The 215,785-nt window shown below is 45.0% G+C and overlaps 2 protein-coding genes across 2 annotated transcripts; one reads left to right on the top strand and one right to left on the bottom strand.

Annotated features, from left to right (window-relative positions):
• Positions 1–1,393: 1,393 nt before the first annotated feature.
• Positions 1,394–136,483, bottom strand: Nsf (N-ethylmaleimide sensitive factor, vesicle fusing ATPase). The gene is made up of 21 exons (XM_075990470.1): positions 136,417–136,483; positions 117,626–117,711; positions 115,537–115,636; positions 112,219–112,258; positions 99,301–99,467; positions 95,200–95,307; positions 94,336–94,411; positions 91,713–91,868; positions 60,297–60,496; positions 52,868–53,033; positions 51,962–52,036; positions 51,363–51,550; positions 41,939–42,034; positions 39,865–40,021; positions 37,923–38,056; positions 27,595–27,661; positions 25,972–26,051; positions 7,552–7,686; positions 6,318–6,431; positions 3,319–3,374; positions 1,394–2,895 (listed from the first exon to the last, which is right to left on the bottom strand). The coding sequence occupies exons 1-21, from the start codon at positions 136,426–136,428 to the stop codon at positions 2,874–2,876; spliced, it is 2,235 nt and encodes a 744-aa protein (XP_075846585.1). The 5' UTR covers positions 136,429–136,483; the 3' UTR covers positions 1,394–2,873.
• A 13,123-nt stretch (positions 136,484–149,606) lies between these two features.
• Positions 149,607–167,026, top strand: LOC142859904 (ADP-ribosylation factor 2). The gene is made up of 5 exons (XM_075990469.1): positions 149,607–149,695; positions 151,977–152,143; positions 156,201–156,311; positions 163,350–163,474; positions 165,256–167,026. Exons 2-5 carry the CDS (start codon positions 151,996–151,998, stop codon positions 165,415–165,417), a joined length of 546 nt encoding a protein of 181 aa, XP_075846584.1. The 5' UTR covers positions 149,607–149,695; positions 151,977–151,995; the 3' UTR covers positions 165,418–167,026.
• The last annotated feature ends 48,759 nt before the right edge of the window (positions 167,027–215,785 follow it).

Here is a 215,785-nt window from a genome sequence, read left to right as displayed (position 1 = left end):
AAACATTTAGTAAATAATCTCTTTGGATGACTTAGTGAAAGACTGCGTAGGAGAGGTTCATCAGAGTGGCCATGCTCTGGAGGTAAGGAGGGAGCTAGCCTCTTCTCTGCACAGCCTTCATTTTTGGGGCTTACTTGTGCAAAGGACCAGGGCTGCGGCATCTGATGTCTGAGAAATGCAGAAAGTATGACGGATACCAAAGTGAACCATGAAGTGCAGGCACCCCCAGTTCGCACTGTGTGCATTGGAGTGCAGGAGCCCCCAGTTCGTACTGTGTGCATTAGAGTGCAGAAGCCCCCAGTTCACACTGTGCGCGTTGGAATGCAGAAGCCCCCAGTTCGCACTGTGCGCGTTGGAGTGCAGGAGCCCCCGGTTCACACTGTGTGCATTGGAGTGCAGAAGCCCCCAGTTGGCACTGTGCGCGTTGGAGTGCAGAAGCCTCCAGTTCACACTGTGTGCGTTGGAGTGCAGAAGCCTCCAGTTCACACTGTGCGCATTGGAGTGCAGGAGCCTCCAGTTCACACTGTGCGCGTTGGAGTGCAGGAGCCTCCAGTTCACACTGTGCGCGTTGGAGTGCAGGAGCCTCCAGTTCACACTGTGCGCGTTGGAGTGCAGGAGCCTCCGGTTTAGAAGCAGCTTCCCTTCAGTTTCTGACTGAGTTCCTAGCTTCAGAAGCTCAGATTTTTAAGGTAAAAATAACTATCATACACAAGTATGAAGATTCTTGCATATTAGCATATACTAAGGAGCTTTTTCTTTTTAATGTTTTCTATTTTTAAATTTTTTATTTATTTTTTATTTTTACTTATTTTTTTGAGACAGAGTCTCTTTACAGCAGTGGTTTTCAACCTACCTAAAGCTGTGACCCTTTAATTTAGTTCATGTTGTGGTGACCCCAACTGTAAAATTACTTTTGTTGCTACTCCATCACTGTAATTTTGCTACTGTTGTGAATGATAAGTTTCTGTGTTTTCCGAAAGTCTAGGTGACCCCTGTGAAAGGGTTGTGTGACCCCAAAGAGGTCAAAACCCACAAGTTGAGAACCACTGCTTTACAGATCCCAGACTGTCCTCAAACTCACAGAGATCTGCCTGCCTCTGCCTCCCAAGTGCTGGGATTAAGGGCATGTGCCATCAGCCTGGCCTAAAACTTATTTTATGTGATTTGCTTGCATATATATGTGTACCAAATATGTGGGTTATAGACAGTTGTGAGCTGCCATGTAGATTCTGGGGATCAACCCGGGTGTTCTTAACTGCTGAGCCATCTCTCTAGTCCCTGTAATACTTACCTATCTCCTGCGCTAGTTGTGCCAAAACAAGGAGGGGCTTCTCATCACACAGTCCTTCCAGTGACTGCTGCTGCTTGGCAGAAAATACTGGTCTACACGACATTTCCAGTATATTTACTCTTTATTGCATTCCCTCGATTTGCATTACACAATATAGTATTTATCTTTTTTCAATATAATTTTGGACAAAAACACAAGACATTAACTTCATTGAACAAGAAACATAAGTTAATCCATACACGGCTTTGTTGATAGGAGAAAGTCAGGACCACAGACAACAGGGACCATGGTGATGGACAGAGACCACAGTACTGGCCACGGGCATCACAGTTTCACAGTTCACTCTTCTAAAGCCACAAAATAAGCCAGGGATGAAAACCCAAAACGAAGTACACAGACAGCAAGATTAGGAGATGATCTGCCTTCTACCGTGGGGACAGTGTCAGAGACACACCCAGGTGCCCCTGTGGCATCAAGCCCCCTGACTGGCTTCTGATCACTGTCTTTGTGTTTTAAGCAGCAGCAGCAGTGGGGAGAGGGGCATGCTCCCTAAGACTCATCACCATGAATGACGACCTAATTAAATTTCTTCTAACCCACTGATTAGACAAATCTCCCTCCAAAGGGCTGGGTGAGTTCCTCCTGTTTCGGAAGAACGGAATGCACTGGAATGGATATTCAAGGACTGAGGGAGAGGACGAGGAGGTGGCTGGCTTTGCTGGATAATAGTGTCTTAGTTATGTGCTTTAGACATTACAGATCGCTTGAGATACAGGGAGAGGAAACTGTAAGCCATTCGGCTGAGGAAAAGGAAGAGTATGGCCCTAATAAGCCTCTGACGTCATCCCAAGGAGCTGACCCACTTAGAGTTGGACACTAATTGGAGCTGAGAGGCTTGTAGATTATTTTAATATTTTTTTCTGTTTAGGGATGTACAGCTTTCCATCTGTATCTTTCATAAGGGTTTAACAGCATCTACCGAGTGGTAATGATTAGCATATCTCTTACCACAGAACAAATTAATTACACTCAGGGCATATCACAGCCACGGCAGGAATGATAGGACTTCCGATTAGGGAAGCTCTCCTGATTGCGACTTAGAAATAGAACAGCATCTTAGGTATTCAAAGCCTGCTTCTTCAGGCACAGATAACAACATTCTGTGGAAGAACCTTTTAACCAGACACACAGCCGTTAGCAAGGAGGAACACCAAGTGAGCCTCTTGGAACGTCTACCTTTGCGCTTGGTCACGTGGAGAAGCCTACCTGCTGGTAGGCCAAGTGTTTTCTGGGGGTGGGCGTGGCGGGAGCAGTGTGCACAGCTGCAGCATGCCTCCCACGTAGGCAGGGATCATCTTAGCTAGCATGGGAGGGCAAGCGGAGTAGCCTAAAGAAGTTCACACCTTCCAGGAAACACGAGGATCTCAGGAGCACGAGGGAGGTGGCCGCACTAATCATGCAGAACGAGCGCTGAGGGTAGCGAGCGGTTTACTCCGTCCGCTGTCGTGAGTATGCTGAGTGACGATCCAGGCCATCTTCACCTTGGTCACTTCCCTTGGTCACTGCTGTAAACAGTCCGTTTTCAATCAAAGTCCAGGGGGCTACTGCAAAAGAAATCCCAAAGCAGACACAAAACCATGAGCTCCGCAAAAACACATTCACCAAAAAGTCACTAAGAGCTCTGGGCCTTTTCTCCATTTCCCATGCATTTGCTACTTGATGGGCACTTCTGAAAGACAATGGCCACAGCTCCATGCATTTTAGAAGCGGTTCCAATAATATGTCCCATCAAGTTTCCCCTGTGCTTTGGGAAGCAGGACAAGGAGAGCAGACCGACAGAACAGCCCATTTCCTTGCTTGGTCCTTCAGACCTACAACACAGGGAGACCTGATACACGGAAAGAAGGTTATGTAGGAAAGAAACCGTCAGACTTGTGCATGGTGCTGCATTGCTGTTCCGGGGAAGCCCTGGGACCTTGCAGACTGGAGACCTGCAGTGGGTGCTCCCGAGGATGGCATGTACTTACGTGCCTTCTTCTCTCAAGAGGGCCAAGAATTTCCTCACGCGGTACTCAGGATCCATCTAAATCATCAGAAGAAATAGAGAGGACATGTCGGTGGTGCTTTTCACTCACACACACACACACACACACACACACACACACACACACACACACACACACAAAAACAAAAACACACACACACCAGGGCCAGGTTTGACCGCACACTTCCAGGGGCATTCAGAAAGGTGTCACCTGCCTCCTGGCCAATGTATTGAAGCATAATAGAGCAGATTATGTCATTTAGAAGCCAGTGGGACTTCCCAATATGGAAAAGCCACTGGTCCTTCAAGGGCACCTCAACCAAGTGCTCCCTTGGCTATACTAGTGTGAGGAGGAGAAACACACCAGGAAGGCATCACCACAGACCAGCCGATGGGCTCTGGGGGGAGGGGGTCGTCCAGACATGCCTGGAGGCATTCCGGTGCTGACTCATGGGGGGAGTTCAAATGACATCTATTTCATACATCTTACTGAAGGAAGAAGACAGAACTTGAAGAAACCTAATTGAGGTTGATTGAGGGACCAAAATACAGTTCTGACTTCCACATACTCAGTGACCTGGCTTTTCCAGCGGCAGTGCTCCTTTGGGATTGGTGGAGATGCTGCCCACACCCAAGGGAGCAGAAAGTGCTGTTGGGCTCTTGGGACCCCTGGTCTCTGGCTGCCAGAGAGTCACAAACCCAAGCCAAGATGGTGGGCTCTGAGACAGGAGCTCTCGTAGCTGTCACTTTGTCTCCAGTTTACTCCACTGTGGCAAAGTGTGTGGTATTCTTCCTGGCCTGATGGTGGAGACTAGACCGGAGGTGATCTGGAAGACTATCATTACAAACATCTCTAATTCCCTAGAATGAACTTTTCATGTGAGAAACACCTCACCTTTAAAGCATGTACGCAGAAGTCCGTTCCCAAGAGGAACTCCCCGCCCTCCGAGAGCAGCTAGCAAACGCTCCGCTCCCTCTGCTCCGCTGTGCGCAGCTGCGGGCAGCTGTGCAATCAAATTCCCCTCCAATCACTTTATAAAAAAGATTTTCCTCTGTCCCCAGCAAAACAGTGAACAGAAGTTTCAAATGTATCAAAGTTAAGGGGTCAGACTACAAAGAACTAGGAAAAAGTGCGACCGTATAACAAAAGAACCATTTTTCTTCTTGGGGACTAGAATTACACATGAATCAATTGTCAAAGTTCTTTCTAAAAAATGGAACTGGCTGGAGCTCGCTGCAGTCAGTACATGCAGGTCTTCGCCCATTAACTATATTTAATATGTGTGAGGAACGACTTACTGACTTGCCTGTAGCTATGGAATTAAAAGCCAAGAGAAAGGGAGGAAAAAAGTAATCTAGATAAATGACTTTATTCCCTCAGGTGACATCCAGTCAGAGCAGATCCTCAACACCGAGCAAGTTTTAACAAAATCGGTACGGCGAGCAGCGTGAACACGACTTCCACTCTGTTCAACTACTCGTCTCTCCACCCCAGCTCGGCTCCCGAGGCAGATCTAAAGAGAAGTCACTCAGCTGCACGGAATCCATTTGACGTGAAGGGGTTCAAACTCCAGGCCTATGAAGTGTCAGTCGCTGGCGATTAGGCCGAACACCCCACTCTCACTTTCCCCCTCCCCACACAAGAGGTATTAAGATGATCACTGAGCTGCGGGCATCAAAGGGAGAGGAGGAAGGCGGGGTGGGGAGAAAAACTCACATGGTTTCTTCTATGCAATTATTTTAAAAGATTGTACTGAAACTGAGAAAAGAAGGGTAGAGCTGACTTTCTGACAGATTTATCTTCTCAGGGACAGAGCCAGTACACCTGTATGTACGCCTTTACCAGGAATAAGCCCGAGCACAGCGCTCAGTCTACGGCTCTAATTTACTGCTCAATAATGGAAAATACATAAATCGACTTAAAAACAGTTGCTGGAAGCTGGGGAAACTTTTGGTTTCTGAAAACCACAAAAAATTTAATTTTAAGTTAAGTTTATCAGAGAGAATGAAAACGATTCTCTCCGTAGTTTATATTCATTGGTCCAAGAGCTTCCTTCGGCTGTAAACGTGAAGCGAGAAATCCCACTGCTGACGCCGGCAAGGGCAGGACTGCCCTGCAACGCATGTGCTGAGAATAACTCCAGTCTCCAAACTCGAGTCTGGGGATGGCTCACTCATTCATTCATCCACTCATTTGTTCGAGGGAGATTTCCTGAGTACTCTGGTACGTGCTGAGCTGGCCTTGGGGCCGTGCACAGTGGGCGGCAGCCCAGGTGTGTGCACACACAGACCTTCTTAGTCTGCACACATGTATGATGCACACGTGTGTGCACGTGAAGAGGCATATGGAAGCGAGGAGTTCCAGAAGGGAGGGAACTGCAGTAGATACAAGGAAGTACCCATGTGGTCTCCGCTGCCTATGAGGATGTGTGGTCTATGGGAGTCGGGATGTTTTAACCCTCCAGCGGTCTGCACAGAACTGCTAGGAAGCTGGGCAGTGGTGGCGCACACCTTTAATCCCAGTGCTAGGGAGGCAGAGGCAGGCGGATCTCTGAATTTGAGGCCAGCCCCACCTACATAGAGAGCTCCAGGACATCCAGGGCTACACAGAGAAAGCCTGCCTCAAAAACCAACAAAAAGCAAAGAAAAAAATTTCTAGGAGAGGGCAGGGGACATGCACAGAGGCCATGTCTAATCTGCACAAGTCCCTGTGTCCTTACACATCTCTTGGGTCTGTGCAGTCACTACTGACCCTGACGTAGAGGACTATAGTAGAGAGTGTGTGACCGGGACTAACTCGCTGACAACCTGTGCACATGGCTCTTTGAAGTCCTTTCTGACTGTCAGGCCTAATAACTCTACATTAAAATTAAAAGTCACACTACGCTCTTCTCATCTCTTTCTGAGGATGGCACAAGTGTCCCTGAGCCTTTGGTGTGCCACCTCCACTCTTGAAATTCCACAGAGAAGAAATCAGCTTACCTGCAGGGACATCTCAATCAACATGAGTAACTTCTTGATTCCTATCCAGACCTTCTTCCCTTTGACTTGCTGAGCAATCGTGGTGCGTTCCTTATCTTTGAAGTTGCCCAAAAGCTACAAAAGCAATAAACAATAATGAAGCCCTGTCTACAGCACACACCCCAACATTCGCCCTTACATGAGCAGTGGGAGGAGCTAGCTGACCAGGATGAACTGACCCTTCTAGCCACATGTGACCACCCAAGGGCAAGGTCTTATTCGGTAGCCCAGACTCTCCTCAAACTCACGGTTAATTCTCCTGCCTTAGCCTCCCTGATGCTAAGATTACCTTGTCTGAAAGAGACATATCTTATGCTGTGTTTCTAGAGACCTTTAGTAAACTTAGAGACATATTTTCTGGGGGAAAACAACTCCAGTCTATGATTACTCATCCCAGCTACAAAAGGCTGCTCAAACAGGTGATCAAGAAATACTTCTGCTGGCTTCTGCTCTGTGGGGAACACACGGCCACTCCCAATAGTCTGTGGGAGCACACGGCCTCTCTCAATGCTCTGTGGGAGCACACGGCCTCTCTTAGGTGCTCTGTGGGAGCACACGGCCTCTCTTAAGTGGTGGGACCTTTAAGAAGTCTCCTTGACTCTCCCACACCAAACAACTTAACATCATATTTTCCAACAGATCTCATCTAGTCATGTGTACACTAATATTCAGTTTTTAAATTAAACGCTTCAACAATTAAGGAAACATTTTCACGTTATAAAGTTGTGAAGTTTGAGTAGCTTCTTTTTGTAGTTTCAAAGGCTTTAATCATTGTTCTGGTTTTTTAAATGCAACGAAATGTGCTGCCAGCTGCTGTGAAGAAACAGTAATGACCCCACATCACACCCATTCATGCCCCTGTTGTGAGATCCAGAAGGACCAGATGCTGGGAAGAGAGTGACAGATCCCCCACACTGCACCCATCCACGCCCCTGTTGTGAGATCCAGAAGGACCAGATGCTGGGAAGAGAGTGACTGACCCCTGCAGTCTGTGTGCTGCCCACACCCAGGAATGAGAAGTTTATCCACTCTCCTTTGTGTCCTCTTCTTCTAGCTTCTGAAAAGCAGTGAAGGGGCCAACATTCTAGCTTGATGTTCCACTAAATGCTGGTTGCTGTGGCTGAGAACCCTTCTGCATTATCTCAGGCCTCAACTCCTTTCTGATAAACAGTTTCTAACAGTGACTCATCTTTACCTCCAAAGCTTCCAGCAGCTGCTCTCCCGTGGCAATGTTGGGCACGTGGATGGTGGTGCTGAAGGCATGAAGCATCTCCATTTCCTGAAGGACATCTTTGCGGCTGGTGGTCCCGATGATGAGAAGCTTGCGGCCCTGGTTACCGAGAGAAAGATGTGTTACTGTGCAGATAAAAAGGCCAGTGAGAAGACTGGAGGAAGCTTGAATGAAATGAGCAGGATCCACTTATTTGTGCATATAAACGAGTAGGCAAAACCCACAAACCCCCAGAATTTTCCGAATAAAACAAAACAAGGCATAGATGCCACAACTCAGAAGCAGCAACAATGAAGTGGGCCCTTCCCACTGATGCCAGCAGAGGGGACCAGTAAACCGGGGAACACCAAACCAAAGCCAGAGACACTGAGTGTATGCTACAGTCTCATCCTCAAGGCATCATGGTGTGGGCGTGATGGGAAGTAGTGTCATATAGGGTCTCACTATGTAGCTGTGGCTGGCCTGGAACTCAATATGTGGACTAGCTGGCCCCAACTCAGAGATCTGCCGGTCTCTGCCAGCTTGGTCTACATGGTAAGTTCCAGGCTTGCCAGGGCTGCATAGTGAGATCTTGTCTCCAAAATAAAACAATCCCCTATGCACCCCCAAACCTCTAAAACCTTCAACGTGGGCTTTGCACACATTATACCACTAATTGTCGACAGCTTTTGTCCACTCTGTGCCAAGAATAACAATGCCCCACCATGAAGTCCCATAAGAAACAAACTGGAAGGCAGGCTGTGGCTCACTGGTAGAGTACTTGCCTACATGCACAGAGACTATGTTCAAGTTCTAGAATATATGTGTGCACACATAAACACACCACACACACACATACACGCATGCATGCACTCAGAAACCCTCATGACATAATTAGTTCCTTGGTTTAATATATGACTGAGCAAAGATTCCATGGTAGAAATTTATTTGTGATGTATACAGATTAAAGGCAAATCATTATTACTGGTCAATAAATTAACTAGAAAAAAAAACATATCAACCAAAAAAAAAATCAAATGCTTATCAACAGACATTTGCCAAGTTCCTGAGTGACTGTGGAATGACCTTGCATAGAGAGGTAGAAAGATAAAAACAACAGGAAAGCCCACAGACTGTGCCACATGGAAAAGAGGCACATTCTACACCCAGAGGGAACCTGGCAGAAGAGGCTGGGCTCTCTGTGGGGAGGAGTCTGCAGGCCAAGTCTTAAGCAATGGGTGAGCTGATTCAGAGGATGAGCAGGAAAGACATGAAGTCAGAGGGAGCAGAGGTCCAACAGCAAACATATAACAAAAGCTGGGTGCTGAGGTAATCACACTCATGAACACAGTTATATGCTTCTACTATAACAAAAAAGGCTTCTATACTAAAAAAAAAATACTTTTAACAATAAATTCTAATGCTAACTTTGGAACACATTCCCCAAAGCTAACAGATACAAAAGGTGAAACAATCTCATTCAGTCTCATTAGAATGGATACTGTTTTTAGGGTTTGGTTATGTGCCCAAGCTGGCCCTCTACTCTTGAGCTTGGTGATGCTCCTGTCCTGGCCATAACTAAGGAATATCAGCTGTTTTCCGCACCTTAGGTGCCTAGCACCCTCTGCCCAGCTCCCTCATTGCTCTCCTTTCATAGACAGAAACACTGGGCTCTTTCAAGAGCGGCTCTGTAGATGCTTCTGGCTCACTATAGAAAGCTGGACTTCCCAACCACCACTATCTTCCTCGAGGAACTTTTCCTACAGCCACTCAGATGTCTTCACGGTGTTGAAAGATTGGGAAGTGTGGGGTAACTTATAATGGAGACGCTAATTTATGTTTTGCCTGTCTTCTTGTTTAACAAGACTGCAAACACTGTGGAGAGGTCATGACCCAGGCAAGCTCAGGCCTTGACTTGTAAAGCATCATCTTTAAGAAAACACTGAAAAACATTACCAAATAATTAAATTGTGCTGGATCGTTTTGTGTATTAATTAGTGGTAATGTTCATCTGGAAGTGTTCTCATGGAGAAATAGCTGCAGACGGACTAATGCAAGGAACCACACCGGGTCTCCATTGAAGGACAAGAGCCGCCAGCAGCATGCCATGGGAGTGTGGCTTTAGAAGAGGCGGGATCGATCCAAAGAGGAAATCTATCTTGCTAATGTGTGGTTACGGGTTGAAAGACCACAGTGCCCAAACACGTCCCATGGAAGGAGGAAACAAAGCAGTAGTAACCTATTTGGGGGGCAGGGAGTCGCTCCCAGCATCCTCTCCTGAGATTTGCTGGTCCTGAGGCTACACAGAAAAGGCGCAAATAAAATGACGATCTGCCAATCGGATTAGGATGGACATTGTTCCAAGGTTAAATAAGTATCAGTTAACCAAGTCTTAGCACTATAAGAAGCAACTCAGGTGAAAACATTACCATGAAAAAGGCAGGGCTCAGTCAGGTGTTGATCCTTCAAAAATCCACTTCTTTACAGGACGAAGAATGAGCCAAGAGCCAAGCAACATCTAAGCCTTTTGCCACACAAAGGGCTAACCAGATAATCCACAGCCTTTCAGAGGTCTGCCATTGATTGGCCCCAATCAACTGATTTGTAACAAAAGTTCATGTGGAATAAAGCTTTTTTTTTCTTTTCCTAAATAAAAAAATGCCACCAATATAATAACTGCAGTGAAATGGAAGGGCTGGCTCCAACCCAGCAACAAAAGTGAAGTCAGTTATGCGGGAATGAGAGGCTGCTCTTGCCATTCACCGCGGCAAATGTAACACCCTCGGTAAGAAGAATTAATCCGGAACAATCGGAAACCCTGGGATGGATTAAGAAGTGAGTTTAAAAGCGAGGTTCAGATCTGCCATGTGGGATGGGCCTTCACCTCTATTTTCTAATGATTACAATCTGATGTTTTTGTAAAAAGAGTGAAAAAAAAGTCAGAACATTAGGAATTTGTAAACCCAGTAAGAAAAAGATGAAATTAACATTCACTAATTGGAACATTAGCAAGAATTTCTTCATTTTAGGTAGGCGAATGAGGAAATTTAGTTTGCATCTTCAAAGTGATTGCAGTTTAGCTGGCCAGCACACAGCGGCCACTACCAAGTCACGGACCAGAAAACAGAACATGGCGATGGCTGTGGAGACTTGGAGAAGCGTGGAGCGTCTCAGAGTGGGGCAACCTGGAGTAGCAGCACAGAGTGGGCACGGACAAGGCCCCCGAGGGAGCAGGATAGATCTCAAATGCTACTAAACCCTCTGTGGGTACTGGGAGGCCCTGAGCCACAGCACCAAGTCTCTTTGGAGAGATGTGGGCAGCCAATGAAAGGAAGACTTGGAATGCTAAAGAAAGGAAGGAGATAGAGTTAACATAAAAAGCATCAGGAGAAACCAAAGAAGGGTCCTAAGGAGAAAGGACTGGTGGAGAGAAAGGATCCTGGCACATGCCTGCAGGATGCTCTCCTCTCGGGACAAAGCAGCCACATGGGTACCATGTCAGTTCTGAGTAAATCTCCCCCAAAGGGTCCTGCACCCTTTAGTCCATAGCCTACACATATTGGGGTGCTTTTGATGCCAGCCTGGGGGTAAGGAGGAAAGCAATGGAATTCTTCTGAAGGCTGGGCAGCATGTACAGTAAAAAGGGGACAAGCACCATCATTTGCAGCTGTGTGACAGATGTGGGGTAGATGATCTCAGCACCAGATTCCTCCACCACAAAAATGGCATATTCCTGGGAAGGGCATATACAGCTGTGTCATTTGCTACCGAGACCTTAGGAACAGTTGTGCCTGACCCCATTCATTGCTCCCTCATTGCAGTGATTAGACATCTGACCACTTTCATCTCTCCTGCCCAGTCTCTGAAGCACTGGGCCCAGCTGCCTGGCATATGCACGGGCACCCACAGTCTCTTTCCCAAGACACTTCCTTTCCCCGTCAGCATGGCTTTCCCTGTGCCAAGGGTTTGCTCGAACGCCAGCTTTTCCACAGCTTTCTCAAGCCCCACCCACCGTGCGTCCTCTCCTTTGCTCCGTTCTGCTCTGTTGGCGCACGATCAAATCACCGTTTATACACTATCCACTTGATTTCATGCCCTGTATTTGCTTATTCTTGTATGTCTCAGAGTCTTTTGTAGGAAAGGCTACCCAGGGACGACAGCACAGGGCCTTGTGCAGCAGGCAGCTAATAAACACGTGTTGAACGAAAGGATGACGATCCAGTTCAGCTTTCAAGGGTAGTAGATCTCTCTTCTCCCCTAGAAAAATGTGCGTCACACCAATGTTTATCAGGAAGCCTTCATTTCAGAGTGTCAGCGGCCCTGAGTACTAAGTGTTGAATGCTATGACTACCACATTTAGTGAAAATACTCTAGCGTAGGTGGTGCGTGGGCTTTGTTTACAATTTAAGTCATTGCCCAAGGCTGTCACAACTTTCTATTTAGCCGACCAATCCCTTAGCTACTGACTGCCTACTATTGACTTCTCTAGAAAAGGAAAAGAGATTTATGGGAGGCTAGGAATCCAAGTTAGTGAGATAAGGAGTATTATTGCCTCCTTCAACTCTTGGTTTGCCGTAACCCAGTGAAAACCAGCCAGCAACAGGGTCCAGTGTGGCTCAGTGACTCACAGCTTGCTCACAAGAGGAAAACCCTGGCTTTAAGGCCCAGTACTGTAAACAAACAAACAAATACAACAAGAGTCCGGCAGCCGCAGTGATGGCCTCTTGAGCCTTTCCATGCCTAGCCTGCATTTTGGATCATGGCTCAGATGTCTGGCGCTACAATGGCTCCTTCTCCTTCTCTTTACACTTTTCCTCCTTCAGTTAAATGCTGAAGTTGAATACCAAAGGAAGGATGTTCCAAATAAATCATGCTGTAACTAGGCAGACAACTACACTTAAATTCTCCATTAGACTTTACCCTGGAGCGAATTCTTTGCTTAGCCCTTTGTAGCCAACCTGGTGCTGTAAGCAGAGCAGAGGACAAGGAAGGCACTCACGGCTGATGGGGTAGAAACTGGAGCCTGGACTCCAGATGATTTGAAATGGGCAGAAGCAGACAACTTTGTGATATTAAAGAATCTGTCAACCAATTCATAAGAAAGACCCCAGGACGCTCGGAGCAGCATCTAAGGAGGTTCCCTTCTCCCTGTCCTCTTATTCTCTTCTTCATTGGGTAGCTGAGGAACCTGGGGGTAGGTGACACACCTGGACTTAGCTCCACAAAGGGGATGAATCTGGAGTTTGTGCCCACTGACTCCATTTCCGGGGCTCACCGTTGGATGCTTATTTGTTTTGTGACATTGGGAATTGAACCCGGGGCCTCAGACAAAGCAGCCAGGAGTGTGAAATCCTATCTATCTATCTATCTATCTATCTATCTATCTATCTATTGTTTTCTGTTGTCTTGTTTTGTTTTTTGAGATAGGGTTTCTCTGTGTAGTGCCGGAACTTGTTTTGTAGACCAGGCTGGCCTTAAACTCAAGCTCCTCCAGCCTCTGCCTCCCCAGCGTTGTGATTAACAGCGTGTGCACCACCACACCTGGCTCCCTGCGTAATTTTAAATCCGTGTCTACAATAGCTGTCCTACTAATTACAAGTTTGGGATAGACATCTGCTAGAAATGACCTCTGAACTCTTAGGAGAAAAGGTTAAATAACTTAAGAAAATAAAGTTGTACTGACCATGCCACACCATTCTTAATGCCAAAGGAATGGCTTGTGTAGACTTCTTCCCCAGGCTGTCTAGCTGGTCCAGCCCCTGATGCACCTAGCTCAGTTTTCAGCTTGATATTTGTAAATTAACCCCTGTTCTGAAGGCATCACTGTTCTAACTTTATTTCCACCTCTGTGGTTTCACCCCAGGGAACCTCTCTTTTTGCACAATCTGTTAGGAGTTTTGTGCCATTGTGTGTCTGTATCATGTTCGTATTTCAGAACCTCCCTTCCCCCACACCCTGTCCTCATTTACCATAGACCATGATCCAGTGTGTCCAGTAATTGCATCTCACCTCTGAAGAGGCAACTTGCTAAACAATTTCAATTAACCAGAACACAGATAAGAACTAAGAAAGAAGCAAAATTCTCCAATGTCTAGGACTGAACACAACCTTACAACCTGCCCACTAGGACAGTGTCCCAGGCCCCTAAGACTTTGAGTGGCCCATGAAAAATTTTAATTTCTTTTACAGGCAAGTGGTGGACTCTCAGGTTGAAGAGGTTTTTTAACATTATGGTAACACACAGCAATAATAAAAAAATAAGCTCTAAATATTTGTCCATGGACAAAGCTTCCCCATCCCCTGTCACTGTGTTCTTGTTCTGCTAACACCACAGCCTGTGACTCTTACTTTAACACACTCCTGAGCCCTGGTGCCTGCTCTGCCAACACCACAGCCTGTGATTCTAACTGTAAGACACTCCTGAGCCCTGGTGCATGCTCTGCTAAGACCACAGCCTGTGATTCTAACTGTAAGACACTCCTGAGCCCTGGTGCATGCTCTGCTAAGACCACAGCCTGTGACTCTAACTGTAAGACACTCCTGAGCCCTGGTGGCTGCTCTGCTAACACCACAGCCTGTGATTCTAACTGTAAGACACTCCTGAGCCCTGGTGGCTGCTCTGCTAACACCACAGCCTGTGATTCTAACTGTAAGACACCCCTGAGCCCTGGTGCCTGCTCTGCTAAGACCACAGCCTGTGATTCTAACTGTAAGACACCCCTGAGCCCTGGTGCCTGCTCTGCTAACACCACAGCCTGTGATTCTAACTGTAAGACACTCCTGAGCCCTGGTGCATGCTCTGCTAACACCACAGCCTGTGATTCTAACTGTAAGACACTCCTGAGCCCTGGTGCCTGCTCTGCCAACACCACAGCCTGTGATTCTAACTGTAAGACACTCCTGAGCCCTGGTGCCTGCTCTGCTAAGACCACAGCCTGTGATTCTAACTGTAAGACACTCCTGAGCCCTGGTGCATGCTCTGCTAACACCATAGCCTGTGATTCTAACTGTAAGACACTCCTGAGCCCTGGTGCCTGCTCTGCTAACACCACAGCCTGTGATTCTAACTGTAAGACACTCCTGAGCCCTGGTGCATGCTCTGCTAACACCACAGCCTGTGACTCTAACTATAAGACACCCCTGAGCCCTGGTGCCTGCTCTGCTAACACCACAGCCTGTGACTCTAACTGTAAGACACTCCTGAGCCCTGGTGGCTGCTCTGCCAACACCACAGCCTGTGATTCTAACTGTAAGACACTCCTGAGCCCTGGTGCCTGCTCTGCTAAGACCACAGCCTGTGATTCTAACTGTAAGACACTCCTGAGCCCCGGTGCATGCTCTGCTTAGACCACAGCCTGTGATTCTAACTGTAAGACACTCCTGAGCCCTGGTGCCTGCTCTGCTAACACCACAGCCTGTGATTCTAACTGTAAGACACTCCTGAGCCCTGGTGCATGCTCTGCTAACACCACAGCCTGTGATTCTAACTGTAAGACACTCCTGAGCCCTGGTGCCTGCTCTGCCAACACCACAGCCTGTGATTCTAACTGTAAGACACTCCTGAGCCCTGGTGCCTGCTCTGCTAAGACCACAGCCTGTGATTCTAACTGTAAGACACTCCTGAGCCCTGGTGCATGCTCTGCTAACACCATAGCCTGTGATTCTAACTGTAAGACACTCCTGAGCCCTGGTGCCTGCTCTGCTAACACCACAGCCTGTGATTCTAACTGTAAGACACTCCTGAGCCCTGGTGCATGCTCTGCTAACACCACAGCCTGTGACTCTAACTATAAGACACCCCTGAGCCCTGGTGCCTGCTCTGCTAACACCACAGCCTGTGACTCTAACTGTAAGACACTCCTGAGCCCTGGTGGCTGCTCTGCCAACACCACAGCCTGTGATTCTAACTGTAAGACACTCCTGAGCCCTGGTGCCTGCTCTGCTAAGACCACAGCCTGTGATTCTAACTGTAAGACACTCCTGAGCCCCGGTGCATGCTCTGCTTAGACCACAGCCTGTGATTCTAACTGTAAGACACTCCTGAGCCCTGGTGGCTGCTCTGCTAAGACCACAGCCTGTGATTCTAACTGTAAGACACTCCTGAGCCCTGGTGGCTGCTCTGCTTAATTCTTCCAGACAGAAGCACCAAAACCAGCGAGGGCTCTTCAGAGACGAGCAGATGACCTCACTCCCTGGAGTCCTGCAAGTAACAGCTGTCAGCAACGTCACCAAGGAACTAGGGGGCACAAAACCTTTAACACACAGGGCAAGTGGGTTTCTCTACACAGTCTGCATATGCCAATATGCTTTGCTGAGCACACCGACACATGGATGGTGACCATTCTTATTCATTAGCACAGTATTTAGCATATTTTGTGATTCTCTCTCTCTCTCTCTTTCTCTCTCTCTCTCTCTCTCCCTCTCTCTCTCTCTCTCTCTCTCTCTATATATATATATATATATATATATATATATATATATATATATATATGGCAAAATTTTTCAAGCCTGAACATATACCATTTCATAAATAAGAATACACTTTGGGGGCTGGAGAGATGATGGCTCAGTGGTCAGAAGCACTGGCTGGTCTTATAGAGGACCAGGTTCAATTACCAGCACTCACAGCTATCTGTAACTCCAGTTCCAGGGGATCCAATGCCCTCTTCTAGACTCTGAGGAAACCAGTCACACATGCGATGTAGAAACACATGAAGACAAAACACCCAATGATTCCATCAAAAATGAAGCCCCTGCTTTCTTATGAATTCCTGTTCTTGCCCCCAGTGAAACCTAAGATGGTTTACTTACCCCAAACTTATCTTCAAATTTCCGAGGACTTTGTATGAAAGTGTACTCTACCCTGCTTATTTGGGTACAGGCATATCCTTGTCACTGGTGGGTATCATAGGGACACCAGCTTGTGCATGAACCGGAAAAAATGGCAACAGGGACAACAGCAACAAACTCCTGAGAGTGAGGACTGGAAATAGCCAGGGGGTCTGTGCAAACCCGGCCACACTTGCCACTGCTGTCCACTCTAGTACCTTCCTCATACGTGGGGTTGCCATAGAGACCCTAGAATAAGAACACATGTCCCGCCGGGCGATGGTGGCGCACGCCTTTAATCCCAGCACTCGGGAGGCAGAGGTAGGCGGATCTCGGTGAGTTCGAGACCAGCCTGGTCTACAGAGCTAGTTCCAGGACAGGCTCCAAAGCCACAGAGAAACCCTGTCTCAAAAAACCAAAAAAAAAAAAACCAAAAAAAAAAAAAAAAAAAAGAACACATGTCCCATGTATGGGATACAGGGACACTGAAAACTCATTTGATGTCTTTTTGCTGTTGTCATTTTGTTTTTTCGAAACAGGGTTTCTCTGTGTAGCCCTGGCTGTCCTGGAACTCGCTCTGTAGACCAGGCTGGCCTCAAACTCAGAGATCCGCCTGCCTCTGCCTCCTGAGCGCTGGGATTAAAGGTGTGCCACCACCACCCAGCTGGCAGTAAGCATTTTCAACCTCAGATGTCTAAAGCCATGTTACAGATTGGAAAAACAAACCCTTCCATCAGCTGAACCATAACAGCTGCCATTTATCTTAGTCACCTTTAGCTACATGGGTGTTCAACCATTATCCATTCAGACGGGAAGCACAGCACTGAGCAGAGCTAGGGATTGTGAGGACCAAAGGGCCCTCTCACTACCACAGAGTACCTTACAGACAGTATGGCATTCATCTTATAAGAAAAAGCAAGGTTAGAAACGCACATCACACATACTCCAACAAGGCGGCCTCCTCTGTTTGAGGATGAGGATGCTGCTGTTTGAGGCCATGGTGAGCTACATGAGACCCTATCTCAACAAAGCAAACAAAACAATTTTTTCCTGCTAGGCTAAAAATGAAAATAACTATATATAAACTTACAATTCTTTTCTTATTATCGAAGTAATATAGGTTTACAACAAAAATTTTATAAAATATAAGCAACAGCAAAGCAGAAAAAAATCAGCTACAATGTTCCCGTCTAGATAGAGCAGCCAGACTTAAGATGGAAACAGTAGAACTTCTGTTACCATAGGACACTACTTTTTTGTGTTTTACAGAGAACACCATCTTTCAGAATAATGTTTTATATGAGAATTTAGAGGATGCTGAGCCCAGTTTTAATTGTAAGAGCACTGGAATGTAGACAGAAAGTTTGGAGGCCTGTTGAGGAAAAGGCAGTTACAACAGTTTGGGAACTATCTACTCCACCCCTTGTGATTTTTCTGAGACAGGTCATGCTATGTACATAGGCCAGGCTGTTCTTAAACTTGCAGACTCCTGCTTCCACCACCCAAGAGTGTGCCACAGTGTGTGGGTTACAGACAAACTGACTTAAAGTCATCAAGTTCCAGTACTACTTCTTTTCCAGTAAACACCAGGACTCCTGATAGATTGTCCGAGCCCTTTCATAAGATTGGCTTTTACCCAAAGTCTGTTAAGCACAGACTGCATGGCTGAAAGTCCCAGGGATGCTCAGAGATTGGGGTCCTGAATTTAGGCACAGGAGCATATGAGGGAAGATGAGCTGCCATTCAGTTGTACCAGGAGCTGGGAAGAACACGGGCCACAGTCTCCAGGGGCTTCAGGGAAAGGCAACGGGTGGGTTGGCACAAGTGCACCCAGCATCAGGTCTTCAGGGAGCTCGGTGGCTGGGAGTTCCTCTCTCACTTCTATACCCTGCCTTATTGAGCTCTGAAATTCTTGCCTTTATTTCATTCTTTTATAATAATAATAATCTCTAATACCCACATAAATGCATTTGCCTTAGGACTTAACCTGCAAATCTCACTGAGCAGAGGTGAAATGCCCATTTCCCTCCCAAGTATTGCACAGGAGGGGACGGGGCGGAACTCTGGGCATCCCTCTGCACAGCAGGCCCATTCCTCAGCTGTCTGCCTCACAGCTGAAAAGGTCCCAGGGATGCCTCATGGCATGTTTTTGCTTTAACACCTTATGTGGTTACAGTTCATACTACAGCCCCGCCCAGGGTTTCTCTGTGTAGCCCTGGATGTCCTGGAACTTGCTCTGTAGACCAGGCTGGCTTCGAACTCGGAGAGTCACCTGCCTCGGCCTCCTGAGTGCTGGGATTAAAGGTGTGTGCCACATCTATAAAGACCTTCACTATATGATATCTTAGTTGACCTTCTTCAACTGGATAGGAAAAGAAGAATTCTTTTCACTTTTATAAATAAAGAAATACACACAGAAACTAAGATCCCAGTCTAAGGCAATAGTGCCAGAAGGTAACTGAACCAAGACTTGAACTCAGGATTTATAACCTAAGTCCAAAGCAAAGAGTGCATTCTGCAGAGATGGGACCCCTAGGAGGTGAATGGCACCATCACCTCCAGAACTGGTGTCATAGTCGGGTAACTGACCGAGGATACAAGAGATCAAGGCCAAGTTCTAGCTGTGAGGTAAAATTCTCATTAACATGTCTCTGCTGATTATTTAGATATTCTGTGCTACTGGAAAATGGAGTATACACCACACACACGTGCAAGTGAACACACACTCACATGCGCACGCACATACCCCAGAACTCATTTAGGTAATAATGCCTACTGTAGATGTATTCTTCCAAAACCAGTTTAAAATATTCAAACCCTTTGAGATATCTGCTGATTTTACTCAGATATTTGTAACAATGTTTTATAGAAAGGTTCATCAAATGTCTTTTACTATTTTTTGATTCATTTGAAACAATTCTACACTTACATATTTTATTCAATTTACATGTAACTTTCCAAGAAAGCCTATTCTAAGAAAAGTGCATATAAAATAGTCTTAGAAAGCATAGTAGCTATATAATATCCTTGACTTACTAAATGGAAAAATTAGGCCAATCATTATTTTTTAAATTAGTAATAGTAAATAAAAAGAAGCCCACTGCAGAAGTCACCCTGCCAAGTGGTTACAATGCATCTGGCAGAATGACTGTAGCCCTCCCTGCTGAAGCGGTTACACGTCATTGAGTCATGCTTCAGTCAAGATGACGGCACCCCTGTAGAAGTGGTTACACGTCTCACTGAGTCACACTGCCGTCATTAGCCAGAGTTAATTCTAAACAGATAGATGGAGAGATTCTCATGCTTAGGCCTGTAGGCCTTGCAGTCTTCCATTATCTGTTATTCACTAAAGCCACCCAGTGCCTGAGGAGGTGCCCAATATTACCAAGACCTTCCTGATAACGCAGCTACTCTGAGACTGTGCGGAAATGTCCGATAAGAATTACATAAAAACAGTGCTGTCTATAGACACATGCCGTTAAAACAAAACCCATGGAAAACACAGACCTATCCAGAGATCTATAGTTTCTCTTTTTCTTTTTTAAAGAATATTTTATTGAATATTCTCTCAAAGAATAGTAACTAGATTACTGCCTGCCTAGCTATAGCTTTTTATTGGTCCAGTTATGTCCCCAAATACCTTCCCTCACAAATCTTTTTTGAGACAGAAACTCATATAGCCCAGGCTGGCCTTACCAGTCTAGCTGAGGATGACCTTGAACTTCTGATCCTCTTGCTTCTACTTCCTAAAGGCTAGGATTATATGTGTGAGCCCCACCACACCTGTCTGTCTGTCTGCCTGCCTGTCTGTCTGTCTCTCTCTGAGACAGGGTCTCACAATGTAGCCCAGGCTGGCCTTGAACTCAGTCCACTTGCTCCTGCTCCCTGAGAGTCAGGATTACAAGCATGCCCAGCACATCCAGTTTCCTTTCCTCTAAAGAACAAAACCCATTCCTAGGCACTAGAGCAGTCGAATCTTGCAGTCAACTTCAGTTTAAGCTCTTAACTAGCAGGTCTGAGCTTTCCTGCAGTAATATCGCTAGGAATATTTGGAGATAGTCTTTTCAAAGTTTATAGTTCCAAAGAGCAAACTACTGCTACGGCACAAACAAGTTACATGTGAAGAAACATGTTGATTCCCACCAGCCGAGGAGAAGGCCAAGAGTACCTGTGTCACGGGTCCCTGACCTTACTCACATATGTGACCAGGTACCATTTCTGTATGCCATGATAAAAGGTTGGGAGGCACTGAGTAGGGGGATTGGTTTTTCACTGACTGCAAGGCTATTCTATTCTATTCTATTCTATTCTATTCTATTCTATTCTATTCTATTCTATTCTATTCTATTCTATCCTATCCTATCCTATCCCATTCCATTCTAGTGGGGCTTCCAGTGTGATCCCAAACAATGTTAGGAACACCCAGAATTAAGAAGCCAGTTAATGGCTTGAACACCCCTAGACTTGTTGAGGAAACGGGGAAATTGTGCCGTTTTACGGCCTGAAGAGCCTCTTTTTAGGCACTTGTCTTCCAAATGATAAAGCTATTGTTTTAAGCATGACATTAGAGACCCCAGAGGAAACATTAAAGCCACTGGTGTCGCTGGTACAGGCGGTTCACCTGTCCTTCCCGCTTTATTGGGGCTCTTCCATGACATGGAGACCTCGGCTTTCATCCTCCAGATTTGGAAAAGCACCCCTGCCCCCCGCCACAACTTCCATAAATCTGCAAGCCTTGAAAAGAGTCCCAGTGCTATGGAGTAAAAGCGCCGGCATTAGGATCTCACTGCAAGGAGGGGTGTCTTCAAGCCTCTCACTGCTAAGCCGGACATTTCCTAACACTGGACAAATTGTACGTCCAGCTCAGGGAGGGTGAACTGCAGTGGTCTTTCACCCTCCGAGCCAATTGTTAGCTTTTCACAGGAATCAGCGGGGAAGCACATGTGAAGCCCCTGTGTGCCGGTGAGCGCCCCCATGCCTTGTGTGACTCTGCATGTAGATGAAGCAGGCTGGGAGCTTTCTGAGCTGTGGCGGCGGAGTTCTCAGAGAGGCCTTTTCTCCGGCTCGGCTCCCTGCTGGGACAGCCCTTTTCAGTCTTTCTATCCCCCCTCGATCTCTTCTCCCGCAGAACACAGGGAAACTTGATTGAAATAAAGACCTAGGGAACATGTTTTATTTTCTCCTGTTCAATCCATTTTAGAAAAGCTTTTAATTGGTTTTAAAAAGATGCTAAACAAAATGTGATGATGTTTCTCAGTCTTCATGAGCTACCGATACCACTTTTTATACTTTCAAAGGGCTAATAAATCAATCATGAAAGTAACTCTCCAGATAAATTTAAAGCAAATCCACTGAATACCAGGTTCATTAAAAATCTATGCATTTGCTTAGAAAAATTTAAAATTCAAAGAAAATTATCCTAGTAACTGAAATCTGCCTTGAATTTTTAGCCCTACACCGAAAACCCAAGAACAAGGCGATCACAAAGGAAAAAAAAAGGAGGGCTTGAGACCCAGTTTTAATAAGCCAATTTACAAGAGGGGAGGGTGGGGGAAGGGAAGTGGAAAGGGAGTCTCTGGAAACACAACAACACCGGCCCGGAGGGATTCTGCCATTGGAGCATGTGCACACACGCACACACAATATTTCTGCGAGAAAGCTGGCCTTACAACACATGCCAACTGAAGGCTCCTGTGCCGGGGAGACTGCTGTCCTGCAGGACGCGCAGGGCTTTCTAAAGAAAGACGCCCAACAGCTTTTGTTTTCTCGCCAGAAGGAACAGTTCTCTGTGACCCATACTCTCTACCTGACTCGGTGCCTCTGGCTTTAATATTAAATAGAAAAATCCATGCAGCAATGGTTTGTTCAAGCAGACGCTCTCACTAGAGAGTCACCAACATTCTCCACCTGCACCAGCTAATCATTCTCGTTTTCCTGACACAATGCACAATACAATTACGAGGTGAAGGGGTGTAGCCAGGGCATATTTTTATTCTGTTTAACTTCTGCCAACTAGAAATATTTCCAATACTAATTTCTTCTGCCACAAATTCACTTACACAGTAGGTCACCTGACAGACGGGGTCAGAGTCACCAAGTTCTGACTAATGACAGGCCAGTGTTCCCTTAAAAGAGAATCCCTGCCATTCCCTGTAACTAAGGTAACCAGGTTTCTTACTTCTTACATACATCTTCACTTCTTAGAGAAATTCATTCCAGAGCCCTTTTAATGATCCAATTGCTGGGTGTAAGACTGCTCCCAAGCTGGGATTTCTCCACGTACCCTGGTGACTCGCCCTTTACTTTTAACCTTCTATATACTTCTCCTTTCATCATTTACATGGCTTGAGAAACTGCGTTTTAAAAATGTGACACTTTTATTGAGATATAATTTGCAAAGCACACAGTCCATTAGTTTAAAGTGTGTAGCTCAACAGTTTTCAGTCCGTTCACAGATATGGGCAGCTCTCACCACGCTTGATCTCAGAATATTTTCATCTTTCCAAAAAGAAATCCCATACTCATTAGCTGTTACCTGCCTCTTATTCTCACAATCCAGCCCTCCCTGACCTGGCAACCGCTGAAAATGGACCTTCTGTCTCTACAGAACTGCCAATTGTAGACCCTTCAGAGAAATGGACTCCCAGTGAGGCTGGAGAGGTGGCTCAGTTTAAAGGACTGCTGTCCTTGCTGAGGACCTGGGTTCGAGTCTCAGCACCCACATGATGGCTCACAACCATCTGTAACTCCAGTTCCCGGATATCTGATGCCCTCTTCTGGTCTCTGAGGGCACTAGTCACATATAGAGTGCACAGATATACATGTAGCCAAAACACTCAGACCATATAAAATAAAATGGATAGATCTAAAGATTAAAAAAAGATGGAATCATAGTATATGGTCTTTTGTGATTGTCTTTTCCCTCTTGGCACATTTTCAAGGTCCGTTTATGTTGAAGCATGTTCTGAGTGCATTTGCATTGCTGAATAAGATTCCACTTCATGGCTGTACTATATTTTATTCCACTTAGATTCACATTGTTTTCCTTTTGGTTTCTATAAATAACCCTGCTATGAACATTGGTGAACAAGCTTTGGAGCAAGCGTGCGTTTTTCCTTGCTGTGGGTGGAGTCTAGAAGGTCAGGCACCTCCTGACCTCAGCTGAGCCTTTAGAGGCACTGCTGCTAAGCTTTCCCAAAGACAACACGATTTTAACATTTCTATTAACAGTTTATATTTATTATCAGTTTATATGGCTTCCAATTTTTCTAACTCTTCACCAACACTTATTTCTATCCAACTTTTGGATCATAGACACCTATAATTCAAAATATAAAGTACTTCACTACGTTGGTCTTGATTTACAGTCCCTGATGAACAAGAAAATGAATGCTCTACTCAGTATTAACTGGTCACTTGAATTTCACATAAAAAACTTAAAAACAATTAGTGTGTGTGTGTGTGTGTGTGTGTGTGTGTGTGTGTGTGTGTGTGTATGTATGTATGATGGGGGAGAGCATGTGCCATGGTACAGATGGGAGGTCAGAGGACACCTTTGTGGAGTCAGTTTTCTCCTTTTACCTTTTCATGGGTTTGGGGAATTGAACTCAGGCTTGCATGGCAAGCGCCTCTATCTGCTGAGCCCTTTTGCTGGCCCCTGAACCTTTAAAATGTTTTTACACTACACATATCTTGTTTTTACCTAAGACCATCAGCATGAGAAGATGCACACAGTGATAAATATGTATTCAATGTGTTTGCAGGATAAACCATGGGGGATGTGTGTGGGCATGTGTGCTGGGAGACTTAGAAGCATAAGAAACTTTTCCTTCCCTTAAGAGTCTTAAAATTATTTTAAGAAATAGAACCAGTTATTATTTAGTCTCTAATCAAAATGTAGCACAATGTCGTGGGAGTAAATGTGCTTTTGAGGAAGCCTAAAATCCCAGGCTCAATCCTTGGAACCCACATGAAGGTGAATGGAGAGACCCGGCCCCTCAAGGCTGTCCTTTGACCTGCACAGGGCCTATGGCATGGAACCCCAATTATAAATACAATGAAAAGATACTTTAAAACATGTCATTTGTTAGTATTTTCTATGTATATCTATTTTGGATACAAAGAGCTTTCAGGGGGGAAATGCACCTTTATTTAGACTCATGTGGAGAGCACATGACCAGGTAAAGGGGAAATTTGAAAATAATATTGGAAAGCTATTCATTCTTCTCCTAAGTGAACTTTTGCATAAATTCTTTTCAAACAAAAAGCTGCATATTATAATATATTTAAATGCCTGAAAAAATCTCCCATTCTAAAAATTTTAAATATGCTAGCTTCATAAAAATAAATTTGTATGAGTATGTAGAAATAGTTTATTTTGTTTTAGACACATTTATTTACTTAATTTAAAAACAGAAGGAATCAAGAGAAGCCAAAAATATACTCACTTCTCTTAATATCAGCCTTAACATAGGAAAGACTTCATAGTATGAGACAGGAGACTGACTCAAATCCAGGAATTTGAGGGAGTCTAGGCAGCACAGTGAGAACCCCATTTCAAAATCAAAGCAAAAACTATTGATAGTGGTAGGGAACCTGCCTAACATACATGAAGCCCTAGGTTTGACCTGGCACAGGAAAAAGAAAATCCTTGCATGTTGCATCTATTGCAAAATTTCAAGGATGTTATGCATCTTTCGTGATTTCATAAAATGTTTAGGAAACACTAAAAACCGAGAAAATCAAGATCAGCCTGTATGTGTGAAATATGCAGGTGTAGTTTAACTCTTAGGTTACATATTAGAGCGGCAAACTAAGTTTATCGTCTCTTTCTCCTCGTAGCTCATGAGACTCTCATACATGAAAGCTCACCCTCTTGTGTCTCCCTTTGATTGGCATTTCTTCAATGTTCTACCACACAGACTCACCCTGAGAATGCCTTGTGACACAGCCAAGCTTACCCTGGGACCCCCGACATAAGGAGTGCATTTAACCAGTGCTCACAGGATGCTTCTGCATTTGTTAAGGGTTCAAAGTCAATGACTCCAGCAGCAATATCCGTGAAGATGCGACCAAGCAAATGGTGATCCCAGCTCTGCTCCTTAAGAGCAGCGCGGGGTACATGAGAAACCTCTTCACGTCATCTTACCAGCCGAAACCTCAATAGCAAACCTGCCGGCTTAGTGAACTCGTGTGTAACTCTCAAACACAAATCCTCAGGAAAACCGTGAAATGTTAAATGAAACAGATGGGAACACGTATTTAATTCCTTCTATATTTGTATCATAATCTCCCTCTGATGGTGATGGGGTTAAGGATGTGGAATATGCTGGGGAATTCAAAAAACAAGATCTAATCCTAACTGCAACTGCAGATCTTGGTGTTTGCAGAAAAGGAAAAGGAAAAAAAATCTGTTAGGAAAACAATTTACCTTTAGATAGAAGGCTAGATCAGATGCCTTCTGGAACCCTTCAACAACAGAATTTTATGTATGTGATAACCTGCATATTCGAATGTGCCACTGTATAAACTTCACGGGAGAGTCTGTAAGAATGTTCCTTATTATTACTGATTTACCTGAGGAGGCGCTTTCTTCAGTAACACAAGAAGAGCCTGCAACACCAGGTTGGAGAACCGGGGGCCAATGGGGACGTAATCTAAAAGAGAAACACGGCTGTGGCTCAGGATTGAGATCTTGGGGCACATGTACAAACTCGCAGATCTGTCTGCATCGAGACCAAACATCAGCTGTGGTAAGAGGCAGGCAGCTATGCCATGAACACCCTTAATAATCAACATTCTTCAAACAGCACATAAGAACTTATCTGCACATTTTTAAAAAGCTTCTAAATATCCTTTGATTCACATAAACATATTTCCTGGTCTTCAGGGACTATTTTTTTCCCAAAGGAGAGAGTATCCAGGCGTATTTACCAACACTTCTAAGAAACGACTGGAAACCATCACAGTAGCTTACACGTATCACACTGACGACAAAGTCTGACAGAAACAATAGGTACAACAGGCCGGGACGTGGCTCAGCGGTACAGAGCCAGGAACAGAAAAGGGCGAAACAAAAACAACACAGAAAGAAATGGTAGCATAACTGCAGGGATGGAGAAACATCCAGACTGGCCTTCAGAAAATGCAGAGCAGGTGATTAGGGAACTTTCTATCTGGGGAACTTCAGCACGAATGTCACGTCCCCAGCTTCCTCTGCGTGCGACTCTAGTCCTGTGCTTGAAGCCCTGCAGACTTCGTCCTGTGCAACCCAGTGTTCTCTGAACACCCAGGATAGAGGCATCCCCTAGTTTATCCTACTTTTTATCATACAGGTTAGGTGGTATTGTTTTCCTCTGAGATCCCTCTAGAGCAGTAGCAATTCTAGTACAGCAGTAGTAGAACAAAAGTAACTATTTATACATGTGGAAATATACTCAGAGGGCGCACATTCCTCCACAGTGTGTTGCTGTGACCACACGCCTTCAGTGTGTTCAGATAAAGGGGTTTGCACAGAGCTGTGAACATGGCTGAAAGTCCTTAAGGAAATAATGCTGGGGGCTCTCCCCAGGGATCATTAGGCCACCAAATGTTTGTCCTGTTCTGATCTACTGTTATAATGACACACACCAGACTGACTCAATTTCCAACGAATGAAATGTAAAACTGACAAAACTTGGCTGACATTTACCAGGTGACTTCTGAGTTGAGTGCAAGGATCATTGCATCCACCACACTTCAACCTAAGAGGTGTTTGGTCCTTTGTAAAATTACTGTAGAGAACCTTTCATTTCCAGAATTGCAACATTTTTTAAACTTTATTTTTATTATTTTATGTGCATTGGTGTTTTGCCTGCATGTCTGTTTGAGGGTACCCCTAGAACTGGAGTTAGAGACAGTTGTGAGCGGTCAGGTGGGTGCTCTTCCTCTGGAAGAGCAGTCAGTGCTCTTAACCACTAAGCCATCTCTCCAGCCCCCCAGAATCCCCACATTTACTGCCCTACATTGCTCATTTACTGTAGAAAATGAGGCCTCTCATCATGACTACTGATTTCACATGAGAGACACTACGATAGCCCCTGGAGAACAAGGTATTCCTATAGTCTCATCGTCTACAAGTTCCCACGCAAATACTCTTCTCCTATAATTTTAAGATTTCAGTTCATGTGTCAGAGCATTACAGCCAAAGTTACAACTCACCAAGCAGTCTTTCAATGTCATCCACGACCACACAACTGAGCTGAGATTTGTATGCATCATCAAAGATCTGGAAGAAAGAAAACCATCTATGACATCATTGTCCTCCACAATAAGGAGATTAGACTTGGTTCATATTTTTTTTCATTTTTTGACACAGGGTCTTATTATCTGCATGAGGCTGACCTTGAACTCAGAGATTCACCTGCCTCTGCCTCCTGAATGCTGGGATTAAAAATGTGCGCGATGACGATGCCCAGGTAAACTTGATTGATTCTTGAACAACACCTCAACAAAGCAGTGTAACACTAATTGCCTATACTACAATGCACTGATAGAGTACATGACCTCAGAACGTAAAGAGTACTTGTGGGGAAACGGAAAGCAGTTAAACAACTGGATCAGAACAACACAGTCAGATGGCGGTCAAACACAGTCAGTAAATTAAAGTGAGCTGGCATGTCCTGTTTCTAATCAGACAGAAGAATCTGTTGATGTATAAGTTGAAGGTCAGTGCCCATGGCCTCTTGTGAATGATGACAGGTCTCTTCTAGACACTGTAAATGGTGCTCAGTGCCACCCACCAGGGTCACAAATACAAAGTAATCTCTGTGTCCAGCCTAATCTCTCTGGTTGATGCACAACCTTGGTGAACCACAGTGGCAAAAACTGCCCAGCCCCACCACATAATGCTTTAGCTAGAACAATATTACCTGGTTGGTATCCTTAAGCCATAGAAGTTTTAGAATTAAGTATAGAAATAAAGTAATAAATTTAATAATAGTAACATGTTTTCATACTAAAATAACCTGCACAGCCAGGCGGTGGTGGCGCACGCCTTTAATCCCAGCACTCGGGAGGCAGAGGCAGGCGGATCTCTGTGAGTTCGAGACCAGCCTGGTCTACAGAGCTAGTTCCAGGACAGGCTCCAAAGCCACAGGAAAACCCTGTCTCGAAAAACCAAAAAAAAAAAAAAAAAAAAAAAATAACCTGCACATAGATAGATGGTCCTTAATAGTTAAGAAAGGCTACCATGGAATTTCCACAGTCACCATCTTAACTCAGTTCCTTGTGACCTCTTCCGTGGTATGAACACAAACATAGTTTTCATCTCCATATATTCAGTCAGATCAGCCCCTCTAGTAGAGATTCGTTCTTTTGGTCCATGCCCTTTACCCTCTGTCATTCTTGGGTCGCTGTTTCCTTCCAGATGGAAACAATTCTGTAGGGAAAACTCTTAAGAAAGAAAGTGACAACTCAATCTGCCTCAGAAAGTCCCTGAAGCTCGCCAGATTTGCTAGGACCCTCCTTCTCCAAACTGTGCAAACAGAGAGTGGGCTGTGGGTCACTCTCAGGCAAGCCAAGCTGCAACGAGGGCTCTCAGAGAAGCCGAGCCTCCGGGAAACAAAGACCAGCCCATCCACCTGGAAGAGGTCCAACCTAACTGGACTACCTGGAAGGGGTACTCTCCAACCTGTAGAGTTGGGGGTGCTCCAGGCTACTGCAGAACTGAAGGTATCCCAAGTCACATAGGAATGTAGGGGACAAGGATCAAGGATGGTTTCCCAAATTAAAAAAAAAAAGACATTGAAGCCAAAATCTAAATAAGGAGGAGCGCACACGAGTACACTGCATGTCAGGGTCAGAGAGAAGACATTTGGGGAGGCTGTGCAATCAGCTGGAGTTTAGCTGATAAAAGAAAGATGTGCGGACATCAATGTGGGCAGAGAGGTGGGGAAGGGGGAAAGCAGAAGAGGAGCTGACAAAAAAACTGGACACACAACACCCATAACAAAACCAAACAAGGGGGACTGGAGAGATGGCTCAGTGGTTAAGAGCACTGACTGTTCTTCCAGAGGACCAGGGTTCAATTCCCAGCACCCACATGGCAGCTCACAGCTGTCTGTAGCTCCAGTTCCAGGGGACCTAACACCCTCATACAGACATACACGCAGGCAAAACATCAATGCACATAAAATAAAAATAAATTATTTAAAAAAAAACAAAAACAAACAAAATAAAAAAATCCAGGGTCTCACTATGTAGCCTGGCTGTCCTGGAACTCACTCTGTAGACCAGGCTGGATTTGAACTCAAGAGATCCACCTGCATCTGCCTCCCAAGTGCTGGGATTATAGACGTGCGCTGCCATCACCCAGCCTGACCGAGAAGATCCCAAAATATTCAGTAAACTAAAAATTTATTGTAAAGGCATTTCTTTGAAAGAGCCACTCTAGAGTTTTAAACGATGAACTGAGATGTCCGTTCTACATTTTAGAACCATTTTCCAGGCTGCTGTACAGAAAAGCAAGAAGAGAGTTAGAGTCTGAGACGGTGGAGCGTCAGGAGAGAAGTGGTGGCTGGAAGTCGATGCATGGAGAAGTGAGTAGATTCTGCAGCCGTCGGGGGCGGAGAGGAACAACCTAGGGAAGAGTGAGGGTGGCGATGAGGGAGGAGCAGGAGGCAAAGCATCAGTTTGGGAATGGATGTTGAACACATCTGGACAGGAAGGAGAGGACTACTCAGCAAGCCCGCCCCACCCTAGCTCAAAAAGAGGGAAAGGAGATGGGACAAAGAGCTGCTCAGTTTCCTGATGGCTACTTTCTGCTTTGAGTGAGAGAGTTCAAGACCATGGGAAGGCCTGAGAGCAGTGGTTCTTTCCTGTTTCTGAAGTTTGCACTGGCATTAAAACCACTGTCATACTGTGTAAACATAGGGAATCAGTAAAAATAATGCTTTGCAGAACACCTTTCGGAGCTCCACTCAAGGTTTCGGGGCAGGGATATCATCTGCCTCTCAAGCTAGGAAGTCATAGGTTAGAGTGACAGAAGCCTGGGGCATCCGGGCCTGGCCGGCTATTTTAAGTCCATGCCCCCTGAATCGGGTTTTCTCCTTTTTCGGTGCAATGTGTAAATTACATCTCAAACTTTTAGTAGCAAATGCGGGACATATTTGAGCGTGTGATGGTGCCCACCTGCAATTCTAACACCTGGGAGGTGGAGGCAGCAAGCTCAGATCTGGGCCAGTCTCAGCTGCAGAAGAAAGTCTGAGGCTAGCTGTGGTTACACGGGGCCCTCTAAAAAAAGAGAAAGAAATGTATGTATGTATGTATGTGTATGTATATGTATGTATGTATGTATGTATGTATGTATGTATACAGATTGTTTTGTGTCATGTAGTGGAAACAACTAAGGAACTTCACAGTTCATTACACAGGCTACCTGGAATTTTAGAAGAAAAATACCAATGGTATTCATTTAATATAAAGTGTTTTGTACTTTTATTTTAAAAGACAAACAGCTCTCAGTGTGGTCAATGCTACAGAGAGAGGAGTGCTCACAGTCAGCCCTGCAAACAATGTTCTCACCATGACAAGGCCACGCCAAGACCGGTTGACTTGACTAGCCAACCCAGACTCCTCTGCTCTGATTTGAATGTGCAAACACACCCCTTTCACTCCCTACACACACAGGCTTCTCTTTATCTGGTCACTTGTCTAACATGAGGTCTTCCCTCTTCCCCTGGATCTCTGACTTATGTGTAGTCTTCTCAGAAACTGCTTCCTGGCCCGGGCCCCAGCACAGTGCTCACTAAGACAAGACTCAACCTTGACGGGCAAACACAGGAGATTAGCTGCCAGCCTAAATCTAATGAGATATTTACATACTGAGCTGGAAAGTTCTACCATAATTTTATGTAAATCAATTCATAAGGAGGTGAGATATTGGAAGAAAAGATACAGGAAAAAAAACAACAAGATCATGCAAACTGCCCCAGTTAGAATGCCGTCACAGCATGCCATCAGTAGCAGCACGCAGCAGGTGCATGGTGCCTGCTCTAGATCAAATATGTCACAACCCTGCAGCAGCCAGGTGGGCTGAAGCTACAGCGAGGAGCCGCACCTCACAGACTCCAAAAAGATTAATCTAAGGGATGTGTGATCATTCTCGAGTCATCAAGGAGTATCCCGTAGTGCAGGAGAACAGTCAGCAACTATGTAGAGAGATAATTAGATAGATAGACAGACAGACAGACAGGCAGACAGATGGGGGCCAAGTGAATCAGGCAGGAAGCCTGAAGAAGACCTGGAGGGAGGGAAAAGGAAGGACTGAAGAGGAGTGGAAGGAAGAACCCTCTCGGTTTGTGTGGAAATGGTGAGATTTGCCCTGAAGGATGGAGATAATCTCTAGGAAACAGATTCCCAGAGTCTGCTCCCAGCTGTGGACACCGAGGAGCCCGGCGCTGAACCACCTCCCTTCCTTGTAAAGGCAGAGAGTCCACAGACCTAAGGGTCAGAAGAGACAACCGGGGCTCCTCTCAGCACACTGTGTAAGCACTCAGGAGCAAGGACGGGGGCAGGCTGGGGAGGGGGCAGGGCATTGCAAGTGTTGAAGGCACAGAGCTCACTCAGCCTTGGACTCTTCAGACCAGCTAGAGCCACCTGTGAGGAGGGGCGGGGCAGCAGCTGCTTCTCTGGTCTGACATGAACGCTCCAGGGAGGACGCCAGCGTTATTAGCTCCATGTTAATCCCAGCCTTTCAGAGTCACAAGCCACAGCAAAGAGTGCTCTAAGGAGCTCTAGCCTTCACTTTCTCTAACCTCTTGAGTGCTCTTAAGGAAGTGAGGCTAAGCTCTCTCTTTTGGAGCCTGGGAGGGTTCACTCCAATTCTGGAGAAGCTGGTATGAAGTAGCTCAACCTAGTTAGCAGAAATCCAGTGACAGGAGGAATCCCGTGGCTTGAAAATCCCTGATGCAGTAAATCTGTCAGCAATTAGTGGAAAACATATGCTAATCATAGTTGGTAGCATATAAAAACGTAAATGAGCAAATTTAAACTGCCACTATCAGTAATAATCTCTGGCCTCTAAAAATAATTTGGGAGCAGACCAAGCAAACAGGCTGTGCAGGAAGTGGACCTCAAGTTCTGGCAAAGCACTAAAGCTTCTTGGATTGACCTTAAAATCCCTCATTTGTTTCCCCTGCTTTTCAAGAAAAAGTCTTACAGTTTTTTACTATGATGATCCACAGAGAGGGTGTGCTTCACTGTCTAAAAGCCACGTGGTCTCGGCTCTGCTCCTCCTTTACAGGCGCGGCAAAAGACGGTGTGTTCACCCAAAAGGGATGTCCACCAGGGCTGGGGCACCCACACCGCTCAACTCCTGCACACTCAAACTTCACTGAATCGGCTCCATGATATATTAGGATGTCAACCCAAAACATCCAAATTCTGTTGCTTAGTAACTGCTGTCAGAAGATCCAGTTTCCAGCTTTGCTTTGTACTGACTAAAGCCTGAAAGGAGGAGGATTAGGCACCATGACTGTCTGTGCAGACTGCAGTTTGCAGAGGGCTCACAGTAGGATATTCACAGAAGATTATTTTGAAAAGCTAGTGGGAAGGAAGATTTCTTCCGCTAATTTCCAAACCTTTGAAAATAAGAATAATCATGCTATTAATAGAAGTTCTATAAATTGCCAATGTTTTTTTTATTAAATTTTGTTTAACAATTTTAGTAATATCTGGCTTGTCTGTTTTGTCTCCGTACTAAGTGCGTACTCAGAAGCACCATGATTAGGTAATTAATTGAAATCAAATTCTATTGCTCTGTCCCCGTCATTTAAATGTCATTAACAGCCAGCAAAATACATTTTTACAGTACAGATGCAAAAATGGGGAAAAGAATTAAAATTTTAGAACAAAATAAAGTTTGGGAAGCAAACATAAAATAGGGGAAAGGAGAAATATCTGCCAATATCTCAAATATCTGAATGAGCATACTGCACCCCCTCCCCACCCAGAAGGAGAGGACAGTGCTTCAGAAAGACCTTGACAGTGTGGGGTTTAACCACGCAGAAAGGATTAGTGAAGAAAGAAACAGAAGTAAAAGATAAATTTTAAATGAATTGAGAACAAACTATTTTCATGTATTCTTGCACCATTATTTTTGGGGAAAAAGCAATAGTGTAATTATGGCCGTCTTTCTTTATATAAACTACCTGCCTCTGGTCCAAGAAATAAAATGATAACAAAAATGTTGAAAGAACTAATTTAGACCATTCCTACTTAACAAAATTAACACACTGTGTTATCTCCGCGCCTATACACTATTATAATTACAGGACATTTGAACACACACACAGAAGGAGCGCCAGGCCTTGCATATATGCTAAACAGGTACTCTACCAGAGCCATTAAAATGTAGCTAAAGAAAGAACTAGACGCCTATCATTTCACTTAAATTAAAAACCTAGCTAATTGGAAAAGAAAAATTTAATAACATTAAACTAGGGCAAAAATCCAAAGAAACTTATTCTTTTCATATTTTATTCAAGTATAAATTAGCACAACTTTCTGGAGGAATGGGCCATGTAAAACCAGTATTATCTTTATATAAAAGGTTTGATAGCAATACATGTAAAAATCTTCACAAATACTAAGATTTTTTTCTTTTGCTATGACAATATGTCTCCTAGAAATGCAAGAAACCAAACCCATCAAGTCTCACCAACATGGATGCCTAAACATGACCTGACCAAGGGGGACACCAACAGATATATATGCTAACAACATGGAAGGAGGAAAGCTCACAGGGACTCCAGGCACTAAGGAGTGCTGAGATTAATAGTCTTCCCTGGGAAGCACACCAACTGGTTACCCAGTAACAAATGGTCAGCCCTGAACACATACAGACAAGTAATATTACATGAACTGAGCAAGTTGTATTTATATATTTAGGAATATGTATGTATACACACATGTGTAACAACAATTACAGAAAAAGAAGCCATGAATTTGAGAATGGGCAAGGGGGTGCCTGGGAGAGGTTGGAGGGAGGAAAGAGAAGGAGAAAATTGTGTAATTTTATTATATTCTGAAAAAACAAAACTTTATGTTAAAAATATCAATGAATATTAGCAGTCCAAATCCTGAAGATTCATCCTAAAGTAATAAGCAGAAACCTGTACAATAATAAGTAAAAGTGACCACCATACTTACTAGGTACATATTCTGTGCGAGGAATAGCATGTTACTCTACATGATTCACTATCTCATTTAATTCTCATGCTGCCTCTAGGTGGCAATCCTACTGCCTCAGCCTACTGAGTGCTGGGACTGAGGTATGTGCTAGCATGCTCCAAAGAAGCATCACCTTCATACATGAAAAGACAAAGGCTGAAAGGCTTTTAGAGAAAATAATTTACTAAAGGTGACACAGACCTTAGTAAGTGTGGCAGAGATGGGATTCAAATTCAGGTGTATTTGAATCAAAACCCAAGTATTTAGTCACATGATGTTAATCAACCTAAGGAAAAATCTAACAAAAATGTGGGGCAATGATTCCTCTAGCTTGATAATTCTATAGAATAATATATACACATATATACATGCGTATATATGTATGTGTGTGTGTGTATGTATGTATACACACACACACAGAGTTTTGTTTTGTTTTAAGACAAGGTTTCTCTATGTCCCGGCAGTCCTGGAACTTGCTCTATAGACAAGACTGGCCTAGAGTCACAGAGATCCATCAACCTCTGCCTCCCGGGTGCTGGGATTAAAGGCGTGGGTACCACCACTCAGGTAGAATATTATTTCTAACCGTGAAAAAAAAAACAACTTGAAAACAACCCAAACAAAAACTATTTAAAAATATTTTTATTCCTTTTAAATTCTGTGTATGTGCCTGGGTACGTGAGTGCAGGTGCCTGTAGTGGCCAGAAGTATCCGGTCCCCTTAAAACTAAGGCCAGGGTTACAGTGGTTGTGAGCCGCCCGATGTGGGTGCTGGGAACTGAACTCAGGTCCTTTGCAGTAGGCTGTCTTCACTTCCCAGAGGGAACTGTGTAAATGGGTACTAATCAGTTAATAATACTCAGATTAGCTGCAATTATGCTTCATTTATTTATGATTTCCTTTTTTTTTTGAGACAAAGTCTCATTCTATAGATCAGGCTGGCCCCCAATTCACAGAGATTTACCTGCCTCTGCCTCCTAAGTGTTGGGATTGAAGGTGTGCGTCACAACAATATCTTGAGTTTCAAGTGGTACGCCCGATATGCTCTTCAGTACATTGTAACTGCACACACAGGTGCACACAAACATGTGTATGTATGTGCACAGCATTCTTAACAGAAAACTAAAGGATAAGTTCAAATACAGATTATTTTACTTTTTTAAAAAAATCTTTTTTCGAGACAGGATTTCTCTGTGTAACAGATCTGGCTTTCCCGGAACTTGCTTTGCAGACCAGGCTGGCCTCAAATTCACAAAGATTTGCCTGCTTCTGCCTCCCAAGTATTGGGATTAAAGGTATATTTTACTTTTTTAATCTGTTATTTTTGTACTTTCTATTTATTTATTTTAAGAAACTATTTTTTCTCATTTTACACATCAATCCCAGTTCCCACTCCCTTTCCTCCTCCCACTCCCTCCACCTCCCCTCCCCATTATTTTTGTTACTAAGAAAAGCTATATGGAGAGAGGATACTTAAAAGGAAAGAAATGCTTTTTTCAGAATAAAACAGTACAAATTATCTGTGGTCTGAAAAGAATGTTAAAAGACCCCATTCCCATCCTTGCACTGAAATTGTGTGTGGGGGCGGGGGGGGGAAGGACTGAAGAATGACGTGTTTACACTTCATCTTCAGAATCAACCTGGGAGACCTGGAGTACGGAAACCGGTTTGAGGCCTCAGGCATTAGTCAGGCAACAAGAAGAAAAGTGCTGGCAAAGTCTCACAATATTCCTGGCATGTTTCTAGGACACCTATGCTCCATTATTTTCCCTGTTATGAAGTTTTGTTACAGAAAATAATATTTCCCCCCTCCAAGGAAAACAAAAAGTCTAATGTAGATTTATTTATTATTCTGTCGATGCAGTTTTTTTGTTTTGTTTTTGTAATTTGAAGAGCACGTGGATGATCCAGACACGGAATCATGAATCAGAACGATCTTGAAGAAGCTCATACAGGCTCTTTAGCTTTATATTCCTTAGCTTTCTGCTCATCTAAAACTCTACCTTGAAAGGCTTCAGCAATTTAAAGATTAAATCATAAGTTATTAAGTCATTAATTTAACCATTTAAGCCTCTAAAATCGGCACATAGTACCTTCCCCCCCTCAAGTCAATTTGCAAGAGATTAAAATAATAAAAATGATACTATCTCACACTCACAAGGTAGCTTTGATCTGCAGAAGCCTGAAGTACTTTTAAACTTTATAGAACAACAAGGGCCATCCACCCACATCTTGGGCAGCAGCTGGAAAGCAAGGGAGTCAGCTGCCATCTGCACAGGCTACTGATTTTGAACAAGCACAGAAGTGGTTTAAGGCAATGCAGATACAACCAGTTTTACCCTGGGCGCCAAGTTCAGTGACTACACATTCCAAGGGTCACTTCAAGTCTCAACACAAGTAGCTTAAGGGTCACCTTTAGAGGGAAAACACTAGCTTGGGGGGCAGTCTGGAGAAAGAGTTCAAGTGTAAACACTTGGCCTCCATGTGCTCATCCAAACAAAACAGAACAACCAAAAGTATGCAAAATTTTTAGAGTATCAACATCAACACAGGCTACCAAGTGAAAAGAGACAAGATTTTTCTGTATAGCCCTGGCAGTCCTGGAACTCACTCTGTAGACCACGCTGGCCTCGAACTCACAGTGATCCACCTGCCTCTGCCTCCAAGTGCTGGGGTTAAAGGTGCGCACCACCACCGCAGCTGCCATTCCAGAGGTCTTACACAGTTCTTGCCTGGATGCAGGTGAGCTAGACCAGATGATCCTAATTCTACCGTGTCTCTCTAAGTCCACTAACGGCTCAGAGTGCAGATTCAGAAAGTGGCTTGGAGAAGGGTGAGAAGGGATTCTGCTGAGAAGCGTGGTCTTCTTTCCCATGTCATACACAACTGTCCTATGCAGGGCTTCTTGGGAAAAACTTCGACAGGCATTTTAATCTCTGTTCTTTTCAAAACTACGGTCAACTCTCAACAGTTTGGCTTTGTATGCTGATAAAGAACTAAAACAACAAAACATAAAAGAATTTATTCCTCTCTGCCCGACCATCTGAAATGATTTTTCTTTATCGAATTTAGATAGACAAGAGGTGAAAATTAATGTTGATATGTACTAAGACAGTAAAATCTGGAAGGCTAAAAGGCACGATAAAGTTTTAGGATCTGAGCAGTCACCGTCTCTCAAGTTCTGCTGACAGGCCTGTTTGAGGTCAGAGCTGCTTCAGCTTTGTACCCATGTGTGTATAAGTACATGTATGTATGTGTGCACATATGCACACACTCACCTGAGACTAGAAATTAAAACGAAAATCAAAATCTTGATACCTTCTTCATGGCCTGACACTTGGCAGTCTCAGAAAAGCCAATCATCTTATCCGGGGAGCAGATCTTGATGAAGGGGAAGTTGGATTCCTCTGCAATCTTTGCAGCTAGGGCAGTCTTCCCGCTGTGAGGAGGGCCTGCATAAAGAGACAGGTGGGGGAAAAAAGCCAACCTAAGCACAGGGCATCAAACAAGTTGAAACTTTTATCCACAGGCTCTGAGGTCTCAACTAGTTGCTCATTAACATTTCCTGACAGTTTCACAGCAGACATGTTTCCTTTTATTTATTAGCAACTACACTTAATGAACTGATTAGCATTTCTCCAAAGTATGGTGAAACGCATGCCTTCCCGCTTCCTCACAGTCCCTTAATCTTCCAACCTTCTGACTAAGCAAGAACACAAGGATTTTGCTTCTGAAAAGAAGAAAATGTATCCAGATGCATATCAGGACGTGACTTATTAGTTGTATCAAATCTTTTTTTCTCTTGGAAACAAGAATGTAGTTTTCTTGGGAGGTGACACAGGAGCAGGGGAACACTGCTTTATTAGATGGCTAGAAGGCTGAACTCATTCATGCTCACAGAGGCAACCAAACCCACAAAGTCACCTACACTTAGACCCCCTGCCCACACACCGGAAGACAAGTCCCTCCTTCTGTCATAGCCAATCAATCCTTCCTTGCCATCCTCTCTGGAATGGGACATTAGTGACAGCCCCTCGCTCTCCTGCCACATTTCCAATGGCATTTAAATATGATTTTGCAGATCTGAAAACGCAATAAATAAACCCAAACCCTCTTTCCAGACTTCATACTCAACATTACCCCTTCATTCATCTTTAAAGGGGAACTTCCCTACGATCTCCCTGCCTGCTTGACCTTTTGTCTTGCTCCCACCCTACCCCAGCTGTAAGGCCTCCACCCACATTGGTCAGAGTCCGACCAAGGTCACTGAACTCCACACAGGTATGTTTCTGGCCTGTTAGGAGCATTCAATACAACGCCTCTGTCCTGAAATGCCTTTTTTTGGCTTCCTGACAGCACGCCCTCTCCCTTCCTCCTCCTCTCCATTATTCTTGCCTAGCCTCCCTTGTCATTTTTTCCTGCTCTATTTAGTCCTGAACAGTTAACAAGTCTCAGATAAAAGTTCCAGGCCCTGTCTGCATCTCATGCTCACCCTTTCTTTAAAGGACTGTCTCCACTCCTGTGACTACAGGGGCAGATCCTGAGCTAGGACGGCCACACTGCACCCGTGAGCTCAGACCTGTACGTCAAATGAGCTAGTCAACACTGCCAATCACATTATCCTACAGGAATCTGGACTCTGGCTGCTCAAAAGCGAGTTAGCGATCTTTCTTCCTAAAACCTGTCTCTCTGCTCGGCAGGCTGGGGGGCATGTTGGACACTTTGCTCATACTTATTTATCTTTTTATTTTTATGTTATTTTATTTTTTGGTTTTTCAAGACAGAGTTTCTCTGTGTAGCACTGGCTGTCCTGGAACTCACTCTGTAGACCGGACTGGCTTCGAACTCACAGAGATCCGCCTGCCTCTGCCTCCTGAGTGTTGGGATTAAAGGTGTGTACCACCACTGCCCTGCAGGATTTCTTTACAAGTCTTTTCTATGACAAGACTGGTGCTCGTCTGTATTTGTATCCACATCACAAGTTCCTCCACTGAGCTACACAGTATCAATCTATTAAGTACTACAGAAATACACCCCTGGAAGAAAACTAGATGCTGTCATTTGTCGGTGACATTCTTCTCCCCTATTTCAATCTGTCCCAATATTGGCACATAGGCTGGGATAGATTTTGCTAATCATGAACAAAGTTTAGAACTGAAATCTATTTACCTTTCCGAAAACTACCAAATAGCTTTTGAAAACAAATGCTGTCTTTTCTGTATTTTTTTAAACTTTAAGGCCGTCACACCATTCCTCTTACCTTCCAGAAGGACGCTGACCAGCGGTGTACGGTCACTGTTTTTAGTTTGCTGGACCAGCAGTTCTCCATCATCCAGGACACGGGTCACAGGGTCACCCCACTTGATGATTCCATTCATAATGTAACTTGCATAATCCTCTTGGTTTGTGCCAAATGCCTATTGAGTCAAGAGCAGTTTAAAGCATTTTAGTCACTGGTATTGAAACCAAACTATCTGATCTTTCTGTCTCTGTAACTGTGCTGTTTGGGTCACACAACCCATTCCTTGCCATGTCCTCTTGAAAGACATTTTGGATTAAATGATTTCTGACGAAGAAACAAAAAGCTATCTCATCCCCCAAGGTATTGGATAAAAACTGGTAGTAAAATCAGGTCTAAGCCCATGGAGACTTTGGAGAAGAACCAAGCTGAGGGCTGAGATTGAGCACAATGGCAGGAGTTCAGGGAGCCCATGCAAATCCCTCTGCACTGTGGAGGCAGAGGCAGGCGGATCTCTGAGTTCGAGGCCAACCTGGTCTACAAGAGTGAGTTCCAGGACAGCCAGGGCTACAAAGAGAAACTCTGGCTTGAAAGGCCAAAAATAAAATTAAATTAAAAATCAGAAAGATTAGTACAGTTCTGTATACCCGAGATTCATTTAAGAATGACGAGAAAAAGCTCCAAATAATATACATGTATGAAGAGATGACGATGTAACCCATCATGTTCTTTTTTTAAATGATTTATTTATTTATTCATTTATTTATTATGTATACAGTGTTCTGCCTGGATGTATGCCTGCAGGCCAGAAGAGGGCATCAGATCTCATTATAGATGCTTGTGAGCCACCATGTGTGCTGGGAATTGAACTCAGGATCTCTGGGAAAGCAGGCAGAGATCTCCCCTGAGCCATCTCTCCAGCCCAACCCATTATTTTCTATGACAAAGAAAAAAATTTGCCAGAAAAAAAATAAAGAAAAAATTGGTGGTGGGGAGCACCTTTAATCCCAGCCCTCAGGAGGCAGAGGCAGGCGGATCTCTGAGTTCGAGGCCAGCCTAGTCTACAAAGTGAGTTCCAGGACAGCCAGGGCTATACAGTGAAACTCTTCTTGAAAAAACAAAAATTTCAAAGGGACAAAAACCTAGCTACACAATACTTGTGTATACACACACACACACACACACACACACACACACACACAATGCCCTAGGCTTTTCAGCAGTTTTTATTGGGTTCTAGACAATGGTGACTCAAATGTTAGTGGCTGGTTATTTTCTAGAATAATAAGTTAAACGTAACAATACATTTTCCAGTTCTAATCATGACTGATTTCAGTGCATTTTAAGACAATCTAGCATTTGTCCCCAAAGGTATCTAGGATGGTTAAGAATCTTAGAAACTACAGCAACCAGGGGGGGTGTTGAGCACAAATTGGGATTTTCTGGAGACGTGGGGAGGCGGGGAGTGAGAAAGGGCAAGATATGAGTGTGCATTTTCTCTTCTTTTCTTTGTCAAATTTCATTTTATTATTTATTCATGTGTAAGTGCGCATGTGTCTGTGTGTACACATGTGTGAGCGTGTGTGCGAATGCCATGTGTATGCAGTGCCCCTGGAGCCAGAGAGGGCATCGGATCCCCTGGCCCTGGATTACAGTTGTGAGCTGCCTGACAGGCGCTGGGAACTGACTTGGGTTCCCTGTAAGAGCAGCACACACTTCACTGTCGAGCCATCGTCTCGATTCCCGAGGGTTTGTTCTCAATGTCATGGGAGCTGACATGGAAAGGAAGGACTGAAATTAAGTTGCTGTAGCTTGAGGTTATGTAAAAACCTGAAAGACTACTAAGTTCTATGAAGAACCAAGAAATAGAAAATCTCAAAGCTGAATGGGCGGCCTTGTAAGACAGTAAGATCTCTTACAGAAAGGACTGGTCGAAGGCCGAGCCATCAGTATTCCACTGGGGACTATGGTAAGATCTCTCAGGGTGTAAAGAAAGCCATGGGGACCAACAGGTCCTGAAGCACAAGGCAGAAGGGCACTTTCCCTCTTCCAGAGTAGCAGTCATCACGCTACATGCACACTCATGCACACTCACCGGTTTGATGTCATTCTCCAAAGAAGCCAGGAAGTCTCCTCTTGTCACCTGCAGACTCTCTGCTTTCTCCATGTCTACTTCCACTTTAGTACTGGCCTGAGAAGAAATAAAACAAAAGAATTTAGAAAACTTAGCAGTATCCCCAGCCTAAGAACAGAAGAGTTAAAAGAATATTGTCACATATTAAATTCTCAAATATCTGCAAATCATATATGCTAAAGGGGTAGAGAGCTAGAATAAATACAGCTCCTAAAACCCGGTAACAAAAACTAGGTACCTGAACAGACATTTCCTCTAAGGAAGGAGACAAGGCATCTGACCGTGGACAAACGTCAGCCGTCCTCTAGAGCCTTCCTAGATGTTGTGAATGCCCAGGAGGAGCACATGAAAAGATGGCCGGCACCGCTCATTCTTAAAGAACTACACAAAGTGAAGTGTGGTGCATGCCAGCAGTCAGGAGGCTAAGGCAAGAAGGTGGCAAGTTCAAGGCCGGTGTGGGATACATACCAGTACCCTGTTTTCAAACCCCCACATAACAAAAACACAATGAAATTTCACCTTATGAAAAGGCAGCTATGACTACAAAAACCCCAACCAAACAAAACAAGTCAGAAAATAAATGATGGCAAGGGTTTGGAGAAACTAGAGCCCTTGGGTGTTGATAGGAATGTAAAACACAAAAGCTCCTCACATAAATAAAACCAGGACTGAGGCAGAGGCAGGTGGATCTCTGTTGAGTTCAAGGCCAGTCTGTTCTACAGAGCTAGTTCCAGCACAGCCAGGGCTACACAGAGAAACCCTGTCTCAGGTGAAAAAAAGAAAGAAAACTGAGACTGCCTCATGATCCAACCACATCTTCTTTGATGTATTCCCGGAGAGCAGAAACTGGGTCTTTGGCATTTTACAGCCATGTTCACAAGAGCATGGAGCGGGGCAGTGGAGATAAGGAAACAGCCCAGATGTTCACCAACACATGTACAGACAAGCAGACATGGTAAGGACACCCAGTGGAGTACGATTCAGCCTTAGAAGGAAGGAAATGAGCACCACACAACTCAAATGACCTTGAAGACACTGTGCAATGGAGACAACCCAGCCACAAACAGACAAACACTGTGTCATTCCACTTGAATTACATAGTTAGAGTACCCAAGGTCCTACAGAAAGTGGAACCGTGGTTACCCTGTGTTGGGAGATGAGAATAGAGAGTTACTTTTTAAAAAATAGATACAAAGCTTCAGACTTACAAGATGAAAAGAGTTCTGAATATAGGTGGTAGTGATGGCTGTACATTATGAATGTATTTAATATCACTAAAATGTGCGATTAAACAGCTAAGGTTACATCTATTTTAACACAAGAAAATACTGAGGGACAATGATGCCCAGCCTTGGCTGCACATCAGGATGCCCCTGAGAGTCTTTGCAGACATGCAAATGCCAGCAGTCCCACCCTGTAGGACATTGAACAGTTCAGCGGAAGGCCCAGGCGTCTCTAGTTTTAGAAGGTTTTAGTGGCATTTCAATTGTATTTTAATAAAGCCTGCCTGAAGATCTGAGAGTAAGACAGTCCTACTGGTCAGCCTCACAGACCAGGTTATGGTAACACACATCTTTAATCCCAGTAACCACAATGACACACACTTTTAATCCCGGCAGCCACACTAGTTGCCATAGAAATCAGGTGGTGCATGTCTTTAATCCCAGTCCTAGAGAGAAATATAAGATAGGGGAGACAGCTCTCAGACACAGTCTCATTCTGAGATTCTAGGAGGCAGCATCACCATTTCAGACTGAGGTCAAAGTAAGAGCCAGTGGCTAGCTGTTTTGCTTTTCAGATCTTCAGATTGAACCCCAACTTCTCTTCCTTAATTTTTATTAATCGTGCTTCAGAAGGTACCACAGATGACTGGTCCGAGCTGACTTTAAGAACCATGAGTTACCAGGAGACTGATTTGTACTGAAGAACCTACGTGCCAGCCCCAAGTACTCTGCTCCCTGCACCTGGAGCTGACACTGGCACATCTGGAGACGCATCAAGGTCTCTCTCAGCACTCGGAGCTGCCTGGACCTGATGAGTGATTAAGATAGCAGCACATTTTTCTAATGTGACTGGGCGCACTCCCAATAGCACAAAGCAAGAGAATTTCATTTTTAAATCAATATCATGGCTTTTTTAAAATGGCATCTTAAAAAAAAACAGTGACTAGAAAAGAAAACTATGTTAGGCACCTATCAGCCTCCCATCGATATTATAAAATGAGTCATGTTCCTTTAGGAACAGAATCATTCTCTCTCTCTCTTTCTCTCTCTCTGTCTCTCTGTCTCTCTGTCTCTGTCTCTGTCTCTGTCTCTGTCTCTCTCTCTCTCTCTCTCTCTCTCTCTCACACACACACACACACACACACACACTAGACATTTTAAAAGAAAAACTCAGCCTTGAGGGATAAAAAGAATTATGTTAGGAAACTGGATCAAGAAGGCAAACAGAACACATGTATTTATTTCCTTTTCTGCTCCAAATCCCAACAAGTGACAGTCGCAAGAAAGATGAAAATGCAAGAAAAATCTGCCACTCACCTACACAGTCTCAGAAGCAGAGGATGGACACACTAGAAGGGGAGGGGAAATTTCCCACAGCTGGAGAAAGGTGTGTCTTTGCAGTTCAATGAGTGCTGATCGGGATCAATAGAAAGAGATCCAGCCTGTCTAGACACAGGGCAAACCCACTGAACATCAAAGAAGACCAAGTCCCAGAGCCTTTCTGAGAAACAAAAACAAGCCTGCAACCTGGAATAGAACCGATGTGGTGGTTCTCGCTGGCAATAGCAGGAGACAATGAAACCAGTATCCACAAACACAACTAGATGGACCTTCTAGAAACGCTCTCTTACTGGATAGGGAGACAGACGGACACTGTTCCGACAGCATTCTGAAACAGTCACAGCCAGAAAGAATTTAATGTTAAATAGATTACTACCTCATTCACTCATATGTATCGAATCCCCAATAAACTAAAACTAAAGCATGAAATCAAATGTGCATGTGCTCTGGCCCTGTGGTTTGTGCAGGCTAGCCTCAGACTCCTGGACCTGAGTGGACTTCCTGTTACCATTTTCCACGGGAGTTCACTTCCATGCCCAGCCTAGCCATCTTTTATGTGGTAGTGTTCTAGACTACTATACATCAGTCCAAAATAATGTAGGGACATCAGAAGTACTGACATGCACTGTTTTCCAAACACTGGAAAATGAAAAATAACACTCTCAGTACAGTTATACGTATGCCCTCTATATAGTAAGTGTGTCTATGAATGTGAATGTGGATACAATTATACGTATGCCCTCTATATAGTAAGTGTGTCTATGAATGTGAATGTGGATACAATTATACGTATGCCCTCTATATAGTAAGTGTGTCTATGAATGTGAATGTGGAGACAGTGTACAGCAAAGGTGGATCCCGAACGCTGGCTAGCTCCAGAGAGCAGAAGGGAACGGAGGGCTGTTGGAGCTTTCGGTTTGGAATGCTGAAATCCTAAACAAGACAAGGGCCCTGGAGGAAGGGCATGTGTAGGAGGAAGAATTCCCACCACCAAGCGAGAAGCTGGAGGGCGGGCTTGCTTTTCTAACGTTAAGGCCCCTTGGATGATATCTCAGTTTTCCCTAAAGGCAGTACCTACAGGGACCTAGCAACTAAAGAGACTGAGGCAGGAGGCTCTGGAGTTTGAGGCCAGCCTGATCTACTGAGACATTGCCTAAAAATACAAACACAAGTGGTTCCCAGAGGCCTTGGGTGTGAGGGGATGGAGAAGGTGGTTCTCAGGGATAGCATACTAGTGCTTATTTCAAAACTGCTGGTACAGAGATTCTGAATGGTCCCCAAACCAAGAAGTGCATGAGTATGCCAGCGACCCCAACCCTCTCATTGTACACTGCATACATGTACCAAAATTAGCCTATAAACATGATTTTGTTATATGTCACATATATAATTTAAGCCAGACATTGTAGTTTATATGTGCAGTGCCAGCACTCGGGAGGCTGGGGCAGGAGGAGAGAGCTCTAGGTTGGGTCGGCCTGGACTACACAGTGAAGACAGATAGGATGGGACACTGTGTCAACGACAACAGATCATAAGTGAATTAAAATGGCAAGGAGTAAGGGGAGGAGATAAAATTGTCTTTAGGCACTGCAGGAATTTTTAAAGTTATCTAACTGTAAATAATATTCTAGTGCCAACTTATTTCTGCTTGTTCATTAAAATAAGCGCAGTGTTTCCTAGCTAATGCCTACTATTTTATCAATATCAACACAACTTTATTCCTAAAACTCTACGATTCTAAACTTCTACTCATTCAAAAAACCCTTTTTCCCCTTCTGGTTGCATTAATAAGCTATGTTCTGCATTTTATTCGTGTCGGCTAATCAATACAGAAGCAGTAACACCTTCCAGCTTAGACACAAACTCATAAGCTCGTATTTCAACACCAGCAAATATCAAGTGGTCACCCTTACGCTTCGTAACCTTCTAAACCTGACCTTTCCAGGCTCTTATCGTTCCTCCGAAATTAAGGGAAGAATGGCTTTAGTCAGCCAAAGGTTTACGGAAAGAACACCGAAGCTCACAAGCGCAGCCCGGGGAGTTGCTCCAGCTGGACCTCGCCTATCAGTCCTTTCAGCAGATCCGACAAGAAATCCGGGTTAGGAGTCTTCTCCAGCTGAAGCAGAAACCCCTCTCAACAGCCAGATGTCATGTGAGGGTGAGCTGAGCAAGAACACGCATTCAAGTACAATGACACAAACACAGGCAGTTCAGCACGTCCTGCTTGTTTCAGGGAACCTAAAACTACTGCCCACCGGGAAGGTTTGTCTTGTCGGCCACGCTCAATCTTTGCTTTGGCCCAAATGTTTTGAAAAGGACGTAGAAATAAAATTTGATTTTTGTGCCCTGAAGACTTGAATATCATAATAAACTACTGAATGCTATAGGTGTTTTAAAATTCTAAACAACTTTTAAATTTCATTTCTTAAATTTATTATTAGTGAGCCAGTGGTGTGGTGGCTCACACCTTTAATTCCAGCACTTCAAAGGCAGAAGCTGGTGGATCTCTGGGTTTGAAGCCAACATGGTCTTCAGAGTGAGTTCTACAACATCCAGGGCTATACAGAGAAGCCCTGTCTTTAATGAGAAAAAAGTGTACACACACACACACACACACACAATTAGTGTGTGTGTGTATAAGGTGTGTATGTGTGGGTGGGGCACACATGACACTATGTGCTTGTGGAGGTCAGAGGACAACTTAAAGGAATTACTTCTCTCCTTCTACCAGGTAGATTCTGGGGTTAGAACTCAGGTTGTCAGGCTTGGCAGCAAGCACCTTCACCAACTCAGTCACCTCACTGGCCCCTTAATTTACACTGTTTATATCAAGGAAGAAGAATGAAAACAAAACAGAATCATCATAGCTGGATGGATCTATATTATCCAGGCCCAATACTATATCCTCATACTGTCTAAACCTTTGGGAAAATGGGCTAAAGAGTTCCTGCTGCTGTGTAGGGAAATTATGAATATGGACAGAGTTTGGTTAAGAATACATATATTGGGCTGGCATGATAACCCAGCCAGTGAAGGTGTCTGATGTGCAGGCCTGAGGACCTTAACACTCTCTGGACCCACACCACACACAAAGCTGCAAGAGAGAAACAATTTCTGCAAGGCTGTCCATGACCTCCACACAAGTGCCTGGGTATGTGCGCATCCCACACCTCTCCTCTTCTTCTTCTTCTTCTTCTTTTTGTTGTTCTCTCATAAACAGAAATAATAAATGACTTTTAAAAAGGATACATATGTAGGTTTACTTCCTTACAAAACATACATGGATGTGAGAAGACTCAGCAAGTAAAAGGTACTCACTGCCCAACCTCCTACCACACACACAAATAGATACATTTGATAAAAAGTTTAAAAACTACACGTACTATGTGCTCAGTGTTTAAGGGAACTGTGGGACTTCCAAGATGAATAAGATGTAGACTTAAAGGTTAGAATACCGACAAGGAACCTTTTTCTGTAAAATCCTTTACAGTTCACATAGAATTTGACTGCAAAATTAAGTTCTGCCATGATAGCATAAATATAGCCACAAATAAACGAAGTTAATGGACATAACTGTATTTTTGAAGTTTTATTCAGAAGAACTAGTGGTTGGCTGGGACTGGTCAAGTGTGGTCTAGCACCAATGACAGGATGCCCGTAAAGAGTGACAGCATTTAACCTATCCTGCTATTTGTGTCCCTGTGCCTCAGGAAACGTCCCCTTTACACACATCCTTCTGGAAAGTTCCTCCAGGAAGGCTTTTCTCATCCCGTGAGTTGATCACATCAGAAGCCTCATCATTTCCTTTACCATGCATTATTCTTGCATTTTCTTTCTTTTGTTTGTTTGTTTTTGAGACAGGGTTTCTCTGTATAGCCTTGGCTGTCCTGTGATGTAGAATTTCTCTTTGTATGCTGTGAATTTTTTTTGTTACCATTGGTTAATAAATAAAGCTTCTTTGGCCAACAGCAAGGTAGAATAGAGAAAGGAGGGAATTCCTTATGGAGTTCGCAAACCATTTGGACAAGAAACTGCTCCTGCCGGGACTGCTCAAAGTTATGCTGTATGAACTAGACATGCAAGACCCACAGAGAAACGACTGCTAAACTTGCCTAAAGGTGAGACTGTCCTTCAAGGTTCCTGCTTCATAAGAGTCTGCCAGACATTCTGCAGGACACAGAAGAAAGTAACTGACAAACTGACAATACAGGCAGACCTGTCTTTGAAATTTCCTGCTTCATGGAAAAGTCTGCTGAATACTATGGGCCTGTAGGCTAAAGATGGATGTCCCAATGTTAAAGAAGAACTTTGGGTGACTATCCACTCAGCAAGATGTCTCTATTAATTCTAGAGTTTTGGAAGTTACTTACAATGCATTTCCTGCTTACTTAGGTAATATTATATCCTTCTGAAGTCTTTAATGGAGTTAAAGAAAGATAGCTATAATCATAAAACTTTAGGCTCACAAAGAGAATAGATGATAGAGTATTTTCCTTAATTTGCCAAATGTGAATGGACTAAATATTGTAACTATAATTCTTGTTTGATAACTGTTTTGTTGTATGTGATAGCTGTTTTGTTGTATGTAATCTTGCTAATTTAAAGTTAAGACCATTCTTTTTAATAGACAGAAAAGGAGAGGTGATGTGGGATTCCCCTTTATAGGCTGTGAATGTGTTCTGTTACCATTGGTTAATGAATAAAGCTGCTTTGGCTTACAGCAGGGCAGAATAGAGTAAAGCGGGAATTCCAAGCAGAGAGAGGAGGAAAGAAAGTAGAGTCACAGAGACGCCATGTAACTGCTGAAGGAGACAGATGCACCTTACGGTAAGCCCTGTGGTGATATATAGATTAATAGAAATGGGTTAATTCAAGATGTAAGAGTTAGCTAGAAATATGCATGAGCTAACTGACCAAGCAGTGTTTTAATTAATACAGTTTATGTGTGACTATTTTGGGTCTGGGAGGCCGAGAAACAAACGAGCAATCTCTGCCTATAGTCCTGGAACTTGCTCTGTTGATCAGGTTGGCCTTGAACTCACGGAGATCCTCCTGCCTCTGCTTCCCAAAAGCTGAGATTAAAGGTGTGTGCCACTATTGCCTGGCATATTTTCTATTCTTGTATATGATGTATGTTGATCAATAGTAGGACAATTAAATTCTTTGCAGTTCAAAGTTTTAACTCCTCGTACAGCATATGGCATACAGCTGGTACTAAATAAACCTTTTCTTTTGAGGGGGGTGTTAAAACAGAATCTTGCTATGTAATCCTGGCTGGCTTGGTATGTGGTCTGTACTTCAAGCAGGCCTTAAACTTAAGCAAATCTTTTGCTTTAGCCTCCAACTACAAGGCTAAAAGCTCATAACCACCAAGTACAGAAAGTAATAAACCTATTTTTATTTACATTTTAAAATATTAGTGTGTATGTATGTATGTGGGGGGGTGACAATCCATGTGATCTTTGTGGACTTGGTTCTCTTCTGCCTTTACATGGGTCTGGTGATCAATTCAAGTCATAAGGCTTGCATGCTTCATGCCTTTCTCTCTGAGACCCACACCTGCCTGATAAACTATCTGGAGTCAAAGTCAGCTGGAGGAATCACACATGATATGTGACTACTTCAGGAAGGAAGACAGTACAGCACTCTTGGAAGGGAAAATCAGAAAAGGTTTAAGTGCTGGGCAGTGGTGGTGCTCGCCTTTAATCCCAGCACTCGGGAGGCAGAGGCAGGTGGATCGGTGGATCACTCTGAGTTCAAGGCCAGCCTAGTCTACAGAGCTAGTTCCAGGACAGCTAGGGCCGTTACACAGAGGTGACTCTGCAATCTTAACCTGGGGAGCTGGATAAAAAGAAACAGGAGCAGAAGGGAAAGTGGTTGGAGAATCTTTTCTCTTGAGAGCAGAGAAAACACCCAGGTGGTATTCCTACAGGCGAATCAGAAGGTTAGGAGAAAGGCACGAGACAGAAGACTGGGAGCTACGGAGTAACTGCAGCATGAGAAAGACCCAAGCGCACTTACCTATCAAACCTTACCTAGCAAAATAACAGGACCCTGATACGTATTTTTACCACAGTATCTATGATGTGCCTGTACTAGGCCAAGCATAGCGGAAGTTGCCTGTAATCCCAGCTACACAGGAATCTGAAGCGGGAGCATCACAAGCTCAAAGCTTGCCTCTGGTATGTAGCAAGCTCAAGGCCTGCCTGGGCAAATTAACAAGACCATAATAAAAAGGGCTGCAGCTGAGCGGTAGAGCGCTTGCAAAACATGCATTAAGGCCCCAAGTTCAACCCTTAGCAGCACACACACACATCAGGAACTCACACATTCTACTAGTCCGTTTTTCTGACTCTGAGCCCCTCGAGGGAAAAGTTCAAGATTCACATCTTGGGTATCCAGCTCAAAACTTGAAAAATAGCAATTATTCAGTGTTCATTGCATGAGACAGCTCCTGGATGCAGAAGACTCAGCTTCTTTAACATATTTTAACTTAAGAGTGGACAAAGGTTCAAAATAACAACCTTCGGGATCTTCTGTCTGTCATTCGGTAGCAACTAAATAAACTGGTGGTCACCACTGGGCAGGCTGCCATTTGTCCTCCAGTGGACAACTAACCCTTGCTCCACCTTTCTTGACCCAAAAAGTGGGCATTACTCTTCTTGGCCTACGTGGTAAAGAGAGAAAGAATGGTGGGCACTCGTAGACCATAGGCCCCGCCCACTCACTGAGTTTCCTGACCTTGGCCTGTGTGGCAGAGAGAGAAAGAATGGTGGCAGGCATTCAGACCATAGGCTTCACCGCTCACTCAGTTTCCTGACCTTTATGTGTCTGTTCATGGCTGTGGACTGCGCTGCTCGCACCAGGCCTTCCAGCTCGGCACCACTGAAATTCTTCGTCTCCACGGCCAGTTCCTTGATGTCCACGTCCGCAGACAGCAGCTGGTGCCCTCTCATCCTGGCTGTGTGGATGTGAAGGATCTGCAGTCGGCCCTTCTCATCTGGCAAGCCTGAGGAAACAAAAGCAGACACTTTCCTGGTCTTCGGGTTCATCAGAAGATATGGCTGCAATCCTAATGCTTTTCTCCTGGGTAATCTGACAGTGAGCATTATTAATATGCTGTTGCTCTCATTAATGAACTCTGAAACCACAGGTGCATGCTACACACCCCCTCCCACACACCACACACCATCCATATGCACACACATCACACACACATACACACATGCATACATAACACACTCTCACACACACACCACACATATACACATACCACACACACATACACGCATGTACACACACTACACAAAAACACATGCACACACACCACATGCAAGCACACACACATACATGTACACACACATACATGTACACACACATACACACGCATGCATCCACACCAGTGATCTATGTTACTTACCTATCTCCATTTTAACTTCCAGTCTTCCAGGTCGAAGGAGAGCCTCATCTATCAAATCTGGTCTATTGGTCATTCCTGAATGTGGATATTAAGAACAGTGAGTAATTAATCATAATTAATGTAAAATAAAATGTACTTAAGTATAGGTAAAAATAGTCACTTCCCAGCTGGACAGTGGTGGTGCACACCTTTAATCCCAGTACTCAGGGGGCGGAGGCAGGCGGATCTATGAGTTTGAGGCCAGCCTGGTCTACAGTCAGTTCTGGGACAGCCAGGGCTACACAGGGAAACTCTGTCTCGAACACCCCCCGAAAAGTAACTCCCCTAAGAACATTTTTTTTAAATATTTATTTATTTATTATGTATACAATATTCTGTCTGTGTATATGCCTGCAGACCAGAAGAGGCCACCAGACCCCATTACAGATGGTTGTGAGCCACCATGTGGTTGCTGGGAATTGAACTCAGGACCTTTGGAAGAGCAGGCAATGCTCTTAACCTCTGAGCCATCTCTCCAGCCCCCCCTAAGAACATTTTCTAAAAGTCAAACACAAACCAAATAACACGAAACCAAAAACATTTATTTTTTTATCTAGTAGGAAATACGCAAGACTTTGTAATGAAATGTGCATTTAAAAAGAGAAGTCTTTTATAAGATTCAGCGAGAGCAAGTTAAGTGGCTAAAAGGAGAGAGGGTTACGGCCTCTCCAGCTCGCAGGTCTCCCCTCCTATAAGCGGTGGTTTCAATGTCCGTAAAGCAGTAATGTTTTCCCTCCTAAAAAGCATCTTAAGCGGCAGCTCCGAATGTACAACAGTTCAAGCTCTCTAGGAGAGCAGTGCAGCCCCAAGTCCAGCTGGGCGAGCCAGAAGGTAATGTGCAGGTGTCGTCCTTTACTCCAGACATACCAATGACGAGGATGTTGTTCAGCTGCTCAACGCCATCAATCTTGGACAGCAGCTGGTTGACCACAGTGTCATGAACGCCTGTGCTACCAGCCATGCTCCCTCTCTGCTTGCAGATGGCATCGATTTCGTCAAAGATGATGATGTGCAAGCCACTGTTAGCACCAAGCTATGAAGGAAGGATGTTATATTAAAGGTCACAATCTAATGCATTATTAAACAAACTAATCAAGAAACACAAACCAAAGCACTCTACAGGTTGATTTTTCTGCATTTTGGCTAATAAATATAGATGAGTATAAATTAAATCATGGTTGTTGCCCCCTCAAAGGTGTTGGAATTGCAAAACAGCTAATAATTCATTAGCTTAAATTAACATGGGCTTTCTAGAATTTATACTTAGTAATTAAGCCTCCTGTGAGAGACCAGAGAGAACATGCTAGAAAACATCTTGCTACTTTAACTGACATATTGTAACTGCACGGTTATTATGGGGTGTGATGACATTTCAATGTGGCGTACAATGTGTAACGATCGGGTCAAGATAACTGACATAGCCACCAGTCGAAACATGCAACGCTTCTTCATTTGGGAGGCAATCAAAACCCTCTCTACTATTTTGAAAGATAGAATTAATTGACATCAATCATGATTCTTTTACTTTCTATGTTTAACACTAAAAGAAAAACCAAGAATAACAAAACAGAAGAGAATGGACATAATCTAAACGTGAAAATATATATAAATAATATAAATTAAGTGATAAGCATGGTGAACCAAAGGATTAGATATGGTTAGAATTTATTAATTTCTGATTAAATAAAATACAGCCCCTGTTTTGGGGCAGGAGATGTGTGTTTTGTTTGAGAGAGGTCTCTCTATGAATCGCTGGCTAGCCTGGAGCATTGATTCACCCGCCTTTGCCTCTGTACATCTGGCCTGTAAAAATTTAGTCTTTCAAGAGGCTTAAGGGGCCACTGAAATGGCTCAGCAGGTAAAGGCTGACCCAAATCCAATCCCTGGGACCCTCACAGTCTAAGAACTGATTCCCACGAGTTTTTCTGCACTTTCACACACATGCCATGGTACATACATATCCATATTTATATACATACTTATACACACAAACATATATACATACACACATGTACACACACACACACACACACACACACACACACACACACTTTTAAAAGAGAGGTTTAGAGGTGAGTGATGGCTCAAGCCCAAGTGCCCAATTAGAGCCTGAAACCTCTATGACGGAATGCTGGCTCCCAAATGGAAGACCCTTCCTCTCATATACATGCACACAAACACACACAAAATAATTATAATAAATTAAATTAAGAGATGCATGTTTACCTTAGAAAATGTGTTACCTTAGCAAAAGTTGTAAAACAATTAAAGATAAAGTTAAAAACTACTCTTATCACCTAAAGATAAATGCTATTAATGTTGTAACAGATTTCTATTTTTTTTTTTTAGACTTACAGTTATTTATGGTTTGGTGTGTGTGTGTGTGTGTGTGTATGCTTTTTCTCTTGACATTTTTGCCTTAGTTTTTGTTGTTGTTAGTTTATTTTGACTTGTTTTTGTATTGTTTTTGTTTTGAGAGAGAGAAAGAACTTGAAGTTGGGTGGGTAGGATCTGGGTGGAGTTGGGGGAGGGCAAAGAATGTGATCAAAATATTTTTCTCCCCTAGTTTCAGTGTTTTATTCTTAGAGTAAGACGAGGGCATGATAAATAAATAATATCCAGACATAGATGCATGTATGCATTCACTTCCTTGTGCCTAAAAACTGATTAACATAATTATTACTGATTAGAAATAGATTTATTGTGATAATTACTCATTTTAAATTGAAAATGAAAATTTTACATTGGTTTCAGCTTTATGAATGCCAGCCACATCTCTTACATTATTTTATCATAAGGAAGAAACTGAAGAAAATGCTTTTATAGAGTTTATAGTACACACATACACACACACACACACAGAGCATGGGGTCCATTTTGTATTGATAATTCTCTGGAGCAGGCCTGCCCTGGAGTGTGCTGATGCACCCAGTGGCGCTCCGTTGGAGAACTGATTTGCTCTTTCCCAGCAGGCACCAACTGCGAAGACCTTTTTAGCTTGGTGAACTTGAGCAGGTCCATGCATGCGGTCATGGTCTGTCATGTGTGCATCAGCCCTAGTATGCCTGGAAGATGGCTCCCGTGGAGTCACCCACCACCTCTGGCTCCTACAATCTTTCTGCACCTCTTCCCTATTGACCCTTGACCCTGGAGGAGAGAGATTTGATAGGCATTCCATTTAGGGCCGAGTACACCAAAATCTCTCATTCTAATTGCAAATTACACAATTAGAAAAAATCTGGGGAAAAAATAGGAAAACATGAAGAGATCATAAGCACCACAGTCAACTAGCCAAAACGTAATACTCTCAGTTGGCTTGCTTTTACAGAACTACATTGTGATTAGTAGTAGCTCTCTAAAATTTCATCATGACTGGTTTCGTAGTTCAACCACCACACTCTACATTAATTCCTTTCTGTTAGATATTTAATTATTTCTAATTATATATGTTGCTGCAATTAACATTTTCATACATAAATTCTTGACAAAATACATAATTACTTCCTATATTCAACTGTTAGGTTAAAAGGTATACTGACTATTTTAAAGACCTTAAAATAGAGTGTCAAATTCTTTTCTAAAATAATTTGTGCTGCTGTTTTGTGGTTCTGGGGATAAATTTAGGGTTACATCCTCAGGCTCCTCCCCTCCTCCTTAAATCAGTTTAGCATTCCACAATGCAGGACTGCCTATTTCGGTATGTTCTCACAAGTAAGAAATACCAAAAACATTAAAAACTAATTACCAACATGACAAATCAGTAGTAGCATCTTTTTCTGTGTGTTTGATTGGTTTCGATGGGACTAGAAACTGACTTTTCTGCTTCTAAGTCACATATTTCTAATTACTGAAGATGCTGGCAAATTTTAAAAATATTTTTGAGCTAGAAAGATGGCTCAGCAGTTAAAGGCTAGGCTCACAACCAAAAATAGAAATTATATATATTTTTACCACTGCTAATTTTCTATTATTTGGTTTGTCTTTTATTCCTGATTTGTAAAAATGATTTTTAATTAAGTCTATTAACATATTTTATAAATATTTTATTTCACTTTGCCCTCTGTTGTCATAATGTTATTCACAGCATACTTTTTGCTAAGTAGAAGGTGAGTGTCCTCGTTATTTTTAGTATCTAAACAATGTCTTAGTTAGGTTCTTATTACTGTGAGAAGACACCATGACTACAGGCAAATTCTTATTAAAACAACAACAACATTTAATTGGGTGGTTTGCTTACAGTTTCAGAGTTTCAGTCCATTATCATGGTGGCAGGGAGCATGGTGGCATGCAGGCAGATGTGGTGCTGGAGGAATAGCTGAGAGTCCTGCATCTTGCAGGCAACAGGAAATCGACTGATACACTGGGCAGTATCCTGAGCATAGGAAACCTCAAAGCCCGCCTCCACAGTGACACACCTCCAACAAGACCACACTTACTCCAACAAAGCCACACCTCCTGATAGTGCCACTCACTATGAGATTATGGGAGCCAAATACATTCAAACTACCACAAACAGTCAATATCAGTTTTTATTTTTATTGTTTTCTCTTACTTTTAAAAAATTCATCCCATTACATAAACTGATGGTAACCTACATTTTCTTCTCTTTAAATTTTTACAATACATAGTAATTTTTGTCTAATGGGGTTTCTGTATGGTGTGTGTAAGTGTGCGCGCGTGTGTGTATACGTATGTGTATGCTATTGCAGAGGACTTAGGTTTGATTCTTAGTACACATGTGGCATCTCACAAACAACTGTTAACTCCAGTTCTATGGGATCCAGTGCCTTGTTCCGGTTCTGAGAGCACCAGACATATATGGTACACACACATACAGGTACAGACTTACAAATATACATCAAATAAAATAAATAAATCTTTTTAAAAACAATTTTGAGCCATGCTTACTTCTAAACAAACATTAGAATCATCCCAATGGAAGGGAAAACCTCCAGCAATTATAACCAAAAAGCAAAAGGCAAAATGAAATGAAGAACGGGGCTGGGGAGATGACTCGGTGGGCAGAGTGCTCACTGCACAAGAACGAGGACCTCAGTTCAGACCCCAGCCCCTGTGTAGAAGCTGGCCAGTGATGTGCATCTGAAACCCCAGACAAGATGGGCAGACAGGAAGACCCTGGGGCCTGTCAGCCAGCTAGCCTAGCCAAGGCAGCTGCAGGCTCAGTGAAGACACTGTTTTAGAAATTAGCCAGGTATGGTGGTGGTGGCGCATGCCTTTAATCCCTGCACTCAGGAGACAGAGGCAGGCGGATCTCTGTGAGTTTGAGGTCAGCCTGGTCTACAGAGTGAGTTCCAGGACAGCTAGGGCTACACAGAGAAACCCTGTCTCAGAAGCCAAAACTAAAACCAAAATTATTCTCCTTCCACAAACATTTTTAAAACTAAATTAAGCTTAAAACATTTCATTCCTCAGTTCGTATATACTGAATAGATGTCTAGACAAATGATACTTTGCTTCTTAAAAAAAAAATGCCAAAAACTTGACATTGTTCCACCCACAGAAAAACTGGATCTTCCAGCTTGGCTTTGCCAGAGCACACTTCTTCACAGAAGTGTAATTAACTCAGTGCAAAACCAGGACACGGTTGTTTGTGACTGAAAAACTGTAGGACTTTACATTTTTAAAAGACCTTCATAGCCTGGATAGGAATGGGAGACAGAGGCTGGTGAATCTCTAAGTTTGAGGCCAGCCTGGTCTACATGGTGAGTTCCAGGCCAGCCAGGACTACACAGTGAGACCCTGTCTGAAATATAAAAGGATATTTATGTTCAGGGTTGTCTGCCTAATGTCAAGGAACAGAAAGGAGTTACACTGTCTGCATGTCCAGGTCTACATGCCCTGAGCTGTGTGGCATCACAACTTCTGTCACCGTCTAACCCTGATGTCGCCTAGTCAAGAAGGATGCTGAAGACTACAAGATGCTGTCTGACAAACCAATCACAGGGGCAATCTGTCCTAAACACAAGTCAGTACAATCCTGACCTTTCCAGTGCCTTACTAACCCTGTGACCTACCACCCGTTCCCCTCCCCCACCTAGTCAGTTCAATAGCATCAAGTTTTACAGAGTATTAGTTTAAGGCAAGCTCTTATTATAGTAAGTTAGGACTCAGGTTCACAGATCCACATAGCTGAATCTTCAATTAACAGTGTACCAAGGGACTGAACTTTCCATAATGCAGCCCTCTCCAACTTATTGGCTTCTGACTCTACTTTTACCAGTTGCCCATAGAAACAGGGCCAGTGCTATTGAGCCCGTGGCAACAGACTTCTAAAGTGGCTGTTCTAAATTTATCGAGTTGACCTATATGGAAGTGCTCATCTCTGTCAGCCTGGACTGTCCAGAGTCACAGAGGGGAGGCGTTTGCAGCAGACATTTCCCTTCCATGGGGTCATTAGCTGGGTATACCAGAAGAGGCTGGGTGTGATCAGTATGTACTAGAAATTCTTGGCCAGCGCAGCTTTATCATTAGCAGTGCCATATTTAAGCTGTGCGTTTAAAAACAGTATCCAAGGCATCTATGTCGCTACATGGAAACTCACAGGAGATTTTATGAGCTGCTCCTCTAGACGTCATCTCAACTCGTCTCTGTTTAGTGTATAACTATCAGGGCCCATTTGGCTCAGTTTTACCTTTTCAGGTATTTTTTTTAGCAGTCGACACTAACTGTTTATAGGGATGGCTACCTCATGCTTTTTTTTTCTAAATTTCCAAAGAACAAACAAACAAACAACAAACATGTATTCTTAAAAATATATTAAACTTCACTTTATCTTTCAGTAACCACAAAAGTCCACTGGACCTTTTCTTAACTCTAAGATGCACTGTTGACTTCACCAGCTGAGATGACAGCATGAGCAATCATTCTCCCTGAGTTCACGAAGATTCTAACGAACAAGGCAAGAGTTCCACTGACATCGTAACCCCGTGGTTGGCCACACACAGCAAAGAAAACTCAACAGAGAGTGAACATCCTGGCCTCCTCAAAACAGGAAGCACAACATCATCCATGTGCTAAAGTGAACAAGAGACTCGTTCATTTATTTTTGCAGTATGACTGAAGCTAGGCCTTACACAAGTGCTCCGCCACTGAATATACCCCCAGCTCAGTAACTCCTATTAAAATAAAATAAAATATTTTTCTCTCAGGCTCTTAAAATGTCATTCAGTGGCTTCTAGGTCCATTGTTTCTATTTAGATTGTCCGCTCACATTGAGAGGACAATCTGCTTTTCTGGGCCTACCAATTCAAAGTTACTTTTATCCAGAAACACACCCAGCATGTACAACCAAACCTCTGGGCAACTTGTGATGCAGCCAAAGCAACATATCAAACAACTGTCACAGTTACGAAGCTCAGGTCTGGTTTTTAAATAACTTTTTTTCCTAAGGCCCAAAGGCAGCTTTTGAGGTTTTTTTTTTTAAATATTTATTTATTTATTATGTATACAACATTCCTTCCATGCCTGCCTGCATGCCAGAAGAGGGCACCAGATCTCATTATAGATGGTTGTGAGCCACCATGTGGTTGCTGGGAATTGAACTCAGGACCTTTGGAAGAGCAGGCAATTCTCTTAACCTCTGAGCCATCTCTCCAGCCCCCGAACTTTTGAGTTTTTAAATTTGAGTCAATTTCAATGCAGCCCTTTGGCTCTGAAAGCCCTCCGCATGCTCCCATGTCATTACAGGTGGGAAGAGCTGGAGATGCCACAATCTGACAGGTGCTGCCCCACAGCTGAGCTGACTCAGTGTGACGGAGGGATTTACTTCGTGTGGGACTTTACACACGGAGAAACCCTAAAGTCTATTCACGGACTTAACTTTCCTCCTTTCCCAAAAGACAAAGGAGCTCAAGTGTGTGGAAGCGGCATGGTCCAAAAGCGTCACTTGAAAATATATCTGTTTCTAAACACGGGAGTAACGGCATTTCTCGTCACGTCAGCCCCACATAACCTCGAAGCCAGTGGTGCTCAACCACAAAATTACTTTTGTTGCTTCATCATAACTGTAATTTTGTTACAGCTGTGAACTGTAATATAAATATCCGATATGCCAGGTATCTGATATGTGACCCCTGTGAAAAGGTCATTTGGCCCCCAAAGGGGTCGCAACCCACAGGCTGAGAACCACTGCTCTAGGGCAATGCTGTATGGAACTATTGGTACCAACTAAAATTTTCCTGCAAATTGTTTCAAAATACAGATGGCAGGTCTCTGGGTGTCACTTGTCATGTAAGTCATACTAAGTGTCTAGTATGTTAGTCTTATGCTCACATACCCTCCTTTGCTCCTCTTCAGCGTCAGCAAAAAGTTTACGAATATTGGCCTCCGATTCTCCCACGTATTTGTTAAGGATTTCTGGCCCATTGACCACCTTGGGTTCTCTCGCATTCAGCATCTTGCCAATCTGTCGAGCCAAGAGAGTCTTACCGCAACCAGGGGGTCCGTACAGCAGGATGCCTTTGACGTGTTTACAACCTAGACAGGAAAAAGAGACAGACTTAGCCAGCTCGCTGAAATCAAGGACGACTAACGGAGGGTCTGCCTTCTCCACGCACACGCACCTGCACCTCAGGACGAGACGCCCATGTTACTTCTGTACATTAACAGCCGCATGCTGAGGACAGACATGAGTAATCGGTCAAGCCTCTTATATTTTCTTTGAACAGAAAACCCAAAAAGCAGCCCTAACCGCTGCAAGATTTGAAGGAAGAAGGGAAGCTGCCAGTTACTGATTTTTGGAAAACTCTTTAACTTCACTTAGAATGAACACTTTTACTCTGGAACTGTCTCTTTGACTTACTATCTAACTAGGAATTATTGCTTTTTCATTATCCTTTGTGAGCCGGAGGCAAGTCTGCCTTGCAGAAGTTCTAATGGAAAACATATCTATCACAAAACAGTGGCTATGGGAACTACGTCCTCATCACAAGATAATGGGTCGACCAGCCAGAACAAACTTGGAGAAGCAAGAGTGTTGGCGGGTCGGATGGGCAGAGTCCTGAGGTCTAGATGGATGGCACCATAAAGTGACTAAGGGCTAGACGGCTTCATCGAACAAATGGCCAGTAACAAATGTAGACAACTTTTTAGGGACACCCAGATAAAAATGAAGCTTCAAAAACAGTATTCGATTACTTGTCACTAATAAGCCAAACTCGCAAGACTGATGATCTAGACTCCTAAGTCTCTCTGGCTGATTCTCAGGGCTGTCTGCTCAGTTTCTTAAGGTGAAGATGACCTGCGATTCTCTTCACTCTCCTAGGAACACCAAACTTCACCGTGTCACTGTTCTGGTCCATGGTTTCTAATGAACAGTTTTTCTTTCTGCTACACTGAAATACACTCAGTGAGGTAATACATGATTGGACTTCAGTGCTGTTCTCATAACTACAGGTGAAAACACAGGTGTGTTCCTGTGAAAACGGCTTATCCTTTTCTGAAACGAGAGCCTTCAAAATTCTATCCTTCAGGGGAAATGTACAATGGTACCTACCATTGACAGGAAGTAAAATAAATCACATGATACAACTAACCACTAGAAGTTTTAGGCTCTGAGGAGGGATAGCTTTGGGGTTGACAGTGACATCCATATGTAACATCTTCATAAAGACACCATTAAAGATTCTCGAAAACCATGAAATTGTTACTCATGGTTAAGCTCGCAGGCAGCAAGGGAACTTACCAGAGATTCATGAAGGCTTAGTGCTACAACCTTTCTCATCAGAGTAAAGCTCCACCCCAAGAACCACGGCAGCAAAATGTCTTTGTCCTCTGGCCCAGCCCTCAAGCAAGAGGTTCATACTGCATTACGGGGTAAACCTGGCTCTTCTCCTAGAAGCTGGCGCCACCAATTACAGCCCACATTCAAGCCTCAAGGACAACTAGGCTTTGGAAAGTGACTCCTGATCGTCCTGTTTAAGCCAACTGAACATCTGACTGTCACGTGCACAGACCGTAGGCAGGTGGCTGAAGTGAAAGAAGCCCAGCAAGGGCTCAGTGGTTAAGAACACTTGCTGCTCCTCCAGAGGATCTGGGTTCAGTTCCCTGTGCCCTCAGAGCAGCACACAACCGTCTGTAACTCCAGCTCCAGGGGACTATGCCATCTTCAGGCATGCACATGGTGCCTCCTACATACATGCAGGCAAAACCCTCACACACATACACATAAAAACAGACAAACATGAAGAGGATGAAGACCAAAGTTTGCTGAGGGCCTACAGAGACCTACAGAGTGCAGGCCTATTCTTATCTCATCTTGACTTTCTCCAAGTTGGTCAACCTCCTCTTGAGGAGACCCCTTCCAGAACAGGCCACGCTTTCTGGGAAAGGCTCTCCGTGGCTTCTTACGCTGTCCCCAACCTGTGAGCCCTGAGTACAATATGGCCACAGAGCACAGCAAGAGCAAATTAGAGCACCGTGCTGACTGATGCAGCCCCTCCCCCTCGCTATCGAATTTCAGCGCGGCTTGCGCGGCTTCCTCACACCACTCACCATCCTTTACTTGTCTCTTATCTCTCTCCTAATTCTCCTTATGAATTATTGAAATATTCAGTTCTTCTCGAGAGCTACCCCACGCCACTAATTCTCAGAGATGACCTAGATTCCCACTTTGCTTATTTAAAAAAAGAGATTATCAATCGCGACCCCCCTTCAGCTCTCTGCTTTGCCTGCAGACCCGGGCCAGCAGATATGGCCATTCTTAACCTCAACTGTGGCTCTCAAAGGGTCTTCCTTTCTCTTCTCTGAGGTCAAATTATAGTCATTTGTTTATATACCTTCTCTCATGTTGTTTAAGGGAAAATACTGTTATATTGATCTTGAATCACAACTGACCCAGCAAAATGCATCGCCTGTAGCACACACTCAAAAAGGGGCCAAATAAGTAAATTCTTGATTCCTTTTCTTAGACATTCAAAGAGTCTGAGGGAGAAAAGTACCATTTTAAATTATTTGAAACCCTTAATTTATGGATCTCACTATTGAACTAATTTAAATCTGTAAAAGTAAAATGAATGAATGAATGAATGAAAGAAAGAATAAATAAATGAAACACCTATTTGAGATGACCAACAAACTGTACATAAATACTAGAATTGAAACTTCGCAATTCCGTTTTGTATTTGGAAAATGCTTAGTTTAGTGTGGTTTGAACTAAACTAACTTGGATCTTATAAATAGTTCGCAAAATACTGCCGTGAAAGCCAAGAGGAGAGGCTGAAACGCACGCCTATGGAGCGCATTCTATGCTATCTTTGACAACAGTCAGCGCGACGTCAACAGTGCATCTTAGCGGCTTCAGGCAGTGCCAGTCCCAGGATCCTTTCTAGCATATCAAAGAAATACACACTGACAAGAAGATTTTCAAAATCCAGCTCCACAAAGGAATCGGTTATTTGAATAAGCAGTGGAAATGAGGCCTTGTTATTACTATTATTAAAGTCTGTCCTGACTTATTAAACAAGCACTGGTCTCTAATTCCCAGTGAGTCATACAAACTGATTCCATACAACAAAAGTCTATTAAGCTCCTGGTGAGAGGCACCGAGGGAAGTGTGAGGGATAGAGACATGCAAAAAGCAGTCCCTACCTGCATGGAATTCCTGGCTTAATAGGAAAGCCCACAGCCAATAAACCATAATGTATCAGTGAAATATATGAACTAACTATGTTTGGCATCTACCCAAGAAAGACTGATTCCACCCAAGTGATAGGAGAAAATTAGGACTGGACACAGGGACAAAGGGTTACTGAACCTGGCCTGGAAGGATGAGCAGGGGTCGTGTTTGGGTGTGGACAGAAAATGATAAAGAGACTAAAGGGAGCCACAGGCACAGAGGTGTGGATATAGATGCCAGCAGTAATCTGCTATGGTCAGAGCCTTGGAGGTGCCTGGAGACTGCCAGGCTCTGAGGCCGACCTCCACACCATGCCAATGAGTTAAATTTTATGTATTTATTTATTTGGGGAGGGCACAAGCATGCCATGGTTGGAATATGGAGACCAAAGGAATACTAGAGGGAGTTGATTCTTTCCTCTTATCGTGTGGATCTGGAGATTGAACTCAAGTTACTGTGCTTGACAGCAATCACCCTTAGCCACTGAGCCTTCTTGCCAACTCAATCCATGAGTTTTGAATTTGCAGAGGATGGAAGAGTTGCTGAAGGCTAACTCAGCCTTTCTCTGCAGAGACCGAGTCACTAATTGGCTGATTTTTGCTAGCTGAACTGTCATATCACTCCAAGGTCTCTGGGACTGGGGACCCGAAGGCCTCAAGAGGAAGCCCACTCCACTGCTGATGCCCAGCTTTCTCCTGAGCTTTTCCTGGCTCTAATTTTGGAGGCCCTCAGATCCCAGGCTGTTGCCACTTTTTACCCCTACTTAATGTTGTATAGGTCCCTCATGATCAGTACCCTGGACCAGTAAATTAAATATAAAAGGTAAGAAATAGAAGGAAAAATCTGGTGGAAATGAAATATTCTCTCATTCGTTCTCATTCCATTCCTCTCCCACCCACTGTGTGTGTGTGTGTGTGTGTGTGTGTGTGTGTGTGTGTGTGTGTGTATTGCTCTTGTTTCTTTCTTTAGGACAGGTTCTCCTACAGCTCAAGGGGGGCTTGAACTCCCAATCGTCTTGCCCAGATCTCCCATGTCGGAGAATCACAGGCATACAACTTCATGTCAGCCTATTCCTCTTTTCTTTCCCATGAACAGTCTAATGGATCCCCTAGGAAAATGCTCGCATACATCTCCACACAACTGAGGCGATTCCTAAACTCTCTAAGGTCAGCCATGGAGACTAAATGAAAGGCTCTGAGGAACACGGCTCATTTAAAGCATTTGCCTAGCATGTGCAAAAATCTGGATTTGACCTGTGGCATTAGAAACACAAACAAAAGCAAGGTGGCGGTGGTGCACACCTTTCATCTCAGCACTTGAGAGGCAGAGGCAGACAGAGCTCTGTGAGTTCCAGGCCAGCCTGGTCTATACAGAAGTCTGTCTTGAAAAATAAACAAACAAACAAAAACAAAAAAGAAAAAGTAAAAAAAAAAAAGACAGGAAGGAAGGAAGGAAGGAAGGAAGGAAGGAAGGAAGGAAGGACAAACAATATAGAGGCGTCAACAAGATGGCTCAGAGGGTAAAGGCACTTGCTGCCAAGCCTGATGACATAAATTCAAGCCCCAGAACCCACACAATGGAAGGAGAGAACCAACTCCAGAAAGTTGTCCTCAGATTTCCACATGTGTGCTTTGCCATGACACATGCATACCCCACATCCATGCCACATAATATATGAGGAAGGAGGGAGGGAGGGAGGGAGGGAGGGAGGAAGGAAGGAAGGAAGGAAGGAAGGAAGGAAGGAAGGAAGGAAGGGGAAAGTAAAGTAAAGAAAACCCTCTGAGCATGCTACTGAACAATCTGGATAAGGAGTGGAAAGGAAGGATAGGGGTTGGTGAGATGGTTCCGTGGGTAAAGGCACCTGCAACCAAGCCTCGAGGCATGATTTCTGAGTTCAATTTCTAGGACCCACATGGTGGAAGAAAAGAACTATATTCCACAAGTTGTCCTCTGACTTGAGAGTTGTGACACAAGTACACACACACACACACACACACACACACACTCAGGAAGCTCATGCTGACCTGGGCCACAGTCCTCTATCAGGGCCAGAACACTTGGGGTCAAAGCACCTTCCTTTTCTAAGCAGTTTAGGCAAGCACCAAGTTCACTTTCAAGAACTCTGTCAACACAGAGATAGGATTGAGGGAGACAACAACTTATCAGGAAGGCTCTCCTTTCAAGAGCAGTCAAGGAATTGGAAAGAGGAAGGAAGCCGAGGCCATGACTCCTGGAGTCTGCTAACTGCAGGAATCAGGAGTGTGCCAAGCCATCAGAGCTAAGGGTTCTGGGCAACATAGAAAGGTTTTGGGGAAAGCAAAACAAAGGAAACTGGAAGAAGTGGGGATGAGAGAAAGGAGCCTGAGCAGATGGAAAGCCTTACAGAAGCGGGCCCAGCATGAGATTCGGGTCACGGAGGACTAGCCTCTATGCCGTACATAACTGCTTAGGCAACTTAAAAAGAGTGTCAGGCAAGGTGTCGATTCTTGGTTCCATAAATACAAACTTCACCTAAGCTGACATAAGAATCTCAGGCTTTTTGTTCTAGCCACCCCTCTTTTCCTGACATGATCCAAGTACCACAGATTGGCAACATGGGGTAAATAACAGCACTGCGTTCACTTTAAGTCAAGATATTTTATACTCGGTTCTGTTGGCTAACTCTCCAGTCAAAGGTGAGAGACAAGCCAGGCTTAGTGACATACTCTCTTAGTCTCCAGCACTCTAGAAGCAGGGGCAAATGAAGGATCTCTATGAGTTCGAGGCCATCCTGGTCTACATAGTGTGTTCCAGGACAGCCAGGGCTATATGGAGAGGCCCTGTCTCAAAATAACAGGAAAAAAAAATTTAAGATAAACTCTTGTGCTTAGTTTCAACATTTTTTTTAATCTCCATCAAGTTTGAGGTTTTGGCCGTTGTCTCCAAGTCATTTCCACAGTTTCTCTTATTCTCTAACTGATAGAAGAGCTTATGTTTATAACATTATTTACATTTATCTGACATGTGTCTAATTTCCGTGGTGAAGAGCAATCCAGAGCCTGCACTCTACCGCTCAGCTACCCCTCTAGGCTCGGATTCTAGCTGACTATAGGAGTAAATAAAGCACGGATGTCAGTTCTGTCACTTAGCAGATGACACATACCACAGCAGACGGGGAAATTCTCTCCTGGGAGCTTCTGCGTTTTCCATGAAATAAAAATTCTAAGGATTCTAGGTTACCCATGAAGATAGAAGGTGGGAGGAAGGTAGAAAAGACCCCGTCATTTCAGCGAATAGGATAGTAAGTTGTCTGGGTGAGACACAGGAAAGAAACACTCAGGGACCACTTGAAATGTGGATCTTTAAGATTGGACACTAACTGAGGCTCCAGTGGAATCTAATTTACCGGTGTTGGGCTGGTGTGTGTGCGCGTGCATGCGTGTGTGCGTGCATGAGTGTATACTAGAAGTAAGGGGGAGAAAACAAAATTAAAAAGGAAGATGGCAGGAAGTTCGAATCTGAAGTCGTTACTGGTGATGCAGTCTTTGGTATAATCAAAGTGAGTGAGACGGAGCAAGAGCAAAGGTTAATGGACAAAGCAATATAACAGGGATGGTAAAGTTGTCAATACAGATGACTCAAACACACAGTGAGACTACACTTAGGAACGAGTGATACAGACAGCTTTGCCAGGCTCCCCTGCTTGCTCAGCTCTAGGATGGCTACCTTCATGCTCACTTTGTTATCTGAACACCAGTGACAACCGTCCTGACTTTCACTGATTCAACATGTACTAGCAATTACAAAGACACAAATAACACAATATACCAAGCAGAGTGTCTTAGGTTTCTATTGCTGAAAAGACACCGTGACCATAGCAACTCTTTTTTGTTATTGTTTTGTTTACTTGTTTTTACAGGACAGGGTTTCTCTTGTGTAGCACTAGCTGTTCTGGAACTCGCTCTGTAGACCAGGCTGGCCTCAAACTCACAGAGATCCGCCTGTCTCTGTGTCCCCAGTGCTGGGATTAAAGGCGTGTGCCATCACTGCCTGGCTGTTTCCCTTTTTTGTTTGTTCATGGTAACTCTTACAAAGGAAAATGTTTCATTGGAACTGGCTTACAGTTCAGAGGTTTAGTACATTATTATCATGGTGGGAAGCATGCAGACAGACATGGTGCTGGAGAAGGAGCCTAGAGTTCTACATCTGGATCCATAGGCAGCAGGAAGAGATTCTGGACCTACCTTGAGCATTTGAAACTTCAAAGCCCATACCCAGTGACATACTTCCTCCAACAAAGCCACACCTCCCAATATGCCACTCCTTGTGGGCCTTTGGGGCCATTTTCATTCAAACCACCACACAACAAATGATCATAGGCTGCATTAAAATGGTTTAGGTGATGAGACACTGGGAGATTGTCTAGGAGGAAGATGGCTGGAAACTGATTGGCAGCTCAGTCAAGATCCTTTAAAATAAAGCATTTCCAGACATTTCCTACAATCTGAAGCACAAAGCTACATCTTAAGTATGCTTCTCAGTAGAAATCTGTCAAGAAGACTGAGGGTATGATTTGTGTTAAGGTGCAAGAAAGGATGAAGGTTGTTTGGACTAACTAGGAAACATATCAAGTGGAGATGAACATTAAAAATTACTATGCGTTGAGTTTTCTAACCAGTTCTAGTTTGGATTTCCCAAATTAGAAAACGAAGCCAAATATGCTTTAAAACAGGTAAGGACCAGTTGTGGTGGTGCATACTTGTCATCTCAGTGCTCAGAAGGTGGAGGCAGAAGGATGGAGAGTTCCGGAGCAGGTTGCTGAGATGGCTCAGGGAATGAAGATGCTTGCCAGCAAGCTGACGACTTGAGCAGGACCCCTGGAAACCACACGGTAGAGGGAGAGAACCAACTCTTTTGAAAGTTGTTCTGACCTACACATGTGAACTATGGTATGTGCACATGCATGCACACATCCACACACACAATAAATAAATATAATAACTATTTTAAAAAACACACCAACAAAATGACTCCCCATAAACAAGAAAAGCAACCCTTCCAAACTGGAGAGAAATGTTGTAGTTACGTTGATTAGGGTTTTTTGTTTTTCACTTTGTTAGATGAAGATCTTTTCTTTAAAAAAAAAAAAATAAGATGTATGCCTTTAATCCCAGGACTCAGGAAGCAGAGGAGGTGGATCTTTATGATTTCAAGACTAGCTTGATCTATAACATGAGTCCTAGGACAGCCGAGATGACACAGTGAGACATTGCCTCAAAAACAAGCAAGCAAACAAATAAGAGACATGACCATTGTTTCGTATAAGAAAACATATTTGGGCCGGGCGGTGGTGGCGCACGCCTTTAATCCCAACACTTGGGAGGCAGAGGCAGGCGGATCTCTGTGAGTTCGAGACCAGCCTGGTCTACAAGAGCTAGATCCAGGACAGGCTCCAAAACCACAGAGAAACCCTGTCTCGAAAAACCAAAAAAAAAAAAAAAAAGAAAACATATTTGGTATCAAAAGGAATGACAGAAGTAATCTCAGAATAAAGGCAGTCTTTTGTGTTAAACTCAGTTCTAGAAAAGGGAGAAATTATGTAATTATAATATAATCTCAAAAGTAAAAGAAAAAAGGGGGGGGAAGAGGATCTGTAACTGAGAAAGACACCTAATGCCTCCACACACATTTGGACATGTGCGCCACATAAACAGACACACACAAATGCACACACATACAGTAGAGACACTGGAATCTGCTGTCTAGATTAAATAAGTACCTGAAAGTCACTGCGATAATCAAGCCTAACACATGGAAAGCAACTGCTGATACATAGTGACATGTCTAGATATTTGCTGCTAAATAATATTAGCTCATTTTTAATCATCTGGCTATGGATGAAAAATGAAATAGAACCAGACCTTCAACTGCTACTTAAGAATTAGATCACAAGCTGGAAAGATGGCTCCGAGGTTATGAATATCAGCTGTTCTTCCAGAGGTCCTGAGTTCAATTCCCAGCAACCACATGGTGACTCACAACCATCTGTAATGAGATCTGGTGGCCTCCTCTAGTGTGCTGACAGGAGCAGAGAAAAATGCATAGCTCAATAAAATCAACAAAAATTTTTTTTAAAAAACATGCAGACAGAACACTGTATACATAATAAATAAATTAAAAAAGAATTAGATCACATTAGTTGCAACCACATCTTGCACCTTAAAACTTTCCCTAGCACAACTACTGTCATGGAGTGCTGAGAGTTATAGTGTTTGTTGCATTGATGAAACTCAAGCTCCCAATGAACATGGCAGACATACACTACACCATAACATTTCTACAAAGATGTTCCTAGCAGTTCAGTGAAGTCAGGATTTCCCACAGTGTTAGTTGTTCTTCTAGCTGGACTATCGGAATCAATTCCCTTGCTTCTCTGGACCTCAAGCAGGCCCAGCCCACCAATTTCTCAAATTCCTAAGCTCACATAGCATCAGCATGTAGCCCCTCCATAAAGGCCACGCCGCTGCGATGATCAGTTCCACTGGTGTATAGCCCTCTAGCTTTTCTCCCAGTATCTTCGATAGGCTTTTTTCCAAAGTTCTCTTCATCTCCCCAACTGAAACCCCTCTTACAGTCTTTACCAGTATTAGAAAGGTAATGTTAGCTTTTAAAGGGCTAGTCTTTGCTCTGCATGAGCTCACCTGACAGGACCTGATTCCACTGGGAACCACATGAACCATTTCTCAGTGTTTGCCCAAAAGTGTATCATTGCAGTCTAGCACAGTGCATCTTTCCCATTAGAGTGAGGGAAACCAGTAACACATTGTTTTCCCCCCTAAATACTAGTCTCTTAGCTAAGTCAACAACAGACAAAATCAGGGTGCACACTTAGACCCAGATGTTAGCATGCCTGTAAAAATTCTGAGGGAGCAAACTTCAAGAGATGCTAAGGTGCACATAACAGACAGCATGAAAGGATTTCTGGCCTAAAAGTCTACACAGAACAGGGCTTCACCACAATGACAGGCATTTCTAGTCCCACTGATGAAGATAATGCACAAAAATATTTATAGGACACCTAATAAGTTCATTATCATTTCCTAAAATAGCATAATAAAAAGGACATAGCCTTAGTTCTGTAACTCAAGGAAAAACAGTAGGGTTTGCTGTTTATAATCTTCAAAAATACGTCCAAAATGAGACCTGTCAATGTGAGTTAAAGAACCATTTTTTCCAAGATGTCACCAGGGGCCAACTGCATCGAGGAAAAACTGTCAGAAAAATCACAGGTATTTAAAGGGGGAAACTCACTGTCAGGATGTCAATAAATTAGAAATGATCTCTATCAAATTAGCACTGGGGTAGGACTGCCTAATTCATTTCAGGGGTGGGGGCAGGATATGAATGATTAGTGATATTTAGAGGGGAATCCCAAGTGGCTTCCAGCTCAAACACAGACAACGGCGCTTGCCAAGGAGGAGTCTGTCGAGACCGGTGCAAGTCAGGGCATCGTCACAAGTCTCGCAAGCTTCTCTAAGCAGGTGTGCAAACCAGGTCTGAATGTTTAACACTAAAAAGTGCACAGACTTGTACACAGTACAGTGCCAGCTATTATTAATATTTGATCTCTCTCTGTTTTTATAATTTAAGCTTCTGTGTCTTTAAAAAGTATGGATTGGAACTAACAAATACAGTTCTGTTTGACTTCCTCTTTCCAGAGTACAGGGTGATTATGTTAATAGAAGGTTTACTTATTTATATTATTTATTTATTTAGATACAGGATCTATCTATGTAGACCTGGAAATCATTATGTAGACCATGCTGGCCTGGAACTCAGAGATCCACCTGTCTCTGTGTCCCAAGTGTTGGGAGTAAAGGCATGCGTCACCACGACCCACCAAGATTAACTTTTATGTGTGTTGTTATGCACACATGAGTGCAGGACTGGGGAGTGAGAAGGGGACATTAGCTCCTGGAAGCTGGAGTTACAGGCCACTGTGCGCTGCAGAACAAGTGCTGGAAACCACACTCGGGTACATGCTCTAAACACTGACCATCTTTCCGGTGCCAGCTTTTGTTTTTCTAGCCGCGCAGGAAGGACTCGGAGCACGACTTTCGTCAACTTCGGTTTCTAAGAGTGCTGATCAGCACGGAAGGTAGGCCACCCTCTGCACCCCTTCATCTGTGGACTCTCCAAATCCTTCAGGAGACATTTAAGACCAAGACCACTCAAGCACCGACCCCATTCTCTCCACAGCAGTTGTCTAGGAGGGTGTGCTGCTGCAAGCGTGCACTGAGCTCTCCTATGAGCAGATGAGAAAGACCCATGCATGCCCTGGGCACCAAGCAGCTGTGCTAGCTGTCTACCATCTGACTGGTCCATATCCAAATTAGTCAACTGAAATTCAGTATAGATCTTCTCATCAGATAGCCTAGAATGAGAGATGGGATGTGGAGCAACCCTTCCCAACTAATCTTTGCTGACACCCCCACCCTCTACACTCCCTCCTAGGGTGTTGCCTGGTATTTCACGAATTCTTGATGACAAAGATCATGCTCTTCTGCAGCAGGTCCTGCCTTGCTGCCACCTGGCACTGGATGCTTTCGGGTTTCAGCAGTCTGTAGTTGGCCCTTCTCTTTCCTCCATTCCTCGGCCTTCGCACTCTTGCTGTTCTGCAGGACATCCGCTCCAGCCAAAACACACCGTCTGCTCGAGCAGACAACTCACGGCTTCTTTTCCTTCCCCTGGAACCTCTAACTCATTCTCAGAAATCAGAAATCACAGCCTTAAGTCAGACATGTGTTACATGTCTGTAACCCCAGCACTCAGGAGACTAAAGATTGTTATGATTTTTAAGGCTAACCTGGGCTAAACAAGTAAGTTTAAGTCCAGCCTGGGCTACCAAAGAAATCACTTCTTAATTCACACTATGTGACTTTGGTCACATCTTTGGACTCTGTTATTCAATGCTTACTATAGCAATTGTCAAAACTTAATGTGTACCATGGTCCCGCAGTGTTTATTGAAATGCATATTTCTAGGCATCACTCTAAGAAATGGAAATTCATGGAGTCTGAAGGGGACCTGAGGTAGGTGAACACACAACATGTGCCCCTACACGTCTCTAAAAGCAAGCCAAGGACATGCCAAATGTCGTTACAACTGATAATGTACTCAGCTGCCTGAGCATCCTGGAGCTTTTACTTCACTCCGCGTGTATGTTCTTGGCCCCCACTGAATCACAATCTGATAAGAATACATTCCTTATCCTTTGACAACTGTAGCTGCAGAAGACAGCAAGTCCAGAGAGGTGAAATCGTCAGGAGCAGACAGAAGTCTCCTCTGCACTGTGCTGCTGCGGGAGCGATAAGGATTTGTGAGAGATGACTCGTGGTTTAACTCATTGGTAAATTCAATGGGAGCGAAGACAAGATGAGGATGTCTGAAATGCAAATACAGTTCCAGCCTGCACTGAAGGACTGATGTCTCTACCAGAGGGCAGGGTCTGGTCTAAGGGATCCATACTCACAGTACTTCACTGTAACTATAAACAGACATTGAAGTTCAGAGGAGGGGATAGGATGGTAGAGGGCGAAAACAGGCCTCCAACAGAAGATTGTAGGAACCAACCTGACTGGAAAAGGCGCCTTGGAGAAGCCACGGGTCTGAGGAGAGCTGAGGCTGGCACAATTGCTTTCTTTACTGACTTGAAGAACTTTCATAAGGAAGAAGTAGGCTTGTTCTCCTTCTGTGTGCTGGTCACAGAGACACCTTACTTAACTGGTACAATGTGGAGAACACACAGAGCTGATGGTCTCTGGTGGGGCCAGCTGGTCCTGCAGGGATCTGAAGAAAGTACTCCAGGACGGTGTCTCAGTTCCTTAGGACCAAACACCTGACACAAGCAACCAATGGAGGAAGAGCTGTCTGGGCTCACGGTGGATGTCTGGATCAGTTACTCTCTGCCTTGTTTTTTGATTGTTTGTTTTGCTTTGCTTTTTGGTTTTGGAAGACAGGGTTTATCTGTGTAACAGCCCTAGCTGTCTTGGAACTAGCTCTGTAGACCAGGCTGGGCTCGAACTCACAGAGACCCACATGCTTCTGCCTCCTGAGTGCTGGGATTAAAGGCGTGTGCCACCACCGCTTGACCATCTAATTTCTTTTTTTAAAGATTTATTTATGAGTGTTGTCTACATGTGTGTATGTGCACCACTTGTGTGCCTGGTGCCTGAAGAGGCCAGAAGAGGGTGTCAGACTCCCCTGGAGCTGGAGTTACAGATGGTTGTAAACTACCATATTGGTGCTAGGAACTGAAGCCAGGTATTCTGCAGGACCAGTAAGCTGTATAATCACTGGGCCATCACCCCTCTAGCTCACTACCTTATTTTTGAGACACGGTCTCTTGATGAACCTGGAACTCACTGATTCCATGGTTATACTGACTGGATGGTATGCCCCAGGGATCTGCTTGTCTCTGCCCCCTAACCCAGCATGGAGTTACAGAGGCCAAACTAGCTTTTGCACAAGTGCTGGGGATCTGAACTGAAGTTCTCGTGCTTGTATGGCCAACACTTGCCCAACTAAACCATCTCCCTGGCCCCCACTTTAAGCATTTTCTAAGTCAGTTCAAATGGAACTGTTAGGTTTTTTGCATACTGTTTGGTCACTGGGTGGTACAGGAGGTGGAGAGAATGGAAAAGGAAAGGTTCCATGTGCTTTTCATTAGATAAATTCAGACTATCAGTGAGGGCACTAAGTGGTGGTGTCTCAGTAAAGCACAAACAGGTCCTCAACGCTGGGACATGGTAGTAGCATGATTGGCTCACGGCTGTCCTTTTGTTAAGTTAAGAAGGCTTATCTCTGGTAGTGACCATTACTAAGCTACCCCAGTTCTGCACTTTCACACTGAGTAGAAGGAGAAGGGAGAGGGAAGGCAGGGAAACTCTTTGCTAGAGTCTTCACACCTACGGACACTTTCAAGTAATAACCTACTTCTATAGACATAATTTGTTTTGGTAACGTGCCTGTGTTTATCAGTCTTTATTTCACAACCCCAAGCTTTAAGGTGTTTACAGATAATAATGTGTGATAAAAGTGGAACTAGTGAATTAAACAATTAGCAAATCTTTTTGTGAAAATTAAGAGAAAAGAAACATCCGGGATGTGGCACCTGCTAAACTACCTCTGAGCAGTGTTATCAATGCTCACCAGGTTGTTAGAAAGTAGAGATGCATTCATATCTACACTGTGATTAGAACCACTGACACATGGTGCCCTTCTGTTGGCTTAGAATAGGAATACAATATTAAACAACTAAATGAAAACACTGCTTATGAAAATATTATGACATAAAATATTATGCAAATCTGATACCTAAGCGTCTAAAAAATTTCTACTCCAATGCCCTGCACCTTGTTTTAAGTTAGGCATTACATGAACAGAGTATGTAGCTCCTGATCTGCCAGTGTGTATCTCCAGAGGCCTAATGGTATTTTGATTTTAAGATTTTTGTTTTGGGGGGGGGCTGGAGAGATGGCTCAGAGGTTAAGAGCATTGCCTGCTCTTCCAAAGGTCCTGAGTTCAATTCCCAGCAACCACATGGTGGCTCACAACCATCTATAATGGGGTCTGGTGCCCTCTGCTGGCCTGCAGGCATACACACAGACAGAATATTGTATACATAATAAATAAATAAATATTAAAAAAAAGATTTTTGTTTTGTTTTCATAAAAGGTAATTAAATATACCTTCAATTTCATTGGTATTATATGCTTGGTTATAAAAATGCTCAAGGCTTTAGGACTTGTATATTGGTAAATATTTATGATAAATGGAAAATGAGATACATATTACATGAGCTCAGTCATGTAAAAATGTAGTATATTGTGATATATATACAAATATATATAAATAAAAGGGATATCAAAATTGCTAGTAGTTATGCAGCTTTCTAGTGCTTTGCTTCTTATGATTTTTCAGTATTCTATGAACATACTGACCCTCAAAGTTGAAAAATACAAACATTATTTTTAAATAAGTAAATAAATAGTAAATGTATATAGGATCCAAGAAGCTAGAGATTAAAATTACTACAAAACAGGAAGGACTATGTGAAATGTTTTAATATAGTCTTCCTTTATTTTACTTAAAAAGATAATTGATATGGAGACACATCAAAGTTGTACCTGTTAAGGGATTCTGTGTAGTGTTTGGAGTGTGTATCTGTTGTGTAGTGTTTGAATCAGGCTGAACCACCAGTGTGTGTTCTCATGCAGTCACAGAGTTCCAGACAGAGCCCTGCTCCTCCACTCTGTAGGAAAGAGCATGGAGCCTAAATGATTTCCTCATGGAGATGTCTAGGAAGAGGCAGATTTGGAGCTTGAACACCAATCTACCTGTTGGAGTTGAACCCCCAGGGAGGCTCTGCTACTGCTGGAGCTGGGCCTCAGACTCAGTGTGCTTGAGGCACAACCTGAAAATCTGTATCTGGTTCTTCTGTTTGTGTGTTGATTTCATTACAGAATGCTGGGAAGAAGAGCAGAGTCAGGCAGACGCCATGAATCTCCAGCCTGAGACGGACGTAGGTTAGAATCTTGCTGGTAAGCCACAGTCACATGGTAATACACAGATTTAATAGAAATGGGTTAATCAAGATGTGAGAGTTAGCCAATAAGAGGCTAGAGCTAATGGGCCAGGTGATGGAGGTGGGTCTTGTATCTTATCCGTTGCTTTCATTGGCTAACTAATAAAGAAAACTGCTTGGCCTGATAGGACAGAAAATTAGGTAGGCGGAGTAGACAGAACAGAATGCTGGGACAAAGAAGCCGAGTCAGGCAGTCGCCATGATTCCCCTCTTGGACACAGACGCAGGTTAAGATCTCCCTGGTAAGCCACCAGCTTGTGGTGTTACCCACATTATTAGAAATGATCAATATCTAAGAGCTAGCCAATAAGAGGTTGAAACTAATGGGCCAGGCAGTGTTTAAAAGAATACAGTTTCCGTGTAATTATTTCGGATAAAGCTAGATGTGCGGGCGGCCAGGTGCCAGGAACGTAGCCCGCTGCTTCTATTTCAACAGCCAGGCAGTAATTTAATACAATTTCTGTGTGGTTATTTCAGGGGTTAAGCTAGCGGGGCAGTGGGACATAGCCCGCCGCTCCTTCTACAACATGTATCCTTTTAAAGCCTCACAAATTCTTATGTGCACCAGAGAAAGGGATACCATGTTACTGAATAGGCGAAGCACCAGAAGAGATGGGAGACACTTGGATAACTTCTCAAAATGAGGAAATATGGTGGGTGCTGAGCTTTGAAGATGGCATGTGCCCTCTAAAATCATGTTGAAGTGTAGCTCCCCAAATAAAAATGTTGAGAGGTGAAGGGATGTTTAAGGTCACCAAGATGCCAGGTATGGTGGCACACATATTAATCCCAGCACTGGGTAGACAGGCTGATCTCTGTGAATTCAAGAATAGCCGGTCTACATAGGGAGTTCCAGGACAGCTAGGGCTATGTAGAGAGACCCTGTCTCAAAAAACAAACAACAACAACAAAAAATAAACTAGTGTTACCAAATACACATTTTGGGGATGGAGATATGGCTCTTCTAGAAAACCCCAGTTTGAATCCTAGCACCCACATGGTGGGTCACAACCATCTGTGACTTCAGTTCCAAGGAATCCAATGTAGACACCGGGCATGCGTGTGGTATACAAACATACACGAAGGCAGAACACCCAAACATGTAAAATAAAACTAATTTTTAAAAAAATATTTAAAGAAGCCACTAAGTAGTTAGGAAGAAGCAATGCCTCCCTCGAGGAAGTAGGCTAATAACTAGCCGCAGTGAGCAAGGTCGCTTTTGTGGGACCGATTTGTTACTCTAAGAGCTGCTACAGGGGCCGGCATTATATGTGCCCCCTCCTGCATGTGTCTGCTAGTCCCTCTGCTTTTCCCTGTGTTAGGACACAGCATGAAGCCCTGGCCAGTTGCAACTGTCTGATTTTGGACTTTCAGTTCTTATACCTTTTCCTTTGTAGGCGGACCAGTCTCAGGTATCCCATTATAGCAACAGGAAATGGAGTAAGAAGTGGGGTCTTCAGAAGAGAAAAATGGGTAGGGCATCTGCTTTCACATGCCGAGGAAGTGGGGTCACATTCAACTTGCACAGATATTTGCTGTCTCTAGTATAGTGGTTCTCAATCTGTGGGTCATGACCCCTTTGCGGGTTGCATATCTGAAATCCTGCATGTCAGAGACATTCGGATTCACAGCAGTAATGAAATTACAGCTGTAGAGTAGCAATGAAATCATTTTCTGGCTGGAGGTCAGCACATGAGGAACTGCATTAAAGGCTGCAGCGTTAGGAAGTTAGAACCACTGCTCTAGCACATAATCAAGAACTGTGCTAAGCGGAAGTTCCTTCGGGACACAAGATGGCCTCTGTTAGAAGCAGCTCTATAGTAAAAACCAAAGCTACAATGATAGGAAACAAGCTTTTAAAATGCTGCGAAAAGCCAAAGGCGAACGACTCTCTCTACTTGGGAGCACATCTGTGTGGTAACTCTTCCAAAGACAGTCGAGCTGTGCGGATGAGCACATGAGGAGTCCTCCCTAGCTGTGTGCACGGCCTTCATACTCCACTGGAATGAGGCACTCATATGGTGACGATTCCACCAAGTTCTGATTCCGGCTCTCCCTTCCCCTCTACAGTGATAAGGAAATCAAGACCCAAATGTAATACTCAGACTACACTAGTGCCTCAGCACTGCTCAGCTCCCTTCACACATTTTTAGTGTCGCTGCTTCAGCGCACCTCCCTGGTGTCTGCTGCCATCTATGCGACATTATGACTCCAAAAAGGAAATCTAAAGTTGGCACAGTGGTATCAGCCTGTATTCTCAGCACTCAGGAAGCTGAAGCAGGAGGATTGACAAGAGTCTGGGTTACAGAGTGAGACTCTGTCTTTAAAAACCTACAGTAGGGGGCTGGAGAGATGGCTCAGAGGTTAAGAGCTGGCTGCTCTTTCAGAGGTCCTGAGTTTAATTCCCAGCAACCACATGGTGGCTCACAACCATCTGTACTGAGATCGGGCGCCCTCCTCTGGTGTGCGGACATACATGGAGGCATATTGTTGTATACATAATAAATAAATAAGTCTTTTTTAAAAAAAAACCCTACTGTAATAATGATGATGATGATAATTAATAAACAAAAAGGAAGGCTAACTTTGCCAGCATATACAAAACAAGGTATAATTATTAACACTCTCTGATTCGGCAAGTCCTCTTCCAGGAATTTATCTGAAAAAACTATGGTTAGAGGGTGGAGAGATGGCTCAGTGGTTAAGCGCACCGGCTGCTCTTCCAGAGGTCCTGAGTTCAATTCCCAGCACACATGGTGGCTCACAACCATCTATAATGAGGTCTGGTGCCCTCTTCTGGCCTGCAGGCATACATGCAGACAGAACATTGTATACATAATCTTAAAAAAAAAAACCCAAAAAGCAAAACTATGGTTAGGCCAGGCAGTGGTAGCACACATCTTTAATCCCAGCACTTGGGAGGCAGAGGCAGGAGGATCCCTGTGAGTCTGAAGCCAGCCTGGTCCACAAAGTGAGTTCCAGGACAGCCAGAACTGTTACAAAGAGAAATCCTGTCTCGAAAAACCAAAAGAACTATGGTCAGGCAGAAATATATAGTTCCAAGGGTGCTTGTTATAAATGGTATATAATAGTGAAAAACTCAAAAAAAAAAATAGAGGGGAATGGTTAAATAAATGATGGCATTAGCATTTTATAATAAAGGATGTTACCTATTTAAAAAAACAGCTTGTTATATAAGGAGAAAAATCAGTTACAAAATGAAAAATACTGTGTGCATATAAACATATGTAGAAGTATAACAAAACTAACGAAAGACACATTGAAGAATACTAAATGATTTAACTTTTTAAAAATAGTCTCTTTCTTTCTGGTCACCTGTGCTTTTGAAACCTGTAACGAACACACTACAAATGTCTTCAGAAACGGAGATCTAAGTGATCTATGCAAAATCAAGGGACTTTTTATGACTAGGTTAAAAATGACTAGGTTAAAAAAAATTCTCCCCCAAACCTTCTGTGCCCAGCAGGGAACCTGCAGTGACTGACAGAGGCAAGAACGGCTGTGAATCAGCCTAGACTCCGGGAGACTGAAGCTTGTCTCAAGAATTTCTCAATCAAGTTGTGAAATCTGAAATTTAAAGAAGAGCCAACAATAAATCAGATCATTTACATCATTTATGTGTCTGAGTCACAAAGCCCACAGGGCAGCAGACTGGGGGCCAGGTAGCCTAGGCTCTACCTGTGACTTTAGCCTAAATAAGGTACTGGGTCTCCTGGGAGCTTGGTGCTCTCCGGTGTGAAATTAAAGTGAAAACAAGCACTTCTCAGCCCGGACTTCCATGGAACACAAAGGGTACCATCTCTGTGCCAATACATTTGCCAATTAAGGAAATGCCAGACTGGAGATCTCTGAGGTCCCCATCCCAACAGTCTAGATCTGAGTCAACGATACAGCTCCCGGTGCACTGAAACCTGTATGTACAGATACATATCCACTTTTGGGTTTTTCATGGAAAGGGAGAGGAGCATTAAATAACGCAGGATGGGTGACAACCTACCTGAGGGGGGGGAAAAAAACCACCCACAGTGTGCCAGCAGCAATGGAAAACAGAAAGCAGGGGTTTACCATCAAGAGGCTAAAACCATTGGTTAAGACAATAGAAACACTAAATCTAAACAGCGTCTTTCGCTAAATGATTTTCTTCTTAGAAAATATAGAGAAGGGGCTAGTCTTTGAACTGCAACTATAAACTACAGTCTTTCCCCCCAAAGATGGACAGTATCCCTCTAAAGCTTTTCCCAATTATGAAGCACACAAATCTTCAACAACTGAAGTCCACAGCCACTTTCTATCACGCATGGTCAGCCTGCTACAGCCAGCCAAAGATGAGTTGCTGCAGAGAACCTGCGATGAATGCAGGCAGTCCTGACTATTTCTTTCTCTGAGCTCGTCACAGCCAAAACCGGTCCCTAAATAAGAACCACACAGGAAGTGATGTAATTTGGTAGCAGAAAGAGGAGTCACACATCATGCGGGGTGGCAGCATACCAATGACGGCCTGTCCTGCCACAGCCATGCACACACAGGCAAAAGGCTCTGACCTCTAAGATGTCTCTCATGGCAGAGTTCTAGACAGGTTTTTAAAACAAAGCACTTTAAAAAAATCAAAGAAATTATGTGCAAATTAGAATAGACACACATGTCAATAGCACAGAAGTTTAAGGTGTAGATGCACAGACCTCTGTTTAGTCATTGAAGTAGGAGCGGGACTCAAACTGTGACTTTCTTATAAAGCAAAGGTGCTGCTGCAGCACTCAAGGCCACAAGTAAATCTGAGTGTTTGATACATTACTTAATCATTTCTTTCAAAGTAAAATTACACAATATTTGTAAAATGATAAGTAGAAGGGATTTACCCCTGTCTGATGTCTCTAAATCCTCTTCCCCACACCCCTTAGCATCACATCCAGCCCATGCTGGTTCTTAACACTTATTTAGTGTGTGTGTGTCTGTGTGTCTGTGTCTGTGCACACGTGGTGGTCAGAAAAAACTTGCAGGAGTTGGTTCTCTCCTTCCACTAGCTGGGTTGCATGGATCCAACTCAGGTTACTGGGCTGGTGACAAGCACCTTTATGCATCTCACAGGGCCATGCTAGTTCTTTAGAAAAGAAAAGAAACCAAGTTCCTTGTAGGCATTTTTAAAGTGTAAGCATACTAAGCATATCAAAGGTAGACTGCTCTAATAACAAACTGTATGCAACTCTGGGAGAGTCTTATTGACTCGAGGCAGTGCTCTTCGAATGAGCAGCTAACTCCCAGGCAACACTGCTAACACAGCTAACTCTTTCTTCGACTTCTCTCTCTGGCACCGTACTCTCTACTGTGTCTACGGAGTCTGTAGTTTTTCCGAGTCAGTATTTCACATATAAGGAACTCACAAGATTTATGGCGGAGCACTTATCAGTCCTCTCTGATGGCATGTGACAGAGAATGCACATGAGCTCAGGTTTGAGTTCACAAACAGAAGAGGATCGCCAAGTGTCCCCTTGACTACCTATCAACAAACACTATTCAGAATGGGTAATTACAAAACAGCCTAAGAAGATAATCCCAGGTGTTAGCTTTTCTCAACAGCAAGGAAAGGTTAAGATGAAAAGGAAACATCTCAACACCTGATTAAAGGGATTGGGCTATACATTTTTGCCCTCTGTAGAGCTACGTTTGGCAACGTTGCTATACCATACCAAGTGCTGCCTATGGAGTATAAGTAAGGCACCAGAAAATGCTCACACTAACGCTACCCTGACAATGAGTCTGCCAAGAAACGCTTCTGTCGGTTAGGATGCAAGGCAAAGAGCGTCTGGGGACTGAAGTCCTGAAGCATTGCCAGGTCCAGGGTCTCACAGTGATATTCAGTAAAGGAAGACTCTAAGCCAACCTTCTGTACTCGAGGACCCTCTGACTGCGGAGGATCATGGGCTAACTTATCGCTAAAGGGCATGCAGACAATCTTTTTAAGCGTTACTTATCTAAGAAAATAAAATGCTATCCATGTTTTATCATGGGAAGAAAGACCAAGACACACTAGTAGAAGTCACAGAACAGTATCTGTTGTGATCTTATTTTAGGGGAAAGGAAACCCTATACCTGAGTAGCTAGAGCCAAATATGCATATGTGTGTAAACATTCATGCAAGGGTCTAAAAACATGCACTGATAGTACAGTGACTACTTCTGACAGAAACTGGGGCGGGGACACTGGAGATTTTATATTTTACTCTGCATATCAGCATAGCTTTATGAGGATATGTTCCTTTTATAACCTGTAAAGCAGAAAATGCAAATGTGTACAACATACAGCAATGGGTGCTGTGCCCTTCCCCACCCCTGAGCTGATGCTTTGACCCTGGAACTCTGTTCTTCTAACACCCAAACATACGAACAGCTATTGTCAAAGAAACCAATAGCAGCTGGGCAATGCCTAAGACTTGCCCCCTTCCTATTTCTGGAATTTAGGTTCATCTGGAACCATTCCAAGAAGTCTTTCCTAGAGCACAAATGAATTGAAGAGTATCTACTCGGACTTAGTAAAGAACCAGAACCGCCCTCCCTGCTCTGACTTGTGAAAGACGGGGTTTAGCATCACTCTTCCTATGGATGTGTGCTTTACCCTGTGGCCTTCATCAGCCTGGCTCACGGGTGCCCTGTGTATTATGTGCTGCTCTGGGATACACAATGGCAGTGTTGTTCCCTGAGAGACTGTAAGCATCTTGAGGGCAGAGCAGGAGCGTAAGCGTTCCACTTAGACCCGATTAATCAAGCTACTGGCATTTATTCACTTCTGGAAAATGCATGGCTATGTAATAAGCAACCATACCGCAATGTAGCAATGCATAAAGGAGCATATGGGATACACAGGAAGCACACTAAAGCCAGAGCATTCTGGAAAAAGTCAGATCAAGGCTGAAGCCTGAAGGAAGAACAGAACTGAGCAAAATGATGGTCAAAACATGCCCCGAGATACAAAGGGAAGAGACAGTAGCACAGCAAATTAGAGGCACTGAAAATAGCACACTGGCTGGAGCCCAGTGCGTGGGGGAAGGGCGCAGGCCCAGATGAGGCAGGAAAGTTTGGCAGCTGCCAGAACACTCAGGGCTTGTAAACTGTGAGAGGAGTTATGGGAGCTGCTAAGGAGTTTGAGGCAGTGGGATGACAGGATCAGACTTGCCTTTTTATTAAAAAAAAAAAAATTGCTCCGGTTACAGTGTGGAGAATGGATTAGAGAAGGGCAAGGCTGGCGCTCAAGGAGCAGCTCAGGCAGGAGATAATGGTGTCCTGAGGACAGAGAGAAGTGGGCGACCTGCGACAGTGGGCGACTGCCTGGCAGGAAGTGGCACCCCATTTCCGGGGAGAGAAGCAGGGTAAAGAGTAGGTCCCAGTTTTGGGCTATCACACTTCCGGGAACAGACAACTGGAAAGTGGAAGTACGCCTGGGGAGGAAGGCTGCAGGCGGATGGGTTTAATTTAGAACTGACTGCACGATGGGGAAATAAGCAGTGGGTTATGTCTGTGAAAACCCTGAGCTCTAGACTGAGACAGAGAAAAACCACACGCTTAGGAGTTATAGCACGAAGGTATTGGTTAACACTATGGAAGTGGACCCGAGCCATCTGAGGGAAAACACAAATAAAGCCAAGAGATCTAAGGCAGACTCCTGAGGACCCCCGCTACATACACATCTTAAGGGACACAATAGGGATGGGACAGGGGAGGCAGAGAGATAAGAAAACCTTGGAGGGAAGCCAAGTAAAGGCCAAGTAAACACACAGTGCCAGTGGGTGTTTCCTAAGTACATGCAGACTGACTGACAGATGCTGGACAGATTTAACTGTCAGAATTCTGCCTTTCTCCTGTTCTGCTTCCTGGTCCTTTCAGTGTTGAGAAGATGTGCCGTAGCATCTTCCCACTGCCCGACAAGCAGAACCTTGGGATTTCCTTATTTTCTGTATCTTCTCACCCAGCCCGATTGTCATTTTCAAGCCTGTCATCCGTAATGCCTAATCACCAAGTTCTGTCAGCCTGACTTTCACCATCGTTCTCACCCCTTAGTGCCGTGCTAGCCAAGGTTCGGTTAGCACAACTAGACAACCAGCACCCGCTGTCTCCCGGGCCATCCCGCCCTCCGCTTCCTCCCAGCGGTCCCTCACACAGGATAACCGCAATGGTCGCCCTAGGGTTCTAACTTTCCTAGCACTGCTCCACTGCTGAAGTCTCTGATGATCCTCATTACAATCATTTGTCAATTATGTCTATCTAATAACTTTATCTATGTCCATGTTTTTCAAACTATCTAAATACCTTTGGTCTACTTGTTTGTTTCTCTTTAAACTTTCAATCTATTATAGTATTTTTATGAAATATAATTTAAAACACCCTGGCAATGCCAAATCGCCATAAGCATGTCTAACTGCTTACTCTCAGCCTCTCAATATCATCTTATCGCAGACTGGCAACAGTGGTTCCCAGTCCAACAACTGCCGCTGGGCTGTACACCAGTGCAAGGGCAGATGACAGGGTGGCTCTTTCCTCCGAAGCCTTTCGGCATGTACAGGATGATTCTGCCAGCCAGGTGAGACATCATTTAACTGATGCAGGTGGACAGCAGGAAAGACTCCTGGCGAGGACAGAAGCTGCTAAACATCCTATGATGTGTGATACACAGGGCAGGCTCCTCACAGCAGAGAATTACCCAGCAAGAAGTACGCACGGGGCAAAGGTCAGGAAACCTTGTCTTAGGAGTATAATGCAAACAATTACAGGACAGTAAGAATGACGTGACCAGGCTGGCCTCGAACTCACAGAGATCCGCCTGTCTCTGCCTCCCAAGTGCTGGGATTAAAGGCGTGCGCCACCACCACCTGACTCCTCACTCGACTTCTTGCTCCTCCATGAAGCCTTTAATGAATTTCCTTAGTTCCTGGACGACTCACTCTGTCTCCACTATTTAGTTGGTACTTAATCAAGCGGTGGCTTTGACACCATCTATTAGGTTCTGCTGCTTAACTTTAAGTGGTCATTTGACATTGATTATGTTTTGTGTCTAGCTTGACAGCTTACTTAAGATGTCTCCTCACAGCACAGTAATCACTTCCTGCATTATGCTACACCTAGTGCTAAAAACACACATTTTAAATTAAGCATTGCAGTGCTACTGCTGGCTCTTTGTGTGTGCAGTTCATGACAATCTGAACATATCAGATTACTAAAGAGCAGCGTACAGTGCACAGGGCAGCTAGCTTCTGTACTGCATGACTGTCTGGTCCAACAGATTAATGATGCCATTGCTGAAATAGATGTGGCCAAGGTTCCTCCAAACTGGGCTCAAGAAGCCCACGATATGATCTCACGTGGTGGACTTTCATGAAAGAAGAGCAACATGGGGTCACCGGCATGAACTCTGAGGCCATGCTGGGTTCAAATCTGCCCTTACCGTTTACTGTGGGTCTTGGATGAACAACTTTACTTCTCTGAGCCTCAATTTCTTTCTCCATAAAATGGGAACGATGCAGTACATGCCTCATAAGGTTGTTGTGAGAATTAAATCACTTAATATAAAAAATACAAGCAAAGTATTTAGAACGGTGTGTCCCAAGTCACAAGTACTAGCTGTCATTAACAATCCAAACGTGCATAAGGCAGAAGAGGCGTTATTGAACTGGGAGTCGCTTCAATATTCAGAGACGTTGAACACTGAGGAAAATTGGGGCACAGCTCTTGAGAAATTCTGTTCTCCCAGGCCGCCCTTCTCCCACTCTCCCCTCACGCTCCTTCAGCTGCCCACCGAAAGGCCTTGACCTGAATGCTCACCCGTTTAGAGGGAGGACAAAGGACTTCACATTCATCACTAGGAGGGAATTACTGGGAGGAGCAGTTGGCAGGAAGTTATTACCCAGCAAGAAACCCTGTCTCGTTCAGTAGAGCAGGACAGGAGCTTCTGTCTACCCTCTGTCATGCTGCCACCAGGGTCCAGGGAATCCAGACCGGAACCCTATGTGCTTTGTGAAAGTCAAGGACGGACCAAAGCTCTGCGTTGAGGGCTATGCCGAGATAGCCTGTGCTAGCTGTATTTGTTTGCTGATTTTTCAAACTGTACATTAGATATACAAACTCCCAATAAAATACACAAGGGAAATAGGACGAAAAAAAAAAACATGGTCTCCGTTTGGTCCTCTCCCTCTTCTCTTAGAGGTGAACATTTTCTTTCTATTCAGTGTGTCCTTTGGGATCTTCATACTACATTTGTTTGGTTTATATATTTTTATTAACATAGTATGTCACCTGGAGCAAACTGGTTCATCTGGGTTCACTTGTAGTTTACAGTGCTGTGCACCACAGCTCATGTGATATTTTCCTTACTGGTGGACACTCCGTCAACATTTTAGACTTCAACTTCCGTTTTTTGCTTTTGGGTTTTGTTGTTGTTGTTTGGTTGCTGGTTTGTTTGGCTGTTTGCTGCTATTGGAGATTGAACGTAGGACCTGGTACATGGTGGCCCTTCTACCACTGAGCTACATCCCCAGAGATCAGAGTCCAACTCTGTAATAATCCGGTTATTGGCCTCTACATCACCCGGCCGTAACAGGAACTCTGACCCCCCGTGTACTCCGTCAACTGTACTGCTATGTGAAAGCTTCATTTTCAAAAGCCTGTTTATAGACTTTAAAATGCCAGATGAATCTAAGTATAGTCTGACTTTGAGATACAGATGCAACTACACTATTCCTATTCAAATATAAATGTAACTTAAAAGTCAAAAATCGAGGGGGCCTTAGGTGTTGTGGTCTCTCATTCCAGCAGTCAGGGGGCTGAGGCAGGCGGGACAAAAGTGTGAGGCCAGCCAGGGCTACATAGTAATTTCCAGGAAAGCCTGGGCTGTAAAAGAAAGGGAAGGAAGAAAGAAAAGTGGGAAGGAGGGGGTAGAGAAAGCAAGCATGGGGAAATCAACCCCAGGTAGAAAGGATTTCTATGTGCAAAAGGCTACCTTACCCTAGGGGTTTTGTTTTGTTTCAAGCGCATATACCCTCTGCCTCTTAAATCCCCTTTAGAGACTCTGAGAGTTACATGACCATAACTATTTTCTTCATTAGAAAGAAACAGCAAAACAAAATAAACCTTTCTAAGGCCTCTGAGCTGTAGTGAGAATTAGTAAATCATTGCATTCCTCAGACCAGGCGCGAAGGCAGGAAGAGAAGCTTGTGTCTCCCAATGGCGAGCAACTGCTTGCTCTCCCTCTGCTAATAAATTACAGGCAGACCTGAACAGATGTCAGGCTGGCATTCGAAACCTAAAATATAGCTGAAAAGCAAGTTATGACTAATACAAGGAAAAAAGACGAATGTCAAAAACCTTCTTCTCCCCCCCCCTTTCAGATTTCAGATAAGCTCTTTAGCCTCGGGACTCTCTTTACAGAGCCCGAGTTCGCAGAGATGTCTTAACCCCCATTTAAATTGCGATCTCTCCTCATGAGTAGGGTGTGAAAATGCATTTTCAGAGTGTCAGTGTTTATGTTAATCTTAGCAAGAACTCCCTTTCTCCCAAATACGGCATGCACAGAACCCCTCGCCCTCTCTCCCCTGTTTTATTTTTGCTGTTCTTAGCATGTGCACGATGTCTGGGTGTGATCGAAAGGCTCCTTATCTTCTCTCATTCGGAGGAACTGCTCGCTTAGACCAGGGAAGAGTTGCTTTCCTCTTTAATTTTAAAAGAAATCTTAAACATGGAGGTTGGAAACAGGCTTAGCCAGGGAGGGTCAGGGAAAGGGAGACAGAAAGAACCCCTTGTCAGTTTCAAAGAGTGGGTGAGAAGTCCTTAGGAAGAGGTTTTCACCCCGGCATGATGGCCTGGATGCCCAGTGCTACCTGTCCTTGAAACGCAGCCTCCCTCAGCTCTCCAGACACAGCACCTGCCCACGGAGATGGGAACCTTCTCCCAAGATGCTGTGAGCCGCTGAGCGGCCTGGCAGCCGTCATTCCCGTGCTCTTAAAAAGGATTTGTTCTTTGGCACTAACATTTACAGCTTCGAGGCTATTGCCAGGGACGCTGAAAAATGAAGTTTCTTTGTAGAAACTCCCTGTGCAACAAGGAGAAGTGAGGTGACTCGTCACTCAGTTACCCTGAGTATTCTCCACAAAACTGCATGCAAGGAACAAGTGCGGTAAGTGTCTGAACAGGACACCCGGGAACGCTCAAGGGCAGCCATTAACCACTGAGCTCACGCACCTTACCTTCCAAGGCTAGCTTCCACTGTTCGCACTGCTGTGCACACGGATGGTGGCCCTGTTGCCCTGTGGAGCCCGGACTGAAGGGAGCTGCTGACTAAGCATCTGTTATCATGGGGCTGGGAGACAAGCTAACTTTCTGATGTTCAAAGGGTGTCAAATACAGGCTAGTTTTCATCATTTCTAAGAATGACCTACGCCACTTGGGTTTGAGTTAGCCTAATTGTCACAGACAAGACAAAAAAGAAGAAAAAAAAAGGAAACGGGATAGACTGATTAGACACAATAACAGAATCTCAGTTGATGCTGGCCATAAGAGAGTCCCTTTCTATTCCCACACAACCCCCATCCCTCAGTCTCTAGAGCTTTATGTGGCTTGTTTTCTCCTTAAGGATTGCCTTAGTTTTAATTCTATAACAAACATTTTAAAAAGCAGGAAGGCAGATGCCCGGTATTTGGAGGTCCCTGACGACAGAGACGCTAGGCTGGAGTCAAGGACGCTGGGCTGTTCTCATGTGCGCTGCTCACTCGCTCTCTGGCTTTACCTCACCTGTGTCTCTGGCTGAAGCCCTTCGTCATCTCAGATCCCTTCACAATTTTCTGTATATTTCTAATTCCCATTTTCAGTTTTTAAAAGGAAACATGAGATTTACAACCACATGAAAGACATAAACAACCTAAAGACATGACCATCAGTCTCATAAACACAATGGCCAAAGAAAACTACGGACATCTCAATTTTTAAATTAGAGATCTTAATACATATATATGCACATATGCAAAAAATCCAATTAACATTCATATTTCAAAGTAAGTGTAACTCCAGACTTTACAGGAAAGACAATTTGCTAAGTCTAAAATTAAGTTTTCTGCTTACAAACACCTAATAATCTACATAAATTATTATTTCCTAAATATTTTCTCATTTTAATTATTTAACTGATCATACACTGCCTATTAAAACCATGAAATACATTATTGAATCCATTTAGTGAACTAGAGTGTGAAAAAAAAATCAACCCATTTTATTTCTACTTAGGAGAGTGAGGAAAACTCAGAATATCCATAAGGAACACATGCAATTTTATTTATATTTGGTTTGATTGTTTCAGCCTTTTGTGAGAGATCAAGGGCATATATGATTCCTATGTAGCAATTTTCACTTTTTACCAAGCCAAGTGGTAGCCAAGTGGTCACCAAATTCTTCTTGGAGGGCAATGAAATTCTTTATTAAATTCCCCTAACATTTAAAGGAAAAGAAACCCTCAATGAACGGTGTCTCCCCAGAAGATAACTGTTTCTCTGACATCAACCCTGAACAGTAGAGCTTCCTTCTTAAAACAGATGCGCAGGCTTTTCCTTTAAAATAAAGAAAACAGCAAAATTTTTTGCTTTTTTTTATTTGTTTGTTTGTTGTTTTGTTTTTAAATCAGTTCAAAGCCAAGGCTGCTTTACAGTAGGCTGCCATTTAAACTAAACTGGTAATATGTGCTTCTTGATAAAAGAAAGTCATGGCGGGGTGCTTTCAAAATGATAAAACTTATTATTATTATTGTTATGTCTTAAAATGGTTTAAGTGTAGTGGAAAAACAAAGCCATAAACAAGGCTCTGGAGAGTAGCGCTAAGATTCAAATCAGCGGTCCTCGGTCAGTAAGCACAAGTGCTCACAAACATCGCCTGAAACACATCAGACACAGATCTGACTCAAGGGTAACAACCTGCTCGATTGAACTTCATCTGAGAGGTGGCAGAATCACAAACCAGCTGCCGGGTTTGCTCCTCGATGCACTAACTGTAGCTCAGCCGCAGCGCCGGCCCGTGAGCAGGGTACACACAGGACGCCAGCGCCTGAACCGGCTCCTCGGTACTGGGGAGCCGTTTACAGTAACACACGCAGGGTACAGCTCCCTCCATGAGGAGCTGTTTCCCTACTTGTTGGCTGGACCTCACAAACAGCAAAGACACGGAATCCTTACCCTCTCCCAGCCCTCAGACACAAAACCAGTAAAAACAGTCACAAGAACAACATGCAACATTTAGAACCATCCCATGAACTCCGTTTTTACCTAAAATATATTTAAATAAATTTCTATGTCTTGATCAAAACACTTTAAGGATTTATTAGTCCTCAAAATAAACTTTAAGAGACAGTGAATGGCCACATTTCTTTTAACTTTCCGAATTACTGCATTTTTTTAAAAATGGGTTTGGCCTTTGTATTTTCCAGATAAGAATGTCACTGTCGTTTCAAGATGTATAAAACTCAGGTGATGAGGGTCTCTGTCATTTTGACTTAATCCAACTTTAAACTCGACCTTTACCCAGCGAACAGGTGTGTGCTATGCCTGTAATTTACCAGAGTAAGCAACCAGGCAGAAACGCGGCCGGCCGGCTGGGCTGGCTAACGCAGCCCAGAGCTCAGGGCCTGGGAGCAGCTCTCGTCCACTGTGATGAATATACTATTATCTCCCAGTAGCAATTTACAGAGAAAGAGTGGGGGAGAGCGGCAGGACGCTTGTATTCCTCCAGCTCTTTGGATTCTGTTTTCACACTCGCTCTGCAAGAAGCTATTATGAATTCCTTTCTCAGATACTCCGCTGCTCACATTCCAATCCAGCCAACGATACAGATATGAAAACAGTCCTGACAGTATTTCCACTAGGCAAAGCGAATCGCTTCACAGGGATAAATTAAATAAACCTTCAGGAGAAAAGTGACAAATGAGGACAGTGCGGATTTCTTCACATGCGGCACGGAAACTCCCATGTGTCTCCTGCATTTGTCTCTGGGGAGCAGACTTATCTAATTAAAAACCTTGCCAAGTATCCATTTACTAGACGCGAGGAAGTGCTGATGGGGCCCGTAAGGCATTGCAGCGCGAAGTAGCAGCCAGCATCCGCGCAGGTCCACAAGGACAGAAAGTGGCAGGTAAGCCTGACCCACAGTGGGGCTGCAGAATGAGGCACCATTTCTAAAACTACCCACATAAAGCACCGTAAGGGAGCAACTGTAAGCATTATTTCTATTATTTTCCCCAGGAGAGTAAATATTTTTGAGAGTTTTTCATGAAACTTAAGTTTTGTTTTTTTTTTTTAAGAAGTTAAAATTAGAAACACTTGTGTGGATTTGAGAACTCAACTCAGAACTACTGAGAAGCACACCTTGTTAGCTGTGTGCTTCCTGAGTAACACCAGCCTTGGGTCAGAAACTCACCCATCTGCTCCACGATCTCTGGAGGGAATACCCGAGAAGCAAATGCTCGCCGGAAAATATCAGAAAACTCCTTATCCAGACCGCCGATCCCCATTTTCTCAAAGTTCCAGTCAGGATTGATGATGGACTGGCGATTTTCCTTGGTTTTAGCTTTGCCTGTGTCAAACAAACACAAATTTGTGAAACAAACACAGGGTTCAGTATAAAAAGGGTAGATGCCCCCGGACCTCCTCAGTGAACTGACACACGGCTGTTACGTTAAGTGGACGGCCCACGCATGGCTGATCTCTCTAGAGAGAAGGGTAAGGCTGACTTACCTATTTTGTCTGCCCTCCATTCATGGTCAGTAACAAACCTGCAAAACCAACTAAACTCACGCTAGTCTGGTCTGTCTGTGAACCAGTCACGGAACTCCATCTCAGTAACCTTTAATCCAACCGAATGAACTTAGCTGATGAAAGGGAACGGCACACACATCTGATGTAAATTCCACTAGCTCCAGGAAAGCCGCTGAGGGCGAGCACTCCTCACAGTTGCTACTAAGTGTACGGAAGACGTATGTATTTACCTACAACAGTCAAACAGCCTAACACGTGTGGAATGAGTTTGACGTCTTGTCACATGTAACACAAAAATCTAAAAACATTCTGAAGGCTTTAATGACTGCGAAAGCTACACTTACAAATTCTCTCCTAAAGATAAAAATTGTTTCATTTAAATGTGAGAGCGCCACCTAAAGTAGCTCAAGAGAACCACACCTATTCCAGACGTAAAGAACAAGGTACCCTAGCACACTGCAAACAAAGGGGGTAGCATAGATTTTATAAAGTTGAGGAAGAAAATATCACACTAAAAAAATTGTAGATAATAATTTTCTGGTTGGAGTTTTGCAGATTTAAGATTTCCTTTAGCCTTTAGAAGGGGATCAAAGATATTTTACTTATACTCTACTGCCCTCTTGTGGTCAAACCTACTGCATGCCAAATTACTGCAATTTCATTTTCCAACAAAATCACATTTCATAAGTTACATGAAAACACCTACACAGCCCAAAAGTTACAGAATTGCCTTGAGATAGACATTTTAACAAAAATCATACAAACAGAAAATACAAGTAAATCACATCATAAATATCCAGTAGTTGGAAATTACAGTAACTCCTTCATAAAAATGGTATATATGTGGGTATTAAGATCCTTTATATTTGAGAGCCTTGAAACACGGCAAGTGAAAAAAATCAAATTAAGGGTTACTGATGGGGACTGGGGAATTAAGGAGCTTGTGGCCAGACAACCTGTGCTGGAGCCCCATGACTCACACGGTGGAAGGAAAGAACTAGCTCTTGAAAGTGTCCTCTGGCCTGCATACATGTACCATGACACACGTGCTCAAACACATATACCCACACATAACCACATAAGGCAAATTATAAAATAATATAACAATAAAGCCAAATTTAGAATGCAAGTTGCATTTCAGTGAGTGTTTACCCATAGAGGCATGGTGGCATATGCCTTCAGTCCTGGCATGCCGAGCACTCAGAACAGGAGGTTTACAAGTCCAGTGCATGTCTGGGCCAGCGTGAGGGCTCAGCAGTTAAGACCATACACTGCTCTAGCAGGGACCTGAGCTCGGTTCCCAGCACTCATGCTGAACCGCTCATAACCACCTGCAACTCCAGTTCCAGGGGATCTGATGCCATCCTCTGGCCCCTATAGACCACACACACACACACAAAACATAAAAGAGAAACAGCAAGAGACTGGTAAATTACTGATAAAAAAAAAAAACAGCAACAACAACCCACATTTAAACGAAGTAACTTTGGACACAACTGTGCAGCCAATGGGAAACTTCACTGTTCTACTGGGACAGACACAAACATAATTATGTCAACCATAAATTCGAGTTAGCACATCATTATTTAAATGAGTTGCTATTCTCGGAGATTAAACTGCATCACTTTAGCATATCAAAGTAAGGCCAGTAAACAAGAGCCAAATCCACTGGGAGGAGTTTAAGCACGCACTCATCTCGGTCACTAGGAACAGGGATGGTGTTTCATGGAACACAGCAATTAGCCGAGGCGCTGGCAGTGCTGAAGGTCACAAGAGCTAACTCTGAGAAGGTGTCAGAGGAGGGAAGACTCTCACAGAACAACTCTATGAGACCCTGTAACAGAGAGAGGCCCCGGAAGGGAAAACCTGGTGAAATCCCAGAAAGACAGCGCTCTGGGGGGCAGCAACCCATCCATGGGAACTTGTCAGCTGATGCCAGGAGAAACCGGGGAAAGACTACAGGGATTCTCTGAGCTACTTTTACAAATCTTTGTGAGCCTAAAATTATCTCAGAATTTCAAAACTAAAAAGTTTCATTTTTTTTAAAATCACTTTTGATATGGCTATGAGAAAAGGAAATTAAATATGCCTGTGCGTTTCACATTCTGTTTGGTGGCCCGAGCGCTCCAGGCGAAGGCTTTGGACCTTGCACCAGCGTATCTGACAGCAGATGCCCCAACTCTGGGATAAGTCTTCAGGGAGGGGTCCCTCCTCTTTCCCATGAGTCACATGTAATAGCAGAGACATCTCGGTTTCATTTGCAGTTCCCTAAAACTGCGACTTACCAATAAGATTGAGTGATGAATTTTCTGCTTTTTCAAATGCGACTTGACTGTTTCCAACAACCAGTCCTACTTCAATCTGCAGAGAGATGGTAGTCAGTGGGCTATGGGAATCTCAAAGCAAGGTTAGGCACGTGGAGGAAAGGAAGTCTTTCCGTGCAAAGCAAATCGTTCAGCCAGTCATCTGGGTTACATTTGCTTTCTCAAGGCTACTTTCCCCAACTCCTACATGGCAATGTCTGCACCCTTACAGTTATGTTCTCCTTGATTATAATAAATATCTGCATTCAACTAAGATTGAAAGTACAAATGATGGGAGCTAGAGAGAAGGCTCAGTGGTTAAGAACACTGGCTGATCTTCCAGAGGTCCTGAGTCCAGTTCCCAGCACCCATACGATGGCCCACAACCATCTATAATGGGATCTGATGCCTTTACAGGCATTCAGGTGTACGTACAGACAGAGCATTCATATAAATAAATAAATCTTTTTAAAAAACTGCAAATTACAAGTGGATCTGCAGTTAGGTATGCTTTACTTTCTATTTCGGTAGCAATGTAGCTACCAACAGCGAGGCCTTAGCACAGTGGTTCTCAACATGGGGGTTGCATACCAGATATTATGATTCATAATGACAGCAAAATGACAGTTATAAAGTAGTAACAAAATAATGCTATAGTTGGGGTCACCACAACGTAAGGAACTATGCTCAAGGAGCAGCATTAGGAAGGTTGAGAGCCACTGGGCTAGTAGCTCGGAGGAAGAATGCACACTATGACAAGCTTGTGCACAGGAGAATGCCCAGAACCCACCAGGCTGCTCAAGTCCCATCAGAAAGAGCCTAGAAAAGACTAGGAATAAAGCTTACCTTCTGCCTTTTGCCTGACGCAGGCTCCCCCTTCAGGATGCTAGGGTCCATGGCTTCAATGTCCTTCACCAGTAACCCAAAAAGCTTATCATTGAAGCTAAAGACAAGCTGTGAAGAGAAGTAATGGGAGGAAAATTATCTCATGCCACGATGGGCTTCTTGCCATAACACCAAGGTTTTCCAAAGGCAAAAAAAAAAAAATCAGTTTTCTTTTGAATACCCCTCTCAGTTTCTGCTCCTCGGCCACAGCACTCATGTCCCAAATGATGGGGTCATGTGCATTAGTTTGATAGGAGGTGACATAGTCAACACTCAAACACTCGGGAAACTACTAGTAAGAAAGCTGAGATCCAGCCCGGCAATGAAGGCGCACGCCTCTAATCCCAGCACTTGGGAGGAAGAGGCAGGTTGATCTCTGTGAGTTAGAGGTCAGCCTGGTCCACAAGAGCTAGTTCCAGGACAGCCAGGGCTACACAGAGAAACCCTGTCTCAAAACAACAATAACAACAACCAAGCCAGCATCGATCTAGAAACAGGTTAAGCATCAGGGCTGAGGCCCAATAAATGATAGTGCCAAATAAGTTAGCCTTTCCTATAACTACTACAAAACGCTTGCCATGCAAGTGTGGGCAGCTTTGAAAGCTCACTCACTCATTTACCAATACCTGTAGGTGCCTGCTAGAGGCCAGGCCTCTCCTGCGTGCTGAGGTGACTCTGTCATCACAACTACTGCAAGGGACAGTGACGTGGGTGGGGTCAGATGGGTTTTTTTTTCTCTGCTTTCTCAACTATTTTCCTTCATGGTGTATTGACATCTACATGTGTTCGGGTTTTAAATTATTATAAACATCACATAATTTCTTAGGATGGTATCTTAAGATAACAAAGCTAAAATCAAAGGTTAAAACTCACAATCAGAATACAATTATATTCAAAATATCTAGGAATCCAAAATAAACACAGCACATCCAAAACCAAAACAAACCAAAAAAAAGTGCACAGCACTGGGCACTAGTCAACACGCAGACAGCTAGGTAGCATCCAGGGGCCTTCTAGACCACCTACAACTGCAGCGGCTTGAGCGCGGCAGCGGGCATTGCTTTCGCCTGTTTCAACTAGAAAGTTCTACAGCAGCAGGAACTGTGTCTACTTCATTCCCTGCTGATCTGCCATGCCAAAAATAGTGACTGGGACATACTTTGTGCTGTTAATTATTTATTTCACCCTTTCCTATGCCCCTGGCTGTGCATCTACGGGCACAGAATTCATCTTCTCTGAACCTAAAATTTCTCCTTTGGGAGGAAGTCAGACAAGAAAATCTACGGTTCATTCTAATTCTAATGTTTTCTTCTTTGGGTGTTTTTGGTTTGTTTATTTGCATTTCCTTTCTTTCTTTTCTTTTTTCTTTTTTGAGACAGGGTCTCACTATGTAGCTCTGGCTGTTTTGTAACTCTCTGTAGACCAGGCTGGCTTCGAACTCAGAGCTCCTCTTGCCTCTGTCTCCTGAGTGCTGGGATTAAGGGTGTGTGACACTATGCCCAGTAATTATAATGTTTTCATTAAAAATACATTGTATTTTGTTCCTGTGTGTGACATTATGCCCAGTTAATTATAATGTTTTCATTAAGAATACATTGTATTATTCCTGTACATCAGTTTGATACCATAATATATGAATATTTTAAACCGCTATCCTTCCATATTTATCAGGGAAAAAAATGAAATAAAAGTAACACTGCATTCACCCCACTAGCTCTTGCTTTCTACCCCTCCCCCAGCTGTCTCCTGAGACAGAGACCTCAGGGCAGTCTAGGTACATCAATAGCCATGGCGGTACTGACAAGCAGCCATCTCAGGCGCTTTGCTCCCAGGATCCGCTATTTACTTTCGAGGACCCAAAGAGCTTATGTTTATAGGGAATGTGTCTGCCGAGATTTACTATACTAGAGATTAGAAGAAAAAAACGAATGTATCCATTTAAAATAAAATCACTTTCTAAAACAAAAAAACTGCAAGGGCAAAAAGTGGTGCTGTCCCGCTTTTGCAAATCCCTTTCCTGTCTGGCTTACTGGAGACAGCTGGATGCTTCCGTCTGCTCCGGCAGTCAGGGCACTGTGCTAACACACACTGATGGCTGCAGAACTGCACCAAACCCATGCAGCAGAGGAACAGAAAGATGGCAAACAACCACAGTGTGTTACAGAAGTCATTTCGACTTTGTAGGTCCTCTGAAAAGGACTCGTCTGCACGGGTCTCCCAGCAACATGTGAGGACCGTTGCTGCGAAGCTGCGGTGTGAGAAAGAGCGGCAGAATAACTGAGACAGACACGAAGGCAGGTGCAGTGCGTCACGCCTGCTAGCTCAGCATCTGCGTGGGTGAAGATGCTGGGTTGGGTTTAGGGTCAGCCTGGGCTACATAAGAAGAACCCTGTTTTCTTTTTTTTTTTAATATTTATTATTATGTATATAATATTCGGTCTGTGTGTATGCCTTCAGGCCAGAAGAGGGCACCAGACCCCATTACAGATGGTTGTGAGCCACCATGTGGTTGCTGGGAATTGAACTCAGGACCTTTGGAAGAGCAGGCAATGCTCTTAACCTCTGAGCCATCTCTCCAGCCCCCAAGAACCCTGTTTTCAAAACACAAAATCACAAATAAGACTAACAGTAAGGGCAAAAGGGCTACAATTATTTACCTGCATAAACAATATACGAATTCATGTTCTTTTTATTTTTTTTAAGACAGGGTCTTGTGGAACCCTGGCTGGTCTCAAATTTGCTACATAACTGACAATGACCTTGATCTCCTGATCCTCCTGCCTCTACTGTCCAAGTGCTGGGATTACAGACCTAAGCCATCATGCCTGGCTTTAGGTAGTGCTAGGGCTAGTGATAGAACCCAGGGCTTTGTGCACGTGAAGCATTCTCCAACCAAGCACACTTATGGTTAATGGAATATTTTTCTAGATTAATCATCTGCTGTTAACTGAAGCATAAAAAAGCAACACTGGTGTTCTCAGTGAGGGACTAAGCTGCGGGGTCTCTATGATGAATTTGTTAATATACATACAAAGCTTTCTTTAAAATCTTGGGGAGTCCAGCCTCCACCAGAAGTTCCGACTTACTATGTGTGTGTAGGCATGCATGCACGCATGTGTGGAGGCCAGAGATCAACTCCAAGCATGGCTCTCCATCTTGCTTTTTCCACCTTATTTTCGAGCCAGCATCTCTCACTGAACCTGGAGCTCACTGATCTGGCTAGGCAGCTGGCAGGGGCCTCCAGGGATGCTCTGTCTCTGCCTCCCTGGGGGTGGGGTTAGGAACTGGTTATCCCACCACTCCCAGCTTCTTGTCTGGATGCTAAGGGTCAAACTCTGGCCTTCAGCCTTGCTTAGCAGGCCCTGCACTGGCTGAGCGATCTCCCCAGCCCCTGCTCTTCTACAGAAACATGCTAGTGACACACGAGGATACCCAGAAACAAATCTCAGGTTCCACAGCAAGAAGAGAAAAATATCTCTACTGTGTTCTCAAATTTGCAGGAAGAAAAACTGTTGTGCCTATATATGACATCTTAACACAATCTAAAAGTTTTTTTTTCAGTTTATGTGTATATGCATGTGTGCCATACGCAGGTACTCTTGGACACCAGAAGACAGCAGAGGATCTGGATTGTCTGAAATGGGTGCTGGGAACTAAACTTGGATTCCTGCAGAAGAGAAGCCAGTGCTCTGAACTGCTGGGCCACTTCTCTGGCTCCCTAAAGCTGAGTAAAGGTTTCTCTCTCTTTCTGTTTTCGTTTTTGTTTTTCAAGACAGGGTTTCTCTGTGTAACAGTCCTAGCTGTCCTGGAACTCACTCTGTAGAGAGGCTGGCCTCGAACCTACTAAAATCCGCCTGCCTCTGCCTCCCGAGTGCTGGGGTTGAAAGCGTGTGCCACCACCACCTGGCATGAAGTCTTTCCTATAAACAGACTCCTATTGGTTCAGTAAACTCACTCCTCAGTTTGCATGGGACTTTTCCTATGAAAGCTAAGCTCCTCTTAGTTCTCCCAAAGCAGAATTCTGGCCATCGGCGAGTGTTCAGATGCCTGTAAAATGTCTACCTGCTGTCCCACTGAGAAAGCCTGGTTGTTGAACTGCTGGATGAATTCTGCTGCCATCTTGTCGGTGTCGTAGGGGTTGGAGTCGATGTTCTTCTTCTGCAGAAAGTCAATCTCGATGGTCATCGTGCCAATGCACTGCTTGGCTTTGTCAAACGAGTACAAGGCGACTAGGGGAAAAAGGAGCATTCTTTAAGAACCACGGGAACACCAGAAACTTGGGTTTCTAGTTACAAAGAGTTCAGCATGAGGGAATAGAGGTACTTGACCGAAAGGGAGCTTTACGTCGGCTTCACTGGAGGAACACGCTTGCACAGACCTAAAAATCAATAGCCAGAGATTGCCTTACTCACCTGAGTTAAGAAGAAAATATTAAACGATACTCTCCCTCACCTTTCACCTCTCATCCCTCCATGACAAAGAAAAAAAATTCACATCTCTCTTCACAGTTCCTGAACCCCCTCCTCCTCATTTAACAGAGGACAAAGCAACTAGATGGGTGGCCCCCGTGGAGTTGGCGCAGCATGTGGTTACCAAAGATGATTTTTGTTTGATCTAAGAACATGCTACCATGAGAGAGGTGGGAAAATTCCTTGCCCTAAGAAAGTAAGAGGCAGCGGGAGAAAAAAATAGGGGGTGGTGGTGGCGGTTTTAAGAAACGATGTTTCCCAGGGGTTATTTCCTGTGAGGTAAGGGGTAAGTTACACTCCTCTGTAACCCTGCAAGTGTGTTTATGGAACACCCACCGGATCCAGGAGCTGTAGCCATACGCCTACAATCTACAAGACAAGCACACAGAAAGCTCCAGGAGCTGTAGCCATACGCCTACAATCCACAAGACAAGCACAGAGAAAACTCTGAGTAAGAAAAGTCCTGCTTATGCCTGGGGAGAGTTTTAAGATGGCTTTTAGGCTATAATGTCATGAACTTAAATATTAAAGCACTACATATAATTTTATATTATATAGTAACTATTCAGCCCCAAATGCTTAGCTGTAGAACACAAAATTTATATATCATATTGTACATGTAAGTAGAACTGGGACTTAAAATTATGTATCTCAATGATACATAATAGTAAAGAAGCATTTTCAGAGGAAAAAAAAAGGCTGATTTTTAAATCAGCTTGTGCATATCTATATGTGCCAGTTTCTAAACAAACTTTTAAAGCAAAAGTTCTTACACTATAGCATCTGATATTGGTTGCTACCCAGGAAAGTCCAGAGAAACTTTTGCATTTGACTTTCCCCAACAGGTCAACTTGTTCATGCCCAGTAAGAGCCCAGCTCTGCTCTTCAGTAAGGCTAAGGCACGTGTACTTCTTTCTCGTGTTCCCTGAAAGCCCCCAAGAACACATAGGAGCTGCATTCAGTCAGTTGCCTCTGAATTGACTTGGCTCCACCCCTCTACAATATACCTGCCCATGCCTGGCCTAATGCCCTGAGTCTGCAGGTCTCTAGGCCCTGGAGCTGTGCACATGTGTAACATAGGTTAGCCATGCTCATTCTCCAATCTGTTTGTGGAACTTATGCTTGGTAGAGTAACTATACAATATAATTAAACAGTTAGAATACGAAATTTTGACATTCTACTGTGAGAGCCAAAGTTACATTTTAAGTTTTAATGGCCATGCCATAGAGACCCATGAAACAAAAATGCCTCTGCTCTGCAAGCCCCTTGCCCAAGGACAGAGTTCCTGAAATGCTATAGGCTATTTTTTATGGGAAATAACAAGCCACATGTTTTCACTCCCCTAAACAAGTTTCTTTGGCCCATCTGCACAGGATGTGCTTGGTCACATGTGGACAGGAGGTACATAGGCAGGTATAATGTCAGGGTATTTGCTTGTCCATGATTGGACCTGATGGGAAATGCAATGAATTGTATGTTTTCCTTTCGAAGCCCCTGCCATACTTGGTTCTGGGCCATTTCCCAGGAACCTGGGTATGGACCTAGTCAAAGCCCATCTACCTGGACAATATTTATTAAAGATTGCTTCAAATTTGGCTATAAACTGTGTCTTATTCTTGACTGGTGGGATTAACATTTTCTGGAGGCCTCAGTGAGATTCTGACCATCCACCCAAATTCTAAAACTGGACCTTCACTCTGGACTCCAGGGTTGAGGGGCTGCTTCAGGAGGGATAGTCCAATGCTCCAAGGTTGCCTTCAATTAGTGGACTATCGGAGTCCACTTCCATGCTGAGAAGCAAAGCAAGCATCTATGGAGGCCTCCTGGTGAGTCATATGGTGAGTTATGGCTGGAAAGTTTTGTTTCCCAAGGAAAGTTTCGTTTGTCTCGTTGGAAAGCGTTGTCTGTCTATTTCTCAAGAAAGTTGTATATGCTTGTTTAGTTGGAAAGGTTTTTTTTGTTTTTAAGATTTATTTATTATGTATACAGTGTTCTGTCTGCATGTACGCCTGTAGGCCAGAAGAGGGCACCAGATCTCGTTATAGATGGCTGTGAGCCATCATGTGGTTGCTGGGAATTGAACTCTGGACCTCTGGAAGAGCAGCCAGTGCTCTTAGCCTCTGAGCCATCTCTCCAGTCCTGGAACTAGCTCTTATAGACCAGGCTGGCCTCGAACTCACAGAGATCCACCTGTCTCTGCCTCCCGAGTGCTGGGATTAAAGGCGTGCACCACCACCACCCGGCAGTTGGAAAGTTTTGCCTATGCGTTTTCTGATGTATCCGTAAGTTTCATTGCATTGGTTGTCTTGTTGGAAAGTTCTGTCTTTCATGAGAGCTATGTCTCCCTGTTTTGTTAAAAAGTTTTGTCTGTGTTTTCTGGTGTGTCCGTAGGTTTTCTGTTGCAAGCAGGAGCTGAGACAGAAATGAGACTACAGGACAGGTGACATGCATGCTGATCTGCATGGTAACAGCTCTGAGACTGGATGAGACATGATAAATCTTCATGGTCTCAAGAGTCCTCGTAACAGTTTGGTTATGCAGTCCAAACAGACTTATAAAGTTGACAAATGTATTTTACCTGCTCAAACATAAAACAAATCATCTTTAGCTGACTTGTGCACACCGTACACTCCATACTTGTGTTAATACAAATACATATGTTACCTTTAAAAGTTTGTGTGTTCTCAGAACAAAAGGACTGGGCATGAATAAAGATAAAGAAAGTAGCCCTGGTGATCCAGCCTCAGAATGCCTCAGTTACAGTTTCCTTAAAAACTTACATCCAGAACAACTTCAAAGCTGCTAGCTGAGATGGTCCAGCCTCACAGACTATTCTAGCCAGGACTTCAGACAGGCACTACTTTCCCACCACACAGAGACAAAACAAGAAAAAAATACAGCTAGCTCTCCTAGGACTTGACCATTATCCCAGTTGTCTAACCCTAGTGTCTGAGGGCACCCTAGTGATGTCATCGCCCTCAGACAATAGGAAGCAGTCTAGAGAACAGAATGCCCACACTCCCAAGAAGTGGAATAGATGGTTTCTGGTCATTCGGTGGATGTTTGACATTGTTTAGGGGGGCTGGTTGCAAGTTATTATTGGTCATGGTCAGGGAGTAACTAAGCAAAGAAGGTTAGATTCAGGGATCTTTTTCCAAAATGGGGGAAGATATTAGGAAGGGGTAGATTACTGAATCTACTTTAAAAATAAAAATGATAGAATAAAAGGGTAGATTACTGAATTTACTTTTAAACTAAAAAAACTACTAGTCTCAAATATTTCAATTGGTATAGACTTTTATAAATTGATACAAATTTATGGTTATTTTTCTTATACTGCATATATGTTTCTACTCTTGTTTAAGATATTGTATCTATGCAGGTCATTTAAAAATGTAAGGTACAATTAAGAAACACAGGTGAGAAGTTAGTCATCTACAATAACAGAACTTGTAGCCATGTTAGATATGTTTTCAAACCTAGGTTTGTTTAGCTCAGATATACTTAATAGACAATGGTACTCAAACTTGTCCGAGATCTGATGAATATGGCATTTAAAATAGAAAAAGGTTACTATGACAGACAGAGACTCCCAGATCCTAGGAGTGACCTTGAAGTCTCCAGAGAAGATGATGGGGTAGGGCTGTCAGGACGTCTCCACCGGGATTGTGGTAACACTAAACGTGGGAAAGACTTCCCCAGTGCAGTCCCTGCCACCAGGACCTGGCCCAAACTGAGGACAAGCAGGACACTGAAGAACCAACTGCCCCACTTTGCCTACACAAAGTAAGGTCAGTTCCCCAGGAAAGTCTCTCACTTTCTGGGCCTGGCAACTCAAGACTGATGCTGTCTTGGTGCCTCTGCTCCCAGTGCCATGGAGACCACAGGAGCCTGGGATGGCTGTCTCGGTAAAGAACTAGTCTCTCTTATTTCAATGATACATAGAACATTTGGATTATACTTGATGCTATAGTTTATCCTTCTCAGGTTTTTGATTGCATTGATGGCAAGGCTAACTATAGCTTTGTCAGCTCAGTAGCAGCAGGCAACCAGGTTCTTCCCCAAGGCTACAGTGACCTTGTTAGCTTATATCATATATAAAAATAAAGCCTTGTTTTTTCTAGAAATACTAGAAAATCTAGAAATCTCCTGTAGAGAAAAGGTAGACAGGTTTGCCTTGCTAACAGACTTCATATTAAAAGATATACAAGTTTCTGATGTAACTTTCCACTAAAGGAACATGATTTACAATGACTGTTCTCAGTAATAACTGCTTATGTCTCTGATAGATGATTAATGGAAAGAGAAAATGCTAAAGCCCATGAAAGTACTAAGATCCAAGGTATATGAAGGTCTGAGGATGTATAAGCTTAAATAAGTTTTGAGGGTCTCAGAAAGTGATTTAAAGTGTAGAAAGGCAAGTTGTACAGGTATAAGTAAATGATTTAAGGTATGTGAAAATGGGAAATATTTCATATTTCTTTTCACTTCTATGCTGTGTTTACACTAAGATTTCAAAAGTCCAGAGTTTTACCATTGATCAATGGAGTTCTGATAAGCTGGTAGAGCAATGACTACTAACTGTTCGGTCACAAGCTCAAGATTTAAAATTTCCTTTGGTTGTCTTCTAAGTATAGACTTAAAGGTGCTTCTCATCCAGCCAAAGATATCTCTGTCTAATCTATACATAGCTCTCTGGACAAAGGGGAAAATGTTCATGCTTTTTAGCCTAAATCTACAGCTATTACAACTAGGACTCAAAGTTATGAGATTACTCCAGCTGTTTTACAGATACCTATTACCTGCTTTTTCTACAATGTGCATGTCGGTACAGATTGGTAATGCTAATATATCTAAAACTTTCGCATCTTTTTGTAAACTAAAAGTATTCATGTAAGCTTCAGAGAATCGAGGGAGTCATAAGACTTGGATCTACTTCTCACAGGTCAAATAATAAATAGGACTCCAGATTAGTATAGCCTACTTTTTCCCACCTCTCTCTATTTTCTCTCCTGATTCTAGAACTTCTCCCATTCCCCAATTACTAGGACTATGGGCCTGAAAGTTCCAAATGTAAGATTTTCCTTTAAGTTCCTAAATTTTAATTTTGTCCCTAGTCTATATATATCTGTTTCAGCAGATTTACAATTGACTGACAGACAATCCAAGCATCAGCTTCTGATTACAACATGCCCCAAACGACTGCAAGCCCTGGACTTGCTGAAAGCTGATGTGGACCAGTTCAGCCTGTGTGAATGCTCCCTGTCTTTTCAGCTGGGCCAGCGAATCAGATGCTTATGCCTGAACTCCCTCTTTGCTTTTGACTAGCATTCTAGCCTTCCTGGAGCCTGACAACAACATCCTAGTTCCAGCAGGAAGTAGTTACAGAAGAGGGAACATCACCCCTTATCCCCCAGCAGGCTGGAATGTTAGATCAAAAGGAAACTCCCAGAGGCAGGCAGATCTCTGTGAGTTCGAGACCAGCCTGGTCTACAAGAGCTAGTTCCAGGACAGGCTCCAAAACCACAGAGAAACCCTGTCTCGAAAAACCAAAAAAAAAAAAAAAAACCAAACAAACAAAAAAAAACAAAAAAAAAACAAAAAACAACAACAAAAAAAACAAAACAAAAGGAAACTCCCTGGCATACAGGACAAAACAGCTACATATAGTGCCTACTGGCATACCAAGAAAGGTACCTGTTAAAACCAAAGAGATCCAGACCTATCAACAGGTAGATTCATTAGCTGAAATAGTCCCATAGTACAACAGGGCACTCAACCTGATCTATGTAAAACAGAGAGGTTATTATATAGCTATAAGATAAAATTGTTGTTTCTATATAAACTACTCAGGGATCATTAGAAAGACTTTGGCTGTACTCAAAAAAATCATTGAAAAAAAAAAGGGACCCGAGATGAAGTAAATAACTGGGCCCCATTCTCAATCCAGGTTCCTTCTAGATAGAAGTAACTCTGATGACAGCCATCACAGAACCTTTGGCTCTTCTCCTTCTGCTAATTGCACTGGCTCTTGCATCACTGATGCCTTAACTAAATGATAATTCTGGTCTGGGTACCATTAAGATGATGTTTATTAGATCCCAATGTAAACAGGTACTCATCACAGAGTCAAGGATTTGTCTCAGGATACAACTGAAGGGAAGAATGCTGGAGCCAAAGTTAGAGTTTAAGTTTTAATTACTATGCCTTAGAGAGCTATGAGATAAAAATGCCTCTGATCTGAAAGTCCTTTGCCCAAGGACAGATAGTTCCTGAAACGCTAGAGGCTATTGTTTATGGGCAATAACAAGTCATATGTTTTCACACCCCCCAAACAAGTTTGCTTAGTCCATCTACACAGGATATGCTTGATCCCATATGTATGGGAGGTATGTAGGCAGGGTATAATGTCAGGATATATGTTTGTCCATGACAGGGCCTGATGGAAAATGTAATAAATTATGGGTTTTCCTTCTTAAGCCCCTGCCATACTTGATTCTGGGCCATTTCCTGGGAATCTCGGTATAAACATGGCCAAAGTCCATCTACCTGGCCAGTATTCAATTAAGTTTATTTCAAATTTAGTTTAAAACTGTGGTAGTGGTCTTATTCTTGATTGATGGGATTAACATTATAATTGACGTTATAAAATAGTGGGAAACACTTTTAGTTTGCTCTTTAAAAAGAAAAATATCACCTAGGCAAGAACAAGAAAATTAGAAAATTTTATGGATGAAATCCATACAAAATCCAACAGAGGAACTGGAGTAATAGCTCAGAAGCTAAGAGCACTTATTGCTCTTCCAGAGGACCCAGGTTCAGTTCCTAGCATCCATGCGGTTGCTCACAACCATCTGTAACTCCAGTTTCCGGGGGCCTGTGCCCTCTTCTGGCCTTTACAAGTACCAGTCCCATACATGGCATACAAACATGCATGCAAATAAAACATCCACATACATAAATAAATAAATATATAAACAAATAAACAAAATAACAACATTTTAACGTGTTCTCCCACATGTTTCAAAAGGTCCAAGTTCTCTTTCAAAGAAACCCATATAGAAATCATGACTGACATTTACACACAAAAGACATACAGTACTCTAGTCCACAGACCAAAGCTTCAAGAAAAGGCCTTTAACCAGTCTTGAAATTGACTAGCTTCTAGCCCCAATCACACCAAACACTTGTCTCTACAGTACTCATAAGACAGGTAAGTGAAACACTATATGGAATTTTATTAGAATAAAAACTTGATATACTTTAATAAAGATACATAGTCTCTAAAGTACTGAATGAAAAATATATTGTATAAGGATTTGTATACTGTGATACCATGCTGGGCATTAAAGACTCCAAAGCAGTATAATAATATGTATGCATGTGCGGACATTCACATGCATGTGTAGTATCTTTAACTTGAGAAATAATAATGTGTATATTAAAATACCATCAATAAACTGTATATATTAAGCTCATTTTAATTTAAAGCCATGTTCCTAAATAGCAAAAACCAAGCTGCTGCGTGATCCAAGGCTTGGTCAGCACCACGGACAGTGCCCAGGAGGTCAGCACCATGGCCAGTCCCAAAGAGTTAGCCTTCTGAAAGTTCCACACAGGAACAACGCAGAAGGTGATGAACTTTTTAAAAATATAGTACTAATTAAAGTGATTCTTACGACTGCTGGAGAGATGGTTCAGCAGTGAAGGGCACTGGCTGATCTTACGGAGGACCTTCACTGTCATCTAAAAGCTGTTCATAACTCCAGGTTCAGGGAAGTTGAATTAAGTCTGATACAATATGACACTGTCAGGCAGAAAGATGGCACATGAGGTGACCCTTCCAGAAAACACTCTCACACTAAAACGACTGATGTATCTCCAGAGCCTCACAGCTAGGGCTCCCATGCCAGCATCCCTGAATCACCATTCTCCAAAGCACACCTGCATCACCGCCGGCACTGATAAGCAGTTCCTCCCTTAGGACCTCACCATCCACATCAGCCAGGCCCCAATCCGTGCCTTAGGCATCTGCCCCACCTGCCTTGGTGTGGATCAATCACTTGACTACAGTTTGACCCATGAAGTCTCCTCGATTCGCCTCTCTAAAGATCTGACACTCACGTGGGTGGTGGCGCACGCCTTTAATGGCAGCACTTGAGGCAGAGGCAGGCGGGTCTCTGTGAGTTCAAGGCCAGCCTGGTCTACAGAGCGAGTTCCAGATAGCAAGTGCTACACAGAGAAACCCTTTCTCAGAAAAGAAAAAAAAATCTGATTCTAGACAATAATCCATTTCTGGTAGAAGAAAACTTTGTATAACATACTGTCAGCCATAAAATCTGTATTTTAGCCCATGAAACTTTACAACATAATGTCTTTAGTTACTGTCCTATTGCTTGATAAGGCACCATGGCCAAGACAACTTATAGAAGAAAGCATTTTATTTGGGGGTTTGCAATTCCAAAGGTTAGAGTCCTGGCCATCATGGCAGGGAGCATGGCAGCAGGCAGAGAGACAGTATCAGCACTTACATTCTGTTCCACAAACATAAGGTAGGGAGAACGTAACTGGGAAGGGCATGGGCTTTTCAAACCTCAAAGCTAGCCCTCTGTGACACATCTTCCCCAGCACACCTCTTAATCCTTCCCAAACAGTTCCACCAACTGAGGACCAAGCATTCAAATATCTGAGCCTGTGGGGGCCAATGGCATCCAAATCACCACATATACTTTTTCAAATAGAAAATAATTGTAATGAAAGTTAACTTTAAGGGCTGGAGAGATACCTCAGAGGTTAAGACAAATACCTGGGTACACTGGGCAGCTCACAATTGCTTAGAACTCCAGTTCCAGGGGCATCAACACCCTTGGTCTCTGTAGGTCCCAGCATGCATGTAGGTGAACATACACTCATAAAGTCATGCAGGCACACAAACATACACAAAAAATAAACCTTTTTGAAGTTAAGTTTAAAAACAAATTTTGCCTTTCATTTAAACAAATAAATTTAAGGAAACTAGAAACCAGTCCCACATTCAGACTTCATTAAGTATTTCACCAAGTTTTGGCTTCATCTCCGATGAACAGGGAACCCTGGCCTCACGCACTGGCCTACTTTGCTCGGGTGCCAACTCCTCTGCTGTCCCAGCTTTGTGCAATGCCTCAGGTGAAGAGGTGATAGCTAAGGGAATCGCTTATGTCAGTGTTTCCCAAAATGTGGCTGAGAAGAACCATTTAGAGGTGACTGTTAAAAACACGGACACATGAATCAGATTCCCCCAAGAGCCTGTGAAACTGTTTTTAAAAATAAACCTTCCAGGCAACCCTGTCAGGCTAGTCTGGGAAGCGCTGACTATGCACTCTGTCCCATCCAATGCCCCTACCTAGACTGAAGCCCTTCATTTTTATCCAGTTTTTTCATCCCTCTTAGTGATTCCACAATGAATAAAGAGCCAACTAAAGGTAACCTCAAGGCTTACCTTCCCTCCAACTCAGAAGAAAAAAAAAAAGCTGTCATGTTCTAGGCAAACGCTCCCATTGGTATTCTCCCATGACTTTTCTGAGAGAGATGAACAATGAGCTACCACGTTACCAGCTTCTCTCAGATATTATCTTCAGCGTTTCTCTGTAGCTTTGGAGCCTGTCCTGGAATTAGCTCTTGTAAACCAGGCTGGCCTCGAATTCACAGAGATCTGCCTGCCTCTGCCTCCCAAGTGCTGGAATTAAAGGTGTGAATCACTGCCACCCGGCCCAGATACTATCTTCTTTGATCCAGATAAAAGCTACTATATCTGAGAATATCTTCAGAAGCTCTGGGCTGAGAGGTAACAGTGGCCCTATCATGACAACAAGGAGGACAATAATAGCACACACAGTCCACAGTCACAAGACACCAGGAAAACTGAATTATTTGAAAAGAGATATGAACACATCGCGCTCCCACTGTGGGAAGTGGGGAGCAGAAAAGGAGGGGGGAGGGATGACCGCAGACAAAACCCAGGCAAAATCACCCCCCACAAGATAAATACAGCATCAAGTGACAGGAAAGCGAAGATTTGGAATTCAGCCAGGAATGGTGGTACATGACTTTAATCACAGCATTCGGAAGGCAAAAACAGGAGCATCTATTAGTTTGAGGCCAGCTTGGTCTATATAGTGAATTCCAGCCAGCTGGGGCTGCAAAGAGAGAATGTCTCAAGACAGACAGACGAAGTGGCAGTCTACAGATCCAGATACAGAGATATTATCTGAAAATAAATAAGACTTGAGATAGCCACATCAATCGTTTTCCTCTTTTAAAAAACACTGGTTGTGAGCCTAGCCTTTAACAGCTGAACCATTACTCCAGTGCAATTGTTTCCTTTTTTATTTTAATGTGCACATAGGTATTTGGCCTTTATGTATGCCCGTGCATCAATGCATACAGAGCCCTTGGGGGCCAGAAGATGATGTGGGAGTGTCATATATCAATCTGTTGATTTCATTGGTTAATTAATAAAGAAACTGCTTGGCCTGATAGGTTAGAACATAGGTGGGTGGAGTAAACAGAACAGAATGCTGGGAAGAAGGGAAGTTAGGCAGATGCCATGCCTCTCCTCTCTGGGACAGATGCGATGAAGCAAGCCACCAGGTCAGACATGCTGAATCTTTCCCAGTAAGACTAGTGCTACACAGATTACTAAATATGGGTTAAGCAAGATATGAGAGTTAGCCAAGCAGAGGATAGATATAATGGGCCAGGCAGTGTTTAAAAGAATATAATTTGTGTGTTGTTATTCCGGGGCATAAGCTAGCCAGGCGGCCATGAGCCGGGTGGCAGGAACATGGCCTGCAGCTCCTCACTACAAGAAGAGGGCATCAGATACCCTGGGACTGGGATTACAAAGGGTTGTGGGCCTCTATTTGCATACTATGAATTAAGCCTGGGTCCCCTGGAAGAGAAACAGGCCATGTCAACCAACCTTTCCCTTCCACCTCAAAAATGTTCCACAAAGGGATTGTACTTCTCTATAATAACAGAAAGAAATGTTCCTAGGCCAATAATATTACCCAGAGACTATGGGAATGATACTTGCTTGCAAGGTCACTATAAAAAGAAAGCAACATATAACAAAATATCACACCATTTCAATTCTGATGTCTTTCCCCAAACATCCATGAAACAGAAAACAAAATGAAACAAAAACACCATACACATACACACAAAAACACATCACAATTTAAACTACCTATGCTTAGACAAATCTTGGGCTTTTCATTGTTATTTGTTTTTGCATGTGCATGCATGTGTGGTGTGTATATACATGTCTGGGCACCGTTAGGGGGGACATGTACAAGCACATACATGTGAAGACCTTCCTTCACTGATTTCCACCTTATATAATTGAGGCAGTCTTGTAATACCTGGAGCTTACTGATTCTGCTGCTCTATCTGTTGGCTCTACTGTCTCTCCCTCCCAAATGCTAGTACCATAAGTAGGCTACCACACCTACCCAACATTGTTGGGGTGCTGGGGATCTGAACTGGTCCTCCTGTGTTCATGAGCACGAACCCATCTTTCCAACCTGTGATTTTGTTTTTTCTTATTTGCTTTTTATGATCTGGGGGTCCAATATGGGGGTCATCTGCACATAGGTGCTAGGTGTGCCAGTTAGGTTGTCACCCTAAGATACAGTGATCTGGGAGGAGGGAACCTCAAGGAGGAAATGCCTCCATTAGACTGGCCTGTAGGCAAATCTGTAGGGCATTTTCTTGTGTAATGATTGATGTTGGAGAGCCAAGCCCACTCTGGACAGTGTCACCCCCAGGCAGGTGGTCGGATAAGAAACCAAGTTTAGCCGTGGAGAACAAGCCCACAAGCAGTATTCCTCAGACCTCTACTCTGGTTCCTGCCTCCAGGGTCCTGCCCTGCTTGACTTTCTACCTTGGCTCCCATCAGTGTTGGGCTGTGATAGCAACACTGTGAGCCAAATAAATCCTTTCCTCACCAAGTTGCTTTCGGTCATGATCTTTATCACAGCCAACAGAGGTCAGATCAACACAGGAGGCAAGCACTCTCTGAGCCACACCAGCCTCCTCAAAACTAAGTCAGAGGACTAACCCTGAGGACAGAAATAAATATGAGAAAGGCAATGAACTTAGCAAACTACTCAAGAGAAAATATGTTAAAATGAATTTATTAAGATTCTGTGAATGAAGAAAGGAAAAGTAAGATTTTTTAAAAGACAAACATTTCACTCAGCTAGCGAAACGCTTGCCCCTTACGCGTGAGGACCAGTTCCAGCCACCAGGTAGAAAGCTGATGATGAACTGTAATGATGGATGAACGCACTTAGGACACACTTTACTGAGAGAGGAGGAAGGGCTACGGGCAGCACACTTTTGCTATTTACATAGCTGTCACTGGTACTCAGAGGGAATGAAGCCTAATAATCAGTAATTGTATAGAGATCAATGAATGAAGAAACACAGACAATCAGCTTTAGGTAGCTAAAAAAAAAAAATACCTACCGTCTATTTCCTGCCCGATTGAAAGTCCAGCCCATTTTCGCTAAAAAAATAAATGAGAGAAAAAAATGGTAAAAATCAAGACAATCAAAATTAGAAACATTAAGAAAAAGACGAACATTTGTGAATTTCAGAAAGACACTATAAAGCCCAGAGTCAGGGTGTTGTAACGTGCTGAACTGTGACCCCACACCCACCCACACCCCAAATGCCAGTCTTTAGCCCCCAGGACCTGTGGATCTAACTGTATTTAGAATTAGGGTCTTTGCAGACTGCATTAGGATGAACCCTAAGCCAATAGGACTGGAGACACAAGGAGCATGCCATGTAATACCAGAGGTGGAAACTGAAGAGATGCCAGCCAAGGACTGCCAACACTACCACCAGCTGGGCACAGCCAGCCTTCCTAGAGCCCACAGAGGCAGCTTGCTTCCAGGGTACCTTTTCAAGCTCCTACCTTTTGGGACTATTAGAGAATAATATTTTTTCATTTCTAACCATTTTTGTTTTCTTTTTATTATTTTTTATATCACTTAAATTTTCTATTATTTTAAGCTAACCAAATCGTGGTTCCTTTTTTTTTTAATAGATAATCCAGAAATGAATGTATATTAGACCTTACAGAAAATGTACAAAGCTTTTTTTTAATTTTGGGGATTTGATTTTTATTGTTGTTGCTGTTGTTTGAGACAGGATTCCATTACATAGTCCAGGCTGACCTGGAACTTGAGATCCTTCTTAGTGCGTGCCACCGTGCACCACCGTGCACCACTGTGCCTGGAGTGTCCCTCTGGAACAAAGCTGGCAAATGGATGGAAATAGAAAACACTATCCTGAGTGAGGTAAGCCAAACCCAAAAAGAGGAACATGGGATGTACTCACTCATATTTGGTTTCTAGCCATAAACAAAGGACATTGAGCCTATAATTAGTGATCCTAGAGAAGCTAAATAAGGAGAACCCAAAGAAAAACATATATGCATCCTCCTGAATATTAACCTTCATCAGGCGATGAAAGGAGACAGAGACAGAGACCCACATTGGAGCACCGGATGGAAATCTCAAGGTCCAAATCAGGAGCAGAAGGAGAGAGAGCACGAGCAAGAAACTCAGGACCGCGAGGGTTGCACCCACACACTGAGAATGGGGATGTTCTATCGGGAACTCACCAAGGCCAGCTGGCCTGGATCTGAAAAAGCCTGAGATAAAACCGGACTCGCTGAACATAGCGGACAATGAGGACTACTGAGAACTCAAGAACAATGGCAATGGGTTTTTGATCCTACTGCACGTACTGGCTTTGTGGGAGCCTAGGCAGTTTGGATGCTCACCTTACTAGACCTGGATGGAAGTGGGTGGTCCTTGGACTTCCCACAGGGCAGGGAACCCTGATCGCTCTTTGGGCTGACGAGGGAGGGGGACTCGATTGGGGGAGGGGGAGGGAAATGGGAGGCGGTGGTGGGGAAGAGACAAAAATCTTAAATAAATAAATAAATTTAAAAAAAAGAAAGAAAAAGCTGGCCACGGAATGAAAAGCTCTGGACAAGGTAAAACACCTCACGCCAGCAGCTGCTTCTGTTTCAAGTGCATGGCTGCCGTTAGTTTTGAATGACTTGTTAGAATACCTCAAATACAATTCAATTCATGAAATTAAACTAAAACTAGTCAGATTGTCCACACTGAAACTTAAGCTGGGACCCAAAACAGAAACTGCTCAGGACTACCCTTTGTAGCACGTAAAGCCAGTCCCCAGTCCTGAATACACTGGCAGGAGGCAGGACACACCGCATCTAGGTAAGAATTCAAGGGCTACCGTGACACAGATTGAAAGTCAGTTAATACTGATAACACCCCAGAGAATGCTGATAAAAACAACTTCTGGCTGAAACCCATGGTTTGCCTACTTGTGTGACCACAGTGGGTTCTGGGGTTCGGGGTGGGGGGGTTGCTACACCATGAACATGCACCATGAGTGTTTCCCTTTCAACTTCCTTCCCTGGGTCACACTCCTTCCTTCACCCCACATCCCCCAAAAGACCCTCCATAAAATCCCATCTTCTATCTGGCCAAGATAACATTTCATGATACTAGTTAAACCTCAACTTTGGTGGATACACTGAGGTTCTGGGATTCTCCTGCAAAGACTATCTTTGGACGACAGTGACAGTATCCAGCGCTTGCCCTGAGAACTGAATCACTTACCACATTCAAGTGTACTTAAAACAATGCCTGACTTTGGAGTGTATCTTGGGAGGAATTGGTTTTGTTTTTTGAGACAGGATCTCAATATGTAGCCCTGGCTAGCCTAGAACTCTGTTCAAAGCTGGCAAGTCCAGTGACAGCCCAAACTTTGATTAAACTAAATTAATTTATCAGTTCATTTATTTTTTCAGACAGAGCTAGCTAGGGTCTCATATTGTCCAAACTTTCAATCTGTAGAGACAAACAGACCGATATTGCTAGGGGATGGGCTCACCAGTGTCAGGCGGCACTTGTGGTACTGAGAGAGCAGTGGGCGGTGCCACTGGGGATTCTGCACAAGCCACCCACTACATGCTCCACCTTCCCAGCTCTGGAGAAGCCCAGGAAGTTAGACAGTAATCTAAGCAACTACTCTTTGCAGGTTAGGTCTGACACTACAGCATTATAAAACCTCTGTTGGGGGCTAGAGAGATGGCTCGGTGGTTAAGAGCACTGGCTACTCTTCCAGAGGACCGGGGTTCAAATCCCAGCATCCCTATGGCAGCTCACAACTGTCTGTAACCCCAGTCCCAGGGGATCTGACACCTTCATACCAAAGCATATAAAATAAAGTTAAGCAAGTTATTTAAAAAATAAACCTCTACTATTAGATGTCAATTTATAAATAAGATAAAGGAGGTGTTGTTTTATATATTTACTGTTACCCTGGGATTTAGCTCTTTTCCAAGAGCTAATTGATATTACATCAGACATTTTTTTAATTAGAAAAAAATTAATACAATACAAAGGTACTGTTGCAAATAATTGACAATTAAGACTCTATCTTCAAGGCCACAGAAGAGTCTAGTGTCTGCCGTCAACCTAATGACATGAACCTGAGACCCAGGACCCAAGATAGAGTGGCTCCTGCCAGTTGCTCTCTGACCTCCACTATGGCTTGTGTGCCTCCCCAAAACAAAATAAATAAAATAAAACATTTTTTCAAAAGAGAATGTATCTTTAACTTCTTTACATAACTTGTCTCCAATGAGTCAGCGCAGTTCTAGGTCAATTCTTGCTCGACAAGAATCGACTCTGCTGAAACATCTAGGCTGCAAGGAAACACGCTGTGGGTTGTTACCTGGGGTAAGCTGAATGCAATGCTCCCTGGAACCACGGATGGGTGGGTCCGCAGAGTAAATATATATTTGTGATTGGGGGACGTCCTCACGATCACATGCCTGGAACACAGAACACAGTCAGGACTCCAACTCAACAAGAACATGTCTTCTGCATATGTTCTTCCCACACACAGACAGAAACATGGTATCACATGAGAATCCTGACGGGAAACCACAACTTAGTTCCCAAGAACTGTAACTCAAGATATCTTCTTGACATAAAGACTCCTTGGCCTGGGCAAAATCCAGCCAAACACATCCCGTTCAAACACCAACTTGGTGACGTTTCCAGGTTACAGGGACTGAATTAGCGATTCAAAGTCCCTGCTGTTAAGTAAAAGGAAGATGAATTCTGTTCCTGAGGGTGATTTCCCACGTCCCAATAAAACAAGCAGAAGGGAACCAAAGGCAGAAGAGCTAGGCCATGAGACAGTGGTTAGTTTCTAAGATTATTTACTAAATCTTTCATCAGACTCTCTCAAAGCTTGAACATTTATGATAGCAACGTATAAAATAGCCATTAAAATGAAAACGTTCCCCAAATACATCAACTTTCATACAGATGTCAAATTTCAAAGAACTCTGAACCAATTCATAAGTTATCAGACATTATCCACAGCATACATATTATATAAAACCATCTCATGATAATTTTTTTTCATGATAATCTTCTACCTCTGAACAACTCATAAATTATCAGATGCTATGCACAACACATAATTTATATAAAGCCATCTCATGATAGTCTTCTGGACAATTCATAATTTATCAATGACATATATATTATATAATCTTCTACTCCAGGAAACTAATGAGTCCTTTGAGATAGACTCTTCAGACCTTGCTATGGGCCAGCACTACCTTTTGTGTATAAATGACAGTGGGGACGGGGGATAGCTGCAGAACAAACCTGTCGGCGCCTACACACGCCAGGCACAAACTCTGTCATTGTGTCACCTCCTGACCCACCTATCTTTCAACAAATGGCGTTTTTACAATGCTGTATTTTTTAATGTTATAGTTAATTTATATGTGTGTGTACTGCTTTGCTGCTAAGACACAAGCCCCTATATCTTCTACATCATGTGAAAGAATCCCATAAAAACTCTTCCATTGATCAATGACACTCAGTCTATTTGTTGAAAATCTTATCTTTTTTTTTAAAATATTTATTTATTTATTATGTATACAATATTCTGCGTGTATGTCTGAAGGCCAGTAGAGGGTACCGGACCTCATTACAGATGGTTGTGAGCCACCATGTGGTTGCTGGGAATTGAACTCAGGACCTTTGGAAGAGCAGGCAATGCTCTTAACCTCTGAGCCATCTCTCCAGCCCAGAAAATCTTATCTTCAATTTGGCATCAGAGCATACTCGATACTGTCTCCAGCTCATTCTGAGGTTAATTCCTTAAGAGCCCAGGCAGCCTTTTGATGTAGATGGCACTGAGCTTGCCAACAGTCTTTAGAAGGTCAGGAGGGGATGTGAATCAGTTAGGATAAATTATAATGAAAACTGCTTTAACGATTTGGGGGTTTTGTAAATCTTCAACTTTTGGCACCTCTTACATTATCATAGTAACAAAGTTCATACTAGTGAAAATTATGGCGGGCTTGCTAACATGCTGGGCACTGATGAAAATATGTTTCTTTGGAGTGAGCTGTTCCTCACCACACCCCCATTTTATAGATCAGAACGCAGGAAAACAAAGATGACTAAATCCTTATCTGTGGTCATCAGTTTGAGACTGTCAGAGCTGGAATCCAAACTTGGCCAAGGTGACTCCAGAGCAAGATGACTACCAGCCATGCTAGGTGAGCCCTGTGCCCAGTGCCTGCGCTAGGAAAATCAGCTTTTCTGAAAGGGCTCCATGTAGTATGTGTACTGTAGCAAGGTTTGACGTAGTCATGACTATAATATATAACTCTCATCTCCATTTTCTAACTTGGCAGGGATAATACGAAAGGTATTTTCCCTACAGTGATTCTTTGGAAGTTTCTAAAATAAATCTTAGCAAGCTCAAAGAACCAAGTCTGAGAGCTACTCACTGGCCAGGCTGGTAATCCTTCTCGTTCACAACTGCACAGTTGCTTAAAGACAGTTCATCAGTAGGGCATCTCGCAGCTTGCATACTCTGTAAGAATAATGATTAGAAACACAAGATTAAACCATGCTTTCTAACCTGAAAGAACATGGCATGCCACGCTGTAGCAAGCATTCCTCCATTTTAACTCCGGCCTTTCTTCCTCCTGGGGAGCAGCAAGCCCTTCCTTTGGGAAGCTACCCACCTCTCTTTCCTGTAGCTTGTGTGACTGCAGGAAACAGGACCTGTGCAGCCACACACACTCCTACCCTCCTCGCGGCACTGGAAAAAGCACTCACCTGGCACACTACTACATGAAGACTTTGCACTTTAAATGAGAACAACAGTATCCCAGAGAAAGCACAGCCCACAGACAACAAATACACACTTGGAAACACAGACCTGACAACAAGTAAGTCCTTGAGGCCAGTCGGGACTATTGCTTAAAGCCAATAAATTTATTTTGCTCAGGTTTATTTGAATTGATTTTCTATCTCTTTCACAGAAAAGAATCATGACTGATAAAATGAAATAAAGTCAAGTAATAAACCTGATAAAAGGTGTTACAAAGAGCATCTTTTTATAAGAGATCCCAAGAGGCTATCAGTTGTTTTTCCTATAGATGAAAGAAAATCATGTTCTATCCTGAGGCAGGAAGATTACTGTAAATTTGAGGCTAGCCTGGACTACCCAGCAAGACTCTGTCTCGAAAGGGAAATCAAAACAAAACCAAAACCACACACAAAAAAAAACTTGCAAACATTTCTCAACAAAAATAATTATAAGGTGTATCCAAAAAAAAGCAGCAACCAACGGCCTTTTGGGGCAATACCTACTAGCCAAACATTCTTCTAAATAATGATTTTTGTTTGTTTCTGAAGCACAGCCTTGTGTAGATGAGGCTAGCCTGGAACTCAATGGCTACCTTAGGCTGACCCTTGAACTTCTAATCCTCTTGCTTCCCCTTCCCAAGTGCTGGCAATATGGGAGTGGCCCAGTACCTGGTTTATATGGTGCTGGGGTTGAAACCGGGGATCCATGTATGCTAGGAGAGAGCACTCCACCAGCTGAGCTACATCCCTGGGCTCATGAGTGTTGTATCTAGCAACCCTTTTGTCAGACCTGCCTAGGAAGTTCTAGTGAACATCCGTAGCCACTGCTGTGTTTACTCTTCAAACTTCAAGCCAAACCCTTAAATTTATATAATTTATACTAATATACCCAAAAATTTATACTAATTTTTGCCATTTATTTTATTTTCATGTTTTGATTGAGACGTGTTCTTACTGTGCTGTTCAAGCTGGCCTTGAACTGATGGATCCTTCCCTTGGCCTTGGAGTGTTGGGATTGTAAGTGTACATACCCACAGCAGGCTTTTAGGGATTGTGTGTGTGTGTGTGTGTGTGTGTGTGTGTGTGTGTGTGTGTGATGTTGTGTTGTTTGTTTGTTTTTAGAGACAGGGTTTCTCAGTACAGCATTGGCTGTCCTAGAACTTGCTTTGTAGATCTGCCTGCCTCTGCCTCTGCTGGATTAAAGGTGTGCACCAGCACTGCCCGGATCCAAACCTGAGTCTTAAAGGGCCACTCTCAGTATCATTAACTCAGTTGCTAGTCTCTAAAGCGGGGTATGTGTTCTCAGAGTTTTTAAGGCAATCCTGAGGGACACAAGATGACTTCAGTACTTTCGTCCGTGTTTATTTTAGTTTTTATTGAAGATAAGCTTTCCAGGCCTAACGACACCAAGAAAGCCCTCAAACTGTGTCAGGACTGTGAAGTTTTCACAACACAAGATGAACTTCTCTATCTGTCGAAATGCACAGGCCAGTTAATACAGCATTTCACAAAACTATTAGTGTTAATTAGGGGGCCAAACAGCTCTTTTCCTAGGAGAAGAGACACAGGGTCCTGAAGTACAAGTGCAAGGGGAAAAAACAAAAAACAAACAAAAAACCCAGCAGCTACTGCCTTATTCACAGGTAAATCACTGCTACAGGTTGGTCAGAACCAAAGAGGTGTGCGGATGTCAGTGAGGTCAATTTTATCTAAACAAGGTCTTTACAATATTGAATCTTTCCTACACTCCACGTAGAAATAGGAAATAGCTTTCAAAATATTTTCTTTTAAAAAAAATTTATTTTTAGGTACATGTGTGAGTTTGTGGGATTGATGCCATGTGTCGTGGGTACCTAAGGGACCAGAACAGGGTGTCAGATCCCCTGTAGCTGGAGTCCCAGACAACCGTGTGTGGCGCTGGGAACCAGACTGGCCCTCTCATGTTTGGCAAGGGCTCACAGGCACTGAGCTATTGCTGCAGCCTCTCATTTCTTTCTTTCTTAAAGATCATAGAGGGATTACTGGGAATTACAAGAGACTTAGAAGAGTTTAAGGCATTAGCGCACATCTATAACTGCAGCTTGAGGCTGAGGAGGACACCAGCTTCCAGGGCAGTCTGGACATCACAGGGAGTCCCAGGCAGCCTACAGCCCAGCGAGACCTGTCACTAAAACAAAACAAATGAAAAGGATTTGAAAACAGGAATGAGTTACAAATTCTTTTATAAAAAGTGACTGTTGCAAACATGATTAACTGTTTCTAAAGAGAGCATAGTAACATATTACCAAAAAGATACCAAATAAACAAAAACTTGTCCTGTACCATCTCATAAAAGAAAGATGCTTTTCAAAATGGAAAAAAATTGCTCTAATGAATATTACATTTCAAAAATAGATGTCTGCAAACAGTGCCATTGCCAAGTGACTGTACTGCTGAAGAGGCCAGTGGCTCAACAGATAAAGGCACTGGCGGCCAAGGCCTGTCACCCTGAGTTTGGTCCCTGGGACCCACACGGGACTGAAGAACTGACTCTTGAAATCTTCCCCGACCTCCACACCTGTGAACACACTCAACCTAAAAACAAACCCCAAACATGTGTGTGTTTTAAAGCCAGGAACAGAACAGAACAGTTCATCCACATAAGGGCTTCCAAGAGTTTTTCTGAACACATTTATTAGCACTATGAAAAGTGTAATGCATTTTGATTAATTTGCAGAAAAACAAGTAGACAGATGGAAATGCACTAGCCACATTTCAGTAAAACATTTCCAGAAATGGTGATTAGTTCGATTTTTAAAAAAAGAAACAAAATATCATAATTTCAAAAGTGCAGCCAAATTCCCTTACTGTGAGCTAGGCTTTGATTGCCACTAAAACGGAGTGTCAAAATAAGCTAAATTTAGGAACAGGCCTCTAAACAGATGCACTGAAAAAACATTTAAGTAAGATATTGAAGAACAGCCAGGTGACAGTGGTGCACCTCTTCAATCCCAGCACTCGGGAGGCAGAGGCAGGCAGATCTCTGTGAGTTCGAGGCCAGCCTGGTCTACAAATCGAGTTCCAGGACAGCCAGTGATTTTACACTGAGAAACTCTGCCTCAAAACAAACAAACAAACAAACAATGACTCATCATTTTATTTCATGGATTACTAGTAAAGTAAAAATATAAGATTATACATTTAATCATTAGCTTGCTTATTCTTTTCCGTATGCTTCACTATGTGTATAAAATCTTAGTACATCATCAGTGATTATATAAATGGACATACTGGGGTTATAGAAACACTTTTTGCATGTGGGATTCATGATCATATGTTTGGAAATCACTGATTTCCCAAGACATGAACAGAGTCAGGGTCACAAGTTCATCTTCCAAAAAAAACAACCCTTTGCTTAAGGTTACATCTTGACCAGCCATCAGTCAGACACACCAAGCAACTTAAAGTTTCTATCTTCCAAGAGTCTCTTCCCCTTCAGATTTCTTCCTTTTATGACCATTCCCCTAAACTTGCATCCCTTACGTGGCCAGTTCCTCCACACTCCACAGTTCCCAGCGTAGACAACACTCTAGGAGGCAGCCTGGACAGCTGCCCCTCCCAGCTAGACTGACAGAAGGTAAACGGAAGTCCTGGATATACCCTTATTGTCTTCCTGCACACCTGAATCATACATAGAGCAAGTCTTAAGAGCAGAGACTTAATTCTGCTTATGCCTGTTCTTCCTGGGCCTAGCACAGAGTGAGTGCTTTTCTTAAACACTATAGATTAATACAAACCTGTTTCAACTGCATTAGAAACCACCCAAAGAACAAGTGTACACAGTACTACAAGGTCATTTAGATTATGACATAATGAGACTCAAATAACAGTTCAAAGTTATACAACTTGGGGCTAGGAAGACAGCTCTGAAGGTGGGGACAGGAGCTCCATGGAGAAAACTGGTTAAGGGGTCTAGCCATATCTGGGCACTCTGAGTTTGGCTGAGAGTTGCTACCTCAATGGATAAAGAGGAAGAGCAATTGAGGATGATTTTTGACATAATCCGTCTGCTTTCCATGTACATGCAGAACATGTGCACACACACAGACATGTTCACCTACACATATGCAAAAGCATGCACACATGAATGCATACCACACACACAGGGGAAATCAGCAAACAATAAATAGAGCAAAAATTACACAACTGATAAGCCAACACAACAAAAACTTTACAAACATTAAGCTAACCTTTTCATTTGTAAACCTGTTTAACTGTCAGTGTCCTCTAATGAGGAGGGGGTGGGTATCTGTGGAGATCATCTGGCTGGCCAACTGAAACAGATGCTATGACTGAAGGCCTCCCCATTAGAACCCAGAAGCATCTGTGTTTATGGGAAGCCAAGCAGGGGATCTCATTTTTAACAGAGTGTAAATCTCTATAAATAGTGGAGTTATCTACTTATCACAGAAATGCCAAGGGAAGATTCCACAATTTTCCTAACACTGGCTTTGCCTATAGGGACAGTAATAAAAAGTCAACCACTACAGACATACAGCCTTTTAAACATGAAATCACAGTCAGTGATGGGCAGTTTTTTTAAGTTGATTTGTTTGGGCTACTGGAACCCCTGACTGTTTAAGAATATAGAAATGTCTATACATTACAGACTGCTGCTACCCACTGGCTATTTGAAAGAATGCCAGTGTGGCAATGTCAACAAACCAAAGGGAACTGCGGTGGAAGTAATTACGCCCAAAGCCTTAAACTACAGACAATTTGCTTCTCTTTAAAAAAAAAAAAAGTACGGGGGGGGGGAGGACTTAAGCAAGATTTCTAAATAACACACTCTTGTGTCAAGGTTCCCTGAAGAAAATGGATTACTTAAGTAAACTTTTAAATCGAATAACAGTGCATAAAAAAAAAATTCATTGTGAGGCAGAAGTGGTAACACTGCTGTAATCCTAGCACTGGAGTGGTGGAGGCAGGAAGATGAGGAGTTAAGATAATCCTCAACTACACAGGGACTTATCGTCCAGTCTGGGCTCAATGAAAGAAGGAAAGGAAAGGAAAAACGGAGTGTGCTAGCAGACAAGCTGACTAGAAAGGGCTCATCACCAAACAGTCCCCCCACACGACTATAACCCTTAAAAATATATCATCTCTTCTGGCACCTCAGGCCTTGGTTACATTTCTCCAGAGATGAGCGTATCCCCACAGGAAAGAGGAGCGCTTGTCCCGGGGCCAGGCTACATGAAAAGCCCCACTCAATCATTTCTCCCATGGGATCATCTCTGAAAACTAACAGTCTGAAATTGCACTTTCACTATGTGTATGCGTGTTTGCTGGGGTGGTGGGGGTGGTGCTCACATCTGTAATCCAAGCACTGGGGAAGCTGAGGCAGGAAGAAGATGACTACAAGTTTCTGGCCAGACCATTTTAAGGCGAGACTAACTATCTCAGAGAAAGACCACAGGAAACCGTAGTGCATGTTTCCAAGGTCCAACCAGGTAGCACGTATCACCTATACTTCATTATTCTACCACGGGCTATATCCGCTTGCATGGACAGACCTCATTTTGTTCATCATTGCATCTTCTATGAGCTTCCATCTAGGGGCTTTAAGAATAAAACTGCTATGATCATCCACGCAGGAGTTATGTGGAATTTGGAGGTTTTGTTTGTTTGTTTGTTTGTTGAGATGGGGCCTCGCTACACAGCCAACTGTGATCTCTAACTTGTGATTCTCCTGCCTCAATTTCAGAGTGGAACGATTACAGTGTTTACCTCCATGCCTGGCTCTACATCCAAGTATACATATGAACATATGTCTTCAAAGCTCTGATACATCCTCATCTGATGTCTCATTTAAAAATGCCTTCTCCGATTCTGGAGGTTGTCTTCACTTTCTTAGTCATCTCCTTAGACACATGAAAATTTTGATAAAATTCTATTTTTCCTGATTGCTTATGCTTTTGTATTACATCTTTAAAAAAAACCATTGCTTAATCCAAAAGCATGCATTTTTAAAAATCTAGCCTTCCTTGGAAGAATCGCTCTTTCTGATGCTAGTTCAGGAACTGTTTCCTCATTTCCATTGTTAGATTTTCCATTGCCATTGTATAGAAACGTGGCTGCTTTCTGGATATTGCTTATCTATGGTACAGCTTTGCTGAACCTAGTTATTAGCTCTAAGTCATTTTTTTTCAGATAGATAAATTCTTTAGGAGTGCCATCTGGGGCTGGAGATGGAGCCCAATGGTAGAGCACTTACCCAGCATGCACTGAGTCTCTAGGTTCAATCCCCAGCACCACCCAAAACACCAACAAAGGAAAACCGCAACACGGCACCATCCGCATAGTGGTGGTTGCAAGTGCCTTTCATTCCTTTCCTTGCACATTGGCCCTACCTAAAACTCACGTCGTTGAACAGAAGTGGCCAAAGGAGACATCCTAGTCTCAGTCCTGATCTCTAGGACTTTTAACCTTCACCATGAAGCGCCATGACGGCTGTGGGTTTCCATTTGGTTCAGTTTTGTTTTGTGAACCAAACTTTGACAGTGCCAACTCATAAGGTTGCTCTGAGAATCTAACAAGAAAAGATCTATGAAGGTGTTTTCAAAACTGCAAAATGCTGGTTCACTTCAGGATTGTAGTCCACAACACAGCGTTCTTATTCTGTGAAGAGTTTACTCCCAAAGTTGCTAAAGAAATCTAAACAAATTGACCCCAATTCTTCAAAAATAAATAAAAATACAGCAAAGCACCTAAAGACATCACAAAATCTGAAGTCTAATGAGTACCATGTCTTCAAAGCAGCAAAATATACTGACAGGTCTCATGATTGTTACCTTAATTGCTGTGTTAATTTGAAGCCCTGTAATTACACACACACACACACACACACACACACACACAACATGTTTGTAAGACTGAGAGGTTTCTCACTTAATACAGCTTCATGACAAATATAAGCATAACACAATGGTACTGTTTACATATTCTATAATTTAGAAATTACTTTTAAATACTTATGTCCAATGGCAGATTTTCATCAGGTTTGCTGATTTTGGTCTGTAAACAGGGGTTATGCACCTACTTCTCATCCTTAGAAAGGATCTTTTGGGCAAGCTGGGAACACAGTTCAGTGCTAGAGTGCTTACCTAGCACACCAAAAAAGAAGGCAAGGGGGAAGAATTCTGCACCCAGCATCCACATAGAAAAGCCCCCTTTTCTCTAGTCTTCTGTGTCTCCACTCTAGCACCTTCTCTGGATTCTTAGGCCACATTCACTTAGGGCAGAACTGCATTCAAAATGCCGGGAAGAGGGGCTGGCACAGAGTGAGGAGCAGGCAGCCCGGCAGCTGTTTTGCCGGGAGGATAGGGTTGGAAGACAGGGGCCCTGTGGGATGCTGGTATTCTTAAGCTGGGCATTGATTACCTTGGGTTGTTCATTTTTGAAAAGTGGAACCAACGCCAGGCAGTGATGGCGCACACCTTTAATCCTAGCACTCGGGAGGCAGAGAGAGGCAGGCAGATCTCTGTGAGTTCGAGGCCAGCCTTGTCAACAGAGTGGGTTCCAGGACAGTCAGGACTACACAGAGGAAAAGAGAGAGAAGAAGAAAAAAGATCTGCTGGTCCCTAGCTTTTCAGTCATTTTTGGGTCTCACTTCTAGTTCAATACAGAGCCCTGTACTTTGAGTGTGCTGCTCAGTACCTCCCCCTCAGAAGACTGTTGATTTGAGCTTCCAAACAGCCATGCAGAAGGACTTCCTGTGCTGTCGCATCTAACAGCCATTAGTCACACGTAGAGCTTGAAATGTGGCCAATTCAACTGAGAATCTGGATATTTTTAATAAAACTCTCCCCTATAATGGGGCTAAAAACCCATGACCTAATGCATGCAAGGCAAACATTCCACCAGTGAGCAACAGTACCTGGTCTTGTTTTAAATGTTCAGACAGAGTCTTAACTCACTCTCGTCCAGGTGGGCTTGAGGTACAATTGCAACCTCCCTGCCTCAGCCTTCCAGGTAGCGAGGATTACAGGCCTACACCATCGGGCCTGGAGAGACACTGGATTTTTAATTTGCTTTTATCAGTTTACATCTATGACTTTTGTTTCTTCATCAATTTCTAAGGGTGCCTGAAACCCCCCACTGTCACCATTTCTGTAGTTAGCAGCTCACCCTGCCACCAGAGCAGCTAGGCCGGAGTTCCTGACAGACTGCTATTCAGATGAAGCTGGGAGTCTTCCTTTGCAGTAGAAAACCACTTCAAGAGAAGACAGTATGGAGCGGGGCTGGAGTTTACAGAAAAGGTATTAGCACTCACTTCAGGCGAGAGTGGTAGAGGCACTTAGGAACCGAACATGAAAGGAACGTTCTCATCTCAAACTCTCAATCCTCCTGCCTCAGCCACCAAGTCCTGGGATTACAGGACTGAACCACCACACCTGTCACTGCTTCTGTTTATTTCATTTCTATCATTTTGATTCCTCTTAATTGTACTTTTCTGTTTATTTTTCACTTTCTTAAATTTTTATAATTCAATTTCCCATTGTTATTCATATTTTTATTATTTCAGTAGTTACTTTGGAAATATACATATTAAGCCTAAAGCCATTCAAGTAGCTCTAACCTCCTTACTAAATAGAGCAAAAATCATAAAATACTTTGAGTCTAAGCCTGCCCTTACCCCATTTAGGTACAACTGCCATTATCTCTTTAGTTCTAGTGGTTAAAATTCCCGCAAGACATCACTGATTTATTTTGACTCCTATCATTGCCCTTGTTCTTGTTCTGAAACCGGGTCTTGCTATGTAGCCCAGCCTGGCCTCACCTCCCGGCAGCCCTTCTGCCCTGCATGGAGGGAAAGAGCCCCCATGCCTGGCTACTTCATCTCCTGCATTCTCTCTAAATACAGCCTTGGCCTCACTCCTCCAGCGGCAGCCTGACTACACGAGACCTCCTTTCCTGCCTTTTGTGTTCTCCTAAACCCTTTTCGCTGCTTTCTACTTTCTTTGAATTCCGAATAATTTTTTTCAAATTTTTATTTTCTGACCAGAAGTAGTTAGCCAATATAAAATAAACTCAAAGACTTTTTGTCTAATTTTGCTTTGTTTAGGCTTTTTTTTTCTTTTGCTTGCATATCTCGGTTTCTGTTGGGTTTGGTTTGGTTTGGTATGTTTCTTGGACTTGTGTGTTTTAGAGAGTGTGGAGTTGGGTGGGCAGGGAGGTGGGAAGGATCTGGGAGAAATTTGAGGGAGAAAGTATAATCAAAATGTATTATATAAAGAAAATTTTTTTTAAGCTTTAGTCCCAGCTCTTCGGAGGCAGAGGCAGGTGAATCTCTGTGTTCAGGGCCAGCCTGGTCTACAGAGGGAGTTCCAGGGAAGTCAAGGCTACACATAGAAGCCTTATCTCTAAAAACCAAAAACCAAATTTATTTTCCTAAATCTCTTCAAAGCTATCATTTCACACTCTCGCTCTTCACTCTTAAACTCCTATTTCTAGAAGCATTTTAAATACATATACTTACTGTGCCTGCTCATTTCTAGCACATATCTTTAATCCCAGCACTTGAGAGGCAGAGACAGGCAAATCTCCATGAGTTCGAGGCTAGCATGGTCTATAGAGCGAGTTCTAGGAAGGCTCCAAAGCTACAGAGAAACCCTGTCTCAAAAAAAACAAACAAAAAAAAGAAAGAAAGAAAGAAAGAAAGAAAGAAAAGGAAAAAAAAAACCTTCAACAAGCCACATTGGGGAAGCAGGAAACAAAGTCACCAGTTCCCAAGCCACCATGCAGCACAACCAACTGGAAGGTCTGCTGAAGGAGGCTGCTGAGTTCCAGACTCAGCATGTTAATTATCAGCCTGGGGCAAGCCTCAGAAGTTCTTTCATGACAAGTTGTCAGGTGACGCTGGTTTGCAGAAACACTGTGACAATCCTTGTACCAGGGATATGTAAACATCATAAAAGCAATGCTAAGGGGCTAGAGAGATGGCTCAGTGGTTAAGAGCATTGACCTCTCTTCCAGAGGACCTGAGTTCAACTCCTAGTACCCACCTGGCAGTAAACAACTGTCTATAACTCCAGCTCCAGGGGATCTGATCCCCTCTTCTGGCCTCGAGCCAACACATAGTGCAGAAAAACATGCAGACAAAACATATACCCATAAAATAATGTATGAATTTTAAAAAAGACTGACACACATACAAACTAACGGGACTATGGCAGCCTGCAGAGGGCCTGCACAGGTTCAAGCCAGACAGGGTCCCCAGCACTGAGAGAGGGCTCCCATCCCAAACCAAAACACTATCTCCAATTGACATCCACGTGCAAAGGAAAAATTAGTTTTTTCAATGACACCTCAAGGGGTATATTAACCATACTTATGGCTAGACCCTACGCCACAGTAGATAGCCAACACAAAATGAACTCAATGATATTTTTGTAGACTTTTTTTTGGTTGTTTTTGTTTTTGTTTTTTGTTTTTTCGAGACAGGGTTTCTCTGTGGCTTTGGAGCCTGTCCTGGAACTAGCTCTGTAGACCAGGCTGGCCTCGAACTCACAGAGATCCGCCTGCCTCTGCCTCCCGAGTGCTGGGATTAAAGGCGTGCGCCACCACCGCCCGGCTTTTGTAGACTTTTTGACTCAAATGACTTTGGGCATCTTTTGTCTTATTAAAAGCTTCTATATTGTGGTTTCTGATTTTGTGTTTTTACGAGTTTTAAGTGGTTGTGTGTGTGTACATGTTTACTGTTCTTTTTCTTCCTTAAAAAAGTTCTGGATTATATCTTGTGTTTGCCTGTTTATTTTCTAAAGAAAGAGGGAAAAAAAGGGTATGGAGTTGGGTAGATGGGGAGGATCTGAGAGGAGCTGAAGGACGGAAAACCATGATCGGAATATATTGGATGGAAAAACATTATCAAATACATATTCAGATATATATTTTATTAAAATATATATCTGAATATGTACTCAAATATATGTGTATATATCTGTAACATAGACCAGTTCCTTTTATTCTTTCTACAGAAGAACACAAGCAATACAGAGGCTTCAGTGTGTATAACAGAGACCTCATTAATACTCAGTATACTACATCATTTAATTTAGCAAATACAAATTAAGCTTATACTGTCATTAATTCACTGTAAATTGATTAAAAGGCTAAAGATAAAAGAGACTCGATTTATCTACAGGTAGATAAAAAGAACTATATTAGTGTCGAGCAATTGTTTACATTTAGTTTTGTGTTATTAATGGTTTGGATAACTCATGAAACAACAGCATCACCTAGGATTATCCAACAGCTCAGGAGAGAAGATAACATCAAGACTGAACTATACTTCAACGGTGCTGCTTTGCTCAGCAATCACTGTTACTGAGTGTTATACATCTATTCCAGGCTCATTCTCAACAAGGGTAATTAAATCTGCTCCTATCTCACAAATGTCATCAGTATCATTCCTTAGGAGAATATGTCCTCGTAACTGAGACTAATTTGAAAAAAAGAAAAGAAAGAGAAATCCCCAAGAAAGGGTTCTTTAGGGGGCTGGAGAGATGGCTCAGAGGTTAAGAGCATTGCTTGCTCTTCCAAAGGTCCTGAGTTCAATTCCCAGCAACCACATGGTGGCTCAAAACCATCTGTAATGAGGTCTGGTGCCCTCTTCTGGCCTGCAAGGCATACACACAGACAGAATATTGTATACATATTAAATAAATAAATAAATATAAAAAAAAAAGAGAAAGGGTTCTTTAAAAGACCCAGAACTTGGTGCTAATATTGTACTAGCTTGTCAGTTACATAAAAACTTATATGTTCATGAGCTCCTAATACTAACCCCACCACTGAATCTGTAAACATCCTATTGCTCTAGTGATTTCAAACCTCATTATTGCTTCTTACCTGAAAGATTTCCCTACTTCCTCCTCTACTTCACTAGTGCAATCCACTGACCCTTAGCACCTCATTCTGAATACAGCAGAAGACCGAAATACCTTGCATGATTCAGAGAGCTGGTGCTACATCATGTGGTTCAAATGGACAGCTTCAGGCTGTGATAAACTATTACACCTTTTGCCTTAAAAACAAAAACCAAACAAGCAAAAGAAGGAAGGGAAAATCAGTATTAAAAGTTATTTAGCTGAATTTTATTAAAGTCTTTGTATCTATCTTTGTAAAACACAGGAGAAAAATACAGGTCGAAACCAATAAATACAGAGTGTACACTTTCTTCTGAAGAAGCAGGGGGATGAATTACTCCTAAAATTCACACAGAAAGGGCTGAAATCTAAAATGTGCAAATATAGTGGTATATTATTTGTGTTCTAATAAATAAAGCTTGCCTGAAGATCAGAGGGCAAAGTAGCCATACCAGTCAGCCATACAGGCCAGCAAGCAGTGGCACACACCTTTAATTCTGGGATTTGGGAGACAGAGGAGACAGAGGCAAATGGATCTCTGTGAGTTCAAGGCCACCCTGTAATACACGATTGAATCTGTCTAAAAAATAAATGGAGCTCACACAACGGTGATTCCAAGTGCTTTTAATCCCAGCACTAGGGGAGTGGAGACAGGAGCGATGTGGCTGGGTGGAGAGAAGAATATAATGGGGAAGAGATGGGAAGGCAGGAGTGTGGTGTGGAGGATTTGTGGAGACAGGATCTCTCTCTTTCAGTCTGAAGACTTCACTGAGATAAGTGGCTTAGCTGCTTTCCTTTTCTGACCTTCAGGTTGAACCCCAATATCTGTCTCTGGGTTTTTATTATTCTTGCTACATAGAAAAATAAGGGCGGGCTGGCCAGGAAAAATAGCTCCCTGGGAAAAAAGCAGAGCTTGATCCCCAAGATCCACACGGTGAAAGGAAAGGACATGTATCAATGCATATGTGTGGAGGAGTTGTCCTTTCACCTCCACACATATATGCACCGATACATGTCCAACCATACACACACACACACAAAAATAAAAAGTAAACCATTGGGGTTTTAAATTTTTTAGAATGAGGAAGAGGTGCACTCCATGAGACAGCAAGGAGGAGTGATGAAGCAAGGTGCGACCCCCCACAAAGATGATGTGTTGTGACACAGAGAGAGCATCACAAATCAGTGGGGATAAAGGATGGACTCAATAAACATCGGGACAACTGTTCCTGCATATGGAAGGATAAAATTAACTTCCTAATTCACACCAAACACAAAAATAAGTTCCAGATGAATTAATCACCAAAATAGGCAAGGCAAATGGCTTTAAAATAAGATCTTTATGACTTCAAAGTAGGTTAAGCTTTCTTGAAGATCACATAAAAGTATAAACCATATAGACCAAAATGGCAAATATAACAATAATACTTAAATCTAAGACTTTGTAATCATAAAAAATGATCATCTAGAAGCTGTTTGCATCTAAAAGCTATCTGCAACTAACAACTCGAATCTAAAGCAAATCTTGCCCTCCTCTAAAGGGAAATCTATATAAATAAGAAAATACGAATATACCAATTAAAAAATGGACAAAAGCTGTACAATGATAATGCATGGAGAAACTCTTTGGAAACCAAAAGGAAAAATGCTTAACCTCACTGGTGATGAGCATAAAACAGAAATTACATTGATGAGATCGTGTTGTATTTCTTAGATTAAGTTTAATGTCAGCAACCTAGAGTGTGGGTGTTTAGAGACTGCATTATAGGGCTGGGTGTTGTGGGGCAAACTTTTAGTCCCAGCATTCAGAGGCAGAGGCAGGCAAATCTCTGTGATTAGGTTAGACCATTCTACAAAGCGAATTCCAGGCCAGCCTGGGCTACACAGGGAGACCCTATCTCAAAAACAAAGAAAGAAAAAACAGCCAGCATTACAGCAAGAGTTTGGTACTCCAAATGCAGGCATTTCCAAGGGGTTACTCCTCTATCAAAGATTTCTGCATAGTAAAATAACATACCTTTAGAGAGGTGAGATGGTCCGGCATTTGCTACCAAGCCTGACAACCTGAATTCAAGTCTGGGACCACATGGTAGAAGAAGAACTGACTCCCACAAGCTGTCCTCTGAGCTCTATGCATGGGCCATGGCACAAATGTGCACACTTGTATACAGACAGATGTAAAAACAATAATATACTTTACACCTTAACTATTTGAAAAAAGAATAAATCCATATATCAAATAGTGCTTTAAGGAATTAAACTTTATTTTCTAAAATTTATTGCACTTGATGATTCTTTTTAAATCTCTACTAAACTGATGCACAAAAGCAAGGGTATAAAACAGAGACAATGATGGGTAAATATCTAACATGGCCTCTGCTCTCTTTTTTTTTTTTTTTTTTTTTTTTTGGTTTTTCGAGACAGGGTTTCTCTGTGGTTTTGGAGCCTGTCCTGGAACTAGCTCTTGTAGACCAGGCTGGTCTCGAACTCACAGAGATCCGCCTGCCTCTGCCTCCCGAGTGCTGGGATTAAAGGCGTGCGCCACCACCGCCCGGCGGCCTCTGCTCTCTTGAAGTGGAGGCAAATAATAACACGAGTACTATATTTTTGGGTCAGGGTCTTATTCCACTGTAGCAGGCTTTCTTGGACCATCAGCCCCCAAATCATGACATGGAAACTTATTATTAATTATCAATGGTTGGCCTTAATTTAGGCTTGTTTCTTGCTAGCTCTTATAATTTAATCTAAGCTGTTTCTCTTCATCTACATTTTGCCTCAGGGATTTTTACCTTTCTTTCACTCTGTGTCCTACTCAGTGTCTGACTGGCTGGCAGCTGCCTAGCCCAGGGCGTCTCCCTTTCTTTCTCCCAGTTCTCTCCACTTCTCAAGCCTAGATTCCTCCTCCTACTTATTCTCTCTGTCCTCCAGCCCTGCCTATCCCTCTACTGCCAAGTTATTGGTCATTGAGCTTTTTATTAGCCCAATCCGGTACCTTAGTCTGGCAGATCAACACATCTTTACATCGTTAAACAAATGTAACATAAACAGATATGACACATCTTTACATAAAGTAATATCCCACAACATTCTGTAGCTCAGGCTGGCCTAGAACTCTGTACATACACCAGGCTGGCCTCATACATACAATTATCCCCCTGCCTCTGTCTCCTAAATCCTGGGATTACAGACTTGTGCCAACACACCGGGTACAGCACTCTAGCACAGTTACAATGAGAACAGATAAATCTCTAAAATAGGAACACAGGTTTTCAAGAGTGTGTAACAAAGTATCCTGATTTAAAGGGAGAGATCAGAACAGGTTTCCTAAGTGTACTGTGTGTAGGAGGTAAATGGTTGGGGGCAGAACATTACAAAGAAACTACTATAGCGTCAAGGAACTGAAAGGCTTATATAACCTGAGCACAGACAGTAAAAGGGAGGGGAGGGAAACAGGAGCAAAACTGCAAAGAGCCTCAAGGTTAAGCATTTGATCTTCTCCCCAAAACTAATGGGAAGTTGCTGAGGAGCGGTTTAAACAGCGAGGGGCACGAGAAGAATAACCAGTGTGGGGAATGGAAATGGGGTAGAATGCCAAAAGGAGACTACTTGGAAACTTCCTGTAGTTACCCAGAGCAGAGAGAGAAAAGAGGGTGGAAATGAAGGTGCAGAATGGTGAACTGATCAGGGAAAAAGATGCCACGACAGCAGTGATGATTTTAGTATCGAGGATGGCTTAGAGCCACGACAGCAGTGATGATTTTAGTATCGAGGATGGCTTAGAGCCACGACAGCAGTGATGATTTTAGTATCGAGGATGGCTTAAAGCAACAATACTCCCAAGTCTACCTTTTCAGGGCCCTAATTAAAGACCCTTAAAAATTATTATTATCTTTAGTGTGTGGGTAGGAAAGCAGTGAAAAATTGTACAAAGAGTAGAGCAGGGGATGTGCCAAGAGATATAGAGAGCAGGGACAGGGAGACAGTTGGCTGGATAAGGCACTTGCCCCTTCCAAGTGTGAATACCTGAGTCCAAATCCCCTGAACCACTGTAAAGCCAGATAAGATGTCCCAAGTCTATAATCCTGGGTAAAAAGTTCCTCCAGGAGCTGGAAAGCCAGCTAGCTGGGCATAAGCAGAGGTGAACAACTAAAGAAACCCTGTCTCAAACAGGGTGGAGGGATGACTAGCCCAGTGTTGTCCTTTGATGGCCACATATGACCATGCCTGTGCCCTCTCTGTCTCTCTCTCTCTCTGTCTCTCTCTCTCTCTGTCTCTCTCTCTCTCTCTGTCTCTCTCTCTCTCTCTCTCTCTCACACACACACACACACACACATCATACCCACCAGGTTTCCACTGGATGTGTGATGGTGTCATTCAATGAAAGAAAAACAGAAAAGTACCAGGTAGGTGGATCCTAGCTTTAGATTTGAACAAGAATTAAAGTGGTCTCGAACTTATCTATCTATCTATCTGTCTGTCTGTCTGTCTGTCTGTCTGTCTGTCTGTCTATCTGTCTATCTATCATCTATCTATCTATTATCTATCTATCATCTATCTATCTGTCTATCTATCATCTATCTATCTATCTATCTATCTATCTATCTATCTATCTATCTATCTATCTATCTTGGTATTTTGAGACGGTGTCTGTGTAGCCCTGACCTGGAACTCACTATGTGGACCAGGCTGACCTCAAACTGTCAGAGATCCACCTGCCTCTACCTCTGTGGGGATCAAAGGTAGGCGCCCAGCCTTGCTCTTGAATTTAAGTAGGCAGTTTCACGATCAATTTAGAATTTGGAGGGCAGTTCTGTGGGGTATGGGTGAAATCCTGAGAACCTCAGGCATACACACAGTAGTTGTAGCTTTGGCTCAGAAGGGATTACCGGAGGAGATAAAAGAGTATGGGAATTGAATGACAGGGTGGAGAAAGGCAAGTCTGCAGTGAGATGAGTCAGGAGAGTAGCAAGACATCACAGAAACCATGGAAGAGTATCTCCCATTAAGGAGACAAAGGTCAGGCCAGGCGGTGGTAGCACATGCCTTTATTCCCAACACTAGGGAAGCAGAGGCAGGTGGATCTCTGTGAGTTCAAGGCCAGCCTGGTCTACAAAGCAAATTCCATGACAGCCAGGGCTGTTACATAGAAAAACCCTGTCTCAGGACAAAAAAAAAAAAAAAAAAAAAAAGGCAATGGTCAACGATGTCAGATGCTGCTGAGGCATCAAGTATGACAAGGATTGAAAAATGTGTATTAATTTTAGGGACAGGTTTCAGTCAGACTGTGGGCGCAGGTAAATGTTTCAATAAACACAGAAAATCATCAGCGTTTACTGCTGTAAAATAAGAAGAGTAAAGGTGACTGTGTGGGGACAGAGGGAGGGTTTAAGATAAGAGAAGCTGCGGTATGTTCTGATTCAGGAGAGGGGCTCCTGAGGGAGGCAGAAACAGACCCTGAATTACATTCAGAAGGGCCAGCCCAAGATAAAAGGGGGGTTATGAGAAAAGGAGTAGAAAGAGATGGAACTAGTCTGATGACCTCTAAGGTCTCTTTGGGACTCTAGAATCTCATGACCTACAACTCCCTATAGACAGGACATTTGTATATGTGCATGAATGTATGCAAACTCATTCAAATATTCAGGTGTAAGTGAATGGGCCAAGCACATCGTTAGTCTGTAATGACGCAGTTAATATCCCCAGGTTTTCCACCAGTGTACTCTCTGGGCCGGCTCCATCCATCAGAGCTTTTAGCTCTGATGCATACTGCAATAACAGCAGTGACCTGGCCCCATCTCTCCTCGCCAACCCCATTCTACCCCGCCATCCTACCAGCTTAAGGAAGAAGTAAAATGTAAATCCCTGAAACTTCAGCACTGCCTGCCGCATTCGAAGCGACTGTCATTTAGCAAAACAGAACGTGACACCCCAAATCCATCTGCACTCCGGGCTGAAGACATTGCAGCTTCACTCGACAGTTGACAGGTTTCTCCCCAGGGGATGGTCTCAGGTTAGCCCTAAAAGTCATCTGCAGGCCCCCTCCTCTTCTCATAGCATCATTCATTCGGGCCCTCATTCATTTAGGAAGAACGAGAAATGGGTCCCTACACCCTTGCCCCGACTGCAGCCGACTACACCCCGCGGTTACCCGGCAGTGCCACCTCAGAAACCTCGGAGGAACGCGGAGGACACTCAGCGCTCGTCAGAGGGGGCTCGAGTGGCCACCACCCTCAGGGTGCCCGGAGGACAAGGGAAACGAACCCCAGGGGATGGCAAGGGAGGCGCGGGAGACCCGAGGGGAACGAGGAGACAACCCTCTGGGAGGACCGAGTTTCCGAGCAGAGCTAATCCCCTGCCGCAGCTGCCCTGTCTTGCCTCCAGCCCTCCTCTGACCTCCCTTCTTTCAGTGCTCCCCGGTGCTCAGCCTCGCGTCCCCTCCCTGGCGCCCGCGTGGACCTCACAGCCGTCGCAAACCCCGCGATCCCGCCGCGAGCTGGGGTTGCCCGGCAGCCACTCACCCGGCCCGCCATCTTCGCAGACACGTCCGGTTCCGAGGCTGCAGCTCCGCACTCGGCTGAGCCCGCCCCCGCCGCGCGCGTGCCCGCCTGCAGCCCGCCCTCGCGCAGGCGCGCAGGCGCCGGGGGACCGTGCCCGCGCCAGGCCGCGTCCCCGGAGCCCTTCCCCGGCCCGTGCACGCGCGCGCAGGCCGAGCAGCGCCATTTTGGCTGAAGACAAGCTGGCTTCCATCGTCGCTACTAGCCTGTTTCCGCAGAAGCCATGACAGTTGGCCACGTGGCCTTTAATGGCCTTTTAGCTTTCTGCGCTGAGAAAACCCCGCTTGGTTACTGCCCTTCCCCCAAGAAAGGGCAACAGCCAGAAGCTGGTTCTGAATTCGGATTCTCTTGGAACCCAGGCTTTTCTTTTGCAGGAGCACTTGTTTTGAAAGTGAATCATATATATATATATATTTGTTGCTTTATGGTTCGGTAATTTCAATTATAAGCACAATTTATACCCTTAGTGATCTTTTTTCCAGGACTGTTTCATTTTAGAGTACTCTGCAAATAAACGCCATAGGTCCGGTCTGTGTATGAGGAGGTTTGTGTGTGCATGTATGTGTTTAGGCCAGAAGATTCCAAGATTGTCTTCTTCGATCACTTGTTCACCTTATTTCTCAAAAAAAAGACCCCCTCACCCACCACACAGGCTTGGGTAGGCTTGGGTGGCCCAGGGAATCCTCCTGCCTCTACCTTGTCTGCACTGCCAGGCTGGTGGATGTCAGGCGTCCTGACTGAGCTCCTCATCTGCTAAGAGAGATCTTAGCAGTCCACCTTCTCCCCAAACCCCAGTTCAGTCTTTAACCTCCATGTTGCCTTCGTTCACACCATTTCTTCACTGGAATCTCTGAAGCTCTAACTTCAGGCTGCAGGAAGAAAAATTCTACAGCAGATGCTTGTAATGTTGGACCCTAGCGTCCAATCACCAAGGAGGAGGAGGAGGAGTCGCCCCAAGAGACCATCTCTCATATCACAGCTGATGTAAAAGCATGAGGATTTTATTAATTCTGTCATGACAGGGTCTTCCAGCAGTCGGGAGGCTAGAAGACCTTGAATGTCTGGTACAGGCTATTTTTAAAGGGAAAAACCACAGAAGGAAGGGGTGTCTGGGGGTTGTTCTTTAACTATTACAATTGGTTTGTTCAAAAGGGCTATTACCAATAATTGGCTGGAGAGTGGTTGCCAGATCAGATGAGGTAAGGGAAAACATCTGAGGGTCACTTTGCCCCTTTCCCAGGGCCTAAGTCAAAACTCCAGTCACTGAGTCAATACCTAAGGGTTATCTTGCCCCTATTCAATAACTGAGTTCTATTTGGAGAACATTCACAAGGACTCAGGGAGATGATGGAAAGTTCCCAACATTTCAGTATGTGTGTGGGCAATTGTTAAGTCCTTGGTTCCCGGGGGGAAGAGGGAAACATTACTGCTGAGACTGAGAGTTGTCAGAAATGGCTTAAAGTTCTACAGTAAGTCCCTCTGTTAATGTTTCCTTTCACATTTGCCTGAGATGATAAGGAATATTAGGGCTTGGCTTTAATTCCTCGTTGAAGAGAATGTATGAGGATATGACTGCTTCGATGTATGTATCGTTGAGGAGGGTTTTATTGTAGATATGAGAGAGAACACGGCCAGAGGCATGTGGAAGAGTCCAGAGTGATCAGGCCAACAAAATAGGTTGGGTTATGAGAGGAGAGAGAGCAAAAAAGGAAGGGAAGAAAGAGAGGAGAGGGGACCAGAAGAGAGAACCAAGAGAGAGAGTGTGTGTAACCGAAATGGCTGAGTTAAATGGGAATTTGAATTTGAAGCTGGGGGAAGGGAAGCAAAGTCCAGCCCCTTGGCTGGAGAGGGTTAAGGCAGGGACTGGAGTTAGATATGCTGGGAGGAGCCCCAGGTGGGGTGGGAGGTCCTTCTGTCTATATGTTGCTTTTATTGGTTAATGAATAAAGGGACTGCTTTGGGCCTATAGAGCTAGAGGGAAACAGAACTAGGTGGGTGGGTGGGTGGGGACCTAAACGGAATGCTGGGAGGAAGAAAGCAGAGTCAGGGAGACTCACGGAGCCGCCAGAGTCAGACATGCCAAAACTTTGCTGGTAGGCCACTGCCACGTGGCGATACACTGATTAATAGAGATGGGTTAGTTTAGGATATGAGTTTAACCAGAAATATGCTTAAGCTATTGGCCAAATAGTATTGCATATAATATGGTTTTCTGAGTGGCTATTTTGTGGCTGGGCATCCCGGAAGAACAAGCAACCCTCCATGAAACACCCAGGTAGTAAGTGAGATTTGTCCTGGGTTTCTTTGGGACCTGACATGTAATTAATTGGGGGGGGGGGATTTTTAGCCAATATGAAAGAAAACAAGAAAAGAATTAAAGCTCAACATTAATAGGTTTTCTGTCCTCCCCCACCCAAAGCAGGTTTCTCCACTGACACAGTGAGGTCAAGTTGAACTGAAAAATACAAGAACAGATTTATTGGCACAAAGCAACTCCTGGACAGATTCTCCAGTCCCAGAGATGGAGGCTGGAGCAGCCTCGCCCACAAACAAAAGCAGGGAGACGTTATAGGATGTAGGCAAGGCATGATGACCTGTTCACCCCAAGCTGGATTTGTGCCCAAGTATGGTCAAAAGCTGAGCACTTCAGGTAGGGACTTGGGTGGCTGGCAACTTCAGGTGAGGAAGCTGCTGTAGCTGACAAAAATTCAGAACTGGGCTTTTTGATGCCTTCCCTTTATTTGGAGATTCTCTGAGTAGACAGGGTTTAGAGAGACAGGAATAGGGTTTCCCAGACTGTGCAGGAATGAGCTGGAGGTTCCCACTGATGAAGCATGTTTAGCAATATAAAATTAAGAACTGATCAAATCAAGCCAGTCGTAGTAGTGACCACCTATAATCCCAGCCCTGGGAGGCAGAGGCAGGTGGATCTCTGTGAGTTTGAGGCCAGCCTGATCTACAGAGTAGTGAGTTCCAGGACAGCCAGAGCTACTTAGCGAGACCCTGTCTCGGAAAGGTTAAAAAAAAAAAAGAACTGATAAAATAAAAATCAAAGCGTGAGCTCAAGATAAACCAAGAACAGAAGAAAGAATTTATGTGGATTTCATGAATCCCCACTGAATCTGACCCTGTGGTGCTGTGCTGGACCGCTCAGATGTGATAGCTAAGTCACTAGTGACCTCAGGGATTAGGAGGAAGGGGAGAAAAACAGTTGAACTCTGATGTTACCTTGGCAAAAGACTGTTTAGAAACAAGAGCGAAAAGAAGAATATCCAAGAAGAAACAAAGAACCAGAAGGCTTTCTTGCCCTTCTCTGTCACTCATCTACTGTGTCCTTCCTGAACCTCAGCCCTCCGAAGGTACCCTGAGAAGGACAGATTCATAAACTTAATGAGTACATCTTACTTTTCTTTTTACTGCTGTTACTTCGAACTTAAACCTATATATCACAACGATTCTGCCCAATTACCAGATCCAGATGACACTGGCTCTCAGCCCAAAGATCTAGCATCACTTTCCAGGCTGGTGTTCCTATCTCTATCATGGCCTGTTTGTCTTGTTTTGCTCAGTAAAAGAACTGCAAGGAGAAATTTCTTCCAGGTCTCCAACAAGGACGAATGCTTACCATCTCGGAAGGCCCAGCCTGCCTGCAAGTGGTTAAAAACTAAAAACAGATCCTGTACCGAGCCCTGCAGGATCCGCCAGTGGTGCCTCAGGCAGACACAGCTTGTTCTTTAAACCAGGAGGGAAGGACTGGGAGACCTTGCTCCAGTTTGTCCCCGCATCTCTGTAGTCCATCTGTGCCTTGCTCTGGCTCGTGTTCAAGGTCATTCTAGAAAGAGAGAAGAGCTAACGTCGCATCACCTTCTGGTGGTAACAAATACCTTTGCCACCTCTAGTTCACTCTGTCTTGTAGCAGCTTGCTCACTTCATGTGGCCTTGGAAGGATGATCAGCCCCAAGCTGCCCCTGGTGTGAGCAAAGAACCTACTTTCAATCACATGCTCTCCAAAACAACTGTAGTGGCTGTCCTTAGGAGAAAAGAGTCAGAGCTTTTTTGCTATTGGGATGACACTCTGGCAAGACCATCTTCTAGTTCTCCTGCTCCCTGGAGGTTGCTTCTGTTCTGTCTTCTGAAATGTGATTGTCCCCTTTGCCTTAATTTGTATAAGTCTCACACACACACACACACACACACACACACACACACACTCACTCATTCACTCACAAAATTAAAACCCTACTTTCCTCAGCTCTCCATTGACCTCTGAAATTCTCTTAATATGTTTTCCTTTTTTAATGTGTTTTATCAATTTTTTAATGATTTATTTATTACATATACAACATTCTGCCTCCATGTATGCCTGCACACCACCAGATCTCATTACAGATGGTTGTGAGCCACCATGTGGTTGCTGGGAATTGAACTCGGGACCTCTGGAAGAGCAGCCAGTGCTTTAACCTCTGAGCCATCTCTTCTGCTGTGTTTTCCTTTTGCAGCGTGAGGATAGGTAAGAAAAGTATCCAACTGCTTTAAATGTACACAACAATGGAAATGACTAACCTCACTTTCTACAAGGCTGGAGGTCTTTCTAGGGAGCCAGGAGAGAGGGTTAAGGATAGGATCAGAGACAAAAGGTAACTGAAAGGTGGGGAATGTTCTAGTTTGCTTTTCTATCACTGTAATGAAACACTTGTCCAGAAGCAATTTGGGAAGGAAAGGGTTTATTCCCGTCATCTGAGGATGTCAAGGCAGAAACTCAAGGAAGGCACAGAAACAGAAATCTCGATGGAGGGCTGCTTACCGGCTTATTCTCCATGGCTCGCTTAGCTTTGTTTTCTTATACAATCCAGGACCACCTGCCTAGGAGATGGCATTGCCCAGAGTGGGCTGGCCCTTCTCTCATCAATCAGTGATCAAGAAAATCCCCCCAGACGTGCTCACAAGGCTAATCTAATAGTCAGCCCCTCAGTTGAGGTTCTCTCTTCCCAATGACTCTAGTTTGTGTTAAGTTGATAAAAAACTAATGGGCACAGTAAAGAAAATGTTAACAAATGACATAAAAACAGTTGGGCATAGTGATGCATGCCTTTAATCCCAGCACTCAGGAGGCAGAGGCAGGTGGATCTCCGTGAGTTCAAAGCCAGCCTGATCTACAGAGTGAGTTCCAGGACAGCCAGATCTACATAGTGAGACCTTGTCTCTAAACAGCAACAACAACCAGCCCCCCCCCCAAAAAGAAAGGAAGTAAGGGAAGAAAGAAAGGAAAGAAAAGACAAAGAAGTAGACAAATCCAAGATAAAGGAGAATGAGGCACTCGATGTAGGGACAGGGTTTGACAACAAGCGGCTCTTGCTGAACTTAACTATTTGTGACCAGTGTAAGGGTTTGTTTTATATGTTTAGGCCATGGTACCCAAATACTTGCTCAAACACTACTCTAGGCTTTCTATGAAGAGTACTTTTGGGATGAGAGTTACATCTGTGGAGTTTGAATAAAAAGATTGCCCTCCACAGTGTTGGTGGGCCTTGTCCAATCAGTGGATGGCTCTGGACAGAATAAAAAGCCAACCCCAAAGTGTTTGCCTCACTACCTACCTTAATTTAGCAATGCCATGATTTTATTTATGTTAAAATATTTCAAATTTTTAAAGACCCACTTTGGTCAGCTGGGCATTGTGGTGCTTGCTTTTAATTCTAGCACTTGGGAGGCAGAGGCTGGCAGATCCTTGTGAGTTCAAGGTCAACCTGGTCTACCAAAGAAGAAAGTTCCAGGACAGGACAGCCAGGGCTGTTACACAGGGAAACCCTGTCTTGAAAAAACCAAACCAAAACAAAAATCCTTTAATTGTTAGGTGTGGCAGTCCACACCTTTAATCTAGCACCTAGTAAGCAAGCAAAGGCAGCCAGATCTCTGAGTTTGAGGCCAGCCTGGTCTACATAGCAGAGTTCCAAGCAAAGCAGGGCTCTGCAGTGAGACACCATCTCAAAAATAAAAATAAACAAACAACAAAACAAACAAATAATCCCAACTCTTTTAGACCAAGAGATAATTCATACGCTGCTTGACTAGATATTCAACTTAGGCAACTCCAGCCTGTCCTGTCAAACTTGACTTTGGACTTGCCAGGCCTCCATAACTACACAAGTCAACCATAGCCCCTTCCTAGCTGTACATACATCCTTTCATGCCCGGTTCTCTGAAGAACTCTCCAGAGGACAGCCAGTCTCTTGTCAGTGAGTGACATGGAAGTAATACCAGCGATTACCCAGGACACCATGTATTTCCTCTTGCTTCTTGAGAGGTCACCAATCTAATGTCAACCACAGCTCATGGATACACACTTAATACGACTCCACATATTGCCTAGTAAGCAGTTCAGTTAAGGCTGAGTAAGGTTTTGGTGACATAGATGTTTTGATGGTCATAGTGGTGGCTTCATTTCACAGTGAGGAAAGAACTTTGTCCTGTGTCCTGAGGTGGGGTAAGAGCAGCAACAGGGCCTGAGCTGATTCATTGTGATACACTTGACTTACCATGGTACATTTTGGGTTTTGTTTGTTTGTTTTTGATTTTGTTTTGCTATGCTACAGTTTGATACTTTCTACCCTAATGGAGGGGGAGGTACCTTTGCTTTGTGGAAACTGTAGGGTTAGAGAAATGGTTTTGGGGACAGAATTTAAGGTCCTAGGAGGATGTAGGTTTCAAAGGTCTCCCGGTTGGCTTGGATGCAGATGGTTCAGGAACCATTCTGTTTGGCAAATTCTCCACTGTGTTTTAATTTTCAGAGGCGTCTGCAGGGGATGCGACAGCCCAGGATCGAAAATGTCTCTGCACTGTCATTGTGCAGCGAAGGCAATCTGCAGCGTTCCTTTTACACCCTTGCCTCTGCGCCTCCCATCTTTCCCAAGATTATTCCACGCTGGTAACCTAATGTACTCATAGGTGCCATGTAAGAGAATGCCGCCAGGAAAGCAGTGACTTTGTGGAAGAAACAAAGCCGTAATAGCAAAATGGCAGAGACTGTGACATTGCGTAGGCAGACAGCCTTATGCTTGCCGTTCTAATCCTAACCCGCGGGTCAGCCCACCCGGCGAACAGCTTCACAGCTCCAACACAGCCAGTCTTGGGATGATGCAGTTGCCATCTGTCTGTTTTCTGTCAGTGAAACCTACTTCCTGAAGCGAGGCACGGGGCTAGCAAAGGGAACAAAATGGAGAAAGACTGTGGACTTTGTAAAGAAAAGGAAGAACGGTTGATGCGAGGCAACATTCGAGCTGTGCAGGGGTGGGCTAGGGACAGGGAGAGCAGCTATCAAAGGAATGGCCATTTGCTCTTTGACAGATGCAAACACCTGGAATCAACAAAAATCAATTCATTCTGGAAAGTCTGAGTAGGCAGGGTGCACGATAGGATTCCCTGCAGAAGGGAAGGACTGTTGCTATGGAAACCAGATGATCCTTTTCTGTGATCCGAGCTCCGGTACACTTGCCAGCCTGCCTAACTCTGTACATCCACACTGTGGGGCCGGAAAACTGCCTGCATCTCTTTCAAGGGAGTGTTCAGATATTGGTCCTCTGGTCTTTGGGTCAGAGTCTCTGGGGAGGGGCTGAGTCACTTAGAACCCTAGGAGCTCACCTCCTGTGGTGAACTAGGGTAACATCACTGACTATAATGGTTCTCAGTAAGCCTCCTAGGGGCAAGTGGAGGTGTGTCTTAAGGTTGTACCTAAAGGATGCATGTCCTGTAGAGCTGTTTCTAGAACAAAGGCAGTGTACAGAGGGGGCTTCTCCAGAGGCAGAAGGCAGTTATTAAGGAGAATAGTGCTTGGGGAAGGTAGTTTGGATATACTACCTGCTTGGCTGTGGTTTTGTTTTTGGTGTGGAAGAATAAACCCAGGACTTCAAACATGCTAGGTAAGCACTCTGACTTACATCTCCTACTTGGATTTCAAACCCTCTAAGCTCTAATGCTGTATGTAAGAAGTTGAGAATTGGGGCTGGAGAGATAGCTCCGAGGTTAAGAGCACTGGCTGCTGTTAGGAAATAGTATTTTAAGGTGTGTTGCTTTTGTTTATGCTGCATTTGTTTAACTCTGTGAAGTTGTGACTCTTTGCCTGTCTAAAACACCTGATGGTCTAATAAAGAGCTAAAAGGCCAATAGTGAGGCAGGAGCAAGGATAGGCGGGGCTGGCAGACAGAAAGTGTAAATAGTATGAGAAACAAGGAGGAAGAAGGAGCAAGAGAACAAGGAGAGGAAGACATCAGGGCTCAACTACCCAGCTACACAACAAACCATGGAGAAAGAAGTAAAGAAAGCTATACAAAAATAGAGAAAGATAAAAGTCCAGAGGTAGAAGGTAGTCAGGATAATTTAAGTTTAGAAAAGCTGGCAAGAAACAAGCCAAGCTAAGGCTGGCATTTATAACTAAGAATAACCTCTGTGTGTGATTTACTTGGGGAACAGGGTGGTGGGTCCCCCAAAAGCCAAAAGAATAAAACCTCAAACTAAAGGCTGCTCCTCCAGAGGTCCTGAGTTCAATTCCCAGCAACCACATGGTGGCTCACAACTATCTATAATGAAATGAGATCTGGTGCCCTCTTCTGGTGTGCTGGCATATACGCAGACAGAACACTGTATACATAATAAATAAATAAATAAATAAATAAATAATAAGTAAATAAACAAACCTTTAAAAAAAGAAGCAGAACTAAAGAGAAACTCTGTCTTGAAAAATTAAAAAAAAGAAGCAGAGAATTACCCAGAGAGCCTTTCACTCAGTAGCTGACCCAGTAGACACACAGTTGAGCTAGCGTCTATACCCTTCCTCAGTTATTACAACTAATACACTGTATTTATTCTTTCTTCTCATTGCAGTGACAAAACCCCAGACGAAAGCAAGCTAAGAAAGGAAGTGTGAGAAGAAAGGGCCTGGCTCACGGTTTGAGGGAGACAATCCACCATGGTGGGGACAGCAAGGCAGCAGGAGTGTCAGGCTGCTTACTGCCCACTTTGGAGTTGCAGTCAGAAAGCAGAGAGATAAATGCTGGTGTTCAGATGCTTGCCTCCTTCCTTCCTTTCCAGTCTCTGTCTTAGCTAGGGTTACGATTGCTGTGATGAGACACCGTGACCAGAAGCAACTTGGGGAGCAAAGGGTTTATTTCACTCACAGTTCATCTAACAGTTCATCAAAAGCAGTGAGGGCAGGAACTCAAGTGGGGCAGGAACCTGGAGGTAGGAGCTGCTGCAATGACCATGGAAAGGTGCTGCTTAGTTTGTTCCCCACAGCTTGCACAACCTGCTTCCTTAGAGACCCCAGGACCACAGGCCCAGAGGTAGCCCCACCCACGATGGGCTGAGCCCTTCCCCCATCAATTACTAATTAAGAAAGTGACCTACAGGCTTGCTTATAGCCCAGTCTTCAGGAGACATTTTCTCAGTCATGGCTCCCTCCTCTGTGATGACTCTAGCCATGCAAGTTGACATAAAACTCTCCAGCATGTGTACCGTTCCAGGATCCCAGCTCAGAGGATGGTGCCACCCACATTCAGGGTGTGCCTTCCCTTCTCAGTCAGTCCTCTGTGGGAACATCCTCATAGATAAAGCCCAGAGATGTGTTTCCTAGGTAATGCCAGACAAAGTCACATTGACAATGAAGTGGGGTTTTTTTTGCTTTTTCTTTTTTGGTACTGAAGATGAAACCCAGAGCCTTACACTTACTTGGCAGGGGCTCCACCACTGAGCTGTATGCACCCTCAGCCCAATTACAGAGTTTAAAGTCTGACCGGGAATGGAGGGCCTCCCCCAATGAGACTAAGTGTGAAACCTTCTTCCTCTTTTCCCAAGAGCACATTGTGTTTTCCTTGCTTTGTAAGCAGCTGGTTGCCAGGAAATATTAGAAGATATGTTTCTGCCACCACATCAATGTCACCACAAACAATCCATGCTTATTGTGACCTACCTTTTTTCTACCTTTCTTCCTTTTCTTTCTGTACTATGAATGGAATCCAGACTTTACGCATAACAGAAAAACACTCTACCCCTGAGCTATATGCTTAGTTCTCTTCACTTAAAGGAAAAAAAAGCTGAGTTTCCTATTATAAAACCAATAAACAATTTTCTCTCAACTACTTTTACAAAATCATAACCCTGCCTCTTCAATCCCATCACTGGTAAGTTAGGCCTATTTTCTTCTTTTTTAAATTTATTTATTTTTATTTTATGTGCATTAGTGTTTTGTGTGCATATATGTCTGTGTGAGAGTGTTGGGTCCCCTGGAACTGGAGTTATAGGCAGTTGTGAGCTGCCATGTGGTTGCTGGGAATTGAACTCAGGGCCTATGGAAGAACAACCAGTGCTCTCAACCACTGAGTTATCTCTCCAGCCCCTAGAACTATTTTCTTCTAGACTTCCCCACTCCACATCTGCCAATAATATCATTAAATAACTATAGTGTTGCTGCAATTCAGATCTAGAATGTTCCCCCCAAGGCCCAGATGTTAAAGACTTTATCCCTGACCTGTGGTGCTGTTGGGCGGAACCTTTGAGCTTTAGGACCAAAGGGGAAGTCTTAAGAGGTGCTCTAGGTGGAGAGTATGGGAACTCGGGGTTCTAGTTTCCTCTCTCTAACTGTGATTGAAACACTCTGACCAAAGCAACTTAGGGAAGGAAAGGATTTATCTAGTTTACACCTCCAGGTAACAGTTTATCATGGAGCAATGTCAAGGCAAGAACCTCAAATGGGCCTGTGTGCTATGCCACAGAGCATCCTCTCTAACCAGGGAACTCACTCACAGCTGTGGAGGCAGAGCAGAGATGAGGGAGGAGTATTGTGCCTTGCTTGCAAGCTCAAGCACAGTGTGTTGGATCCTCCCACATCAATTAACAATCAAAACAAAATCCCACAGACACAGACACGCCCACGGGGTAATCTGATCTGGGAGAATCCTGCCATTGAGACCCTATCACAGGTGAATTTAGGCTGTGTCAAATTAACGGTGTGTGTGTGTGTGTGTGAGAGAGAGAGAGAGAGAGAGAGAGAGAGAGAGAGAGAGAGAGAGGTGATAAACAGGCTTTTCCCACCATGTTGTCCCTCCATGATGTCATCACAGTCCAAAACAATGGGGTTAGTCAACCATGGACAGAACCAAAACTGTGGGCCGAAATAAGCCTTCTCTCTTTTTAAGTCAGTTATCTCAGATACTCTGTTACAGCAATGGAAAGCAGACTAATATATATATATTGCATATATGTGTAGAACCATAACTAGTGGTAGAGCACTTGTCCGGCCTGAGCAAGGCTCTGGGCTTGATCTCCACCACCATAAAAAGGCAAGCAAGAGAGAAAGCATATATAATATATACAAAACTGATGGGAACCTCCTCCAGCCAATGGCCTTTGAGGGGCTGGACCAGGTTGGGCGTGGCCTTGGGTACCAAAAAGGTGCAGGCCCATCTCTGCTTGCCACACCTAGATGTTGGCTTTTGTTTCTGTTCCCCGTGTGATCTGTGAGTTCCTTTAATAAATAACCCCTTATTTATTATACCCTATTTGGAGCTAGTGTGGAATTTCTTTATTTGCCTCCTCCACATCTGATGTGCTCCCCTTTATCTGGCACCCAATGTGGGATCAAGTCCATGCTTACTGGGACATGCTTTCACGATTCCGTGGTTTAGCTTTCAAGTGAACATGGACCTTTTTTTAAAAAATATTTATTTTTATTTGTGTGTGTGTGTGCGTGTGTGTGTGTGTGCCACATATGTGTGGGTGGCTGAGGAATCGAAAGAAAAGCATCAGCTCACCTGGAGCTGGAGTTACAGGAGGTTGTGAGTCACCTGACATAGGTTCTAGGAACAAACCTGAGTCCTCTGCAAGAGTAGGAAGTGCTCTAAACTTTAGAGCTATCTCTCCAGCTCCCCCCCCCCTATTTTTTTAAGGGTCATTTTTAGAGTGTTTTAGATTCACTGCAAAACTGAGAGGGAGGTGTAATGACCTCCCATGTTCTGCTCCCCTTCTAACATCCTCTCCAGATACCGATATCCCCCATTAGAGGTACAGTGTAACCAAACGATGGGAAGCGCACTCCTGGGCTTGGACACTTGTATAGTGGCACCGCCTATCATGATTACCTTATAGAACACATTTGCTTTTCTAAAAGTGCTCCGTGCTCCACCTATTCATCTTTCCTTCCCTACTAAATTCTTGAGATCCTTAATGATTTTACTGCCTACTGTATATCAAGCCTTTTCTGCCTGGCTTCTTTCACTTAGTAATGTACAATTCAGGTGTCTTCAAGCTTTCGATAGTTTGTTTTAGCACTGAATAAAGCTGGTAACTGATGTACTAGGTTCTATATGCTGCGCTAGGGGACTGAACCCGTCATCACACGTGATTGTTCAGTTGTGTTCAACCACTGAGCTACACCCTTAATCCTTGATTATGTCAGTTACGCAACATCGACAGGCCTTCGTAAGCATCTTAACTAAATAGGTTGGTATTATTTGGAGGAGTGAGTAATTTAAAGCATTTCTCAAGGAATGCACGCTGTAACTCTGGGACACAGAAAAGGTACTGGTGACTATTTTCCTCCCTACTGTTGAAAGTCTGTATACAAGAACGGCGGCACTCAAACTTCATACTAAATATGAAATCTTCATTATGCCTAATTTCGATGTTGATATCTGGGTATTTCCGTCCAGGAACTGGGCTCCAAACTAGTTTCTACTTTTAGCTCAACAGCAGCAAATTTCCTTAAATATCTCTGTCAACTTTGCCCCGCCTACATAGCGGTACTGGGTTGGTCAGAATGCTCCCGGGGTTAGTTCGAGCCTTGAGAATTCCCGGAGTTGATTGGCGGGGCAAATCGGGACTCTTTCTGCTTTTCTGATTGGTTGCCTGTAGCCTTGGGGTGGGACACGTGGGCGCGGCTCGCCCGGGTGACAGTGAGCTCCCATTGGAAGATGAAGCCGGCCTTTCCAGAGCTTGGTGCCGTCGCCTAGGTCGCGGGGGTCGGGCCTCCTCGCGCCCACCCTTTATTGTCCTTTCTCTTGGTCAGATTTCTTGTCACTCAAGCAACTTCGAGGTCATTGGTTCAAGGGTTCCCAGAAGGCGACGGATGATTGGTTGGTTGCTGTCCCCGCCTCCAGCCAGTCGCCATTTTATTGAGCGCCGACTTCTTCCCGGCGACCGCGGCGGAGTAGCGGCTTCGGGACTGGCTTTGTGGAGGTGATCACCGCAGAGACAGGTGAGTGGCGGGCTGCATGGGAGGAACGGCGGGGCTCGAGGCCCGGGTGGTGTCCTGAGTGTCAGCGGGCAGGACACCGGAGAGCGGCCGCGGCGGCCTTCGGAAAGGGGCTGGGTCCACTGGGTTCCCCGCCTCCGTCGGGCCGGACGGCGCGGAGCGGATTGACGCCTGGCAGGCTCTGCGGCGTAGCGGTCCGCTGTCCCGAGGGAGCCAGCCTGGTGTCCCGGGCAGACAGAGCCCTTATCGGCCCCAGATTCACGGTGCGCGTGCCCGCCCCTGCGCGCGCTCACCTTGGCTACTGCTGTCGCTCGTGCCCTTGAGGTCTCACTATCATTGTCACTTGTGATCTTTCTCTGCGGACGTTTGGAAAAGGGCTCTAGAGTTGATGGATCTTACTCCAGAGGGGCCCCCTGCCCACCGTGCGTCCTAGGACCTCGGGCACCGGAGCGGGGTGATGAGCCAAGGGAAACGAGCGGGACAACCATGAATACGCTGTGCGGTGGCAAGGAGAATCTGGCACTGGGCCTCCAGGGGACTGGAAGCAGGAGGTTCCTCCCTTTCCTCCGAATGAATGGCCCTTTGAGTTTCCTGGTCTATGACACTTCTCACCCCCCACACCTCCCGGAAACATGAAAGAAATCTAGGAATTTTGAATGCGTCAAGGTACTGGACGGTTTTTAGAGCATGACAGCCCCGTGAATGAAGAAAGTAGTCATTCTTTCTTTGATCATTTGGCTCTCATATGTGTACAGAAGTGTGCTCACCCTCTCTCGGTGGAATGGAGTGGTGTGTACTTGGCCATAGTCCACGGTATTAAGCTGTTGTAGGAACTGTTGACTTTCAAAAGCCGGACTTCTGGAATTGGCCACTCTCCCCTCTGAGTCACTAGAATCTGGATGAACACACACACACACACACACACACACACACACACACACACAGAGAGAGAGAGAGACAGAGACAGAGACAGAGACAGAGAGACAGAGAGAGAGAGAGAGACACAGAGAGAGACACAGAGAGAGACACAGAGAGAGAGAGAGACTCCAGTAAAGCTTTCCTTGGTGAACAATTTGTAAAGGCAAACCATGGTTTGTGGAACAAAGGAGATTATGGGGATTTGTTTTGTTTGGGCTTTGGACCTCAAGAACGTGTTTTTGAACAGTCATTGTTGAATAGAGTATACTGGGTGTACAAGTAGTTCTGCTTTTCAGTCCGAAATATCACACCGTTCGAATAGGCAGATCCGTTAAGAGGAAGACGAACGTTCTGCAAAAACTCATCTGACGGCATTGCTTTGTCAGATGACCTGCCGGGTATTCCACTAACTGCTTATGTTTAAGCTGTTCCAGTCAATAGAATAATGACCTTCTAGGGATGATTGGAGGGGGCACAGGGAGGAGATGGTCCTTGACATGGTTACAGTAGCTGTCTTTGGTTCATGAACATTCATGGACCTTTAGAGTCAGTCATTCATATTATATCTGTTCATAAATTCTAAGATGGTCAACTCCGCCAGGTGGTGATGGCCCATGACTTTAATCCCAGCGCTCGAGAGGCAGAGGCAGGAGGATCTCTGTGAGTTTGAGGTCAGCCTAGTCTACATAGCAAGTTCCAGGACAGACTCCAAAGCTACAGAGAAACCCTGTCTCAAAAAACCAAACCAAACAAAAAACAAAAACAGATGGTCAGCACTATTGAATGCTGGATGCTAAAGTATACCCTCAACCTATCTATCTACTTGATGTGTGTCCCCAATATTGGTATCTTCAACTCTGAAACTTCCTAGTTCTTCTCTCAGTATTGGTATGGTCTGCCAGCCAAGGGCAGCTACAGTTTTTAGAGATATCGCTGTTGTACCCGTCTTAAGAGCTTTGCTTCATATTGTGGAGAACGGGGTGTCTGCTCCCTAAATTTTCATTTCAGGTGGGCTTAGAAGAAAGTATAGTTATATATTGTGGCATTTCTTCCATGCTTAAGATGACTGAAGGCTGCACATAGCATGGCATTGACTGTGTGTCTCACTTCCCACTTGGATGCTGCAGTGGAAAATACAGTTTTCTGGCAAAGCATCAGAGGAGGGCTTAGTGTTGTCTCCTTTTGAAAACAAGACACACTTTTCCTTATTGGCCAAGCTGTACTTAACTTTTACTATGAACCACTACTAATTGTGCCGTGTATTTTATGTATGCTGCTTTTATACACTTACCAATGAATATGTGTATATATATGAGATATATATATATATCTCAGAAAATAACTGTTCAACTTGCTTTTCATTCAGGTTACAGAATTCATCTACAATGGGGAATGTTTTTGAAAAACTGTTTAAAAGCCTATTTGGGAAGAAGGAAATGCGGATTCTCATGGTGGGCTTGGATGCAGCTGGCAAAACCACCATTTTGTACAAGTTGAAGTTGGGAGAGATTGTGACAACCATCCCTACCATAGGTACGTCCATGCCTGTGGCCTTTCCAGTTCATAGTTTAGCATGTTGTACTTTGATGTGTTGTTTTTTTCAAAAGTTTCATTTGCATATGTATGTGTCATGTGTGTATATGCATGTTCATATCAGGTGTCTTCTCTATCACTTTCCACCTTATTTTTTTGAGACAGAGCCTCTTCACTGAAGCCAGAGCTTGCCATTTTGACAAGGCTGACTGGCTATTAAGCTTGAGGATCTTACTGTATGACGTACACTCCCCACCCTCCGACAACATGGTTACAGACCTGCCATCAGGCCTATCTCTTTTTTGTTGTTGTTTTTTGAGACAGGGTTTCTCTGTGTAGCTCTGACTGTCCTTGAGCTCACTATGTGGACCAGGCAGATCTTCCTATCTCTGCCTCCCAAATGCTGGGATTAAAGACATGTCCCACCACTACCCACCAAGCCTTTACTTGTGAGCTGGGGAATCTAACCTCAGGTACTCATTCTTGATCAACAAGCATTTTACTCCAGCCCCTGATGTGCTTTTTTTTTTTTTTATTTTTTTTTTTTTATTTTTTTTTATTTTTTATTTTTTTGGTTTTTCGAGACAGGGTTTCTCTGTGGCTTTGGAGCCTGTCCTGGAACTAGCTCTGTAGACCAGGCTGGTCTCGAACTCACAGAGATCCGCCTGCCTCTGCCTCCCGAGTGCTGGGATTAAAGGCGTGCGCCACCATCGCCCGGCTCCCTGATGTGCTTTTTATATTGAATATTTTTTTTAAAAAAACTTTGACTACTTTAAGAATGTACATTTGAAGCCCCAGATGATGTTGTGTTATTTTGTATTTTGAGACAAGGTCTTACACTGTACAGGCTGACTTTGAACTTGTGACACTTCTTCTAATTCATCCTTCACGGTGTACCATTGTGTTCCACCATAGGTATTTCTAAGTGCTTCTTAGCATCCCTGGCACCTTCCTTGGCTTACAGGAGAGTTGTGAACAAGTTTAGGCTAAGCAGATTTAACCCTGTTTGCTTGGCAATGAGGAAAAGAGAGTAACCACTGAGATGGTAAAGGAAGGAAGCACTGCTCTCTACTCTTGCTATGGAAGTGGGACCTAGGTCAAGCCTCAGGTGGGAACTAGCCCTGCCTTTGCAGCCTCCGCTCTACCTGACTTCCCTTGGGAGTGTCTCTTTGAACCAGGTGTTTAAAGGTAGACTTTGTGTTCCTCTTGCCCTTCCTCAAGACAGATACGTGAGGTGGTATGGTATCCAGCTGAAGGGATTCAGCAGCCTGCCTTCACTGTGAACCAGCGCTGTGTTTTGTGGACTCTTTAGGAGATTTGCAAAAGCAGTTGTGACAACTTAATCTTCGCCTTGTGACTTGCCTACAAAACCAGATTCCCCAGGCTGTCATGTGCCTTTGCGCACTGTCTTTCTGGTGTGGCTGAGATGGCTCAACTTTGACCTGAGGCGCTTGCTTCAGAGGTTGAAGCATTTGAAGCACGTTATAAACTAATAGAAATGTTCACACATGCAGTTTGAAAATGTTTTAGTTCAAGATGAAAACAGCTCTCCCCAGTTATAAAAACAATAAATAGGCTGGCACGTAGCTCAGCAGGCAAAGGCTCTTTGCTGCCTGCCTGACCACCTGATTTGGTTCCTGCACCTGAGTTCGATTCCTGGCACAAAGTTGCCCTCTGATCTCCACATGGCCGTACACACACACACACACACACACACACACACACACACACACAAATAAGATAAAAATACATGCTTCTGTAAAATTTTATATGCAAAAATATATACAAGTTTTGAATAGTCTTTTTTTTTAATTTATTTATTTATTATGTATACAACATTCTGCCTTGATGTATGCCCGCACGCCAGAGGAGGGCGCCAGATCTCAGTACAGATGGTTGTGAGCCACCATGTGGTTGCTGGGAATTGAACTCATGACCTCTGGAAGAGCAGCCAGTGCTCTTAACCTCTGAGCCATCTCTCCAGCCCTTGAATAGTCTTTTAATATTCTGTTGAAGGATTTTGATGGGTATGTTTGTAAAATGAGTGCTGTTTTCTCAGTTTGCACTCAGCAGTGTTGAGATTTCCCTCTGGAATGTTCTCCTTTCTTTGCCCCTTCCCTTTTACCTAGAGAACGCTGCCAGCCTACTCTTTTGGTCTCAGTTTAAACATTCTTTCTTAGAGGCTCCTTTCCTTTTCCCTTGCTCTAAGTTTCTAGAGTATCTTGAAGTCCTTAGTAACACTTAAGATGTTTGTGGTTTATTGATTGTTCACTCTCTTCTTCCTAACAGTGTAAGTAAGGAAGCATGCATGACTTGTTCACTGTCCCCAGCATTTAATAAAACGCCTGGCCATGTTAGGTGTCTGATAGTTCATTCATCTTTGGTGAATGAATTGCATAAAGATGTGATAGTTTGTTGAACTAATGACCTCCAATGAATCACGCTTTGCCCTTGTGCCGCTTCCTTCATGGTGCTGAACTTGGCCACTTCCTTTAGCTAGGGAAACATCACCAGCATTGAAAGCTGCCACCATGTTAAGGAAGCCAGTGCCTCTAGGGGATAAAAGACCACCTTGAAAGAGAGCAGTCTGACTTGCTGGCTCCCTAGGTAAATAGAGCTAAAGAGAAGGCTGATGCCACCAATGAAGAGATGAACTGAGACCAAAAGAATGAACTGGCCTTCACTAGATTAAAAGGGACAGCAGCAGGATGTTTTTGATAACTGGTTTAGTATTCCATTATATGGCTGTATTTTAAACTAATTCATTCATAGGTGGTTAGGTTATTTGCAGGTGTGTGTGTGTGTGTGTGTGTGTGCGCGCGCGCGTGCGCGCGCAAGCCTGCCTTTCAGAGTGTCAAGGCCAGGGTTTAGCCTTGGGTATCATTCTTCAGTCTTATCTACCCCTACCTCTCCACCCCTCACTCCTAATTTTGAGACAGAATCTCTCACTGGCAGGTGAGTTCCATGCTGGTTCATCAGTAAGCCCTAGGGACCCTCCTGTCTCTGTCTCTCTAGTTCTAGGATTACAAATCCTCTAGCCCACCCCATCCAATCCCTACCCCATTTTACCCCACCCCCACCTTACCTCATCCCACTCCTACCCTCACCCCCTTCCCACCTCACCCCATCCCCGCCCTCCTTCTGGGTATTGAATTTAGGCCCTCGCACTTTATTTCCTGAGCTATTTTCCCAGCCTTTAGTGTGCTGGACTTGTTTGTTGTTGTTTAATCTTTTTAAGACACAGTCTTGCTATGTAGGTGACCTTAAACTGGCAGCCATTTTCTTACTTCATCCTCTCAAGTGCTAAAATTTCAGGCCTGTACATGGCAGGCTCACTTGTTTGTTTTTTTGTGAGTATCTTTCACTTTTAAAAAACATTTTTTTTATTTTCTATTTTATATATGTGGGTATTTTGCCTGCGTTTATATCTGTACACTACTTGTGGACCTGGTGCTTTTCGAGGCCAGAAGAGGGCATCCGATCCCTTGGAACTGGAGTTACAGACAGTTGTGAGCCACCATGTGGGTGCTGGGAATTAAACCCAGGTCCTCTGGAAGAGCAGCCAGTGCTCTAACCACTGAGCCATCTCTCCAGACCCTGCCTTACATATTTGCAAACATGTACTTTATTTCCTTGCGGTAAGCTCTGGAAGACAGCTTCACATGAGGGGTGAATATTTACTGCGCACCCCAGGCTCCCAGGCGTCTCCGAAGGCTGTGCCCAGCAGTGACAGTGGAACCTGCCATCTGACAGCAGGAAGACACTGACTGCTGCTAGGATTGTTTATTGCAGGCGAACCAATCGGAATGTCTTCCTTTGCTCTGCTTTTTCTTTTGATTAGCTGGGTGGTGGGCAGTGGGTGGTCAGAGTAGAGAGGTTTTGAGACACCAGGCACAATGAATGACAGAGTGTGAACTTTCTCCTTGTGACCTGTAACTCTTTGGTTTTCAAGCTGCTTTATAAATTAGCAGTGCTATCCAAATGTTAATTGGAGTTATCTTGAATTGTTGAACCAGTGAAAATCATAATGAAAAGTTTTTCTAACTTTCCTACTTAGGTTTCAATGTGGAGACTGTAGAATATAAAAACATCAGCTTCACAGTCTGGGATGTTGGTGGCCAAGACAAAATCAGACCTTTGTGGCGACATTACTTCCAGAACACTCAAGGTAAAGCTCGAAGTGTGCCTACTGGATGTGTCTTAGGATGGGAACCTGTGATGCCTGCTGGCACTGCCTTATGTGGGTAGCCAGCCATTCTGACCAGGGAAGTGACTTGTGACATTGTTCCTAGACATAACCCAGAAAAAGACCTGGGTTTTAACTCTTCTTAGTGCAGAAAGGTTGGAAAATGGTTAGCCTAATGGGTCTCATCTTTCAGTTAATTGAGGGATATGTCCTTAGATCAAGTGCCAATTTTTGAAGAATTTGAATTCAGTCAACTCCTTTAAATCTCCTGAGAATATCTGGAAATCACGTCCATAGGGAAAGGGATGAATAGGGCTGGCTGGAGCCCCATGATGGATCCTGTCATCTGTGTGGCCACAGTGCTTCCCTGATGGCCCTCCTGCTCCAGGTGTTTATGAGCAGGCATGGACACCCGTCTCAGATCTGCACCCTGCTCCCTTACCGGTGATCTCTGGGAAGTAGTTCTAATTCAATTGTGTCCCCAGGGGCTGTGTTTTCAGTAAATGGTGCCTTCCTGGGTCTTGTTAGTTGAAATAGACTGTTCACGTGGTTTTCTTACCCTGGTTCCCATGTCACCATATGGCATCTACACATTAATCACTTTGGAGTCTACTTAGGATATATTCGCTTTTGAAGATTCTGAAGCTGATGGAGTTTTTGTTGCATGTGTTTAACAGTAAAGACCTTAACATTTGCAGCCTTTAGGACCACACCCCAGGTTAGTTGTCCCTTTATATCTTAATGCTAATCTTTTGCTGTCACACTTGGCATGTAACTAAATTTATAGTTATTTTCCCAGCTTGTAGATTTTAGAATATGTTTCCTCAAAATAGGGTGGATTTTTAAAAAGTTTTTCTTCTTTTGAGACAAGATTATGTAACCCAGGATGGCTTTGAACTTAAAATATAGTTAGCCTTCACTATAGGACAAAATTGGCTGATTCAGCTAGGGAGGCTGCAGTGAGAAGATCCTGAGTTTTAAATGAGCCTGGACATTTAAACTGAGTATGTACAACAAGTGTGTGTCTTTATCCCCCCTCTCACGAGTATGTGTATGTATAAACTTTATATATACATACATATATATGCATGCATGTATGTATACATACACACAATATGACAACAACAACAACAAAATACATTTTTTTTTCTTGTTTTGGTTTTTTGAGACAGGCTCTGTGTGGCCCTGGCTGTCCAGAAACTCGCTTTATAGACCAGGCTGGCCTTGAATTCAGAGATCCACCTGCCTCTGCTTCCTGAGCCTTGAGACTAAAGGCATGGCCACCACTGCCTGACCCTGGCTTGTTCATTAATTAGTGAACATTTAGGTTGCTTTCCCTTTTTTGCTTTCATGAACAGTGCTGCTGTGAACATTCTTCTGCAGGTATTGGAGTTCCTCCGGCCTCTGCGTCCTGAGTGCTGGAATTATGGTGTGTGTCCTTATTTCAATTATCTTGATTTACCTGTGAGCAGAATGATTGGGTGAAAGGTTTCTCTGTTGTTGTTTTGTACTTGTATTCTGTTATTGTGTCATATTGTTTGTGTGTATGTATATATACACATATATAAAGTTTATACATACACACCCACTCTTTTGGGGATATAAACTACTTCTAAGCTTATAGGTCGTTGGTATTAAATACATTCATAATGTTGCACCATCACAATCATTGCCTGTTTTCAAAACCTACCTCATCTTGTACAACTGAAATCCAGTACCCATGAAACACTGGCCTCTCCCACCTTGAGCCCCCTGCAGCTTCTGGGTTTTCATACTTTGATGCCAAGTGTGCTCACATGATGTCAACCTAACTTCCCCAAATGAAACTCCTATCAACCTTTACCACGTAATCCTAGTGTACTTTGAATAATGTTGAGTACTCTGTTTTGTTAGGAGTTAGTTGCAAAATGGTAGTTTCTTTAAATTGTGTTATTCCTGCTGCAGACTGGCCTTGAACTCTTTTTTTTTTAAAGATTTATTTATTGTGTACACAACATTCCTCCCTTGTACGCTTGCACGTCAGAAGAGGGCACCAGACCTCATTACAGATGGTTGTGAGCCACCATGTGGTTGCTGGGAATTGAACTCAGGACCTCTGGAAGAGCAGTCACTGCTCTTAACCTCTGAGCCACCTCTCCAGCCCCTGGCCTTGAACTCTTTATTGTTGTCTTTGTGTTGTTGGGGGTTGACCAGGGCCTTTTGCAAGGACATCAAGCCACTCCCAGACTCCTTGTTACTCTTTCTCTATTTGTCTGCTGAAATTCTTTTAAATAAGGAATTTTCTGAAGTACATTTTATACAAGGAAGTCAGAAAAAATGCTTGAATCTTTATTTCCAGAGAAACCACACCATTCCCGTGGCGAAGTCTAGACTTTCACATTATGATTTAGGCCTTGCAAATAGGATGCAGTTTTGATGCTCACTGAAGTGGGTACTTATCTTGGACTGGAGCTTGGCAGCTTGGCCACCTTGCACCTTCTCTTCTGTAATAAACTAGTCCAGCTGGGTTTGGACCACAGCTGCTAAGAAATCTTAGGAAAGTCGGGTAATTTCTTCAATCTCCATCCCCTCATATTAAAAAGAGTATAATGCCTTTTGCCTAAATCCTGGGGCTCAAATGAGAATAATTTTGTAAAGTGCTCAGTCGTGCGGCTGAGAGGCCGCAGCCCTCAGAGGCGGATGGCAGTGTTCTCTGGCCACACCTTCTTCCCTCCCTATTTAGTTTCCACATTTCAGTGTCAAACTGAGGTGCATTTTGTCTTCAGTTTTCTGTTTGTAACAAGCCTAATTTTATAGAATTTCAGTAACTCTTGCTTTGGTGGAGGAAGTAGCTGTGTTCTGGGAGTGAAGGGTGGTAGTTTGGGCTTCTGAAATAGCGAGAAGGAGCTTTGTGAAGAATGGACTTGCCATCTCTGGCTGGGCCACGTCTCATCTGTGAGGAGTCTTGGATGCTGCCCCTATTTTGTCTGCCAACTTCCCAAAGGTCAGGCTGCCTTTTAATTTAAATTTTCTTCATCAGTCTGTTAAGGTCATAACAGACCTTAATGAATGCTTATAATTCTCTATTAAGACATCAAAAACTGAGCCTGGAGGTACAGGCCTGAAATCACGGCTACTCAGAATGTCAAGGGAGGACCACAAATTCAGGGTCTGCCTGGGCTGCAGAATAAATTCAAGACTAGCCTTGTCAGCTTTGTGAGATGTTTCAAAATAAAAACCCTGAGGATAAAGCTCAGGGCTAGAACTCTTTCTCAGCCCCATGAGCCCTATATAGACTAGAATTTAAACTGTCTGATTTCCTGATAACTGTAGTGTGTATAAAATAGATCATTACTTCTAATGTGGATTTTTATCCTTGTTCTGTGGGTTATTTTTTTGTTGGAGGTGGCAGATTGAGACAGGGTTTCTCTGTGTAGCCTTGGCTGTAGACCAGGCTGGCTTTGAGCTCAGAGATCCACCTGCCTCTGCCTCCCAAGTGCTGGGCCTAAGATTGTGAGCCACTGCACTCACATTGGTTCATCCATTATTGAATGGTAGTATTCCTGTATCAAAAGAAGAAGAAGAAGAAGAAGAAGAAGAAGAAGAAGAAGAAGAAGAAGAAGAAGAAGAAGAAGAAGAAGAAGAAGAAGAAGAAGAAGAAGAAAAAGAGGAAAGGATACAAAGAAAAAAGTTTCATTTCTCAGTTTACCTCCTACACACAAACACCTTTATTTTTTGTGTCTACACATACATTTTCTACAAGTGTAGATAATATAATAAATGTAATACATACATTCCCCCTACCTTCCTCCTTTCCTAGAGAGCTGAGGAGCAAGGCTGAGATCAAACCTAGAACCTTGCATATGCCAGGCAAGTGCTCTACCGCAGGGTGTTGCTGTGAGGTCAGGCTTGCCTGGAACGCATGGTTCTCCAGCTACGTAGGGCTCCGTAACAAGCTCTTGTACCGGCGTACCTTTTCTCTTTGTAAGTGTAGTCACACTGATGGTAGCTTCTTAGATCAGGACCTAGGTCAAAACAGTCTGATGTAATTCTACTTATTTTTAAGGGAAGAAGTATGTATTTTGGTTCTTGATTTTAGAGAACTGCCTGGGTCTCAGGGACACGGGCAACATCATGTTGTTGGGAGTATTCAGTAAAGGACGTGTTTTATGACATTTGGCTCTTTGAGGGGTCCACCACCCAGCTCCCAAATAAATCACACACACAGAGGTTTGTTCTTACCTATAAATGCTTGGCCTTAGCTTGGCTTGTTTCTTGCCAGCTTTTCCTAGCCTAAATTATCCCGACTGCCTTTGCCTCTTTTTCTATTTTTCTATAGCTCCTTTACTTCTTTCTCCTTGACTTGCCGAGTGGCTGGTCCCTGGTGTTCTCCTTGTTCTCGGTTCTCCTTCTGTTTATACTCTGCCTGCTAGCCCTGCCTATCCTTGCTTCTGCCTCGCTATTGGCCATTCATCTTTTAATTAGGACCATCAGGTGTTTTAGACAGCACAGTAACACAGCTTCACAGAGTTAAACAAATGCAGCATAAACAAAGTCCCACACCTGAAAACAGCATTCCCCAACAAGGACATAAAGTTATCCTTGAGTTAGGACTAGCAGAGTGCTAGCAGTCATTTCTGCTCTGTGGGGTTTGCATTGGCAGCTAAGGATCTGCTTGAATTTCCAAATCGGCTAGAGTACTTAGAATTGGAGTTCAGAATTGCGAGTAGCATCCCAGACCTATGTGGGTGGGGGCCTGAGTGTTTTCCTTCCTAATCTGGTGATACAGCAGATATAACTTTGACTCACATGAAGACTCTAAGTATGTCAGAAATCCTGAGAGCGCTTGTCTTCTGGGTAGGCTGCCTGGAGGGCCTGGGACACATGGAGGCCTGGGCGGAGGGTCAGGCCTGGTTCTCTCCCTTGGACTGTTGTGAAACCTCAGTGTCATCTGACCCTGCTTCCGTTTCCCTACCAGAGTCTCCTCCTGCAGAGCCCCCATGAGCTGGGTCTTAAGCTGGGCACCTCTAGCAGAGTTCTCTGAGGCTCCCTTTCTCTGCAGTCCTCTGCCTCTGTCCTGGGGGCTTCTCGTGATTTCTTCCTGCTTGTCTTCTGTCTCCTCGTTGAGGCCTCCAGAGCTTCCTGACTCAATGCCATGGCCCTTCTGATGTCAAAGATAGCTGTCAGTCTCTCGCCAAGTGTTTTCTTCCAGGAGTTTCCCTGGTTAAATCACTTGGCCAGTGTCTGATGCCTTGTCCCGCTAGCTCTTTGAGACCTCCAGTGTACCTGTGACTTAAGTGTTAGGGTCCGACTCTAACAGAGTAATATTCCAGGGACCATCTGATCGATGCCCAGAAATCAGCTTGTCATCGCCCACACCCCAGAAATGGAGTAGCTGTCACTACTGGGAGTTCAGCCGAGGATCACGCAAGTTCTTTTGGCAGCTGCTTCTCATTTCTGTCTCAAAGGCCTTGCTGTCAGCCAACTGCCAACTTGCTACTGTTGTTGTCCTGTGGAATACTGACAGGACTCTTCCCCAGTCTGTGCTCACCCCTGCACATTCTTCCTGCCTTACTGCTGCCTTCAGCAATGTGGCAAATCTGTACAGGGGTCAGCTATTCCCTAGGTGTGGTGTGGTAGCTCCTGGTGCCTCCTTCAGCCTGCCTGGGTTTCTCACCTGCTGGGACTTCTCTACTGATCTATGGGTGTGTCAAGGCTCTGACAACCATAACCCAGAGCTGGACTGCACTTCACAGTATAAGATTCCCTCACTTCTGTCATCGGCTGTGGTAGGATTGGGGTCCCCCAGCCGCCCTGACTTCCTGCTGGATGGTTACAGTCTGGCAGTTTTCACCCCACAGGCAGGTCTGATAGCTTGTGAGGATGAATCCCAGACCTCTCGGCATAGAGCTGTCCTTACAATCAGTGTGAGTGCAGCAAAAAAAAGTTAGTGCACAGTCAGCGGGAAGACCCGGAGGGTGCCTGCCAGCCACAGCTCCTGTTGGCCGCTGCCCCCAGGTTCCAGGAGCGGCACCTGATTCTGCTAGTGCATGGTTGGAAGACAGTGAACAGAAGTGCCACCAGGGAAGTTTCCCTGAGCTCTTGTGGACCTTGTTTTTATTGGACTTCGTTACAGGCACATGGAGCGAATCACTTGGCCGTGTGAGTCAAACCCCAGCTGCCCTCCCTTCCCCAGGGGCAGTTTCAGTAGTATAAACTAGCAGAGGTGGACTCCGCTCCCACTGGAAGTGCTGGCCACAAAAGAGCAACCAATGCTTTACCGTAGGTGTCCATAAGAATCTCGACATTCTCAGAAAGGCGACCTACAAATGTTGAGGGTTTCACAGCTTTTAGGTTCTTTTTGGGTATGTATAGAAGGACAAACAATTGCCCCCTTTTTTCCATGGGGGGACAAAAGGTTTCATATGGCTTAGAATGTCCAACAACATCCAACACTGTTCACCTGGGAGTTGCCAGGCCAACTGCTCGTTTTTATGTTAACCGTCCCTTCCTTCAGTCCTTTGTGCCCCCAAGGCCTCACACCTGCTTCCTGAAGAACCAGGTCCAAGACAGCAGACCTGCTCCCAGGCCTTCGGTTAAGGCTCTGTTTTAGGGCAACATCCTCAGATGCTGTTCATGTATAAACCGTGCTCTTCCAAAACCCTTTCCCCTCTGAGGTGGAAAGCAGGCGACTAGTAACTAAGCCTAACTTTTCTTTATTCCCTCTGGTTAGTCTGGTAAGGATCCTTCTGAACGAGACAGGAGAGACGAATGTGGAAGCTTCCCAACTGTGGAGATTATATAGACTTTCCCAAAAGGAGTAATGGGGGGTGACAGGGTCAGCTCAGCCTGACCTTGACCTTGTGTGCGATATTTCTGCCTCAGCACCTCCCTCAGTGCTGGGATCCCAGGCCTGAACTGTGCTCCTGCTGCCACTGCCTCCAGCAGAGCCTTGCCAGGAGCAGGGAGCAGCTGTGTGGATAGAGGAACAGTGGTTCTCTCCGGGTTCATGTTACTAACATGCTTGGGATTTCTTTTCAGGTCTGATTTTCGTGGTTGACAGTAATGACAGAGAGCGGGTCAACGAGGCCCGGGAAGAACTAACCAGAATGTTAGCAGAAGATGAGCTCCGAGATGCAGTTTTATTGGTGTTTGTAAACAAACAGGTATGCAGTTGTTAGCTTTCCGAACACTGAGACTGAAATTTACTGCCAGATGGCTCATTTAAATGTATAGATATCTAAATTAGATGTCTGCCTCCTCCTCACCAGTCCCAACCACCGCCTCTCCTCCATCTCCTTTTTATAATGTCTCATAGTCACTCTGAAAATACTAATGGGGCACCCGCTAAGTTCCCAGCTTTGCTGCAGGTACTTAGCAATGAACACGACACAAGGCCCTGCATTTGTGTTTGCTCTGAAGTGGGAGGAGAGGCAGTGAATAAAGACTCAATATGTCTGGAAGCCAGTGTTGTGAGGGGGTGCAGAAGGGCTGTGGGAAGTGCTGGGAGTGACTCTTAGATTTGAGCCAGTACTGAAGGGAGCCACAGGTTCCAGAAGCAAAATGTGGGGGTGGGGGGGCAGAGGGCAGCTTGGGGAGGAAGAGGCTCATCTAGAAAGGGAAGGCCATGAAATGGGGGAGGAAGGCAGGTGCAGAGCTGCTCAACCTCTGGGTCTGAGCAGAACTGAATGTCAGGGCTGTGCGTCCCCTTCTGCTTTCCCCATGCAGCTGAGGTCGTGCTGGAAGGACAGTGCTGTCACTTGAGACTGGCCAGCCTTAGTTTCTCTTGTCAGCCCCACTCTAGACATGACCTCCTGAGGGGGTGCCTCCTGATTCACTCGCCTGCACCTTGTGCTCATAGGGTGCTAGGCAGCTTCACTCTGGACACAGCAGGCTTTAAGCAAGAAAACAGTGGCTTTGTTTTTAATGATTAAAAACCGAACCCGTCCAAGGTAGAAATTTGAAAAGCAGTTTAGAATGTCAAGTAGAACACCTTCCCTGTGTGCATGTGGACGTGTGAAGAGTCCCTGGGACTGTGTGGCTGGGGAGTGGGGGCAGCGCTCTCACACTGAGACTTAGACAGCTCCTAAAAAAGCAGTATTCCATTAAAAGAAAGCCAGCATTACCTTCTGGATGCCACCTTCCGTTCCTCTCACTTTGATTGTCGGATAAAACAGCCAATTTTTTGTATGTCTTTCTAGAGATAAAACTTTCTATGTCTATATAAACAATTATGTGATTATATTTCTATTTAAATTCCAGAGGTTATGGTATCACTGTTTTGTAACCTGTATTTTCGCTTAGCATACACTTGACATTCTTTCATATCAGTACATCTAGATCTTCCTTTGATGCTAATCTAGTCCAGCTGGTTTTAGCTTACTGCGTGGGTAACCCAGGTATGGGTCAGAGAAAAGAGAAAGCTTTCTGCCTTACTTTCTAGTTAAAAGAAACATGATATATAATTAATACCCTGAGTAAATAACTTTTATCAAATGGTCACACATAGGGATGCTATGATAAAAAGATGAAGTAAGCCAGTTAGAGGCCCCAGAGCCTGGCAGGCCATGGTGGCAGCTTTGGCTCTTCTCTGGGAGAGGGGACACTCTGGTGTGGCTTTGATAGGAGGGTGTGATCTGACTAGGCATTAGGGGCAAGCACGGAAGCAGGATGAGCCATGAAGAGCTTGTTTCCATTATTCGGGTGAGGAACTATGGTGGCATCAGATCAAGGTGGTGGCAGAGAGGCTGAGAGAGGTGGTCAGATTCTGAACCAGTTCTGATGGTAGGGCCGTAGGGATTTCCTGTTGTGTGGACTGAGAAAGAAAAAGTGAAGGTTTTGGGCCTGAGTAACTGAAATAGGGATGGTGGGTCGGGTACGTTTTAGAGTTAAGTCCTATTGTGTCGCACGGATACAGTTGGTAAACTGCCTGCTTGTTTCCTTTAAGGATCTTCCTAATGCCATGAATGCAGCGGAGATCACAGACAAGCTCGGCTTACATTCCCTTCGCCAGAGAAACTGGTACATTCAGGCTACATGTGCCACCAGCGGAGATGGGCTCTACGAAGGCCTGGACTGGCTCTCCAACCAGCTCAAAAACCAGAAGTGATCAGAAACAGCCCATTCCCCGTGCATTGTGGCAAAGCCAGCTGGCCTTTCCTGTGTGCATGTGAGCGTGTGAGGAACCCATGGGGCTGTGCAGCTGGGAGTGGGGGCGGCTTTCTCACACCGTGCCTTATACACGCTATAGGAAAACCAGTATTCCATTTCAAGAAAACCAGTGTTACATTTTGAATGCTACCTTCCATTTCACTAGCTTCGATGGTCATTTTTGCTGAGGCCTCCCCTGGGTGTGATAGCTAGAACATCTCCAGGCTGGAAAAGAAGACAGCTGGAGCCAGACAGGTCCATTGTTGCAATCCTGGGTCTGGCATCTCCACACACCCGGAATCCTGTTGGATTTCAGTGTCCTTTTGTGAAAAGAAAGGAAGGAACTGTCATTTTTCCCCATCGTGCCAAAGCTAGCAGCTCACTTGTATGCTTTAAAGCAATCGCAAGAGGAGATCTGTGATTACCACAGGTGTGAAGAGGCTCCAGGGGGGACCGCTTCCCGAGTTCTGTTAGTTCAGCCCAACTTGGTTAGCTTGTTTTAGTCCAAGGAATTTGTGACTTTTTTCATTAGAGTATCAAAGACTAACACTAGAGAAGTTTCCAGCCTGTCCCTTACTTGCCAAATGGAGACCCTGTGGGCTGGTGGCCCAGCAGGAGGCCAGGACTCTTCCCCCCCAAGGCACATGGTCCACAGTGGAGCGCAGGTTGGCTGGAGGAAGTGAAGGGAGGTGGCTCTTGTGTTCTGGCATCACTGTCTTGGCCCTCGAGGCTGCTGCTCCCACTTCCTGCTCTGTGCTGAATGTTCTTCGCAGAAGCGGTTACTCCTGGGTGGAGTCGTCCCTGTGTCCAATTGTCTGTAGACCTTTGGTTAGTATCTGTTTGCTGAACTGCACACTCATGAGTTCTGAGTTTGTGAGACAGTCATGAGGTTGATATAGGGGATGAAGCTCCCAGTGACCCCTTGTACTCCCTGGGTTGGTGCTAAACTTTGCTCTGAGAAGCATCTTTTACCTGGACTGCTCTGGTGGCATGGACTCCCTCCTCAATGGCAGTAGTGGTCCAAGAGCTGTTTGGGAATGTGTGCTGTGTTGTCCTGCAGATAGTGATAGATAGGAAGGTCCGGAGAGGGGCTGGGTTCAGCTCCAAGCCCTCTGGCCATACAACTCTTGGCCACATTTTACTTAAGCCCTTCTGCTTAACCTTTTAAAACCCCTTTCAAAAAAAATCTTGATTCCTATTTTAGGAAGGGGAATGCAAGTTTAATTTCAAGGAACATGATAAATCTGCTCATTGGTAACAAAGTTATACTAGGAAAAATTCTATGCCATTGTGAATGTGGGCTGTGATGAGTCTTTAACAATCCTCTTAAAGAATGTTCATTGCAATACTGGCGACTGAGTCCAGATGTGATTTTTGACACAGAGGAATTCCTGCAAAATGTTGAAATTGTACACCTCCCGTTGGCAGGGAGTCTCTTGCCCTTTGTAATTATGCTTAGTGTGCCTGGCCTGGTGCTAGGCCGCAGTAACCGTGGTGATTGGTTAGACAATAAAGAACTTACTTGGGAAGGAGGAGACATGGCGATGTACTCCTGATGTGTGAACTGAGTCCCGTCTCTCTCCTCTTATTTCTGACTTTCTCCTACACACAGGACACACCAGGAGGTGCGGCCCCACCCTCCGACCCCTGGCTACCCCCTCTCTGGCACTGCCATATCACGTCTCACATAGCTTTGGAACTGAGGCGTAACGAGTAGGGGGCTTCACTCTGGTGGCTCTGGATAGAGGCCTGGGCTTTGAAAGCCACTTTAGCGTCCATCTTGCCTGGTTCTCCAGCCACTCGCTGTTAGCCTCGGTGCCCATCTGTGAACTCAGAGGGGCGAGGACTAAAGGATACAGGCTTCTGAATGCCTTGCTCTGCTCCTTCCCCAGGTAGCATGGCGTCCGACTAAGGACAGCAGCACTGCCCCCAACTGGCCAGCATTACTAACAGCATGGGAGAGCTGCTTTAGGTGCCTTGCCTTTCCCCACGTCCTTTTTAAGCACCATCAGTGCGGCAAGACCAGGCCAAATGCTCAGAGAGAAAGCAGGCTGTGTGGGCCCAATCTGCTTCCTTTAGTTTTTCATTTTATTGTACAATGCAGGGAGTCAGTATGTTCACAGAGTAGGCCACTGCCAATTTTAGATGATTTTCATCAGCACCAAAAGAAGTCCCTTGGCACATGTCCCCTCTTCTTTCCCACTTTGTCTGGGAAGCTGCTGGTGTTTTAGAAGCACTGAGGCTGCAAGTGACCATGGACTTGACCACCCTAGGAAGGATGGTCCTGTCGTAGAAACAGCCCTAGGGTTTCTGGGGGCACAGGTCTTTGTGAGTGTCAGAATATGGGATGTTATGGGTGGTTGGGCCTGAGGAACCCGTGTATTACAGAACATGTAATTTGAATTGTTAAACATCATATCTCAGTGTTAGGACAGGAAGAGTGTGTGGTTTGTTTCAAAGTAGGTTCCTCGTGTGACCAAAGTGACGTACCGTCCTTGACAGGCATCAGGTAGACACCGTCTTGCAGTACATGGAAGCCCAGGTGACAGGCTCTGGAGAGGCTTTGATGTGTCCAGTTCAGCGGTGATCCGTATATGCATGGATGCGGCACCCACACTGCGATTTGAAGAGCTTTTTCTTTTTTAAATTTGATTTTATGAGTTTGGGTGATATGTCTGTGTACTACATGTGTGCCTGGTGCCTTCAGAGACCAGAAGCGGGTGTCTGATCTGGAACTAGAGTTACAGATGGTTGTGAGCCACCATGTGGGTGCTGAGAATCGAACCCGGAAGAGTTCTTAACCATTGAACCATCTCTCCAACCTGAGAGTCTTTTCTATAGGAAAGACAGTGTCAGGGCTGGAGAGATGGCTCAGTGGTTTAGAGCACTGGTTTCTTTTCCAGAGGACTCGGGTTCGAGTTGTTGTATCCACATGGCAACTAACAACTGTCTGTAACCCCAGTCCCAGGGGACCTGGCACCTTTGTCTGGTCTCCGAGGGTACTAGGCGCACACGTGATTTACAGATATACCTGCACTCAGAGAAGACAATGTGGAGCTTTTAGCAGTCACTGACCAGCAGCCTCCGCCCCCATCCTCCATACCTCTAGCTCACCGTTCAAGTCTCTGGAGATTTGGTGGGCCATCATTTACACTCTTGTCTTTAATGTGTGGCATGTCCAGGAACTTAGAACGCTGTCCTCCACACAACCCCTTGTGTATAGCTTGCTTCTATTCATTGCCACTAGGTGGCGCTGCCGCTCTACCCCAGTTCCTCTAACAGCCCTGCCCGAATGAGCAATGGAGCTCCCAAGTAGTAGGGAATCCATCTCCCCGGACCCTTAAACAGGGGTTCCTGGAAGAGAAAGGTGAAGTAAGTATCAGAAGAGAAAACCTTGAGGGCAGTGGTAAGATGTCAGAAGCCTCAAGGGCAGCCCCAGTGCAGCGGCTCTCCTGCTAAGCACTGCGTGCCCCCTCTCTTCCCTGGCGGGCATATGAGTGGCATCTGCATTACAAAGGGAGAAACTCAAGTATAAAAAGATAAAGTGATCTCAGCGAAGGGGGAGGGATGCAGAGCAGGGGTACTGCTGAGAGTTGCAGGCCACCTGGGCTACATCTTGAGAGCCTTTCTCAAAAAAGGGGGGGGGGCTGATGAGTACTTCAGGGAAGACCGGACCCTAGTTCTGCCCCCAGAACCCTTAAGTGGTAGAAAGAAAACAACATCTCCTGCAAGTTATCCTCTGATTTTCACGTGTGTGCCATGGCATGCCCACTTACATATCCACTGATGTAAAGAAATGAAGGGAGGGAGAAGTTAGTGGGGTTTGCTAGAGCCGCCTGGACACTGTTCAAATGCAGCTCCTTGACACTGACTTCTGAGTGCTCACATACTTCTGAGTGCTCACCGCTGCCCTAGAATCCACAGAAGACCACGCAGCTGGCCCTGGAGGCTGGCAGGAGCAGGAGAAGGAAGCAGAGGGAAAACTTTCGGAGCCGGGGCTGTGTTAATGGTTACACAGAAGTTTGGTAAGACGCATCCAGCTGTCCTCTTAACGATGGCTGAGTTTTATGGTGTAGAAGTTATACCTCATTAAGTATGAAATGTACAGTCATGGATTTAAATTCTTGCTCCATCACAGGCCAGCTGTGTGACCGTGGTTAAAAATACCTATCTTTAAAGCCAGGCTTTAATCCCAGCACTCAGGAGGCAGAGTTCTCTATGAGTTCGAGGCCAGCCTGGTCTACAGAACAAGTTCCAGGACAGCCGGCGCTACACAGAGAAACCCTTTCTTGAAAAACCAAAACATAAATAAATAAAAAGATCTGCCTCTGGGGACCTGGGACTTCATCTGGGTTGCTGTGGGGGTTGTGCTAATGTGCACTGTCTCCCGGCGTAATCTTTTGGGGGGCTCAGCTTGATTTGGTGGTGGCTAAACAGCAGAGCAGATAAGGCCTCAAGCAGCCACACCTAATGATAAGAAACAAAATGGAAAACAGCAGCTGGGGGCTCTGCTGACCCCTGCAGGAAGAATGGAAAACTGCAGCTGGGGGCTCTGCTGACCCCTGCAGGAAGAATGGAAAACTGCAGCTGGGGGCTCTGCTGACCCCCGCAGGCAGAGGTGAGGCCACAAAGCCTGCGTCCACAGTGCTGATGTGCCACCTTCCAGGCCCAGGCAGTACTTGTTTGCCAGTACCTCCTGTCACTTCTTTCCCCCCACATTTTTCCTTTGAGACAAGGTCTGGCTCTGCAGCCCCGACAGGCCTCTTTTGTTTGTTTTGTTATTTATTTATTTGAGACAGGGTTTCTCTGTGTAGCTTTGGAGACTGTTGTCCTGGAACTCGCTCTGTAGTCCAGACTAGCCTCGGACTCAGAGATTCGCCTGCCTCTGCTTCCCAAGTGCCGAGATTAGAGGCGTCGGCCACCGCCACCCAGCCCCGACTTGCCTCTTAACTCTATTTCTTCTGGGATTACAAACAAGTGCCCGGATCTCCCAATATTTTTTACTAGAAAAATTTAAACCATGAAAGTTAAAAGTATCGAGAAAATCTTTATGTAAATACTGCTGCTCACCTTGACCACATTTCTTCTATAACCTCCACTTCCGTTTTTCTTTTGCTGACTTCTTTTAAAAAATAACACAGATGTTGTGAGCCTTTGTCCCTGAGAACATCAGCAGGGATTCAAGCCTTCTTCAGCAGAAGCAGCTCAGGGGGCTGGAGAGAGAGATGGCTCCGCAGTGCAGAGCACACACTGCTCCCCCACACCCACACCAAGTGGCTCACAACTGCCAATAATTCCAGCTCCGGGGATCTGGCGCCCTCTTCTGGACTTTACAGACACTGCACTCACCACCCCATACACCTAAATAAAGGTAAAAAAGGCACACAAGACTGTTGGGAGCAGTGAGACCCCAGATCCTGAATTTCTTGTAATCCCCTGATCTGAGTGCCTACAGCTGCTCTGAGCACGAGACCTTCAGGAGTTCCTGATGGCAGGAGAGTGGTTTCTGGTGGGTTTGGCTGGGGCATGGCTATCTCTATATAATCTGCCCCTGAACACAATAAAGGGAGCATTCTTGGGGAATTCAAGGATGACCCGTGTCGCTGTCTCTCTGTCTGTGTGTGTCTGTGTATTTTAACCTCCAGCCCCCTTGCCCGAAGCTAGCGAACTGGGTTCTAGCGCACAGGGCGCAGACCCAGGGGCACGGTGCATGGCAATTAGAGGTCTCCACCGAGATAGCTGCACAAGACCAATGTCGGGAAGCTGAAGCAGGAGGGTCACGAGTTTAAGGCAAGCCTAGGTTGCGCAGGGGTGCCGTGTGGAGGAAGGGAGGGAGAGAGAATAGAAGATTACAAGTTCACTGTCATACTTGGGGAAATCCTCGGTCATTTTCCACTGCCATCTACTTTCCGGTTGTCTCCTGCTGTTTTCTGTAATGAATTTTCTCCCCTCAAACAAGGATCCAATCAACTTTCATCCATTACATGTAATTATGTTTTCTTTAATCTTGATGACCATTTTTTTCCAATCTTTTGATCTCACCTTCCCTTCACCCTAAACTAGAGCAGAGTCGGCCAGGCCACATACCCCCCATCCTTGGTTCCTGTGTTCCAGACATGTATGATATCATTCATCTGAGGAGAGGGCTTCTGAGGGGATGCTCAGGTCCACGGTGGCCAGGACTAGGGCTCCATTCCAACGGACCTAACTTGATTTCCCTTCCTCTGCGAAGGGGGTTTCACAAGTGTAAACACCCAATGGTGTGGTGGCCTGTGGCTTTAGTTTGAGACCAACCTGGTCTACAAAGCAAGCTCCAGCCAGGAATATACAGTGAGACTCTGTCCCCACAAAACAAACAAACAATACTAAAAACCCAGCAGCCTCTTTTACTGACGGTCTCTTCTATTGTTCCTTCTAATATTGCCTCCAGTCTTCTGACTCTGTACACTGTATTTCCACTGACTGAATCTATGTAAAACAGACCTTCCCCTTTCCAATACAGTAGACATGGTTTGTTTTGCTGACTTTAGACAATCTATTACTACATAGCCCAGGCTGTCCACCAACTCCCAATCTGTCTTGGTCTCCCAAGGGCTGGAATTACATGTATGTACTACCATGCTGGCCTCGGAATCTTTTTTTTTGTTTGCAGGGATGGGGGAGATAGAATTTTATATAGCCCAGGCTAGACTCTGATTGATATATGGTTGAGGATGACTTTAACTTTTTTTTAAAAATGTATCTATTATGTGCAGTATTCTGCCTGTATATACACCTGCAGGCCAGAAGAGGGCAGAAGATCTCATTACAGATGGTGTGAGACACCATGTGGCTGCTGGGAATTGAACTCTCTGAAAGAGCAGCCAGTGCTCTTAACCTCTGAGCCATCACTCTGGCTTGATGTTTAACTTCTGATCTTTCTCCCTCTATCTTCTGAGTGCTGAGATTACAGGCATAGGCCATTGCGCCCCAGGTTTATGTGGTGCTGGGTCTTGAACCTAGAACTCAGAAATGCTAAGCAGGTACTGAAGTGTGAATCTAGTTAGTCTTAACAATAAACACCTGGAATCAGATAGCAGGGTAAAAGCTAAAAGGTCAGAGAAGCGAAGGAGCAGCCACAGTCACTTCTTACCTCTCCCAATTCTCAGACCAAAAGGGCCGAGATCCTGTCTAGGCCCCTCTTTATCACCTCCTCCCTCCACCCAGCCTCCTGTCTGTACAGACCTCCAGACCTCAATGGTTAACTAGAGGCTCGCTCCACCCTCTGACTCCAGGCAAGCTTTCTTTGTCAGAACACAAACAAAATATTACACAAGGTACCCTGCTCACGTCCTCAGCTCTGGGCTTCCTCTTGGATCGAAACTACAACGCACTCATAGTGAAGTCATGCTTGTGAACACAGCACTGTGCAGGCACACAGGGAGCACTCAGCATGGGCGAGCTTGTGCTCCCTTCTCCCTCCTCCTCTGGTTGAAGACTGCAGCTGTGTTTCAGCAGCCTCTTCCTACTAACAAGACACACTGAACTTGCCCCTGCTCGGGAGTTAGGCCCGGCCACGTGCCTGCTTCTCTGCGCGTGTAGCCATCTTAGGAACCGAATGAATGACTTGCATTTGCTTTATTTCATTTGAGCTTCCACCCCCATCCTAAGCCTTTGGCTGCTTTGTGTCTCTCCGTAGAACGGATCAGTTCTCCCTCCAAGTTTTGCCTTCTGCAAATTGAGACCGTGACACACGAGTCATCTTTTCATATTGAATGAGACTGGGACATTGCCATAGACGCCTCTCCCAGCTGAGTTTGTTCGTGGAGCAGATACATCTCAAACATCTGGCTGTGCTTTGGGGGGGGGGGGAGAGACACACACGTGGTTATTCAGCCCTGTTCAAGTTGGCTAAGCAGAGTTTAAGTCTCAGGCCTTATGTCTTCATCTTGTTCCCCAGGAGGCTTGAAAGGTCTGTCAGAAGTCAGCGAGATGGCTCAGAGGGTGAAGGTGTTTCTACCAAAGCTTAGGACCCTAGTTCGATTCCTGGGATCCACATGGTAAAAAGAGAGAACTGTCTCTCACAGGTTGTTCCTAGTCAGTCTCCATGAGTCCACGATGGCACAGGCACGCTTCCATACACAAAGAAATTAGTCTTTTGTTTTTAAATTAAGTAATTTTGCGGGCTGGAGAGATGACTCAGTGGTTAAGAGCACTGGTTGCTCTTCCAGAGGACTCTGGTTCAATTTCAGCACCCACATGGCAGCTCACAGCTGTCTGTAAGTCCAATTCCAGGGAACTCTCACACAGACATGCATGCATGCAAAACACCAAAGCACATAAAATATAAAAAAAAAGAATTTAAGTGCTTTCAGTGGGACTGGAGGATGGCTCAGCAGTGGAGAACCTCTTGTGGTCTTGCAGAGGAGGGCTCAGTTACCAGTTCCCACAAGGCAATTCTCATCCATCTGTGCCTCCAGTTTCAAGGAACCCGATGCTATCTGACCTCCAAGGACACCAGGCACACACACATGCATGCATGCATACAGACAAACATTTATACATACACAAAAGAAATAAGTAAGCCTTTGCTTAAAAGTTTCTGTCAGATGCATTGCTACAAGCGAGCGTGCAATATGGTGAGTGTTGCCTCCAATACCAAGCTATCAACAGTGGAGATGAAGTTAATTTAACTAATTGGTGAGTTCCACTGCTCATTAATCTTTCTTGCTGTTTTATAAAGGCTCAGAGCTCATCTGGTTACAGAGCAATGGCGGGTGTAACAAGGGCTGGGGCTGTCCCCTTTTACACATGTGAGGACCTGGGTTCCACCTCCAGCACCCAGAGAAGACATCTGCTCTGTAATTTCCAGAATCTTCTCTCCATCTTCCTCAAGCTGGGCAACATTTGCTCATTCCCATTTACCTTAGCTTTCTCGGCTTCCCAGGACTTAGCAGCAGGGGCTACAGTCACACTGTCAAGTTCTTGATTATATTAAGGGAACCGAGTTCAGGCAGGGCAGAGTGTCAGCTATCCTGGGTCGCAGCCTCCCTACAGTCATGGATGCAGTATCTTTGCTACCCTTCCTGTTGCAAGTACCTCTTTTATTTCTTCCCTTTCTCTCCTCTCCCTCCTTCTCTTTCTTTCTTTCCTTCCTTCCTTATCTTCGAGACAAGGACTTCCCATTTATCCTGGGGCGGCCTTAAGTTCCCAGCCATTGTGCTGGCATCACAGGCGTATGTCACCATGCCTGGCCACATTCTCTATAATAAAGAAAATAAGTGTAGCAGAATACATCTGTGAACCAAGCACTCAGGAGTCTGAGGTAGAAGGGTTGCTGTGACTCCAGCGCCTGCCTATGTTGTGTAGGGAAACCCTGTTTCAGACCTGCCCCCAAGAAAGAATAAAAGGAAGTCATATTAGAAGAAAAGCGATGTTAAATTATTTCAGACTCTTACTAATATTGTGTACTCTGTCTGTCCTACCATCCATCTTGAGTCTACCTCTGTGATTCTTTTTTTAAAAAAAAATACTTATTTTGAGTATACGAGTGCTTGATATCTGCACCTATCCATTTGCCCTTTGTGCCAGAAGAGGGCATCAGACCTCACTGTAGATAGTTGTGAGCCACCATGTGGGTGCTGGGAATTGAACTCAGGACCTCTGGAAGAGCAGACAGTGCTCTTAACCTGAGCCATCTCCCCAGCCCATATCTCTGTTATTCTTGTTCTGAAACTTTTCATCTTTTTTACACTTGCATCTCACTGCGGGGCCATCTTTCTGAGATACAATAACAACAGTATTAACAACACCTAGTTTTCCCGAGGCAGAGGCAGAGGCAGGTGGATCTCAGTGAGTTGAGGCCAGCCTGGTGAGTTCTAAGACAGCCAGGGCTACACAGAGAAACTCTGTGTAGAAAAATAAAATAAAATACCACACAACTTTCACTGGACACTTACTAAGTTTGAAACACCGCGCTTTATTTCTTTTTTCTTTTTTTCTTTTTTTTGGTTTTTCGACACAGGGTTTCTCTTTGGTTTTGGAGCCTGCCCTGGAACTAGCTCTTGTAGACCACGCTGGTCTCGAACTCACAGAGATCCGCCTGCCTCTGCCTCCCGAGTGCTGGAATTAAAGGTGTGTGCCGCCACCGCCTGGCTTTTCCCGTGCTTTATTTCTTACACATATTTCTATTTTGTAAACACTTCCGAAGTCACCTATTCTTGCCATTTGTTCTTTAGTTTCCTACTCATGTCCTCTTAAAATCTACACAGCCACAGCTCTGAATTAAGATGGCTGCACATCTTCACGCTCTCCTGCCTGGTGGGTCCTACCTCTAAGGTCAGACAAGAGTTCAGCCTTCCAAGACCTGCAGGAGTGGCGGTTCCTAGGACCAGCGGGTGAGCAAGGCCTTGATTTGGAATAACCAATGACTTCACACCGGAAGGCAGACGCCAAAATGTGTCCATGGATGGGCAGGGGCAGAACAGTGGCTGAACACCGGAGCAGGGGAAGCCAGAAAGTTAACAGCCGGGATCTCTGGGAAAGATCTGGAAGTACAGAGAAGGAAGTCATTCCAGATGGAGTATGAGGGGCACAGCGTTAGACCCAGAGAGGCTCCCTTCCCTTTCCTGAGCTGCTGCCCACAGAGACTGGCAACAGGCAGGTGAGCCTGCATACAATGCTCCCCTTCCAGCGGGGAGAGTCTCTCTGACAATCTCCCGGGAACCACATTTCCTCATCACTCCCGATGGCGCCTCTGTTCCTTTCTGCAATTTGCATGTTTAAAAAATTGGATCTAGCCTCCCCACTGTGCTGTCAAATCTGAGGTAAGAGCCCGTGCTTTTGCAAAACCCTCTCCCGGGGCCACGCTGGGAGAGATAGGTGTTCAACAAATACAGTTAATTAGTGAAGATGTGTGGATGGGAGGAACCTGAGCCTTAGAAGGCTCGCTGGAACGGGCTTACAAATAAATACAGCCGATAGACAGTTTTATCAGGCGTACGTGGATCTAACATGAACAGGCGAGTGGGAAGAGGGCTTCACATCTGTCTACTTCAGAGGGCAGAGGCAGGTGGAGGATGTAGATCATTTGGATGATAAACAAATTTTAGGGGGAACAAAAGGGCCTAAGGATGGATACTTGCGTGTGTGTTTATATCTGGTAGTGTGTGTGCATGTGTGTGTGTGTGTTTATATCTGGCCGTGTGTGTGCAATTGTGTGTGTTTGTGTGTGCACACGTGTGCATACATAGGCCAGTATTGGATTTGACAAGATTGGCTGATGAACAAGCCCAGGGAGCCTCCTGTCTCTCACTATTGTGCCCAGCTCTTACATGGTTGCTAGGGATCTGAACTCAAGTCCTCAAGCTTGCCAGCAAGCACTTTACCACTAAACCATCTCCACTGCCCCCTGGATATTTTTCTTTGGAGGTGGGAATGGATCTGGGATATGAACAATAGCCTGAGATGGTCCACCCAGGCATGGACATGGTGGTATCCCTTAGTTTCTCTTCCTGGGGTATGAGTCTGAAGAACCCTTGGAGAAGAGAGTGAAGACCACTGTTTTCCCCTTTGGTGGGTCTTTCAGTAGAAGAAGGGCCATCGCAGTAGATGCTCTTCCTGGTCTCTGCAACCCTTCCCTTAAAATCGTCAGCATAGATTTCTCAGAAAATTAGGAAACAGCCTTCCTCAAGATCCAGCAATACCACTTTTGGGTATATACCCAAAGGATGCTCAATCATACCACAAGGACATATGCTCAGCTATGTTCATAGCAGTTTTGTTTGTCATAGCAAGAACCTGGAAACAACCTAAATGCCCCCGACCAAAGAATGGAAAAGGAAAATGTGGTACATTTACACAATGGAGTACTACACAGCAGAAAAAAAATGACATCTTGAATTTTGCAGGCAAATGAATGAAACTAGAAAACATCATATTGAGTGAGGTAACCCAGACACAGAAAGACGATTATCACATGTACTCACTCATAGGTAGGTGGTTTTTAAACATAAAACAAAGAAAACTAGCCCACAAATCACAATCCCAGAGAACCTAGACAACAATGAGGACCCTAAGAGAGACATACATAGATCTAATCTACATGGGAAGTAGAAAAAGACAAGATCTCCTGATAAATTGGGAGCATGGGGACCTTGGGAGAGGGTTAAAGTGGGGAGGAGAGAGGCGGGAAGGAGAGCAGAGAAAAATATAGAGCTCAATAAAAATTAACTAAAAAAAGAAAAGAAAAAAATCATCAGTATAGCAGACTGTCATCTTTTGTGCTAAAACCCCCTAGGCTTCAAAATCAAAGTAGTCTGTGTTCCCCTGGCTGAGTGAAGTAGAGAAGACCCCAGAACAATAGAACTTGTTTTCTTTCTCATTTTTAACCAACTACAGGAATTCTCCAGTGGGCATCCATTCTCAGATCTGTGTGTTTCCAGACATGTGTTTTGTACACAGTGACTGTTCCGTGTGTATTATCTAGTCATCTGACTGAAGACCCCAAGGAGACCAGCATCCCAAAGAAGCATATATTTTCTTCGCACCACTAAGCAAACATCCTAGGGGTGTATATGCAGTAGGCAATTACTAGATGCTGTTGGCTAATTGGGGGAGCATAATTATGGAAGGCTGTGAGCTAGTGAAACATAGCTGCAGGATAGATGGTCAAAAAGCAAAGTTGCTGGGGGCTAGTCCAAAGACTTCTGAAGGCTCCATGTACAGATAGGGAAGGAAGTGCCAGCTGGCAGGCAGCTCTGCCTTCCAGTTAGAATGTCATCAGGATAACATTGCTATCTGCTTGGGGACTATAGCAACAGAATTCTGTCCCCAGAACAAACTTCTGGGATGTATAAATTGGGTGGTTGTCCTGGTTAGTTTTTATTCTCAACTTGTCACAGCCAAGAGTCACCTGGAAAGAGGGACCCTCAGCTGAAGAAGTGTCTTGATAAGATTGGCCTGTGGCCATGTCTGTGAGAGATTGTCTTCATTGATGATTGATGTGGGAGAGCCCAGCCCACTGTGGGCAGCACCATCCCTAGGCTGTATGAGAAAGGTAGCCTAGGGCTGGAGAAAGGACTTTTCCAGAAGACCCAAGTTTGGTTCCCAGCATCCGTATCATGCCTTTTGCAACTGCCTGTGACCGCCACCTACAGAGGATCCAATGCCCCCTTCAGGTCTCTTCAGCTATCAGCATGCACACGGCACACCCTCACACAAACACATCTACCTAATAAAGTAAGAGCAAATCTTTAAAAATTTAAACAAGAAGAAAGCATGAGCCAGCAAGCAAGTCAGCAAACAGCATTCCTCCCCAAATTCTGCTTCTGGTTCCTGCTTAAGTTTCTGCCCTAGCCTCCCTCAACAATGAACTGGGGCCTGGAAGAACAAGCTAAAATAGATCCTTGCTTCCCTGAGGTTGCTTTTGGTCCTGGTGCTTGTCATAGCAACAGGAAAGCAGACTGGAAGAGTGGCAGGAGGTGTCCCAGAGCATGCACTCACCGTGAACCTCAGGGTGGACACTTCATCAGTGACTAATTGAACACACACTAGCAGTGTTGACCAGACTGGGCAGCTAGCTTTCTTCCTGACAGTCCTTAAATACGAACTTGGGAATCTGGGTGGCAGAGTAACAACATAGCTCAGGAAATTATAGGTTTTATATTTCAGGAAAATTGGTGAATTTAGACAGCTTATGTATCTCCTTCCCATTAAGGAAGACAACCTTGGCCTCCGAGTTCTGGCTGACAAGGGCTTGTTACTGAGACAAGCTCTGGAAGGGAAAAAAATATAATGTCCTCAATTATCTTGCCAGCTTTTGAGACGTTTAGAAAAAAAATCCATGCGCCCCACCTCGACATTCCTAAGCAGCTCGATTTTCTATGTGTTATAATTGGCTGTTCTGTCTGGGGACCGCTCTACTCCCTGGCTGGAGTGGGTGGGGCTTGTCATGCGACTCAAATTCTGGTTCTTGAGACCTCTGTTCCATTTCCCACCTACCACATGTCTCTCTTCTGTTTGTTTCTGTGTGGGGAGAGACAGTAGAGCACAGAAATGTCTAGCAAAGGCCCCAGCTGCAATCCTGCCTGGTTCTGCCATCAGTCAGCTGGCTGGTTCTAGCTGTCAGGAGTCCGGTTTCTCTACCTGTCAAACGGACAGAGTAATACCTGCCCAAATCACAGGCAGGATTGCTGGAAAGGGCGAGGCCCGGATGATGGACTTTTTTTCCCCTCTGTTTGCTGTCCACGGTCATCACATAAAGCTGCCTGTCACAGCCCCTTGGGACTGGTCCTAATAAGTCCTGGAGATGATTCAGGGCTTTCCCTGTAGGTGGCGCTGTGGCCTGGAGAATGCTGGAAGAAGTAAACCCGGGGCTGCTCTGATGATGACATTCAAGAGGTTTTAGAGGCTGTATTTCAAGCGCTATATGTCCTGGGTATGTGTCCTTCCTTCAAGATCCCCAGCAGTCACAATTGGTTTCTCCTAGGGCCAGTACCTAGAACCAAGATTCTCTTACATCTTCTTTTTCTGTTCTACCCAGTGGATGGGGCTGAAGGTCCCGCCTGACTCTCCTCCTGCCCAGGCTCCACTTGCTAGATCCTTTGTTGACATGTTGTCCACCCTCAAAAGTGAGCCACCCTCAAAAGTGAGCCCAGTGTGTCTGCACTCCCCTCAATCCCTGGGGAGTCTCTTAGCTAGGGGGCAGTCTACACTGGGAAACCCTCTTACTTTGACTTCTTTCCAACTGTGCTTAAGCTAGGCAGTCTAGGAAGGAGGTAAGCCAACGCTAAAAGCAAAAGGGCCTAGGCTGGTGAGCCGGATCATGGATGTAAGGGCTTTGTTCAAAGCACCGAGGATGCGAGTTCAATCCCAGGAACGAACATGGTAGGAGAGAAATGACTCCTTCAAGTTGTCCTTTGACCTCCATGTGCACAGTGTAGTAGGTGAGTATGCACACGCATGCTAGATAGATGAGTGGATGGATGAATAGATAGATAGATAGATAGATATAGATGATAGATAGATATAGATAGATAGATGATTGATAGATGATAGATACATGCTATGATAGATGATAGATAGATATATGATAGATATATAGATAGATGCTATGATAAATGATAGACAGATAGATGATATAGATAGATAGATAGATATAGATGATTGATAGATGGCAAATAGATGGTAGATAGATAGATGCTATGATAGATAGATGATAAATAGATATAGAGAGATAGATGATAGGTGACAGGTAGATAGATATAGAGATAGATGATAGATAGAAATAGATGGATAGATGATAAGATAGATAGATAGAGAAATAGATGGATAGATACATTTTTTTTTTAAAGGCAAATAGGGCCATTGTCCTGTGTGGAGCTCAGAACTCAAAGGCAGACCTTATAGGTCCAGTCTAAAGAGTAGGGTTTTGGAACCAGAGCCCTTCCTGTCCCGTCTGAACTGAAGATGACACCTTCTTGCATGCAGGGTGCATGGTGCCGCACTGAGCACTGCTGCTTTCCTAGTGGTGAACTGCTGTACAATAAGGAGCAGGTATAATGGGGTCAGAGGGAGCAGATCACGCTAGCTACTGAAGGAAGGGTGCAAGAGAAGGGATGGTGGGTCCTGTGGAGGAAGACTTCTTGGTAGGGTTCTGCCAACCCACCGTTTGTGTGTTGACCCCCAGGGGCTTTGCGACAGTCGTCTGGGCACTAGGCAGCGAGCTGACTGTCTGTCTCATTTTATTCTGCAAAGCAAATAAAGGGATCGGTCTCTGAGGGTCATGTGTTGACCCTCAGTGGAGAGAGGAAATGACCACCACCCCCAACCGCAGTTTCCTAACTGGAGAGCTGCAGGGCCCTGAGGGCAGCACCCAGTCTCCATGGTGAAGCCTACACTGAGCAAATTACAGGCACTGCGGCTCTGCCATAGGGGAGAGCGGCCTGGAGAGAGGCCCTGAAGACTGGGACAGCCAGTACACAGCAAGAGACAAGGCTACCTCACTCTCAGCCTCCAGGGGCAGCTGGGATTTTCTCTCCTAAGAGGAGAGCAGATTGGACATCAGAGCTGAGTCTGGGGCTGGTGGTTGTTGGTATAGCTTTCACATCCCAAAGCTTCTTAACGAGGGAGCAAAGGACAGAACCATCACTCACAGAACAACATTTATGATGCTGGGCCGGACACTGCAAGTGACAGGCGCCACAGAGGCTTGGGGAGCTCTGTGGAATCATGCCACATCCCCGAGAATCACAAAGGATGCTCTTACACACCTCAGTGTCCTTGGACATGCTGTTCCTCCGCAGAGCCTGCCCTTTCCTACCCTCGGCTGCTGGCATCTTCCAGGGTCCCAGGTGCCTCCTATGAGAGGCTCTGATGCTATCTGCATGTTTCCTTCCACTGCTGTCACTCCGAAAGACCATTATTTGAAGGCAATATGGCAGAACGTGCCTGAATCCCAGCCCTCAGGAGGCAGAGGCAGGAGAATCACTATAAGCTCGATGCCAGCCTGGTCTACATAGTGATTTCCAGATTAGTCAGAGCTAGATCTCTGGCCTCAAGAAAACAGAGGGAGGGAGCAAGTGAGAGAGATCATTACTTATCTAGTGCCTCCTGTCCCATAGATAATGCATTCTTGAAACAAACAGCTGGACAGGTTTGTCTGTGGATTTGACAGGGGTGGCCGCCACCTTCCTCTGCACGTGTATTGACAGTATCTTATCCTGTTAGAAGCTTGGCATAGAGTCACAGACATGCTTCCAAGAGTTAGTGTTTTTATTAAAAGCCAGCTGGATAGAAGGATCTAGAGCAACGAGGCCTTCTGTTGGATTCCAGAAATCTAAATGTTTTTTTTTCTTTCCTAATAATTAGAAAAGACCAGTTTGGATTGGTCTTTAAATGGAGTCTGAGCTCCAACTAGCTAAGCCTATTGTTCCCATTTGAGGCAACCTACATATCTTAAACTCTTCCCACTGGAGGGGGAGGAACACAGGGCTTCCCAGGCAGAAATCCAGAGGGACAGCACAGAGGCCACAGAGGGAGAGGCACAAAAGCATCTTCATTTGATTTGGTGATGCAAAAACAAAGCGTTCCGATTGTTTTGCTCTTAAAATGGAGAGCGGGGAACAGAAAGTGATTTAACAAGCGAAGGGGTGAAGAGTCCTGCCTTGTGTAGGGGCCGATTTAGGAGGGGACAGTGGGGGAGACAGGGACAATGGAAGGGACGAGGGCAAGGAAGGAGGGCAGTGTGCAGGGATGGTGATGGAGATGGTGGTGAGAGACGGCTGAAAAGGCCAGAAGAGGCCAAGGTGGAAACTTGCTCATATGTTTGCGCATGTGTATCACACATATACACACTTACATGCACACACTTTGTATCATTGAAAATTTGCTCCATAAAATTAATATTTTACTTTATTTGTCTACAGTAAGAGAATCTCTGTCTCTGTCTCTCTCTCAGTCTCTGTCTTTGTCTCTCTCTCTCTCAGTCTCTGTCTCTGTCTCTGTCTCTGTCTCTCTCTCTCTGTGTGTGTGGACCAAGGAACAACCCTGGCTATTATTCTTTAGACACCATGTTGTGCAAAGCCTGGAGAAGATTCTATGATAACCTTATTTTTGGTTTTGAATAAGTGAGTTTATGAAATATACAGCAAGCCAGCGTAAAGAAACAAACAGCAAGTAGCAGATGACTAGGAGGATAGATAGGCAGAAAAGCGTCATTAAACTGGGTTCTCAAAGCATTCAGTAGAAATCAGCTAGGGTCTCTTTAAGCCATCTGGAGTTTCTAAGAGGGAGTCCTGGGCAGATCAGTGTCCCCTTGGGTCATGCTTCCAAGCAAAGGAACAAACAGCAGCAGGGAGAGATGACAGCAACAAGTCAGGAGCACATGACATCCAGCAGAAACCACCTGGGGAAGTTGAGGCAGCCGGCTGGAGTTCCTGGCACAGCTTTCTCGCCTTGGCTGAACTTTTGTGTCCTGGGGTGAAGAGTAGCAGCCTCTGTGGGAATGGCTTCCCTTCTAGCAGGTTTCCAGGGCACAGTGACATCCCTCCTGGGCTGTTTTGCTGTCTGCTTACATCCCCATCACAGAGTCAGGGGCCAGTCCATGCCCAGGCTAGGGACCTTGGAGGACACCTAGAGACAAACAGGCATCAGTCTGAAATGGGGGCAGAGCAACTGCGCTTCCAGAGGCAGCTTCTCAGTGAGCTCAAACAGCAGCGCATGGAGTTTGCCGATACAATGTATATTATTAGACAGCATTCACGGTTTTTGTTTTTTGTGGTTTTGTTTTTTGCTTTTTGTTTTGTTTTTTTAGACAAGGTTTATCATTAGCTTGAAACATGACTAGATAGGCTAAGCTAGCTGCCCAGTGTGCCCCAGGGATTCGCCCATCTGTCTCTGTCTCCCCGGTGCTAGGATTATTAAACACACACCACTGGGCTCTGGCTCTTTTTTTTTTTTTTTTTTTTTTTTTGTATTTTGAGACAGGGTTTCTATGTTTAACAGTCCTAGCAGTCCTAGCTGTCCTGGACCATGCTCTTGTAGACCAGGCTGGCCTCAAACTCACAGAGATCTGCCTGCCTCTGCCTCCTGAGTGCTGGGATTAAAGGCGCGTGCCTCCACCATCCCGCCTTTTTAATATAGATATAGGTTCTGGGTATTGATCTTAGGTCCCTGTGCTTGCAGGGCAAGTCTTTTATTGAGTCCTCTCCCAGCCCTAACCCAGTAGTTTTCGTTTTGTTTTTAATGCATTTTCAGAGACAAGTGCCCTTCACCATACCCTAATTTGAATGACTCTAGCCTCTACAGTTTTTCCTTGGGTTCTTGAGTGACGCATCTCCTTTTGGCTTTTTGTACTTCTGTGATCAGTCCTCCGGCCTGGCCTGTCCAGGTTTCTCTCTGCGCTGCTCTAGCTTCTGTCTTTTATGTTGGAGATGTTCCTCCAGCTCTTAGCTATCTTCTGCAGCATCGAGAGTAACGAACGCAGACTAACACACTGAAATCAAACAGTCTCTGCAGGGGTGCGTCTACCATTGCTGAAGTTCATCCTCAGAGCCAGAGGTCCTGGCCTTTTTGGGGGGATCCCCAGTGTCAGCTGCAATGAGTCTTTTCTGGAGGCCATTTTATGTCCCTGGGACTATTGGGTAGGAATAGGAGAGGAGAAAAGAGTCTGATGTTCTACAGTGCAGTAGAGTGACTAGAGCTAGCAGTAATTTACTATGTGTTTCGACCTGGCTGAAAAAAAAAAAGGGTTTTGATTGTCTACAGCACCAATAAGTGACACACGTGAGCAGCGAGGGCATGTGAATCGCCCGGATTTGCTGATTATGCGTGGTGCACACATAGCAGGACATGACACTCGAGGTGGCTCAGTGGTTAGGAACACTTTCTACAGCTTGGCACACACCTTTAATCCCAGCACTCGGGAAGAAGAGGCAGGCGGATCTCTGTGAGTTCGAGGCCAGCCTGGTCTACAGAGCTAGTTCCAGGACAGGCTCCAAAGATACAGAGAAACCCTGTCTCAAACAAAACAAAACAAAACAAAAAAACACAAACAAAACAAAAACAAAAAACCAGAAACACCACTTTCTACTCTTGTACAGGACTCGTTTGATTCCCAGCATCCTTGTCGAGTGGCTCATTGTAACTCCAGCTACAGGGGGGGTCCCACGCCATTTACTTCTACAAGCACCTTCACTCACATGCACATACTACTCCCAAAACATACATACAATTAAAAATAACACAAAGAAATATATTTTTAAAATCACATAGTAAGATCCGGGAAGAGAGCTCAGTTAGTCAAGCACTTGCAATGAGAGCATAAGAGCCTGCATTCAAGCTCCAGAATGCACGGAAAAAGAAGCCAAGGATATGTGGTATATGTACAGTTGTAATCCCAGCACCGGGGAGGCTGAGGCAGGAACGTTCTTGGTGCTTGCTAGCCAGTGAGCCTAGCCTGCTCAACAAGCCCCAGGCCTGTGAGAAACCAGCCATCTCCAAAAACAAGGGGACAGCCGGGCGGTGGTGGCGCACGCCTTTAATCCCAGCACTCGGGAGGCAGAGGCAGGCGGATCTCTGTGAGTTCGAGACCGGCCTGGTCTACAAGAGCTAGTTCCAGGACAGGCTCCAAAACCACAGAGAAACCCTGTCTCGAAAAAACCAAAAAAAAAAAAAAAAAAACAACCAAAAACAAAAACAAGGGGACAGTGGTTGAGGAATAACACCTGAGATTGGCCTCTGGTACATGCACGGGTGTGAACACACACATATGCACGGGTGTGAACACACACATATTGTATTGTACCCTAAAAGTAGGTGCAATCATGTATCAATTTAGAAAATCAAGGTAAGGGGCTAAAAAGATGGCTCAGTGTTTACTGAGGACCAGAGTTCAGATCCCCGCAGCCACAAAACAAGTCAGGTATCTTTCACATACCTATAAACCCAGCTCTGAGGACCACTGAGGCTTGCTGTCTGCTAGCCAAGCCATGAAAATGCAAGCCCCAGGTTGAGGGAGAGACTCAATCTTAAAGGAACAATGGAGAGTAACAGAAGACCCCTGGTACCCTCCTCTGGCCTCCACATGAGTGTACGGCATCCCCCAACACATGCGAGCATACACAGATGCATACGTCCATGCATGCAAGAATAAATAAATAAGACTTTAAGCACCAGGATAAAGCCTACCAATAAAAAGAATAAGAATCCAGAAGCCCATAAACTTCTATCTGGAGGGGACGGTATGGGTGAGAACAGAGTGCAGTTCTGGTTTCTCATGGCTTTGTTGTAGCCTGGGGGTTAAGATGAGGAGGAAGGTACGTGGCCTGGAGGCTGAGGTGGGGTGGGAGGTATGAACATGCAGCAGAAAGATTTATCTAATCTTCTGGTTTCCGTGATGGTGCTGTTCTTTTTTGCTCTTCCTGTTCATGTGGCTTTAGACCCTCAATTTCTCCACCAAATAGACTTCCTGATAGGTTAGAGAAAGGTGGGTCACTTGACTGAACTGAATGGAAAGGGGAACTTGGCACGTTCAACTTCTTTCCTTTGTTTGAACAATTGTCTCACACATCTCAAATGACCTTCAACTCTTTACGTAGCTAAGAATGACCTTGAACTCCTGATCCTCCTGCCTCCACCTCCCCTGAGTGCTAAGATTACCGGTGTGCACCGCTGTGCCCTGTACGCTCCTTATACCAACTTCAGACAAGTCGCCCAGTCTTCCTTTGTATACTTCCTTCCTGTCTCTGCAGTGCCCGGTGCCTGAAATTTCAGGCCTTGCCAAGATTCCACAGCCTGTCTTGGCTCCATCCTCGCTAGTCTCCCCTGTGCGGGCACATGGTCTTCCAATGCCTCGGTGCCCATGATGCCTCCTCCCCTGCCTCCCAGCTTCAAAAATCTGTGGACAGCTTTGATCTTCTCCTGGAGATTTTCTCTCATTCTTTTTTTTTTCTTGTGGACAGACCTCCCAACCCCCACCTTTTAGCCCTTGCTTATGTCACGTTTTAGTAGGGTTTCTGCAGGAAAGAAGTCACCATGTGTTCCATTTGCTACGTTTGAAATACGGGTCAAAGCGTTAAAATTTTTAAAAGTTCAATAAAATTTATTTTGTGAGCTATGAGTGCAAATATAAAAGTTAGACACATTTGTGGGGCTCCCTGGGATGTTTCTATACACACATGCTTAAATCAGAAAAGTTAGACACATTTGTGGGGCTCCCTGGGATGTTTCTATACACACATGCTTAAATCAGAAATGCTGAAGATTTTCCAGATCTTTCTTCCCTGGCTTTTTGTAATCCATATTACATTTTCTCCCTCATCTCCCTACTGTGCAACTGCACCCCAGAACTCACTGTGTGTACTGTAATTTAACACCTGTGGGTCAACCTCCCCCCACCTTGCTTCTCTCCCCGCTTCCTGGAAACCAGTATTCTTATTCTCAACTTCCAAGAGAGCAACTTTTTTTCTGTTCTTTTTTTGTAGATTCTGCATGTAAATGAGACAACTTCTCATTTTTTGTGTATGTGCGTGTTGCATGTGTTACATGTGTGTTGCATGTGTTACATGTGTTGCATGCGTTACATGTGTGTTTTGCATGTGTGTGTTACGCGTGTTGCATGTGTGTGTGTGTTGTGTGTGTGTGTGTGTGTGTGTGTTGCATATGTGTGTAAGCCAAAGCTTGATGTTGGGTGTCGACTTTGATTGCTTTCCACTTTATCTTCTGAGACTCTCTGCCTCCTGAAGTGCTGGGATTACTGTGCCTCTGGTTGCACCCCCCCACTCCCCCCACTCCCCCCCCCCCCCACCGAGCCCTTAAGTTTTTCAAACAGGGCCTTTCTATGTACCCCAGACTGACCTGAAATACATGATCCTCTTTGCCTCGGACTCTCAAAGTACTGGGGTTCTAGGGCTCTGCACCATATTTGGCTCACTTTTAATTTAACTAATTAATTTGTTTTTAAAGCTCAAGGACAAAATTTCATTAGAATTTAAAAGAAGAACCCAGGGTAGGCAAATATGTAAATCTCCAAAGCTTCCCAGAGGAGGAAGATGTGACAAGAGAGAAATCCATGCTGTTTCATAAGCAGCCGCATGGCAGGAGATGAAGGTGGCTTCAGAGGGAAAGAGAAAGCCCAGCGTGTCTGTGAAAGCATGCCCAGGCTATGGCCGATAACCAAAGGAAAAAGAAGTTACGCTTTGGGTGGGCAGACTTAGCATAGCTACGTGGCTACAGCTCCATAAGCCACCACCTATTTTTATATATTTATATATTTATTTATTTTGAGGAAACTCCATATTCTTTTCCATATGGCTGTACTAATTTGCACTCCCACCAACAGCGCCCAAGCTTCTCTTTTTTCCACATCCTCCCTGCCCCTGTTATCTTTGGTCTTTTCAGTACTAGCTCTTCTTTGCCAGAGTGGGGTGCCAGCTCCCTGCTGCTTTAGAAACTTAAATCTACCTTGTGTTTTTGCAACACAAAACACACAGCGGGGAAACTTACTCTCTACCTTAGCGGGAGGCTTACTTACTCTGTACTGGACAAAGCCAAAAGGACCTTTTGAATCTAAGTGACTAAGTTTTTTGTTTGTTTTGTTTTCTGAGACTTCGCCGTGTAGCCTTGGCTGGCCTGGAACCCACAGGAGTCTGCTTCCTGGGTGCTGGGATTGAAGGCATACACTACCATACTTGGCAAAGATTTCTTTTCTTTAATTATGTGTATGTGTCTGCATGTGGATATGTGCGTCTAACTCCAGTTCCAGGGGATCCAATGCCCTCTTCTGGCTTCCACGGGCACCAGGCAGGCACATGGTGCAAAGACATCAACAGGCATGCAAAAAACCCATACACATAAATTAATTTTTTAAATGAAAATAATGTCAAAAAATGAAGGAAATCCCAAGAAGGGGCAGGAGGTGTTTGAAGGAACAGACTTTTGGCCTGTAGAGAATTGGAAAGTGTTGGTACTCTTTAACTGGGAGATTAGGAGTCTCTGGGGTGGTTGAATGATTCTTTTGAATCCAGGTTCCTTAAAGTGACATCCGCCCTGGTATCCTTGCCACTGGTTTATTTTGTGCTCACGTCAATGTCTAAGCACCCATGGAAAGGGTAGCTGGGGATGAGTGGTCAGGATGAGTTAAACAGTCACAAATGAAAAAGGAAATTTCAGTGACTCGCTGGACACAGTAACCCATACCTAAACCTCAGCACTGGGAGGCTGCCGCAGGAGGATTGCTGTGAGTTTGGGGGCTAGTTATGCAGTTAGTTCCATGCCAGCCTAGGCTTAGGTAACAAGGCTCTATCACAAGACCCAAAACATCAGACGAGCTTCTCCTCCACCCACTAACAACTTCAGGGAGGAAAGGGGTTTTAGCTTACAGTTTTTAAGAGAGTGTCAGCCATTACAGAAGCAGAGGTGTTGAGGCAGGAGCGCCAACTGTCAGGAAGCAGCAGACAGCAAGTGGAGCTGGGCTATGAGACTTCAAGGCCCACCCTGAGTAGCCCACTTCCTCCAGCAAGCCTTCATTCCCTAAAGGTTCTGCTACCTCCCAAAGCAGCGCTGCCAGCCGAGGACCAAGTGTTCAGACACGGGAGCCTGTGGAGGACGTTCAGATTCAAACCGCAGCACCCTCTTGACTCTGGGATCTCCCCCTGCCCTCCACATGTGGGGCCCCATAGTTTGCAAAGCCAAAGTGGCAGGGCCAGGCATGATCTGGGCATCATGAAGGCTGGAGCTTGTGCTATTTTGAGTGTCTTCAGTAAGATGAATAATATAATCATGTACACAAAACAGATACAAGACGAAGAAAGGGGCATTCGCAAGTGGAGATAAGACAAGCCCATGACTTCCCAGGATTCAATAGCCTTTAATGTGTGTGTGTGTATGCGTGTCCACATGTGTGTGTATGCATGTCCACATGTGTGTGAGTGCACATGTATGTGCATGCCCAACAGCCTGAAGAGGCCAGAGGACAACGTTGGGCATCATCTTCAGGAATGCTGTCCACCTTCTTTAAACAGATTCTCTCATTAGCCTAAAGACCACCAATTAAGCTATAGTGGTGGGCCAGCGAACCCCGTGACCCTCCTGTTCCCACCTCCCCAGCACTGGGATTTCATACCACCACACCAAGTTTTTGTGTCGGTGCTGGGATGGAACACGGGTTCTCATGCTTGCCAGGCAAATGCTTTCTGGACTAAGTCCAGTCCCGTAGACTTGTAAGGGTCTTCCCTCAAAAACTTGCGCTTCCAACTCCTAGATCATCTTCATGGAATGTTTCCCCATATCTTTAGCCCTGCAGACTTTGCTGAATGCTCACATATAGTCAAGGGCTTGGGCTGGGCTCTTTGTTACCTGCCTCTGGGGTTGGTAAGGCAAGCACTGGCCTGGTCAACAGGTCCTGCTTAAGCATCTGGCCCTGACCTGGAGTCTGAGCACGCAGGTGGTGGCAAGCAGAGGAGGGGATGAAAACAGAGCCAGACCAGAGAGCAGCACCACTGGTGACCGAGCTGAGAGACGGGTGGCTCTCTGCAGGCTCCAGGCAGCTCCTGTGTACAGGGAGGCCATTGCCCTGATAGGGAACGTCCCTGCTTGTGCAGCGAGCTCAGCCGCCGTGGAAGGAGAGTCTCAGTCGTTTGCTGCATTCACCTGTCATCCCTGTACCCTCTGGTGGGAACAGAGTCAGATGTCACCGCCACACAGCGTGGTTGGCAGCTCTGCTGGACACTTGGTCTGGAGCCCAGCTGACAGCCCCATCGCCATAGCTGTCCCTGACATTGTCTGGACTTTTTGAGCTGACTGAACCACAGTGTCTGGAAAACTCTAATCGCTACAGTCTGCAGACAGACTCGAAAGGATTTTCTTTTATCTTGGAGTTTTTAACCAATAGAAAATTACATACTTTTTGTGGTTTCTGGGTCCCTCTCACCCAGGCCCTGCCACAGACTCCTAGAATGTCCTTGCAGAGGTCTTCATTCCCCTGAGCCTTTTTCCTAAGAAAATAACTCTGAAGAGCTACTTTAGTTTCCGAGGTCAAGGTCAACATGAGCCCGAGGAGTAGAAGAAAGGCAATAAATACTGACACCTCAAATTTGTCCTTGGTCCAGTTGAGCAGGTGATTGCCTGGTGGTTGAGGGGGGACCAGTTCAGTGCGGTAGGATGACTAGGCAGGCCAGGGCCCTTGGGAGCCCCAGATCTGCATTCTGGTTTATACTCTACTCCTTTGGTTACCCTGAGCTAGGACCTGACAGGACTACAGAGGGAAGAAAAACAGCCAGCATCCCTGAGGTGACCTGGCTCAGTCTTCTCGCTCAGAAACACACTGTACTCAGCCCAGACTTGCAAATGCATTTTAAAAGGCTGCCTAATGAAACAAAGGCGAAACAGCTCAGAGCTCTGCAAGCCTCTGTGTGGAGCTGGAGTGGGGGAGAACAGAGGCTGTCCTAGCCAGTGAAGAGGGCTGGGAGCTGCCAGGATGGCCCAAGATGCTTTGGGTTCACGGTGATCCAGTGAACTAATATACCCAGAGAATCTCTCCCCGTTTACACTAGTTACTTTAAACTTAAACCTGCTGAATCTGCCTCTAATTTGGGGCCATATATCCTTTAGGGGTTTCATCAGTGAACTTCAAAGCCCATGGATATTATATACCAAATTTCAAGTATATCAAAGCTTTCATGTAGCTGGGTTTTGACTTTTTTTTTTTTTTTTGGAAAGAGAAATTAACTTCTTGCCTAATTCTCCAGAGGCCTCAGGAACCAAATCAGAAAGCCTTAGTCTAGTCCTTGCTGGAGGCCGGAAAAGGCCAGGCTACCCATAATCCCAGGAGGGCCTCTGGGAAGGGGGATGCAGGCTGTGCTCACTTTTGTAGTGAGTGAGGCTGGGTACCCCAAGGAAAGGCAGGAAATGGCTGTACTTTCTCCCCTGTGCTTCTCTCTGGCAAGCTGTCGGGGGCTTCTATAGATGGCCCTACTCAGATCTCGGCATAGTTGACATTCTTAGTGAATCAGGTTCTAGACTGGGTGTGGAGGACATAAGGAAGATCAGACATGGGTCTTGTCTACCCACGTGGCTTACTGGAGAACTGGGGGTGCCCAGAAAGTTTATCACACACTAGGTATGTGTGATACATAAAGGTGAGAGGGGCTGGAAAAGTAGCTCGAATGATAGAGCGTTTGCCTATCATGCATGAAGTACCGGGTCCGGCATCAGCATGTTAAAAAGAAGAAGGGAAAAACAAATCTGGGGAGGTGAAGGCTAGAGGGTCAGGAGTTAAGAGGCCTTCTTGACTACATACCAACTTCAAGGCCAACCTGGACTGTACGAGACTGTCTAACAAAGACGAAAGAGGTCTAGGCAGCTGGGGGAGAGAAGGATGAACTGAGCTCCTCCTGGAGAAGTTGAATGGCCACTGGACAGGTGAGTCAGGTGGCATGCTTCTTAGGGTCAAGCACCAGGATGCAAGGCAGGCTGTCACGTCTGAGAGCCTCGGGTACCTATCAGGATGATATCATAGCAATTCTTCACCAAGCTCTCAGAACAGATGAGGTCACATCCATTCAGTACACCTAGAGATTGGTCTTCAAAGTGGGGTCTGGCTTTTGCAAAGGTCTAGGAGGGCGCTGAAAACTGAGGACAGCACGGATAGAGGCATCCCCTGGGATTGGCACTTGAGGCTGACTCAGCGATTCAGCTAGGAGTTACTCCAGCAGCATTAGGATCCCATGACTCGGCAGTCCTTGGCCCGATGACGCAGCAGTTTGAAGGTGTATGGGTACTGACAATGAGGTCTGTAGAGAGCACAGAAATCAGAGCTGCCAATCACGATAATAATCATTACTACAAATGAATGGGAGCTCATTGGGGATTGAGGCCCACATGGTGTTTATAGGATAACTTACTAGATGGACCTTTGGATTGCACAAATGGGGGTGAGATCGGATGGTCAACACTCCATGGCCTACCTGTCTTCATTTCCAGACCTTTGGATTGTGCAAATGGGGGTGAGTTCTGATGGTCAACACTCCATGGGCCCGCCTGGTACTATCTTCATTTCCAGCTAATCCCTCCCCTCCACATTTCTGACTCACGCATCTTCCCTTACCGGTTATAATACACGACCTACCCCATTGGTTTGTTGCTTGGTTGACTTGTTTTCTTCTTCAAAACAGGATCTCATATAGCCCAGGCTGGTCTTGAACTCATATGTGGATGAGGCTAGCCTTAAATTCCTGGTCCTCTTAACTCTGTCTCCCAGTATTGAGATTATAGGCATGTGTTACAGTATCTGGCTTGACCCCTTCGGAGTGTCCTGAAGGGTAAGAGCCAGATAGGACTCCCCACTTCTCCTAGTTCAGCTCCTCACTGTATGGGAGATAAAAACTAAAACCCATAAATGGGAGAGAATTTAAAGACATGGTCTCATGTAGCCCAAGCTTGCCTCGCTATGGTCCCCTGAATATTGGTATTACAAGCATTCACTTGCACACCTAGTTTTATGCCTTGTGGGGAATTGAACCCAGGACCTTGTGTATGCTAGGCAAGCACTCTACTAACTGAGCTCTATCTCCAAATTGGGAGGGAGTTGTTTTTCTAAGTCATAGAAAAGCACCCTGAGTACATCCATGACTGCTCTGGGACTCCAGCCAGGAGGCCTGGGTTATCCTGCACTGGCTATCCATATGATCTTGACTGTAGAATCCTCTAGGGAAGGGCCACAGATAATCTGGGTATGCACACCCGCACTATATCACTCTCCTTTGAAGCTATTTCCTCTGTCACCTAGGTCGCCTGGTGCCCCTTTGTGTCAAGAGGCTAAGATGGGCAGAGTAAGCCTCCCCAGAGTGAAGCCTTCTTGAAGACACGTGTGAAGAGATCTGTGAGAATAATCTGGGCTGTCCTCTGTCCAGCCCTGTGTGAGTAAAGAAACACACACCATGGCCAGCTTCGGGACATTGAAGCAGCCATTTGCTTTGAAACCTGCTTAGTTGCAACCCTTGCCCGATTCCTATAGTCCTCCAGATGCAGGTCCGCTTGAGCCTGTCTCCCCTGGCCCACCCCTTGACTGGTGGTCAATGACCCAGGCCCTAGGGTGGGCTTGCACAATCCGACGCTTTACCTGCTCCCTGTTCTTTTCTGGTGAGACTCCTGTGCTCCACCCACTGGGGCCACATTGCTGTTTGCCATCTTGAGCTTCTAGAATCCTTGCCTCAGCAACTAGTAAGGAAAGAAGCATGATCTGCTCCCTGGGCCTGATCTGCAGTGGTGTTTATCTCCCTAGCCCCCCCAGCCCCAGAACTGTTGCAGTAGCCCAAGAATAGGGTGCTATGACTGCTACGCTCAAACTGAGTATGCATGGGGTCTCCTGGGGTCCCCCTGGGCTTCTAATTAGGCAGGTGCCTAGGGTGGACCCTAGAATTTGCATCCAACAGCTGCCCAGGTTCTGCTGCTGCTGGCCAAGGGACCATTTGAACCACAGCTGCCAGGCAGCTTTTTCTGACTTACCCTAGGGACGTGGTATATTCTTTCTTTTCCGTATCTGAGAAAAATAGCATCGGCACAGCAACTCAGGCCATGGTAGGCTGGGTGGGGTGAGGACCACGAGGACAGCGGTTCCTCCCTCCCTCTGTTCTTAGTCCTCAGTCTGCTGGCCTGCTTTGTTCAGAATGTGAGCATCCAACCAAGACAGCCTTTCCCAGGGCCAGCAGTGTTACAGGAATTTAAGGCCCTGCTTTAGCCTTGGATTAATTTTATCCATTTTTTTTTTTACTTGGAGTTGCTCTTGGTAAGAGCTTGATATTTTATTCAGAGTGTTAAGTGGCTGACAGAAACTGAGTGTGGCGAGGGATTACTTTGGAAATGCCTCTGCAAGGCAGGATGTGAGAGAAACGCTTTGAAGGAAAGCTAAAGCTGGCCTCGGCTGAGGGCGGAGGGCCTTTCTCAGGGTCCAGAGCCTCGTGCTGTGCTCTGTATGACATAGACGCGCCAGACACTGGTTTTAGCTCAGGAGCCAAGCAACCCTGCTATTCTCCTTTCCCACAAGCTCGAGATTTTGGGGGGATTCTTGCCATCTCTTGGCCTCTAATAGTTCTGACAAAGGCCGAGCCTCTCAGCTCTTGCATGGCTCAACTTCTTTCCTCTGTCCCTCTTTCTCCTCCTTCTCTGTGCCAAAGATGGACCTCAGGAACTCATATGTGAGGCAATCATCTTACGAATCAAGCTATATCTCCAGCTGTGTATGTGTGGTGTGAGTGGTGTGTGTGTGATGTGTGGTATATGTGTTGTGTGTGTGATATGTATATGTGTGGTGTATGTGTGTGGTGTATGTATGGGCACGATGTATTTATGTGGTATATGTGGTGTGTGTGGTATGTGTGGTGTGTGTATGTGTGTGGTGTGTGTGGTATGTGTGTGTGTGTGTGTGTGTGTGCACATCTGATAGAATAAGCAATCTACAGAATAACAGGCATCTATTTCAATGTCCTCTTGACAGCCCCATGTGAAAGGTTAGTGCAGCCCAGGCCCATTGAGGGCGGGGCCCTTTGAGCCACACACAGGGATATATTCTGTCTATCAAATTTCCTTCCACTTCCTGAAGTCAGCCAGGGAACATGATGGGCAAACCTAGTGTGCACATCATCCAGTCAGAAGAGAGGCCCGTGGCATGCTCTAATGTGAGCCAGGAGGGTAGAAGAGAAGAAAGCAGGCAGGCTTGGGAGAGCCGTTTCTCTGAGGGAGTAGGTGGGGCGTGGAGGGGATTGCATTTATGAGGCTGGTGTGCACACTTTCCTGCTCTGGGAAATGTGATGCCCAGGCTTCTAGATTTATGAGGCCAGACTGTAAATCACTTCCAAGGCCCTGGTGGGGGTCCCTGGGGCTAGAATGCATGCATCTCCATCCATGCACCATAAATTGTTGCTGTGGCCGCTCCTGTGGTGCTGCAAATGCCCAAAGAGAAGCAGGAGCAGAGGAGCCAGGCCACAGGCCATGTGAAGGGAGATCTGGGTGAAAACAAAGATACCCTCTAGAAGATGCCAGTTACGACTCCTTCCGCTGTGGTGCTTGGCTTTGGAAACTCAGCCAAGCCCCTGGTTACAGAGCGGGAAGAGCTTCACAGCAGAGATGCAGTTAAATCCTGTCTCCACCTGGGTGCGTCAGTTCAAAGTCACAGAATGCACCATGGGCTAGTCTGTGGAAGCAGGGGTGGAGACGGTGCGTTTGGGGTTGAGGGGTGCAGAGGCAAGCAGGTGAAACAGGATCGGGTGAGGGGGGAAGTAAAGCAAGGGTGTCTGAAAGCCTCAGCCCCTCCACACAGCCCTGGAGCTACACCCTCTGGTTATGGCACGTGTCCAGGGGCCAGGCAAGATGACAGTACTTCCTCATTACATCATCATTATGTCATCATTATGTCCCTCCTCACCCATCTGTTCAATTGCCCAGGAAGGGGTCCGACCTGGAGGTCAGGTCACGAAGGAAGGATGGGTGGGTAGATGGCTAGGTGGGTGCGTGAATAGGTGGCTGGGTGAATAGACAGATGGATGGATGGGTAGGTGTGTAGATGGGGGATTGAGTGGGTAGATGCATGGGTGGGTGGATGGATAGACAGAGAGACAGACAAACAGATATCTCACACCAGTGCAGGTATCTGTGCGTGACTGCATGCATGTTTTTTATGTTTGCATATATGTGTATTTATCAATTTAAAACTCAGCATGAGGGCCAGCAACATGGCTTAGTGGGTAAAGAAGCTCACTGCAAAATCTGATGATCTAAGTTTAACCAAAAGATAGAAAGAACCAGTTCCTACAAATTGTCCTATAACCTCTGAATGCCCTTCCCACTCATACACACTCATACATACACAATAGATAAAATAAAAATAATTAAAAAACTCACTATGAGCTAGAGTTAGGTGGTGGTGGTGCATGCTTATATGTGTGTGTGTATATATATATAAAAGGTTTATTTATTATGTATTTAGTGTTCTGCCTGCAGGCCTAAAGGGGGCCAGATCTTATTATAGACAGTTGGTTGTGAACTGGGAATTGAACTCAGGACCTCTGGAAGAGCAACCAGTGCTCTTAACCTCTGTACAGCCCCAGGCACACGCCTTTAATATTAACTCAGGAGGCAGAGGCAGGTGGATCTCTGAGTTTGAGGCCAGCCTGATCTACAGAGTGAGTTCCAGGACAGCCAGGACAACACAGAAAAATTCTGTCTCAAAAAACCAACCAACTAGACAGAAAAACAGATAGATAAATGCCTCGCTACGAGAAAGGTTCAGGCAGGTCCCTGAGGAATGGACCTCTCCCCTCATCAGTTCAGGCCGGTGTTTCACAATGACAACGTCAGCCTGTCTGATTGTCCTCTGTGCTTCTTCCCGCAGAGAGGGGTGCAGGGTCTGCACGTAGCCTCTAGTGATCTGAAAGCAGCCACCGGCAAGGTAGGCATGGCAGCATGAGCACAGAGAACAGAGCTTTGAGCTGGGTCCTGCCCAGTCTGAGAGGGGGCAAAAGGAGAGCCGCAAATGAGAGCATGAGAGAAGAAACAGAACTCCAGTCAGAGCTGTGCTACTCCAGACAAGTTACTCAAGCCCTCTGAGGCTTCGCACGATTGTGGAAGAGGGGGACAAGAGTGCCCGCCTTGTGAGAGTGTTGTAGGGATTAGGAGAGAGACAGACAGACAGACAGACAGAGAGAGAGAGAGAGAGAGAGAGAGAGAGAGAGAGAGAGAGAGCTTTGTGTGTGAGGTGTGAGGCATAGCTCCTGGCACAGAACCAGGTCTAATAAACAGCAGCTATTATGAGCCAGTATTTTTATTTCATTTAGGTATCAGGTCTACTTCTGTGCCTTCCACAGCCCTCTGTGCGATATGTTTAGCTAAGTAAGAGGCAGGGAACCAAACTGCAAGGTGGTGGAGACGCCAGGCATGTGGGGATGGTGGAAGAAAGGCTATGGGGTGCGAATGGCTGAGTGTGATGAGACCCACACGCATGTCACCAGCCCTGTCCACACCCAGACTCTGCCCCTGGAACTCTGTGGGCCTCCCTCAGCTCCTGAGTTGCCATCAGTCCCACTGAGGGCTCGGTATCCCAGGGGCTTGGACAAACAGCCTCTTTAGAAGGGCAGGCCCTTTATGCTGGTAGCCTCCAAAGTGTGTGTCCTCCTCAGTGGCCCTTCCTAGACAGCCAGACCAGGTGAAGAGAGGGGGGTGGCACACATGTCCACATGAGTGTGTGTGGTCTATACATGTTCGTGACGTGTATATGTTTAGGTGCAGGCACACATGCTTGAGCACGTGGAGACCAGAGACTGGCCCTGGGAGTTTTCTTCTATCTCTCGGCACCTTATTATTTCAAACAGGGTCTCTCCCCGAACCTGGAGCTCGTTGATTCTGCTAGACTGACTGGCCAGAGAGCTTCAGGCATCCATCTGCCTCTGCTCCATACCCCTAGCTCTGGGATTGCAGATGCATGCATGGGACTGACTGCCCAGCTGTTACGTGAGCGCAGGGGATCCGAACTTAGGTCCCCATGCCAGGCTTGGGCAGTAAGCATGATACTGAGTAATTTCCCTGTTTCCAAGAGAGGAACTTTTCCCTATTCCCCAAGAGGGAATAGGGAAGAGTGGAGCAGGAAGACCAAGGAATGGGGGCAACCAAGCAGGCAGGCTGGCCAAGCCGCAGTGTGTGGATGTTTTGGAGACCCTCAGATGTGGACAGGCCATGTCTGTCACCAGCATACCCTCCCAACTGCGCTGGTGGCAGTGGCCTATCGCTAAAGCTTCTTTCCCTTCCTTCCACCAAGAAAGGCAGACCTAAGGCCTTCATCCCTCAGCGGTCTTTCTCCCAGACAGTCCCAGGTAACTCGCCCTTGACCAAGAGAGGGGCGGGGAGGAGAGACAGACCAAGGTCTTGGAAGGAAACTGGGTGCGATTAATTTGAAGCCTAGTCCCTATCCCCTAGGTATTTCTAACCGCTTTAAGGATCCTGCCACAAGACATGAAACCAGCTAAGCATCCAGACCCTAATAGCCATGGGGTCTTCCTGAGACTTAACCTCACTCTTCAAGCCATGCTCCTCACCCCTGCTTCCTCTTTCAGGGTAGAGGGAGCTTTCCCAAGGGTTACTTTGGCAGAAGGGTCAGTGTTCGTCTGATGTTTATCTGCCCTCACTGGACCAGGCCTGCTCCATGTACCCTATCAAGATAAAAGGGGCAGATAAAAATCCACCCTGCCTTTCCTTGGCTACCCTGGTCCAGCTAGAAACAGGAGAACACAGAGGCCCACCATGAGATCTTTCTCCTCGGCAGCAAACCCAACCTCCCACCAATGTGGGTTGTCCTCCTCCACGGGTCCTCTTCCCAGTTAGGGTTCCCCCAACTCTTCCTCAGCCTCCTTGGGGGTGGAGAGGCCACAGAGCTGTCTGGATGCAGAGTGTGCGGGATCAACGGGCTGTTTTTAGCTCTGTAGAACTGACAGCAGGGGCTGTAATTTCCTTGCGGTTTCTCCTAGGCAAGGCATCTGGTGCCATGCACTGAGGAAGGAGGGCCTCTCCTGAGCAGACAGGAGGTCGGCCTCATAGTGACAAGCCTGCTCACTCAATCCGCTTCCCAGAGCTGCTGGCTTGGCTTGGCTCTGAACCAGAGGGCCCACCTAGAGGCCCATCTTCCTTCTTCTACCCTCTCTGACTGACTCACAGGTGGGCAGCCTGTGGCCTCCCATCCTCCTCTCCCCATTCCTCTCTGCTTCAACTGGCATCTGTCTTTGTTGTGTCTATCCTCCGGGCCAAACCACTGCCATCTTGGGGCATTTGGCTATACTATCTTGCAAATGATCATTCCAGCTGGGCCCTGGATGAAGAGGAGGGTCATGAGACTCATACCTGAGGATCCAACAGCTCCCTACCATCCGTTGTATGCAACTCTGCCTTAACTGAATGTGACCTTGGAACTGGGCTAGCGTATATAGACCATGGAGGACCGAATGGGGCATCCTTCTATGTGATAGGAAAGCCTACATCCTTTCCAGATGTGGCCTATTGGGGGAGGAATTCCCACTCTCCTGCAAATAACCTCTCACTTATGCTCTGTAAGGAAGTCCAATAAACCTAACGGTTGCCAAGATTAAACTTCTGTGGAATAGTGCCTTGGCTTGTTGTTGGGACCTTAGGAAAAGGAGTAAACATTGCTTATCTCTTCCCTGGGAAGGCGGTTTAGCAACAGCCGCCCCTGTGGCAGTCTGCATGACCCCCCCCCCCCCCGTATAGTACAGCATCTCTGTTCCCCAGCACACCCCCTCAGCTTGCCAACCACTCTGACTCGGCCATGGCCCCAGATATCTGGAAATGAGCCGGGCTGACTGCTCCGTGAACGCTGGCTGCCTGGAGAGGTAAATGCAGACCAGAGCTCCTAGCGCTGTGCTAATGGCAGCACACAATGGCTCCCAGAGTTCACAGAGGGAGATCCAACTGTGACCCGGACCAGCCGCCAATAGAGGGTGCGACATTTGAGTGAAATGATTTCTGATGGTGTAATGACAAAGGCTGTTGATGAGATGAGAAGACATGCCCTCTGATACCTGGTAGGAAGAGCGATTGTAAGACAGAGTGCTCCCAGGAGCCACGCTTTGTAATACTTCCTCTACAGACACATCAGGCACCCCTAGGGTGTTCTGAGGACACCTTTATTGCCATTGTCCTGGGCACTGAACTCATCAGCTCTGCTTCTGGAGTTGAGGGTATAGAGACAGAAGGGACTCCCTTGAGTAGCAGGATGGAGTTGGAGTTGGCCCAGCAGGTGAACTCCAGCAGAGGACTAGAGTTCTGTTCCAGCTCCGGTGTCAGGCAGCTCACAACTGCCTGTAACTCCAGCTTTGGGGAATCTTCAGGCCCCTGCACACACGTGTACACACATATGCACACACACACATACATACACATAAAAAATAAAGTAAGTCTGTTTTTTATGGGTTTGTTTGTTTTGGAGACAGGGTTTCTCTGTGTAGCCCTGGCTCTCCTGGGATAGCTCTGTAAATCAGGCTGGCCTCTAGTTCACAGAGACGCCTGCCTATGCTTTCCTGGGTGCTGGGATTAAAGGCATGTGCCACCATTACCTAGCTAAAGTAAATATTTTTTTTTAAAAAATGATTTATTTATTTTTATTTTAGGTGCGTTAGTGTTTTGCCTGCATGTATGTCTGTGTGAGGGTGTCACATCACTTGGAGCTGAATTACAGGCCATGTTGGTGCTGGGAATTGAAGCCAAGACTTCCAGAAGAGCAGCCAGTGCTCTTAACTGTTGAGCTCTCTCTCCAGCCCCCGGTAAATCTTTTTTAAAAGCAGCTTTCTCCAATGGTAGATGGAGTTAAATCCTGGACCCTGAATGCCGTGCTAAGGAGGTCACAGCTTCCCGCCCTTAGGTGTCTGCCAATCACAGTCTCTGATGTCCTGAAGGGACAAACCTAGACTCTAGAGACATGCCTGCTCTCTCAGCCATGCCAGGGGGCAGGGGTAGCGTCTGATGGCAACTGCCTCCTTGCTTTACATCCTCACCACTCTGCTTGCCTCACCTTCCCGCTTTGCTCATGAGAGAGGCCTCCTTCTGCTCGCCTTTGTGTTCCTAGAAAACCTGCCAGGTCAAGATCAAGAAACACTTGCTTTTGTGTGTAAGACAGTCTCACTTTCTATAAGAGAATGGCCCTGACCTTCTGGTTCTCTTGCCTTCTTCTCCTGTGTGCTGGGATTACAGATGTGCATCAACCATATCCAGTCCACACAGTGTAATTGGTTGTTTTTAGTCTTTTATTCCTAGCTCTTTGGGGGCCCACCACCCAGCTCCCAAATAAATCACACAGAGGCTTATTATTATGAATGCTTGGCCTTAGTTTGGCTTGTTTCTAGCCAGTTTTTCTTAACTTAGATTATCCCATCTATGTTTTGCCTCTGGGATTTTATCTTTCTCTATTCTATAGACCTTTCTTCACTTCTTACTCCATTGCTTGCTGTGTAGCTGGGTAGCCAGTGCCTGGTGTCCTCCTCTCCTTCTCTCACTCCCTGATCTTCTCTTCCTAGATTTCTCCTCCAATTTATCCTTTCTGTCTGCCAGTCCCCCCTATCCTTTCTCTTGCCTTGCTATTGGCCATTTAGCGCTTTATTGGGCCAATCAGGTGTTTTAGACAGGCAAAGTGACACACCTTCACAGGGTTAAAGAAATGCAACAGAAAAGAGTGCAACACATCTTTGTATCATTAAGCAAATGTTCCACAGCACAAACAAACGCAGCATATGTCTAGCTAATATTCTACAACAATGCTGGGGATTGAACCCAGGGCTTTCTGCATGCTAGGCAAGCATCCTTAGCTCCACAAGAAACACTTCTTGAATGGAAGAACACATGATCAAGCTTCTTTCTTTTGCCTGGGTTTATGTTCACCTTCTTCTTGGCCTGTCAAGACGTTTCATTTATTTTGCAGCCTGACTTTTCTCAGAAACCTCTGCAGATGCCAGGCTTTGAGTCCGGAGCACTAATGTTGGATATGTGTCTGTCTCCCAGCAAGGTTGCTCTGTCATGAAAAAGAATGCAAATGTCTTTGTGATGGTTTATCACTAAGCATGTCTGTGCTCCTCAGTGGGAAAAGTTAACTGGTGCTGCAGTGGCCTCTACTGATGTTTCTGCTGATGCTTAGAACCTCTGTCCCCTATCCAACCTCCTCCTTTACCTTTCACTGGGCCAGGCTCAGAGAAGGTTCTTGGAGGCTGTGTCTTCAAACTGTCCCTCTATAGGTTCTGCCTGCCTGCCCAACATGCTGTCTCTGCTTAGGGTGGTTTCAGATGGCTCTCAGCTAGCTGATACCCGGGTGCATCCAAGGGCTCCAGAGGGCTTCTGAGTCATCAGCTTCCCTCTTCTCTTCTGACAGCTTCCTACCCAGATATGGAGCCCACAGGATGGTGGCTAAGAAACCAGGTTAAACAGGAACACCTCTGGGCAGCCGAAGATGGCAGTGATGGATGAGGCTACAGGAAGGGTCAGACATTTGAAGTTTTGCCCAGAGGAGGATCTATCGTAATCAAGAAACTCCTATACAAAGATGCAGGTTAGTCCCCTTCCAAGCTCATCCAGTGAAAACAGGGAGGACACATAAGGATGTAGTGTGAGTGGAACCATCACAGACATCCTGGACAGAGAGCAAAGCAAAGGCACACCAAGAAGGGGGTGTTCATCCTGGCATTCAGCAGATTGTTTAGGGGGACCCCAGCCTCAAGGAGAGGGCTGTTGAGGAATACTCTCAGGTTGACTTTAAGCAGACAAAGGAGGGGACAGTTAGCCAGATAATGTGTGGGTTGAACGGTGGGTGTGGGTGTGGGTGTGGGTGCCAACTCCCTGTCTCCTGTGGATCTCAGACCAGATCTGTAAAATTCAGAACAAATCCAGAGCATGGGACTATAGCTCCGTTGTGAGAGCTTGCCTAGCATACAAGAGGTCCTGGGTTCAATTTCCAGTACCTTATAAACCTGCTGTGGTTGTGGGTGGCTGTAATCCCAACACACAGAAGGTGGAGGATGGGGTTTGGAGGTTCAGATCAGTTCAAGGTGATGGTGTCTTGTAGGAGGAGAGGGCCACTTGTTTGTCCCAGCCACCCAGAACCGAAATAACCACACAGAAAGTGTATTAATTAAATCACTGCTTGGCCCCTTAGCTCTAACTTCTTATTGGCTAACTCTTACATCTTAATTTATCCCATTTCTATTAATCTGTGTATCACCATGAGGTCGTGGCCTACCAGCAAAGTTCCAGCATGTCTATATCTGGCAGCCGATCCATGGCATCTCTCTGACTCTTTCCTTCTCCCAGCATTCAGTTCTGTCTTCCCCATCTACCTAAGTTCTGCCCTATCATCAGGCCAAGCAGTTTCTTTATTCATTAACCAAGAAAAGCAACGCACAGACAGAAGAACCTCCCACACCAGTGTCTCAAAACAAAAATAAAGCAGAAAGCAAATGCTAATTTAGCTGGGGGACAGTCAGGAGTGACCTCAAACCCCCACCCCACCCCGCTGAGACAGGGTCTCAGTGTAGCCTTCACTGTACTGGAATTTGCTCTGTGGACCAGGCTGGACTCGAACTCATAGATATCCACTTGCCTCTGCCTCCCAAGTGCTGGTGTGTGCCACTACTGCCAGGTCGCAGGTGTGACCTCTTAGCCCCTTCGGGCTGTAGGCTTCTTTTTTTTTTTAATATTTATTTATTCATTATGTATACAATATTCTGTCTGTGTGTATGCCCGACGGCCAGAAGAGGGCACCAGACCCCATTACAGATGGTTGTGAGCCACCATGTGGTTGCTGGGAATTGAACCCAGGACCTTTGGAAGAGCAGGCAATGCTCTTAACCTCTGAGCCATCTCTCCAGCCCTGTAGGCTTCTTATCAGCTCATGGCTGCTCATTATCCTTCGGTGCAGAGTATGGAGACAGGTTTGGGAGGCACCAGTGCGGAATCCTCAAGGAAGAGAATGGCTGGGCCTTGGTATCCTCAGCTGTGACATGGAGACAGTCACTGCATCTGCCCCATAAATGACAGTCGAGTCAGCCCTGAGAAGAGCACTCTACACACAGTGGATATCATGTACCCACTGGCCAGTAAAGAAAACTAAGGGTCGTTGAGGTGGCTTGGTATGTAAAAGTGCTTGCGAGTGAGCCTGTGACCTGAGTTCAGTGCCTAGAGCCCCTGAAGAGGTGGAAAGGGAGAGCCAGCTCCACTAAGTTGTCCTCTGATTTCCATGTGTGTGCTCTGGCATGTGCATACACACACACATATACACACACACACACAGAGGCATACACACACATACACACACACGCATACACACACAGAGGCATACACACACAGAGGCATACACACACATACACACACGCATACACACACGCATACACACACATACACACACATACACACACGCATACACACACAATATATAAATTTTAAAAGATAATAAAATGTTTCCCACATAGTTTGATTGTATTGAGCTCTTGTTCTGAGTCTAGGAGGGCTCAGTCATGTGAAATATTCATTCTTTGTCCTTTTTACAAAGTTTACATTCAGAATGATAGAAAGCTGAACAGGCCAGGACACGCCTGACTCAGAACAAAGATTCTGGGCCCAGAGGTACTCCTAAGCCTTTATAGTTCCGTTATTGTTTTGGTTTGTGTGGATGTGTGTGTGTGTGTGTGTGTGTGTGTGCATTTGCATGTACTACCCGGGTATACCCATGGGCTTTCAGGTGTTGTCTAAGCAAGTACATATAGAGATCCAGGGGCTAACCTTGCTTACTGTCCCTCAGGAGCTATCTGTACAGTTCCTGACAGCTCAGGAGATTTTTGAGACCTGGGGTTAAAGGATTAGACTAGACAGTCTGGCCATTGAACCCATGCTGGGGTTACAAGTGTATGTGTGACAAGGCCTAGTTTTCTATGCGGGTTCTGAGTGTCAAACTCAAGTCTTCATGCTTACACAATGAACACATTATCGATCGCTATCTCCTTAGCCCCTGGTTTTGTTTTTTGGCGACAGTGATTTATAAAGCACAGGCTAGCTTCAAACTCGCTGTGTGTCTAAGGATAACCCTGAGCTCCTGATTCAGTCTGCCTCTCCCAAGTGCTGGCATGACAAGGATGGACCACTGCAGCTGCCTGTTCGTCTTCCATAGGGTCTTATGAGATAGTCCAGGCTGGTCTTGACCTTGAAATCCTCCTTCCTCTCTTCCCAGATGTGCGGCATCACGCTGTTTTACCTCTGAGCCCACAAACCTGATGCCTCTTGGCTTCCTTCCAGCCGAGTCCTTCATGGCACAGCTGGCGATGGTATTTCTGGGTCTGAGTCTCCTGCGTTCTCCCCAGCCCCGGCTCCTCCGCGCAGTATTTGACACGCAGCAGATGATCAAGATGCACTTTTGACCAAACAACCCTCTCTCCACCAGCAGGAGGGAGAGGCAGCCCCACTCCAGAGCCGGCAGTAAGTGGAGTCAAACAGAAGCTGTGTAATCACTGGCCTTGGCATGCAGAGCTCTCACGTAGCACCCTCCTGGCTGTGGGCAGCCTCTTACACTGCTTTCCTTAGTCTCGAGCCTAGTCAGAGGGTTCCCTACCTGGAGAGATTATTTTAAATCTGTTCCCAGACTGGCTCACTGGAGCCGAGGAGGACGCGTCTCTAAGTGAACAGCTGGTGACAGCCGCCAAGACAGAGAAAGCAGTGTTCATTTGTTTCAGGAGTGGGGGTGGCGTTGGAGTGTGCTTCAAGAGAAAACACACACCTAGGGCATTCAGCAACTTTTTTTGCTGTGTGCCAGATTGTGACCTGCTTTTCCTGAACCAACTGGGAGTTCTTGGCGGGGGGTGGGGGGTGGGGGGGTGGGACAGAAACAGGTCTTTTCCTTGTTGGGGAATACTGCCTGCCCCTAGCGTAACAACTATTCCCGTCTACATCAGAGTAGCCATGAGGATTCACACGAGATCCTCAAGATGAGGCAAGGCTCCTGATGCTCCTCCATAGAGTTAGTGGGTAGAGTCACCAGCCCTCACCTGAGGGTTCAGCCGACCCTCCTGCCACTCCCTGACGGCTGAACACGATCTTGCCCCAGCTACACTTAGTCTTGTTATCTAAGAAGGTGCGAGAAAATATAGGGTGTGAGAGGTTTTCAGGGAGTCTCATCGATGTGGAAGTCGTTATCCATGCTGGGCTGAGACTTATTGGTGCTGTGCCCGTGTTCCTGGAGGCAAGCCTAGTAAACGCTTTGGTTCACCTGCTAGACTTGAGGAGAATCTGAACTTGGGCCTGTCAATGGAGCCCTGTCTGGAGGGGGATGCAAACATTTGTGCCTGCCTCCTCAGGAAAAGTTCACACAGCACCCCTCCACTGTGGCCATGAGGGACCTAAGATCTGGTGACTCAGGGCTTCATAGAGTATTTTATTCTTCCAGTAACTGGCCAGATTGATGCATAGCGTATTTTACAGATGGGGAAACAGGTTCAAGAGGCCATAAGGATAGCCAGGGTGTACTAGAGCCATGATTTAGAATACATTAGAAGCAGAGGACCCAGTGCAGTGGATTCAACAATGCTGATGGGTACTTCTGCTTCGTATGACATCACGGGGCATTAGGAAGGCATGAGTTCAGGCAGTCACTCAGGAATGCAGGATCCTGCTCTCCCTGCCTATCCAGGCCCCTTAGAACTGGAATCAGGGATTTTCTAAAGACAGCCAGGCAGGAAGCATTTTAGGCTATGCGAGGCACGTGGTCTCTGTTTGCTTAACTCTTGTCGTTCTGATGGTGCCCTTGGCTAGTTTGCAAGTGGAGTGGCTGACTTCCAATCAAATTTTATTTACAAGAACAAGCTGGTTTTGACCCAAAGAGCATTCGTAGTTAAGCTGATGGTCCTTCTGTAAGCAGTGTCTTTGTTTTTTCCCCCCACACTGTTGTTCCAGCAAGCAGCTGCACCAGCAGCATTTGGAGATTTGTTAGAAACACAACCTGTGGGGGCTGAAGAGAGGGCACAGTGGTTAAGAAAGTGTGTACCACTCCTGCAGAGGACTCTTTGGTTTCCACATCCACATCCAGCACCTCACAACCCCTTGTAGCTCCAGCTCCAAGCCATCAACACCCTTTTCTGGTCTCTATGGGTACCACTGCAGATTTCCACAAGGACATATAGAAAAACACATCATATATACCCAGTAGAAATAATTAGAAATAAAAACAAATCTTTCTAAGAGAGGGCAGCCTTTAGCCAATCCACAGACCTGCTGAGTGAGAAGAGCCAGGTGGGCCCTAAAAACAACAAGACCTGTTGATACTTCTTAAGTATTCTGAGGGTTAAGAACCATGGTTTAGTTGGGTAGTGGTGGCGCTTGCCTTGAATCCCAGCACTTGGGAGACAGAGGCAGGTGGATCTCTGTGAGGTCGAGGTCAGCCTAGTCTATGGAGCAGAGCGGAGTGAGCTCCAGGACAGCTAGGGCTGCTACACAGAGAAGCCCTGTCTCAAAACAAACAAACAAATAAACAAACAGAAACACGGCTCAAGTTGGCTGTGTTGACACACTCCTGTACTCGGCACTTGGGAGCCTGAGACAAAAGGATGTTATTTTATCTTTGGCACAGAGGCTGTGCTTTAATCTACTGTTATTTCAGCCAGCAATTGCGACGCCGCAGTTACCAGCAACCTGGTTGCTCAGGCTGCAACCTGGCGGGAATTCTTTTTCTGCAGGCACTGGCTCTGCCACTGCTGCCGAAGGTAGCTTAATCAAATCTCTCTCCTTCTATATTTAAATAAAACTCAAGACTCAAAGGCTGGGGTGAGAACCTGCCAGCTCAGAGAGGTTGAATAGTACCTAGCTAACCTCATCTCCTTGCTATCATCTCCCAAAAGCCTGTCCTTCAGCCAAAAACAGAAAAAAAAAAACCAAAAAAACAAAACCAAGCCACGCAAAAGCCTCTCCCTACTACTTCCGGTGTGTTTATCTCTTCCTGATGCCTTCTGATGCTCTATGATTACTTTCTGTAGGCTAGTTGCTAACACAGCCTCCTCCTGACCCAAGGTTAATCTTATTTAATTAACACAAAAACTCAGGGTTCACAGTGTGATGAGATATCCCCCAACAAGAATAGCAAGTTCAAGGCTAACCTGGCTAAGTGAGAGCCTGTCTCAAGCGCAGCAAACTCTTGCGATTCCAGATCTCCGGCTCTCAGGCCCTGCAGGAGGTGCGTGAGCATCATGGGGAGACAAGGACAGCTCTTGATGCCTCCCACATCCCAGGTATACTTGGTAGATCCCAGGTCTGCGCACCTTTTAAATCCCTTACAACTCTGAGGAACAACTAGCACTGGGAAGCAGCGTCCTGAAACCTGGTAGAGCCAATTCTCTCCTGCGCCTACGACTACATCTATCTGCTTTTCTGGTGAGGAAGCCCTGCACCTCTTGAGGTCTGTCTGGGCTATGGTCTCTTTGTCCTGCTTTCTAACCATACTACCTTTCTGGGAAAGTCATTAAGGCTCCCAGGATTTCACCATTAAGAAAGACCTCAGTTCAAGTTTGTCCAACTAGTCAGTCTTGCAGAGAAATGAGGCAAGAGACCTTCCCGGTAGGGGAAAGGGGCGTGGAAGGGGCACAGGGCCAGAGAGAAAGGAAGGAGCTGACAGAAGCAGCGCTTGTGTTAGGCAGTGTCCACCAGAGAAGACTGCTTGGATATGTGTCCAAGCCAACAGAAAGTCTTTATTAGTCGGCTGGCGTTTGGGACCCCAGTGTAGTCCCGAGCCTTTCTCAGGGTGAGCTTTTAAGCACAAAAACCATATCCTGGGATGACATGCACCAAATAGCAGGAATAGTTATCCAGAAGCAGAGCTACAGATACCTAAAAGCAAGATCAGTACATTTAGAGACTTTCCCAGAACTATGGACTTTGTTTCATTCTGGCGGGCGGCACTGTCTGTCTACCTGCTGAGTTTTGCAGCCTGAATGGCACGTCTATCATGGAGTCGGTTGTGCTAGGTCTGGGGGCCTGTTACACTTGAAATGAAAACACCTAGAATGGTGGCCGGACACCAAGGGTTCAAGAAAGGCTAATGTCTTTCTCTTCTTCTCAAATGTCTCCAGCACCATGCTGCTGGACACCCTGGCAGGTGCATAACCAAAAGGCCACTGAGCACAACAGAGCGACAGGCACGGTCCCCAGGGTCCCTGACCTATAGTGTCTGCACTTGGGCATATACTATATGTTCTGCCCACTTAATGTAGGTTAGCATATTGAATCTCCACAACTGTCTGCTTTAAAGTGAGGGGACTGAGACTTCAGACTTCAGGTGACCTGCCCAGGCTCAGTCAGGTAACTAGAGCCAGGGTTAGCTCAGATAGACAGTCTCCAGTGATGTGGGAGTGTCATATATCAATCTGTTGATTTCATTGGTTAAGCAATAAAGAAACTGCTAGGCCCATTTGATAGGCCCACCCTTAGGCGGGTGGAGTAAACAGAACAGAATGCTGGGAGAAAGAAGCTGAGTCAGTAAGTCGCCATGATTCTCCCACTCCAGGCAGACGCAGGTTAAGATCATTCCTGGTAAGCCAGCTCATGGGCTACAGCAGATTATTAGAAATGGGCTAGTCCAGGTGTGAGAGCTAGCCTAGAAGAGGCTAGATAGAAATGGGTCAAGCGGTGTTTAAAAGAATACAGTTTCTGTGTAATTATTTCAGGTAAAGCTAGCCGTGGGGGAGGCCGGGTGCCAGGGACGCAGCCCGCCGCTCCTACTACAACACTCCAGAGCCGAGCTGGCAGCCATGTACATTGCCACCTTTCTTCACGACAGCCCCATTTTACAGATGAAGACATTGAAGACACAAAGAACTCTTTATGGTCATAGAGTGGGTGGCAGGGGAGGCAGGGCCTAACCTTCCTTTTGTTGGTTTCTTCTCCCACGCAATCCTTGGCTCTGCCAGTTTGCACCCAGCCTAGTTTGGTTCCCTCCCCTCTCCCCGCCATCTGTCCCCCCAACATATTCTGGGCTCACACTGCAGCACTGACTCACAGGGGAGCATGAGAGCCCCTCTGGAGTGAGTGACAGGTTTTATTTCTGTTCAGAGCCAGCTTGTAGGGTGCGGGGGAGGGGGAGCTGCCAACTCTAGCCAAAACACCCACCCCTACTAAAGCTGTTGAGGGCGTGGGCAGCCCCAGAGGGGCTCCAGGGAGCCCCATGACACCAACTCCCCCAGCATATCTAAGCACTCAAGGGAAAACTTGAGCCTGCCCACGTCATCTGCCTCGTGTATAGTCTTTTTCCCAAGGGAGGGTGCAGGGCCCCATAGTCATTGAGTGTGCCCCTCGGGAGTTTCCTGAGTTTAAACTCTTGGTTCCTAAGCTCTTTCTGACTTCTCCACTCTGCGAAAGACTGGAAGGAGTCCTGAGAAGTTTTTGCTCGGGGTTTGCTGCTAGGCAGCCTGGAGTCATATTTACCGGCTGTGGACCCTAACCGACTTACCTTTCCCTCAGTGCTATAATGTTCCCCTGTGTCAGCGATGGTAATATGTCACCTGTGCTCTGCCCAGGACCATGTCCTCTAGCAAGCACTCCTGGAAATGCCCAGGGAAACTGGAAGCAGGGACGATACCCCCACTACCCACCACCCGCTCTGTTTCAGGTGCATGTTTCTGGCTGGCTCTGCCTTACTTGCCTTTCATATTGTAACAACTGTGATGGTCTCCAGGGCACTGTAGCTCAGGTACTCCAGCCAGCTTTGGACATCATCTCTGAGCTAGTCCAGTGGCGAGGGTGGGTTTCTGCTCTCTCTTTACCTGAGCTGATCAGCTGTGTCCTCTGGGGGATGTTTGCTGGAGGTCATCCTAGACCTCGATGGGTTCCTCTAGATAATGGGTTCATTGTCTCCCATTTAGCCAAGCCCTGCAAGTACCAGGAGGCTCCCAGTACAGTTTGGACCAGGAACATTCCAGAAAGATGTGGTTGAAGGCTCCATCTCTCATTGGTGGCACTGCTGGGAGGTGGTGGACACTTAGGAATCTTGCTGGAAGAAGTAGGTTACTGGGCGCATGATTTACCAAGGGCTGGGATTACTGACATGTAGTACTGCGCTCAATTTCTGCAGTGCTAGGGGGTGAACCCTGGGCTTCCTGAAGAGGAGCCGAACAGCGTGGAGCTACACCCTACCTAAGGGTGTGTTTTACTATCTACCCTTTCTTTGCTTCCTAGATGCCAAGCCCTTCCACCATGACGGTCTGCCTCACCCCAGGCCCAGAAACAACAAAGCCAAGTGATAGGGACTGGAAACCTCAGAACTCCTAAGCCAAGATAAATCATCTCCACCATGGTAGAAGATAGAATACTGTGGCCAAGACTGATCTCAGGACATCCCCTATCTTGAGTGCAGGACCCTGATGGTTCATTTAGCCTTCTCAGGGATTTTGCCACAACAGTGAAAAGTTGACCAGCACAGTCTCCTGCTTGCCAAGATCCTAGACATAGTCCTGGGCTAGGTAAGAAAAGCCAAAGACACAGGTCAGGGAGGAGTTACGGTGCTTCAGAGAGTGAACCCCCACTTTCTGGCACTCCTTCTGACGAGGTGTGGCCTGATCCTCCTCCTGGTGAGTGTGGATGACTTAGTGGCTTGATTCAGAGGCACAGAACAAGCTGAGGGAGATGACAGTGACGGCTAAGGCAGGTCGAAGGGGCACTTTCTTGGGCTTCTCCTCACGAAGGTTAATACTGTCAACTTGACAGATTTAGAGACACAAGATGCACTAATGTGGGCAGTACCACTCTAGGGGCCGGGGCCCTGGCTGGATAGAATAAGAGTGTGGACTGAACACAGTATTCATTGTGGATGCTGTCGAGAATAAGACCACTGCCACAATTTAAAGGTGAATTTGGAACAAGCTTTAATGAAATACTGGCCGGGTTGATGGACTGTCTGCTCAGGCCCATTTCTGGTTTCCCAGAAAAATGGCCCCAAGACAGGGTTTGAAGCGGCGTAAGGATTTCCCATCAGGTCCAATCAGGGGCATGCATACATCCTGATGTACCTCTGGCCTGCATCTCATCAGGGACAAGTGTACATCCTGACCTATTTTCTGCCTGTGAACCCATCACCCATATGTGATCAAGCACATCCATTGCAGATGGGTCAAGCAAACTTGCTTAGGGAGTGAGGACATGTGGCGAGTCATCTCCCATAAACAGTCACCTCCGTCCCCTCACTACCTATCATCCATCCTTGGGCGAGACGCTTGCAGATCAGAGGCTGTTCTTGTTTCAAGGATCTCCTAGGCATAGTCATTAAAACTTACAATGTAACTTTGGCTCTCACAGTGCTTCCTGACTGTGGATGCAATGTGACAGCTGTCATCTGCCAGGACTTCCCTGTCATGATAGCCGGTACCCTTGACCTGTAAGATGAAATGACCTGTAAGATAAAATAGCCCCTCCATCTTTAAGTTGTTTTTTCCAGGCATTTTGTAGTAACGATGGGTTAAGTGTCTGAAAGCTCACCCTGAAGGAAAATTCAGCGTGGTGCTGGGGGACACTGAAGCTATGCAACAGAGAGATAAGGAGGTAACATTCCCCCAGAAGGTAGCAAAGCCTTCAACCAGAAGCTCTACAGGAGCCAGGTGGGGTGGTGGTGGCGGATACCTTTAGTTCCAGCACTCAGGAGGCACAGGCAAGTGTATCTCTGTGAGTTCGAGGCCAGCCTTTGAGTGAATTCAAAGCTCTTCAGGAATGGAGGCCTTTCCTAAGAACTGTGTGAAGGCATCGTCTTGGAAGAAACTCCTGTAGCCGAGCCTTAGGCTTACAGCCCAGGCCAATCAAAAAATATTGCATTTGTTTATTTGTTTGTTTGTTTGTGTGTGTGTGTGTGTGTGTGTGTGTGTGCCTGCCTGTGCCACAACAGAAGTATAGCCGTCAGAGCACAACTTGCAGGGCCCAGGGATCAATCTCAGGTCCTCAAGCTTGGTGGGAAGCACCCTTACATTCTGAGTCATCTCATTGCCGCCGCCCCGCCCAGCCCTGCCCTAGGCCAGTGTTTATTATGAAAGATTACTAGAGATCCTGGACCAGAACCACTCATGCTTCCTGCTTCTGAATTCCTGACTAAAAAAATCTGTGCTGCAATAAAAATTTGTTGTTTTACTAAATTGTGGGTCATTTTTCAATGCAGCCATTGATGACAGATATCCAAGGCATCATCAACAGCCTTCACCTGCATGGTGAAAGAGCCAAGAGAGATGTGTGGCTTAAAGACCTAGCCCCTATTATAGGAGAGAGGGGTGAGCATTCCAGGATGGAAGGCATTGCTTTTGTGAGTGTCTGTCCATTGCCAACAAGGCTGCCAGTGCTTCTGTGGTTCAGGTCGGGACACTGAGTGCAGCTGACCACATCGCTTGACCAGGATTTGGACCCAGTTTGTCTGCCCCCGTCTCAGCTTTCCCATCCTTCCGTGTGCTGCCTAGATGAGCTTAGTGATCTTGAGCAAGCCCCTCCCTTCTAAGGACCTCTCGATGAACTTGAGCAGGCTCTGGGCTTGCCAGTAAGAAGGCTGAGCCTGCTGACCTACTGCCTCGGATTGTCTGATGCAAGGTACGTAGAGTCTGTATTGTTCTGTAAGATGCACCCAGGGAAGGCACTCCTGTTTGCCGTGGATCTAAGGATGTCTATTTGTAAGCCTCTTCTGGCACTTTTCTTCACCTTTACCCTGGCTCCATGCCAACAGTTGGCACTTATTTGAGATACATGTACTTGGGGTGATGTAACCTAGACAGTCCTGTCACCTACCATTTCAAGTGTAAGGCTCTTGCTGCCTGGAGGGTTTGATGGGGGAGTCGGTGGCCATCAAGGTAACACAGCCCACAGAAGCGTGGCTTTCCTAGGAGCGGAAGCTCTGGAGTACAAAGCTGGCGGCCAGGACCTGCAGCAGTCGTGGAGAGCTCGCTTCTGGGCAGCTGCCTGAAGTCTTTGTCATTGTAGGGACCATGGGCATCACTGTCAGCGTCTGATGCTCTTCTATATGCTCTGAGTGGTCCAGAGCCCACTCAAGGGCTCCTGTCCTCCAGTCCTCGTTACAGCCTTCAATTCTCCATCTCTCCCATCTGTAGTTTCTGCACCGACAGAACTGGGCTCATGGAAAATCTCCTCCACAGCTCACACCCAGCCTCTATGGGCTCTGTGTACAGGAGGAAGAACTGCCAGCCGGGCACATTCCTGCCCCCTGCTTTCCAAAGAAGGTTTTGACTTACTCGTTTACCATTTACTGAGGTTTCCTCAGGCTGATCCCTTTCTGGGACATCCTCTATCCATCACCCACCCCAGGGGAAAGAGGGTGTCGGTAGAGGGCATGGCGTGGTGTCCTGAGATGGACAGATGGACGTAACGTGGAGCTGCCCCCTTTCCCGAATGGCCGCGGGAGGGACGAGGCCGTCACCCCCATGCCTTTCGTGTAGATGCTGAGAGTGTGAACAAGAACAGCTTGTAAGGGGCTCTGACGCAAGGCCTGGTGCGGAGACCTTTGTCTGCCCTTCCGGATCTGGCCTTGAGCCAGAAGGCGATCACACGATCCACGTGGTTCTGCCCTTTTAGCCTTCACAACTCATTCCCTCCACTCTGCAGGGACCCTTAGCCTGGATCAGCCTGGGGATGGCGGCTGCCCGTGTTGCTCTAGGGTTCTGTGCGTGTACGCTGTTTGCCTGGAGCGTGTGAAGCTTCTCATGTTTGTGATGTTTGCGATGGTCTAAGGCTCTGACTTAGTGCACACTGCCCAGGCTGGGCCCTCATGATGTTCACTTCCAGGAAGTCTGATGTCCAAGTTCAGGAGCAATCAGCAGTCACCCAGATACCTCTCTCCCACTCCAAAACCTTGACACTGGCTCAGGAGATGAGAGATCAGCCTCCCTCCCTCACCCCCGCCTCCTGGAGGCAGAACTTGGTTTCTATCCACATAACGGCGGGTCAGCCTCATGTCACAGCAGACATATGGCCATGTTCTCAGCAATGGGAAAATTCACCCCCGACACACACACACACACACACACACACACACACACACACACACACACACACACCATGTACCCATCTGAGCAGCCTGTCCCAGAGGTGTTTTGTCTGGTGTCCAACATGCAGGCTTTGCCTTGTGGAAGAGTGTTAATGCACTGCCCAGAACTGAACTCATCTTTCTAATAGGAAGGTCAGGGAAAGTGGAGTTGGAGCCTGAACAACCTCGATCCCACTAACAATGAATTGGCCTTGATCTCCCTAGAATCCCCCTTTAACCTGGGCTTTAGAATCCAGACACAGCCCACTCCTCAGAACTG

This window comes from Microtus pennsylvanicus, chromosome 11 (assembly GCF_037038515.1).
Source record: "Microtus pennsylvanicus isolate mMicPen1 chromosome 11, mMicPen1.hap1, whole genome shotgun sequence".
Lineage (NCBI taxonomy): Eukaryota > Metazoa > Chordata > Mammalia > Rodentia > Cricetidae > Microtus > Microtus pennsylvanicus.
Note: the sequence above shows the minus strand (reverse complement) of the source record. Positions and strands in the feature narration are given on the sequence as shown.

Bases quoted from the DNA above. Each gene is read 5' to 3' on its own strand.
- Nsf (XM_075990470.1), bottom strand. The intron at 95,308-99,300 runs GTAGACATTTTA...TTCTCTTCACAG, and splicing joins CTTTCTCAGTGGGACAGCAG to CTTGTCTTTAGCTTCAATGA. The intron at 2,896-3,318 runs GTAAGTACATGC...TTTCTTTTGCAG, and splicing joins CTCTTGAGAGAAGAAGGCAC to TAGCCCCCTGGACTTTGATT.
- LOC142859904 (XM_075990469.1), top strand. From the start codon at position 151,996: ATGGGGAATGTTTTTGAAAAACTGTTTAAAAGCCTATTTGGGAAGAAG. The intron at 156,312-163,349 runs GTAAAGCTCGAA...ATTTCTTTTCAG, and splicing joins TTACTTCCAGAACACTCAAG to GTCTGATTTTCGTGGTTGAC. The intron at 163,475-165,255 runs GTATGCAGTTGT...GTTTCCTTTAAG, and splicing joins TGGTGTTTGTAAACAAACAG to GATCTTCCTAATGCCATGAA.